Source organism: Mixophyes fleayi, chromosome 4 (genome assembly GCF_038048845.1).
Source record: "Mixophyes fleayi isolate aMixFle1 chromosome 4, aMixFle1.hap1, whole genome shotgun sequence".
In the NCBI taxonomy this organism is placed as follows: Eukaryota; Metazoa; Chordata; class Amphibia; order Anura; family Limnodynastidae; genus Mixophyes; species Mixophyes fleayi.
Window position 1 is genome coordinate 294,524,197 of NC_134405.1, and position 288,358 is coordinate 294,812,554.

A 288,358-nucleotide genomic window follows, 5' to 3' on the forward strand; every position below is an offset into this window, starting at 1 on the left:
CCCACAATTAATAAATAGCTCCCAAACCACCCCAGCATTAAATTAAAGGCCTAATTACCCCATTATAAATTCATAGGCCCTGCTATTAAATGAAATTTCCCCACCATCACCCCACAAATAAAATAGCACCCAATAATAAGCCCCCACCTGCACTCCACAATTAAATTAATAGCCTACCTCTCACATTATATTAAAACCCCCCCTCCCTTCCACACGACATTAATTTACTGCCCCCCCACACACAGCATTCAATTATCAGCCCCCACACACTTTACATTCATTTACTGCCCCTTCCCCCCCCCCAGGGCCGTCTCTTCCAATGGGCACAATGGGCAAGATGCTGCTGACACTGACATACATACATACATACATACATACATACAAGATGCTGCTGACACTGACAGACATACATACTGTGAAGATACCGGGTTTATCTGGCCCAGTGCTACCCAGTACCTTCTAGGATTCGTATGGTCACTCAGGCAAAATGCAGTTATAAAAATACAACAGTATATTTATTGTCATACAAACAACACTAGAATATTATGTACACACAGTAAATAAATGTCAGGCAGATTTACCACATCATCTGTCCCTTACCCCAATAACTTCAGGAATTATAGTCACCTGCTGTCCAGATTTCATGACCCATGGACCCCTTTCAGCTGCATATATAGACTTGAGTTAGAAAACGACAATTCAAAACTCCATCTTGCACCTTCCTGAATGAAATCCAAGCATGAACACCCTTCCCCCCCTGGAGTTGTTCCTTATATATCACAGGTCTAATTTCCACAGTCTTTCCCCTCCCTGGGCAAACCCCTGCATCTATTCTACTTAACGATTGGTCAGTGCTGGACTGGGGGTGGTGGGGGGGGGGTGGGGTTGGACAGGGGAGTGAAGATGAGCTGTCCTTTCAGAGAACCTCCCCTGTTAGATGGCCTGTCTGGACTAGCCTGGTGAGAACAATGGACACTAATTAGTTTTCCTACTCAGGCACATGGCAACCTGATCCCTACCCATAATCCCCCTGGCTTCACTTTAAAGACAATGAATAGCAACCTTACTTCAAGTTATCAATATACAATAAACAATATACATATGTACACTGAACTACAATGTCCCCTTAGCCACACGTTATTGGACAATGCAGTTATAGTCTGGTGAGCTGGGGAAACAAAAGAAGGCTATAAAAAGTATTTGCTATAATTCACATATCACACTCGTTTTGTCACATTCCTACCCTACTTTTTTTAGCCCTTGTTTCCCAGTGGCTCCCTAGCCCCAAGTAATCATTTCTTACAAGTCCAAAGTTTCTGGCCTGCTGTGGTTTCTCCTGGGTCTGATGGTAAGGTAGACAGCAGTACACAGTTCCTCTTTCTCCCACCAGGGTCCCATGGCTGCAGGCATATCTTCCCACCCAGCTGGAGTGGGGGTTTATGCTGCCCTGTGTCATAAGATGAGTCAACAATAAAACTGGGCCACTCCGGTGCACACATCCATGGTAGGAGAGTTGTAGTCCAACATCCCTTGGGTGCCTTGTCCACCCTTAATTGCCCAACTGCAAATAGTCCCTTGGCCTGTCCTTTGTTTCTGGAGGCCATGCTCCCCTCCCCCACATATCAGAGGGAAAACTGCCAAGTGGCAGGAAAACTTTCTGGCACCTTGTCTGTTTCTGGCAAAGATCCAATCCCCCCTCCCCCAAACACTCAAGGGACAACTGCCCAGTGGCAGGCAAGCATGGGGGCTCCATTAATTCTTTGCTTATGGGGAATCCTCTGTCCCCCTCCCAAACCACATGTGGGTGCCCCTGTAAGTATGTTGGTGTGCATCTCCCCTCCCCTGCTACCACATCCAACTGTTGCACTACTTCCCTCGCCTCTGGCGCATCGGGGTAGTGTGAATCCTCATTGGACACAGACTTGTCCTCCTGGCAGCAAAACAAAGTGGATGGTCCAGTGCAGGCCTCTGGTATTGGGTCCTGGATTCCCAGATTTGGAGCTGGAGTGCGATGCATCAAAGCTGGTGGGGCTGGTGAATCTTGCTGTACTGGTGCCCTCTCAGACACCCACTCAGTCAACATCTCCTCATCTGCCAATTCTGCATAGGGGAAGGCATAAATGTAATTTTTCCAGGGCCCCATGGTAGTGGCCTCTGACATGACAATTCCTTTATCCTCTCCCATTAATTCTGTCCTACAGTCTGTAAACATGATTTCTGCTGAGATCATATGTTGCGCAAGTTTATGATTCTCTTCTGTCACAATTGGGTACAGATGTACATCACTTGCCCCGGAGAGCACACATGCGGTATCCTGCGTTACTTCATTAAACAAATTATTTTCCGGCACAACAGGGATGGATAACTGGTCTTTTCTGTAATTCTGTTCTAACTCAGACACAGTCTCAGGTTCCAATAACACTGGCAAATTATCAGAAGATGCTACTACATGGTACTTACTTGGTAGCTCTTTTCTATCCAAGTCACCAAATGGGAGAATTTCTCCCAATCCTTTCTGAGTAGTCAGAGGTACAACATCCTCATCAAGCAGTTCTTCTCCAGTCTCCCCCAAGATAGTAGCTTGGGCAACTGTATTTAATCCACTGGGATGGACCTCCCCCTGATTAACAGACTGAGCAGCCATCTTTTTAGAGTGTGGCAAAAGATATTCCAATTGGCATTTTTCAGTATTCACTCGATAACACTGATCCTGCCACATTTTAGTGTCCGTAAATCCTTGCCGCCATACCTCATCCTCTGCTTCTTCAAAACTCTGTTGCAGACATTGCATTTGTTCCCAGAGAGGTATGTGGGGACCTAAAGTGAGCATCCATTTTCTATAAACACTAAAGGCATTGATAGGATTCTCCTGATCTTTTAACAAACGTTTCAGGATATCCATGTGTGTGCAGTACAGGTAAGGTACACCCCGGATCTGGCATTCCAGTATCAGCTCCTCCATACTCATTGTCTCTAGTGGATCTGTAGAATCTGCTAATGGGACAGATTCTATTAATACATTTGCAGGGGATTCATCAGGCATGTCCCTGTGCTGTAATAGTCCATTTACGTCTTGTTTGTACTGCTGATTATTGTTGTATCTGGATTCTCCCTTGACCAGATTCTGCATAGTACAAATAACTTCATGTGTAAAATCATCCCATGCTGGTTCATCCTGAAAATTAAAGGCACTTGCCTCCTCTTTCAACATTAGGAACACATCCAACAGGTTCTCCAATTTCTCCTGTAGACTGGCTCCTTCCCACATAATAATCTTTGGGCACTCCTCATCCCAATAATCCAAAATGTGCTGCATTGTGGTGGGGTAGTGCAACACATCCATATCCCCATCCTGCAGACACTCCCACAGTCCTTCATCCCAGTACGCCTTTCTCCTGGGTGTACTGGACTGCTTCATCCCTTCCTTTGGGAACTTTTGCAACACTGGGCTGTGATCTGCTCTCTTGTTCCTAGAGCTCACAGCCATTTTACTTCCAGGGATCACCTCACTGTGATTTCCCCTCTTTGAGACACGGTTCCATCTTCCGCTCTCCTCTGGCGGGGTGCGCTTCCCCTTATCAAATCGGCACTTAGGCGGCATCTTCCCTCGCCTAAAGCCCACAACGCTTTTCGTGACACTTTCTACCTTAAAGTCTTTAGGAGTAAGTTCAGAATAATGTGGTAACTGGTTTCTAGTGCTAACTGCTTTGCAGAGCCCTGGAATGTATCACGATACAGTTCCCCTACAGCTCTACCCAGAGAGAACCTGGGACTGAGTGACCCCACTGCTTGCCACCATAAATGTGAAGATACCGGGTTTATCTGGCCCAGTGCTACCCAGTACCTTCTAGGATTCGTATGGTCACTCAGGCAAAATGCAGTTATAAAAATACAACAGTATATTTATTGTCATACAAACAACACTAGAATATTATGTACACACAGTAAATAAATGTCAGGCAGATTTACCACATCATCTGTCCCTTACCCCAATAACTTCAGGAATTATAGTCACCTGCTGTCCAGACTTCATGACCCATGGACCCCTTTCAGCTGCATATATAGACTCGAGTTAGAAAACGACAATTCAAAACTCCATCTTGCACCTTCCTGAATGATATCCAAGCATGAACACCCTTCCCCCCCTGGAGTTGTTCCTTATATATCACAGGTCTAATTTCCACAGTCTTTCCCCTCCCTGGGCAAACCCCTGCATCTATTCTACTTAACGATTGGTCAGTGCTGGACTGGGGGGGGGGGGGGGGGGGGGGGTTGGACAGGGGAGTGAAGATGAGCTGTCCTTTCAGAGAACCTCCCCTGTTAGATGGCCTGTCTGGACTAGCCTGGTGAGAACAATGGACACTAATTAGTTTTCCTACTCAAGCACATGGCAACCTGATCCCTACCCATAATCCCCCTGGCTTCACTTTAAAGACAATGAACAGCAACCTTACTTCAAGTTATCAATATACAATAAACAATATACATATGTACACTGAACTACAATGTCCCCTTAGCCACACATTATTGGACAATGCAGTTATAGTCTGGTGAGCTGGGGAAACAAAAGAAGGCTATAAAAAGTATTTGCTATAATTCACATATCACACTCGTTTTGTCACACATACATACATACATACATACATACATACATACATACATACAAGATGCTGCTGACACTGACACACATACATACATACATACATACATACATGATGCTGCTAACATTGACACATACATATATACATACATACATACAAGATGCTACTGACACTGACACAAACACACACACAACCCCGCACTTACCTTGTTCTATCCACGCCGCACGTTCTGCTCTGCAGTCTACTGACATGGGAAGGCACCTATCACGTGGTGTGCGTCCCATGTCACAACAGAAGCCGGCCTATTGGGAGGGAGGCTGGTCTTTCGGCAGCAGGCCAATGAGAATGTGGTTGGTCCCGGAGAAGGGGCCAGCCGCTGAGTAAGTGAAGTTAGGGCCGGCCCAAAATAGTGTTTTTGGGTCCGGCCCAGGGGACATCTGCCCCTAGCCCACCCCTGACAAAGACCTTCTAGTGACCCCTGCGCAATACAGAGAGCCTTCTAGTGACCCATGCACAATACAGAAAGTCTTCTTGTGACCCCTGCACAATACAGAGACCTTCTAGTGACCCCTGCATAATTCAGAGATTCTTCAATGGACCCCGACAGAATACAGAGCCCTCTAGTGACCCCTGCACAATGCTGTGGAATAGGACTTTATTCTGATGTTAGTTGATTGTTTAATTCACTCAGGTGTGCATGAAAGGCATGCAATAAACATGTAAGTTACATGTGCATGTTAGTGGTGCCAGAGCAGTCCTTTCAGGATAAGAAATACAGGATTCGCATAGTACATAGGATTAAGACTAATAATGGTTCTCTCTCACACTATTGATATTTCACTTTCTTCCTCAAAGAAACAATAACACCAATGTGCGCACACAAAAATAATAGCAAGTTTTCACCTTTTAGTATTGGTATTTAAATATCAAATAAATAATATAATGAAAAGAAATGAAGGAAAACATGCTTTTTGTGTGATCTGGATAATTAGATTGTTTTGGACAGTTTCAAGATGTTTCTGAGATCGTACAGAAACACATGGCGAGCAGACCTAATCTAAGAAGGGGTCTAAGCTACACTGCAATGAGACTAATACAATCCATCTTTTATTGCCAACATATGTTTAATTTCCCTTATGAGGAAACAGATATTAAAATACATGTTAAAGTCATAAGAAGACGGATTATTTATATTTCTGTAATGTTCTTCTATTGATAAACTAATGTTGCAATACTTAGTAAGCCACTGTGCAGTAATACGGACCTGGACTGAGGATAATTATACTGTACATTTGGTAAATGCCAGAAACAATTCAATAAAAAAAATGTTAAAATAGCTTTAATATACATACAAATGCCCAGGGATGAATTAGGAATTTAAAGTGACCCTAGAAAATATTCTGAAAGTGACCTCATGTTGTCAAAATGTATGCACAGCCACTCATAGACAGTATGGAGTGTGAGTGGCCCTCATACAAGGGGCATGGATATCACATTAGACAGTGCTAGTTCGCGCTCCAATCCCTTCCCCTTCAAATACAATGTAAATGCTGTCTGCTCCCTGTTAGGTGCATGCAACACTGCCTTGAAAGGTAGAGCAGTGTGAAGGTGGACATAAAGAGCTTACTGTGTATGTCCCTCTTCCCCGTCACAAAACCTTTACTTAACTTATCTAAAAATAAAGGAACAGAGAAATGGAGGTCACAGTTTTATTAACTTAAACTACCATTTGGTGGCGGAGAAAGAGCACTGCGGGACAGCTACCAAGTTGATGACAACAAGCAAACATGGAAAAATGGCGAAATCGCCGTGCATCCACTTAAAAGGGGGTCTCAGCCCTAAATATCTGGCATGCGCTAACATGGCGTCAGAGTGACTGTACCCCCTCTAAACTCACACTTGCCGAGCCGGAGAAGGGACCCTCCTCACCGAAGGACCAAAGAGTTACTGCTGCCTCAAAGGGGACAGTGACCTGCGGCCAAACAACACTAGCGCCTTAATTATCACCTGCTGACCTCTGGGTGATCTATCACGAAAGCCCCTAATGACCTGATAATCTTCCTAATGGTGCTACTAAGCTTCCTCGCAATTGTAGCCAATGTCTCCATACTAAGCGGGGAATTAAAGCAGACCAGAGGGTCAATGTTTGACCATCTGGAATGAATCTGACGTAAATTCCCCCTGATCTAAATTATGAGGTTGAGGGATTTTTCTTTCCCTAAATCGTTACCCCCCGCGTGAATTATAAGGATGTTGGGAGCGCCATGCCACTCAATTAGGTGCGACATCCAAGGTAGGAGGTCAGGCCAGCACGGGCCCCGTCTAACAAGTCATAGCATATCTACACCAAAGGGGAATTACAAGGCTGCTTTGGCCCTGGTGTGACCGGCTGCCCAAAACATGTAGGAATGCCCCAATATCCAAACACGTTTAGGCGTCGTACAATCACCTGCAGATAAAAATACAATGTTAGAGGAGCAGGAAACCGAACACCGAAACAGGCAGAGCAGAGGGACTTCTGTAAGATGCGTCACAAAGGATAGTAAGGAAAAGGAGTGGAAGAAAAAACAAGGGGGGGAGGGTGAATTGAGGGGGCAGACCACCCAGGTGAATGTAAAAACCTGAGGAAATCTCTGGAAGCTCACCACAAATCAGGACTTACACCAGGGTAGCCTGGACGGAGAGGAAACAAAAGGGATGGGGTCGGGAGAGGGGGGTTAGGAGGCGACAAGAAAACTGAAAACAAGGAGAAAAACATGTCTGAGAAAACAACATCATTAAATCAACAATAGCAATTATCATAAAGGACAATTAGGCCAAATGTATGACTTGTAGGCATCGGAATTCCAGCGGCCCAATGTCTTGATGGAATCAATGGATGCTCCAGCCAAGGCTGCGGACATAGCCACCCCAATCCTAAATGAATGGGTGCTGTAAAGTGAGCTGTCTAGACAGAAGCTATGTAAAGATTTAATATGGCCGCAAACTGGTACCTCCTCAGTGGTAGACTATTCTGGTGAATTAAAAAGTGAGGGATGTCTGGTCTTATTAAGCTAAATTGGGCAGTCAGTGTCACCGGGCAAATCCCCTTGTTGTGATGTGGAGGTATGTGAGCCCAGGAACCCTTACCCTACTGGTCTGTTTTGGATCTATTGAGTCTACAAGATAGGATGCCGTCCTGAGAGATAATATCTCGTGCCCGTAAATCTGAATCAGTATGCGCCCTGGACTTGGTTACTAACTAAGTAACTAACGATACGCGAAAAGCGCCAAAAAAAAATGTCAGAGCATAGGATGTGCTTAACAATAACATCTCATATGCATCGGAAGTGACTTGACCAAGCATCTGAGGTTAGTGAGTATTGGTACCGTGATTGGTAGACGGGAGTCTGCTGGCGTGGGTCGCACTTTGGCCCATCCTTTGAGGGCCATTCGAAATCATAAAGCCTTTTGTGACATCGAGTGAACAATGCAGGTGGGACATGAATGAAATATCAGTCAGCGTGGAGGCCATACTGGTATTGGAAGCCCCTCTGGAGTATTTATCACACATAAATGCCATGATAGCCTCTCTCTGACCTAACTCCGACTGGTTCCTGTGGCTGAGGAAGTGGGACCACTGGCTCCAAGCTGTTCGATAGGCCTGCAGGACTTGAGGGCGCTAAAGCACGTTCAACAAGTCCCTTTATGCTGGCTTGATGATCTGTCATCAAGCTGACATAAAGGTGATCTCTGTCAAACACAAGAGGGACATGGAATGCCAAAGCTATCGGCCTGAGGAGTCAACTCACAGAACCTACGCCATTGGAAGCAGGATAGGGTGTCAGCTGTTCTGTACCCCAGGGATGTGTCGTGCATTAAACGAGATGTCATGTTGAAGGCAGTGTAAAATGAGGTGTCGCAATAGGACTATGGCATGGTATGTGGAAGCACTCTGTTTATTTATGGATTGAACTGCTCCCAAATTGTCGCACCAAAAAACTATGTGCTTGCCCTGTAATAAAGGCGCCCACAGCTCCATCACAGCGACAATAGGGAATAGCTCAAGCACTAGGAGATTTTTTGTTATTCCAGCCTGATGCCAGCTATCCGGCCAACGTTCGGCGCACCAGTGGCTGTTAAGTTACGCCCCAAAACCATGTGCGCCGGAAGCATCGGTGAACAAGTTAATCTTGAAATTCTCTATGAGCAGGGTGGGCCAAATTCTCCTGCTGTTAAAGTCCTGTAGGAAGACGAGCCACACCTGTAAATCCTCCCTGATCTCTCGGGAGAGGTGAATTGCTGAATGTGGTCTATTTTTTCCTGCTGTGGCTTGCTACAAAAAACTATCCCCACAGGAATAACCCGGCAGGCGAAGTTGAACAAACCCAATGAAGATGCAGTGCTCAGGAAATAGTCCCTAACACAACTGCTATGGGGAGTCTGCAATAGCTGGCCGTGGATCTATTTCTATGCCCAAGAATGATAACCGTACCATAGGACCATCCATTTTATCCGCAGATATGGGCACTCCTAACATGGTAAACAAAGCTTGGACAGAGTATAAAGTATTCTGGCATATGGGTGAGTTGAGCGGGCCGATGACGAGGAAGTCGTTGAGATAGTGAGCAATTCCCCATGCAGCTTGTTCCAGCCTGAACACTCCAGTGTAAGAGCAGTTAAACTTCTCGAAGAGGATTCAAGATATTTAGCAGCCCATGGGTAAGCAGTGGTCTATGTAGTAACCGCCACGGTGTCTAGACCCCATATATTGGTATGAATCAGGTTGAAGAGGTAACAGGCGGAAAGCTGACTCTATATCGATTTTGGCCAGCAGGGCCCCTTTTTCACATTCTTGTATGAGGGCGAGGGCGGACTCAAAAGGCTGGTAGGTGACCGTTCTAAGGGAGGTGTCGATGGCGTCATTAACCGATTGACCGGCGGGTAAGACAGGTGCTGAATCAACCTAAACTTACCCCCCCTTTTCTTGGGAACTATCCCTACCGGGGACAGAACAAGTTTGGGAATGGGAGGCTATTCAAAAGGCCCTATCATGCGTCCTAAACAAATTTCTTTACCTATCTTTTTGTCTAGAATTTCGGGAAAAGCAAAAGTCGACTTGAGATTAATGAGGGTTAATGTTGGTAAGGGGCCCTGTATCGGTAATTTGAAACTAAAGTTGAAGCCGTCATGTAGTAGGATGCTGTTTTCCTGTTATAATAAAGTTTCAGCCATTTGTCAAGTTCTACTAAATTAATTGGCGATGGGGCCTTGACAAGGAGCTGCTGCTGTCGCACCCTGTCCCCTACACGCATTTCTCCGGGATCTGCTGCAATTTGAAGCAGGGTGTTGGCCGCCGCAAAACGCGCAGATGTGTTTGTACCTACACGCTGTCCTTCCTTGGCAGAAACCGTAATTAAAATAGTAACATTTTCCTTTGGTGGGGAGGGTTGCTTGTGCCCTCCCCAGCCCGGGAAACCTCTTACCTGGACCCGACTCTGAAACATGGCAACTAGGCCTCATCAACTCCGACCAGGTGTCCTTTGACTCTAAAGGAAGGTTTACCCGACCGCTCATGCATTTCCTAAAGAGCTCGTCGCACGCCCGGCAAATCGAGGGCCCTTCCTTAACGTACATGTTGCTTATCAAGTACATATACCTCCATGCCTCAGTGTGTTCACTAGGCTGAAATTCAATATAAATGCAAAATCCGTTAACCCATCTGGAAAAAAAAACAATATTTTTCTTCGGCCATGCCGGTTCTCTCACAAGCCGCTGCTAGAGTCCTTCTGTCATTTTCAGTAAGTGTGAACATATCCACGTGCATACCTCTCTTAATCTTGTCACCCGCGCTTGGTCTAATACCGTATGTCAAAGCTATGTTCTCAACCTGATCCATATCCCCTAGTCTCACATTCAGTTTGGGGCCTAGTGTCTGTGAAGGTTTTTTTGCGTGCTTAGTAAGCAACTCTGTCTCTAGAATTTTGATCAGTTTACGTGGCCTATTTCCAGAGTCAGATGACTCCTCACTCGTGGTTGACACAGGTGGACTAGAATGTTGTGATTTGTGTATAATAACCTCAGTGCACTCACCACAAGCCGCAGGATTCACCAACTCGCAAACTGTGCCCTCGGCTGCATCAGTAATCGGTGTTGTAACATCCGTTACTGAGGCAGCTGCGTCCCAGGAGTTGCTTGTACATGTTCCCCGGATACTTGTGCTGTGGTCAGCTCGTCCGAGCGTGACCCTGTGCGATGCTCCCCTTCCGCAGCTGCTTCTGGAATTCCGGATGACAAGTAAGGGTCAGTAAGTTGTGTACCTGGATGGTAGCTGGGCCTTCGTGTGTACTCGGGCTGAGGATGTTGTGCGTGGATATGGCTATGAACTTGGGGATAAGGTTCATACCGACGCAGTGGGGGAGAGTGGCGCACAGGGTTCGGGAATGGGCCACATTATGTCCAAATCGGGAATGGGCCACATTATGTCCAGATGGGGAATCGAAGTCTAAAAGCAGGAAGGGCCATTGCGTCGGGTTGTCAACGCTAGAGTGGTGGTATGTGGACTGAGAAAATTGTGACCTGTGTGCAGACGAAAAGAACCTCCCGTTGCACCTATCGCGTTGGGTGATGTTAACAGGGGACAGCTGCGTGCGCTGGAATCACTCTGGCCAAGGGCCATTCTGCCAGAGGGTGATGAAGATAAACTTTGGCGGTTGTGGGAAAGCCTCACAGACATTTCTCCAAGTGCCAAGTGTCTATAGAGAATGGAAGTGTCCACGGCCGCCCTGCTAAGTGACCGTCAATCGTAATCTATCCTGGGGCTCTGAGAAATGGTGTCAGGAGCTGAACTGAAAGTGGGCTGGTAAAGTGATCTCCTAGCCAGCGGGGCATCCCTATAAAATTGTGCGCTCTAAGAAGAACCCCATGTGTTCTGCGCCAGGAAGGGGCTGGGGGGGAAGAATTGTTGATGAGGGGTTGGAGGGTTGGAAACGTGGCTGACTAGGTTATGGGTTGGCAAAGGAGGGGTTAATGGCCAATACAGACCAGCACTGAGGTCACTGTTGCTGGGGGCATCCCCTGGTAGCCGATTATATGTGTGGCTGCTGTTGGTAATGTAACTGACAGGAGGGGTACTGACTGGTGAGTAGAAAGGAGGATGCGGAGGGGAGAGGCAGTTCCCTCCCTCCCTGCCCGCCCAGCACCACCAGAGCCTGCATGCACACTGGAGCTGGGGAGATATGCTCCCCTCACCTGTGCGTGTGATCTGCTCATGCGCGCGGTTACAAGCAATTCAGACTGAATTGCCTGGCTACCCAAGGAGGCTACCGAGCGCCTGCTGCACTCTGAAGGTGCCATGCAGGGAGGGAGAGGGGAGGTAGAGGCTGGTAGGATTAGAGGTGAAAGCGGTGGAGGATACCTAGAGAGGGAACGAGGCAAGCGACCAGGGGACGAGCGGGAACCAATATGGCCGCCAGGACTGGAAGAAGTTGAGACTGAGGCGGGCCGCATGAACGGATACTCTTTTAGGTCTGGGCATGGCTGAATGAAGGAGGATTGACTCAGGGGAGAGGAGGGGGACAGAACTGAAAATAGGGATAGGAGGTTGGAGAGGCAGAGGCATTCCGCAGAGAGAAAGGGGGGAGGCTGAAGATGGTGGTGGAGAAGAGGAGGGGCAGGGGGGTTGTGGAAGAAAGGGGTGATGTGGAAAGGAGGATAAAATTTACAGGGAAAAGTAAAAAAATTGCCAAAACTGCAAAAGGGGGATAGGTACAGTACAGGTAACAGTACAGGTGACTAATGAAGTATTAGCAGGGTGAAAAAAGACAGAAGAGAAGGAGTTTGATACAAATCTTTCTCTGCTGCAGGCTCTCCCACTGAATCTTGTGAAGAAGAGTGAGGCAACCAGGAAGTGCTACCTCCTATATGGAAAACCATGAGCCTCCCACTCTACAACCATTGGTTGGGCTGGAACTACAGTTAACCCCTTAAAGGTAAGTGTAAGCTCAGATGCAAACAATGTCACTTTTTAAGTGCATTCGACTTATGGCCTCACTTGTCATATCTCCAGATAGTGTGGGCTATGGAAAACAAATTAAATAACTGCTACTTTATTCTGGTGTAAAACCTTGATACAGTCAGTGAGCCTTCTATTTATCCTTGCATAATACAGAGAGCCTTCTAGTGACCCCTGCACAATACAGAAAGCCTTCTAGTGACCCTTGCACTATACAGAGACCTTCTAGTGACCCCTGCACAATACAGAGATCCTTCTAGTGACCCCTGCACAATACAGAGCCCCCTAGTGACCCCTGCACAATGCTGAGGGATAGGACTTTATTCTGATGTAAAATACTAACACATTTGACACATTCTGAGTTACTGTGTCTTAAGTGTCAAAGTCGAATAATTAGATAAAAGAAAGTATATTGATTAATATTGTCTTACCATGCGATTGTGATCAGTGCACCATTCGTCATGGTACAATCGCATAGTAAATAACGCACGCATACACATACACTTACACTTACACATTCACTTGTATATAGTTCATTTTTATAATAGTTTCAATCCACAGTCGTTTATGAACAGATGTTGTTGAGTTTATAGTTATAAGGTTATATGTACACATTATAAGGTTATATGTACACATTAGTGAGATCTAAGGTTCAGGTCATAGGAGACATATCATTTCTGGTACCATTCTAATCCCCTATTTATCCGCAGACGTCAGGTTCAATCGCCGAAAGGATCGCACCTTGCGTATGCTAGATATGGATTATTGGGAATAAATGATCATGAATGGTATTGTGTATGTAAGGTAAATAGACCAGTTTGAACTAGTTGTTGTCGAGAAGATTAGTGTGACTGGATCACTATTAAATAACTTTTGGTAAAAATTTGTTTAAAGCGAATAGCGCAGAGCACTTATTTATGTAATTGCATTTGCACTTATTTTTTGATGTTGGTTATAATGTGAGATAGTAGCAAAAGACCACTGCGATAAAACCAGGCCTAAAACAGCATTACCATAGCAGCAAATGGAACTAAGGTATCCCTCCTTGACACACTAAACAACAAACAAAGAAAATGTCCCAATTGCGCTCACAGTAATGTGAAAATCAATGAAAGTAAAGCCAAGAGATTACCACTACATATATATGCTATATGAAAACTAATAAATGGCAATGATGCATATAAATACTGTTTCTAGGGACAATGTACCAATAGATTGATTCAACAAGTGTTCAGCATAAACTGAAGATGCTGAGGCTTATGCAACAATTGGCAATGATGCGTGCTGAATAATATTATTGTATAATATATATGAAAATTACATAATAAAGTTATGACATCATCTAAAAGACATCACTTATCAGGTCAAATAAAGTAGAATGCTTTAAAAAAAGTCCAAAAATAATAATAATAGAGATCTATAATAATGAAAAAAAAGGTCCAAAATATAGTGGAGTCCCAGAGATGTATAGTCCAGAATAATTAAAAAGGTCCAATTGTAAATGCTGATGGTTTCAAAGTGCAAAAATCCCATTGTATCTTGAGAATGATGATACCTCAAAAGAAACGTGCCAAAAAGAAAAAAATGAGTCAGATACAAGTTTCAATGGAAAAACTAAATGAGGAGAAGGCTAGAATGTGTAATTAGGCTAAAAAGATATTTATTACAAAAAGCAATAGCATAAATAACAAATTGTAACCAATAACATATATCTACATAAGGATAAGTTACAATCACTCTGATGGCCCACGGCCGAGCTAGCACGGATCACGGGAATGGTTAACGTGGATTGTAAATTGCCTAAATGCAAAAAAACTCAAAACCAAAAACCAAAAAACTCAAAACACAAAACACAAGTGGGCTAATCTGCCAAAAGCAGGTCCGGATAGCTCGTCTGCAAGAACGGCTCACCGTGATGAAGTGTAGCGGAGGTCTCGGAGCCCGTGCAGTTCACCCCATGCTGATCGCGTGCGTTTCAAGCTGGAGCGCAAGAATGTCACTTCCTTGGGGGTCCAATATGGAATCGTGCTTCATCTCTTGAGAGACTTTTTCATGGTGGTGAAAAAGTCTCTAAGGAGATGAAACGCGTTGGTGATTCACATGATGCTATACGATTCCATATCGGACCCTCCCACACAAGGAAGTGACGTTCTTGCGCTCCAGCTTTCCACATTCTATCCCTGTCTCTTGATGCTTTATACTTCTCTCTGCCAATTTCCACAATATTTCATTGTCTGCCAATATGCTCCTCATATCTAAGTATAACTTCATTGTCCCCACTTTTTTCTGCTGCTTCAAATGGGTCTTTGCAATCAGTTGTCTTCTAAGAACATCAGTGGATATGGACTCTACTGTAACATTAGCTGTGTGCCTTGCCTAGTTTGGAGTGCATATGTTTCCTTAAGAAAAGGGCACACATTGCTCATTTCAGATAATGGTCCCATACTTGTACATACATATTGTATACATTGCATGTATTTACACACATAGCTTTTCTAAAAAACAAATGAATAACCCTGGAATAAAAGAAAAAATGAATTTGGACCTTCCTTCTTTGGTTTTTCTCAGGTATTAGGCCTGGTAGACAAGGTAACATTGGGCACCACATGCACATTTATTGCCCTTTCCCAACAAACAGCTGTTCTCAGCATACATAGGTTTTTAAAACATCTGTTAGAGCTTGAGATATCCTGAATGAAAACAGGGGTGCACTACAGGCTCAAATCATGTTCTCAAAACTACTTATACCAGAAGAGGCCATAAATTGCATTGTTTTTCTTTAAAAAAATGTATGTTTCCTCTGAGAACAAATATTTGTGTAGAACACAAAGTACATTGGCGTAATGTTCTTAGAATAGCAGAGCCAATGGATTTGAGAAAACAGCTGCAAATGATTACATCACACCATAAAACTAACATTACCAAAAACACCAAAAGTAAAACAAAAAACCTTAGGGATTTTTTGCATTTTAGAAAATACATTTTTGACTATTACAGTAAAAAGTGGAAATTGAAAGAGATATATTGAAAGAGGTTCCAGCACATCAATTTAATGTTTTAGGGTAAGTGATGATATGTGCTGCCACAGCTAGTACCACTAAATTAAAAATGTTTTTGCAACGTATCTGATGGTGTACTGTAAAAGTGAAATCCAAGAAACACATAGGGCCTGATGTTAAAAGTTTATGGAAAATCCATGTTGCATTTTTGTGTTTATTCTGAGTTCTCAAGATATGTGCATCTCAATATAGTGTTATAGGATCCTGTGTTCTGCCATAATAATGATAGAATGCCTTTGATTTTATTAATAACTAATCACATTAATTTTTGGGATATAACGCAATTTACGTCTTTTTCGCTATTTTTGTCACGTCGAATAATAAGCACCCGTGACATTTCAGATGTACTTTAGAGGCATTATTTTACACAACCTTTTCAGCTTTCGCCTTGTACCATGCCAACCATAGACAATTTATCCTAGTTGTGATGCTCACGCATCCCAACTAGAGATCCGTAAGAGTGACTTAAGCGATCTCTGTAATTGACAAGGCTATATATATACCGCCTAAGTATTACACATCTATTGATCACCACGTTAAATATCCCACCAGTATGTGTTAATTGCTAAATAAATACAAATCAATAATTTACCTCACTATACTGCATTATCTATATTAACATCCATTCATCCTATTCATTCCAGTTATCTAAACATACAAAACATGCAGAGAGGTACAAGTCTTTTACTTTACAAAGATAATCAAACATACAATACATAAATGCATACATACAATACAGATATTACATTCAACAGTCATGATGTTATTTCAGAAGTGGGTATATAATATCCTGACCCGTTGTTGTTGTTGTTATTATTATTAACCAATACTTTAGCAATCCTCATTTGAATATTTAAGTTCAGGGTTCCCTTTGTGTGTATTTATGTGTATATATATATATATATATATATATATATATATATATATATATGTAACGCCCCCCTAGTGGCGTTTTAGTAAACCCTGCACCTCAGTGAATACAGGAGGGGTCACCTAGAGGGCAAGCTAGATGTTTAAGAAAAGTTAAATAAACAGGTTACCATGGTGATAACCCAGCCCAGTCTGTGAGAGGAAGGAGGGGCTCTCAGAAAGGGGGGAGGGGGAAGAGATAGAGAGAGAGAGGAGACAGGAGAGGAGAGATGTAGCTGGGGACCTGGGAGAGTGAGGTGGAAGCTCCAGGATCCCCCAGCATTGCCTGGAAGTCTGAGCAATGTGACTGCACCAGGGCAAGGATCGAGTGCCCTGGATGAGGGGGAGAACTCCATGTCACTATAGAGAACCCAACAGAGAGGGGTACATTTGCATGGAAGAGACCCTGGAGTGAGGGTTGCTACAAGAGGCATGGTAGCTGTATTGTCAGAGCCTGAGGCTGGGAGTACACAGAGTGAGGTGTCAGAGCCCACAGGAGACATCATCCCCGCAGAGGAGGGGTGAGCTGCAGGTGAGAGTTACACAGAGTGTGTCAAAGCTGCATTGAGAAGAAGCTGCCTGCCTGTTAGCATCCATGTGAGTGCCCCTGCAGAAAGGTTGATCTGCAAGACATGTGATTTATGTTATATAACATCTGGATAACAATAAGAACTGTCCAGGAGGAGTAATGAGATATATTTGCAACCATATTTGTATTGCTCATTAAGAACTGTGCTGGAGAGAGTAAAGAGCTGTAAATATATTTCTTTATTGCTGCCACCATTATGATTATCGTGCTGGAGGAAGAGGAGTGTAAATAAAGAGTTGAGTTTGTTATAGAGATGGTATGTCGCCCAAATTATTGTGACTTTTATTACACTGCATCACAAAGTGACATCACCTGTGTCCCACTAACTACAAAGAAACACCCCCTGATCATTTACACCCATGCCCATCAGCTAGCCAGGGCTGGAGAAGGAAGTGCACTGTGTACCCTTTACACCCCACACTACACACAGTGACAGGGGGTTACATAATGGCGCCCAACGTGGGGCTCGAGCACAACAGATGGAGAAAGTGCTTGCAGGACACAGGGACTGAGTGCAGTGTGCCCAGCCGGAGTAACACCCCTGGGGCACCATGTCTGACTGTCTCTAGGTGCCCAACAGAGACCAAGGGTAATAAGGAGGAGGTAAAGCAAGTTGTTTGCTGAGTAATTCTGTCCAGGACAGTATATGGAGAAGCAGTGTGATTGTTGCTGAGACTTGTAGTGCCACTTAACTCAGCTGAGTGAGAAGCAAAAAAAGAAAAGGTTCAACGTGTGAGGTGTAATTACAATGCAGTCTGTAAATTGCAAAGAGAGAGATACTGTGCAATGTGACGTCTGTATGTTGCCTTTCCGGAGGATTAGGGGGAGCAAAGAGAGGCAGATCGTCCACGTTGGGGAGAAAGGGGGGAAGGCAACCCTGCTGGTCAAATGCCACTCCTGCATATATTGCTGAGATGTGAGTTGGGGGAGATGTATTTGTTGGGAGGGGCCCACAAAAGCCACCTGTCTCTTTTTGACCCAGTAGGGGGGAGACATGGGCAGGCATGAGCAGGTGCTACATTGCTTTGGCATAAAGCCACATTTGAATGTACATTGAGAGAAAACAGGACCCCTGTGACTCACATGTTTACATACATTGGGAGTGTTGTGGGGTATGCAATGTGAAATGTGTTTTATATTCATACTGCTATTGTATTGCTATGCTGTATTCACTTTACACTGTGATTTTTCATGCAATAGTGATGTAGAAAAGTTTACATGTGTGTGTGCATATGTGAGTTAGGTGTGCGTGAGATTAGCTAGGCAGCCCCACTAGGTGTAGTTTAGGGTGCCCAGCTAATCGGGGGAGAATGTAACGCCCCCCTAGTGTCGTTTTAGTAAACCCTGCACCTCAGTGAATACAGGAGGGGTCACTTAGAGGGCAAGCTAGATGTTTAAAAAAAGGTAAATAAACAGGTTACCATGGTGATAACCCAGCCCAGCCTGTGAGAGGAAGGAGGGGCTCTCAGAAAGGGGGGAAAAGAGAGGAGACAGGAGAGGAGGGATGTAGCTGGGGACCTGGGAGAGTGGGGTGGAAGCTCCAGGATCCCCCAGCATTGCTTGGAAGTCTGAGTGCGGTGACTGCGCCAGGGCAAGGAATGTGTGCCCTGGATTTGGGGGAGAACTCCATGTCACTATAGAGAACCCAAGAGAGAGGGGGACATTTGCATGGAAGAGACCCTGGAGTGAGGGTTGCTACAAGAGGCATGGTAGCTGTATTGTCAGAGCCTGAGGCTGGGATTACACAGAGTGAAATGTCAAAGCCCACAGGAGAGGAGGGGTGAGCTGCAGGTGAGAGTTACACAGAGTGTGTCAGAGCTGCATTGAGAAGAAGCTGCCTGCCTGTTAGCATCCATGTGAGTGCCCCTGCAGAGGAGGGTGATCTGCAAGATATGTGATTTATGTTATATAAACTACACACACACTAGTGTATATGCTGTAAGACAGAAAGTGCATATGGGTCTATGCTGAGTATTGTTCTTTTGTGTAGTGTGTGTTTAGATTTAACAAGAGAACGAGAAAGAATGTGTTTTAAGCAAGCTCATGTTTGTGTGTGTTTAAATAGGAAGAGTTTGTGTTTTAAATGAGAAAGGGACAGAAAGAAAGATTGCAAGCAAATGCTTGTGTGTGTTTAAATGTGTAAAGAGAAATGTGATTAAGCTAACACATGCTTATGTGTGTTTAAAAAGGATTTGTGCAAAGAGGATGTGTTTAAGTGGGAATAAAGATAAATTTCTGTTTGCAAGTGCGTGTAAGAAAGAAAGATGTAGAGAGAGATGGGGGAAGGAAGCTAGAGTTCATTGTAGTGTAGATAGTAAGCATTCTTGAGATGGGGAAGTTTAATAGAAATACATGCAAATATTAGGAAAGTTAACAGAAATAGATGGGCAGAGTATATACAGACAGATAAGATAAAAGAAAGGTAATACAGAGACGTTATTGCAGGATAGACTTACAGTGGAATGTTGCAGGGATGTCCAATGCTTCCAGATGTGTGTAAAGCTGGGTCCACACTACAGGGTTTTTGTCCAATAATCGGCTCAATCAGCTGACATACGAAAGCTCGCTCGAAAGTCAGGTCAGTGCGTGTAGTGACACGATGGTCGAAAGTCTGCCCAAATGGACGATAGTCGCCTCATTTTGTTGGTTGTACCGTTCAATATTTTCATTCCAATCTCCTTTCCGTTGTGTAGCGTATATAAATTTGTGACCGATCCACAATAATCCTCCGATACTTCCTTGACCTGGGGGGTGTGTGTATATACATTTGTGATGTCTGTACCAGTTCCATGTGGTGTGCTATCCGCACATCATGGACTTGTGTTTTGTATACATGTGTATTGCACCTGTCTGGTTGCAGACCATTACACTTGTGTAAGGCACGTGTGTTATTACTAGAGATGGTCACTGACCCCCGTGTTTTGGTTTTGGATTCGGTTTTGGATCTGGATTACCGTCGTGTTTTGGTTTTGGTTTTGGTTTTGCAAAACCGCCATTGCGTGTTTTGGTTTTGGTTTTGGTTTTGTTTGGTTTTGTTTTGCTATTTTTTGGGAAAATCCATGTTTTTGGGCCTAAATTAACCCAATTTAGTGCTCCAACTGTTTTAGAGACAAGTAATCTAATTGTTGAGGTAATAAATCATCCAAAAAAACAGTTTAATTCTTCGTTGGTAGGCCTATTCTACACACAAAACAGATTGTCTTCCTCTCCATCTATGCATATTGGCAATGCAGCCATCGTCTTTGAATGTATATTACACCCTACACTTATAGTTAAATATGTAAAGAAATGGAAAAAGCCAGTTTGGTTTCTGTCTCTCAAGGCCCCCCTCCACTTGTATAAAATACCAAAATATTCAGCCATTATAGACTGTACAATATTAATTGACATGGAGAAAGCCAGTTTGGTTTCTGTCTCTCTAGGCCCCCCTCCACTTGTATAAAATACTAAAAAATTCAGCCATTATAGACTGTACAATATTAATTGACATGGAGAAAGACAGTTTGGGGTCACTCTGTCTCTCTAGGCCCCCCTCCACTTGTATAAAATACCAAAAAATTCAGCCATTATAGACTGTACAATATTAATTGACATGGAGAAAGCCAGTTTGGTTTCTGTCTCTCTAGGCCCCCCTCCACTTGTATAAAATACTAAAAAATTCAGCCATTATAGACTGTACAATATTAATTGACATGGAGAAAGACAGTTTGGGGTCACTCTGTCTCTCTAGGCCCCCCTCCACTTGTATAAAATACCAAAAAATTCAGCCATTATAGACTGTACAATATTAATTGACATGGAGAAAGCCAGTTTGGTTTCTGTCTCTCTAGGCCCCCCTCCACTTGTATAAAATACTAAAAAATTCAGCCATTATAGACTGTACAATATTATGAAAAATGGACAAAGCCAGTTTAGGGTCACTCTGTCTATGACACCCTACCCTTAAGGATAAATTGCCCTAACAGCAGCCTTTCAAGATGGTATGTGATATGGAAATGCCACAAGTCCCTTTCCTCTTTGGGGGTAGATTGCACCCTACACTTACATAGAAAGTTTTAAAAAGATGTTATCGGCATCATCTTCAGCTTCATCCTCACCCTCATCAGTGTGTACGTCATCATCACAGACTATCAATTCATCGCCGCTTGAATCCGCCATTAGAGAACAGTCAGTGCTTGGATGTCTTGGATGGTGAAGGCCTTCCTCGTGGAAGATGTAGTTCATTTTTATAAACATCATTTTCTCCACATTTTTGGGAAGTAACCTTCTACGGCGATCACTGACTAAGTTCCCTGCTGTGCTGAACACTCGTTCAGAGTACACACTGGAGGGTGGGCAGCTTAGGTATTGCAAAGCAAGTTTGTACATGGGTTTCCAAATGGCCTGCTTTTCTTCCCAGTAAGGAAAGGGACTGTCTGACATTTCCATATCAACTACCTCTTGAAAGTAATCCTCCACCATCCTTTGCATGTTTATACTCATATTGGATGGAGTTATGGGCAAAGTGACACATTTTTTTGAAAAATCCTTCAAACCAGCCCAGATGTTAAATTGTTCTCGTCTGCCCCCTGTGTCTTCCCTGCTTCTTTTTTGGAAATTTAATTTTTTACGAGCAACAGCTTGAGAAAGTGAAGGAGGACACGTCGTCAAGCCGAGGCCCAGTTCAGCGGCCAACTTGCTGAGCAATAGCTCCTTGCAAAAGTTCACATCTCGCTCATTTACAAGTAAAGACTCAATGTAGGTTTTAAACCTTGGATCAAGCACAGTGGCCAAAACGTACTGATCCGAGTTCAAGATCTTAATAACTCGAGGATCATTGTGAAGCGAATTAAGTACTTGATCGACAAGGCCAACATACTTTGCTGAATTGCTTGCTTTCAGCTCCTCCTTCATTTTCTCAAGCTGCTTTTCCAATAGTCTAATTAAAGGAATGACTTGGCTCAAACTAGCAGAGTCTGCACTGACCTCACATGTCACAACTTCAAATGGTTTCAGCACCTTGCACAGCACTGAAAGGATTCCCCACTGTGCAAGAGTGAAATACATCCCCCCTCCTTTCCCAATGTCATGACTTGTGCAATATGCTTGGATGGCTTTGCGCTGTTCCTCCATCCTCTGAAGCATGTACAGGGTGGAATTCCACCGAGTTACCACCTCTTGCTTAAGTTGGTGGCAGGGCAAGTTAAACTGCTCTTGGAGCTGCTGTAATCTCCTACATGCTGTGGCTGAATGCCTGAAATGGCCTGAAATTTTACGGGCCACCGAAAGCATCTCCTGCACCTCACGGTTATTTCGTAGGAAGCTCTGCACCACCAAGTTGATGGTGTGAGCAAAACAGGGAATATGTTGGAAATCACCCAGCTGTAATGCTCGCACTATATTGTTGGCGTTATCTGAAATGACATACCCTGGGGAGAGTCCGAGTGGTATAAGCCATGCATCAATCACATCTCTCAGTTTGCGTAACAAATTGTCAGCCGTATGCCTGTTAGTGAAGCCGGTGATACAAAGAGTGGCCTGCCTGTGACAAATGTTACGTAGTGGTGTACATGCTGCTGCTGTTCCTGCTGGTGAAGGTGAATGACCAACCCAGTGGGCTGTCACAGTCATATAGTCTTTGGTTTGGCCACTTCCACTTGTCCACATATCTGTGGTTAAGTGAACAGTGGGCAGAATGGCATTTTTCAGCGCAATCTCTACATTTTTACACACTTTTTGGTATAGTTGTGGAATAGCTTTACGGGAGAAATGGTGTCGCGATGGAATTCTGTAACGCGGACACAAAACCTCAATTAACTGTGAAAAACCAGCTGCGTTTATTGTGGAGATTGGACGCAGATCTAACACTAACATTGCAGCCATGGCGTCTGTGATTCGCTTGGCGACTGGGTGACTGCTGTCATATTTGCTTCCCCTCGCAAATGATTGTTTCACAGTTAATTGCTGAAATGTAGGACTGCTCATTTTATTCACCTGCCTCTGGGATGACGATTCACCCCCAGCAGCAGCAACAGCAGCAGCAGGACTAACGCTTTCTTCAGAGGAATCAATAATAGTGCCGGAGTCATCCAGCCTTAAGTGGGATGCCGGGCTAACTCCGAGCGCTACTGAGGATATTGATGAGGATGGTGTGGTGGGTGTATTTTGTAGCCGTCGGTATGTCGGTGAGCGGAGGGTCTTAGCTGATGAGGGAGTGCTTGTATTCTTTTGGGAAGAACTTTCAGCTTTTCCCAACACTTTGCCATGAACTCTCGTTAAATGGCGTAACATAGACGAGGTTCCAAGATGGTTAAGGTCGCTCCCTCGACTGACTGTGGCTTCACATACACTACAAATGGCTATACAATTGTTGTCTGGATTTGGGTAGAAATAATTCCACACATAAGAAGTGGATTTTTTTGTTTTATGCCCAGGCATGACAATGGCCTTTTTCTTGTCACGTGCCAGAACTGCTGCCACTGGTGCAGGACTTACACAAACAACCTCATCCTCATCAACATCCTCATTAGCGCCCTCGTCGCCTACACAAATCTCCCCCTCATCCTCTTCTAATTCCAAAGTGGCATCCTCAATTTGGGTATCACCGGCTACACTCGGGCTATTAAGGCACACATCAGCAGAATGCTCACGATTAGACATCCCACTGTTGGATGGACTCTCCACAGGGATTGTTGTCATTTGTGAATCAGAGCAAATATTCTCCTGTAATGCCTCACTGGTATCTTGCAGCTCAGCTTTGACGCGTAACAGTAGTTGTGCACCAATTGTAGCCTGGGTAACTTTTTGGGATCTGCCACTAATAGCCAAAGGTGAAGGCCTCATTCTCTCTTTGCCACTGCGTGTGTAGAATGGCATGCTTGCAATTTTTTTTTTATCGTCACTTAACTTTTGCTCAGTTACACTTCTTTTTCGCTTCAATACAGTAAATTTTTTTTTGGTTTTTGTTTTTTGCACTAATTTGAAAACACTCTGTTGTTTGACATCGCCTTGGCCAGATGACGTACTGGGAACACTAACATCAGGACTGGTGACAGAACCTGGTTGCTCATTTAGATCATATGTGGACTGCTTTGAATCCATTCTGAGCGCAAACCACTGGGGAGTGCTAAAAATTATTGAGTAGATACTGCTGACAGATATGACTTTTGACAGCCAGAAATATTAATGCACAATTAGGGAGGACACCCCAAAAACACTGAGGAGTGCTAAAAATTATTGAGTAGATACTGCTGACAGATATGACTTTTGACAGCCAGAAATATTAATGCACAATTAGGGAGGACACCCCAAAAACACTGAGGAGTGCTAAAAATTATTGAGTAGATACTGCTGACAGATATGACTTTTGACAGCCAGAAATATTAATGCACAATTAGGGAGGACACCCCAAAAACACTGAGTGCTAAAAATTATTGAGTAGATACTGCTGACAGATATGACTTTTGACAGCCAGAAATATTAATGCACAATTAGGGAGGACACCCCAAAAACACTGAGGAGTGCTAAAAATTATTGAGTAGATACTGCTGACAGATATGACTTTTGACAGCCAGAAATATTAATGCACAATTAGGGAGGACACCCCAAAAACACTGAGGAGTGCTAAAAATTATTGAGTAGATACTGCTGACAGATATGACTTTTGACAGCCAGAAATATTAATGCACAATTAGGGAGGACACCCCAAAAACACTGAGGAGTGCTAAAAATTATTGAGTAGATACTGCTGACAGATATGACTTTTGACAGCCAGAAATATTAATGCACAATTAGGGAGGACACCCCAAAAACACTGAGGAGTGCTAAAAATTATTGAGTAGATACTGCTGACAGATATGACTTTTGACAGCCAGAAATATTAATGCACAATTAGGGAGGACACCCCAAAAACACTGAGGAGTGCTAAAAATTATTGAGTAGATACTGCTGACAGATATGACTTTTGACAGCCAGAAATATTAATGCACAATTAGGGAGGACACCCCAAAAACACTGAGGAGTGCTAAAAATTATTGAGTAGATACTGCTGACAGATATGACTTTTGACAGCCAGAAATATTAATGCACAATTAGGGAGGACACCCCAAAAACACTGAGGAGTGCTAAAAATTATTGAGTAGATACTGCTGACAGATATGACTTTTGACAGCCAGAAATATTAATGCACAATTAGGGAGGACACCCCAAAAACACTGAGGAGTGCTAAAAATTATTGAGTAGATACTGCTGACAGATATGACTTTTGACAGCCAGAAATATTAATGCACAATTAGGGAGGACACCCCAAAAACACTGAGGAGTGCTAAAAATTATTGAGTAGATACTGCTGACAGATATGACTTTTGACAGCCAGAAATATTAATGCACAATTAGGGAGGACACCCCAAAAACACTGAGGAGTGCTAAAAATTATTGAGTAGATACTGCTGACAGATATGACTTTTGACAGCCAGAAATATTAATGCACAATTAGGGAGGACACCCCAAAAACACTGAGGAGTGCTAAAAATTATTGAGTAGATACTGCTGACAGATATGACTTTTGACAGCCAGAAATATTAATGCACAATTAGGGAGGACACCCCAAAAACACTGAGGAGTGCTAAAAATTATTGAGTAGATACTGCTGACAGATATGACTTTTGACAGCCAGAAATATTAATGCACAATTAGGGAGGACACCCCAAAAACACTGAGGTGTGCTACAAATTATTTAGTAGATACTGCTGACAGATATGACTTTTGACAGCCAGAAATATTAATGCACAATTATGGGGGACACCCCAAAAGCGCTGGGGAGTGCCAAATATGAAGAAAAAATAATAAACCTCTATCCTCCTCTCTGCACTAGCGATTTTGGTTAGAGCAATTGCAAGAACAATATGGTATTCTCTGTCCCTGCTCTAATTAGCCTATGACTACACCCTGCTCTCTCCCTCTGTCAAATGGCGATGGATTGCTGTGGAGGCGTGTATTTATAAAGTTGAAGTATCGCGAGAACCGAGTCCCGAGATCCGACGACGTCACAATGACGTTCGGCCTCGATTTGGATTCGGAATGGGCGGGAGAGTACCGAGCTGCTCAGCTCGGTACTCGGATACCCAAAGTTCGGGTGGGTTCGGTTCTCGGAGAACCGGACCCGCCCATCTCTAGTTATTACCCTTTGCGTCTATATTGGGAACCTGTTCATATTTGCCCTTTATAAACTTATACCTTTATAAACTATTAAACTTATAAAGTCATATTAACCTTTATTAGCTAATATTTATAAAATGGGCAGAATAAACCACACAGTGTTAATGCAACAGCCTTATTGCAGGAAAAAGTACAAAATGTTATTGCAGAATATGACAAGTGAAAAAAATAGTATTACACTTTAAAGGTGCTAGTGGTTTGTGGCAGAACAGTTCCAAACAGCATACACATTTCAACAAAATTTTTCTCAAGGTTTTTAAATTTTTTCTTGATGTCGCTTGGGTTTATATTCCTTTTGATTTCTTTACCTACCAAACAAGGAAATAAAAAATGTTTAGCATTAAACTTCTATATCTGTAATCTATATTCAATACCAGAAATAAGCTCATTTGCTCACCTTGCACACTGCTCGAGATCAGTTTATGTTGTGGTCCCTCTGGCACAATGGCAATAATAGTGGGCTTAACCTCCATATATTCTGGAAAACACTCTCCATTTTGCTTATTATAACAGTACAGGTATGTGCCCAAAGCATTTAGTTGTCTACACATGTTCACTGAAATACCTTTGTGTATAACTTCTTTCATATCTTGGTATTCAACATCAATTTGTTCTTGTTTGATAACAGGTGTTACATTAGTGGTATCAGTGGTATCTAAACAGACCTTCTCACCGTTAATTATTTGTTCTGACAAAAAAAAAAATCTAAGTTACAAATCAGGCGTTTGCACTGCTACATGTGAAATTAGAATGAAATACATAAAGTCCTTCAAACAGGTACACTACATGTGCTACTCACTTTTTTTTTATGTCATAGTTGTACTCGTCCAGTACTTTTACCATCATCTCCACCTCTCTTTGGCTCATTGACTTTGCTTTTTGCTCTTCTTGAGCATCTCCATCCCCCACCTTAATTTTTTCAACATTTTTTGGCCCTTCCAGCACAATCTCTGTCTCCGTCTCCATAGCTGCAACCCCCACTGACACCTTCTCCTCACCTGCCATCTTCTCATGTTCCTCAGTGCCAGACAGACTCCTCTGCAATTTTATACACTCAGACAAGGGCGTTCGTTTCTGCTGTGGACCAATCAGCGATGATGCCCGCAGAAAATGGAGCATTGTGGGCGATGCCTATTCGTGTATAATAACCTCGTGCATGGAGATTTTGGGCTATAATTTTAACCCGTATAGGACATTACATAAAAGGGATTTTATTATTACGGAATAATTATTGCATTGCATTTTACAAGTTAAATGTTTTCTCTAAATTTTATGTATGGTAATAAACTTTTTAATAGGAATGAATGAAGAAACAGTGTAGTCTTCTCTTTTTATGCGGTTTTGAGTGTTAACTACAGTTAAAGCTCTGCCCCTTTATGCTAATGTCTTTGGTATATATCGTTACATGCCCCACAAATGTTGCTTCAGTGTGTACAAAATTAAAATCATTGCTCTCGACAACATGGCTATAAAAAGTCGCTAACGGGATGGCCACCCTTCCCTTTACCGTCTAAAACAGGGCTAGTGTGTATGCAGTCCATGGAGCGATTGAACCTCTGATCAGATGTAAAATTGATCGGCATAAAAAGTTGGTGAAAAATTCTGTAGTGTGTACCCAGCTTAAGATGTGTGTGTGGTATATAAGATGCAGGCAGATACATCTAAGGTAAATAAGTTCAACAGATAAAGTAAGTAGAGTTTCAGAGAAAAGGTATTAGAAATACATGCAAATATTAGTAAAGTTAATAGAAGTAGATAGGCAGAGTATATACAGACAGACATACTTGCCAACTCTCCCGGAATGTCCGAGAGTTCCCGCATTTTGCAAGAGTCTCACGGACTCCCGGGAGAGTGTGGCAATCTCCTGGATTTGCCCACTTCACTAGGAAGTGCCCCACTTCCTAGTGAAGTGGGCAGAAGTAGGTCCCAAATGCCGCGATTCCCGGTGAATTGCGGTGTTTGGCTCCGCCCTCAGCTGTCAAATGACGCGTTTGCGTCATTACGTCACGGGGCGGGTCCAAAATTACGCACATTTTAAAGCCCCGCTCCCGGAGACCAACTTTCTAAAGTTGGTAAGTATGGACAGATAAGATAAAAGTTAGGTAATATAGAGAAGTTATTACAGGATAAACTTACAGTGGAATGTTGCAGGGATATCCAATGTTTTCAGGTGTGTGTGTTCAAAAGAGAGTGTATTGACTGCTTCAATGGTTTATAAACATTTACCCAGAATGCATTGCTCCAGGTGGAGGTTGTTAGCTTTACTACACCTGAACACTGCCTGCAATGATGACTCACTGCTCTGTGTTTCTTAGCTGTGACTTCCTATCCTGTTAGCACGTTTTCTTTTGTATGCAATGCTCTCTGCCAAATGCCACATGTGAGAGACAATTTCTTGTTTCTTTGTTTGAAATGCTCTGACTTTGAGCCAGTTCATATCCTAATTTATAGAAGTTCGGCGCATGTAAACAGCAGTGGAATGCTAGTGGCCATTATGCGTGGCTCAAGCTCCGCCCACCACGGCTGCGCCATCAGTGGCGATATAGGAGCTCCTTCACACATAGTATGTTACATGTGCCTGCTGCTGGAAGATACATTTAAACCCTATGATACGCTTTATACGTGCTATGCCATTCATCATTAGCAGCTTGATGGTGAAAGGTGTTTTAAAGGAAATAAATACATTTTAAAAATATTGTGCCCCACTTAAATCCTCAGTTCTTTAAATCTTTGGGTTCCTTTGTTATAATGGATCACAGCCCCAGCTTGTTCAGCACGTGGCTGAAAGCCCCAGGGGATTTGGGCCCTCAAAAAAAAATTGCTGCAAGCACTTGAGCTCCTCCCAATACCCATGGATGGTTGGTGTTGGGGTAATAAAGTGTTAAAGTAAAAAAAAGCCCCTGCAGCCACAAGTGCTAGTATACCCAATGCTGCTAGGGTATGCTGGTGATTGAAGAACTACAAAACTACAAGAGCAAGGATGCCGAGGCATTTAGAGCCTGCTGGAATCTGTAGTGCCACATTAAAAAAATACTGTAAAAAAACAGATACCAAATAAAAACTCCCCCAATTGTTCATTCACCAATTTATTAATTACCTAAATTCACCTAATTCAGGCTGATAAAGTGCAAATGTGTTGTTCTAACCATTCTACAGTTTCCTGCTCAGCTTAAATTACTCTCTGTTGTTTTTTTTTTGGACAAATTCTTCTTAGGTTTTAGACTCATCAATCATATCAGGATGAAAAAAGGTTCATTTGTATGAAATATGTACTTCCTTACATACGTGATGCCAGATTAATAGGTTTCAGACCCATTTAACAATGTGGTGTTTCTCCATTTTGGAGATGGCATCAAAGACCAGCTGTTACTTGTCTTCATCATACCAAAAATATGGCCAGGGGGGGCTTTCAACACCAAAGGTAGTGCAGACACTGTGGAGTCATTGTATTTAAAAATATGTATTTATGATGTATGAAGTAAAAAGGAATGAACTGGCCTCATAAGCACATTAAGGCGCATTTACTAACCACAGAATAGTCAGATATGCCATACATTTAATTATGCACAAATATGCATATTTGTCTGCTTAGTGTATACACAGGTGCACACTTAGTCCCTGGTTAAAGAAGTGCTTTTGTTAAAATGTGGTGTGTGACCATTTGTGTGATTACAGCACCAGATTAGAGATGCTCAAAATGTTTTAACTAAAATACAATCAAATATCACAGGTTTGATGGCCACAAACATGTTCATGGTACAAATCAATATATGAGACCTGATTCACGTTTGGACCTACGTATGTTTAGGTAGCGTATCTTGTGTGGAATAGCCCTGCACATGGCCAGAATTAGATTACATTACAATAATGAACACATTTGCATTAGAGATGGTCACTGACCCCCATGTTATGGTTTTGGTTTTGGATCTGGATTAACTTTGTGTTTTGATTTTGGTTTTGGCAAAACAGCCCTTGCGTGTTTTTGTTTTGGATCCTGATTTTTTTCTAAAATCCCTATTTTTTTTTGCTAAAATCACAGATTATTGCTCTTTTTATCCCCAAAATTATTATTAATAATAACACTAATTTCGAGTCCTTTGCAGTCAATTTTGACCATCTCACAGGTCACAATAATTTTTTCATACACTTTCGGACAAAGACTGCAGCAACCTGGCTGGATGGTAAGCGACAGAGCAATGGCACAAACACACGGCAGTTCATAGCACATTTAGGAAACAGTACCACACAGCAGTGGCAGAAAAGAAAAGTGGTGCAAGATGGAATTGTCCTTCGGCCCTCCCAAACAACCTTATGTAAAATATTGAAAAGGACATGTACAGTTTAACAAATCAAGCACTCAAAAAGTAGTGCCACTTTTGTGGGTAAAGTGCTTGGTTTGTTTGGGCCCCCACAAAACAAGCTAATAATAGCTTAGCTGCCTTAAGCCTAACAGTGCTGTCAATGAACTCTACATTATTAAACCATGTCTGATCGTGCTGCATCTTTAATCTCATTCTCCTCTGTGGATACCTCCCTGTCATCCCCGAAGAATTGCCAAACTTATGTAGACACAGGAATGTATATTACAACTGGAGTGGCAATAGATATGTTTCAGACAGACTGTGACACAGAACATGTGGGCAGCATGGAATCTGTCATGTTGGAATACACTGCATTGATCAGAGATTTAAACCAATATATAGACGCAGTTGAGGAGGCTGTCCTTAAGTTAAAACGTGACCTACCGGACAAAATCCTGGATTTAAGAGAGCTTGTACACGAGAGATACACTGCGCATCAGAAGAATAATAATACAGAGGAGACCCTGAGGCAGGACGATACATTTTAAAATTTAAAGAACAGCTAAGACACCTGAGAAAACAAAAAGGTGTGTCACTGGCCCCTGCTGACTAAGCTTTGGAAGGTGATGACGAGGAGATCGCCGTCACCCTGACCACATGGCCTGTACAGTGGAACTGAAAATGAATCATGAAATCAATTATGATTCATTTGATCGCTCCACCCGTTCCTTGGATAATTGTGGTAATTCTACAGCTAATACATGGACAGAGTGAAGCGGGCGGTCATGTACAAGGAGCCCCTCAAAGGTGAGAATGGGTTCTCGGATATTACCCCCATGCTGCGCGCCTTCTTTGTCTGCAAATGCATCCACAGAACTCTTATTGAAAAGAACATTTACTCTGCTGGGAAGTCCATGTCTAGCTTTTTCCTCCTGCCTCTTTGGAGGACCCTTGGTTGGGACAAGTGGGACAGCTCCTTCCCTTACAACTGGACTACACCTTGGTTTTACCTGGATGTTTGACAATTTGTGGGGGAGCACCATCTGGAGGGACTTAAACCAGACTTGTGGAAGCCATTAACTGTCCACAAGCTCATCAGGTCTAAAGACATTATGGAGTCTGTTCCAGGGTTCCCTGCTGCAACAGCAAAACACATGTGGAAGAATGTGGCCTCTAAGAGGCTGACTAATAGACACAAATGTATCGATGGCTATCCAGGGGGCTCTGCCTCTCAGAACATTCATGTACTCCCAGAACCTCTGCAGATATGTCCACTGCCCCTTCTGCATCACCAGAAGGGAAACAGCATAGCGTATATTTTGGGACTGCCCCACTGCACAGGCACTGTTGGATGCCTTGGAATGTGCCCAGAACTTGCCTTTCATACCATTCGGTATTTTATGGATTATTTCCTGACCATCCAGGACTGTTGCAGGCTGATCCACAGCCTGCTAAAAGACTATAACACCATTGACAGTCCAGAGGAAGAGGAAGATTATTAATTTTCTGTCTCGCTCTTCTTCTTCTCCCACTATGTGTCTGTTTATTCAATAAAACCTTGGGATTGTGTCTCCCCCTCCTTTATCCCCTCCAACCCTTTTCCCCATCACTGTTTGAAGTTTTGTTCAATGTCTTGCTTTAATTAATGCACCGTTCCCTATATTTGTGTCTGTCTCAATAAAGCTTTAATCTTCTGTGTACTGCTGTGAATCCATTTTGATCACACAGTACAATGTGACTGCAGATTTAGACCAAGACTGCCAGGCCTATTATTTTTGTTTCAGCAAAGACAATTAGCAATGGAGCAATGCACCTATCCTCGTTGTGTGTTACCTATATAATACAGTACAATGTGACTGCAGATTTAGACCAAGACTGCCAGGCCTATTATTTGTGTTTCAGCAATGACAATAAGTAATGGAGCAATGCACCTCTCCTCTTTGTGTGTTACCTATATAACACAGTACAATGTGATTGCAGATTTAGAAGACCAAGCCTTCTAGCCCTATTATTTCTATTTCAGCAATGACAATTAGCAATGGAGCTCTCTTCTTTGTGTGTTACCTATATAACACTGTACAATTTGACTGCAGATTTAGAAGACCAAGGAGAGCTATTTCCGTTTCAGCAATGACAATTAGCAATGGAGCTCTCTTGAATGTCTCTGGAGACTTTGAAGAACACTGCTACCCCTCCTCTTTATTTTCTACCTATGACGCTGCCCAACTGCACTAGAGACTAGCAAGAACTGTGCTACCCTTTCTGTGACCCTCTGTGAAATGGCGCTGGATCGCTGTGGAGGGCGGTACTTATAGGATCCAAAACACGCAAGATCCGACGACGTAGCAATGACATTTTGCCTCGTTTTCAATTCTGAGGGCTTGCAAAAGTACCGAGCCGGCTCGGATCTGCTACGTTCGGATGTGTTCGGTTCTCGGGTAACCGAGCCTGAGCATCTCATATATATATATATATATATATATATATATATATATATATATATATGATGGACATAGATGAGGGCAATCCTGCTACTCTATATACATATATATATATAGAGTAGCAGGATTGCCCTCCTTGTGACACTGGCATCCTGTAGACATCAGTCACACAGACAACTTCAAATTAAATGCCCAGTTCTGACATTTATAGTTGAGACTCCTCCCACAGCTTTGGCTTCACAGATGGGTGACTCCCCCTCTTTGCTTTAAAAGAAAATCCCCTAAGGTGCTCTTGACTTGAACCACTCTTGATTGCAGACAAACCTTGTCAGTGCTGCTGTTAGTTGTGAAAGAGACAGTGTGAAAGCAGCAGATGCACATAACATTAAAGAGGTGTTTTTATTAAAGGGGAATGGTGCCTGTAGTGGCCTAGCACTAAAGAAGTGGGAGGGAGGTGGTACACCCACGACCTGGTAATGCTCATCTTCACAGTGGCGCGTGCAGGGTGCCGGATTCCTAAAATAAAAAAAAGAGAGGTATGCATCTAATAATTGGAAATAGTCTCTAAAAGGCTGCATCTGAAAGAATAACTGTCTCAATGGCAGACAAGCAAGGCAATAGACCAACAACACAGACTGAAGGCTTGAAGAATTGAAGGCCCTGACAGGTTGCGTTTCTGATACCTTGGCTGCTGCAGAAATGTATTAGAAATAGGTACTTCAATTTAATTAACATTTTAAGCACAAAATAAAGTGGCCGATGTTCCCTGTTCCTTGCAGCAGTTGAGATTTCCCAAGTTGCTTCTGTCCTGTGAGCATACCTCCCAACTGTGCTGTTTATTCAGGACTGTCTCGATTTGAGGGCTTTGTCCCGCCATCCCACATCTTTGACCCGCAGGCTGGAAAGTTGGGAGGTATAGTTCCAAGGGAGGGGAGGGAGCTAAGAGCTAAGCATGCCCCTGGGGATGTGACATGGCCATACCCCCTGTCCTGATCCTAGAAGCTGCAACATTGGGAAGGTATATGTTATGTGTTAGACTAGAGAGGCCTTCCATACAGTCCGGTAAGATGTAAATGGAAAAATATCTACCAGTCAGCCCGTGCAAATTGTCTATCAACCAGCAACTTCGTATACACTGTGTGTAACTGCTGCTATAAAACAACTTTATTTTTACACTTGAGTCTTGGCTCCAGAATGGTGTGAAGCGTGATGTCATGCTTAACACGGATGTATAGTGGGAGAGTGATGTATAGCACTGAGCATGAATTATGACTTTACATGGCTTTATTCCCTTACAGCTTCATTGCTTAGCTTGCTGGAGGTTGACATGATTTCAGTGTTAGCACAGCTGTGTGTTTTTTAGTATCGTCCAATGCAACATGCTGGGAAACTACAGACAGCAATGAGACTACGAGATGTCACGCCTGTAAAATGTCAGTGGAATTGGTAATAAGCTTGTGCGATATAAAGGAAAGTTACAGTGTCAGATGTTATATTATTTCACGTATTTCATTAATGACCTAATAATTCCTACATTAAAGCATACAATTATTTTTTAGAAAATACAAGTGAATTTTCAGCTAATTTTCTTTCTAGGTGAAAGTTTTGGTAGCCTTTTGGAATAAATATGCTTCATTTTTTTAGCCACAAACATAAAATCTACTAGTTCAAGATTTTGACTATGATTATAATCACACAGCGTAATCTCAGAAATGGTTCCTAATGCATTTTCAGCTATTTTCAACAATTTTTTTAAAACCAAGGTGTACTTTAATGAAGTTTATGGGAAGTTTGTTAGATGTTATGGTTATATTTAAATAGCTTTTTGTTATAAATATTTTTAACCTCTTAGTGTTTATTTGTATATTATTTCTTTTCATTTTCAGTGTAGCCAACATGATTTATATTCAATTTATATTCAATATTGGTTGAATACTGTATAGATTTTGCTCATTTAATAGTATTTTTTACAATTATAGAAGAGCGCGATATTTCCAAAATATTTGGCTTTCTCTAAATTTGACTGCAAAATTTTGCTTGCGAAATGTGATTTTACTATTCTTATTCCTACTACAATCATACCACAGAGCAGAATGAATTGACCAATGGCGTTCCACCTCTACTCATAGACTAGAATTCTGTTAAAAGCAAAAGCGGAACATGAAGATTGTATTGCCGCAACTTTGCAACTCTGCGAAGTGCCACAAAATTTAGTCGCTAAGGGCCTGAGTCATTAAGGAGAGCAAAGCAAAAAAAGGAGTAAATTTGATCCTGGACAAATCATGTTACAATGCAAGGGGAGCAAATTAGGTTATTATTTTGCACACAAGTTAAATACTGGATGTTTTTTCATGTAGCACACAAATACTTGATAAGTTTATGTTTACACTAAAATTTAAATTTGATCAAGGATATGCCCTATTCCAAATATAAATCTGTCCCTACATTTTAAATTTATCTCCCCCTCCAATGCAACATGGTTTTGCCCAGGTGCAAAGTTACTCCTTTCTTATGCTTTACTCTTCTTAATGACTCAGGCCCTATATATCTACTTGTACTCTATGTACATGTCCTATGGACTAAAGCTAGTTATTCATCTTACAGAAATGTACAATGACAGTTGTGAGAGTGTTATGAATATATACATGTAAATATTTGGTATATCACTACTAGGTACATGTAATGTAATAGAGTACATTTCATACTTGAAACTGCAATTTCCGTCGCGGGGGCGGGGCCAAAATGCAGCGATTGGCCTCGCCCCACCCCGTCCCGCCCTCCAAAATGGCGTGATTCACTGATTCTCTGTGAAATCCGGGATGCGGGAGAAATGCCAGCTCACCCGGGAGACTGACCCAAATTTCGTGAGTCTCCCGGACTTTCCGGGAGAGTTGGCAAGTATGGTACATTTACTCAAGTATATTCAGCAAAGCAAGAAAATCAAGTACCCATAATATGTCAGATGCCTACTGTGAACACATAAGTCAGAGTCATCTGGATGTGATCTAATACTTGTGGGAGATACTGAGGCCTGCCTTACACTTTATCATGTCAGTTTTTATTCTAACCATACAAAGCAGTGAAAAATAGAAATATATTCAATTCAAAAGGTTTGTCCCTTAGAAAAACAGCCAACTTGTGTTCATTATATTACTGTAATGCATGACAAAAATGTGTTTTTATTACATAAGGACAAAACACACTCTGCTGTGTACCAAGAATTTTGTTCAACCCAATATTGCAAAATCCCACCCAAATCCCAGATAGGTATATACACAATTTATATCCCACACTTTTTCTACAAGTAAGTGTATCTAACTTCAGGTTAAATCCCACAAATACAGTGTGAAAGCTTGTATGTCCATCTGCATCTCTCATTATAATTGGTATTTCTTTTTGATTGTAAGTTCCTAGGAGCAGGTTTACCCTTGTATCAGTCTGTAAACATTTACAAACAGACTCCTTTATTTAGCTTGTAAACTCTTATGAACAGAATTTTCACTATTTAAGTCTGTAAACCCCAGTAAGCATGAATCATTTAATAAGATTGTAAACCAGATGGCCTGTTTTAGACACAATGGCTCCTTGGGTAGAACCCATAGTGAGGACCCCTTCTGGAATAGTGGCCCAGTTGTTAGCCACTTTGCACATGTCACATTGCCAGCTACATTATACCCCATTCCACCTGCCACAGATTTTTAACCTATGCAATAATTAAGTTAGCGAGAAATTGTGTTTCTGCAATAAAAAGACAAGTCATATCTGGTGCCAAGTCTAATACGCAGAACTATATCTGGTGCCCAGTCTAATATGCAGAACTATATCTGGTGCCAAATCTAATACGCAGAACTATATCTAGTGCCAAGTCTAATACGCAGAACTATATCTAGTGCCAAGTCTAATACGCAGAACTATATCTGGTGCCAAGTCTAATACGCAGAACTATATCTAGTGCCAAGTCTAATACGCAGAACTATGTCTAGTGCTAAGTCTAATACGCAGAACTATATCTGGTGCCAAGTCTAATACGTAGAACTATATCTGGTGCCAAGTCTAATACGCAGAACTATATCTAGTGCCAAGTCTAATACGCAGAACTATATCTAGTGCTAAGTCTAATATGCAGAACTATATCTGGTGCCAAGTCTAATACGCAGAACTATATCTAGTGCCAGGTCTAATGCGCACAACTATATCTAGTGCCAGGTCTAATGCGCAGAACAATATCTAGTGCCAAGTCTAATACGCAGAACTATATCTAGTGCCAGGTCTAATACGTAGAACTATATCTGGTACCAAGTCTAATATGCAGAACTATATCTGGTGCCAAACCTAATACGCAGAACTATATCTAGTGCCAAATCTAATACGCAGAACTATATCTAGTGCCAGGTCTAATGCGCAGACTCGTCGAGTAGGGCGGAACTTGGGGTGTTTCAGCCTCCTCCTTTCTAGAGCTCTCTCTCTGAACTGAAAATCGACCCGATTGCAGATGGTAATCAATTGGTCTAGCGTTGTAGGTAAGTCCCGAGTCGCTAATACATCCTTAATGTGGTCAGACAGGCCCTGCCAGAAAACCGCAACAAGAGCATCATTATTCTAAGACAGCTCAGAGGAAAGTGTTTGAAATTGAACGGCATATTGGCCCACGGACTGCTGAGCTTGCTGAAACCACAGAATATATAAAGCGGCTGACGTTGCTCTTCCAGGCCCCTCAAATATTCTGCGAAAGGTAGACAGGAAGCTATCACTATCAGATAAAATTGGGTCAGATTTTTCCCAGAGCGGTGATGCCCACTTATGAGCTTGCCCTGATAGTAGCGAAATAATATAAGCAGTTTTGGTATATGCAGTAGGGAAATTCCCGGGTTGCAATTCAAAGTGTATACTACACTGGTTGAGAAACCCGCGGCATTTCTTCAGATCGCCATCGAATTTAGCTGGCGTAGGAAGATGGAGTCCGGATGGAGTAGGTATTGCTGATCAGCTGGCTTTTGGGAAAGAACTGCTCCTACTCCGACAGATGAGGCATCAACTTCCAAGTAGAATGGACAGGTTAAATCTGGTTGCCTGAGTATGGGAGCAGAAATAAATGCTTGTTTCAGAAGCTGAAAAGCAGTTTGGGCTTCTTCAGACCACTTGGCAGGATTAGCTCCTTTCCTGGTGAGGGCAGTGAGTGGTGCTACGAATAAATTTTTGATAATAGTTAGCGAATCCCAGAAATCACTGTACTGCCTTTAGTGTAGATGGTTGAGGCCAGTTAAGAATAGCTTGCACCTTCTCTGGGTCCATACGGAGACCAGTCCCCAAGATGATATACCCCAAGAATGGGATGGATCCAAGCCAAAAAATACATAACAATAACTGGTGCCAAGACTACTATTCACAGCCACATATAGGGCCTGAATTAAAACACGGAACTTGAGCGCAGTTCTGACTGTATGCAAATCCAAGCGTGTCTCAAGATGCTTTTTCAAATTTAATCTGGGTGCAAGTTATCTTTGCCTAAACGGTACTTGCCTTATGAATAGAGTGCAGCATACTCACAAGCGTATGTGCAATATAAGGTCATATCAGAATGCATACCAAAAAAAGTTATATTATAAAATAAATGAACAACTCTAAACAATATAATCAATAATAAAAATGTGGTTGGTTTAAAAAAATATTTTTTATATTTTGTTATATTAAATACAGAAATCAAGATGTTCCTAATGCGTACTGTACATACAGGGCCTGATTAATCTTTAGACGTAAGTCCATTTGTCTGGTGTATATTGCATGAAACAGCTCTGCGAATGCACCAGAACAAGACTTATGACAGTGAACGTAATTGCATGCAATTTATGTCCAAGTGACACTTCCAACTGCGTATGATTTGAAGGGGCGGATGTGCCTATGATATACAGCAAGGGCATGCCAATGCAGATGCGGAAAATTCAAGTTCTGGCTTTCTCTTAAGTACGTGTTTTTAGCCGTATCATTTGCACCAGGGCAGCTGTAAGTGCCAACTGATAGTGATGACAAAATGTATGTGTGCTACTATATAGCACAGAACATGTACAAGAGCAAGTATAAAATTGCATTTTATGTACAGTATGCATTAAGAACATCCTGATTTATGTATTCCTGTGAATTTTTTTTTAAAACACATTTTATTATGATTATAATACTAGGAGTTGTTAATATAGTTTATCAAATATTTTTTGGGGGATGCGTTCTGATGGGATGTTATATTGCAAATATGCACGTGTGTGTCTTGCCATCTATTCTGTCCGTCTAAATACTGCGGCTAAAGTTTAGTCAGAGTGTACCCAGATTCAAATGTAGACGCATCTATAGATCCACATGCACAGTCATGGCGAAACGTTTTGAGAATGACACAAATATTATTTTTCACAAAGTCTGCTGCCTCAGTTTTTGATGGCAATTTCCAGAATGTCCCTCTTTGCCATGACAATGAACTTTATCCCAAAAACATTTTCACTGCATTTCAGCCCTGCCACAAAAGGACTAGGTGACATCAGGTCAGCGATTCTCTCGTTAACACAGGTGAGTGTTGACGAGGACCAGGCTGGAGATCCCTCTGTTTTACTGATTGAGTTAGAATAACAGACGGGAAGCTTTAAAAGGAAGGTGGTACTTGAAATCATTGTTCTTCCTCTGTTAATCATGGTTACCTGAAAGGAAACACCTGCAGTCATCATTGCTTTGCACAAAAAGTGCTTCACAGGCAAGGATATTGCTGTTAGTAAGATTGCACCTAAATCAACCATTTATCGGATCATCAAGAACTTCAAGGAGAGAGGTTCAATAACTCTGAAGAAGGCTTCAGAGCGCCCAAGAACATCCAGCAAGCTGATTCAGCTGTGGGATCTGGGCACCACCAGTGCAGAGCTTCATCAGGAATGGCAACAGGCAGGTGTGAGTGCATCTGCACACACAGTGAGGCGAAGACTTTTGGAGAATGGCCTGGAGTCAAGAAGGCCAGCAAAGAAGCCACTTTTCTCCAGGAAAAACATGAGGGACAGACTGATATTCTTCAAAAGGTACAGGGATTGGACTGCTGAGGACTGGGGTAAAGTCATTTTCTCAGATCACTCCCCTTTCTGATTGTTTGGGCCATCTGGAAAAACACTTTGTCCAGAGAAGGAAAGGTGAGCGCTACCATCAGTCCTGTGTCATGCCAACAGTAAAGCATCCTGACACCATTCATGTGTGGGGTTGCTTCTCAGCCAAGGGAGTAGGCTCACTCATAATTTTGCCTAAGAACACAGCCATGAATAAAGAATGGTACCAAAACATCCTCCAAAAGCAAATTCTCTCAACTGTCCAAGAACAGTTTGGTGACTAACAATGCCTTTTTCAGCATGATGGAGCACCTTGTTATAAGGCAAAAATCTAAAATGATGATGATGATATATAGTGGCAAACATAATATGTAGAGTCATATCTGGTACCAAGAATAATATGGAGAACAATAACTGGAGTATAATCTGTATTGCCTTACTTGGTTCCAATATTCAGCTGATAGGTGTTAGGGACCTTTTTGAAGAAAAATTTGATAGTATAGTGAGGAACAGTGGTGGCTAATCACCGAAAATAGCTGCAGTATCTCTTTTTTTATTTAGGACACGCTATAAAAGCATGGAGCCTCTCTGCAGCATATGGCTCCAGACAATTTCCTTATTTCTCCCCACTAGTGCCAGGCCCGATAAACTCTCCCATTGTTGTATTGCATATGTATATCTCACTTCAGCAGATTATAAGATCTAATTAGATTGTAAACTCATGTGTACATGGTCCCTCTTTTCATTATAATTATATATGCAGCTGAATAGATGGAGTCTAGGACGTAAACCAATAGCCACACAGTTAGACACACATATTTTCCCATGAGACATAATTGGCCAAAATGTCTCCAGGGTTTTTCTTTGCCTTTCTCATGATCTATAGATTAGTGGTTATTAAATCTGACCCTAGGGTCACCTAACATGACAGTAATTGCAGGAGTCACAGCATTAAAGTTATCCCAGTTTATTCATCCATGGTTTAGCCAGAGTATTGTGTGGTACTGTTTTGTTTGTAGGTCTCCAGGGAATAAAAAATTACATGATTTTATAATTAATAAACAGCATTTGAGCAATGTTTAAATTTCATTTTTACTTATTTCTTATTGCTGGTCAAATGATTCAAATCAAATTTTTGTCTGGTAAAAACTACACAGACAACACTTACATATATCCAGCATCACTGCATAACTACGGGTACTTACTAATTGCAGTGTCATAAGGTTCTTCCAACGAATTAAACTGGTCACTTCACTTATCATTAGAGATGTTCACTGACCCCGTGTTCTGGTTTTGGTTTTGGCTTTGGATCTGGATTAACTTCGTGTTTTGGTTTTGGCAAAACCGCCCTTGCGTGTTTTAGTTTTGGTTTTGGATCCCGATTTTTTCCTAAAACCCTTTTTTGTTTTTTTTTGCTAAAATCACATATTTTTTTTTTTTCCCCCCCTACATTATTATTAAACTCAATAACACTAATTTCAAGCCATTTGCAGTCAGTTTTGACCACCTCACAGGTCACAATATTATTTTCAAACACTTTCAAACAAAGACTGCAGCGACCTGGCTGGATGCTAAGCGACTCAAACACACGGCAGTTCCTAGCACATCTAGGAAACATTGCCACACAGCAGTGTCAGTAAAGAAAAGTGGTGCAATTAGCAATGGAGCAATGTGTTTTACCTATATAACACAGTACAATGTGACTGCAGATTTAGAAGACCAAGCCTGCCAGCCCTATTATTTAAATTTCAGCAATGACAATTAGCAATGGAGCAATAGAGCTCTTCTATTTGTGTTTTACCTATATAACACAGTACAATGTGACTGCAGATTTAGAAGCCCAAGCCTGTCAGACCTATTATTTAAATTTCAGCAATGACAATTAGCAATGGAGTTCTCCTGAATGTCACTGGAGACTTTGAAGAAACTGCTACCCCTCCTCTTTCTTTTCTACCTATGACGCTGCCCAACTGCACTAGAGACTGCCAAGAACTGTGCTACCTCTTCTGTGTCCCTCTGTGAAATGGCGCTGGATCGCAACTGGAATGTGCTAAATATGTTAAATTCTAAGTATAAAGACAAGTCATAATTTCCAGGAGTTCATTGGTGAAGGAGACTATACATTCACTTGTGTGGAGAAACCACACAAAGCAGATAATGCCCCTGTTAAAGTAACCTCTCCACCCCTATATCGTTAATCTTCAAGTTCGAAATTAGCGCCCTAGATCCACCCAAACCCTCCCATCAGCCACTGCAATCTTTTGCTGTCAAACTCTAACTCTGCCACCTTGACTCTCAAATCTACATCCTTTGCTGTAAAACTAGTTGTACATGGGAATGGGATGCACCTGGGAAAAGTAGGCATGTGACAGCACAAAAGAGCATTTGTGCTACAATTACACAATTTTGAACTTCATGTGTGATTAGTTTGTGACTCACAATGGAATAATTGTATACTATATTTCTACAGAATGCTAATAATGTCAAATGTAAAGCAAAATATTGATGAAATCAAATAGAACTGGGAAAGAACAAGATAGTACAATAAGTTTACCTCTAAAGCCATCCTAATAATATGAATTGTAATCTGACATACACTTAATGGTATTTTCCATTTCATGCTGCTAATGAACATTTACAAACCGCAAGAAACGCAGACCCAGAGTGTGCGCATTTCTAAGTATGTGTCCATTTCACACTTTTTGGATCTGTCTCCAGGAAATAAATCTGCGTCTAACTTTGCAGATTGTCGTATACACTTAAAAATTACCTGGTGCAAAGTGTGAAACAGTTCAAAGTCAAGCCTACTAACACTTTAGAACCACATCCTATATTCATTTAAACTTTTTAATTTATCTCCTAAAATACAGATTTTTTTTTTGTTTTCAATTAATCATAAAAGTGAAGGGACATAGTGTCTGTCTTTATTGCACATGTCACTTTTGTGCTTGAAGGTTATGGTTGAAGGGTACAAAACAAAAAGACAATTGATGTCAGCATTTATCCTTAACTCTGCATATCTGTGTGTACCTAGCAATATGAAAACATGAGGTATTAGTTCATATTTTGATCAAAACATTTAAGCCCGCATCCCAATGTCAAGGACACCTCATTATATTCAGGTCCTACACTGGCATATATGCTTTTAAACACAATTAAAATGTAGTTAAAATCAGTTGCCCTCCCATGTTTAGGGACTTACATCTAACAAGGGCTGGCATGTGAGCCACACCCAAATGTGCCTTAAATAGGCTTGATGGACAGCTGCTATGACAACATAGGGCAATATGGTTGAAGGGTGTCTAGAAAAGTACTTTCTCTTACCATTGCAAGTGGATGGTGCAAAATGTGTCATATTAAGAGTACAGTATGAGGTTCCACATACAGCACCAAATCATGTCCCTTTGCAGAAAGAAAAAGGGTGTGCATCCTCCCACAAAGCAGAAAACTACCCTGTAAATTCACTCTCTCAAATACTTTATCTTACTTAAATATTTTCCGTCTCCAAAATTACATCTTATTTTTGCATGTTGGTGTAACAGTAGGTGTACCCATGGAACTGCTCCAATTGGACATATCAAGCTTTTGTACACCCTGCAGACACCATGACTTTGGCTTACAAATCCATGCTCCCCCTTAAAGAAAATGGTGCATGTGATCAAAAGTAGGTGTGTTACAAACAGTAGGCACGCAACATCACAAAAAAAGCCTTTGTATTCCGGTATTCGAAACCAGTTTCCTATTAATAAGAATAATTATTTATGTCACTCATATTATTTTAACAGTAATCCACTAGAAATAAATATATATATATATATATATATATATATATATGTATTTATATATTGGTCACATGCAAATGCTCAATAATAATATTATATAATCAGTATACAATATGCTATACATATATATTAACTCCTGGTTGTGTAATATGTCTTACAAAAATAAATATTAGATTAAGTCTGATTGCTATTTTTGTATCTGCATTATTCAAATATACAGGTCCATAAACGCCACAGTCAGTAGGGTCCATGCCAGATTTCGAAATCAAAATCATTAAGGCCTCTCTCATTGAGATTGGCAGCTCTCCCTATCTGAATGCTTCCTTAAATAATTTTAGTTCCAGTATCTCCATCTGCCAAGATGAGACCACGCAATGCGGGGGTTTTACCATTTGGACAATTGGCAATAAAACGTCTTCAAGTGTAACATCTTTCTCCAAAAGAAAAGCATCAGCAGGTTTAATTGTAATCATGGTGATATCCTGTAAATAGACATCAATATCTGTTGTATTACAGACAAGGTAGTACAATATCATTCTGTTTAACACAATCATTAATTAATGTAGGTTTTCTCAACAGGGAACCATTACTATTCATCAATCCAGTAAACTCTATTTCAATGTGGTCCCTTAGTGAGGAGTGGCAGTGGCCTATCAGCTGTACAGTGCACACATCCCTATGAGTCATCACCAGCCTCTTGACTTATGGCCCCTGGCCCACCCAGAACCTGGAGTTGTACTGACACAATTTTAAATGGTGCTGCTTCCAACCCTGGTATAAGCAGGGGCTCCATGCAATTGTTGACCCTGGCCTGCACCTGATTTGTTCAGTATTCACAGTAAGCAATGCTGGTGCATCTTCAACTAGACCCATCCCCTCTTGGCTCCCTGGCCAGACTTGATATGTCACCTGACACATCACAGGTCACTACATCCATCCTCCGGCAGCTCTCTTTGTCAATGCAGGAGCCAGGAGGATAGGAACAGTGTTTGGATCTTGTGACTTGCAGAACAGTTTTTTATGGGTCTTCAAGATCTTTCCTTGACTTCAACCATCGCCTTTAACTTCCATTTCTTAATGATGATTCTGACAGTGCAAATTCCAAGATGAAAACGTGTAGATATATTTTTACAGTCTTCCCCTGATTTGTAACAGTCAAATATCATTAAATTTAAGTCCTCAGTCGGCTATTTAGAGGAGCCGTTGAGAGTAGACACTATATCCTGAGCAGTGGTCGAAGTGGATATTTAGAAGTGGGGGTATGAAAAATGTAATGGGAATGTAAACAAGTGAAATTAATTTAATAGCAGTATAAAAAGTAGCAGTATGGCATACTACCGTATACACCCCAACTTCCAACACTGCTTACCTTTCAACTTACACAGGTACATGAAATTTAGAATACTCCAACTAGCCCTGGTGTTAAATCAATATAGCTCCCACGTTTTAGAATTAGGCCTCCAACCAACCTGTCGTCTCTAGCCGAGACCCGGCTCACTTACCCCTCCGGCGTTCCGTCTGATCCCCGCTGGCGGCCGCCATCTTGGGATTTCTGTATTGAGCCTTCCCCAGCCTCCTATTGGATGAGGGATTTTCCCTCCACTATTTAAACCAGCCTCTTCCTCTCCTCTGAGCCTGTTCTAAGGTTCAGTTTGGATTTTCCTAGTGGATGTCTCCTTCTTTCTGAGCTCCCTGCAATCCGCAGACCATTCCAGGCTTCATGCTGCTCTCCGCTATCCCAGCGGTCATCCCTGCTATCCGCAGACCATCACAAGTTTCACGCTGCTCTCCGCTATCCCAGCGGTCATCCCTGCTATCCGCAGACCATCACAAGTTTCACGCTGCTCTCCGCTATCCCAGCGGTCATCCCTGCTATCCGCAGACCATCACAAGTTTCACGCTGCTCTCCGCTATCCCAGCGGTCATCCCTGCTATCTGCAGACCATCATAAGTTTCACGTTGCTCTCCGCTATCCCAGCGGTCATCCCTGCAAATCCGCAGACCATCACAGCTCCACGCTGCTCCCCGCTATTCCTGCGGTCATTCCTGGAGTCCACAGATATCTAAATCACTGAACTCCGTGAATCCTGCCCCACTCCCAGAGGGCCGCGTTAGACTCTGCGCCTCCGGTGAGTGTTAGTATTGGCAGGTCAGGGGTCTATATCCCAGCTTACCGTGACACAACCCCAATATTAAACTAATAGTGTTCCCATTTAAAATATAAACCTATTTCCCTCCCTCCAAACAGCCTCAGCAATAAATTAAATATCATTTACGTTTAATAAATATAACCATTTCCCACAACCGTCCCAGGCATTAAATCATTCCTAATCATATTTAATGAATAGACCTCATTTTATCCAAACAGCCCCACATTCAATTAATAGCTCCAAAACCACCCCAGCATTAAATTAAAGGTCCAATCACCCCATCTTAACTTCATAGGCCCCACTATTAAATTAAATTGCCCCACCATCACCCCACAAATTAAATAGCACCCAATAATTAGCCCCCACCTGTATTCCACCATTAAATTAATAGCCTACCTCCCACATTATATTAAGACCCCCCCCCCTTCCCTCACATATAATATAAATACACTGACCCCCACACACACACACACACACACACACACACACACACACACACACACACACACACACACACACACACACATAGTATAAATACACTGGCTCCTTACATACACACACATAATATGAATACACTGGCCCCTCACACACACACCTAATATAAATACACTGGCCCCTCACACACACACACACATAATATAAATACACTGGCTCCTCACACACACACACCTAATATAGATACACCATACTTGCCAACTTTTGTTCTTGTGCTTTCGGGAGATGCCGGCTGGGACGTGGCCGTGACGTAGTTACGCAAATCGCATCATTTTTCAGCGGGGGGCAAGGTCAAATGCCGCGATTCCGGGTGAATCGCGGCATTTAAACCAAATTCTGCCCACTTCACTAGGAAGTTCAGGGAGATTGCCACACTCTCCTGGGAGTCCGGGAGACTCTTGCAAAATGCAAGAGTCTCCCGGACATTACGGGAGAGTTGGCAAGTATGAGATACACTGGCCCCTCACACTCACATACTATATTAATATACCCTCCTCCAACTTACCTTGTTCCATCCGTGCGCTGTGCAGTCTTCTTTCTCTTCACACACGGGACGGCACCTGTCACATGTAACTCGCGGCAACCCCCCCTCCTTGCGGCTCACGGCAGCCTCCACCCCTATGACCCCTCCACCTAAAAGCAAAAAAAACAAACAAACAATTATCAGAGCCCTGGAACTGGAAACTGTCTGCAAGCAACATACTTGTTTGCTTGCAGACTGTTGAGGACAGTGACAGTTTAGAAGTGCCGGTAGGCAGGGCCGTAACTAGGGCTGTGCCACAGGGGGCGATCGCCCAGGGCGCAACGCTGAAGGGGGGCGCAATTTAGGAATATTTTAGGTTAATTTGCTTAAAATTGAGGGCTAGGGGGGCGGCATTTCTCTTTCTCGCCCCGGGCACTATAATTCTAAGTTACGGCTCTGCCGGTATGACATACCGTCTCATACCAGCACACTTCAAGCACTGATCCTGAGAAGTTACAAGGATCAGAGTATTGTCTTCATTGGCTTAATTTAAGGCCTAATAAGTCAATCAAGTTTTGAGTCCTTAAAAAAGTATTAATCATTCATTTGGAGTAGTGTCTGACCTTTTGCAAATACTACATTCATTGCTTTATTTTTTTTCAATCTGCTAAATTCAGCAAATGACAAAGTATGCCTTAAAATGTGCAGAAATATACGATGTTTTATTCGGTCATGTTTAAGTTTGTACCGTACAGATACATTTAGGCCTAAACAGCTATTATGTTGGTGCATCCAAGAACTGACTGGAAGAAAAATTGAAGTTCCCCTTTAAATAGAATCAAGAGTCTTGTGCAATCCACTATAAATCCTGCTCTCCTGCACATGGTACAAGAAAGTAATATGGAAGCACATATTTCATTGATTAATTAATGTACAGCTTGTTATACAAACAGCACTATTATAGAAAATGAGATTACCACCGTCTGTTTACTAACTGTGGTATGTCACACTTGCCTACTTTTAGGCACTGAAGTTCAGGAGATCCCGGACAGGGGGCGTGACTATAGGGCAGGAGGGGGCGAGGCGCTGTCAATCGCGTCATTTTGGGCCCGCCCCCCCACGGCGGAAATTATGTTTTGATGCAGGGGGTGGGGCCAAAATGACACTATTCACCGCAAATCACATTATTTTGGCCAGGTATTTGCCAGATGCGGGAGACTTGCCTGTTCTCCCGGGAGTCCAGGAGACCGACCCGGATTTCGGGAGTCTCCCTGACATTCCGGGAGAGTTAGCAAGTATGTGGTATGTTTTGTTCTTACCCAGCGTAATGACTTCCACATGTAAATCACAATGACGGTCCATTATTTTATAGTATTATTTTATTCTAAAAATCAAACAATTTCTCAATAATAAATGTGGTGATAAGAATAAGCTAATTTTTTTATCCAAATAATTTCTTTTTTACCTTTTCTACATGTTCCAGTTCCCATCGTTTATAGAGACAAAGCTAATATACTGTGCGCAGGAAACACACCCACACAAACATATATAATTTGTGAGAAAACAGAGAAATAATTTTGAATTACTTTTAAGTAATAATCTGAAATTCTACAAACAATATATTTTTTATTAAAGCAGAAGTGGAATATTATTCAGTATTTACAGATTTCCGTTGGTGCCAAAAGAGAACATAAGAGAATGAATGAAGATTGCACACATGTAAACTGCAGTATTAACCACAACAGCAATGCAAAACATATGGATAGTTAATGCAAAAGTGTTAGAAACCATTCCAAAATGGCTTCCCTACAGATACTTAGTTCAAAATAACTCATTTAGGTAGTAAAATGCATATTCTGAAGCGTTTTTTGACTGTACTACTGCATTGTTTTCTTGAATACAATGTTAGGAATGTAGATGCTTTGTCTTGGGAATGTGAAACCATTATAAGCTGTTTGTTGCAGGAGGGGTTCTTGTATTATTGCTGCTTAAGACCTTATAGAATTCTCCAGCAACAAGATCTCTCTTGATTGTTTACACAAGTTCAACTTTGGCATTAGGATATACGGCCACTACATCATATCCCTCAGGAGGCTTGACTCTCTCCTTGGCGTGAGTTTCGCAGTATAAGTGCTCTTCAATAAAGAAATAGCCTCTCTGTTTCAGGTTCAGCCCACAGTCATCACACATGAAACATTCTGGATGATAGAGTTTGTCTCGAGCCTTGACTATTGTCCCACTGTATAATAAAGAGGAGAAATAATTACTTTGACATCCATACAAACCATTTATAACCCAATAATCTGTAATGGTAATATACACTGTACAGTATGTGAGCCAAATAAAACTGCATTACTGTTAAAAAAGTACTGAATAAGAATTTTTTTTTTACCAGATCACTGTTCTTATTTTAGTCACTTTCCCATTCATCTCCCCAAGCTATAATAGCAGGGACCAAATTTCTACTTTAAAGTACTAGACTGCCTACTTAATAATCTGCTTTACATATAATATCACTGGTATAACAGTGGCAAATTTGAGTACTTATAAAATTAGATAATTCTTTTACGCAATATCATATGGGCTAAATAGAAGTGACATTGCATATGTACAATTCTTAATAGTGATATTATACAGATGGATTTATAATGTAATCATGTTTATTATCTAACTCTTGTCTCAATCTCTTTGCCGCTGAGCCTGTTTTGCCACTTTTTTGGTTGATCACATTCTAACAGTAATATCAGTAATTTGTTTCTCCGGTACCCACGCAAGTTATACATTTTATATTTCAAAAGACTTTGAATTTTCAGAAAATACCATTAATTTACAAAAGAATCTACCTGAAATGGGCAAAAAATGTTGTTGTTTTTTTAATTGAAATAGCAAGAAAGTTGACTAAAAGCAAATGTGTATATTTTATTTTCTAAACACCACCAACAAATATTTTGTGGTTCTTGATTTGACATCAATCCACCTTTCCAAAACAGCAAAAGGCAGAATTCTACACATAGATTTTTTCTATAATAAAAATCTGCACTTGAGTATCATAGAGTATTTTTTGTTTGTTTGCTAGTTTGCACCATCTTGAATAAAATGCATAAAATGTGTAGGGACAACAAGGCATACCATTTTGAAAACTAAACAACCTACTTCATCAAATGAGGGTACCCCTGATGCCAGGATGGGGGAGATGTCGGTATTATAATCAATCATCTCTGGACTTCTTAACGCTTTCTGTAGTGTAGAGTATTATTGTGTGGTGATTAACAGTAAATAACTACTGGGGTGCATCTTGTTTGAAAGGGGGGATAATACTCTTACAAATTAGGATGATGCTCAGTCCCTATATGCCAGGGTGGGAGAGATCTGAACATTACACCCCCCCTGTTTTTTTGTAGAGTGGGGTGTTATTGTCTGGTGAACAATGACTACTGAGGGAACTCCTCTCTTTGAAATACAGGTGCCTTGATTTTTTTGAAGCCAGGATGAGGGAGACCTGTGCCCTTCTTCTTCATCACTGGCCTTCTAATTATTTATGTAATGTAGGGTATTATCTGGTAATCACCAGATAATAACTATTAAGTGGGCACCTCATTTAAGGAGGGATCATCCCGCTTTCAAAAGAGGGCACCTCTGAGCTTCTAGGTGCCAGGATGAAGAAGATAGAGCACCTTTAGTGCTCTCACCCCATTCCTTGGCTCTTCATTATTTTTCTGTAGGCATTGGGTAAGGAGGTGGGGCTTAATGACATCATTGCAGTGATGGATGTCATTAAGGCACCTCCCTCCCCCATTGACCACCAACTGGAAATAGCTGTGGAAGACAGGTACGTATAATTTTAACTTCTTTGAATCCCCATGTGCCAAGGGGTTACCACAATCACCATTACACAGTTTTCTAGTCACTATTGGGCGACCCTACATATATTGAAATATTGAAATTATAAGTAAAAAACAAGGTAAGAAAGTGCAAAAGTTTATCCAACAGCAAACAATTATCTTCAATTTATCTATTGCAATCGTCTTATTGATTATTATAAACTATTGCACATTTCCTCTTTGCTAATAAATTACTCTTATTGTTTGCTAAAGTAATCAAGTAGAAGAAAACATCACCCTAATTTACATGCTCTAGTTTTAGGTTTCTTGATGAGTAATAGCAATTCCTGTTGGATTTTTCTTTTCAGTAAACTATAGTAACCAGGCGCGGGCTGGGATATATCAGCCCGGCGGCCGCATCGCGCGTCATGTGATGTGGCCGCCTGTGCGCTGACGCGCCCGCATCCCGTGTCATGGGATGCGGCTGCCAATCTAAATCATTAGATTTTGCAATCGAGTAGCGGCCCTAACAGTGCCAAAGATGAGCGGCCCGGGGGACCGATGCCCCCCTGCCACCCGGGCCAGCCCGCCCCTGATAGCAACATACTATATAATTAGAGAAAAAAGATCTTTATACAGCATAACATGATAGAATCTGATGTATGGTAAGGCTAAATATGTAATTACTCTAGTGGCATACACTATAAGTTATGACAGAAAACACCCTGCTTCATTACAGACTGAAATTTGAATGGGCGGTTGGCCAAGCCACCAAGCACAGATTGTCTATAATATCATTCTGCCCCATGTAATAACCAAATACTGGATTAAATAAGATTGTCCTCTCTGTGTTTAATCATCTCTAACATAGATATATTGCATAATACCAAATATGTTGGTTCCTTTATTAATAAACCAAATAAAATGGCTTCTGAACATTGGTTCTTAGCACTGGTAAGATTCTCCAGGTTTTGCCAGGTAGACTATTTAAGAAGGATCGCAGAGGTACGAGTATATACCATTTCAAGTCAAATTCAATGTTCTTTTCATCAGGAGTTAGCATTAATCCTTTTATCATCATTCAATAAAGGAATATTAGTACAAATATTGCAAAACAGTCTGCACCTTATGAACATATTTAATAAACAGTGCAAAGTGCACATTTCTTCAGACAGATTTGCACATTGCACCCATTATGCCATGTATTTGGCAACTTATCTGTGGTGTGAGGTTTCAAAAGTGAGAAATTCTGGTCACAACACTGACTGTATGTATATTGGTACCAACTTATAGTAAATTTCACTTCTCCCAATTGCTACAGAGTGTTGCTAGTTTCACACTCATTCCCTCATGAAATTAAAGAGACCCCTTAATTCAAGTTTCATCAATTTGCATTTTGTTACATTAGTGCATTGGTATATGTGCATCTTTCAGTGGAAAGCATGTGCATTTAGATTTATCACACAGCATTCAACTGAAAGTAGATGAAAATGAAAATAAACTCACCGACTAATAATCTAAAATAACACAACAAAGAAGAAAATAAAAAAATGAAATAACTGCATATGTAAGCGAAAATTCTGTATTGTGTGGTTATTTGAATTGAACATAAGACATTCTGTTACTTACACAATGCCATTTCCACATCTGGTACACTCAGGGAGCAGCTGTAAACCAGTAAGGGGGCTGCTGAGTTTAGACACTGGTGATTTGACATTTCTGGTGCTGGTTGGTCTTTCTGACTTCTCGCCTGACAAAACATAAATAGTGTATGAGGTTTACGTAGTGAATGCTGCCACAAACACCTACAAGCTGACTGACACTGTAACACGGCTGGTCCCCAACATATCTCACAGATCTGAAACAACTGGATGTAAGGGTTACTGAGTTTCTGACAGGAATCAAAAATCTGGATGGGGCAACACAGTGGCCTAGTGGTTAGCACTTCTGCCTCACAGCACTGGGGTCATGAGTTCGATTCCTGACCATGGCCTTATCTGTGTGGAGTTTGTATGTTCTCCCCGTGTTTGTGTGGGTTTCCTCCGGGTGCTCCGGTTTCCTCCCACACTCCAAAAACATACTGGTAGGTTAATTGTCTGCTATCAAAATTGACCCTAGTCTTTCCCTCTCTGTCTGCCTGTGAGTGTGTGTCTATATTAGGTAATTTAGACTGTAAGCTCCAATGGGGCAGGGACTGATGTGAATGAGTTCTCTGTACAGAGCTGCGAAATTAATGGCGCTATATAAATAAATGATGATGATGATGATGTCTTGCATGATAATTTTACCTTATAACCAGGGCCTGATTATCCAATAGGCTGACTAGTCTGCAGCTTAGGGCGCTAGGCTTTAGGGGGAAGGGGGTGCGCAAACATTATGTAGTGAACATTTTTGACACTGCAATTCATCTTAAACTATAATAGAATAGTTGTTCTGCAAAGTAAAGAGAAAAGATGAAATAAAAATGTATTCCTTGGATGTGCATTTAAGAATAAGCCAGTAGGAGAGACAAGGATAGCGACAGTCACAGACGTGACAGCCCCATCTCCCTTCATTTCTGCACCCTCAATAGCACTTGTTAATGCCTTTATTCTGCTATACAGTTCTGATGTTAATGAAAACGAAATAAGTGATGATTGCCGTGACCCTTTAAAAAAGTCAAGAGGTCCTCAGTTTTGAAAAACACGATTACCATACAAAAACACGATTGTGGGGGGGTGAAGGAGGCTGGATTTTAAATTAAGAACGGGTTTGTTTTTACCTACCACGTATTAGCCTGGCGTGGAAGGCGAGGGGACACTACGAGCATAATAGCCTAGGTCGGCCTGAACCCTTAATCAGGTCCTGTCTATAACATTAAGAAAGAGGTATAAAGGCTGCACTATGATAAATATTAACAGGACAAACTTAAGCGGAGAACCTTAATATAAAAAACAACAATAAATAACAGACAGACAAACAGCAAATCGCGTCATTTTTGACCTACCCACCACGACTAAAGTGTCATTTTGTCATAGGGGTGGGGCCAAAATGACGTGATTCACCACAAATTGTGTCATTGAGATTTCCATCATGCCCACTTCACTATGAAGTAGACAGGATGCGGGAGAACTGCCTGCACTCCTGGGAGTCTTGGAGACCTACCCGGAATTCGGGACTCTCCCGGACATTCCTGGAGAGTGCGCAAGTATGCACTACACACAAACAATATATGTTTTGAGAAACATAACAAGCTTCAGAAAAAATTGGTCAACGCTGCATATGTCTAAAAGAGGACTACAAATGCCAGGACAAATGAACAAGAGTCATGTTGGCTGAACAGAGTTGCTAGCTGTGTTCCTGGAAGACAAAAGCACAATTTTAGCAGAGAAAACAGAAATAATGATAGAAAGGCAGAAACACCAAGGTGATGATGGAGAAAAGAGGGTACTGAATGTCCCAACAGAACTTAATTTATGGATTGTCTTTACTGATCCATTATGGGATAGTTAGTGAATTAATAAATTGGAATTGGGCAATGGCCTAGAAAAACTGGAAAGAAAGATATTAACTTGAAAAGTTTTTATTTTTTTACTAAAGCAGCCACCAATGTTTAAACCAGCAAAATGCAAACGGATAAGACCATTTACAGTTTAATGACACTACACAGAAGCAATAAATATTTTAAAAATAAGAAAATGGTTTGTTTTATACATATAGGGCCTAATTCATTCAGAAAAGTAAAGCCAAAAAATAAGTAACGCTGTAACTTGACAAAACCATATTGCAATGCAAGGGGTGCAAATGAGATTATTATTTTGCAGATAAGGAAAATACTGGCTGTTTTTTTACGTAGCACACAAATACTTGCTTTATTTTTACACTGACATTAAAAGTTGATCTAGGACATGCTCTACCCCAATTATAAATCTGTCCCTATATTTAAAATGTACCTCCCCCTTCAATGCAACATGGTTTTGCCAAGGTGCAAAGTTACTCCATTTTTTTGCTTTCCTTTCCTTAATAAATCAGGTCCATATTGTTCTTAGAGCAGTCTCTTGGGTAGGGATTTTGTATTTTTAAATACATATATACCAATTAGGTAAAAATGTGTGTGGCAAATGGTTTATCTTGTCAATAATAAATGAAGTTTAATTCACAGTACTATCCTACAATTATTGACTCTGACATTTGGAAAGCGGTTGGAATCTGGGATAACCAGGAAAAATGTGAAACGCTCAAAGAAGTAAATTGTTGGAAATCTTGAGATGGATGATATCTCTGATCTTTGTCTCCAAGAACACAATGTGAGCTAAAGGTCTTATGAGTGTTTGATGAGATAATTACTGGAAATGGACCAGCTACTCGATCTGTTACTGTGCTGTGCATACACAGTGCATGCACTTGGGCACAATGACATGCCAGGAGGAAGCCACAGAAACATCCCACGCATTCTTGTCTATTGTTTTAAGAGAACTTGGACTGTGTGTTGCATTGCTCACCCTATGATAACACAAAGCCTTTTCTTCATACCGCTCTTGTTAGACCAACAGTAGAGTTTCTTACTGGATATTGGCAGATACTGTAGTTGGAGGAACTGTTGTTGTTGGCTGTGATGTTATTATTATTATTATACATAATAGTAACAAACTATGCAGCCCTTCCTGAGTTATTAAATCTGTGCCGAAATGTGTGGAGTTCGCCAAAGATCTGCAATGAATTATCTAAAAACGAAAGTCCACTATGAAATGGTTAAAAATTTGAACATGCTTATCGTGGACATTTGCTGAGACAAAGATTATATATCTTTTTGGATTTCCAAATGTTATAAATAAAACCATGCAAAGTTTTGGAAACGGCAAATCATCTGTACTTGTGATGGATAACTACTTGTGAAATTGTATTTATATAACCCTCACTCAACCCTTACCCTTCATCACATATCGAGTCCACACAGTTCCATGCCTAGGCTACATTGCTATTGTTTGAATTATTTTATCTCCTTGGTTTGTTCCCTAATTTGGTTCATATATATATATATATATATATATATATATATATATTTATTTATTTATTTTTTATTTATTTTTTACTATTTTTCACAGTGAGAACAAAACACATCTTTATTTGCACTGATTTATATAGACTCTTCTCCTACACAGCTAGTTCTAGGTAGCAGCTCAGTTAGAAACCATAGTAAATGTATAATTCCCAGCATCACGGTGGCTAACTGGTTAGCACTTCTGCCTCACAGCACTGGGGTCATGAGTTCAATTCTTGACCATGGCCTTATCTGTGTGGAGTTTGTATGTTCTCCCTGTGTTTGCGTGGGTTTCCTCCAGGTGCTCTGGTTTCCTCCCACACTCCAAAAACATACTAGTAGGTTAATTGGTTGCTAATAAATTGACCATAGTCTGTCTGTGTGTGTGTTAGGGAATATAGATTGTAAGCCCCAATGGGGCAGGGACTGATGTGAGTGAGTTCTCTGTACAGCGCTGCGGAATTAGTGGCGCTATATAAATAAATGGTGATGATGATGATGATCACTGTGGATGTCTCACACTCATTAAGCAGTGTCTTGTCATCAACCATCATTTACTCATTTTGAGATGGACAAATTTATGCTGTGCCTATCATAACCATTCCCATAAAACAGATACAACAGTGACATCCCGATGGTAATAGCAGAGCCTTGAACTTAGTAAGGGTCATTTACAAGAGTGCAAAAATTGAGGTCCCGTGGGCGCAATTTGCAATGTTATGCAACTGTTTCTACGCATCTGTTTTATGGGAGGATGTGTGAGCCATGATTAAGCATCATCTGAGAGAAGTTGGGCAGATCAAGGCATTCCTTGCACCTAAAACAAGATTTGTCACATATGTAAATTCAGCTAATGTAGCGATGCATATTTGAAGAACCTCCGCACGTGTAAAATTGCAGATGAATAATCATTTATTTTTCAAAGCAAAACAGACAGGAACATGGGACTGAGGCGAATGCACCCCCTTCAAAGGCTAACTATGCAGTCTACATTTATTTAATTTGTTCTACTTTGTGTGCCAAGAAAGAAATCCTTCTATTGTTATTAAACCTGAGAAAAGAAGCATTCCATAAATACTGAAACCAGATAGTGATTAAAGTATTACTTACATCTTATTCAACACAAAGGGAACCAGAACAACAAACAATAGCGACTGAACATACACCAATAATTAACATAAGATTAGACCTCAAATTATGTGGATAATAGGGATTGGCAGCATTTAACAGAATGTGTAAAACTTGAGTACAGTACTATGCAGTTATAATTTATTTCCATACACATAAACAGCAACAGCACCACCTTCGTGCTGAGGATAAAAAATACTAATATTTCCAGTGTTTGTTTGAATAGGAGTTATCTCTACTGAATAATAGTTTTGTGGGATACTCTCCCAGTTTCTTGTTGGATATATGAAATAATATTACTTTTCATCTTGCAAACTATAGGTATCTTCTTCCACAGTAAAAATTTCACTAAACATAAGATCCAAGTTGCCATACACAAACAAGCTAGGTCTGGGCAAAAGGCATGACTAACCTCCTCCTGAGCTGCATACTAACCTAGCCCATTACATAGAAGCATTATTGAAGTGCGGCACAGTTAGGATTGAACTTCTCACACTGGACACGTGGGATGGGCACACAATCGTTCTGTTTGTCCTGAAGAACATGCACCTTCTGAGTATACCATTGTTTCAGAACCTTATCAGTATGATATGTCAGATAAGGTTATGATCTCAATGGAAACATGTTTTTCTCTACCTAAGAGACTTGTGTCTCTGCCATAGGTGTCACAAGGAAGTAGAAGCAGAGTTCCTCCTAAGACTTGTAGGTAATGAGTTCTCTTAAGGAAGCAAGAAACGTAAAATGCTCATAAGTTTATATATAATAATTATGTTTTTGTTAATCTGACTTAATTATTGTGTACTGGCCTGGCTTGTTTTAACCACATCTGTTTGTTTGTTATCTTTGTTTATTTGTATTGTTGCCTTCCGGTCTACATCAGTGCTCTGATTATATTAGTTGCACCCACCCTGCTGGGCACAGGTTCAGCCGGCTTTAGTTCACGCTCAAACCTCTCCTCCTTCCCTTTCCTAGTTTCTCAGTGTTCTGGAATTCACTTATATATCTTTGCCCTACACAGCTGTTCTGTTTTAGCCCATGCTCTATGTACGGCGCAGCGGACCATTTGTGGTGCCATATAAATAAAAGATAGTGATAATAATAATAATAATAATAATAATAATAATACTATCCTAATTTAGACTTACCTTTTCATAAATATGTGCTGCCTGCCCCTTATCAGTTTTCTGACATTGACCCTAAACTGACAGCCCTTATATGAGCTTGTATCTGACTATTGTCCTATCTGTTAAGACTAGTGAGTCTAGCCTGGGAGCCAAAACCTTTTGGATCCCTGCAGCAAAATCCATCACTCACTTGAAAACCACGGTTCCTATTAGTTCACAGTTGTCAATATTTATATGTATGAATGTCACAGCGTTAAGGGGGGAGGGGTGCTTGAGTCAACTGTAGTACAATATTTTCTTTTTCTATATATAAAAGAAGATTGTTTCTTTGTTTGTTGGAAAATATCTTCCACAGCTCTCAAGGTAAGGCTGGCAAATCTTACATAGTTATTTAGTATCGAAACAGTAAGGTATTAGAACACATAGCGACTAAGCAATAAATATTGAACTATGACCCGGCAGTCTGTTCTGAGTCTGCATTCAAGCACCCCTGCAGTGATTGGGATGAACCAAATGAAAGGTGGTTCAGCTGGATTGGGGCAGGATTAAAGGGTGGTTAGGGTCATGGTCAGACATCTCATTGGTGTACGTTAGGCAAAACTTTGACCCAGGGAGCCTGTTCTGAACCTGCATTCGGACACCCCCGCATTGGGATGAAACCAACACAAGGTGGTCCAGTTGAATCCTGGCCAGGTCTCAGGGGGTTAGGGTCCCGGTCGGACCTCCCATTGGTGTATGCTGGGTAGAACTTTGACCTGGGGAGATGTTCTGAGCCTTCCACTGGATGGATTTGGACAAAAACTTCACAGACTGGTAACATTGAATCCCAGAAGACATACTGGGGTTAAGTCCCGGTCGGACCTCCCGTTAGTGTACTCTGGGCACAACTTTGACCCGGAGAGCCTGCTTTGGCCCTTCCATTGGATGGATTTAGATGGCATTTATTATAAAAAAAAACGACACTGGGCAGTTACCTCATGGGTGTGTTGGAAGAGTTGCTAATTGCTAATTATTTTTAAGAGGTTCACAGTTACATCCAACTCATTGATAACTTAATAACTTGACGATTTAAACCCGGGCAAAGCCAGGTACTTCAGCTAGTTGGATAAAAATGCATCTACTTATTTGATGAAAAATTAAAAGCATAATGCCAATAACATATAAAATGCTATACATACCATTCTCCCCAGCTTCTAACATGCCTTGCAAGTATTTGAATGATCCAGACTGCTTAGGCTGTGATATAGGTTCTTCATAATCTTGGAGCATTTTGTACACATCTGACTCAACATCGATTCCATTCCGGCTCCTTGGAACAGTTCTCTGTGGGTCAGCGCTGTTGAGGACAAAGCAAAATGAATAGTGAAACAGTGATAAAATAATATATAAAAAAAAGTGAGGTCCCTTGCTACATCGAAAATTGTGTTACTATTTTACTGTCTAGAAGGCAATTGGTTAAAAGACATGGCCACCTTTCTTAATTTCCCTCCAAATCACTTGAAAGCCATATTCTTAATACAATGTACACTGTACCAGCTATCTTTCAGAAGATTAGAGTGGGGCCCTCAAGTGCCGATGGACTGGCATCGTTGGGCCCCTCTAACCTCTGGGACCCATAGCTGTACCTTCTGCAATGTTTTTAGTTCTATTCCTACAGGTAGCTTTGCATAAGAGACTTAATCCAGCATCATGCCATCTAACAAACATCGCACAATTCAAGCTATTTGTCATGGAACTTTGAATTTTGCTGAGTCAGGCAAATAACACTGTGAGGAGGGCGAGATCCAATATGCATAGGCGAAAAGAATTCTGGGGGGAAAATTAGGAAAGGTAGACGTATATCTTAAAGATGGGAATTACATATGATGCTGTAATGCCAAAACAGAATTAAATTGCTGTTTTAAAGATATAAAATAAGTATTTGTATAATTAATGTATAACAAGAAAGATTTACTTTTTTAATCAACAGTTTATTGCTTACAAAGCTCATTTTTCAAATGTATTCTATTAGAATGCTTGTGAAGTTATTCCCTCTATATTACTTGCATGAAGTGCAATGGCACTAGAGGTGAACAGATGGCAGCGGATGGGGAAGAGACAGATAAGAAAACAGTACATAACAAAAATAATATTCAGTAACATATGAATTCCATAATTACATATGTATATGTAATAAAACAATTTGGGGCTCATTTAGAATTGGACACACATAATTGGTGTAGGGTACATATTTTCATACTGCGCATATGCATATATCCATATATAGTTTTTTTGCTTATCTTTGACCTTTAAAGGCAGAACTAAGGAAGGGAAAGGGCAGATAAGTAGTTCTACATGCACCAGTATGCTCTGGCAGGCATTGAAATGTTGCCATAGCCTGGTGCTGGTGACTACGTGTGTGGAGGGATCTCACTCTGTTTGTCCCCCTGAAGGAGAGGTAATTAGCTCAGGCTATGAGTGCTGGCGCTTGGTTCCCTTTTCTGGGGAGGGGGGGATATACACTATATGGACAAAAGTATCTGGCCACACCTGTCATTTATTGAATTGAGGTGTTTCAATCAGACCCATTGCCAGAGGTATATATAGTCAAGCACCTAGCCATGCAGTCTCCATTTGCAAACATTTTTTATTCAAAATGGGTTGTTCTGAAGAGCTCAGTGACTTCAAGCGTGGTACTGTGATAGGATACCACCTTTGCAATAACACATTTTGTGAAATTTCATCCCTGCTGGATATTCCACGGTCTACTGTGAGTGATATTATTAGAAAGTGGAAGCGCTTAGTATACAACAGCAACTCAGCCACAAAGCGGAAGACCACGTAGAATTACAGAGCAGGGTCAACGACTGCTAAGGTGCATGTTGCGTAAAAGTCGTCCATGCTCTGCTGATTCCATTGCTGATGGGTCCAGAACTTCCACTGACATAAATGTAAACACAAAAACTGTGCGGCGGGAGCTAATGGAATGGGTTTCCATGGCCGAGCAGCTGCATGCAAGCCTCACATCACCAAGACCAATGCCAAGCGTCAGATGGATTGGTGTAAAGCACACCGACACTGGACTGTGGAGCAGTGGAAACTTATTCTGTGGAGTGTTTGGCAATCAGGTGGGCGAGTCTGGGATTGGCGGATGCCGGGAGAACGTTACCTGCCTGACTGCATTATGCCAACTGTGAAGTTTGGAGGAGGGATAATGGTATGGGGCTGTTTTTAGAGTTTGGGCTAAGTCCCTTATCTTCAGTGAAGGGCAATCTTAATGCTTCAGCATACCAAGTCATTTTGGACAATGCTATGCTTCCAACTTTGTGGCAACAGTTTGGGGAAGGCCCTTTTCTAATGCAACATGACTGTGCCCCAGTGCACAAAGCAAGAACTACAAAGACATGGTGTGATGAGTTCAGTGTGGAAGAACTTGACTGGCTCACACAGAGCCCTGACCTCAACTCCATGAAACACCCTAGGTATGAACTGGAAGGAAGATTGTAAACCAGGCCTTCTTGTCCAACATCAGTGTCTGGCCTCATACATGCTCTACAGAATGAATGTGCAAAAATTTCTACAGAAATACTCCAACATCTTGTGTAAAGCATCCAAGAAGAGTGTAAGCTGTTATAGCTGCAAAAAGGGGACCAACTGCCTATTAAAGTATATGTATTTGAATACAATGTCATTACAGTCCCTGTTGGTGTAATGGTCAAGCGTCCGAATACTTTTGTCCATATAGTGTACAGGCAACTATTATGAGGATCTTAAAATACATGCACATAAATAGTGATAAAAAAAATCCACTTTCATCACAATAACCATTATGGGGATAGAATAAGCTTAAAATCTATTATGTGTTCAGTTAAGTAGTTGTTATACTAATCCCCACAATACTGTAAATTAGTAAATAGTTACAGACAGGTAATTAATTCTCCGTGCAAACATGATTCTTATATTAAATAGAAAAGCTGTATATAGCTATTAAAGACATGAGGAGTGGTATACATAGGAAACAAAAATCACAAAACACCAGTATTACACAAGGTACAGTCTTAGAGTTCCTAGCTGTCTGCATGTCATACCACAAGTTGAGGATGCAGAGCCCTCTAATCCAAACTATGAGCCTGATTCATCAAGGAACACAAAGTGAATGCAATTTGCATTTTGTTTTACATTGGACAGACGATACGCATGAAGATACGCCCGTATTCCGGTTCAAGTACTGTTTCTAGCTGAATATGGGTGTAAGTGCGCTCTGCCTATATGGCACTTGCTGTATACAGACAGACACAACACACTGCAGGATACACACAATGCATAAGTATTTATAAAGTTCCATCAGAACGCACAGATAAAAAAATATTTTTTAAATATATTACCACTGGTTTATACTATAATCATTACTAAAAATACATTTAAACTTTTTTTACATTAAATACATAAATCAGGATGTTATTAATGCTGTACATAAATGCAGTTTTACAGTTGCACTTAATTGCAAGCACACGTTCTGGCATGCACATGTGTCAGTCATCGCTATCAAAGCGCACTTACACCTGCCCTGTTGCTGGTGCAAGTGATGCAGCTAAAAATACCTGAGAGATGCCCAGGGCTTGAATCAGATGGATGTGCATGCGCTCTCCCTTGGCACGCCCTCACTGTACATTGCTACGTGCATATGTCCCTTCCCTCCCCCATTCCGCCCTAGAACTTGTAGGAAGTGTCAATTGTGTTCAGAGATGAATCGCATGCAATTGCGTTTACTGGCGTATAGTCTGTATCTGAGCATTCACAGAGCAATTTCCGCAAAATACAGCACATATAGGCATTTCCATTCCATAATGATTCAGGCCCCATGTGTTTATATTACAGAATAATTTATGGGCTACACTTAGACACGGATCATATATGTGAGTATTGTGTGTATATCTATATATTGTGGCAAGAGCCCGCTACTGCTGAAGCACACGCGAACAACTTCTTCCTTTTTTATGTAGTTTTATTGTCAGGATGGTAAATGTTTTGACACCGTACAGATTTCACAGCAATTCTTGGAGACCCTAAACGCTAGCTAGACATAGACCAGCTCTCTCAAGACCAGCCAGCTTCCCCAGCGTTGGTCTCAGTGAACAAATGACACAAACAAGCTTTTATACATGATACTCCTCCCCCAGCCTTAGCTTGATGGGCAGGTGACACACCCACCTTCCCTTTAAGAGGAAACGCCCATCACTGGCGCTGTTTGCACTAACAGACACACCCTGTCTGTTTGCTGAGAGGAAGGAGCTTTCAAATCATGTAAGTTAACCAAACTTTAAACTATACATAAGTCTTTACCTGGTTTAACCTCAATCTAGGTGCATAACTGCGCCAATGTCTTACTCTGCTTGTATGCTTTCTCTGCATCTTGTCAGATAAATGCCTCCCTTTGTTACAATATATATATATATATATATATATATATATATATATATATATATATATATATATATATATATATATATCATGCATCTATCCAAAATGTGATGTAGGATTTGACTAAATGTAGGGGTGGAATGGCACCCATATGAAAATCATGGGTTTGCCCCTGTCATAATCTGCATTCTGCCATACATTTTGTATTTCAATTATGCCCTTCACATCCTTAAAATCTGTAACTCTTCAGTTTTATATTAGTTTGCATTCCCCAACCTCAGTGAAAGTTACTTTATTACATTTATGAAAAATGTAAGTTTGACAGTTGTCAAGACATTAGCTACCAAAAATACATTTGCTAAGACATTGTTGAAATCTCCTGCCTGCACTTATGTATATTTTCTGCAATAAGTCTCTCACTATTTAGAAAACAGATCAAATTGATACTGATATATATATACTGGATACATGTATAAATTAAATTTAGTAAACCATATATGGAAGTATTATTGCATAAACAAAGTTGTCCCTTCATTTTAGATGTATACATTCATATGATCCAGAGCAGCTGTGCAGGAGAATGGATTTCCGTTTAATACAAACAATCTGTCCATGTTCACTTACTTTTTGTGAAATGTTCTTTCTTTTTATGCTTTAACACACTTCATTTTTTATTTCAATGTATTGCACTTACTAAGCCATTGTATTGTGTATGGTATATTACTTAAGGTGAACCTGTTATTCTACTTTAAATCTACACAGGTTGTAATATCTCAAATAAGTGCAATTACCTTTTCACTTCTCTTTCAAAGCTTATATGACAAGTGGTAAGAGGAGTCTCACCGCTTCGCCAGCCAGTCTTCAGTGCATGTGCGCATGTGTGACCCGGCTTTGCCGCTTCACACATGTGCAGTGGAAGTGGAAGCCGGAACTTGAGCATCCAATTCAACTTTCAATAAAAATGTAAAAAAATAAGTAAAAAATATAATTTTAATATAATAAAAATAGGAAAAAATGAATATTTGAATAATAAAGAATTTCTTCCTGTACTGGGCTACTGCCATTGCCACCCTCAGATGCATAAGGAAGCCTTTACCAGAGAGCACCGGTTAAAACTATCGCAGGTGATACCCACCACTAGCTAACCCATAGTTGCCTACTCTCCCGGAATGTCCGGGAGACTCACGAATTTTGGGGAAAGCAGAGAGCATTGTGCCCTCTTCGCTGATAAAGTGGGTAGAGGCGGGAATAAACACATCATCCTGGTCCCGTCCCCTGGTTGTGATAAGCCAGTATTGTTAAACTTTGACAGGGGTGGGGCCTAACGACGAGACCCGTGTGGCCACACCCCTATGACAGATCCCCTCGCGAAGATTATACTGCCATAGCTGGCAAATGTGAGCTAACCCGGCCAAAGGGTTTTGATAGATAGGAAGTACTATCTCTGGCAAAAACTTATAAATAAGGGTCTTAGAGTAGGGGCCTTAGAGTACTGAAATATCTGTAAATCCTTGCATCACCTTTAATAATATAATTGGGAAAGGATGGCAGGATTATACTTTTTGACTGACGATGGACATCATTTCACAAGATATAAGTTTTTTGGTGGAATATGCCGTTTCACAGTAGTGGAAAGTTCTGGTGATACAATCTTTGAGTTCCTCTTTTGCTTTACAATTGTGTAGGACTCATAGGGGTATTCAATTGTTAGCGAGATCCCCGGAAAAACGAGCGCTCAAAATATATTAGCGTTAATACGGTAATATGCGCGTAAATTTCAGATGAAATTCAGCGAGTAATTACCGTATTAACGCTAATATTTTTAGAGCGCTCGTTTTCCGGGGATCTACGGGGATCTCGCTAACAATTAAATACCCCAGATATAGTCTATAAATAGCATGGAATTGGTGATGGCCAATTTAGTCTGCTGTGCGATGTGGTTGCACAATTCTGCTGGTGAAGCATGCCACATTTTGAGGCTAAATACTGATCAAGATTAATTTTTTGCAGAACAGTTTAGAAAATGTTGTTTGTCTCTACTTCTGACAGCACGCGGTCTATGTGACCATTGTGTGGGTGGAAACACACAAGGATGTATCCTTTCAATTTACTAGCAGATAGTGACATCACTGAGCCAGTTTATGACTTATTGCTACGCTATTTACCCAATTATTTCAAACTCAGCCAGTCTCATTTGATTAATTAGCTCCTCTGAATATTACAGTCACCTATCCTAAATAGTGAGAACCTCTTACCCCTTTATTTCTTCTTATACTTCTCAGCTCATTTATTCTGGTGGCAGCTTTCTTTCAAATTTTCACTATTTTTCTCTGTTCTTTCTCTCTCTCTCCTTTATTCACTGTCTCCTTCTCGCTATCTCTAGGGGGTCTATTTATCAAAAGGAGAAAAGCCCCAGATCCACAGGATTTAGGACTTCTCCCTATGTAACAAATCTGACTGGCCGCAGACGTCTATTGCCGGGTACCGTATGCAGGGCCGGATTAACCATAGGACTAACTGGGCTACAGCCCAGGGGCCTATGGCATCCAGGGGGCCCTTGAAAGTGCTCAGCAGCAGTATTGATCGGCCGGGGGCAGGGGCGGGGCGCCCCCGGCGCGATCAGTAATCTTTCACTGCGGTCCTTTCCCGGCGAGCTGTAGTCTCCTTACTGAGATCTTGTGAGTCTCACTCTCACGAGATCTCCTCAGTAAAGAGCGTACAGCGCGCTGGAGAAGGAGGTGAGTGCCGGGGGGGGGGGGGGGGGCGGGCAGCTCGGATCACGGGGGGGGGTTGCGGGTAGCTCGGATCACAGGGGGGGCCCTCACGGGGGAATGGAGGTCCCCTTAGCCCAGGGGCCTCCATTCCCTTAATCCGGCCCTGATCGTATGGGGGAATCGATTTAACAAGCGTCGTCCTATGGCTATCACCATCTCTCCATCCTGAGATAGGACTCTTCCAGCATGAAAAAAATGCTTTTTTATTGAAATAAAGCATCTTTTCTTTATTATTATTTGTTTTCCTATTTTTGACTTCCGTTTTTCTAATTGAAACTTTATTATTTAGATTTTGATGAACTTTGAACTGGAACCTCAGGCTTCCACTTCCAGTGCTGAATGTACAGGCTGACGAGCGCCAAGAGTCCTCTGACTACTACCAGCTTTGGCCAGGGAGCTGAGCATCGCTCTTTTTATTGTTAAACTGAGCAATAGATTGCAATAAGCTTTGATGGCAAATCTTCGATATTGACAAATAGACCCCTAAATCCCCTACCTTACCGTAGCAGCAGTTAATTTAACCTGGGTCTTTTACAGTGTGTTCCATATAGTACATCATGAAGCAGAACCAATAAGCAAGCAGATCAGGCGAAACAAAAATTATAGAGGAATGTTGCATGGAACATTTAAGGCCAAATTTTCCAGAATAACATGTGAGATTCTATGCCCAAATGAGGTTTGAGGAGAATATTCACTGGAACAGTTATAAAAATGTCACTCATCTATATCTGCAACTAATCTTCACTACACCGGGGATAACATGTCCATTATACGCACAGTACAGCAGTACTATGGTGTCACATTCTTGGCTGTACAGCATTTAAACATAGTGCTGGTAAACAACCCCCACCAATATTCTGTATTACATGTACCTTGGGGAAGAAGAGATATTGATTCTGCCCATATGTGAAGATAGCTGAGATTCTATTGCATTGTTGTTGTTATTTGTGTACAGTCTGGTGGGATTATTGTACGGTGTGTTCAGCATTGGCCGGGCATCACTGGGGCTGCCTCGTGGAGAAACTGGTGCGGATCGTCTGCTGTAAGCAATTTCAGATGGAAAAATGTCCTAAAAGAAAACACACAACAGAAAAAAATGAAAATCTATTACTGTAGAGACAGCAGTAAAAAGTTATACAGAACATGATAGTATTTGTTATAAACATGGCTATAGTTCAGTTCATTGTTCAGCCATTGAAAGACTAAACTAAAACAGAAAACTGCAGCCAATATTTATGAATACAAGATGAATAAGCATAATTATTTTAAAATTAAACAAATAGCAAAAAAATGCTACAACTACATCAGACAAATTACGCTGTCACATAATTTTGCTACAAAATCCATTTTAGTTGTGGTTATTTAAACAACAGACTAATTAACGTTTTACTAAAAGGCATTTTTACTTTATACAGTTTTTTGCATTAAGTTCCTCTATAAGCCATAGAATACATTGAGCTATTTACATAGGTGTAAACAGACATATTTTCTAACAGTTACTGAAAAACCGTAACATTTACATTTGCTACATCACAGATATATGCCACACCCACTCCAATAGGAGGCGTGGTTTTGTCATGTTAGGGGCGTGGTCACATAACTATGAATGGTGGCCATATCACCAGGGGGCATGTCTAGACTGCTCCAAACACCCCTTCCCTCCCCTGGAGACACCACTCCATTACAGCCATATCATCAGTGCTGTGTGTGTACATGCTGTACCTCCAAACATTCCCAGCAGTCAGAACAAGTGACCTTTCTGCTGGGACGGTGGAACAGTCCTGCCTAATTCGGAACACTTAGAAGGAATTCTCAAGACAGCATATTGCATATTGCTTGACATAGTTATGATAATGGGGCAAAATCGGAGCAGTTAAAGTTATCTGCACAACAAATAAAATTGAACTTACAGCTAATCTACACAGTTCTAAATCTGAAGTAAATAATATGATATATTTTTACAACAACTACCAATCCCAAGACATGCCTTGATCCACACAGACAAGAACATAGTTTGGTAATCCACTCCCCTTAATAGGCGCTGGGTAGCAAATTTTAGCCCGGGGGACAAGACGCGGCACAGCAGCCTACTAGGAACATTTGAAAGGAAAAAATTCAGGTAGCCCAGTGACCCAGCCCAAGGTAGCCCATTAAGGGACCAGCCCAGGGGGCAGATTTCCACCAGCCCCTGCACCGAAATGCCAAGGTGATGCCGCTTTCTGGCATGTGAATACGGACATTGATACACAGATAATAATTGGGACCTATGCCTGTTAGACACAATTGCACATTAAGGAGCTCATTTAGAATTGGCTACATATGCGCACAATACATACGCAGGGAAAAGACAACACATGAAGAGAATTTATGTTCAGATGTTCAGATTAACATATCTCACGATGCATCCAACACAAAAACAGCAGCATTTGTGCCAAGTGCCCATCATTCATAGCAAGTATGCACACTTACCCCACACACCAGTAAAGGATAGAGATAGCATAGAGATGTAGCTATACAATGTTATACCCCATTCATACTGCACCAAAATTGCGGGTTTTTCCTGGGGCGAGCTCAAACGACCCGGGTCTTTGTTGCAGTATGAATGGTACAAGTGAAAAATCCCGGGTCTAAAAACCCGGGTCTTCAACTCGGGATTTATCGAGGGGTAATTCCCGGGTCGGACCCGTGTTGCCTGCACTATGAATGGTGCAACCCGGGGAGAGAGAGAGAGAGAGAGAGAGAAATTTTTTCATATTCCAGCTTTCAGCCAATGAAAAGTGCTCTGGTGATGACTCCCCCAAATTGCCAGGGCACAGACTTGTGCAGTATGAATGGGGTCAACCCGGGAAATTCCCAGGTCCAAGGTGCAGTATGAATGGTGTTTCTGAGCTGGGACGCTTCGAGCCCCTGCAAAAACCTGGCTTCAAAAACCCGGGATATTGCAGGGGCGGCAGTATGAAAGTGGTATTAGCAGTAAATTCTGGAGTCGCATTACCCTACTTGTACACAATATACAAATATAATGAAGTGTCATGTACACAGAAGAGAAAACTTTCTTGACGGTGTTAATAAATAAAAAAGTTGCATTTTCCATATACAATGTAATAAAATACAAACACTAATTAAATGAAAAACAAACACCTGTTATGTACCCTTTAAAAAATACTATTACAAATTATTTTCTGTACTGGACCAAATGGAGAGGACAAATAAGTTGTATTGATAGAGTTGCAACTTCATATAATATTACCTATAAGCTAATAAATATCAGCTGAAGGGGTTCGAGCACAATCAGCCAAGCACAAGCAGATGGATAGTGCTGCTGATCATCATCATTATTTTGTAACGTTGCTCGTGCCCTAAATTTTCACAATAGCTAATGTTACAAGAACTTCTGCCCACTTCTGCCTAAAGCACTTATGACATAGAGAGATAGGGGTGCAGTCTTACAGCTGACTTTTCTCAAGAATGATGCTTGTTACTAGCTGTACATTGCAATTAGGATTTTGCTCAGGCTGCAGTATTAATGCATACTGAGTGCACAAAATAGATTTAGAGTTTAACTTCTACAGACAGCTTTATTTCTCTGCTTATATGCTAATATTATAAGGAGTTGCCATATTGATTCTATGCAGAGGAATAGTAATGTATCATCCCCAGTAGGACAGCGCCACTCAGTGACCAAATTGTCACTGCTTGAGGGTTAATAATTTGGCTAAGGGAATGCGCCCACCTGAGTCATTGGAGGAGGCATCGTTGGAAGTGATATATGAAATGGGCGAAGGAGAAGCAGTCTGTAGTGCAGCTGGACATTACCCACCCATCCTCCCTGTTGTTTGTTGTTCATTCGATTAATAACGAGGAAATATTTGTTTTCCTTTGTACTCCGGTTGTTGAAATAGTAATAGTTAAAACAGGTGTTATGCTACAATTTGTATATATGTGATCATAGAGTAGCAGGGCCGGTAATCGCAGTGCAGCCGACGGCCAGTTGTAAGGGCACATTACGGTAATGGGCACACTTAACCTACCTTTTTTCTATGGAATTGGCTATAGTCTTGGTGCAAGTACAGTCCATGCGGGTTGGCTTGTGGTTGCTTCCGTTAGTCTAGAAAGGGGGCGGGTTTTGTAGAGCCCGGGGCCCCATTTAAGGTAGATATGTGCGCCTGGGGTGTGTTGGTTTTCCCCCGTTTGCGGGTGTCCCATGGTAAATGCTGGGGCATCCTGATTTGCCTGGCGGATATTGAACTGACTGCTCTCTTTCCCCACCACCATACCTTTACAAAATAAATTTCTTTGCTTTCGCCACATCTAAGTTGTTGTGTCATTTATTTTATGTTTTAGTTAAATGGTGTAAGAGTTTGAGATAAGGAATTGATATTAGCTTCTCCGCTGTAACTTTCCAGTACTAAATCACATGACTTAAATAATAGGCAGACAATGGCAGGGCTCTCGATGGAGGTGGGAAGGGTTATTCAGCAGTGCCAGCTCCCAACTATTCACACTCAAAAATCCCTTGAATTAAAAGTAGCCCGAGTCCATGTTTCAAGTGGGGCCCAGATAATTAACAAGTACCCATTGCTTTTCATGAACATGGGATAACCTTTGTTTTACACCGCAAAATATATTTAAATGTATAAATACTTAAAAGCAAGTGGAGCTATTTATCAGAAAACTAACATGAGCATTAGGACAAAAAGTCAGTTAAATAATATATGGATGAAGTTGAGAGGCTGACATAACAGGAAATAGCCTTAAATAAGAATGATCTAATTTAAGTACTGGAGTACTTCAATATTCTATTCATATCCTGAAAATGTATCCAGACTTACTTCATTCTGTTTTCATCACTTATGAAATGTGCACTTTATCCAAATATCACAGCTTCAAAATGTTCTCTTTATTAACTTTTCACAATCTCAGTTTACTATTGGCTATGTACACAAAGCCACTTTAATTCATATTCTAATCTTCTGGAACAAAATATATCAGAGCTCATCATAAGGGTCACTGTCCATATGCTAGTGTAGCAGAGTAATATCGCAGTCTGAGCCTGTAAATGAAGTTATGAGAAACATGACTCTGGCTCCGTCACATGCATAGCTGATCTTTCTCTTTGTGATGAGAAATAGATTAGAAAAACTCATTCATGAAAGCGCTCTTCATTCCCAACAAAGGAAGAACTCGAGGTGACATTCATTCCAGATGCCTCTTATTACTTGTTCATGTGTGGAACAGAACAAATGTCATGTGTCAAAAGGAAAAGACATACATCACTTGTCCACAAAGAATGAAACATTGTGGAAGTAGAAAACTTTCAAAAAGACAAAAATGATGAAAGACGTGAATCACCAGTGGTGGAAGTGGGGGTGTATCCGGTGGTATGCCCTACCGGCACTCCGCTTACTGCCTTAAATGTAAAAATATAAGATTCTATTAACTTACATTCCCATTACATTTTGATACCTCCACTTCTAAATTTCCACTTCAACCACTTGTGATCACTGTATATATTTGCTACAAATATTTGTTTGACTGTGAACTCCAGTCAGCAGGCCACATGGCAAGTAAAAAAGGTGCCCTGGTGATCTTCAAAAACCCACTTCTACTGCAAGCTCCTCCTGTGTTCTCCTGCACAGAGATAGGCTCTGGATTGCAATGGATATACAATTCACCTGCTGGAAGATGTTTGAATTGGTAGCAGGTTATCAGCTTTTTCACACACAGGGGCTCATTTAGAATTGGATATTTGTCTGGTTTTTTTTTTTGCAAGTTACATATTTCCATAAAAGTGCATATACATATGTCATACTTGCCAACTTTATGTAGCTGGCAACCGGGAGATCCTGGGGAAGGGGTTGGGTGGGGCGGGGCAATTTGCATCATTTTGGCCCCGAAAGGACGAATTCGTCACGGGGGTAGGGCCAAAATGACTCAATTTCCCACGTATCGCGTCATAGTGGCAGCCGATGAGCAGGATGCGGTTCTCTCGGGAGTCCGGGAGACCTACTCGGAATTCGAGAGTCTCCAGGACATTCCATGAGAGTGAGCAAGTATGACATATGTTTGAATGTAGATTTTTGCGGATGATAGACTTGTGTCTCCTTATGGCTGGGGCGGGCAAGTGTAGGCTGAGTACAATAAATGGGAGCAACAAAATTAGACTTTGGCACATCTGCAGATATGCCTTTTAGGAGGCATATCTCTTGCGGGTGCTGGAGGACTGGTGCAACAATATACAATGATGATGATCATTGCACATTGTTGCACCAGTTTCTAATTGACTGATTGCATATTGACCTCTCTAGCTGATAGTACTTACATTAACATCTCTATTATATGAAGTAGTGCCTGTCTATTTGCATTGTGTAATTGACATTTTCATTTGAACTACTGCAAGAATGAAGCCACTGGATTTTTTAAAGGGAAAAAACAGATGATTTTATTTCATTTCATTTGTATTTATATTTTTTATTTGTATTTAATTACATTTTATGTTCTATGTTGAAAATGTGACTTTCACATTTATTAATAATTGTCAATGCAATTATGTACAAGTAAGGTAATGCAGTGTTAGCATTTACTGCTACCACTTTCAAGCCACATCTCTACGCTCTAAGGGCTAGATTTACTAAGCTACGGGTTTGAAAAAGTGGGGATGTTGCCTATAGCAACCAATCAGATTCCAGCTTTCATTTATTTAGTGCTTTCTACAAAATGACAGCTAGAATCTGATTGGTTGCTATAGGCAACATCCCCACTTTTTCAAACCCGCAGCTTAGTAAATCTAGCCCTAAGTGGTGTGCACCCATACACACTTGTGTTACCACTGGCACAAATTCTATTGGTTTTGAGCTGGACACATTTGGAGATATGTACAACTCAACCTATGCACCTAAATAAGCTTTGTTTACATGGGTATTTTCCCTACCCAAGTTCCAAGTGCATGTGCATCCACTTTTAAATGAGTCCTCGCATGAGATAGTGGCTCCCAGTTGGCCAGTCCTGCACATACCTAGCATACAAGTCAGTAGCAATTTTACACTCTGGGCCTCATTTACTGGCCTATTTTTCAAAAGGAGAAAAGCCCTATCTCTAGTAAAAACTAGGGCTAGATTTAACAAATGGCGGTTTTGATTTACTAAAGGCCGAACCACCTGTAAATCGTCTGAAAACCACAGTTTTACAAACCACCACTTTACACATCACCATCCCGATTTTTTAACATAAACAAAATACAAACAACCAGATTGTTACGAATCGCTCTTAGCCACCACGGCTCACTGATTACAGACCCCTGACCTCGGCCTGCTTTCACCACGTGTTCCATGTTTGCTACCGCCTCCTACTTTCCAGCTGCGGTATTGCACATAAGCTTACACTACAGATGAGTTAAGTTCTGGGGGCATCCAAGTACCTGTGAGCACAGCAAGCTCTGCGGGAAAGGCAGCTGCTATTGGTGAGGACCTCTGTTATCTATTCTGCAAGTTCATGTTAATAACTGCTAGCCGCAACACTGATTTACTAAGCTGCTGTCTGACAACCTGCCAGGAAAACAGTAAAAAAAAAGAGACGAAATTGCATAAACTGTATGCTGTTTGAGCTATCTTACCATTCACAAAATAAGGAGGCACCATTGACATAACAATTATGGTGGCAATCATTATTTATTGATTAAGGGGCAATATTAATTTACAATTAACTTATGGGGAAAATTTTATTTTTCATTATATTAAGGGGACATTATTATTGTATTATATTATGTGGGAAATATGAATATATAATTATATTACCTGGGCAATACTCTTTGATTGCTAATGAGGGATATCATTATTTATAATGCACAAATGTGTTACTACATAGTAACAAATAATAGAATAATATTGCTTACTTAATATAATAAAAAATAAAATTAGTTGCCATAAGTTAAATTAATTTTGCCCCTTAAGCAATAAATAATGATTGCTACCATAATATAAGTCAATGATATCTTCTCTTATGTTCTAAATGGCAATATGGCTCAAAAAGCATGTTTGAGCTATCAAGCCAATCAGAAGCTGGTATAAAAGAAAAAAAAACTGTCTTTTTATTGGAGGTTGTGAAGGTGGCTGTTTTAATCCGACACACATCCAAAAGATATTTTACACTGCTGCCTTTAACACCGGCACCAAACACTATCTTTAGTATATACCACCAGGGTGTTTTTGTCACTGAAGATAGGGCTTCTTCCAATATATCAAAGGGTGACTGCTAACAATAGCAAGCTTGGATAAAGACTACAGCAGTTGAAATGCGCCACAAGAATCCAGAGGTATAGTGTGAGCCACTTGGAGAGTACCAGCAGACGGAAAATTACAGGAGCCATAATGCCACCAAGTTATTTTTAAGCTGTACAACCTGTAAAATCTGGTAGAAGAAATTGTCTAACCCTGGGAGGAAACAAACTATATACATGTATTTATGTGATGCATTTTTAATATTTTATAGGGGTATTTTTTTAAACCAAGCAGTTTTAAGGACACTGCACCAGGTGCTTGTACTCTTTTTCCCCATGATGATGGGATTACATCATTGGTTTTACCTGTGAGTGTTGTATACAGCAACTGAGAAGAACAGAAAGGAGTGGAAATTCAAAGGTTATTTTAAGAATATTGGAAAATATAGATATTTAAAGAGTGCGAACACAAAAGGGTGTTGGTGACTAAAGCCCACTTTTCTTGAGATTGATAACAGTTAAGAGCTGAAATACAATTACAAACTGGAAGAAGTCATTATAAAACCACATGGGAGTGGGTGAAACAAAAATACAAATTGGACATACTACACATTTTGTTTTGTGTTATGTGTTTATGAATGAGGAATTGAGGTGAATTTAAGTTAGTTATTCAGGGAAATTAATGAAGAATAGTCTTCAGACATGGAACAGTGAACTTTGATGTATGTGATTTTGTGTGCAATTCAGTTTTCTAATGGAGTAATGCAGAGCGATGACACATATACGTATGTTATGGTTTTGCAAGTTACAGTCATGAATAGAAGGCTACAGAATGGCTAAAATTGGTCAGCTGATACATGTATGGGGATACATGCGATATACTATGTCAGCGGATCTTGGAGCATTACAATCCCCATCATCTCATGTGTTTCGAGTGTCATCATAGTGTGTAGTTTTGCATTTTAAATTCTCCTTTACATTTACTTATAAAGCATACTTACCAACATTGTCAAGTTGGTCTGCGGAAGATCCGAGTGGGAGATGGGAGTGAGGGGGCGGAGCTAAATTAATTGACCCATTTTGACCACACCCCCTGTGACGCAATGACGCAAACACGTCATTTTACCATTGGGGGGCTGGCCAAAATGATGCGATTCCAGGCAATCACATAATGAAGGCTTTAAATCTGACTACTTCACAAGGAAGTGGACAGATGCGGAAGAATGCCCTGCTCTCCCAGGAGTCCAGGAGACCTAACCGGATTTCAGGAGTTTCCCGGACATTCTGGGTGAGTAGACAAGAATGTTATAAAGCCCAGAGAATAAGAATGAATGGTAAGAATTGCACCGAACATGAAGAAAGATCTGAATTGTATTGTGTAGGTTGGTTAATACTGAAAAATAGGGACATTTCCAGGGATCCAAATTTCTGGGAACAAATCTTTGAAACCTGGGAGTGTCCCCAGGGATTAGAGATCACTGACAACTGTTATTATCAAAAATAATTATTCCCTGTAAATATCCTGTCCAGGATAGGATATGAGTGTGGTGTTTTTCCTGTTTAGTTATTAGCAATCACTAGACAGATCTGCTGGCTTCCTTTGTGTTACAAATAGGAAAGAAGTATATGTTTTTCTGTCTGTATGAAGTGACAGAAACTTCTGCCTATTTTATTTATTTCTGTTTTTTCCTCTCAGAATTTCAAATAAAAGAGGAAAGCACCTGAATGCACTCAGAAAGAGACATTTACTAATTGAGCATTTAAATTCCAAATGTTCACTCAACCCATAGAAACCAATCAGATACTTGCTTTCATTGTCTAAGTTCCACTATACAGATTAAATCTAATTGCTGATAGGTTGCTATGGTTCACTGCAAATGTTGTACCTAGTGCAGTGTAAATAAATGAGTATTCGAAAATTTAATTCATTTAAATGACATAAGGTCACTGGATAATATTGAATGTATGCATACCTGCAACAAATACAGAGAAAACATCCCCCAGCACACTGTTATAACTAGCAAAAGAGTTGCTATTTCTATTTGAACATAAAAATGTAGAAATCTCAGTTGCACACATTTGCAAATATATGGTAAGCCTCCCACCTCTTCATGGTGCTTCTACTAATAGGGTGGTCCTAACTCTAAACAATGAGAGTCTAGAGTTTAGAGTTAGGACCACCCTATTAGCAGACGCGCCGTGAAGTGGTGGGTGGCTTTCCATACATTTTCAAATGCGTGCAACTGAGATTTCTTAAATTTATGTCATAGTTGCCTCCTTTCCCGAAATGTCCGTGAGACGCCTGAATTTCTGGGAGTCCTCCCGCACTCCCAGGATAGCAGGGCAACCTCCTGGTTTTTAAATACCGCTATATTAAAGTGGTGGTGGTGGTGGTAGGGGCTTATGACGCAAATCCTGCATCATTGTGGCCCTGCCCCTGCTGTGATTGGATAGAAACTGTGATGTCCATTTTGGGGGGCAGGGCCAAATGACAACCCGCCGCACCCCACCCCTACATGTCCACCTCCCCCCGATCTCCCGGAGAACCTCTTGCCAAAGTTGCCAAGTATGATTTATGTACAAGTAGAAATAGCAGCTCCTTTGCTGGCTATAGCAGTGTGCTGGGGGATTTTTCTCTGTATTTGTTCCTTGCTGGATAACCCTACCCTTTGAAGCACCTGCTATGAACCTATAAATTGATTGAGCAACTTCCACTTCTGTATTATATGTATGCATACCTCCCAACATGCAATTCTCCAGCAACGGAGCAGAGGGTGTGGCCACATCTCGATGGTGAGCATGGTCACGTCACGATGGGGTAAAGTGCTAGGCTGTCCATTAGCTATCTCCCTTCTCCCAATATCCTCCGGTGGGAGAGAGCTTCAAATTTGGGTTGGGAGGTATGTGTATGCATACATTATCATTATTCACGGCATATATCATAATGTACATATTTTTTTACAATATGTTTAATTGAATACTGTTTGTACAGTTTTGATGTACTCACCAGATAACACATGTGTGTATTTACATCATTAAAAGTACATACCATCAAAATAAATATATATATTATATAATTATATTACCATCTAAATACTATGCTAGCAATCTAAGTCTAATTTACAACCCATCATATTTTCGCTAGCTAGTAATCAGGGTGTGTAAGATATGAACTTTTACCCTGTCTATTTTAAACACTGCTCTTAAACAAGCGCCATCCGTGAATAGGGAAATCATTATTAGTCATTTCCTACTGGGTTCTATTTGGACAATATTGCTGTTTGCATGTTTAAAGTGGTGCAGGAACTATATTTTACATGCTGTGTCTGCTGAACATTAACCCGTGTTTTAGCGGAGTAACATGCCAGAAGCCTGATTGGCAAACCTTTCTGACAGAATAACATTAAACAAATTAACAGGAAAGATTATACAATAAGTATGCAGAATCAGTAGGTATATTTAACCAAAATGATGATAAATTAGTAAAAAATTTGTCAATTAACCCCCAACAACACAAATTATTACTATATAACACAACCGGTACTTGTAGAAATTAAATTAATTATATCCTAATTGCTCAGCATACATAGAACCCAAATTCCATTTAGATTATGCATTGAACCATACATTTTGCCAAACAAATCATATCTCAAACAGAACATAAAGTAGTTTGTAATGTTTACTGAGAAAAGTATGATCCGTACAACATTTTTCTAGCAGAATATGTAAAACATCATCATATTTTGGGTGTACATGATTTCAACCAGTCGTTTTAGGTGTGATTTACTAGTGGCTATAACAGGCTTGGACAACCTGCGGCTCTCCAGGTGTTCTGAAACTACAAGTCCCAGCCAGCTGTCAGCTGGCTATAGGCTGGCAAAGCATGCTGGGGCTTGTAGTTTTACACCACCTGAATAAAGAGCCACAGGTTGTCCAGGCCTGAGCTAGAAGTATGTATTGCGCTCAACTTATTCAGCCAAATGGCATTTAAGAAACTGGTACTGCCAGCTTTTCTAACTTGATTAATTTTAAAAGTGTTAAAAAGACCAACACAAAAAAATTTCGTTTTCTACTTTTAGTTGCTAAGGATTTGAACGAATGTAGGGTATTACTACAACTTGATATGAGAAGTACCTGCTAACGTTGGTACAGCTCAAGTAGAAGGTGCGGAGTCTAACGCGCCCACGGTCTACTCCAGGAACCCCCGCAAGGAAGTATGGGTTTTGCCGCTGGAGACGCGCAGTTCATGGTCCTTTACTGAGCCATATAGCGAGGTACGAGAGAGAGTAGTCAGGTAAGCTGGGTCTGTAACATGCTGGCAGGGGAGGTTCACAGGGAGAATCCAATGGAATTATCAAACAAGCTGGGTCGGTAACTTCCAATGGAGAAAACAGTATACAAGAAGAATCTAATAGGATGGTCAGACAAGCCTGGTCAGAAGGAAACACTGGAGAGCAGAAGGAATAGTCAGGAAAGTCAAATGGTACACAGGAACGCTGGAGCAAGATGACCCAATACTCTGGCACCAGAATGGTGTCAGAATCAGCTTTAAATACTGATAGCAGCCTATGAGATGCCGACGGCGTGATGTCATCGGGCGCCCTCGGGGAACCGGATAGCTTCCTGATGCTAGGCATGAGCAGAGGAGCCGGCGGTGCTGCCGGAAGTATCACGTCTGTTTGCCAAACAACCAGAGACGGCGGGGGAAGTGACAGGCGACCGTCCCGAATGAGTCGCACCTGACAGGTATTTTGTGGTTTCTGAATTCTAAAATGTGTTTTTTTATAATTGGCTCTAGTTCTTGAGATAATGGATACCCTAAATTAATAGGAAACTTAGCCATAAGGCGTGCATATGGGAATCTTTCAGAACATTCTAGAAGGTGAGACACATGAATATTCTAGGTGTTCACTCCGCAATCATTCTAGAATATTCCCCCTGCGTATATAAGTGATCGTTCACCCAACCAGCAGTTAGTTGGCAGTTGAGAGGTTTGCATTGTCTATTGTGTTTTTTACTTACTTCTTGTCCGTGTAATACATTTGTGTACATGTACTTAATGTAAATAAGTCAAGCTGTACGAAGTAGTTGTAGTGACAATTTGTATATACAGAGTGTTTCAAGTAAGAATAAAGTCAAGTAGCGATTAAATCATTCTCCCACCCGGTGGTAATCTTTTTTCCGATGACATTTTCGACAAGCTTCAGGCCTACAAAAAATCTGGAGCTTCGGTTTTCAGGTAAGTCTGTTTTTATTGTATTTCTGATTTTATGCAATTGGATTTTATTTGTAGGTCTGAAGCTTGTCGGAATTGTCGCCATCGTTAAACCGTACCTAACCCCTCCCACATCTTCTTATCAAGCTGGGATTAATGAAACAATTTGTCAACGCTTTGGACAAAGATGGCGATTTATTCAAATACATTTGTAGATCGTTTCCTGGACTAAGTATGGAAAAAGTAAAAGCTGGAATCTTTGATGGTCCTCAAATTCATAAACTTATCAAATGGTGTTGAAGCTTCTGCCTGATGCAGTTATGTCTTAGTTGTCAAGAACTTCTTGGGTAACCACAAAGCAGACAATTATGAAGAACTGGTTCAAAACATGCTCACAAACTATAAATTTGTGTACTAAGATGAGCATAAAGGTACACTTTCTGCATAGCCACTTACACAGATTTCCAGATAATCTTGGTGATTTTAGTGAGGAACAATGAGGTTTCATCAAGATATAATGGAGTAAAGATATCAAAGCAGATGGGACAAATACATGATGGCAGACTATTGCTGGAGCGACGAAATTGTCCTGATAACCCACATAAAATAAAATCATACAAACAGCATTTTATTAGGCATTAATTGTGATTATCAGAATCAGCTTACTATGTTTATCTGTTATTATACAGAATGAAATGCCATTATGTATTTCATGTGTTTACCTTTGTATGATTTGAGACAATTTCAATGCAATCTGAAGTAGACTCTGCCTGACTATTACATTTTTTGCATCTTTTATGTTTTTCAATGCAGTATCAATTATCCCAAAAATTAGAGCCAATCTAGCCAAACCATTGTCATATTCAGAATCAGCACCACAAAGTTACCCCCAAATCACTCTATTATGATTGGCAATTAAATGAGTGTTGACCAGTATAATGACAGCAAACAGACCAAGATATCACCTCATACAAGAGATGTGTCTTAAAGTGGACCTTTCACCTACACACAATGGAGACATCTATTTTGGTGGCTTAACTATTATCCATGACCCTATCAATTCACTAGATACTAGTACCTCATGAATAAATATATATACTATATATATTATATATATATTATAATAAATATAAATCAGAGTTATCTATTTTAGTCTGGCAGTGCTCCAGTGATGCTACTGGTTCCTAGAAAATTGATAGGCTACATACTGGTTCTGCTTACTGTGCGTAGCTGACAAGTCCACTCTGATGTTAATGTTAAACAGATGTTTAACTCCATCTCGGACCTATCTTTTGTCAACATGCATATTATGTGTCTTCCAATTAAGCAATAATCACTTATAAAACTTATTTGTTATCTAGTCAGTTCTTAAGTCATTTAAGTCATTTCCTCTTTTGTTCCATCTGGAATACAAGGGGACTTCCCAACATAAAACTGTATTATCTAGCTTCGCACTTCTCTCAAGTGGCTGCATCATATGCCCCTGCCCACCCCTTCTAGAAAGGGCGGGCTGCCTGCCGCTGCACACGATGTACATGTCAGGCAGATAATCCTGTCCACCTGCTCTAATTGTGTTTTAAACAGAAATCAGAGCAGTCGGGCAGCTTCCTCTGTCTTCCTGTCTCTGCGACAGGCACATGTATATAGTCCATTACAGTTGGAAGTGTAAACGGAGGCGAGGACTAAATCAAGCCAACCCACCGCCGCCCAAAAAAAAGGTCTGCCCCTAGGTACATTCTCCTGACTAGACATGGAGTCTAGTTACCTAAATTGGCCTCATCTATCACCCTTATGGAGCATGAATAGTGAGCACCATTGACTTTAAATCTTTCCCAAAAGTCAAAATGTTCAACCAAACTCTGAGTCTCATAAGCGTTGAAGCTTAACATCATCTCCACCATCTCTCCCATGACTCCTACCTGGGGTTACCCAGCATTCCGACCCGGAACATCTATGGCTAGATTTATCAACTTGCTCCAAACTGATCTTAAATTTCCACACTGATTTCAACAGACAGGGCCAATGGTTTCCCTTGCCGACATCCAACAATGTTCACCTTCTCACACGCTAAACCGATTTGCATATCTGCATATGTGACACTTCTTGCACTCCCTACCGTCAGCTCATACTCTTAGAGATCTCACCCCTTTTGAACTCACATGCAGACACCAACCTAAATGCGAAGGAATGATATCACAAATTTATAGCATTTTGTTTGATGCTGCCCTACCTATGCAAAACTATCATGAGAGACAATGGGAAATAGACTTTAGCCCCCCGCATGATACGGAACCTTGAGAGGACATGAAACTGGGATTTGCTAAAAATTCAATCTCTACTAATATCAAGGACACCTCCAACAAAGTATAATATACATGGATTACACCACAGTAATGCTGGGTAGAGTGTTTTCTTCTGATTCAATCAAATGTTGGAGGAACTGCGGCCACAGGGACACCCTTGTCCACATCTGGTGGTCATGTCCTATTATCATTCTCTACTGGGACAAAATCCACACACTCTTAAACAGTCTATTTAAAAGGACCTATGGGTGTTTCTCCTATCTTACCCTCCCCAGGACATAGATAAATTCTGAAAATAACTGTAAGACTCCCCTTTCCCATTCTTCACAGCACTTAAAAAGCATATCTTTCACATAGCAGCAATGAGGGAACTTATTATCCCCATGATAAAGGCCATGTATTAACTCAGTTATGTAGAGAGCAGATCCAGTCCTTTCTCTGCACCTCCATGAGTTTTACTTACTGACCCATGTGCGGTGTGATGACCCCTTGCACGCAAACCCTCCCCCTTGGCACCAAGACACATTGTCCCTAAGAAACTAAGGCATTTCCCCAATACCTTTAATGTGGCATGGTTAGGATTAGCATCCTCCCAACTAGTCCTGTACCCCCCTTCCAACCTCCCATTTCCCACTTTCCTTTCCCACCTTTTCTTAAAACTGGACATATTCACTCTCTGTTGTATTCTTATTGCCCCAGTTATTTTATACTGTTTGTTTTTGCTATATATTTGTTTGCATTCTCACATTTTATTATATTGTTCTGTTATATTAAAGTATATATTTTTATGTTTTACCATTCAAAATAACAAAAAAATAAATTCTATTACAAAAATCACTTAAATCATCTCTCAAACATGTTTACTACATGTACATAGCAGGTGCAACTTTAATATTGTATAATATACCTTTATGTACCAAATTAACCACAGATCATATAACAACACTGGTATTAGACATGCTTTTTGATCATGTCCAGTAAAATATATAAGGCACATGCTTTTAATACTGAGAAATGAAATACCGTTCATCGGACATAAATTATTCAGTGTTTGATTTGACATTTAAACTACAAATTATACCTGGGGATATTGTTTTTACTAAATCCTTTTTTAATACTTCTTTGCCTGGCATGTGTATATGGGTCGGACTGTTTCTTATTAATGGCGATTGTTCTTTTAATAGCACACCTTGTTGTAAATCCCAGCTATGCTAGTTGTGTGTAACGTTCAACAGGTGCTTGCGGAAAGCAAGTGGGCTATAGACCATATGTGATATATGATATATATGATATATGTGATATATACCTTCCAGAGCACAGCCTAGTCAAGCAAAAGCGGACAAGGGGGCTGTATATGAGGAAAAAAAATGCAAATATTAATAGGTTAAATGATTAACATCACTATTGTGTGCCAGTCACTAACATAAACTAGATGCACAATGAATAGATTGCTTGAAAAAAAAACAACCTAATTTATACACAAAACAAAAACAACCTAATTTATACACACACAAAAAAACATACACTGTGCATTTAGAGGCTTAGTAGTCTGCTGCTCTATAAGAGATGTCATTGACCGGCAAGAGAACCTCACCAATGACTAGGACCTGGAAAGAGAGAGAAACACATTTCCATTTATGAACAATCCTAACATTGACTAAAGCCTGGGAATGGGGAGACATTTGTTCAGTCAGTAGATTCAGACCAACTGAGAAATTAAATTCAGATGCAATATTATTTTGATCATCAGTCGGACGCAAATCTTTTAGTTTGCTTCAGGGAATTTAGTTTTGTGAAGAACAAAGATGAATGAGTAGTTTCACAAGTAGCTGGTGGAGTAATACAGCTATTCATATTCTGTTCGAAGAAACAGGCCTTGTGTGTTCACTAGGTGTAGTGTAAAAAATCATGAGATATTCATGTGCACTTAATAACATGATTCATGACACTAGAGACCCAAATTACAATGGAAAAAACTAATGGTCTATTTGTTTACACCAGGGTTGGGAGAAGCTTTCTTTTCTTCTTGCTACTCCAATGTATTAGCTTTTATCATTCTGAACCTCACATTCACATCAATATTTATTATTGCTTGTGTACTAACATTTTTATTGACTTATCTAGTGGTCTGCGGAACACTTTAATACATATTCTGTAACAGGTTAATATGCAATATATTAGACTTAATATATTTATTATTTTCACACATACATTTTAATATTACATTCAGAAGTCCTCATGTTTAAAAACACACTAGCAAGTTAATAGGTTTCCAACAAAAATGGACCAAAGTGTGTGATTGTATAATAGGGAATGTAGACTGTAAGCTCCATAGGGGCAGGGAGTGATGTGAATAACTACATAGAACAGCAGCTGAGCCCGCCCAATATGGGTGTCTCAACCTCAGCAGCAATATAAAGTTTGTGTGTCCTAAAGGCACTAAAAAGTTTTTATTAATTATTATTATTATTATTATTATTATTATCAGTATTATTATTATTATTATTATTATTATTACTATTATTATTATTAAAAATGCAGTGAAGCAAGAAAAACTTTTGGGAAACTAAGCGATTGCCTACACCGGCAATTTATAGTCTCAATCTCAAGGGTAATCTCATAACACAGGCTGATCTGCTATACGCAAGCGATTTTTGATTCCTTTAAAGTGTGACATTCTCCTTTAACTATGTAATGCCACCAATTAGTCACCTTGCATGAACTTCAGGTGATAAATCTTCCCTATATAGTTTAGTGGAATGAGTGATCGATTGCTAATTTAGGAGAACTTTGGCAATTCTGGGCAGAAAATGCTCAATGAAATAGAGAGCACAGGAAGGTTTTTATTTCTATGGGCAATTAATCACATAAAAGTGTGCAAAGTCACCTTTATTTTCTTTGGTGATTAATGTTGTGAGGTTTTATTGCAGAGAAAGAAAATAGGCCATGCAGTGCTAGCCTAACTTCTTGAACACAGGTTATGGTACAGAAGAGCTCCATTCCTACAAATAAGTTCTGTACAGGAATTACATTACAGTTTACAGTAACTTGTAATACTGGTTCAAATAATTGTTCACTTTACATGGTAAACAAACAATTACAAAGCCTGAGATCTTGAAATGGTTTGATTACGTAGAATGAACGCAAACCATACACTTTAAATTTCAAATTAAGATTTTTACTAATTAATGTTGTTTCCTCAATAAATATATAGAGTGCTTCCTTTGCTATGAAAAATATAACTTTTCAGCATAACCACAGGTGAGGCTAATGTTTATCTGTGATACCAGGAACCTGTTTGCTCCACCTGATGACCATCGATAATCTTAGTACTGTATATTAGCACTAGCCAGTTGACCAAGCAGATCAAGTGATTGAGATAACTTACATATATATTACATACAAGAGTAATGAGACACAGGGGTATATTTACTAAACTGCGGGTTTGAAAAAGTAGGGATGTTGGCTATAGCAACCAATCGGATTCTAGCTTTCATTTATTTAGTACTTTCTACAAAATGACAGCTAGAATCTGATTGGTTGCTATAGGCAAAATCTCCACTTTTTCAAACACGCAGCTTAGTAAATCTAGCCCTCAGTCTTTTACAACTTATCAAGACCATCAGCCTTTTTTCTGATGTTAAGGTTTTAGATGATAAACAGCAATGTATTGCATTTTTGTGCTGTTGCAGAGCTAACCATACTGGCTAAACAATAATATTTAAATTCAGTTACGCCATGAAACATTGCAATGTTCCACTGCTCCTCTATTTACTGGATGCATTAGATATGGCTGACATCCTGAAGGCGATCCTCAGCTAGGTGGAAACTGAATGTGTGGGCAGACACTGCATCTCTTTGTAAGTTCCCCAGCTGCTCTCATACAAACTCCAGATTCCAACACTAGAGCAGGAAACATGGAACATCAAGTGCACATCTTATGTTTTTTAATATAACATATATAAATAAGGTAATATGCAGAAGTAAGGTATCATTGTGTGACAAGCTTTATTAATAACCTCAATAATGGCCATTTATAGAATGTGGAAAAGTGCATTTCTGGAGATATTTACTAAAATCTTCTGTTGCTTCAGCTGTGCCCTCTACCAGTTACAATGTAAGCTCTCTAATGTGTAGGATCCATAACCTTTGCTTTCATGTCTGAATTTATTTTGTCTGCCTTGTATGTCCTTGTTTTATGTATGTCCTGTTTTCCCTACTGTACAGCGCCTTACAAATCTACAATAATAATAATAATAATAATAATAATAATAATAATAATAAAATCTGTGCACAACTGTAGCCATTTATATGGTAAAGCTCATGGAGGGGGCATTTCATGGTTAACGGGCATCCCAGAACATTTTTCTTCCATCCAGAGTCTATTTCACACATCCTTAAAAGTGGTAGAAACCAGAATTCAGCCAATACTTTCAATGGTACACCTTTTGCACTTTCCAGGCATCTTTCTTAAAGATACATTTATTTATAGGCACATTTCAACTAATGTAATAAATAAAACTGAATTGAGTCCTGATGTCCCCTCACTTATGTGATTTATGTAAGACACCGATCAGTATTTTAGGAGGAAATGGAAAAGGTGAATTTAATGAAATAAATGTTTCTAAAGTTGTAGCAGGCGAACTGTTAAGTAACTTTTTTACTGTTTCCACAATTGTGCATTTCCAGCCAGACCAGCAAAAATGGCAAATTATAGCACAGTGCTTTTTCCAGGGGCAGATTCCAAAGATTGGAATGAGTACTCATTGTTATATGTGAGGAGGACAATTGGGGAATTTACCCCTTCAGCCTGTTATTATGGACCAATAGAGCTTTGTTCCGGCCCTGTTGTCATCTATGGCTCGCATATACGAGTTATGACTACTAAGCTGAACAGCAATTTCAAAGCTATTCTACTACAGATGTTCACTGATCCACGTGTTTTGGTTTTGGATCTGGATTAACTTTGAGTTTTGGTTTTGGTTTTGGCAAAACAGCCCTCGCGTGTTTTGGTTTTGGATCCATATTTTTTTTCTAAAATCACATAATTTGGCTCTTTTTTGTTCTTACATTATTATTAACATCAAGAACATTCATTTCCAGTCAATTTTTGTCAAGTGACAAAACAACTACTATCCCTCCTGTTTCTGTGTGAGCAATGACACTGAGCTATGGCACTGGAGACTGGAGAGTGACAAGAACACTGCTACCCCTGTTTCTGTGTGAACAATGGCTTTGGATCTCCTGGGGAGGAAGCTACTTATGGAATCCAAAACCCGCGAGATCCGACAATGCAACAATGACGTTTTGCCACGATTGAGATCCAAGGACGCGCAAAAGTACCGAGCCGGCTCGCAAGCCTACTCGGATCCCCTAAATTTGGGTGGGTTTGGTTTTCAGAAAACCAAACCCGAGAATCTCTATATTCTACTAAATATTTACCTCATTATGTATTTGGCTGCAAAATTTTACACATTTCACCAGCAGAATTTAACCTTAACTGCTCCCAGTCCTACCCCAACCACACCACATAGTAGAATGATTTGACCGTCATTGCCCCAGCTCTATTGCAGACTATTAATTCTGTGAAACATGTATTGATAACTACAGTAAAGAGTGGAATTTCACGGAATGGCAGAAAGTCATCTTTAACATACTTGTGAACTCTCTCTGGAAGATCCAGGAGAAGAGGTGAAGTTCCAAGGTCAGGGGGAGGAGTGGCTCCATGAGCGGCATTGAGACTGCAGTTTCATAGTCCAGGAGAACTACGTGAAACTCCAGGTGAGTAAGCAAGTATGATGGCTAATCACTATACATTCATATCCTTTCATACACACCTGTTTTTTATACCTTAATCTTTTCCATTTGTATAACTTACCTGTCCATTAGCTTGCTGTCACTTCCCATGTGTCCCTTGATTCACATGATACAGATGTTTGAAATCAACACGCACAACACCATGAATAGGAACATGACTTTGTTGCCCAAAGAATTTCCCTAATCCCCTTGGGTCTAGTTCAGACTAAACAGTGAGTGGGCAGCATGAAAACAGATTTTGTATTCAAAGGCCTTGAAGCAGTCTTTCCATTTACTCCCAGGCAGAAATGCTTCCATTCAGTAACTGCACAATATTTTCCAGTAGCTGACATCTCCCTTCTTGTCTGTCCTGAATAACGTCTCTCTTTATTCCTCCTCGCTAAACTGCCCAGAAATTCACCTTGTCTGACACTGGTGCCCAGCCAAGCATATGTCAGTAATCAAATTCGCCCTGACCAACGCTCACTACATGACATGTATAATGTGGTTGTCTTGAAAGGTGTGAATGAGACATTACACCCTGTTGCTCATAGCAACCACTATCATTCTCTACAACATACTAAATAAATGATAGCTAAAATCTGATTGGCTTCTATGAGCAACACTTCTACTTTTCCTTTATAGATGGTTAGACACATTTTTTGCGTGAGCCACTTGCATAGGAGTACTGTTTAAAGTATACTAACAATCAAACTTCTAAGAATTAGTGACATCACTACGTCAGTCGTGTATTAATCTACAATCAATATATGTAATATAAATCAGGGTTCTAAAAACACTGTAAAAATAACTTGTACTTCCCATGTAATGCATAAAACATACAAACACAAATAACGAATCAAAGCATAAAGTGTCATGATTTGTTTTCGATTGTATTATTTTCACACAAGCATCACACAAATCTGTTACACTCCTCAGCATTATATTGTCATTTTAAGGATTATAGAGATATGTCAACACATGGTTGCCTTTTTTAGTGAAATATATGACAGTTTTAATGAGAATGTTTTTGTGTGAGCCAAAGATTATATCATCTTACTTGTTGCAGACCTCTCATCTTGGAAAAATAAATTTTCACGTTGTGACTCACTGATGAATCTTAACAAGGAATGAAGTGTGGCAAGTTTAAAATGAATTCATTTATTGTACTATACATAGCGCAATACCATGCAGGGTTAAAACGCAAAAACACTGTAATGAGATGTCTTACCCACTTCTCCATCATTTTGTATAGCCCATAGAGCATCGTGACTCAGTGATAACATTAAATCCCAGTGAATTTAAAGGCTGGATCCTAGGAAAGCCCACAAAATAGTTCAGTTCAAAATGTGGAGGTGGCGGTACGTTTTCAGACACATGACATATAGGCTACTTCTTTATATTGATAAAGTGAAATAAACAAGTAAGAACTATCCTGTTCCTAAAAAGGACAGGGCACTCACTGTTCTGCAGAATTTTAGAGATGCTTATGAAATACTGATATGCAAATTGTAAGTACAACAAGTGTAGGTGATGCACAATATGGGAAAAGTTATATGGACAAGTCAGGTTCAAGATAGTACTTGTCAACAATTTAAGAATCTGTAAGGTCAAAGATAACCTCGTACTCCTGTATTTTTAGATTTTATTTACAGAAAACAAATTTACCAATGCATTTGAAAATAACATTCATAACCAATTTGCAACTTTTAATTCAATGGGGGATATAAACCAGACAGTCCGCAAAGCCGTCAAACATCAATGCCATCCTCGCTGGCTGCTCCAGATCTTATTCTCTACCTAATAAGCAGAGAATGAGGCAGAACAGGGGGAGCCGACTTGAGCATCATGTGACCTTTTCTCCACAGTGCAGGGAGGTCATGCGGCATACCCAGCATACCAATTCTCCTTGCAGTCAAATAATTATAATTCAGCTATACATTACTATTTGTCAATCTCACATTTTTAAACCAATCAAATCCACAGGCTACATTCTAAACAGGTTGCCAACAGCGTGGTCAAAAACAACATTATTTGGTAATGTAGATTTTCAATTATTATAGACAAGCCTTTAATACTTCTTCTATTCCTGTCACATTGTCAGCTGAATAAAAATCAGTGTGGCTTGTGTATATGGAGCCAGTCGCTTGCTCAGCCATTCCTCCTCAGATTTACCATTACAAACGAACCACTACAGTCATGGCCAAAAGTTTTGAGAATGACACAAGTATTGAGTTTCACAAAGTTTGCTGCTTTAGTGTTTTTAGACCTTTTTGTAAGATATTGCTATGGTATACTGAAATAAAATTACAAACATTTCATAAGTGTCAAAGTCTTTTATTGACAATTACATTAAGTTTATGCAAAGAGTCAATATTTGCAGTGTTGACTATTCTTTTTGAAGACCTCTGCAATGCGCCCTGGCATGGTGTCAATCAACTTCTGGGCCACATACTGACTGATGGCCGCCCATTCTTGCCTAATCAATGCTTGGAGTTTGTCAGAATTTGTGGGTTTTTGTTTGTCCACCTGCCTCTTGAGGACTGACCACAAGTTCTCAATGGGATTAAGGTCTGGGGAGTTTCCTGGCCATGGACCCAAAATTTCGACATTTTGATCCCTGAGCCACTTAGTTATTACTTTTGCCTTATGGCAAAGTGCTCCATCATGCTGGAAACGGCATTGTTTGTCACCAAAATGTTCTTAGATGGTTGGGAGAAGTTGCTCTGAGAGGATGTTTTGGTACCATTCTTTATTCATGGCTGTGTTCTTAGGCAAAATTGTGAGGGAGCCCTCTCCCTTGACTGAGATGCAACCCCACACATGAATGGTCTCAGGATGCTTTACTGTACAGCATTTTTCCAGATGCCCCAAACAATCTGAAAGAGGATTCATCAGAGAAAATGACTTTACCCCAGTCCTCAGCAGTCCAATCTATGTACCTTTTGCAGAATATGAGTCTGTCCCTGATTTTTTTCCTGTAGAGAAGTGGCTTCTTTGCTGGCCTTCTTGACACCAGGCCATCCGCCAAAAGTTTTCGCCTCACTGTGTGTGCAAATGCACTCACACCTGCCTTCTGCCATTCCAGAGCAAGCTCTGCACTGGTGGTGCCCCAACCCCCAGCTGAATCACCTTTAGGAGACGGTCCTGGCGCTTGCTGGACATTCTTGAGTGCCCTGAAGCCTTCTTCATAACTATTGAACCTCACTCCTTGATGTTCTTGATGACCCAATAAATGGTTGATTTAGGTGCAATCTTACTAGCAGTAATATCCTTGTCTGTGAAGCCCTTTTTGTGCAAAGCAATGATGACTACAAGTGTTTCCTTGCAGGTAAACATGGTTAATAGAGGAAGAACAATGATTTCAAGTACCACCCTCCATTTAAAGCTTCCCAACTGTTATTCTAACTCAATCAGCATAACAGAGTGATCTCCAGCCTTGTCCTCGTCAACACTCTCACCTGTGTTAACGAAAGAATCACTGAACTGATGCAGTGGAAATGTTGTTTTTGGGGATAAAGCTCATTTTCATGGCAAAGAGGGACTTTTAAATTAATTGCAATTCATCTGATCACTCTTCATGACATTCTGGAGTATATGCAAATTGCCATCATAAAAACTGAGGCAGCAGACTTTGTGAAAAATAATATTTGTGTCATTCTTAAACCTTTCGGTCAGGACTGAACCTGAAGACCCACCTAATGTATAAGTATCCTCTTTTTTGCTTAAGGTTTCTATGTATTCCATGAAACATACAGAGAAAAATAACAGGAGCCAAAACATCAAGTAACATTGTTTGTTTTCAGTTGTCACTTATAGCAAAAATATTAGTTCTCCATAACCATAAATCTGTCAGCCGCAGTGCACAACCCGCTGTATTAGTCTGTCATTTTCAAGCAGTATTATTAGGAAATGTGTTAACACATGATCGTCTCTTTAACTAAATACCTAACAGTTTTAACAAAAATGTACTTGTGTTATTTAAAAAGTATATTGCATTTTTGCAGCTGCACACCTGCCCTCTAGGAAATGTTTTCCCAGTGCGACCCTTTGAAGAACCTAAGCAAACAGTGCAATGTTCCAAGCCAAAAAATGAACTTTGTGCACCATCCAGGCATGCATGATGTACACAGCATACCCACTTTTCAATAGCCCATAATATTACGTATCTCATACTTGCCAACTCTCCCGGAAAGTCCGGGAGACTCCCGAAATTAAAGTCAATCTCACAGGCTCCCGAGCGAGCTGGCATTTCTCCCGGATCCTGGATATTACTGAGAATTGCGTCATTTGACGCGATTTCCGTTGAATCACGCCATTTTGGAGGGCGGGAGGGGGCGGGGCGAGGCCAACCGCGTCATTTTGGCCCCGCCCTACGCGATGCAAATTACGTTTTCGTGGGGGGCGAGGCCAAAATGACGCGATTGGCCTCGCCATTATGGTACTAAAACATTGTGGATTTCTATGCGTACCATAGGGGTCCACACAGAAATCTACGATGTTGCGGTACGGGACCCATGCGGCCGAGCGTAATCACGTCCACGAATCCTACTTGAATATGCCCCTCTATGTCCACCATGTAAAGATCCATGTCTAGCACAATAGCCTCATACCCACCACTATCTCATAACAGTTTCAAATGGCAAGCATAGCTGGTCCATGCCCAAGATGTACAGATCCATGTTTCCAGCATATACAGCACCATGCACAAGGTTGTTTCTTAGGTATAGTGATCAAAACCATTAATATGAGATTTATTTTGTGTAGCAGGTATTTAAATGAGCTTCAAATAGTAGGGATAGGTCCCTTTTCAAGGCATTCTCAATTAAGTTAATTTAAAACCTGCATTATCAACTTCTTTTAGCCTTTACCTTAGTCTCGGGGTATATTTACTAAACTGCAGTTTTGAAAATGTGGAGATGTTACCTATAGCAACCAATCAGATTCTAGCTGTCATTTTGTAGAATGCACTAAATAAATGAAAGCTAGAATCTGTTATAGACAACATCTCCACTTCTTCAAACCTGCAGTTTAGTAAATATACCCCTAGTTGTAAAATAAATAAACTTCATACCACAGATTCCTTCTTCCACGCACAACCTCTCCTCAGGTATAACCATATCTCTTACCAACTAATAAATAAAGACACTGACAACTTCAGCTTTGGCTTTAAAAGGTCACAGTTTATTAAAATGTATAAACCTGGTGGCGGCGAGAGCACTTGCCTTTAGCTAACTAATAAAAGCTAAACCAAACAGTGTACGTACGGCCATCTGGCCTACCACTGATACCGGGACCTAGTCCCTTACGATTGGCCGGTGCTAAATCTGGCGTAATAGTGACCACATCACTTCAGGGCTCACGAATGAATTGCCGTACAATGCAGAACACAGGGTCCCTGTACCGGTTAACCACGAACCAAGATGCTTTGAAGTATGTGGTGGCATTAGCCAATCAGCGATAGCACCGTACGCCCTAGTTGCCAACTGCAAGGGCTCTACTGCTTAACTTTACTTACTCTGTGACTACCAAACCTTATAACATATAAACACAGGGTGGGTGGGTGGGGATTTCTGCGATGTAAGAGACCCAGCATCCTTTGCGTGAGAATATATGGGCACACAAACCTAAACACTCCCACAGGATACTATTGGCTGGAGATAATCAACAACTTAACCCTCAATGGGTAAGTGCTATGCTTCTGAACATGTGGATAAGTTTAAGGACATTTGGCTTTATGTGCCTCACTTCACAAAGTAATGTATAGCATAGGTTGGCACATGTGAACTACTATGTTTAAAATCTGAAAATTAGTGACAATAATAAATAATTTAAGGCAGTCATGATGTATTCTTACTCCCTTGGGTTAACATCAGCAATATATTAGGCTGGGGGGGGAAAGAAGTTCAAATGAAACTGGTAGGAGATCCAAATGTGACTTGAGGCTGATATATTTTTAATTTTCTATACATGACTGCATCACAGCAAAAAAATGTGCAATGATTGTGAAAAGCATCTGAGTGCAACCTAATATACAGTATGCGCTGTGCATGAAAACAAGGTCTACTGCAGATAAAATTATGCTGGGGTGTCCTATATTTTTTGCATTGTAAATTACCTCCCTTGTTATCCTTCCATGTCTAAACATTTGCTGTAGACCTATAAACACTGCAGGGAATGATTATAAACATTTCTTTCTGATTAAAGTTTGAAACATTTTCCTTAGTTGTTGTGTGAACATTTACCAAGAAGAATAAGTTAAATTGTATTCCTCACACGCACGCTATGGGATATCGGCTCACAGCCATGTATAACACATTTTCTGGAACCAATCATGCCTCATATAGTTTCATGGTTAATAAATTACATGATATGGAGAACTGGCATTTCAGAAAGCGATACAAAGTCTTGATTTACAAAACTAAAATGTAAATATGTATATCATTTCTGTGGGATAATATTATAAGCCCTGTTCCATAGGTGGCACGGTAATGGCAAACAATGAACTTAAAGGTTCACCACAATTGTTTTGTAAATTTATTAATCACAAGGGATAATGGGATGACTTGCTAATCATTGTGATTTATTCTGCCACTTTCTAATTTAATAACAGTATTTAATGGACCAAAAGTTTATCATTTCAAATATGAACACTGAGGGTAAGATACATTGATTAGCATTAAGCTGGGTACACACTACAGGTTTTTCATTTAATTATCCTGCAGATCACACGATATATGACCGTTTGGACAGATATCGCATTAGTGTGTACGCTCCCATGATCATGTTTTATCATACCAAAGCTCATAGTATTGTTTGATTTGGTTTTATAAACTTCCTAAAAATCACAATCAACGATGGAATGATGTTGGACAAATGTGGAAGTGTGTATACACTCACAACCAGCAGTATAGGCAGATCTCTATAGTGTGCAGTCATAATCTTTTCAGCAGATGGTTATGAGACAGGTAGAGCACAGATCTGAAGGTAAGTTGTGTAGGTGTGTATACATGAATCAGCATGCTCATCAGGAATTTCATTCGTTGGTAAAAACCGTTACAGAATTCGCATCTGCAGTATTTTTCTGTAGTGTGTACCCAATTTTAACCTGACATAATACTGCAGCTCTTTGAAAAAGTAAAGGGATAACTCAATACACCGTTACAGGCAGCTGAAGCTCATCCTGATCTTTAGGGCAGTGTCCTTACTGGAACTGATGTAGGTCAAAACAAAACGCTGAGATCTTTACAAAGCACCTCCCTCCTAACATGGCAACTTGCTGCAGGGGAGTGAATGGGAGTGTGGACACATATTTACCCCTCTCCTTCTCCATAGCAAATAGAGGGATGTTCATTTTTAGGGAAAATGCATACTGCCAACTTTGTATAGATCTACAGGAGATCCAGAGGAGGGGTGTGGTGTGAGGCTGGGAGGGGTCAAGGAGCCGTGAATTGCAGCATTTTAGACCTGTCCCGCGTTGAAAACGTCATTTCGTTGCAGGGGGGCAGGTCAAAATGACGCAATTTACCGCAAATCACGTCACTGAGGCTCTTATCGGGCAGGATGCGGGAGAATTGCCTGCTCTCCTGGGAAACCAGGAGACCTACCTGGAATTTGAGTAGGCAAGTATAGCAAAACGGGAGTACTACAATCTTCCCATAGCACTTGAATAAAGCTATGGAGATTTATGTTCTGGAAGGTGGCATGTTTTATTGAGCAGTGGCTGTCCAAACTGGGACAGAAGAATGCACTTTGGTTATTCTTCTATGTTATTCAGCTCAGTAATGCACAGTATTTGATATATACTAATGTAAAATAGAGCACTAAAGGTAATTAGTCAGACATAAGGAAGCAAATGGGAAAGGCCAAAATCAAAGTTAAACATCCACTCAGGAATATTTTCCAGTGTGGCACTGAGTAATGTCACTGGAGACTGGAGAGTGACAAGAACACTGCTACCCCTGTTTCTGTGTGAGCAATGGCACTGAGCAATGTCACTGGAGAATGGAGAGTGACAAGAACACTGCTACCCCTGTTTCTGTGTGAGCAATGGCGCTGGATCTCCTGGGGAGGGAGGTACTTATGGAATCCAAAACCCGAAAGATCCAACAATGCAACAATGACATTTGGCCTTGATTCATATCCGAGGACGCGCAAAAGTAACGAGCCGGCTTGCAAGCCTACTCATACCCCCTAAGTTCGAATGGCCTCAGTTTTCTGAAATATATATATATATATATATATATATATATATATATATATATATATAATTATATATATAATTATTTTATTATATTATTTTTACGTTGATAACACCCATCTCCAACAAACAAAGCACTTGACATTAGGATTTATGTGGATTTTTCAGGTGATGGCAGAACAGTATTTAGGGTTTAGAAACCAATTACACCAGCAAAGAAAACAAGTATCACTGTTTGGCTTAAGATGACACTTATGTCATATTACTACATGTGGAGCGCTTCCAATTGCTGACCTCACATTTTTGGTTTCTACTTGTTGGCCAGTATTATGCATCACATACTTCAATACATAAATGGTACATTAATAAAAATGACTTTTGTATATTAATGTCTACTTCAAATAGGCAGCTGATGTAAACAAATATGCTTACTAATGTATATGTGCCTTATTTAATGCACACAATAAGCCAGGGGCAAGTGCATGATTTTATAATGGGAAATTACAACTTTGCCTTCCATCAGAACATATCAACAAATATATTTACACTCACTCTAAAAAGTATTCACACCTTTGTGGCATTTTCATTTTCATTTTTACATCATAGAAACAACAGATTTATTTGGAAAATGTGACCACTGATCAATACAAAATACAGTACATGTTAATCATACATGGGCTCTCACAAACTTGTAATTATGGTTATCAAATATGGAAACCTCTCCACAACAGCTGGGAAGGTTAGATCATGTTGCCTATGAAACATTCTGCAAAGGTACTGTCCCCGGACTAAACCATCTGGTTACAGGGGCGGAGGGGGTGGGTCGTGACCTGATCATTAAAGGAGGTCCTCCTATGTACAGTCTGCAACTCTGCCCTACTGTTATTTTGGTTATTTTGAACTCCCCTCTTGTACTCTGGAGAACCACTGTGAATGACAAAGTCATAGTCCCCATATAATTGATAATTATCCAAAACACTCTCAAAGGTCAGATACAACAGTTTTAAAACTTTTTCTTAGTTACAAATAAAAATAGTCAGTAATTCATTTTATGCACTCTTTTGCTAAAATACACCCGAATAAACCCTGGTGCGATCACATAATTAATCGATTAGAATCCACTATACCTAAAGTGTTTGAGTTTATCCAAAAAGTTATTTTCATGAAAATCAAAATTCATTCAAAGCAACTGTGAGAAAAGATTATATAATCAGGGGATGGATACAAAGAAATAAAATAAAATTCAAGGACGTTTAATATCCTACAGAGCACTGTCTTTCAAGTCCATCACAAAGAAATGGAGAGAATATGTCACAACGGTGAACTTAGAACAGACTATTCTCTGTACATGGACGACACTCTTTTATGTAAGAAAATAAACACTTTTTATAGCCACTGTGCATTCTGTACAGCTCCAACATATAGTACACAACATTAAGTATATGTTCAGCAAAACTTTACAAATCACACTCACCTATGAAAGGAGCCAATGCATGCTCTTGAGCAGTGTTAGAAATGAAAGTGCAACAGTGGTTTTGTATATTTTTTAATATACTTTCTGGTGCCCACAATCTCCCCCTATGATAAAGTGTCATAATCCACTTTTAATGGGCTCTCCTTTACTCTTTTCATAACATACTTTAATGGATACCATACTATCAATACTTTTTGAGCCATTTCTTACATGTTGAACTTCACAAATTCCTTTTTAGATTTATGTGAAGAAGACAAAAGTATAGTAAAAATGTAGACATTTGAGTAAACTGACTCCAAAAAGCTATAGAAAATCACACATGTCAACATAATCACATCTTTAAATCTCGGTGAAAGCATTCTGATCTTTGCAATAGCTTTTGGACAGCAAAATTGATATGTTTCATATAGCATGTAATTAAAAAGATGCTTTCAATCCTTAACATTCCATGAACACCATTAATTGAGGTAGAACATCATTGTGCATTTAAATATACTTGTTCAATGATATATATGGGACCATCGCAAATACACAGCAGAATGACTTGGGGGTATATTTACTAAACTGTGTGTTTGAAAAAGTTAATATGTTGCCTATAGCAACCAATCAGATTCCAGCTAGCATTTATTTAGTACATTCTACAAAATGACAGCTAGAATCTGAATTGTTGCTATAGGCAACATCTCCACTTTTTCAAACCGGCAGTTTAATAAATATACCCCTTGGCCTTGCTAAATTCCATGATGTGCCGACATATTAAAGGCAAAATACTGTATATCACTTTTAACTTGTTTTTGTAAAATTTGTTTTGAACATAGTGTATAACTGAATTAAGATTTTAAAGAGTAAGCGTAAGTAAAGCCACTATTTGACATTAATATATTTCAAAGACGGTATACTACTGAGCGGAATAATATACATGAAATAACCGGAGCTTTCTGAACAAATCTTCAGGATTGTATCTGTTCTAATATGGAGTTATTGATTTTCACTAAAAAGTCCTGTTAAGGAACAATGATGTCCTCTCTCGAAATTGTGATACATGGGAAATCACAGGACTCCCTTAACCCCATTTATCTCTCATACTAGCAGTGGGTTAATGTTATGGATCAGTTGTTTTTTGTTATGAAACACTTTATTGGCAAAAGCGTTTAAATGCATTTTTATACATATTTGGCTGCCTCTAGTACATAAGAACTGTCCATGTTTCATCACTTGAACATTATAACCGGTTTCCAATTAATTTTAGTAAACTGCCTCTTTGTTCAAGTGAGATTAATTATCTGACCGCATGCCATAAATCTTTGCTATAAAATAATACTGTACCTGCCAGCGCATAGTTCAACAATTCAGCCTTTGATGACAGGAGGAAAAAGACAAACAGGTCCAGCTACTAAAAAATGACATATAAAGCCCAGGGCACTAAGCAAAATGACATGTTAAAAAAAGTGGTATAAAATTAAACATCTTATATGGAGTGGCATATGCTTACATGTTCATGCACTATAATGAATACACACAACCATGTATGTATCTAATCAGTATCTAACCAAGGAGCGAGTGACCTTGTACAAGGAGTATGAGTGGTTTCTGACGTAAAATAAGATGTTGTCTTCGGCAATAAAATGATAACCTAATCCCCATGTCTTTCTATGCAAGCTGTACAAGACAAGAGACTATATTATATATATTATATATATATATATATTATATATATTGTGAGAAAGTACACCATTCACAGGAATCGGACACAGGTGTGCTGAACCATTTAGCTGTTTATTAACAGATGTCAGGATGGTAAAACAGCTCCAATGCTGGTACATCATATCCAGTAACAGTACACGAAAATCCCCACCACCTACATCTGGCTAGACATTACTTCCCTGTCTGCTCGCCGGCCACTTACTGGCATTGGTGGTCCCACCCACACATACAGACAGTGGACCTCATTAAGAGTTGGACGCAAAGTCAGTTTTAGGCGCATCCAACAAAAAACCACTATCATGCATGTGTAGAAAGCACCAAATCCGCCTGCATCTTGGACACTTGCGCCTAAAACAGACCTTGCGTCCGACTCTAAATGAGGTCCAGTGTCTTGCGAACCTTGTTATTTTTAAAAAAAAGCGGTCTACACAATATTAAAAATTATTTGTTGTCACCGTTATGTTTAAGTGCATAATAGGAAATATCCACTAAAATCCCTCTGTTGCTCAATAATGGACAAAAAGAAATTAAGTGCCTGGGTAAATCCTGAAAACATGCACTTTAAACACGTTTTCATGGTGCATTCCTAATGCATTTTCCATATACTTTACTTGTAACGCTCTTTTACAATTAATTTTACTGGTAGCACATGTTGATGCTTGAGAAATAGACCCAGGGGTAAATGTATTAATGTCCGGATTCTTCAACTCCGGCGTGTTCAGCGTTATCGGCGATTAAATTTAAAGCGGCGCTTCATTGTAAAGGGAAGTTTCCCTTTACAATGCTGTAAAGGGAAGTTTCCCTTTACAATGCAGTGCCGCTTTAAATTTAATCGCCGAAGACACTAAACACGTCGGAGTTGAAGAATCCGGACGTTAATACATTTACCCCCCAGTGTTCGCCCCAGCACCTATTTCCCGGGTGCTGCACCCAGCTGTTTACTTGCCTCCCAGCTGAATTTACCTGCCACCCGGCTCTTGGAGCCCAACAGAGTCCTATTATAATATAATAAACCATTGTTTCTTCTGTTTTAACATGCACTATGGGGAGAACACTGAGATAAGGCAACATTTTCTGGGGAGAACACTGAGATAGCGCATTCTAAAGTCTAAATTGTGTCTATTTGACCTATTTGTAAAGCACTTTGACGCGTTCATTTTCAATGTGTGAAAAGTGCAAAAAAAGCTGACTGTGGACCTCATTTAGAGGCACGGACGCAAAGTCCTTTTAAGAAGTGTAGGAATGGGAGTGTGCCGCAGCTTGTTAGGGTATTATGAGTGGCAAGCAACCCCAGTTGCGTCCCACTCTTAGTACCCTATCGAGCTGCGAGCAGTTCCTGCAGCTAGCTAACGCTTGCTCCACCTAATTCCTGCCGCACAGCTTTAGCCCTGTTTTGACGTGTGTTGCGTCTGCGCCTCACTGCGACTAGGATGTATTTACATGGTCACGCCTTCACAAATCCGTGTTCCTCCCATTCTCTCATAGTGAGTCGCAAGCTGTCGCAGGTATTAATTGCGTCCAATATGCAGGCGGATTAAGTGCTTACTGCACATGCGTGGTAGTGTTTTTTTGTTGGATTCGCCTAAAACGGACTTTGCGTCCGACTCTAAATGAGGTCCTGTGTGAGCGAGCCCTGTATGTTGTGGACTTTTAGTATCTCAAACAGCTTCTGTTTGGGCTATTGGTTAATTTTTGTAGATGGAAACAAGTGTGAAGAAAGGAGTGATACAGAAATCCATTATCCAGATAGTTACGAGAACCATAGAGAAATTTATTTTGTTTATAAGCTGTTAATATTACTATTGTGGTTTTAAATTTAAAAATATGTTTTCAGTAGAACTTTAAATAATCTTATATGGTAAATTGATGTTTAGCTCATAGATTTTTTTTATGTTCTTAACTTTAATTTATAAATAAAAATGTGTCATAATAAAAACCAATGTCTGTTTTTATTTAAATGGAATATATAAAGATAGCTAATTATATAATTATATTAGCTTTAGTCTTCACTAAAGGGAATACTAATAAACAGTTTTTTTTAATGTGTGTAGTATGTAGATTTTGATATGTACTCTGTTCATATGTTAAAATTGACAGAATTTCATTGCACAGATAATGCGGGGCAACGATTATGGGGCATTCAATGTATAGACACTGATACACGTCTATGTATTGCAGATAGTTTTAAACTGCAGATGAATTATTTGACGTTAATATATGTCAAAGTCTGTGTATTATTGTATTACTATATTACTTAGTTGTTAGTGTCTTGTGAATTTTTTTTAAGTGTGTGCTGATATAGAACGATCTGGGAAGCTTTATTTTTCTTACATTTCAATTTATGCTTTTGCAATTGCATCTGCAAACATTTTGGGGTATATTTACTAAACTACTGGTTTGAAAAAGTGGAGATGTTGCCTAAAGCAACCAATCAGAGTTTAGCTGTCATTTTGTAGAATGTACTAAATAAATGATAACTAGAATCTGGTTGTTATAGGCAACATCTCCACTTTTTCAAACCTGCAGTTTAGTAAATTATCCGCTTTGTGTTTCATTCTTTGGTAATAACAAAACCATCTCAGACAGAGGATCATTTTTGTGAGGTGGGCATGCAGCTACCATTTTCTCAGCCACTTTATTAATGTGGATCAGCCCCTACAGCTGTTTCTTGGATTGGTTTGTGCAGGAGTAAAGTCACTTGTTGATCAGTACAAAGAAAATATCAGTCAATGCATCTATACAGAACAGCACAATTTAAGCACTATAATGCCAGATAGATTTCAGTGCAACCTTGCTTGGCAACATATACAATACTTTTTCAAAAAAACATCAATACAACAGTATGTAACACACAATCACTATAAATGAACAGTTTGCCTAACCTATTGGCACTTAATGATAAAACCTGTTTGACTTTTTATTGAGTGTTGCAAATTGCTAGTTTTTATTTGTGACATTTTAAAGTGAACTGAAAATGCCTCATAAAAGACATATATTCAGACACGATAAAATGAAAAATGGATCTTTTATATCGACATATATCTTTTTTGATCTTGGTTAAACAGAGCCAAACTGTTTTATGTTCTGATGGCAAAGACAATTCTATAACTGATGATAATGGCTTTGATTATCTATTGTAACAGGTAAAAGAGGTTAAGAAACACATAGTTGTCTCTAGAATTCACTATTGCAATAATAAATGTTTACTTAATGATCCAATGCAGTACTTTAGGATGTAGCATATACTTTCACAGTTCTATGGTAATGTGCTGTGAGCAACATCTGAATCATAGTTTGCATTCTAAAATTCAAGGAAAAGCAGAATCCTTTGCAAGTAGAGATGACAAAACATGTCGAAACTGTTTACAAAAATATTTTCCTTTACTAAACAGCGGCTTTGAAAAAGTGGAGATGCTGCCTATAGCAACCAATCAGATTCTAGCTGTCATTTGTAGAATGTACTAAATAAATGATAGCTAGAATCTGATTGGTTGCTATAGGCAACATCTCCACTTTTTCAAACCCGCAGTTTAGTAAATATACTTTTAGGTATGCAATGCTTATCTTGCCTTGCTAGTAGTAATAGGACCCAGAGACTTCAATGACCAGCCCAGAACTAGTAACGAAGCACTCTTAATAAAATGGTTGTATGTTATTGCTCTATGTACTTACAAAATATAGACGCTCAATGAGAAAAGAAATCAGGTCAGAAAGAGATTTAAACGTCACTAGTAATCTCTGAATATAAGTATATGGTGGCTCTCCATTATTCACTTTTAGCAAAGTAATTGTATCCTGTCAACTTATTTAGTTATTACTATAAGTGTCTTACTATTATTATTTTGCACAAGTCCCAAATTCCTTAATAATTACAGTGGCTATGAAATAGTGTGCCCCCTTTGGCATTTTTAATATTCTCTTACATCATGGAATAAAAGTAGATTTATTTGGGAATCCTTACCATTAATCAACACAAAATACTCTGCAATGTCAAATATTTATTCTACAAAATTAAAGCTAGAATCTGATTGGTTGCTATAGGCAACATCTCCTCTTTTTCAAACCCACAGTTTAGTAAATATACCCCCTAAGGATAATGTGGAAAATGAGATTTATTGTTTCTAAAACCAATCCCAAAATATTGTACTATTACTACAAAAATATTTATCTCATTTTAAAAAAAAAGTTAAAAATACAAAGTGATATAAAATATTTCCAAATCTATCAATCTTAAATATTTACTATGACCTTTATATTTAGATTTCCTACATTTTAGTTGGGAAAATATACATTACCGCAGAACTGAACCCTATCATCTATTAAGAATTACAACTGAGGTCATTTATATTCACTGTTTATGGCTCCCTTATGTTTGTGTTTCACAAACTATAACATTTTGTAATACAGCAAAAGAAACAAAGCTATTCATTAAAAAGCCTCTTAGACCGTCAGAGATTTCTGTATATGCCCATTCATCACGGATGGTAATTTCATTAGATGGTTCCCAAGAGGATATTGTAATTATTTTTGCTGCATATACAAAAGCCAAGTGACCTGGGGACTTTCTACTTATCCTGAACTCAGTTCCAGTAGACAAAGTACAGATTTATTTTTTTTAGCCGTCTGCTTTTGACAATAAATATGGGTTATTAACAGAAACAATGACTGTTTACTATGCTTGGAGAGCTGTTTCCCTGACAAGGCCTGCGTGGTATATTTATATCATCCACACCATTTCATGCCAGATTCATTTCTATGTTACTCCCACTGTCTGAAATAGTATCGGCAAAGTAGTAGCCAGCAGTCTGGAAGCAGTTTATTAAAAAGCTAAACCTTATTGTTTGGTGAAATGAAAGGGAAATACTTAACATTATCTACTTGGAAATGTTAACCATTAGCTTGCACTTGTCAGATGTCCAAACCTGAGATTGACATCCTAATAAACAGTTCTGAAATTGGTCTGTGTGAAAGGTACTTAACCTTGAATTCTCTCCTGCTAGTCATTACATATATGCATTACACCAATAAATACACCTATAGAGAACTCAAACATATGCACCTCTCTAGCTTAACTTCATTTCAAATTGCTTGGTATGAGCTTTTTTACTACAACATCTTTAAAGTAAAATACTGCCTATTCTTCAAGGAAAAACAAAGATTAGGGGCTAGATTTACTAAGCTGCGGGTTTGAAAAAGTGGGGATGTTGCCTATGGCAACCAATCAGATTCTAGCTGTCATTTTGTAGAAGGTACTAAATAAATGAAAGCTAGAATCTGATTGGTTGCTATAGGCAACATCCCCACTTTTTCAAACCCGCAGCTTAGTAAATCTAGCCCTAGGAGTTTGTGTGTGTTTTGGAGCCCCCTGGACACTCTCCCCTGCTCTCTTTACTAAAGATACTTGAACTGGCTGCATATGATTATTGTACTGGTGTTAAAATTCATAAGTGTGCCGAAATTGTTCGCTCATTTTAGTTTGGGTTAAAAAATTGAGCTAAATTTCAAAAAGTGAAACAGGCTTGAGTGTGTTAAACCATGTTAGAGTTGGTTCAACCTAGAGATGTTCACTGACCCCCGTGTTCTGGTTTTGGATCTGGATTAACTTCGTGATTTAGTTTTTGTTTTGGCAAAACCGGTCTTGCATGTTTTGGTTTTGGATCCCGATTTTTTTCTAAAATCTCTATTTATTTTTGCTAAAATCACATATTTTAGCTTTTTGCCCCCCTTAACATTAGTATTAACCTCAATAACACTAATTTCAAGTAATTTTCAGTTAATTTTGACCACCTTACAGGTAACAATATTATTTTCATGCACTTTCAAACAAAGACTGCAGTGACCTGGCTGGATGCTAAGCGACAGAGCAATGACACAAATACACAGCAGTTCCTAGCACATCTAGGACACATTGGCACACAGAAGTGGCAGTAAAGAAAAGTGGTGCAAGATGGAATTGTCCTTGGATCATGAAATCAGTTATGGTTCATTTGATCGCTCCACCCGTTCCTTGGATAACTGTGGAAATTCTACAGCTAATACATGGCTACGAGCAATGCCCCCACCCCCCCGGATGCATGCTTTTATCAGACCCAGACCCATCCAGGGTGCCAGACAATGCACTAAAAAGAGCCATTGTAATTCACAGCAAAAAACCAGTTCATCAATCAGCCCCAATTCACAAAAAATTATAATATAGTTAGGTACCTTTGACGTAACGTGCAGATTACAAACAGTTTGTGCAATACTGATGAAACAGCAGCAAGGTGGAAGGTGATACATATACACGTCTATTTAGACATCCATGCTTACATTACTTCTGCAAGCAATGTTGTTCTTTGTTAATAAAACTGTTGTCTTTATATCGTTCAAATTTTTTTTAAACAATCCTCCACCATTCTTTGGATGTTGATAGTTGATAGTAGGATCAGGGGAGTTACAGCAGAGGTGTCACTAATTTTGATCAATTCTTTTACAGTAGACAAGACCAGGGGGTAAATGTATGAACGTGTGAGTTAAATTTCAAGCGGCGCTGCATTGTAAAGGGAAGTTTCCCTTTACAATGCAGCGCTGCTTGAAATTTAATCGCCGAACACGCTGAACACGCGGGTGTTGAAGAACCCGCACGATCATACATTTACCCCCAAATGACAAAATGTTGTGCTGAGTCATCTGCATCATTAATGGGTGTCTAAGTATCTTGTAAAGCACACAACAGTATATAGCACATGTAGGTAACATTGGCATACAGTAGTAGCTGAAAGGAAAAGTAGTGCATGATGGAATTGTCCTTGGGCCATCCCACCCACCTTAAAAAGGACATGCACACTTTAACAAACCAAGCACTTCAGCGACAAGGAGTGCCACTTTTGAGGCTGATGTGCTTGGTTTGTTTGGGCCCCAACAAAACAAGCTAACAATGTCCTTAAGGCACCTAAGGTAACAGTCCTGTTAATGAACTCTACTGTGGCAAGATGTTGTTGTCATCAGCCTCAGCCTCATTCTCACCCTCATCAGTTTGTACATCATCCTCACACATTATTAATTCATCACCGCTGGAATCCACCATTACAGAAGTCTCAGTATTTTGATGTAATTGGCGGGAAAGGCCTCCCTCATGGAAATTGAAGTTCATTTCTATGACCATAATCTTTTCCACATTTTGAGGAAGTAGCCTCCTACGGCGATCGCTGACAAGGTTCCCGGCTGTGCTGAAAACTCTTTCCAAGTATAGACTGGAGGGTGGGCAGCTTAGGCACTGCAAAGCGAGATGGTACATGGGTCTCCAAATTTCCTTTTTTTCCTTTCAGTATGTAAAGGGACTGTCTGATGTGTCTATTTCTATGCTGTCGTGAAAATAATCCTCCACCATCCTTTGGATGTTGAAAGTAGGATCAGGTGGAGTTATGGCAGAGGTGTCATGTATTTTGGTCAAATCTTTTAGACCAGACCAAATGTCAAAATGCTGTGCTGAGTCATCTGCATCATCCCTGGGTCTCTTGGGAAAGCTACGTTTTTTCCTAGCAGCAACTGAGTAAGAAACTGAAGGAGGAGACGCCATCCTGTCACATAAAACTTGAGCTGTCATCTAACTCACCAGAAGCTCCTTGCATCTCTTCAGATCTGGGTCAGTTGGAAACAAAGAGTCAAGATATAGCTCTTAAACTGAGGATCAAGCACAGTCGCCAAAATGTAGTGATACAATTTCAAGATTTTGATAACTCTTGGATCCTGGCGAAGCGAATAAAGTACTTTATCTACAAGTCCGACATACTTAGCTTAATTGCTTTGTTTAATCTCCTCCTTCAGTTTCTCAAGCTGCTTTTCCAAAAGTCTAATTAAGGGAATCACTTGACTCAAGCTAGCAGTGTCTGAACTCACTTCAGAGAGGACTACTTCGAATGGTTTCAGCACCTCGCACAACACGGAAAGTATTCTCCACTGCGCTTGAGAAAAATACATCGCCCCCCCCCCTTTCCCAATGTCATGGTTTGTGGAGTAAGCATGGATGGCTTTTCGCTTTTCCTCCATCCGCAGAAGCATATACAGGGTGGAATTCTACCTTGTCACCACCTCTTGTTTCAGTTGGTAACAGGGCAAATTAAATTGCTCTTGTTGCTGTTGCAATCTTCTACATGCTGTTGCCAAATGCCGGAAATGTCCAGATATCTTACTGGCCACAGACAGCATCTCCTGCACGTCCCTGTCATTTTTAAAAAAAGCTCTGCACTCCCAAGTTTATTGTGTGAGCAAAACAGGGAATGTGATGGAATTCATCCAGCTGTAATGCTCTCACAATATTGGTGGCATTATCAGAAATGACATATCCTGAGGAGAGTCCAAGCAGGATTAGCCATGTTGCAATGACATCCCTTAGTTTTTGTAACAGATTGTCAGCTGTATGCCTCTTAGTGAAGCCAGTGATACACAGAGTAGCCTGACTCTGAAAAATGTAACGTACTTGGGTACATGCTGCTGCTGTTCCTGCTGGTGCAGGCGAATCATCAACCCAGTGGGCTGTCAGAGTCATATAATATTTAGTTTGCCCAGTTCCGCTTGTCCACATATCTGTGGTTAAGTGTACAGTGGGTAGAATGGCATTTTGTAGCCCAATAATTACATTTTTACGAACCTTCTGGAAGAGGTGAGGAATAGCTTTTCTAATAAAATGGTGTAGTGATGGAATTTGGTAATGGTGACACAAGACCTCAAGTAACTGTCTAAAACCAGCTGCATTAATAGTGGATATTGGATGCAGATCTAATACTAGCATAATCACTATGGCGTCTGTGATCCACTTTGTGACAAGGTGACAGCTTTCATACTTGCTTCCTCTTGCAAAGAATTGTTTAACAGTCAATTGTTGTAAACTACTAGTAGTCTTCTTCTTTGTCTGCTTCCGGGATGAAGATTCACCCCCAGCAGCAGCAGCAGTGGGACTAACGCTTAAGAATTCTTCTGAGTAATCGAGGATAGTGGAGGATTCATCTAGCTTTAGCAACTTGGATGCAGCACTAAGGATACTAGTCCTGTCGCTACTGAGGATATTGATGAGGACGGTGTTGTGGGTGTAGAATGCAGGTGTCGGGATGTAGCTGAGAGAAGTGACCTAGCTGATGATGGACTGCTTGTTGTTTTTTATTTAGCATAAGTTTCTGATTTTCCCAACAGCTTGCCATGAACTCGTTTCAAATAGCGCAACATGGATGAGGTTCCTAGATGGTTAAGGTCCCTACCTCTACTTACTGTGACTTTACAAATGCTACAAATAGCTAGACAACTGTTGTCAGGATTTGGGTAAAAATAATTCCACACATAAGAGGTAGATTTTTTGGTCTTTTGCCCAGGAATGACAATGGCCTTCTTCTTATGACATGCACAAACTACTTCCACTGGACTTCCACCAACAACATCATCCTCATCAACATCCTCAATAGCATCCTCGTCAGCTACACAAATATCCCCCTCATCCTGTTGCAATTCCAAAGTGGCATCCTCAATTTGTGCATCACCGGCTACACTTGGGCTGTTCATGCACAAATCTGCAGAAATGCTGAAATGGGCCTTATTTATGGGTACACTATCAGACAGGTCAGTATTACACATAGTACTCATGGGTAGACTCTCCTCAGGGATTTGTGTCGTCTCTGAATTTGAACATACATTTTCCTCTAATGCCTTACTGTTTTCTTCCAGCTCGGCTTTTACACCTGTAAAATAAGTAGTTGGACACCACTTTTGGAGTCTGAATGACAGGGTCTTGCTTGGTCATGACTGACCTTACAAAAAGATGCCTCAGTGACAGTTGCAGAACAAGAACTCATAGAGAAAGGCGAAGGCCTTATTCTTTCCTTGCCACTGCATGTGTAGAATGGCATGTTGGCAATTTTTTTCTGCAGATAACTTTGTCTGGATTACAGGTGTTTTTATCTTGACCAAGGTAAAATTTGTTTTTTTACATTTTTGTTTCCCTGACTTAAAAACATAATGCACTTTTACATAGGCTTTAGCAGATGACGTAGAGGGATTACTATCATCATGACTGGTACCAGAAGTTGCTTGGTGCTTCTGATATTCTGTGTACTGCTGTGAATCCATTTTGATAACACAGTACAATGTCACTGCAGATTAAGAATAACACTGCAGTCCTATTATTTATATTTCAACAATGACAATTAGCAATGGAGCTCTCCTCTTTGTGTTTTACCTATATAACACAGTAGAATGTGACTGCAGATCTAGAAGATCAAGCCTGCCAGACCTATTATTTCTATTTCAGCAATGACAATTAGCAATGGACCAATGGAACTCTGCTCTTTGTATGTTACATATATAACACAGTACAATGTGCCTGCAGATTTAGAAGACCAAGCCTGCCAGACCAATTATTTCTATTTCAGCAATGACAATTATCAATAGAGCAATACATCTCTCCTCTTTGTGTTTTACCTATATAACACAGTACAATGTGCCTGCAGATTTAGAAGACCAAGCCTGCCAGACCTATTATTTGTATTTCAGCAATGTCAATTAGCAATGGAGCTCTCCTGAATGTCACTGGAGACTTTGAAGAAGACTGCTACCCCTCCTCTTTCTATTGTACCGATGACGCTACTCAACTGCACTAGAGATTGCCAAGAAGTGTGCTACCCCTTCTGTGTCCCTCTGTGAAATGGCGCTGGATCGCCACGGTGGGTGGTACTTAGAATCCAAAACTCGCAAGGTCCGAAATCCAACGACCTAACAATGACGTTTTGGCTCGTTTTCAATTCCAAGAATGCGCAAGAGTACCGGACCAGCTTGGCTCAGTACTCGGACCTGCTAAGTTCGGGTGTGTTCGGTTCTCAGGAAGCCTGAGCATCTCTAGTTCAACCATGTTTGATACTGTTCATGAGCTAATTCGCACATGGTCGAGCCAGTTTAAATAAAAACCTTTTTTTATGCTGTTAAAAAATATTTAAACAATATTAAGAAAACTAAAAATGAAAAAATAAAGTTTAGTGGAAACTTAGAATATGGACAGTGAACCTTAAATGCGATCTGTAAATGGAGACATAAATTTCAAATAATACCGATTGTGCCACGAACATCTTAAATGGGTGGGGCTAGAGCTGTGGGGTGTCACATGATCCACATTCCTTATAGTCTACCACCAGTAGGACTCCAAGACAAACATGAGCATCTGCCCCTTTGTAGTTTAAAATGTAACTATTAGACTATCTACAGGTGGTCACCTAGTGCGCCAAAAACACTGAATGTCACTCTTTGTTTTTGTTTTCCCCACAGCCCACCCATACTATGTGCCGACTGTTGTATGGAGGAGCAGCACCCGGCAGCACTAGATCTGCTCATATAATCTCTCTTATGGTAAGCACATTTTAGTCTCTACGTGATGAGCTGTATTTATCCAGTGACACCTCCCACCTATATTATTTATTATCAGAGATTTGTAAGGCGCCACAGTGCTCCGCAGCACCGTACAGTAGGGAAAACAGCACATACATAAAACAATGACATACATAAAACAAGGACATAACAGGCAGCAAAAAAAATGCAGACATGAAACCAAAGGGCATGAAGGACCCTGCTCATTAGAGAGCTTACCTTCTAAGTGAAAGATGGCACAACTGAAACAAGAGGAGTGAGTGTGGTTTAGAGTGGAGATTGGGACAGCTGTGAGGATGTATTAGTAAATAGCATCATCAGGTATAAGATAAGCTTTAAATAAGAGATGGGTTTTTTAGAGAACATCTAAAGATTTGAAGGGATTATGTATGGTAGTGCTCCTTATTGGACTAGAGCAGAGCTGCACAAAAGGTGGGCAGGGGCCACAAGTGGGTCCCAGAATTTATTGTTGGAATACCCTGACTGTCAGGTATGAATATATGTGAATCATTCTGAGTAGAGTATATTTCTCTCTAGTGCATAGTTGTCATTTGCTGTTTACCCATCTAAAACACTGGGATTACATTTATGCAGGAAGGGTGGCGGTGCTGAAGAGAACGAGCTTGTTCTGCAATTCACGTATGGGACCCTCTCATCCGAAACGTTCTCTGATGGGGGAAGGGGGATTTTTTAAAATTGTAGTACTAACTTAAAATACTACATTATTCTGTAGCAGGCCCTCTTTACATTGTGTCACCTCAAAAAAATAAATATATTTAAGACTCCCTCAATACAATCAAGATTTGGGGATGGAAAAATAGAATGTGACTCCTATATAAGCTAACAAGATTTATAAATGTCATCAAACATTAATGTAAGTAAGGATCTTTATTAGTAGATTAATAAATAATTAGATTAATGATATAAGAAAGTTGGGATGTTTTCATCATAGTGGGGTTCCAGAGTCCTATGTTTTGTTTGGAAGAGAAAACATGAGAAATATGCAAATTCTCTGCAGATAAAGGCTGCTAACAGAAACCTCCAGTAGCCATGTTCTTACTTTCCATTATTCATGCTGGTTTTTGGATTTTTTGTCACTAGGGGTAGAACCCATATTGCGGTCATTTTTCAAACTGGGGACACACGGATGAGCAGGTGATAACGTGTGGGGCGTTAAAACAAACTGTAGCCAGTTAAAGCATAAGAATGTTGCATAGTATTTCAGCTCAACAGTATGTCGGTCGACAGCTAGACATTTATTTGGTCGACATTCAGATAGTCGACAACATTAGGTCGACAATTGCAATGTATTATTAGGTATTATTATGTCTACAAGTCAAATGTCGACAGTATTAGGTCGGCAATTCGAATGTCCACAATATTATTAGGTTGATAAATCAAGTGTTGACAGTATTATTAGGTCATCAATTTGAATGTCAACTGTATTATTAAGTCAACAATTAAATGTAGACAGTATTATTAGGTGGACAGTTCCAATGTAGACAGTATTATATGGTAAGGGATAGAGATAAGGTTAGGGTAAGTGTTAGGATTAGGGATAGCGTTAGAGTTTGGGGATATTATTGCTAACCTATTGTTATATAGTCTACATTTGAATTGTCAACCTAATTGTACTGTATAAATTTGTATTGTCGAACTAATAATACTGTCTACATTTAAATTTTCGGCCTAATAATACTGTCGATGTTATTACTGTCGACTTTCCAACCCTGTCTATATTATGGTGTTGATTGCATAAATGTGGATCATGTAACATGTGTACATATGTATTACACCCAGCTCAACCAACTTCTGCATGTCCTTGTTCAGGCAAGTCTAATATGGGAGGAGTTGTCACATTGTGCCCAGTACAAATGTCTTAATGTTCCCAACAGCACAGAGTAATGATGAGTACACTTCTATAGAGAACAAAGTTTATACATCCAGCATGTTCTTATTATTGCTCTTGATGTAGGGCTGCTAGTTTGTAATAAGCATCATATGGATTGCCTCACATTGCATCTGATAATAGGATTTCACAGGTGTGAGGTGTGTTCTACTGGTTACAATGCAAATATCAGTCATGTCTCTTACTTATGAGTTATTAGCTGTTTAGGTCATGTACAATACTAAAGAAAGCTTTATATAATTTATTCAGCCAGTGTGTTCTGGCTTGTGCATAAGGAGCATGAGAAGTAAACTGACCTCAGCATGCACGAAAAAAAGCCCAGACTAGTGATATGTAGCCTGAAAATGCTGAATAAATGTCTCATAACTTTGTGGTTGGCTTAAATTACTGTACCAGTAGCTTCAAGTCAGCTCTCCAACAAAGACTGTGTAGATCTCAAAACGCTTGTAATCACATCTGATGCCAATTCATGAGGTCATCTGTTGTGAGTGTAGCTTTCCAATGCATGTAACACATTTCCCCTTATTGATAGAATGCTTTACTAATTGTAATGCCAAAATGGAAAGCCACAGCTGTATATTATGGTCAGATGTCCCCCCAACATCCTACTTCTAATGAACTTGAAATGCAATATTTTTGCAGGGATGACAAAAACCAACTATTAAACAGTCTGTTCGTGGTCTGGCAATTATCCTGAAATTCATATTGAGGAGTTATAAATAAATAACCACAGCAAAGATAGATGGAAAAAGTGACAACATGTATGTACGAAAACTTTTTTTTAAATTGACTATGGTTTAACTGGACAACATGACTAAGGCTGGGTACACACTACAGCTTTTCACCCAATTATCGGGCCAATCACACAATAAATGACTGTTAGGTCCGATATTGCATTAGTGTGTACGCAGTAATGATCCTGTTTTATCTTCCAAAGCACATCGTATCGTTTGATTTTAGTTTATAGGCAGACTAAAAATCTCTATAAATAATGGATGTCGGGCAAATTCTGCAGTGTGCACGCACTCATGACCAGCAGTGTAGGCAGATCTATATAGCGTTTACAGAGTCATGATCTTTTCAGCCGATGGTTATGACAAATGAAGAGCACCGATCTGAATGTAAATCTTGTAAAATGTGTATAGTGTGTACACATGAATCGGCATGCTGATCAGGACTTACAGTCATTGGTAAAATCGTTAACAATATCGCATTGGAAGAAATTTTCTGTAGTGTGTATCCATGCTTAGACATGTACAGTCATAGCCAAAAGTTTTGAGAATGACACAAGTATTGGTTTTCACAAAATTCACAAAACCTTTTTGGCAGATGTTGCTGTGGTATACTGAAGTATAATTACAAGTATTTCATAAGTGTGAAAGGCTTTTATTGACTTTAATTGCAGACAAGACCTCTGCAATTCGCCCTGGCATGCTGTCAATCAACTTCTGGGTAACATACTAACTGATGACCGGCCATTCTTGCCTAAACAATGCCTAGAGTTTATTAACAATGCCTAGAGTTTATCAACAATGCCTAGAGTTTGGAAGTATAGAACAAAGAAAAAAAGTGTATAAAGGGGCACTCCGGGGTATGGAATGTTACAATTACATATGTGCCCCTTTATACACTTTTTTTCTTTGTTCTATACTTCCAAACTACCAGTGTAAGGGTGCACCCTCTATCCATAATAGATTAACTTAGGAACTTATCAATGTTCAGTTATACAGGGGTTATTGATTGGAGATATTATTGACAAACTTAGTGCGGTGATCTCTGTTACATAATGCCTAGAGTTTATCAGAATTTTGTTTGTCCACTCGCCTCTTGTGGACTGACCACAAGTTCTCAATGGAATTAAGATCTGGGGAGTTTCCTTGCCATGAACCCAAAATGTTGATGTTTTGATCCCCGAGCCATTTAGTTATCACTTTTGCCTTATGGCAAGGTGCTTCATGATGCTGAAAAAGGCATTGTTCACCACCAAACTGTTCTTGGATGGTTGGGAGAAGTTGCTCTTTGAGGATGTCTTAGTACCATTCTCACCAAACTGTTCTTGGATGGTTGGGCGATGTTGCTCTTGGAGGATGTTTTGGTACCATTCTTTATTCATGGCTGTGTTCTATAGAGGCAAAATTGTGAGTGATTCCTTGGCTGAGAAGCAACCCTACAAATGAATGGTCTCAGAAAGCTTTACTGTTGGCATGACACAGGACTGATAGTAGCGCTCACCTTTCCATCATTTTTCAAGACACCCCAATCTGAAAGGGGATTCATCAGAAAAAATGACTTTATACCAGTCCTCAGCAGTCCAATCCCTGTACCTTTTGCAGAATATCAGTCTGTCTCTGATGGTTTTTCCTGGAGAAAAGTGGCTTTTTTGCTGGCCTTCTTGACACCAGGCCATCCTCCAAAAGTCATTGCCTCACTGTGTGCAGATGCACTCACACCTGCCTGCTATTAATCCTGAGCAAGCTCTGCACTGGTGCTGCCCCAATCCCGCAGCTGAATCAACTTTAGGAGACAGTCCTAGGGCTTGCTGGACGATCTTGGGTGCCCTGAAGCCTTCTTTACAACTATTGCACCTCTGTCCTTGAAGTTCTTGATGATCCGATAAATGGTTGATTTAGGTGCAATCTTACTAGCAGCAATATCCTTGCCTTTGAAGCCCTTTTTGTGCAAAGCAATGATGACTGCACGTTTCCTTGCAGGTAACCATGGTTAACAGAGGAAGAACAATGATTTCTAGTTCAACACTTAAGTTTGTCACATACATTCATATTTTCACATTCAATCCAACTGTTTTTGGTTGGTTTGAACTATTATTTCTTTGTGTGCATGAAAAAAACAATCAGATGCAATGCCAGTTGGCTGGATTGGAAATGTTTAGCTCAATAAGATTGAAGCCATTGCTTTGTAAGTGTTCGATTTTGTAAAAACATTTAGAACTGTACATGTTCCCATACTGAAATCATTGTGTGAGACAGCTTTTGTATCGGTATGAAAGATCTAGAGATGAGCGCACTCGGATTTCTGAAATCCCAGCCCACCCGAACGTTGCGGATCCGAGCCGGATCCGAGACAGATCCGGGTATTCCCGCCAATTGCAAAACTGAAAGCAAGGCTCTGAGTCATAATCCCGCTGTCGGATCTCGCGATACTCGGATCCTATAAATTCCCCGCTAGTCGCCGCCATCTTCACTCGGGCATTGATCAGGGTAGAGGGAGGGTGTGTTAGGTGGTCCTCTGTCCTGCTATATCTCGTGCTGTTCAGTTCTGTTCTGTGCTGTGCTGTGCTGTGCTCTGTGTCCTGTTCAGTCCAGTGGTGCTGTGTCCTGTGCTCTGTCCTTCTGAGTTCAGTGGTGCTGCTGGGACCTGTGTTGTGTCCTGTTCAGTCCAGTGGTGCTGTGTCCTGTGCTCTGTCCTTCTGAGTTCAGTGGTGCTGCTGGGTCCTGTGCTGTGTCCTGTTCAGTCCAGTGGTGCTGTGTCCTGTGCTCTGTCCTTCTGAGTTCAGTGGTGCTGCTGGGTCCTGTGCTGTGTCCTGTTCAGTCCAGTGGTGCTGTGTCCTGTGCTCTGTCCTTCTAAGGGCATTGTTATTTCCCCATTATTCCCAAATTATAAAAAATTTCAAAAATAGTTAGAAAAAAAATTACAAAAAAAGTAATTATAAAAAATAAATAAAAAAAAATCCCAAAACAATCCTGCAGTATAAGTCCATTGGTACTGCTATATTACAAAGTTCACTTATTCAGCAGTATGAGTCTAGTGGTACTGCTATATTACAAAGTTCACTGATTTTGCAGTATAAGTCCATTGGTACTGCAATATTACAAAGTTCCCTCATTCTGCAGTATAAGTCCAGTGGTACTGCAATATTACAAAGTTCACACAATCTGCAGTATAAGTCCATTGGTACTGCAATATTACAAAGTTCACTGATTTTGAAGTATAAGTCCATTGTTACTGCCATATTACAAATTTCACTGATTCTGCAGTATAAGTCCAGTGGTACTGCAATATTACAAAGTTCACTGATTCAGCAGTATAAGTCCATTGTTGTTACTGCCATATTACAAATTTCACTGATTCTGCAGTATAAGTCCAGTGGTACTGCTGTATAACTCCAGTCCAGTGGTAATCTCCTGTGCCGCATATAAATTTTAAAGGCTTTGCTGAGTGTGTGTGGCTTAGGGGTACACTCTCTTGTGCTACATATAATGCAGAACAAAAATTTGGAGGATAAAGTAGAGAAAGATCAAGACCCACTTCCTCCTAATGCTGAAGCTGCTGCCACTAGTCATGACATAGACAATGAAATGCCATCAACGTCGTCTGGCAAGCCCGATGCCCAATCTCCTAGTACAGGGCATGTAAAATCCAAAAAGCCCAAGTTCAGTAAAAGTAGCAAAAAGAGAAACTTAAAATCATCTGAGGAAAAACGTAAAGTTGGCAATATGCCATTTACGACACGGAGTGGCAAGGAACGGCTTAGGCCCTGGCCCGTGTTCATGACTAGTTGTTCAGCTTCACCCACGGATCTTAGCCCTCCTCCTCCTCCCCCCCCATCAAAAAATTGAAGAGAGTTATGCTGTCAGCAACAAAACAGCAAACAACTCTGCCTTCTAAAGAGAAATTATCACAAATCCCCAAGGCGAGTCCAAGGGTGTTGGTGGTTGTCAAGCCTGACCTTCCCATCACTGTACGGGAAGAGGTGGCTCGGGAGGAGGCTATTGATGTAGCTGGTGATGTGGAGGAACTTGATGATGAGGATGCTGATGTGGTTATTGTAAATGAGGCACCAGGGGGGGAAACAGCTGATGTCCATGGGATTAAAAAGCCCATTGTCATGCCTGGTCAGAAGACCAAAAAATGCACCTCTTCGGTCTGGAGTTATTTTTATCCAAATCCGGCCAACCAATGTATGGCCATATGTAGCTTATGTAAAGCTCAAATAAGCAGGGATAAGGATCTTGCCCACCTAGGGACATCCTCCCTTATACGTCACCTGAATAACCTTCATAGTTCAGTGGTTAGTTCAGGAACTGGGGCTAGGACCGTCATCAGTACAGGGACACCTTAATCCCTTGGTCCTGTTGGATACACACCAGCAACACCCTCCTCGTCAACTTCCTCCACGATCTCCATCAGATTCAGTCCTGCAGCCAAAGTCACCAGCCAGACTGAGTCCTCTTCAATAAGGGATTCATCCGAGGAATCCTGCAGCGGTACGCCTACTACTGCCACTGCTGCTGTTGCTGCTGTTAGTCGGTCATCTTCCAAGAGGGGAAGTCGTAAGTCCGCTACGTCTTTCACAAAACAATTGACCGTCCAACAGTCGTTTGCCATGAGCACAAAGTAAAACAAAATTAAAACCAATTAAACAAATTAAACCAAAAGTTAAATGCCCAGTCATAATTAAAAAAAAGAGGTATTGACGTCCTCGAACTACTGTACTGTTTATAACTTAGAAACACTACACTGGAAAGCTTGAGCCTTTAAATGAAAAAGTCACTCTTCATTGCACGAATATTTGCAACAGGGACAGTTTTTTGTTTAACAAAGTCAACAAATAACACTTCGACCCTGTCTGTCTTTCACATACTTGATGGGATCTCAATGATGAATGCTCAGTACCATGGTCGTCTAAAACAAGAGGTATTGACGTGCTCGAACTACTGTAGGGTTTATAACTTAGAAACACTACACTTGAAAGTCGGAGGAGGTATTGTGGCCCCGGTACCAAATTGGGTACCGGGACCACTCCACTATGCAGTCCAGAAAGCTACCTTGGTGAAACGTTTTGGACTAAAAACAATATTGTGAGGTGTTCAGAATAGACTGGCAATTAGTGGAAATGATTGTTATTGAATGTTATTGAGGTTAATAATAGCGTAGGAGTAAAAATAAACCAGAAAAACTTGATTTTAACACTTTTTATGTTTTTTCAAAATAAATCCGAATCCAAAACCTTAAATCCGAACCAAAACCTTTCGTCAGGTGTTTTGTGAAACAAATCCGAACCCAAAACCTCAAGCAAATCCGAACCCAAAACACAAAACACGAGACACCAAAAGTGGCCGGTGCACATCCCTAGAAAGATCTGATCAAAAATTTAGTTTTTTTTGTGTATAGTGGAACTGGTAAAAGATCTGAATGATTTACATTCAAAACAGACAAAATCTGTGTTCAGAACATACACAATCTGTATGCTGTGTCCAGCTTTTGACACCCCAACACAACTTAATTAGATATTTTTCTACATACACCAGGCACAATAATACCCTCAACAAAATGACAATATTTCTTCCTAGATTATATTACATGGGCATTTATCACTTAAGGGTTGATGGCTTATATATAAGTACACAGAGGTCAAAATGAAAAATTAGACGGGACAGTATGGAAATGTAGAAGTAGCGGTACGGATAATGCAAGTGAATGGAACTTGATAGGTTTACAGTGGAGGCAGTAGGATAGATATATATATATATATAGATGGAGAGATATATATAGATATATTAATTTATAAATTCTATTTCTAAGAGATCTTATTTATCTCTCACTCTCTGTTCTGTCTCTCCTGTCAACTTTCACCTCACTTTGTGTCACATTTATGTTACTTCGCTTTCCAATCTGTCCCCTGTTAATACTATAAAGCTATCTTTTATATGACTCTTACCCATACTGCTGCCATCTCTGACAACCGTTTCCTTACACTCTGTCACATCTGTGATATTTTGCCTTTAAGTCTGCTCTGTCTTATTCTACTCTGTCTCTTTCTCCCCTGTTATCCATTTCTCACTTCCTATTATTCATTGTAAGTTCACTACTAGGTTTCTTCTTCATAATCTTTCACCCATATCTTCTCTGTCTTTCCCTCAAATCTATCTAGATCTTCTGTGTTTCTTTCCCTCGGTGCGAACTTCTCCACTCTTACTTTCACTGTCAGCTCTTTTATGGGAGACAGATAATCGCCACGTGAGCCCTGCTCTCCCATTGGCTGCTTTCAAATATGGGAGGTGGGTGATGAAGGGGTGAATCACTTGGAGGCACAAACACCGGACCGGAACATTAACCCTTCCCATGCCCCCATCATTCATTTCCTCTTCAGGTACTAATAATTACAAGGATGGATCAGTTCGTAACAATTGCACCATTTGAACACTACAAATATTTGATATTACTACATTAAATGTCATAACAATAAAAACTATATATTTCACCATCATTCTCTATTCTCTGATTCTCTCACACTGTGGGGTCCAGACTTTGTACAACTTAAATGAACCTTAAAAATGTCCTTTAAAAGATGAATTCTCACATATACTGGAATTTGATTTGTTATTAACATAGCCACGCCCACTTGTTAAAAAAAAAGCTGCATTCAACCTAAATACAAAACAAAGAAACAAAAACATAACTGTGAATTCAGACGATAGCCTGCAGTGGGATGACAGGCTATCCTGGAAAAAAACTAGGTTATAGATCTAGATTACAAATGATATCAGACTGACTGATAGTAATAAGCTGATGCACTTATGGCAGAAATGCCCTGATTGCACTACTTTAACTCCTTAGTATGTTGCATAACAGAGACTGAGACAAAGACTTAAACTATTATAGCAAGAAAAAAAAACTTGCCAGTTGGAATGTATTTATCAAAAGTTGATACCCATATACTAAACCTAAGTGGACCATTTCTTGTTTCATAGCTGTTCTTTAAATGTTGAAAGTACTTTTGTTTTCTATCCCCCTATATATATATATATATATATATATATATATATATATATATATATATATATATATATATGTATATATAGGTAGATAGATATTATACTATTAAAATCTCACAGCAGCTAAGATAAAGGTGCTGCATACATACAAATTAAATGACCAAATGTTGTATTTCACATGATCTCTAATTCTTAATCCTGCCTCACATATTAAGCATGACTATTATGTGATAAACATGCCTTTGTGTATCTTACTACATCAATTATTTGGATTAATTGGCTTGTGATTTGAAAGTTTAACACAGTACCCTGAAGGGCTATGCTTGAGCTTCATTAAAGAAGATTAAAATATTTTTAAAACAAGATTTAAACTGTCCATAATATAATAAACAGAACTTTGAGTACAAGAAGATTAATGCTGAAATAAAACAACCTGAAATATTATCTCATGTACCTTCCCAACATTTTCCTTAATGGCAGTCCTTGTAATGATGCATAAAATGACTATGAGAGGTAATCAATGTGGTCAAGTACACAATCAGACTGCTATAAACAGGATCAGCACCCTTTGGCAGGGTAACGTAAGATGGAGTACAAAGATACAGTGCTATGACCTCAATGCATGGGAGCAGTCAAAGGTCACATGTGTTTCATCTGACCTTTGGAGATACACAACAGTTGTTATTAATTACAACTTCTTGAGTTCTACCACACAGAAAGTAGAGAGCGCTTATTCTGCCATTTTTCTTAAAGTGGAGCAGAAAAATTATATTTTTATTAATGACAGAAAAAGTCTGTCTAAATAGACCACACTCTAATAAATTTACGTACAAATAACAGACTGTTCACTTTCATTTTTACTTGTTTAATTATTTAAATATTTTGCCTTCCATTTTTTACCTTACTTGCTAACTTTTATAACCTTACAACCTGGAGGGAAGGTCATGTGATGCCCTAAATCGCGGCATTTCATGGCGGGGGCATGGCTCCACCTCCACCGTAGTCCAGAAGAATGCCTACTCTTCCGGGGGTCCGGGAGGACTCCCCGAAATTCGGGAGCCTCCTGGAAAGTCTGGAGTCAGAATTTTGTCATTTGTTTATTCTTTCAAAAATGGCTGCTTCCTCAGCTCATCAGTAATCAATACTATTCTGTACATTATTACAGATGGACTAACAGCTATAAATACTTACTAATATCGTACTGAAACAATTTGTTCTTCTGTATAACATGTATCTATGCAGAATTAAATTATTAATTCAACCAGGCAGATAGTAATACCATACTTGTAGCTTTGCTAGAAGTTTCAATCACACTCATATACTAATACTTCTGCTTATTGTCAGAGAGCATGCCCCCGCGTTTTGAACGCGAGCTCTACCATATCCATCAATCACACATGAGCAGCCTATAATTTCCTCTGTCGAGGGAAAGCTTGTATACAATATATTTCCACTCTCATTATGGTGTTCTGAGAACAGCAGATGGAGAAGGATGTTATAATAAAGGTTCTCTTCAGATGTCAGCCAAAAGCCAGACAAAACCTTAACTGGGTCTCAGATTCTTGTTGCTACTTGACCCTTAGTGAATGACTGGGAACAATTTGTTGTACCAACCATCTGATTCATCACCTTTTCAAGTAAGTTACTGAAATTTACTCTAAAAGTGTAAATTCACCTTCCTCAAGGGAGTGGTTTATATCTGTTTCTTTTTGGCAAGAGTCAGAGACCTATTGTACTCATATTTTAAAACTGGTTATACACAGATATGCCAAAAATAAAGTAGGAAGGGCTAGAGCTCCCTGTAGCCAATAGGCCCATTATAAAGTTCACAGAAGCTGGGCAGCACGGTGGCTTAGTGGTCAGCACTTCTACCTCACAGAAGGGCTCATAAGTTTGATTCCTGACCGTGGCCTTATCTGTGTGGAGATTGTATGTTTTTCCCATGTTTTTTTCCGGGTTTCCTCCTGGTGCTCTGGTTTCCTCCCACACTCCAAAAACATACTAGTAGATTAATTGGCTGCTATCAAATTAACCTTAGTCTTTCTCTCTCTGCCTGTGTGTGTATGTTATGGAATTTAGACTGTAAGCTCCAATGGGGCAGGGACTGATGTGAGTGAGTTCTCTGTACAGCGCTACAGAATTAGTGGCGCTATGTAAATAGCTGCTTCTGATGATGATGATAACCATCAGTTTAAATTGCTTGTCAGAGCAAAGTGTCAGAGGGGTTTCAGCTTACCTACTGGTTGCTACTACTGCTTGTGTGGACAGGAGAGCCAAGAAGACACTAAGATCACTGATCCCGATGCCTGCACCTCGCTCACAATCCATTTGGAACGTGGCATGAGCAAATTGTGACAAAATATTTGTCAGAACAAGCCCTAAAATGTAAGTACAGCACAGCCCTCTATATGTAGAAAATCTCAGAAAAAACATACATACAACTAGTTTCCAATTTTAGCACATTATTATCATGGCTGTAAAATATTTCAATCATCTGACACTGAAATGATGTGTAGCTGTCAATAACAATTTATATATATCATTAGAGAAACACCAGAGCACAATTAACAGTTGCAGCATACCAGAATGGTCCCACTGTTGTCCAACAACAGGCAGACCATTGCTTCCTCATTAGCATACGGAACATCTACATCCGAGCTAATGGCATTAATAGACATTTCAAAGATGCACAAGCCTGTCATTTAAGGAAACAGTGATATCTCCATTTCAGGAACCCCCACTAGACTTTTAAATGGCGGGTGCTACCAGTTGTGTGGTAACTGTCCTGAAGGCACCTAAGACCTTTAAATATGTAAAATTCCACAAAACTGACTTAAACAGGTATGTTTGGCTAATAAGTAGGAAAACAACCAATATCAGGTTTTTGGTGGTTGCCAGTAACTGTAGAGTAGAATAAGTGTCACAAACTGCAAAACGCCAATTAAGTAATTCATAGCATAAGTCTCTGTACTGGATTGATCCTAAGACTCAGAGCTTTAGCAGAAGTACCAGACGGTTCCCATCTATGAGTATTTCTTATACTTGTTATGCTTAAAAGGTACCCATCATTTTTAAATCATAACACCCATATGTCTTGCAGTTTGCAAAGTCATGAAACTAACCCTATCTTTCATATGGGTGCAAAATAAATTCCACCTGTTATAGGAACTATTACTACTTTATCTTAACCTGTCCATTCAGGAAAATCAGTAGTCTGAACTTAGGTCTTTTTACAGTGGTAAAAAGACCCCAACCAAGCATTACATCACTGGGGGTGGGGCCAAAATGACGCGATTCACGAAGCAGCGCCCCCTCCACCCGTACATGCCGGCTCTAATTTAGTAAAGTGGGCATATGCGGGAGAGTATTCAGCTCTTCCGGGATTCTGGGGGACCTACCTGGAATTCGGGAGTCTCCCGGACATTCCGGGAGAGTTGGCATGTATGCTTTATATATGCAAAGCTTTCCAGCTCCCAGCTCGATCTAACATATCACTGGGAGAAATGATAAAAGATAGCTGTGGGGAAATAGTACATGACTTAAGGGCGGGAAGAATTAGGTTAATTTTCCTATAACTCACTACTGATGTAAAATGTACACCATTAACAATATAGGTGGTTACCCTCAATATCTATGCTGGTCACCAAGAAAGACAAGTACTGAGATGAACAGAGAGAAAGAGTTGGAAGGGTCACAGATATCCTGAATTATTATTAACATTTATTTGTACGGCACCAAAAAATTGTAGAGTGGTAGTACAAAGAGAGTAAGTTCACATAGTGCAAGTGCCAGAGGAGAAACAAATGTGATGTAAAACATGAAGTCAAAGACGAGTGAAAAAAATGCGAGTAGTATAACAAAAGGGGGAATAAAGGATGCCATAGGCATCCAAACGTAGGGCGCAAAGCCATGTAAAGATATAGCGAAGGGTGTAAGAGAAGTAAAAAATAGCAAAGGCAGGTTACAGGAGGAGGATAAAGCCGGGACAAGAAGCAGGGTAAGAAACAAGGACGGGGGTGTAGAGGAAACAAGAGGAAGGTGGTTGAGATAGATTACAGTCTACAGGGGATTATCAGTATTTTTCAATAGCTATGTTTTTTTGCCAATTAAGGTAGATCTCTATTTAATTACGTTAAATAACACCTGTTGGACTGCAAAGCAAATCTGCAGGGTACTCAAACATATATATTTTACCCTTGCAGCTGCAGCAGTGTGATTAATGTTTTGTACCATGTATACTAAATCCGACTTCTCATGTTTTAGAATTGGCTGGGGGATAATCTTCTCTCTACCACGCTGCTCTGGGATCTTTTGTGTCTTAGCGATTGTAGATTTAGTGGTCTATTTACATTGTTTCAATGTGTAATGGTTGTCACAATACCGTAGTACCATAGTTTTTAATCAATTCTCACTATGTCTCTTACCTGTAACTCTGATTCCAGACTATATTTGCGCGGCTGTTGTCTGATTTCTTCTGTGGGCGACCATGACCTCCCCTCACACCTGCAAACAAAGGTTAGACTAAAGTCACTTATCACAGTCAATGACAGCTGAAGAATAGACTGATACAAATTACAAGACCATGCCTGGCAAACAATGCAGTGAATAAGTAATAGTAGCCCAAGTCATACTTAACTTATTACGCAGTACATCAATATTGTTGTCTGTAGATGAAATGCAACATTTCTGTTGTACTGTACTGCTCAGCATCAGTGTGCTCTCATTCATAGCAATAAAGTTACATAAATACAAATAAACTAAACAAAGTGCTGATTTATTAAACATTAATTACTGCTGTATCTGGTAAAAGTTGCAGAATGACATGTACTAACAATGGGCCTGATTCATTAAGGCGCGCAAAACAAACGCTTTGTGTGTTATTTTTAAAAACTCTCATAAACTGGGAATACACACGTCAGTATTCGAATAAGAGAAAATGTAAAGATACATCTGTTGATGAATACAGGTTTAGGTCCAGTCTGCTTTAACAGACAATCCACTGCAGGATACATCCAATACATGTCCAAAACAGGTGGCATAAAACGTCTCAAAGGAACGCAAAGAAAAAAAGATTCAATTAATGTCACTTGTTAATATTATAGTCATTAATGACAAAACATTAAAAAATAAAAAAATAAACCTTTTTTTAATTTTTTAGTGTTTTCCACTTTGACGTCTTTACTTGTACATGATCTCCAAAACAAAATACATCGTTTCTGTTATTTGTAGCTTCATTCTGTGATTTTTAGCCATGTACTTGCCCTTTTGAATTGCCCTGAGCTGCTGTTTAGAATTAATTAATTCTAATGCAGAGCTGTTTAAATCAATGGACACAAATTTTCACAATGATACATATGTTGGGAAAAAAAAGTATTAGTTTGAATTTTTTGTTTTTAATATTTTTACCAGAGAACATGTAACAGCCTAATATTCACATTTCATTATTTTATAATGCTTCCTTAAAGTGTATCCATCACCTACACAGTGTAGCAGCCATTTTGTTGGCTATCCCAACGTTTAGCCTCACAAATACGAAAACTGGGACTGGAGGCACAAAGTGATTCAATTTTATGGCTATTGGTACAGCTGACAAAATGGCTCAACTGTGTAGAACAAAACTCAAAAGAAACACATATTGCGAACTCCAGGCATAGGTCATCTATTCATTTCTATCTAAATTGCAAAAGTATTTTTTGTATTGATTTTTATCAACAATCTGTGGTTTGCTGTGAGCTATGATGATCTCTCTTAAAGTGGGAAATGCAGTCAAATAAAATCCTATAATAAAAATATTTGCATACTTGGATATTTGATTTGATGTTTCTTAAGACACACTGGGAATGATCTATCTTCGAACTCAATCTGAACGCAACTTTAGTTTAAAAAAAATTGCATTTATCACTGTTTACTGTAACACATTGTTTGTTGAAACTCTGTGGTTATCACTGTAATGCTTTGTACATTTGCCTTTTTGTTTATGTTTGAAGTAAACTCTTCAATAAACTCTTTTAAAAGAAAAAAAAAATTGCATGTAACTTGCATGCATGTCCGCCCATATTCAAGTACAAGACGGTCTCAAGAAATGCCTCTGTGGCTATACGTTTCTTGCCATATGTACATAAACACAACAGACTGCAGGATACGCACATACATATATGTGCAATACAAAGGCCCACCAGAACGCATGAAAACAAAAGATTCTATTAAATAGACTCTTTTTTATATGAAATATATAAATCAGGATGTTCTTAATGCGTACTGTACATAAAATGCATTGTTTTAGCTTCTCCTACCTACACACACATGTTCTGGCATGCATACTTGTCAGTAGAGATGCTCACTGACCCCTGTGAAGTGGATTTGGTTTTGATTTTAGATCTGGATTAGCGTCGTGTTTTGGTTTTAGCAAAACCGTCCTCGCGTGTTTTGGTTTTTTATTTTTTAGAAAAAATCCTAAAATATGCTAAAATCACTTAATTTTGCTCTTTTTTGGTTCCAACATTATTATTAACCTCAATAACATTAATTTCAAGTCATTTGCAGTCAATTTAGACCACCTCACAGGTCACAATATTATTTTCATACACTTTCGGACAAATACTGCAGCGACCTGGCTGGATGGTAAGCGAAAGAGCAATGACACAAACACACGGCAGTTACATAGTAACATAGTAACATAGTTGATGAGGTTGAAAAAAGACACCAGTCCATCAAGTTCAACCTATTTTGGATCTCCTGCGATCTTGCACTTATATTTGAAATTGATCCAGAGTAAGCAACCGCCAATCTGTTTCAATTGTGAAAATCCCCCCAGACTCAATATTGCAGTCCTATTTTTACCCTATTTCCACTACTATCCTACATTTTAATTAACCCTGGATACACCTTTCCGCTAAAAATTTGTCTAACCCTTTCTTAAACATATCTATTAAATCTGCCATCACAACCTTCCCTGGCAATGAATTCCATATCTTGACTGCCCTTACTGTAAAGAACCCCTGGTTATGAAATTTCCTCTCCTCTAACCTTAGAGGGTGACCACGTGTCCTTTGTATAGTCCTTGGGGTAAAAAGTTCCCATGAAAGTTCTCTGCATTGGCCCCTAATGTATTTGTACATAGTAATCATATCTCCCCTTAGACGCCTCTTTTCTAAAGTAAACATGCCTAAACTGGCTAACCTTTCCTCATAACTTAATGACTCCATACCCTTTATCAATTTTGTCGCCCTTCTCTGAACCCTTTCTAGGTCCAAATTATCTTTTTTATAGAGTGGTGCCCAGAACTGTACTGCATATTCAAGATGAGGTCTTACCAACGATTTATACAGTGGCAAAATTACACTGTCTTCCCTTGCATCTATGCCCCTTTTTATGCATGCCAATACTTTATTTGCCCTTGCAGCTGCTGCTTGACATTGAACACTATTGCTAAGTCTACTGTCTACGAGCACTCTCAAATCCTTTTCCATTATAGATTCTCCTAAATTAATTCCATTTAATTTATAGATTGCGTTCTTGTTTTTGATCCCTGAATGCATAACCTTACATTTATCTGTGTTGAACCTCATATTCCATTTGGCCACCCAATCCTCCAGTTTATTTAAGTCCCTCTGTAGAGAAGCTACATCTTGCTCTAATTTTATTGCCTTACAGAGTTTAGTGTCATCTGCAAAAATAGAAACTTTACTCTCTAAACCATCACCAAGGTCATTAATGAATATATTAAAAAGGAGTGGCCCCAGCACGGAACCTTGAGGTACTCCACTTAAGACTTTTGACCAATTAGAAAATGTTCCATTTATCACAACTCTCTGTTCCCTATTCTCCAACCAGTTTTCGATCCAAGTACAAATGTTGATTCCTAGACCCAGTTCTCTAATTTTGTAAACCAACCTCTTGTGTGGCACTGTATCAAAGGCCTTTGCAAAATCTAAGTAGACCACATCTACTGTGCTACCCTGGTCTAAGTTTCCACTAACTTCCTCGTAGAAACTAATTAGATTAGTTTGACATGACCTATCCCTCACAAATCCATGTTGATTCCCACTAATAATTTTATGGCGTACCAAGTAATCCTGAATACTATCCCTTAAAATACCTTCCAGTAGTTCCTAGCACATCTAGGACACATTGGCACACAGCAGTGGCAGAAAAGAAAAATTGGGGTCACTATGTTGGATCTTAAAAAGGAATTCAAAACTCGCCAGATCTGAGATCCGATGACGTCACAATGATGTTTTGCCTCATTTTCAATTCTGAGGACGCACGCCAGTACCGAGCCAGCTTGGCTCGGTACTCGGATCCCCTAAGTTCGGGTGTGTTCAGTTTTCGAGGAACCGAGCCTGAGCATCTCTACTTGTCAGTCATCACTATCCTGCCCTGTAATTGGTGCAAGTGATACGGCTAAAAATTCTGTACCTCATTGATGCCCAGAGCTTGAATCGGACAAAGGTATGAGCGCTCAACCTCAACCTGCCCCTAGAGCCGCATCCCGCCCCTGTTCCGCCCTTCAAGTCGTAGGCAGTCGTGTCATTTGCGTTTGGACGTGAATTAGATACAATTGCATTCATTGGCGTAATGTCCCTTTCTGCGCATGCACAGAAACATTTAACGTAAGACCTACGTGTGAAGAGGAATCAGGACCTTTATTTGTAAACAGATGAAACAAATCTGCTGTACAAAGTCATTGTTTCAAAACAGCCAAGTTTATTTACTGACCAGAATCAGTGACTTTGGAAAGTGCAGTGATCTCTCACACCAATATGGCAGTTTGCACTGAATAGCTTAGTAATGAGTTTCTGAGTATACAGAATTGTTCCAATGAAATGTATGATACTGTCTGCTTCTACAACATGTAAAAATTATGCAGGAAACATGGTAAGACTTATAAAGTTCTCCAATGTATGTGTAATAAGTGAAAATAAATTTATAATTCCATCATGCCCAATAAAATATTTAAATGAGTGTTATCAAAGATTACTCATCACATTGTTTGTAGAGTGCTTAAGAAATATAATGCTCTGAGGTTCCCACGTTGTGCTTTAATCTAGCACTAATGCATTCCAGAGTATTTAAGTCATTATAACTGTGGTTAGTTGCTGCCTATTTCTGCAATTTGCCAGGCATTCAGCATGTACTTGCATTTCAGTATATAGAACTTGCTACTTCTAGCACCAATTCTTGAAGCTCTGAGCAATGTGTAAATGTCAAAAATTTGACGGGGTGGAGAACTCTGTTCAAGCAATAAACATCAGTGGTTCATTTTCTCTGAGTTAAAGTAACTTGAAAGAGATTAAACCTCTGCTGTGTGACTAGAAATACCTAGGGAGACCCTTAGACTCACAAAGCTTTATTATTCATTAGGGCATTGCCTGTCATGAAATGATATTATCAGCTCCTCCTTTTAAAACCTGTATTAGCAGTGCATAATGCATAGCTACCAGAGAAAAGGCATTGCACAGCAAGAAAGAAACATTTTGTGGTTATTTGGTTTATTTTTTTTGTCTCAGATCTGTTTTTGCAGCCATCTATTTATCCAGACAAATTCAGGAATGGACCATGAGGAAGTTGGTCATGCCATGATTTTCGAATATTTGAAGGTAGACTAAAGAAGCCCCAAATAGCCACATGTGCAAGCCCAAGACATCTGTCAATACCAATTAACATCTAATAATAAACAAACAGATGTTAATCAGGCCTGCCTAAAAAAATCCAGTTCACTTTGATCTGCTAGAATGTAATCATCTCACATATGAACCAGCCAATAGGCCTGAGACCCAAATAAACAGATTCGTCATGGATCTGGCCAGTTTAGCAGCTCACTTTGGAGTGAAATCTGATTGCTTACCATTAATTCTGAGTTAAATGGGGTTCTTGTGTATAATTCAGTGGCCCTCTCTAGCTCAGTTCCCCCTCCCATGTGTCAACCCCCCCTTTAGATTGTAAGCTCTCATGACTTGAGTTATGTCAGCTGTGTTATTTATGTAATTTGTGTTGTGTTATGTTATGTATCTCCTGTTATACTCCCTGTCTTACCTCATCATTGTACAATGCTGTGGAGTTTTGTGGTGCCTTATAAATGAATAAATAATAATAATAGCATTGTGGTACTATGGCTCTGAAACTGATATAAGAATAGTAATAATAACCCTCCAGAACACATATGCACAGATCAAAACTTGTTATAACTACAGCACCTCTCTTTACTGTTGATTATAGCTAAGTGAAAGTAGTGAGGGACAGGTTGAATGTATAGATAGTAAGAATGGAGAACAGAGATGGTGGCTGCTAGGAAGGGAACACTGGGCCTGATTCATTCAGGAAAGTTAAGCAAAAAAATCAGTAAGTTTTCTTGCTCATGTTTTCTGGACAAAACTATGTTGCAATGCAAGGGGTGAAAATGAGTTTATTATTTTGCACGTAAGAAAAATACTGGCTATTTTTTCATGTAGCACACAAATATTTGATAGCTTATTTGTAGACTGAGATTTAAAGTTGATGTACGACATGCCCTACCCATACTTGCAAACTCTCCCGGAATGTCCAGGAGACTCCCGAAATTCGGGTAGGTATATCCCGCATATGGCATCTGCTCCTCAAAATGACGTGATTCGCGGTGAATCGCGTCATTTTGGCCGCACGCCCACGGCAAAAACGACATTTTGTTGCAGGGCGGAGCAAAAATGATGAGAATTACCACGCCCCGCCGATCCTGCCCACCAACCACGCCTCCCCCCCCTACCTGGGATCTCCCGGAAGGAACTTACCAAAGGTTGGTAAGTATGGCCCTACCCCAAATATAAATCTGCCATCACATTTTAAACTTACCTCCCCCTCCAAAGTAACATGGTTTTGCCTTACTTGCTTGCTTTTGCTTAACTTTCCTTAATGAATCAGGTCCACTGTGTGGGAGTTATACAAACTACCTAAGAGAGCAAGCACTTATAAGATACTGAGCAGCTAGATATTTCACAGTGCATTCGAATGGAGATAGCGGTAGCCAAGATGAACGTGTTGTATAGTAAGAACAAAAAGATAGTAAGAAATCAGCGGACAGATTATGAAACTGGAGATTATGTTAGCTACGAAAGTTTCTATACAAATTGTTTATTTTAAACTCTATTTTAAATATTTTGTTAACTTTTAACTAATAAACAAATGAACTACCACAATGATTAATAATTAATAAAGGTCAGGGGAGGGCTGGCAGACTTTAGCCCGGGGGCAAGCACACAGCACTGGTCCATAAGTAGCGGCCCATCCTTAAAGGGTGTTTTTTAGTACAATATATATTTATCTATATAAAAACAGGCTATTTTAGCGTTGCTTAATCCATATATATATATATATATATATATATATATATATATATATATATATGTATGCCCAGGCCCAGAGCTGGATTAAGGCTCTGGGGGGCCTGGGCACTTTAGACAGGGTATCCCCCTATGATGTGGTTATCATTTTAGACAAATACACAGGCAATACTGTGTGCACTATTGTTAGGTGCACACAGTTCTGCCTTCACGAGCAGTACACGGTGAAGCGGGACATACCTCCCAACTGTCCTAAGCGAGACAGTCACCCAAATTGAGGACTGTCCCACCAGATTCAGTTGGTAACCTGTCCTGCTCTCTCCTACCTGTTCTTGTCACTGTCACCACTTGTGGCTGCTGGTTTCTTTAGCTTATTTGCTGCTTGTCTGGATCCTGGAATATTGGAGGCCCTATTTGGAGAAAAAAATGGGTACATGAAATTCAGAAAACTCCAACCAATAATAGTATTCACATTTGATAAATAGACCTATTTCCCTCCAACTAACCCTGTCATTAAATTTAATAGCATTCCCATTTAATAAATAAACCTATTTCCCTCCCTCCAAACAGCCCAGCAATAAATTAAATAGCATTTACATTTAATAAATATAACCATTTCCCACAACCATCCCAGGCATTAAATAATTCATAATCACTTTTAATAAATAGACCTCATTTTCCCCAAATAGCGCTACATTCAATTAATAGATCCCAAACCACCCCAGCATTAAATTAAAGGTCTAATCAACCCATCTTACTTTCATAGGCCCCACTATTAAATTAAATTGCCCCATCATCACAACACAAATAAAATAGCAATACAAACACAATACAATTTCCCCTCATTCATACAGTATACTGGCTCCTCATTCACACACACAGTATACTGCCCCTTCACTCATACAAAATACACTGGACCCACACTCTGTAGTGCCCCTTCGCACCCACACACACACACACACACACACACACACACACACACACACACACAGTATAGTGCCCCAACACACACAGTATAGTGCCCCAACACACACACAGTATAGTGTCCAAACACACACACACACACACACAGTATAATGCCCCAACACACACACAGTATAGTGCCCCAACATATACACAGTATAGTGCCCCAACACACACACACAGTATAGTGCCCCAACACACACACAGTATAGTGCCCCAACACACACACAGTATAGTGCCCCAACACACAGTATAGTGCCCCAACACACACAGTATAGTGCCTCAACACACAAACACACACAGTATAGTGCCCCAACACACACAGTATAGTGCCCCAACACACACACACAGTAAAGTGCCCCAAAACACACACAGTATAGCGCACTAACACACACACATACACATACACACACACACACACACACACTAACACAGTATAGTGCCCCAACACACACAGTATAGTGCCCCAACACACACACACACACAGTATAGTGCCCCAACACACACAGTATAGTGCCCCAACAACACACACACACACGGTACAGTGCCCCAACACACACACAGAGTATAGCGTGCACACCCCCCCCCCCCCCCCCGCACTTACCTTTCTCCATCCGCGCAGTGCTCTGCAGTCTTCAGACATGGGACGGCACCTATCACGTGGTGCGGGTCCCATGTCACACAAGAGGGCTCAGTGATAGGCCGAATGTTTGGCCTATCACTGAGCGGGAGGTGGGCCGGTCTCTCCTGCTCGATGGCTGATCTCTCCCCGGGACCAGCCACCGAGCAGGAGAGACTGGCCCAAAACACACTGTTTCTGACCGGCCCCGGGGATGCGTGGCCCCCCTGCCCCCCGGGCCAACCTGCCCTTGATAAAGGTTAAGAAGTGAAGTACATCAATTATTTTTAACAATTTAACTATCATCATATGGCACAATGTATGTATGTATGTATGTATGTATGCATAGCAGGAAAGCATGTTTAATGTGATTTATGTGTGGGTAGAGGGCCATTTATAATGTTTGCACTGGGTTTTTCACGGTCTTAGGGGTATATTTACTAAACTGCGGGTTTGAAAAAATGGAGATGTTGCCTATAGCAACCAATCAGATTCTAGCTGTCATTTTGAAGACTGTACTATATAAATGATAACTAGGGGCCAGATTCATTAAGGATCTAACTGAAGAAACTTCTTATTTCAGTCTCCTGGAAAAAACCATGTTACAATGCAAGGGGTGCAAATTAGCATTCTGTTTTGTACATAAGTTAAATACTGCCTGTTTTTTCATGTAGCACACAAATACTTGATAGCTTATTTGTACACTGAAATTTAAAGTTGATATTTGTGTGCTACATGAAGAAACAGGCAGTATTTAACTTATGTGCAAAACAGAATGCTAATTTGCACCCCTTGCATTGTAACATGGTTTTGTCCAGGAGACTGAAATAAGAAGTTTCTTCAGTAAAGATCCTTAATGAATCAGGTCCTAGAATCTGTTTGGTTGCTATAAGCAACATCTCCACTTTTTCAAACCCACAGTTTAGTAAATATATCCCCTAGTCTGCCTTTGTTTTGCTATTTTCTATTGCCACATAAAACTACTACATAATAATAAATTATTACAGTCAGTGTTACCTGGCATAAAAATAACAGGACACGGTGAAATATAATCAACAATGGCTTAATTACCCAGGTACCCAGGCACCTTGACAAAGATTTCCCTGTGGAATCGAAACGCGTTGTACGGCTAAAGCGATAGTTCCTGCCACCATATGGGACCCTATCACATCTACTACTGGGAGGAATTTGGACCCGGGTAATCCATCCTTTACTATGTGCTTATGACCCATTTATTTATGGTACGCAGATAGCAGGACACTAGTTTCTGCCTCATTGTTTTATATATTTATCATGTTAAATTAATAAATGGAATTATGCTATGCATGTTTTGTTTCTTTATCATGTGATGGTCGCTGGAGTGTTCTGTATGACAGAGATTTTTACTTATGGGCAGATGTGATTTGATGCGCTGTATCCACGAGGAATCTTGTAAGCAGATCCCCTGAGGGGGCCCCTTCACGTGGTTTATATTCTAATTTTGCCATATGGACTAGATGCACTTGGAGGAGGGAATAACTCCCATGGGACACTACATAGATTATCTTTCACATCACTATCTTTGTTGCAGTACTGCTCTATGTATATTCATTGTTATGTTATAGTACTTCCATGGGATGACTGTTTCCAAATGAAGGACCCTGTCTATGCTTGATCCACTTAGCACTGTGAGGTATACTATTTTTATTGTATTAATTACCCAGGTGTAAGCTCTTGCTGCAAATACGCATTTATTATACAGACATACTACTAAATATACTATATTACTCAGCCAAATAATATTAATAAAATGCTATACTTACTATTGTAGTTACCAGCTACTCAATATCCATTTTTCTAGCACATAAATATAGAAACTCTATTTTCCATGAAAAACTGGCAATGAAATAGTCTAAGTATAAAATGCCTTTTTGGACATATACCTTTGAAAGTAAAGTCTTCCAATGCAGAGTAGGGAAATAAGAACTCGCTGACGTTTGAAAGTAAACGTCCATGACACTATCCAAGCCCTAATTAAAAGATCTTCAGTCTTAGAGAATGTATGACGAGGGTAATCCTGGAATGTGGGCAAGATGTTCCTCTTTCCATTAAACTAATCCTCACTAGAGGCTGCTCTAATATATTGCTCTGTCCAGTGTTTTAAAGTAGCAAATTTACATTTGTCACATTCAGCTGATGAAGGGATAAATATTGCTAAAATGAATTAATATACATTATATGAAGTACGTGGGTTGTAACTACGGTAACTTGTAGCATGTTGTACTAAATCAGGAATTCCTGTGTACTGCATGTGCATGTTATGTAAATATGTGCTTATGGGCCAAATTCTATTACAAATGATGTAATATAGATAAACCTATGGAAGTTGTCAGGAATGTTAAGGACAGCATAAAAAGCCATATAGCTACCACAATCCACGTATCGCTGCCAGTTCAGGCAGGCTTGGGATAAATGTTTACTATGATGGTGGTTTCCTGAAGCAGTATCAAGCTTCCCATCCGTACTTACTCTGAAGAGACAGTTCTATTTAGGTTCCAAATACCCAGTCTGATTTCATTCCCAATGACCATTTTAGGTCAGCTGTAGAGTACGCCTTTTTTATAAACTCCTTCACTCACTTCCAAAAATGTCTGCCTGGCTTCTCAATTCAAAATAATGATATTCATCTGGTGTTCCTTTAAAGTTTTAATATTTTGTGATATTTATAGCAGTGTACTATATGGTTGCGTTTTATCATCATCATCATCATCATCATTTATTTACATAGCACCAGCAAATTCCGTAGTGCTTTACAATTGGGAACAAACATTAATAAGACAATACTGGGTAATACATACAGGCAGAGAGGTAAGAGAATCCTGCTTGCAAGCTTACAATCTATAGGACAATGGGAGTTTGAAACACAAGGACATGTGCTACATCATATTGCACAAGGGACCAGTTAGAATGCAAAGCTAAAAGTATTGAGTGGGCTGTGTGTGTGGCAATGTTGGTCAGCGGGTTGTTGTCTTGCGTTAGCTGTGTAGAGGATGGTAATAGGGTAATCTAGGGAAATTAAGATGGTGGTTGAGGAATATCATAACCTTGTCTGAAGAGGTGGGTTTTCAGTGAACGCTTGAAAGTTTGAAGACCAGAGGAAAGTCTTACTGTGCGTGGGAGGGAATTCCACAAAATGGGTGCAGCCTGGTTTTATGCGTTTTTTTTATCCTAGCGAGACTTCATGGACTAAGTATCTCCATTTATTGTCTCCTGGCTGTATTTTATATCATTTTATGTTTAATCCTAATCTGATAAATTGTATTATGTGCAAATACAGTGGGCTATCAAGACCTCCACCATGTGACCAACTGGTAGTATATCGGTAAGCTCTTTCTGGGATCAGTATTGTGGGGGTACAGTCATTTTAAATACAGAGTTGGCCAACAAATGAACAGTGTGTACTATAAAACGGACTTCTGGCACTCCTTCTGGTAGCAGACAAACTATAGTTTCAACAAACATCACAACATGTTGAAACTAACTTTTTACAATCATCATGGGCTAGTGATTTGTACCTATGGTATCCCTAGATATTATACATATCCCTTCCTCTTTATACCCACTGTGAAAAGCACGCCAAACAAACTGCTCCTCAGATAGGTTTTGCTGAACCACTTTGCTGTTTATTTTCTTGTCAGGATGGATAATAAAGCCTCTGCAGTGTCTTCAGCAATCACACCAAACATATTCAAATATTTACAAAGTCCCATAGTCCGCAACTGGTCACTGGTCACATGTTGGCACCAGTCTTACCACCCACAGCTCAAACCCAGCTATTTAATCTTCCTGTCAAAGCATTGCACTAGCTGATTCCTTAATTGATTAGGCCCAGGTGCTCCACCTGTATTCCTGTGCTGTGCGTGTGTGAAGGGGTACAAAGTTAACCCTGTATGCATCCTTAGCCAGCAGATTCCCAGGGAAACCACCAGTCCTTTATCTATTAGTATGTGGCAAACTGTCCCCATTGCCACACCACATACAAGAATTATTTCTTAAAATCTTCTTTCATCTTCATAAACTGATGTTTTCTGGTAGTAACTCAATCTGACACTGTTTGCTTAACATTCACAAATTTCAATTGCATACAGTGTTCTCCCCAGCACCTATGTCACGGGTGACCCACCTTGCTGTTTATACTTGCCACCCGGCTCTTGGAGCCCAACAGAACCCTACTATAATAGAATAAACCATTGTTACACCACAGACCATCAGTCTAACCAGTCCTGGCAGGTGTGGACAATAACCTCCAACATTTTTAAATATTATTGCAAAGTATTCCAACTGTCCTCACCTGGCTACTTCTTAATGCCACCCGGCTGGCAAAATTTTCTAGGGGAGAACAGTGGCATAGTTTTTACGTTAATTTAAGTGCAAATGTAATCGTAACACTTCAGAGAAGTCCTGCATTATAATGACTGCACTCCACTCAACCCCCTTCTAGCTTAAAAATCAGAAGAGAGGCAGCTATGTTAAAATGATGTGGTTATATGGTTGGCTTCCCTAGTGAAGATGCGCTACCTCTTTCTGTTGGGTAACAAAATTAAGCATAAGTAACTTATGACATATCGTACAATTAATAAAAAAATATTTTTAGTTTACTGATCCTTTAAAGATCCTTTTGCAGTGCTGAAAGCTGCCAATGTCTTCTCCGAACTATATATCAGGCTAGTAATCAGTACCAAGCGTATTTTCAGTGAGCCACTTAATGTACTACACATTTTACACTGATTTTTCCCTTTGTTTTGTAATTGAATACATTATTGAGTTATTATGGATGACTTCCCTCCAATTTCCACGTGAAATGGAACTTTCCACTTAGGCAGTGCTGGCTTGTACGGCAGCATTTTTTGGAAAATATATTTTATTAACAAGCCTGTCTGCTGCCTGCAAGCACTTCCTCCTTTTGATGGTTCCCTTGATTGCCAAATCTAGGGGTCTAAAGTCTGTTAAATGAACAATTGTGTTTTTAAGCAGTAGTCTGTGATTCAATGCCTTTAACCCTTTGCATACTTCCGAACATTTTGGGAACAATGGTGCAAATTTGCTTGTATCACAACAATATGTGCACACACTTTGGCAAACTTCTGGATGCACCTTAGCACACTACAGGGACATACACTGAAGAACAGTAAATGTTCACATTAATATACAACACTGGTGACTTTGAATGATTTTAGGGAACCTGCAGTCTTTCCACAAAGGTCTATACAGTAGACACCAAGCGGAAGTACTAATGGAGGAAATGGACAAAGTGCTTTGGACCTTCCAGAGGTTCAGTTAGGAAGAATGCTTTTTATAAATATATGATAATGTTTACCCTATAGCCACAATGGTTAAGCAAAAGTGGAACTTAATGGCTGTATAGCCAGAACCTCACAACTATGCAAAACAACCTATTTCACTGTGAAATTCAATTTGGGTAAAAATTTGCTCATCTTTAATTGTTATATATAATTTCATGACACACTGCCCAGTGAATAAATAGTCATGCAATCAGTAAGAACGCTCTGGCCTCCCACACAGTTCAAGACTACCGCAATGGTGGAACTACTGCAGTGCTGGTCCACCCGATAGAAGTCTACTACAATGCCGATCCACTCTTACGGTGCCCTGTTGTGCTCTCAGAAGAGCAGAGAAGGGGCCTATTCTGAGTAAATGCAAGTCCAGCAAATGCGTATGAAACCCTGTTTGACCTGTACATGTGCAGAATAACAGAGTGGTGGCTTCTTCTGAGAGGAGAGTGGGGGCCCCCAGAAGGGTGGACCGGCATCTCCGGGCTCACTCCCAAATTTTGCTGTTGGGCCTGGTGATTCCATGTTCCACCTCTGTTCCCACAGGATTTCCAATTTTCTCGAGACCAAACTCCCATTTTCTCTGGCTATTCCCTAATTCATAAATAAACTTCTTAAGATATTCAAGAGCAGAAAGTGCTATAAACTAGCACATAAACAAGAATGGCATGGATTACTACTGTCAAAATATATGACCAACCCCCTACGTAATGTCAAAATGATGCCTAGTGTTATGTGCGTATTGTCGCTAACCAATAACGATTGTCGAACCTCGATTTGTGTTTCCAAAGCACAAAGATTTATTCGCAAATAGTAGAATAAATATGCTCAAGCGAAGTAATAGTAAATACAGCCGTTACTTATCGCAGGCGCTCTGGATCCAGTGCAGTCATTCAATCCTGAAGTCTGGGGACAAGGTGTCTGCACTCTGGATCACAAGCTGCTGCTTATATACACAATCACATACAGTAATACAATGAAGATGGAATAGCTTGCATCTATTGGTCCAGGTCTCAGGAAGGTCCAAGGGGTCGTCATCATTGGCCAGTTCTTACAAAGGAATCCAAAGGAGGGAGTCATCTCAGCAGGGGGTATGCTCTGCTCTTCCCGCCAAGATTCCTTAGTCTTAAGTAGTTCATAATTCCCTATCATTCATAACTTGCGTATGCACTCTGCGATTCCCTCGCAGAGTGAACCAAACAGTAGGATATGTGACAAGGTTCATTATGATACCACTCATGATGTTATTCCTTCAACCCATTCCGTGTATTTCACTAATATGCACGTAACTCTGATATAACATATAAATACTACTTTATTTCGACATAACTGACTATGTGTTGCAACTACCATTAATGTGTACTATTTTATAAGTATGCGTGTTTGTGCGAATGTATGGTAAAAGACCGATTACTGTTGCTGCCACGTGTAGTGGATGCGCACGCCCTTTCACGCCGTAGCGTGCCCTTGTATGCCGTAGCGTACGGTACGCATCTTTTCAGACAAAGACAACCAAGTTTGCTAGACTTTAATTGAAATGACTTTATCCAATTTGCTGACTTCGACACTAGGATGTTCAACCTATAGTATTTGTGCAATATTTGTCTCTTCTTTATATGTTCGTACAAAATCGAATCTCTGTGTTTATGTTCTAACTTTGAGTAAAAACATTTCTGTGGGATACAGTGAGTACACTTAGCAGGAAGCCATGAGTGATCCTTAGTGGTCCCTTGAGCTCCTCCCCTTCTCTAATCTTTCAACCCTCATCCCACCTAAACAAATGTCTGAATTGAAAGTAAACTTCTTCTATGAAAGATGAGTAGTGCAGATGGAGGAAAGGATGATAGTTTAAGGAACATACATATAGGACAGTGATGGACAACAGGTGGTCGTAGGGTCGCATGCGGCCCCTCTGAGCTTTCACCTGTGGCCCCCAGGTCCTTCCTGCTTTATTGAAAAAACTAAAGACAATAATTGTCTTTATATACATAGAGGACATTTATATTGCTGTGCAGCTTGTACCATGTATAATATGGGATTACCCAAGTGCTGGCTTATTACTTTTCTTGAATTGTCATTGTAGCTGTCTTTCAGGCCTATATAGGGCCTCTTGGGTGTGGCCCACAAGCCAGCCCTTGCTAGATTTAAGCCCCTGTACTTGGGAGATAAGTTCATCTGATTTTAATTGCATATTATGCATACAACCTCCCCCCCCCTTTTTTTGCCTATATTACTCATATTTGCCTACTTTTTAAATCTGTACTCTGGGAGATCGGAGTACAGATCATGTGACAGAGGGTAGGAGGGGGTGTGATGACATCATTTACGTCACAATAGCCCTAAAATACAGAAATTCAAGGTATTGAATAATGGGGGCGGGGCTTAATGATGTGATTAATCCCCGCCCATGTTATTCAATGACGTGAATTTCGGTATTTTACAGGGTTCGGGAGGTTTGCCAACTCTTCTTGGAGTCCAGGAGGACTCCCCAAATATTGGGAGACTCCCGAAAATTTGGGAAGAGTAGACAAGTATGATTTTACTGGTGTTTGAAGCATATAGGTCAATGTAGAACCTGCATACAATAACCTATGCTTGTAACTGGGATGTTGGTTTAAATGTTTTGAACAAATATGAACTAATACCTCATGTTTTCATTTTGCTAGATACACATATGTATGTCGTGTGGCTGGCTTATTTCTTCTCTGTTATTGCCAGATCTGTTTATTACGGCTTGTAACATTTGTTATGTTATCACTGATAGTGACTCTTTCTTTGATTAAATGTATTGCTTGAAGTTATGACTTAGATTATGTTACCCTTTTGAAGGTTAAAGAGCCGTCCATGTGGACCCGGAAGAGTATCAGGTTGCCTATCACTGATATAGGGGAAATACAAATAGAACATATGTTTATAAATGTATTACGTTTTCTATTTATTTTCTTTTTAGCATAACTATATACATCATATGAAAATGCTTTAAAAATGGAGATCATATGTCTTTAAGACAACCCTGATTTATCTCTCATCGTTAATCCTTGAGATTATAATACAATATAAAACTTTTTATTGCCTTAGAGATGCTTTAAGGCTTGGCACATTTCTTTATACAAGCCCTAGGTGTTTTCTGGTAGATAAAAAGATCAATGTTCTCACTTGCCTAGGTTTTAATAGGAAACATACACAATGGGGCATTTTATGTGTTCTCATACAGCAAATGGTCAGACATGCAGGTGGAAGATATCTCGTAAATAGAGTTCAAGCAAGGTAAAAACCCAACTAATCAAATCATCGAAGATTGTTTCTATACAATATAATTAGGGAGTTCATTCAGAGTTAAGAGCAAGTCCAGCTACTGGGTGCAAATTTTGTTCTGTAGTAGTGGAAATGTAAAATGTACTACCTGTGTGAGGGGGGACAGTGGCCTGTGTCAACTATAAAACATACTTGTCTACCAACCCAAAACATCTGGAAGACTGCTGAATTTCAGCCAGGTCCCCTCCGGGAAGAGCAGAGAACACTTCCGGATCCCACCCATTCCTTTGTGAAGTGGCCGGATGCAGGGCTTGATGACTAAATTCACTGCAAACCGCATCATTGTGGCTCCACCCCATTGAATGATGATGATACATGGTGCAGCAGTAGGTGGAGCCCCGATGACACAATTTGTGCTTCCATAACCTACCTGCTATTCAGGCGTCTCCCAGACATTCCGGGAGAATAGGCAAGTATGAAGTATTTCTGTATTTGGTGGAGGTGAGTGAATTGTTCAAAACTGTTCATCGCAATATTTGCCTCATTTCATCTATGGCTGCAAAATTTTGCTTGTTTTACTGGCAGTACTTACAAATAAAGTAGGGACTAGCGAACTCTAAGATTGCATCACCTGAACAAATGGCCTGCTCTTTGTGCAACCTGATTTGTACATAATGTGCCTATATTTTCGCTCATTACTAGTATTTAGGCAGGTCTGTATGCATGTTCCTGTTTTGAAGGTCCTATATATGTCTGCATAGCTATAACTATAGTGCCCTCAAAGAAAGGTAACCCTAGTAATTGTTTGCATGGTATTCATATATACATTTAAAGAAAGGCTATATAAATTGGCATTCTGTAGCCTAGATATGAAGGTACCTAAGGGTTCATTTACATATATGCGGCATTCATACATTTTTGATACAAACTACATGAATAATTTACATTTATTTCTTTGGCACTACTTACATCTTCCTATTGTTAGCACAGTGGCTAAGTGGTTAGAACTTCTGCCTCACAGCGCGGTGGTCATGAGTTCAATTCCCGACCATGGCCTTATCTGTGTGGAGTTTGTATGTTCTTCCACGTGTTTGCGTGGGTAATAAATAAATGGTGATGATGATGATGATGATGATAGCACGGTGTTAATTTTAGTGTGCTGTATTGGTCTTTTTTTTCACAGCAGGCTACATTTCTCATATATTAACCCAATTTAAAGGAGTTCTGCTGAAACCAAAAAGTATGTCTGCTTTTTTTCACCCGGAAACACTGTACACATACATATAACAATCCAATCAATGGAATCTATCTGTACCAATAATATAATAATCACCAACATAGAAAGAATTACTCACTATTAAACTTCTATATACTCACAGACCTGGCTGGTCTGAGCCAAATTCAGCCACACTTGTGAAAAACATATTTCAAGGATCCATTTGATTGGCAGTCGGCCCAATCATATCACATGAGGCTTGGTTTAAGCAATTTCAATCAAAATCTATTTGATTTAGATCACATGTTATACAGCTTTTATGACAATTTGGACTTACACATGCATAAATTTGGACCAATCTGTTCTAAATGTGTGGTCCCCCTCAAGGCAATCAGGGTCTGAAATTCCATGCTAAGGGAGGTCAGAAATTTAAACTCACTAATTGAGCTGGATGTATATTTTAATTGAAAAATGAAATCTGTAACTACAATGGGAAAATAATACTGTATTAGCAAGATGATTTATCCAGCGACTTAATATGATGGTATGAATCACCAGCTCAACGGGGGAGGGGCATCACCCACGTCACTGACAGCAGCTCTGCCCACACAACAGCGACTGACAGTTGTAGTCAGTCAAGTAATGGAGTGACCTGACATCACACTCATCTTCCTGCTGCCGCTGCACACAGAAAAGACAAGGAGCGATGTGACTGCCTGCATTGCTGCAATCAATCACAGTCTCATTTGCAGGGTGTGCATCTTAAAGTGGTCAGTGGTGACTATTTAAATAAAGACAAAAGTGTCCATGGACAAAACAAGGGGATGGTTTGGGGGAGGGGGGGGGGCTGCCTGTTTCATTTGTACTGGGCCCCACAATTTCTGATGGCAGACCTGAACACACGTGATAGAATTTGAGGCAGGGGGTTGCCAGTATCTAGAAATTAGGAGCTGCTCCCCTCGTAAGACTATGCTTTATTGTTTTTTTATTTTTAATTGAAGGTGAAGGGATGAACTTGATGGACATATGTTTTTTCAAACTAAAAGCTATCATCTATGTAAGTGATGTACTTGTGTCTTTTTTCAACCTCAGTTACAGTTATATTGTGTGAAACTATGTTATTCTGCCCACATAGCATTTCACAGCTAAAGAAACGTTATACCCCTCGACCGAGTCTGTTCTATAAACACGAACTTCAGAGTTACCCCTTTAACAATACGTGACAGCTCAGCCTGGCCAGTGTGCTGTTTTTAGCATAACAGAGAGACAAGAAAATTGATTTCAGATGTGCTGTGTATTTTCTTACTAAGAATGCACTTCATCTGTCGGTCTTATTGTCTGCTTCTTTTTTAACGAACTAATGTAGAGACGGCCAACATTAAGCCCCTTTCTGCCTAAAGCACTTAAAATAGCATTTAGCCCAGATAGAAAACTGATACAATACTAGTAAATTTATAGCTGTTGTTACAGGTGTGAGAGCTATTGTGGAAATACAATTATAATAAGCTGTCATATGATAAGTTAAAAGGCTTTTATTTTCCCTGTCACTGAATTTATTTTATACCTCAAACTCCTTCCATAATAAACGCTAAAGTATATTCAAAAATAACCATATGAAAATTATTTAACATTTAAACATTCAGATATGTGTGTGACTTAATCCAGTAATGTGTAACCTGGTGGGCCAAAGCCATTGTGTCATTGTTCTGGAAGTCGAAATGATATAGTTCCCAATAGAATGAATTACATGATTTGACAATCAGAAGACCCTAAACACTGATTAACCCACCTGTTGTGTAACTCTGCTATAAGCTATAATTATTCTTGCATAAGAGTTGCCATTTTGTTTAAGTTATGAGTTGTTTGAAATGCAAAAGATAGTTATTGTGCTCCTACGACCCCAGACATCTGTGCAGACTTTCATGGACCAAGTGAGGAGATCCGCCTCCCGGGCCGGTCCCATAGTGGGTGGCCTTGGGCTGGGTCATTGGGCCACCTATAATTTTTCCTTTATAACAGGCTGCTGAGTCCAGTCTTGCCCCCCTGGGCTTAAATTTGCCATTCCTTTCCTGGTGTCACGTCACTTAAAAATAGAGATGGTCACTGACCCCTGTGTTTTGGTTTTGGATTCGGTTTTGGATCTGGATTACCGTAGTGTTTTGGTTTTGCAAAACCGCCATTGCGTGTTTTGGTTTTGGTTTTGGTTTTGTTTGGTTTTGTTTTGCTATTTTTTTGGAAAATCCATGTTTTTGGGCCTAAATTAACCCAATTTAGTGCTCCAACTGTTTTAGAGACAAGTAATCTAATTGTTGAGGTAATAAATCATCCAAAAAAACAGTTTAATTCTTCGTTGGTAGGCCTATTCTACACACAAAACAGATTGTCTTCCTCTCCATCTATGCATATTGGCAATGCAGCCATCGTCTTTGAATGTATATTACACCCTACACTTATAGTTAAATATGTAAAGAAATGGAAAAAGCCAGTTTGGTTTCTGTCTCTCAAGGCCCCCCTCCACTTGTATAAAATACCAAAAAATTCAGCCATTATAGACTGTACAATATTAATTGACATGGAGAAAGCCAGTTTGGTTTCTGTCTCTCTAGGCCCCCCTCCACTTGTATAAAATACTAAAAAATTCAGCCATTATAGACTGTACAATATTAATTGACATGGAGAAAGACAGTTTGGGGTCACTCTGTCTCTCTAGGCCCCCCTCCACTTGTATAAAATACCAAAAAATTCAGCCATTATAGACTGTACAATATTAATTGACATGGAAAAAGCCAGTTTGGTTTCTGTCTCTCTAGGCCCCCCTCCACTTGTATAAAATACCCAAAAATTCAGCCATTATAGACTGTACAATATTATGAAAAATGGACAAAGCCAGTTTAGGGTCACTCTGTCTATGACACCCTACCCTTAAGGATAAATTGCCCTAACAGCAGCCTTTCAAGATGGTATGTGATATGGAAATGCCACAAGTCCCTTTCCTCTTTGGGGGTAGATTGCACCCTACACTTACATAGAAAGTTTTAAAAAGATGTTATCGGCATCATCTTCAGCTTAATCCTCACCCTCATCAGTGTGTACGTCATCATCACAGACTATCAATTCATCGCCGCTTGAATCCGCCATTAGAGAACAGTCAGTGCTTGGATGTCTTGGATGGTGAAGGCCTTTCTCGTGGAAGATGTAGTTCATTTTTATAAACATCATTTTCTCCACATTTTTGGGAAGTAACCTTCTACGGCGATCACTGACTAAGTTCCCTGCTGTGCTGAACACTCGTTCAGAGTACACACTGGAGGGTGGGCAGCTTAGGTATTGCAAAGCAAGTTTGTACATGGGTTTCCAAATGGCCTGCTTTTCTTCCCAGTAAGGAAAGGGACTGTCTGACATTTCCATATCAACTACCTCTTGAAAGTAATCCTCCACCATCCTTTGCATGTTTATACTCATATTGGATGGAGTTATGGGCAAAGTGACACATTTTTTTGAAAAATCCTTCAAACCAGCCCAGATGTTAAATTGTTCTGGTCTGCCCCCTGTGTCTTCCCTGCATCTTTTTTGGAAATTTAATTTTTTACGAGCAACAGCTTGAGAAAGTGAAGGAGGACACGTCGTCAAGCCGAGGCCCAGTTCAGCGGCCAACTTGCTGAGCAATAGCTCCTTGCAAAAGTTCACATCTCGCTCATTTACAAGTAAAGACTCAATGTAGGTTTTAAACCTTAGATCAAGCACAGTGGCCAAAACGTACTGATCCGAGTTCAAGATCTTAATAACTCGAGGATCATTGTGAAGCGAATTAAGTACTTGATCGACAAGGCCAACATACTTTGCTGAATTGCTTGCTTTCAGCTCCTCCTTCATTTTCTCAAGCTGCTTTTCCAATAGTCTAATTAAAGGAATGACTTGGCTCAAACTAGCAGAGTCTGCACTGACCTCACATGTCACAACTTCAAATGGTTTCAGCACCTTGCACAGCACTGAAAGGATTCCCCACTGTGCAAGAGTGAAATACATCCCCCCTCCTTTCCCAATGTCATGACTTGTGCAATATGCTTGGATGGCTTTGCGCTGTTCCTCCATCCTCTGAAGCATGTACAGGGTGGAATTCCACCGAGTTACAACCTCTTGCTTAAGTTGGTGGCAGGGCAAGTTAAACTGCTCTTGGAGCTGCTGTAATCTCCTACATGCTGTGGCTGAATGCCTGAAATGGCCTGAAATTTTACGGGCCACCGAAAGCATCTCCTGCACCTCACGGTTATTTCGTAGGAAGCTCTGCACCACCAAGTTGATGGTGTGAGCAAAACAGGGAATATGTTGGAAATCACCCAGCTGTAATGCTCGCACTATATTGTTGGCGTTATCTGAAATGACATACCCTGGGGAGAGTCCGAGTGGTATAAGCCATGCATCAATCACATCTCTCAGTTTGCGTAACAAATTGTCAGCCGTATGCCTGTTAGTGAAGCCGGTGATACAAAGAGTGGCCTGCCTGTGACAAATGTTACGTAGTGGTGTACATGCTGCTGCTGTTCCTGCTGGTGAAGGTGAATGACCAACCCAGTGGGCTGTCACAGTCATATAGTCTTTGGTTTGGCCACTTCCACTTGTCCACATATCTGTGGTTAAGTGAACAGTGGGCAGAATGGCATTTTTCAGCGCAATCTCTACATTTTTACACACTTTTTGGTATAGTTGTGGAATAGCTTTACGGGAGAAATGGTGTCGCGATGGAATTCTGTAACGCGGACACAAAACCTCAATTAACTGTGAAAAACCAGCTGCGTTTATTGTGGAGATTGGACGCAGATCTAACACTAACATTGCAGCCATGGCGTCTGTGATTCGCTTGGCGACTGGGTGACTGCTGTCATATTTGCTTCCCCTCACAAATGATTGTTTCACAGTTAATTGCTGAAATGTAGGACTGCTCATTTTATTAACCTGCCTCTGGGATGACGATTCACCCCCAGCAGCAGCAACAGCAGCAGCAGGACTAACGCTTTCTTCAGAGGAATCAATAATAGTGCCGGAGTCATCCAGCCTTAAGTGGGATGCCGGGCTAACTCCGAGCGCTACTGAGGATATTGATGAGGATGGTGTGGTGGGTGTATTTTGTAGCCGTCGGTATGTCGGTGAGCGGAGGGTCTTAGCTGATGAGGGAGTGCTTGTATTCTTTTGGGAAGAACTTTCAGCTTTTCCCAACACTTTGCCATGAACTCTCGTTAAATGGCGTAACATAGACGAGGTTCCAAGATGGTTAAGGTCCCTCCCTCGACTGACTGTGGCTTCACATACACTACAAATGGCTATACAATTGTTGTCTGGATTTGGGTAGAAATAATTCCACACATAAGAAGTGGATTTTTTTGTTTTATGCCCAGGCATGACAATGGCCTTTTTCTTGTCACGTGCCAGAACTGCTGCCACTGGTGCAGGACTTACACAAACAACCTCATCCTCATCAACATCCTCATTAGCGCCCTCGTCGCCTACACAAATCTCCCCCTCATCCTCTTCTAATTCCAAAGTGGCATCCTCAATTTGGGTATCACCGGCTACACTCGGGCTATTAAGGCACACATCAGCAGAATGCTCACGATTAGACATCCCACTGTTGGATGGACTCTCCACAGGGATTGTTGTCATTTGTGAATCAGAGCAAATATTCTCCTGTAATGCCTCACTGTTATCTTGCAGCTCGGCTTTGACGCGTAACAGTAGTTGTGCACCAATTGTAGGCTGGGTAACTTTTTGGGATCTGCCACTAATAGCCAAAGGTGAAGGCCTCATTCTCTCTTTGCCACTGCGTGTGTAGAATGACATGCTTGCAATTTTTTTTTTATCGTCACTTAACTTTTGCTCAGTTACACTTCTTTTTCGCTTCAATACAGTAAAAAAAATTTTGGTTTTTGTTTTTTGCACTAATTTGAAAACACTCTGTTGTTTGACATCGCCTTGGCCAGATGACGTACTGGGAACACTAACATCAGGACTGGTGACAGAACCTGGTTGCTCATTCAGATCATATGTGGACTGCTTTGAATCCATTCTGAGCGCAAACCACTGGGGAGTGCTAAAAATTATTTGGTAGATACTGCTGACAGATATGACTTTTGACAGCCAGAAATATTAATGCACAATTAGGGAGGACACCCCAAAAGCACTGAGGAGTGCTAAAAATTATTTGGTAGATACTGCTGACAGATATGACTTTTGACAGCCAGAAATATTAATGCACAATTAGGGAGGACACCCCAAAAGCACTGAGGAGTGCTAAAAATTATTTAGTAGATACTGCTGACAGATATGACTTTTGACAGCCAGAAATATTAATGCACAATTAGGGAGGACACCCCAAAAGCACTGAGGAGTGCTAAAAATTATTTAGTAGATACTGCTGACAGATATGACTTTTGACAGCCAGAAATATTAATGCACAATTAGGGAGGACACCCCAAAAGCACTGAGGAGTGCTAAAAATTATTTAGTAGATACTGCTGACAGATATGACTTTTGACAGCCAGAAATATTAATGCACAATTAGGGAGGACACCCCAAAAGCACTGAGGAGTGCTAAAAATTATTTAGTAGATACTGCTGACAGATATGACTTTTGACAGCCAGAAATATTAATGCACAATTAGGGAGGACACCCCAAAAGCACTGAGGAGTGCTAAAAATTATTTAGTAGATACTGCTGACAGATATGACTTTTGACAGCCAGAAATATTTATGCACAATTATGGGGGACACCCCAAAAGCGCTGGGGAGTGCCAAATATGAAGAAAAAATAATAAACCTCTATCCTCCTCTCTGCACTAGCGATTTTGGTTAGAGCAATTGCAAGAACAATATTGTATTCTCTGTCCCTGCTCTAATTAGCCTATGACTACACCCTGCTCTCTCCCTCTGTGAAATGGCGATGGATTGCTGTGGAGGCGTGTATTTATAAAGTTGAAGTATCGCGAGAACCGAGCCCCGAGATCCGACGACGTCACAATGACGTTCGGCCTCGATTTGGATTCGGAATGGGCGGGAGAGTACCGAGCTGCTCAGCTCGGTACTCGGATACCCAAAGTTCGGGTGGGTTCGGTTCTCGGAGAACCGGACCCGCCCATCTCTACTTAAAAATCAATAAAGTCTGGCAATTTTGGGGAATTTTTAAGTTTTGTTTCCAATTAGATAATTTAAAGTCCCAAAACTGAGAAGAGACTAGCTTAAGTTGCAAGAAAGTAGAATCTTGTAGTGAGAACTCATCAGGGCCTGATTATCCAATAGGATGACTAGGCTGCAGTCTATGGCGCAAGTCTTTTGAAGAGGGGGAGGGGGAGTAGCAACATTATTGGGGGTGCCAAATTATGACAGGGAGTGGTATAAACTGACATTCATTTTGAAATTTAAGAGAATAGTTTTCCAAAGTAAAAAGAAAACATGAAAGAAAAATATAGTAAGGTTTTAATCTTGAGATATTTCCATGGTCATCCTTGTGCGGGCGCTTGAGGTTAAGCAAGTACCAACTGTCCCAACAGTCACAATTTTAGGGCTCCATTCCTCTGTCCCATCCGGGTACATGTTCGTCCAGAGGGTGGGAACATTGAGGGGGAGGGAGATATCTAATGGACAGCCTAGTGTGTTACATTGCAATGTGGCCACGCCCCCTGTCCCGCTGACAGGCATTAACATGTTGGGAGTTATGAAGTAGGAGAGAGTATGTGATAAGCGCAGGGGTGGAATTGGTCAGGAAATGGTAAAATAGTATTGAGCACTGCAAGATCTGACCAGGTAATTGGGTAGCTAAAAAAAAATTCTCATCGCAATGTATACAATGTTCTCCCATTAGGAGGTAAAACTCCAGTTTTCTTAGTGCCAAAAACAAAATCGTAAAGGAAACCCCCTTGAATCCAGTATGATTTCATAGTGCAGCACACTGTGGTGCAGCATCTTACACTGAACAGTATGATGTCACTGCAGAGCATATAGTGCAGCAATGTGTAAACGAGCAATACAGCTTACCAGCTAACTGCTATTGCAAGACAGCACCATCAGAACAATTTAGAAAAACCTTTACCCATACTGGTTAAGTCTGTGCTTTAGCTGTCTGGCAATGGTCTCTTTTTTGTGCATTATATTTATTCTAAATATACAGAAATCATTAAAATTGGAAACATAATTATGTTCAGTTAAATGGATTAAAATCAAGTTGTCTATTTTGTAAAGCTTTTCCAAATGTATTAAATACTGAACTTCAAATCCTTTGAGTAGAAAGTAAATGTTATGATCCTGCCTAAATGTGTATGCATGGTTTCACATCAATGGTAATGAGTTTGGCAAGTAAAGTCAGAATTTCAGAATGTCAGATTCTGCAAGGTAATAAATATCACTAACTAAATTCATAGGTTGGAACAAGATGCAGTTTGGTTGAAGTTTCCACTTAGTTTAGCACATGGAGAACAAATATGTATTGTTTATTTTACATAAATATATAGGATACACATACTGTATCTTGATTACAGGACAGTGCACTTGCACATAAAAGAAATAACTCCAACGCAAACGGGTAAATTTATACCTCAAACTCTTTCGATAATAAATGCTAAAGTATATTCAAAAATAACCATATGAAAAGGAAAGTTGATGTGTTGCACATTGCAACCAATTAAATTCAAGCTATCATTTATCTAATACATTCTAGAAAATGATAGCTAGAGTCTGATTGGTTGAGATGGGTAACGGTCTTTTCTTTTTAGAAGGTTTGATATATCTACCCAAAGGTTTTCTATAGATATTTGTTGGGGTCAAAAAATATATAGGGGTGGAGCATACAAACATACAACAGATGAGAGCATTGAAAATAAACTGACCTTTAGATGCTAAAATGCCATAGCATAAAATTTTCAACACCAATATAATATATTTCAAAGAAAAACATTAATATTTCTTTAAGCCTGTAGGCAAAAATATATTACATGCTTGAGCTAAATATAACAAATACTTTTTCTTATAAGTACTTTACCCTTTTTAAAGTATGTACAAAAAATATTTTCTGCATTACCATAATTGTTGATATCAGGCCATTCCGATGCCCTAAACAGCTCACCCACAACCTAACAGGGTATAAACAAAAGCATACTGCACAAATACAATCAAAAAGAGCAAATGGTAAGGAAGTGGATCTGAAAGTCGTCCTCAAGACACACCAAAAACAAACGTTGTGGCTCTCCTCCCAAAAGAACAGATGACTATATCCTATTGCTTAAAGTATTAAGGGGAGCAAATTAAACATTTTGTCAATAGTCCATTGGTGGGAAGAAGCCCAGGCCTTCTGCTATGCGGAAAATTCTCACTATTCCTGGTGCCTGTGGCTTCTTCAAGCACAAAACCCTAGAGGAATGTGAAAGTAGTAACTGCACTGAATGGTGGTTGGTGGCTGACAAATCACAGTGAAACAAAGCAACAGGCCACTGTGGTTCTACTAGCCTGGAGCGAGAAAGAGATTGGGTCATTTATAGTGGAGCCTGATGCAGAATGTGAATGTGAATGTGATCTTCGTCTAAAAAAACCACTGTCATATGTGGTCACACAAAAACACGTGATTTTGTGTATATACTGAGCCACATGGAACTTAATAATAAAAAAATCTGCATCAGCCCTTCAGCAGTCATAATAGATAAAGCCCTTGATAGGTGTATGTGCGTTGTGTCCCGGGTCTTATTTTCATGAACACACCTTTACTGTACACTGCTTATGCTTACCCGCCTCTTCCATCCCCTGTTCTGCCTCTTCCATCCCCTGTCCTGCCTCTTCCCTCTCCTGTCCTGCCTCTTCCATCCCCTGTCCCGCCTCTTCCATCCCCTGTTCTGCCTCTTCCATCCCCTGTCCTGCCTCTTCCCTCTCCTGTCCTGCCTTTTCCATCCCCTGTCCCGCCTCTTCCATCCCCTGTTCTGCCTCTTTCATCCACTGTCCCGCCTCTTCCATCCCCTGTCCTGCCTCTTCCCTCCCCTCTCCTGTCTCTTCTATCCCCTGTCCCGCCTCTTCCATCCCCTGTCCCGCCTCTTCCATCCCCTGTCCCGCCTCTTTCATCCCCTGTCCCGCCTCTACCCTCTCCTGTCCTGTCTCTTCCATCCCCTGTCCCGCCTCTTTCATCCCCTGTCCCGCCTCTTCCATCCCCTGTCCCGCCTCTTCCCTCCCCTCTCCTGTCTCTTCCATCCCCTGTCCCGCCTCTTCCATCCCCTGTCCCGCCTCTTCCATCCCCAGTCCTGCCTCTTCCATCCCCTGTCCCGCCTCTTCCCTCCCATGTCTTGCCTCTTCCATCACCTGTCCTGCCTCTTCCCTCCCCTGTCCTGCCTCTCTAAATGAAAGAGTTGCAAATTTAAGATGCAATCAAATATGTATATGGACGTAGGCTTACACATTATTTTGTATTGATGAGCAGAATACCTTTGTGTATTTTACGCAAAACAAACGTCTGTACACCCAGCACGGCATTGGCCACAGAATATTTAATTTTTTGGAATTCTTTAATTCACCTATGCTGCTGAGAAGAAATTCCCAGATTATACACTGTTGGTGTGCTTTGACGACACAGTTGAGAATCACTGAAGTACTGATAGTGGGTGTAAACTAACGGTTCAAAACCATCAGGTGTATATATGTATATCTTTCTACTTGCTCTTACTTGTCCTCAAAAGTCTGTAATATATGATACAGTTTTCAAGTACCAACAGTGCAGATGACTGTCATACAGCATGGGAGAGATGAGATGATAAGAATATTCTCTTTTCAAAGTTTAAGACTATTAAAATTTATGAGGCTACAATAACGAAATGTCTTAATGTTTTTTCTTTCAGACACCGAGGCTGCAATACGGTTACAAATGTATGTTTTAGGTTTTGTAATGAAATATATATAAATGACAGCCAAGCTTTTAAAAGTAAAGCCTGTTTTTTTTATAATGGTCAAGTAAAGTGGAAGAATGTGTTAGACTTTTTGTGCTATTTCACTTGTTGCATACTATGTCGTCCGTCTTGTAGTTGCTCCCCATCTGCAATGTCAGTTATTGTCAAATCTTTAGGCCACCTCGGATTTTTGGTAAAAATTCAAAAATCTACATTTAACCCAATTTGATTACTTATTTGACACTGGATATTGCTTTGTTGTATACCAACATAACAATGACAAAGCTCTAGAGGTTGCATACTTTATCTCACGTTACAATACAAATCAATATCTAGGATATTTTTACAACATTATTTTTCAAAGCCCTTAAATTAAACTATATTCAATACCCAGACTAGAGGTTTTGCCATGGGTAATTCAGTTGTGCCAATTTGTTAATTGGTTAATTAAAAATGTCACAAGTTGGTGGGAATTTACCAATGATGTCTTTGTAATATGGAACAGATCAGAAAGATCTCTGATATATTTTGTCATAAGTCATAAACAATTTTGTTAAAATAATTATTTTCAATTTTAATTGGTACACTATTAAGTTTAATATTTGGATAAACCTTTTGAGAACTGATAGTAATATACAGACTACAATTTATTGTAAGTGTGCAGTCAGAAACCTTCTCCTTAAACACGACAGCTATCATCAATAACATCTGTTAAGGAGACTACCAATTAGTCAACACTATTGTATTTTTAGCATTGGAAATGAACTGGAAGAATGCTTATATAAAGTATAATTATTCACTAACAGATTTGAGAAGCATGGATATCCCCCTTGGGTCTTGTATGATGCCTAATTGAATCCCAAAAACCTAAAAAGTACATACTGGTTCAAAATTTGTCTCTGATTTCAATGTGTTCCTCCTCTTCATTAAACCGGACGTTTATAAGTTTTAGTCTGTTATTAAATAAAATAAATCATCATAGAAAACTAGATGTGCATTTAGAAAGTTAATGCATTTATGTTCAAGATCAATTTTTGATCAAATTGATCATGTTGCTAAATATCAAACTCAATTTATGTATCATTCAAGGATAATATCATCCATATTCAGGCATTTATCATTAAACAATAATTGACATATATCCTGTCCATACATTTTACACTGGAGATATGGGAAAGACTTAATAAACATTTAGAGTTAGCACCATGTCCATCTCCACTGACACCACTTTGGAAACATCCTCTCTTTCCCTTAAGTAGTATGACAGCCTTTGCATAACCTTGGACATGTGTGGGTTTGGATAGATTTCTCCATATTATGGGAGAATATGCCAGACACACCATTTCGGACATGAGGGAAAAATATCACCTCCCTCACACTCTTCTTTTATTACATTCAACTGAAAAGTTTCATACAGGCTCAAATACAATCTTCTAAACTCAGGCCCCCTACACAGTTTAAGCCAAGAAAATTGGGAACTATCTTATTAATGTACAGCACTACAGTTACGAACCCTACAATCAGCAACTGATAACCTCTATACAGAACCTATGGTGGGGGATGTTTTTCACCATTTGCAGCTGCCTTTCCCAGAACCACACTGTTCACTGGTACTCAGATGCCCCTTGGACTTGATCCTAGTAGTGTATAGTTGTTAACAGTTGTGAATGAGGTAGAGTCAGGGAGACTCACAGCTATGGAGCAACTCCCAGACAAAACATGACAAACAGGGCACAAAAAAAAATGGTCAATTGGCAATTTGATCCGGAAAGGTACACTAAGTCAGTAAACAGGCCAGGAGATCAAGGGCAGGTAGAGATCCAACAGCAAGGTCCAGTAAACAAAGTCAAGGTCAAACACAGAAATCCAGCAGCAGCAGATATACCAATCTATAAAGGATAAAGATACATGAACTAGCCTATGTAAACCACCAGCAAGGCAATAATGACAAGTTATGTAGGTCTTGGCCAAAGAAGCAGCTAGGAACAAATCATGTGAACAGAGAATGTTGACTGCTCAGCTGCTAGGTAATGAGCAGTGAAGAGTCTAGCAAGAGCTGGTAATCAGCTGCAATGTGGAATCCTTGTTAGCAGCTCAGGAAGCAGGGCGAGTAAGATTGCTCAACAACAGACACACAACTCTGATATTCAGAAGAATCAGAAAAGGATTTATGAGACAACAGAGCAGGAAAACAAAACGCAAAGCAGCAAAAAAATAACAACTACACTATTACACTTTCCTCGCACCCTTTAATCAGTGGAATCATTTGAGCAAGCATGGGAACAGGAACTAGGGATCTCTTTGGATGAGGAGGAGTGGTATATCGTACATCATTGCTTAGCAAAATCTACAATCAACACAGTTGTACATGAAAACACTTACAAAATTTATAATAGATGGTACATGGTGCCCAATATACTACAAGCAATGTATCCCCACTCGCAGACACAGTGGTACCTTTTTACACATTTGGTGGGAGTACTTAATAATATCTACATTCTGGGATAACATATTCAACCTGGTTTTACAAATTATTAGTATTCAATTGCCCAAGGACCCTATGATCACTTTACTATGCCAACCAATTAGAACAGTAAACAAAGCTTCTATTAAACTGATCAGACACATCTTCAATGCAGTCAAACTTTAAATAGCTAATGACTGGAAAAAAGCATTACAACCATTCCATTCTGGTGTTGTCAATAGACTATGACATGCAGCCTCTATGAAGTACATAACAAATTCCCTTCATGGTATAGTCGAAAAAATTTCACAAAGTCGATGGTGACAGTAACCTCCCAGAAATATCATAATCTCCACTGTGTTTTCAGATCCATAAATCCCCACTTTGCCTCCTTTAACTATTTAACCCTTTAATTCCTGAGACCCACTTTTTATCACTAGTTGCAGAGATAAGAGCACAACTGATTCAACCCCTTACCCTTTCCTCACATGAGTGCTCTCCCACCGAGTTGTCTTTACCCTAGGTTGGTAGAGCACTAAACCCCTACTCTTCTTTTCACCTAACTCACACAACATAAAAACTAAAAAACCTAGCAATTTTTCATCACATACACTATATGGACAAAAGTATTTGGCTACACCTGTTAATTATTGAATTGAGGTGTTTCAATCAGACCCGTTACCAGAGGTGTATAAAATCAAGCACTTAGCCATGCAGTCTCCATTTGCAAACATTTGTAATACAAAATGGGTCATTCTGAAAAGTACAGTAACTTCAAGCATGGTACTGTGATAGGATGCCACCTTTGTAATAAGACGGTTTGTGAAATTTCATCCCTGCTATATATACCACGGTCAACTGTAAGTGATGGTATTAGAAAGTGTAAGCGTTTAGGAACAACAGCAACTCAGCCGTGGAAGACGAAGTAAAATAATAGAGCAGGGTCAATGACAGCTAAAGCGTATGGTGCGTAAAAGTCGGTAGTGCTCTACGCATTCCATAGCTGAAGGGTTTCAAACTTCCACTGGCATTGATGTAAACACAAAAACTGTGCAATTGGAGCTTACTGGAAGCTGCATGCAAGCCTCACATCACCAAGACCAATGCCAAGCGGCGGATGGAGTGGTGTAAAAAACATTGACACTGGACTGTGGAGCAGAGGAAACAATTCTCTGTTTGGCAATCAGATGTGCGAGTTTGGGTTTGGCGGATGCCGGGAGAACGTTACCTGCCTGACTGCATTACACCAATTGTGAAATTTGGTGGAGGAGGGATAATGGTATGGGGCTGTTTTTCAAGGTTTGGGCTAGACCCCTTATCTCCAGTGAAGGGCAATCTTAATGCTTCAGCATACCGAGTCATTTTGGACAATGCTGTGCTTCCAACTCTATGGTAACAGTTTGGGGAAGGCCCTTTTCTGTTCCAATATGACTGTGCCCCAGTGCACAAAGCAACGACTACAAAGACATGGTCTGATGAGTTCAGTGTGGAAGAACTTGAATGGCTCACACAGAGTAGCTCCACCCTGCTGCTCCAGTTATTTCTCACAAGCTCCAGCTATGTGTTCATTTTGATTTCAAGTTTCAGCGAGCAGAAAGAAAAGCAGCAAAATAATCTGATCTCCAGCTCCAAGCTTCTGAGCTCTGCTCAATTCTGATCTCAGCACCCCTCCAGCTTCATTACGCCAGATCCAGCTCTCCATGTTTTAGAGTTACCCACTATCTCGAGAACAGCAGCCACCCCTGGATGGAATAATGTGCCTTTACTTTTGTATTGGCTTTTATATTATCTGTTTATGGAACATGTTCAGGAAAAATGTAACTTGGACAGTTCTCATGTTTGACAAGCAGATAACTTATTATACACATTCACACCTGGAGTGGAAGATTAAATACAGGCTTTATGCCTAACTCCATTTAGGAAAACGCCTACACAGAGCCAATTCCACATTCATTGCATCACTTACCACAAGTGATTCATAGGAAAGCTACAGCATTTTAGGTTTTATTAGATTTTTGCTATTCCTGACCTCTTAGTTAACAAGCTACTATACAGTGTTTCTCAGCCATCATTCTCTATGCTATGTCTAAGCATGAATAGACTTATTCATAAGATGTGTAGACGATTCTTCATAAAGATATTTGATCGAAGGGATTCAGATTTTAGCACATGACAGTTATTAGATCGAATGCTCATCAAAATTACTTTTAATGCAGATTTGTAGGCAAGGTTGTGATGTTTATTCAGCTTTAATAAATCAATCTGGCTTATTTACAGTCATATTAACTAAATATGACCGTACATATTAAATTAATTAGTGCATCTGTCATTGTGAACTAAAAGTAACTCCATTTTAACTATTTGTATAACATATTTGGACCAAAATAGGTCACTTAGCTAATAGAATCTTACCTACGGGTGCATGCAGGGGGGGTTTCTGGGTCTCCAGAAACCCCTCCCCTCCGCTAAAGAAGTGATGCGGTGCTGTATTGTATACAGCACTGCAGAATGTATTGTATACAGCACCGCCGCGGACGCTTCTTTGACAGCGCCGCGGCTGCTGTATAGTATAGTGCTGCCGAAACGGAGCTGCTGCGCATGCGCAGTAGCGCTCTGTTTTTTTGGGGGGGTTGGTTTTGGATGGGGGGAAACACCCCCCCCCCCCTTAAAAATCCCCTTAAAAGTCCTGCTTGCGCCCGTGACCCATGTTTTTAGTTGGTTAGATGCAGTCTATCTACAGGCTGGCAGTGGTGAGAGTAATTTTACTGCTTGCCAGGCCATTGCAGGGAGCCTTCCCTTTGGAGAAAGGGCTTTTCTACACTTAATAAATATACCCCAATGGCTGCTTTCTCCTGCATTGTTTCTTCATGTTCTTAGGTGGCAACAGTTTAAATCTCTGGGAGAACACTGAAGATACTGATTGTTCATAAGCATTTATTTCTCCTAATGTCGCTAAGACTTATTTCTAAAGCAGCAAAAGTGCAAATCTGCAGCTCAACTGCTCTTTTGTGATATAACAGATCTACTTTTGCACACATGGCTCCCTTGTTCGGGTAAGCACATGGATTTGCGGGCGAAGATGGCCACATCCGTAGGGGTGCAAACATTTGTACCATCTGCTTGGAGGAGTAGAGTAGAGATGGAGTATTTCCGAGCAGGTATTATTCGCATGAGAATGCCCTCTATGCACCATCACACAAACAACTATTTTTTTGGAGGTAGCATAGGCTTTTTCTATTCTTAAAAGGACTTGCTTTTTCCACTATCTCAGAGGGGCGGGGGGTCTGGTTCTGTCCAGGGCCGGATTAAGGGAATGGAGGCCCCTGGGCTAAGGGGGCCTCCATTCCCCCGTGAGGCCCCTCCCCCATGATCCAAGCTGCCCGCCCCCTCCCGTGATCCGAGCTCCCCGCCCCCCCCAGCACTTACCTCCTTCTCCGGCACACTGTACGCTCTTTACTGAGGAGATCTCGTGAGAGTGAGACTCACTAGATCTCTTCAGTAAGGAGACTACAGCGCGACAGAGAAAGACCGCAGTGAAAGTGCTCAGCAGCACTGATCGCGCCGGGGGCGCCCCCGACCCCGACCGATCAATACTGCTGCTGAGCACTTTCAAGGGCCCCCTGGATGCCATAGGCCCCTGGGCTGTAGCCCAGTTAGCCCTATGGTTAATCCGGCCCTGGTTCTGTCCTATATTTTTAGTAAGACACATGTTGCAACTTCCAGTCTCACTTATGTAGAAAGGTGAAATTCTAGGCGCACGGAAACCGATGTAATGAACACATTAAACTGTACGATAGTGACATATGTAATACAGACAATCTCGATGTCCTCTCACTCATGACTAATTGAAGATATAAATGAGAAAAACTGAACCGTTACAATAAAATATTTATTTATTTACCTGTGATATATATGTCTCCTAAAATTTCCAGGAAAATGATAAGCACCTCCGACACTTTAGACAATATAGTCTCAATTACAAAATTCCTTTTTTGTGTCACAGTCACTGATCCATATGTATTTGTAATTATAAAGATGGCACCACCACGTTTTTGTGGAAAAGTAAGGATCACCTTAATGCATCATTATTCTTAGCTCAAAGCTTTTAACTACATAAAATCAACACTAACATTTTTATTTTTTTTAGTATTTTACTAAATTTCCTAATCACCAATTGTATTAAAGTCAACTCAACCTAATACCAGTTTTAAAAATCTCTCCCAAAAAATTCTACCAATTTTCATCAATTTAAAAAATGTTTGAAAAGCGCCACTTAGTAGACACACCCACGTGTCAAGCGATGGAGCTTTCTGACAATGTAACATATTTGACTTCTTTTACTAGCTGATTTTTTTCTTGTTTGTTTTTACATCAGTTGATAGATGAGCTCATTAACCATCTAAAGTACCTAACAGATTTTCCTAAAGTGCTCTTGCTTAAATATTTACAAGTCAATCCCAAGCATACAAATGGCCCTGCAAGGTAGTTATTTATTGAGCAAATATTTTTCACTCCAAACCCAAAGTAAAGAGGCCCTAGTCTGGAATTGAATCACTATAAAAGCGTTTTGTATTCAGTGAACACAGAAACTTTCCCTAAAAATGCTTTTCAGAACAAAAGATATTTAATACATATTAGTTGACACCCCCAGTATGTAAGCTTATAATCAAACCAGTTTATGTTCTTAAGTTTGTAATATCTTTATATTGCTTCATATAGCTCATTATGTCATATCACATAAAGCTTGTTTTATTTGCTATATGAAAACAGGAAATACATAGGGTGGAAATAGGTGACGATAGGGATCATGGATGACTAGGTCACATGACATTCATTTATGTATGCTCACCTGGCAATATATGGTGCCTGAACATGTACCAGAAATGCTGCAATTTCAGTGATGACATCCAGACAATCACTGTGTCACAGTGCTCAACAATGAATAAGAAAGACATGTACATTACGTGGGAATCTTGGACACATTTCTTAATCCTCGTATTATTACTACAAATGGCAACTAGTGATTATCCATTAATCTGATATTTTTTCAAACCTACAGTATATATCTATACGCTATTCGATGTTAAAGGAAACTGCACATTGGACTTATTTATTATATAAAATAACCCATAGCTAATCAGAAAGAGTTCTGATACAACCCATGGAATTTACACGAATGAAAGCTAATGTGTTGCTATGGCTTACAACACACGCAAGATACTTACAAGAACAGGCTGTGGGAGGAGAAACTATTTTTTTTCCAGCAGGTAGGTCTGGCGCTATCATTAGGTGAATCACGCCATTACCTTCTAGACAAACTTTTCAAGGGCTCCTTAACACTGAATGAGTGACATCATGTCACTCATTAAGGGCCTGATTCATTAAGGAATGTAATTGATAAGTGCCGCATTTTGCCTAACATCTCTCTGCGCATAACCATACCCAGACTATACAACAGTGAGCGCAGCAACATCCATTTCATCTTTGAGCGCAAAGGACACTTACTACAGCCAACTATTTCATAGTCGGAGTAGTGAGGGGGCTGGGAGTATGTATTTAGTCAATGTACAGTAAGGGTGTGCCAAGCTTGAGCGCACGCAGTAATGTTACGATTCCAGCTTTGAACATTTCAAGGTAAGTGCTTTTCTGTCGTATCACTTGCACCAGTTGCAGGGCAGGTGTAAGTGCAGGTTGCTAGTGATGGCTGCTGTGTATGTACGCTAGAACATGTGTTTGCAATCAGAAGTAACTGTAAAAATTTATTTTATGTACAGTAGACATTAATAACATCCTAATAAATATATTTTATGGGGGAGAAAAATTAAAGAAAAAAACAACACTTTTTTCTCTAATGCTTTATAATTAATGACTACATTATTAACATGTGACATTAATTGAATAGTTTTTATTCTGTGCGTTCTTTTGGGACTTTATATTCCACATATGTACTCAGGGCCGGTGCAAGGTTGCCCGGCACCCTAGGCAAAGCTTAAGCTTGCCGCCCCCCCCCCCCCCACCCCCCAAATAAGAAAAAATTATATTTCCCAGCCACTAACACACTTAAAAATAATAACTCTTACCTCCTCTTGGCTGGCTACAATGCAGTCCAGATGTCTGACGCAGCACTGATGTCTGATACAGAATGCTGTCTAGGCTTCACTGCTGCCCAGGAGCAAACACAGGATATCTAGAGGGAAGGCTCCAAATGCTAGACTTCAGAACAAAACAAATGAAAGAAAAGAAAACATGACATCACTCACCTGTTACACACTGACATGTACCCCGCTGCCCACCAACTTCACTCACACATGCCCATCTGCCCACTAGCTGTTCTCACATATGTCACCCCTTGCCCATCAGCTTGTGTCACATATGCTAGCCACATAACACCAGCTTTACTCACATGCCCCCCTGCCCACTACTTGGCTTTTTTTTTTGGTATTTGGCCACTACTTGGCTCTCCTCTGTTGCTGTCTATTAATGTATTCTGTAGATGATATATTAAATATACTAACACATGCAAATAAATAGAGAAAGGTAATCTAAATGACAGATAATCCAGACCGTTCTATTTTATTTGCATTTGTTAATGTACTCTGCAGATGTAAAATTAATTATACTAATAGAGGGCAACAAAGGAGAGCCAAATAGAGGGCAAATACTAATACACATAAATGGTTCCTTAACTATCCTAGAGTAGCCCCAGCAAGGTGAATTAAAGCTGTGCTTCATTATGCATCGCTGCATTTTGTCACGGCACTATTTTAGTATAAAGACCCCATAGTCTCTAACTCAAGGACATTTCTAAGTGTAATCCCCCGTCTCCCTATTTTCTCCAGCCTCCTCCTCCCCCCCCCCCAATTTTCTGTAGCATCCATTCTCCTCCCTTTCTGTAGCCTCCATTCCCCCCCTTTGTATAGCCTCCATTCTCCCCACTTTGTAAAGCCTCCATTCTCACCCCCTTTGTATAGCCTCCATTCTCCCCCCCTTTGTATAGCCTCCATTCTCCCCCCCTTTGTATAGCCTCCATTAACCCCCTTTGTATAGCCTCCATTCTCCCCCTTTCTATAGCCTCCATTCTCCCCCTTTGTATAGCCTCCATTCTCCCCCCTTTGTATAGCCTCCATCCTCCCCCTTTGTATAGCCTCCATTCTCCCCCTTTCTATAGCCTCCATTCTCCCACCTTTGTATAGCCTCCATTCTCCCCCCTTTGTATATCCTCCATTCTCCCCCTTTGTATAGCCTCCATTCTCCCCCCTTTGTATATCCTCCATTCTCCCCCTTTGTATAGCCTCCATTCTCCCCTCTTTGTATAGCCTCCATTCTCCCCCCTTTGTATAGCCTCCATTCTCCCCCTTTGCATAGCCTACATTCTCCCTCCTTACTGTAGCTTCCATTCCCCTCTTTCTGTAGCTTCCGTTCTCCCCCTATGTATAGCATCCGTCCCCCGTCCCCTCCTGTTTTCTGTAGCCTCCTCTTTCCTGTACTCACCTTAAATTCTTCATTTTCCTTCCTTTCTCTTCTTCCTCGCTTCTGTCTTCTTTCTCTGTCTCCTCTACACTGGCAGCGTCGTGCGTCGTGACGTCACGACGCTGTCAGGCGCCGGGTAAATTTTAAACTGCGGTGCTGCTACAGTGCAGCACCGCATTATAGCGATCGAACGGGCGGGTGAGCGGGCGGGCGAGCGGGCGGGCAAGCGGGCGAGCGGGCGGACGAGCGGGCGGGCGCATTTATTTAATTATCACTGGGTCCCCCACTTCAGTGCCGCCCTCCAGAGCCCGGCGCCCTAGGCAACTGCCTAACGTTGCCTAATGGGAGCGCCGGGCCTGTATGTACTGGACATATTATGCAGTGTATGTAATGTATTGTCTGTTAGACCAGAGCATACCTTAACCCATATTCAACAAAATGGACGTGCGTATGTCACATTTGAGTGCGTTTTTTAAAAAGAAGCAAATTATGTTAGCTTTGCATACCTTTATGAATCATGCCCTTAGTGTTTATATTATAAACAATAATTAAAAGAAAACATGGTTTATTTAAATAATAAAACAGTTTTTCCAGTGGGAAGCCTCTGTTATTGCCATCCTGAGATAGCGATAAAAGGACAGTGGCAATACAGCTGCTGTTACACAGGCTTCCCCATGCTTTGCAATCGCCGGCAATATCCGGCAGCAGTCTTCGAGATCCTGGAGGGAAAGCTAAGTGCAAGTAAGGAGGGGGCGGGGCATCACACATCGCAACATTTTGGCCATGGACCTACAACATGTCATGAGACACCCATCCCTCCCACTTCTCTAGGAAGTAGACAGGATGTGGGAGAATGGCCTGCTCTCCCTGCAGTCCGGAAGACCTACCCGGAAATCGTGAGTGTCCCAGAAATTACAGGAGAGTGGGTAAGTATGATTTCACATAAGGGCATGTTTTAATAATGGAAAATAATCCCTATTTTTACTCAAAATGTATTGTTTCCTTTTACAAGCAATCACCTATAAAAACTGACTTTGAATTATTTTTGTAAAAAGCTGATGACCTGTCAACCTTACATAACCCTATTTTTAACCAGGGAAAAATTAAGGAAAATATATTGTCTAAAGCTCATAGTTGCCTACTCTCCCGGAATGTCTGGGAGACTCCCAAATTTTTGTGAGTTCTCCCGGACTCCCGAGAGAGCAGGCAAAAATCCCGGACCAGGTGTCCTCGCTGTTAAAGATGGTGGGAGCTAAATGCATCATCATGGCCCTGCCCCCTGCTTCGATTGGCTAAAATGGCTAAATTGATTGACAGGGGGTGGAGCCTAACTGCGCCCGCGCGCGTGACCACACCCCTCTAAGGACCCCCTCCCGGACAGATGCCTCTAAAAGTAGGCAAGTATGCTAAAGCTACAACAAAAAAGTTTATCAGTGCAATAAACACACACTTTGAGCAAAGACATATACAATGTGCTGATCGCATCATTATTAGCAGTGCATTCAGTAAAGACTTTCACCACTATAAACACATTGGCTTGGTATATTCAGACAATTATTTCAATCAGTACAACAACATACTGTTCTGTGCACCACTTCCTCTACAGAGAATTTTCTTTTTATTTGTCAACTGGTGTTTTGTTGCTAAGAGATCCAGTGTTCATACAGGAAACTGGGAGTGAGAGCACAGGTTTCAAAATGTTCTCAATATTTGTATACGATAAGGCAGCGCAGTCAGTCTGACCTCTTGAGTGACCTTTGCATATGTGCTTTGCCAATCCTGAGCCTCATTAAGAAAATACACATTTCAAGATTGAAAACACAGCTGGGGAAATGCCGTGTATTCTAAAAATACTCTTTATATATTGTATAGTTTAATCCTATATGCTACTGACTTTTGAAGTTTTGACTTTTTTCTTATTGAAGATAAATAAACTTCTCAGCCAGCTGTTGAGTAAAACACAGAGTTTAATTCTTATTAATTCTGAGGGTTAGTGTCTACAGCAATGATGGGCAACAGGTGACCCAGCTATATTTCAGCTGCGACCCCGAGCTCAAAGCTCCCATTATGATTTATTCTCTGTTTTATGTAATAAAGGCTGAATAGGAGCAGCCGGCTTCCACTTCACGTGACCCTGGCACAACACAGGGAAGTTGCGCAGGAACTGTAACCAGAGGAGGAGCAAGGAGTGCCATGTTCTCCGCACAGCATGGACTCCTTCCTTCCTCTGTTAGTCACAAGGCAAGTCATTTTTAGGCAGACATTAAAACAATTCATTTAAATCAATGATTTAATTAGTGTAATTAGGTTACTAGATTAATTAGTAGAGTCATTGTGGGGAGGGCTGTGTGGCACGTGGAGGTCTGAGCTGTATGGGGGGGGGGCGGTCTGAGTGGCATGTGGGGAAGTCTGAGGGGCATGGCATGGCCTACTTCACGTTGGACATTACCATCAATTTTACTCACTCTCCAGTAAATAACTTGATCTGCATTACAAAGTTATCTGTATGTAGTCTGCTCTTTTTATAATTATGTGTAGTATAATAATGTATTATGGATTTCCGCTGTCTATGTACTAAAGGACATTTAATTTATTGCGCTGCCGACCTTTTTTGGAACCTTATAAATAAAAGATAATAATAATGTGCAGGAGTCTAAACGGCATGTGGGGAGGTGTAAGTGGCATGTGGGAGGTTTCAATGGCATATGAGGGGCATGTTGGGAGGTCTAAGTGGCATATGGGGGGTTTCAGTGGCATGTGGTGAGATCCCAATGTGATGTAGGGAAGTCTGAGTGGCATGTGGGTCGGTCTCACTGGTAAGTGGGATATCTAAATGGCATGTGGGAGGTCTGAATGGCATGTAAGAGGCATATTGGAAGGTCTGAGTGGCATGTGGGGTGTCCTAGTGGCATATGGGGAAGTCTGAGCAGCATGTGCATGGGTCTAACTGGCATGTGGGAGGTCTGAATGACATGTGAAAGGCATGTTGGAAGGTCTGAGTAGTATGTGGGGGGTAAGTGGGGGAGTACATGTGAGATCTGAGGGCATGTGGAGGCGTTTTATTGCAAGTGGGACAAGTGAGGGGCATGTGGAGCATCTTGGAATAAGTTATGTGGGTGTACTAAGGTCAATTTGAGGCTGTTTTTTAATTATTGAAGTTAAGCACAGTGCCTTTAATTACCAAGTGCCCATGGCCAGGCTTTATCCATGAACATTTATCTCCACCAATTGCTACAAATGTTATTCCACTACCTTATGTATCAAGATTATATTAACTTTTATTTAGGTAAGTGTATGTACAGTATGTGTATGTCATGTTTATATTATTATTATTATTATTATTATTATCATCATTATTATCATCATTATTAATTATAGATTAATTTATTTTTATTTTTTTGCTATTTGAAAACAATCTTTCAGTTGCAGGCTATTTAGACTCACACATACCTTTGAAATTTAAATCAAACTTATTTAAATCAAGAAAGCTGATCATTCTATTTTGGTACTTTTTAATTACACAGACGTCACTGTAACTCCCAGTGAAGACCCGCAGTTTTCAAATATTTAGCTGCCTGGCACATTGGAGAATTTACATATAAGCTCACACTACATTGGAATCAACCCTAGTGAGCCACCGTAGCCTTGTAGTTCAGTCTTGTTCCATTGAGACTGCCAAACAAAGTTCAGCTTAATAAGGCTCATCCTCTGTAAGGACAAGGACACAAAATGGAACAAATAGTAGGGTGAGAACATGGGGTAAGAACACAGCCGATTTGGTTCTTACATTTATTTGGGCCTAGTTTTCCTTTTAACCATTGTCTCAGTTGGCAGAAGGGCTATAAACACTTACTTCTCTCATTTTTCATAGGTTGTCATTTTGAGCTAATGTTTACATACAGATTGCACCCAAGCTTAATTACACACTGTTTGCTGACATATTGCAACATCATTACATATTTTTATTTTTGCGGCACATTGGCATATAGATTCTACATTTTGCTTTGTTTATAAATGTATATTATTTATTTAAAACTGCATTTTCATCTATAATGGCACCTAGATATGAAGCGCAGATTAATTTCCATCTATATTATTTAGGGGTACATAATTTAATTGACTTCATCTGGAGAGTAGTAAACATTCACTGAAGTATGGCCTCCTCCTTTCTAACTCGTGCCCCACCACAGTTAGATATACATGAGATCTTGTTAATAAGAAAGTAGATATGCAATATTTTAGGTTAGAAAATTATGCACCACAGAGACAAAACAATGGTGAGAAATAACAAATCTAACCAAATATTTGAAATTAAACATTATCCCAAGAGGTCTTAGATTAAAAAATAACCCCTCTTTGATCCCATCAAAAAAGATTTTTTGAAGAAACGGAATTCTATGCTGGTTAATTGTTACTGAAAATTTATAGAATATAATAGATGACAGAAAAGGCTCAAGGGAACAAATAAAAGATTAAAAATAAAACCAAATATTTGTAATAAAACATTTTCCCAAGAGGTCTCAGAGTAGAAAAAAACAACACTTTTGATCCCATCAAATATATTTTTTGAGAAATGGAACTCTGTCTTAGATAATTGTACAGAAAGTTAATAGCCCTTATAATAGACAACAGAAAAGAATTGTGGGACCAAATTAAAGAGTCAACAGAAAATATAGATCCCAAATTTGACTCTACTAAGAAATGGAGGATTACAAGAAATTACAAAACCTCATGAATAACAAAATAGAAAAATTAGAACAAGACTCAAACCTGGAGGACCAAAAATCTGATAGAAGTTCCAGAAAACACAAAACAGAATCAAAAGATTTCAAAAATGGGTGACAAAGAACATTAAAAAAATTAAGCACCATAAAATACCCATGAAAGATAATCTCAAACAAAAACAAAGAATTTGTAAACCTTACAATCAGAGGAATTGCAGCTACTCTCCTAAAACCAATGCAAATATACAACTCACAATGAGGTAATCATTCAAAAAAAGGCGAGTAAAGTATAGGGAAACAATAGGAACAAATTTCAAAACCTCTGATGACAAATTTAAGCATTAGGAAAACAGAGAAAAATGTAAAAATGAACACCAAAAAAAAAGCTGTTTTGCTACCTGAATATTATACACCACAAAACACAAAGACAGAAAAATCAAAAAGGATAAATCAAGGAACTAGGATAGGAAGGAGAAAAAAAGCCAGCACAAATATAAATAAAAATCAAGCTATATTTAATTTCAGTAACACCAGATGAACAAATGAGCACTTAAAATGAAATTCTTACCACATTCAACCCTAAGTAAATACGACACCTACATAGAGCTGCACAAATTTAAAAAAAAATATTTTTAAATAAATACTTCTTAAAGCATCACATTATTGAAAATTTCCAAAACACTCCAAGTTACTTTACTCATGTTAATTTAAAATTGCAAATCCACTTCTATCCAAGTTTTGAAAACTGTAGTCACTGCAGCCGTGTGGTTCAGCTGCGTTCTACTGTGACTTGTACACGAAGTGCAGCTTAATAAACAAGGAAGAACGGTACCTGGCTTCATTATTCATCCTCTGCAAAGACAAGGACACCAAGTGGAACGAATGGTAGGGAAAGAACATAGGGTACGAACAAAGACTGTTACATACTGTTCCTACATTTGCTTGGACCTACTTGTCTTTTTATCCATTGCCTCAAATGGCAAATGGGCTATAACCACTGATGTTTCTCTGTTCTCACATGCTGCCAATTTGACCTAATGATTACTTACAGATTGCACACTAGCTTAATTACACATTGTATGCTGACATATTGAAGCCTGATTACATATTTTCATTGATTTCAATGAAAATCACCTGACCTGAAATCACGGCTCTTGGGGTAAACCTAAAACTTAGTTGACGACTGAGAAACAATATATTATGTGTGCTACTATAGAATATCTATATTTATCTAAATACCAAGTGTAAGTAATGAATTGGTATTTACCATTGTTCTTGGTTTCTTCGGGTTGCCTTTATTGATTTATCATTCTGCAGGGATTGCCCAGTGTCATGTGACTACCACGGAAACCAGTCGCATGACACATGATGTAGTGAGCAGAGAGGCTTTGAAACACCTCTCTGAGCTCTGACTGCTCTGCTCAATCTCCCCCTCTTTCTCCCACCTCTCTGCATTCACAAGGCATGCTGAGAGCTGTGAGCCTGTGTGTGACTGGCAGCCATACTTTCGTCCCTTCAGAGAGATTTTGGAAAGAAGATAATGGACAGCTAAGAGAAATCACATGCACGCTTAAAAGGTACTTACTTTTCCCATTTAAAGAGTGGCTCAGTGATTAAGAGCATCATAACAGATGCCCTTGAACAAGTCAATGTAAGTGTCCTCCTAAACTCCAGGCACACACTGAAATCACTTGAACGGGTAGAATGTACTAAGAAGGTTCTGTACACGTTACATGAGTACAGCTGCAAAAACAAAATGATAGCTATTCCATCAACTAAACAGAAATAAATATTCTCATGTAGAGCAATTGTGGAAGTGTGGAAAGTAATAGGCTTTAGCAGCAAAATAAAAGGCATCATTGTTTCTCAGGGGTAAAACAATAAGAAATGATAGTGTAATTTAATTATCATGACCCACAAACGGAATAAATGACTCAAGTATACCATCACAAAAAACCTTAGCATCCAGTCTCAGTCTGAGACATTCAATGAGAGTATGTCTTAATCCCGTCATTCTGCAGACATAAAGTGCTGTAATTCTTCCCTGATGCTTACATGTAATATATAATGAGTCATTATCCATAGGCCTCCATTAAACCTATTGGCTGCCAGCTCCTGAGTTAATGCTTCATATCCCGGATCACTTTCTACATTGTGCTTAATCACGTTAACAAGGAAATTGCTGGATATTCCGTTGTAGGTAATGTTAATATTTATCTGTGTGTTAGAGATGATTACATGTAACAGAGGTTGAATGGGAATGGACCAATTACTCCCAAATAGAGTCTAGTTACCATTTTACATTCACACTATTGATCACATGAATAAATTGATGGCTGAGTAGACATACAATTTGTGTAAGAAGCCAAAATCTTTTGAATAATTATAAAATGTCACTTGCTACGTCTCTAACAGTTATTTAAATCCAGTTTGTTTTGGTGACACGTCTCTAGTGGTTAGATGATTTCCCTTGTCTTTAATATGTCCCTCTCACTCATATTTTTGGCAAAGATTTTATTATGTATTCAACAGATACATTTTTTGCTCAAGTGCTTTCGTTCCACGTTTAAAGTACAGCATCTAATTGTTCCGAATGAAAATCGTTCATTTCTATCAACAGAACAAAGAGGTTTTTAAAAAGCTAACATCAGCATTTTGGACAAGTGTCCAAAAGGATTAAAAAAAAATGCTCTACAGTTGAAATTCTCTATATTGGAACCTGTAACATGGAGAGTTTTAAGTGCTTATTTTAAACTGTAAGGGCCTGAGTCCTTAAGGAGAGCATAGAAAAAAACAGGAGTAAATTTGATCCTAGACAAACCATGTTACAATGCAAGGGGTGCAAATGACGTTACTGTTTTTCAAGTAAGAAAAATAGCAACTGCTTTTTCATATAGCACACAAATACAAGATACAAGCCAACACTGACATTTCAACTTGATCTAGGACATGCCCTACCCCAACTATAAATCTGTCCCCATAATTTAAATTTATCTCCCTATCCAATGCAACATGGTTTTGCGAGGATGCAAAGTTACTTCTTTTTATGTTTTGCAGTCCTTAATGACTCAGGCCCTAAGATTCAAAAGTGCTGCACTTTTCTAACTGCAATAAAACACCATACAGTGTGGAATGATTGAGAATCCATTTTTTTCTGCTTATTAAATCCAGATGACTTTATCTTTACAGACCCCTAGATACAATTTCACAATTATATTCTGTAAGCATAAGCAATAAAGCATAATTAGTATTCTCAGAATGAGATTGTAGTGCCTGCTAGAAGCAGCTTTAGACCTCATAGCCGCTAGTGCCCATTTTTTGCATTTTTAATGGTAGTAAAATGCATGTAATCTGGTCTGAAAATGAAAACCATAGACACCCACAATGTTACTTGTGTTTGGGAGCATCGCAGCAGTGTTGCGTTTTTTTCTAATGCTGACTGCTCCATTTACTTGTGTTTACTGCAAGTGAACTCACTGGGGAAGACATTAAAGGGCTCATATAGAAGTGGACACATTTGCAAATAGACGGAAGTAAAACAAGTGTACTTACATGCACATGTTGAGTCTCAAGATCCTTCTAGCTCAAAAACAGCAGCATATCCACCAGTAACACATCAAGGATAACAAGTGTGTATACTTATGCCACATGATAGCATGGTATAGATGTGGCGTAATGGTGTAAGTAGTAAATGATAAAGTCGCACTATATTATGCGCAATATAATGATGCACAGAAGAGAGAATATTGTCTTGCTGAAATTACATTTTAAATATAAAATGTTATTAAACACAAATGTAAACTAAATGAAATTAAATACATTTTTTTTTTTTCATTTAAGATTCAAATGGCAATCTTATTCTCTGCAGTAGTCCTAATGGAAATGTTAATTAAGTAATGTGAATATCTGATGCAACATGGTATAGCCACAATGCTAATGATTTAAGTACTATCAACTGGAGGGGTCAATGTACATTCACCCAATCAGAAGTGAATACATAGTACCGCTGACAGCCATCATCTTTGTGTATCATTGTGCCAGCCCTCTAGCACCCGCGTGAGAGCTACACCTCCTAAAAGGCGTATCTGGTGCATCCACGTAAGCATGCCCTGACTATACTCAACCAACGTTTGCCCGCCTCTGCCCGCCCCATTCCACTTTTCCAGGCATATGGAGATGCAAGCCAAAGGTACACAAAAAATAAAATATAAGGAATAATGGACATGTATCTTAGGTGTGCGTGTGCAGTATGGAAATGGGTATCTTACCCAATTCTAAATGTGCCCTTAAGTATATAAGTTTAGACCATAATGCACCACTGATATACAATGTACTTTCCCATAGTAAGTATAATTCCTACCTGTTTGGAGGTAGGAACATGTTTAGGCCTTATACCCACTGGTACCTGTTTTGCAATAAAAGTTCAAATGCCAATGAAACACATGTCAAATGTAAATGCCCAATATGCAGCTGTTTATTTGCTACTTTACTTATGTTCGGAAGGACACTGGAAGTCGCCTAGGCTTCCCCAATGTGTTCATTTACAGTAAAATGCAAGTGAATGGAGCAGCACTCCAGAAATTTAGGTGAAGCAGACACGGTTCTAGGGAACTGTCCTGACGTCCCTACGGTCAGGACTTTCGTGCTGCTCTACTGACCGAACAAGTTGGTATGTCTGGTCAGTAGAGCAGCAGTGAATGGGTGCCGAGCGCACATGACAAATGTACTTGCTGCAATGCAGAGGTGTTTCAGGAGAGGGGTGTTGGAGGTGGCCTGGTGGTTCAGATACGTTATACATGACTCAGAGGTCAAAATTACGCTTCCAACTTAATGTGACCACACCCATGATTCGCAAAGGGGAAATGTTGCGAGTATGGTATGGGGTCATTGTAAAAAAAGCTTCCATTTTTAAACCATGTTACATGTGTTGTACTTACGTTAAAAATGCTAGCACAATGCACAAAACTAAAGCCAATGAGCATGAGGCTTTAGAAAACAATTCCGCTGTATAAAAGTCCATATCCTGTAACTAAATTGTGGGTTCCCTCCCTAGATGAAATCAGATCTTCCTCAAAGTAGAACCTGTTGTTCAGAACTTTTTTCACCTAATTATATATTAGTTCAATAAGGGTCAAATAGTGTTCATTGGGAGAAAACAAGAAAAATAAGATATTTTGGATTTGTTTGGAGACAGCTATGTGTAGTTGAATTGAGAAATACATTACTAATGCCCTACCCATAATCTACTGTGACTGGATTACAGGGGAGTACCAGACGTTCACAGCGATGGTGGAGGGATCAGTTTTCCCTGCTGTATAAGATTGTATAAGACCATGTAAACAGGCATTGAGCAGTAAACAAGACAGGTAATGCTACGTTCCAACAATCATTTTAACACAATTGAGTGAGACCTTTGCTCAGCTTGCATTACACCTTTTAGAAGTGCAGACTGCATTATTTGCTTCATTCACTATTCACTTGATATCTTGGGATTGGTATTTTTTTGTACCTTGAATTGTGAATTAAATGTTAATTAATGTATCAGGCAGTTGTGCACATTATATTATATCTGTGATCAGTGCCGGTGTCTTGGGTAAGCCTGCTTGATTTATAACTTTACGCTCATGTTGTTAGTTATGTTTTACAGATTTTTAAAGCATAAAGGAAACTCGGATTGGTAATATTCGTATGGTAATGATGCTGGGGTTGGATATGTTGTGTGCTTATTTTAAATGGTTTTAAATAAAATGTATCCAACATATCCATATAAGACTTAATCTGTAAAACGATTTCCTCATAGTTGCTTTTGACTTTGTGCCCTGACATCTGGAACAAGTTTAATAGCCTTTGTATGGTATATTATGTGGGTAAGAACAAATTAAATAGCAGAACTACTGCATGCTTCTAGATCTGTGTTAAAACCACCCCAATCAACTGAATGAGTCATTTCATACAAATTAAACACACAAACCATTCATGACAGTTTGGTGTAAATTGAAATTCACTCTTTGGCTTCCCCTTTTAAATGCATTTAATAGCTACTGTACTTGAACACAATTCAGAAGTTCTGTGTTTAATCAGCACAGCCTTACAAATTGTCTTTGGAATACAAACAGGCTAGGTTTTATGTGCATTATCAAGGTAGGCTTACTTACCTACTGCTCATATCTCCCTTCCGGAAAGAGTTATAAAAAGAAAACGTGAGTGTGTTCAATGACACGATTTTTGCGTTATCAAGTGTCAGGAAAAGAAATATGATGCTGTAAATCATGTCATCACACCCCTGCTCGCTTGTTCACTGAGGTGGGTGGGGCTTAATGACTCATTTTGCATCATTTACCTGTTCGACGCTGGCAAAGGAGTGGTGAAAGGGTTCCGATAGCGACTGAGAGGGGACAGATGTTGTGTGTACACAGAAGGCCACACTCACAGACAAGCACTTAACCTGACTTGGCCATGCCCCCTTTTATCGGAGGCATAAGGATAAGGGAGCTTGACCAAGCTGCTTCGGAGGGTGTTGCCATGCCTCCTTGCTCCAATTTTCAGGAGGCCAGTTTTGGGAGGGATATGCTTTTGTCCAGGTGAAATATTTGCACCTTTTAGCTGGATTTGCTCTTAACAGTAGAGTAGGTTCGAAGTCTACAAAACACAATGTAGATATATTAACACTATAACACATATGGCATGCTACATAAGTCTTGTCCTGTTGCAGCCATAATTTTAAGATTGACTTTATAGGTAAGTACATATTATTAGGAACTTCATCTAACACATCTGAAGTTCAAAGAAACTTTTACAGAGACACACCTTTGTATATTAGCCTATAATTTTCATGACTTGTCAACATAAGTGGTTTCCTGGCTGCCCTTTACACTAATACATTTAAATCTGAGCAAAGTGGATGTCGTATTATTCCATCCAGAATCTCAATGTTTCCTGAGAACATTACAGAAGCTAATGTATAAAAAACATAAGCTACAAATATATTCATATTCATAAGTTTGGTATATTGGCAAAGATTACCGCAATGCTGTTATAAGTGAGAAGGACTCTGTTCTGGAACTAGATAAAGAAGATTTTGTAAAAACCTCACTGTGTCTGCTTTTTTAATGTGATTCCGAATTTTAAAGAGTGAAAATAACTCACATATTTCAACAGGAATTTAAAAGATCAAAGATAGAAACAGATTCCAAAAAATAACATTGTATTTGAGCAGGAACTAGAGATACATATGTTACTTGTAAAAAAAATATTTCTGTTCCTAAGCTAATACATGCAAACGAGCAGTGGTTTTTACAGCATATTTGGAGCATTTTGCTGCTCCAAGGTACTCATATAATGCTTCAGTTCACTTAACCTTTTACAAGGTAAAATGAATGTATGGAGCTACATTACTTTTTCTGTCTATTTAAAAATACCACGTTTTTCTTCCTACAACCACAAGTTGGGGTAGTTTAGCCCCTGTCATGTAAACTGGCTAGACATGTCATGCATGTGCATATCTCCTGAGACTGCCCCAGAGAAATGGTAAGTTAACGCTTTCCGCTCTGTTCCAATATCGCTGAGCTAGCTGATTATATTTTATTGATAGATTGTGGCAGGTGATTTTCTATTGCCGAAAATCAGCCATATCTCCGTACAAGGATAAATAGGTCCCTATATGCACTTGTAAAGCTAGGTACACACTACAGAAATTTCCACCAACTTTTTATGCCGAGCGATTTTACATGCGATCGAGGGTCCGATCGCTCGGTCCATGGACTGCATACACACTAACCTTGTTTAGACGATAAAGAAAAGAGCGGACGTCCCTTTAGTGACTTTTTACAGCCATGTTGTCGTGAGCAATGACTCTAATTTCGTACTCGGTGTTGTGGATCGGTCGGAAACTTATACACACTACACAATGGAAACGAGTTTGGAACGAAAATATTAAACGGTACGACCAAACAAATGAGGTGACAATCGTCCATTTGGGCAGACTTTCGACCATCGTGTCACTGCACACACTGACCCGACTTTTGAACGAGCGGTCCTATGTCGGCTGATTGAGCCGATTATTGGACGAAAACCGTGTAGTGTGTACCCAGCTTAACTATTACTGACTAAACAAGGATCATTTTAGCAGGAAATCAGAGGCTAAGGACTGATATCTGCTTTATTTGTGTGCTTTGGTGGGGACTGAGTGTTCTTGGACAAATAGGCTCACAATAGGTAGTGCTTAGTGTGATAGCTGCACTGCAGAATGTGCACTAGAGTTGGATCCATCAGCTGTTGTACAGAAGAATCCTAATTTTCAAGCTTAAACATTACATATTTCACTGTTCATTTATGGTTCTTTTAAGAGCAAATTACAGGACATTTTTATCAAGGTTTTTAAAACATTTTACACATACACTGTATAACCATTTCAGCATATAATGCTTTATTTCCTATAACTTTGCCCTATTACTTCATGGGTTAACATAGTATGGTATTTTAATTTAATTGCATGTTCTCTGTACAGAAAATAGAGCAGCTCTAATGCCAAGAAGTTCTTAGCTAAAACCAACTTATCTATATTAAAAAGAAACTCAAGTTTCTGCATCCGGATGTAATTAAGTTATATGAAAAGTCTCCAGTGATAACATATTTTAATAATTTCATATTTCATAGAGCGGTTTTATTATATAGTTTTTTCTTTTGAGAGCTCAATCCAATTAGTTAATTAACTTTTATCTGTTTAGTGCCTTAGGTCCCTAAATTATAAATGAAATGGAAAAAAAATCACGACAATGATTGCCTGGAAAGAGATGATTTAAAAAATAACTAAAAAAAAATTAATTTGTAAAGCAGTTGGGAAATTCACATTTTTATTTTTGCTTTGATATATTCACTTGTTACTTCAAGAACTTATACTTTGGAACTATGAAGTATATTTAATAACATGATGGAATGTACAAAAATGTGCTATAACCCACAGCGACCAATAAGATCAGGTCATTGGAATGTTCGCAGCAGCAGGGAGAATTTCAGAGATGAAAGTGCTGATCTTGTGGGAGACAGTGACCCGCCCACTCATGTAATTGTGTAAGTGAGGGCAGGGCTGCATGTGACGGATAGTGTCATGATGTATGAATATAAATGGAGGCATGTAGGAAACCAGAAACCAAAGAAATTTATTAGGTGCTAAATTACATAAATCTATATCCCTAAATAATTGAAAAACATTTATATAAAAATATATAAATTAAAAAAGTCAGCTCTCTCTAAAAGGGGGGGGGGGGGGGGGTGCCACCTCACTCAAAACAATATCACACAAAATCAAATAGTAGGTAGTGCCAATCTAAAAAAATAATTGGTATTTATTAACTAAAAACAATATAACTTTCAATGAAGATGGCAGAAATAACATAATAGGCTCCTAGCTTAGATTATAATATAACAATTTATTAACAATACTGTAAGTGAAAAACTTTATAACATATTCGGACAGGTTGTGTGTGCTCCCCCTCCTCCTTTACCATCTCTCTTGTTATCTTATTCACAGCTCCGTTTATTAAAGGTTTCACGGACAAACACCCTTTATATTTGTGTGACATCTCTACTAATGTATGATATATTGCTCTTACAACTCCTTATGATTCAGCATGTCGATTCATGTGCACACACTATTGATGTTTTACACGATTTACCGCCAGATCTGTGCTCTTCATCTGTCATAACCATCGGCTCAAAAGATTGTGACCCTGCACACTCCACAGAGATCTGCCTACACTGCTGGCCATGAGTGCATACACACTGCAGGATTGGAACGACATTGTCCATCATTGAACAAGATTTTTAGTCCGGTTTAAAAATCAATCTGAACAATAAGATGTGCATTGGAACGATACGTTCATCGTTGGCGCGTACACACTAATGCGATATCGGGCCAAAAGGTAGTTTGTCGTGTGATTGGCCCGATAATCAGGTGAAAAACCTGTAGTGTGTACCCAGCCTAACAATCCTATCCCCTAATTTATGCAATTTTGTTCTTAAAATAGATATGTTATAAAGTTTTTCACTTATAGCATTCTTAATACATTTTATATTTTGTTTAAGCTAGTGTTATTTATGTAATATTCATTGTAAGTTATATTGTTTTTAGTTAATAGACAACAATTTTACTTTAGATTGGCGCTCCTTACTGTTTTATTAAGTAGGGAGCCATAGACTGATAGTAGTATAGTAGAAGGTGCAGGGTCCCCCAAGAATTGGGAGCCTCTTGCAAAGTCGTATACAAACATTATAGTGTCAAATGAAGCTCTACATCAGTAATGGCCAACCCGAAACACTTTGGGGGCGCATAGTGCGGCCCTCTAATCTTTAAAATGGCCTCACATTACCCTTACTCTCAGCAATAAGTTAAAATGATACATTTAATGAAAGAAAGAGGCAAGTATCTGTAATAACACATCACCAAGCATTTTAGACAAGTGTTTCAAGCTACAACAAACACATCTAACACTAAAGCAGGAAGGAGCTGAGGGCAGCAGGTGCAGGCTCAGAAAGCCGACTGTTCCCCATCATTGCTCTAGATGAATGAAAGGTCAAACAACTTATTGTTTCAGTTGCCACAAGCTGCACAGCAAACACATGCAACAGATAAAGAATATAAAATAAGGAGAGACAACTTAACTTTTTATCGTAGGTCCTCAGCTGTGTTAATTAAAATACAGTGAACAGGACTAATATTTCCAAGCAGAGTTCATTTTATAAAGTGACATAATAGGAGCCTGACTCTTTAAACATGTTGCATTAACCAATTTCCTTTAATCAAGAAAGAAAGGAAATTTAAGTCACACAAAGTTTGCCAGAGTGTTTGATGTACATCAAGGGACTAAAATGGCACAAATACAGCATTTGCTTTGTCTCATAATTAATGTGTTGGGACACTCCTCAAACTACAAGGGAACAATCACTAGGAAAACTACTGTATAAACTGATCTACTATCTGCTTTCATCATGCAATGATTTCAGCAGGATTGTAAGGATGGCCACACACAAGTAGATCCTGCTGCTTAGCACAAGAGGCAGGCAACAAAATTAATGTCTAGTTTAACCACATGTCCAGTGTCACAGGGGTCTTTTTGTGTGGTCAGAAGATGTCTTTTTTGGGTCACACACGCTGCAATATCAAGAAAGTGGCAAGCATTATAGATTTCATATATGTTACAAGATTTATTAGAGAAGAGCATGCTTGCCCACTTTCCCGGAATATCCGGGAGACTCCTGAATTCCAGGTAGGTGTCCCAAACTCCCGGGAGAGCAGGCAATTCTCCCGCATCCTGCCCACTTCCTAGTGAAGTGGCCAGAATTAGAGCCACAATTACGCAATTCATGGAGAATCGCATCATTTTGTCCCCACAACAAAATTATGTTTTTGTCATGGGGCAGGAACAAAATGACGAAATTGGTCGTACCCTCCCACCAAATCCAGGATCTCTGGGGTCTCCCGGAGCTCAAAAGTTGCAAGTTGGCAAGCAGAGAGAAGAGAGTGAACTGGCAACTATTTATTTTCCATTTGCTATACTCGTATCAAGAACATTGTTTTATTTTTAACTTACATGATACTCCCAATGAATGCTTGGGGATTTCTTTATAGTAATTACCCTAAATAGTATGTTGATATTCTTCTGGATTATGCGCAGGTTTCTGAAAATCCTGAACACTCAGGTCCTGGTACACTATTCATGGAATCTGCTGGTACCAATGACATGATAGAATTATAGCAGGGCAGTGGAGGGCATGGGAGAAGACTTTGTCAAGGCTTAAATTGGACTCTTGCCCACTTGGTAAATTCACGTCTGGGAAAACTACAAGTTTCATGTCACTCAATAATTAGTAACATTCCTATTGAAAACTTAATTTATCACATGTATTCAATAAATGAGTGATGCAACGTGTTGTTTAGCAAATACTTCTATGTAAAAAAATGTCCTTTCCCGTAAGCAGATTTACTACTTAGAGGGAGAAGTGTAATAGTATGTGGGAAGCATTTTTACCCTGAGTTCTCATTTAAGTACATATACTATGTGTTTTATAAGTTACTTGATGGAACATTACATTCCTATATGCCATTCCCATGTGAAAATGTAAATGCATCAAAAGCACACACACATATAAATAAATAAATATATACAGTACACAAATATATATACATTTATATATATAACAGCAGTCTCATTGATGGGAAAATTAAACTGTTTGTGTTCCAATAACAAATGGTTCTATATATTTGTAAAAATATACAATAATGTGCAAAAGTTTTAGGCAGGTGTGGAAAAAATGCTGCAAAGTAAGGATGCTTTCAAAAATAGAAGTGTTAATAGTTTATTTTTATCAATTAACAAAATGCAAAGTGAATGAACAAAAGAGAAATTTAAATCAAATCAATATTTAGTCTTTGACCTTGGGGACATCTAATATTCTTTTGTTATGTGGATTACAATATCAAATATGATACACAGCAAAACAAAAAGTGACAGGTTCATGGGCTCAGCGAGCTGGATCAGGGGTCAGCTTGTAGGTCAGCTTGGACAAATAATAACAAAACTCACATATTTCCAGAAGTCATCTGACAACAGAGCACTTAAGGAGGCTGCTCTGCCCCCCACCAGACAATGGTACCACAATAACAATAAGGTATTATGGTCTCCAGACAGCATTTTAAGAATTATATATCTTGTACTGGCTTTAAGGGAGCACCTCCTTAAAGCCAGTATATCTAATAGTTGAACAGAAATAAGGAGACCTTAGTACCTGATCGATTGGAGCCACTGTCTGGTGTGGGGCAGAGGTGACCCCTTATGTGGTCTATTGTCAGATGACTCTTGGAAATATATTTCTACCTGTGCACAATAAACCTAAGAGCATTTGATCTATTAAAGATTTTTGATTCATCCAGTTCCCTCCATACTATATGTCTGTCATTTCTATACCCTGCGGCCTGTGTTACTGGTGGTGCAATGGGCGTCACACTGCTCCATATTCTAATGGCTACTTCCAGCAGGATAACACTCCATGCCACACAGCACTCATCATCTCAAGCTGGTTTCACAAACATGACAATAAGTTCAGTGTACTCCAATGGCCTCCACGGTCAAGAGGTCCTAATCACCACCTTTGTGATATGGTGGAACAGGAGATTAGCGGCATGAATGTGCAGCCAACAAATCTGCAGCAACTGCATGATGCTATCATGTCACCATGGACCATCTCTAAGGAATGTTCCAGCACCTTATTTAATCCATGATGGTCCTATCCAGTACTAGAAACGTGTACCTAATAAAGTGGCCACTGAATGTGTATGTACACATTATCCTACTATTGGAGTCACAGTGAGTTAAAGTATATTTTTAATAAATATCCACTTTGATGCACCTACAAAAAGTTACGACTGGTGTCAAACATTGGGAAGTCATTTTTATAGATGCCAATAGTAGCACATCTTTGTTGGCTTCCTGAGAGATCCTGCCAGCTACTAGATTTGACTGACTGGATCCTGGCAGCTACATTATGTTGTCTCGTCCACATCTGTTTATAAATGAGTATAACTTATAAAGGTGCTCCATCCAGGGCCGGTGCTAGGGTCCACGGCGCCCTAGGCATTTTTAAAAAAGCGGTGCCCCCCCCACGCAAAAATCGCCGCCCTCCTCCCTCCTCTCCTTACCTTGTCTCACCACCGCCGCCTCTCTGCTCCGTCTCCTCCCCTCCACTCACTGACACTAGTAAGTGGAGGGGAGGACACGGAGCAGAGAGGCGGCGGTGGTGACAAAATAGCCTCTTCCCCCCCCTCCCCCTGCATCTGAATGCTGTGCGGCGCCCGTGACAGGTATGGTCAGCGGTCGCCACACAATTTTAGAGTATTTTAGAATACTGTGGCGCCCTCCAGAGCCCGGCGCCCTAGGCAAGTGCCTAACCTTGCCTAATGGGAGCGCCGGGCCTGGCTCCATCTAAACCTAAACATAGTCAATATCAAGTGAAATGATGTTCGTCACCCATCACTACTCTCCACTTTCACCTGGTCCAGTAAAACGTGTTTTTTTCCCTCTAACTTGCAATGGATATAACAGCTCATGGCTGCAATTGCTAAACTAATTTGTTTGATCTTGGATTTGATAGCTCTCCCTTTCCAAACATAGATTGGACTTTAATATTCAATCAATTTGACAGGGGACAACACCAAAAGGGGCAGCAGAGCTGAGTACAACTAATTACCAGTGTTTTTTTTATTTTCTAATTAAATAAGTAACTGTGAAACAAACAACCACTACTGTAAAATGCTTCCTATGCCACACATATCACTTACAAAATAGAAGAAAATCAACACATCACTTATGACAATTTATTTCTCTTTTAGTGCTGATTGTCACAAAAAATTGCTTTTCTAATGACAATAAACACAAAAAACTAATGTAAGAGAATCAGATAACATGTAAAAATGTAATAATCCAGCATTTAATTTATTAATTCTGTATAATTGTTACCAGTTTGGTGTGATTACATTTTACTCAATGCCCTTTAAATGCCTCCAACACCCATTAGGCGATCTGTTAAAATAATCAGTCCAGTCGCTTATCAGATAAGCTACACGGTACAGTATGTGCTTATTAGGGTCATTATGTCTGCATTCTAAATGAAAAATCTACTCTACTCAAAATAATATAACATCCCACATAACATAGATCCTATACATACTGACAACAGATTTACTAGTATGGATGTGCCTGTATGGCAGCAAGTTTTCAAGGGCAGCAAAATATAAAATACAAATTGTAACTGTAAATGATGGGGTTTTAGCTTGTTTGTGAACCTAAAAATCCAATGTGACAATATTTGTTTTCTCTATATACACTATTTATATACAAATGTTTATGGTAGTTTAAGTAAGAGATGAGGGGATTCCAATTTCAGGTTTTCACTCAGACAAAATAATATTTAGAAATACCCTTGTCAACGATTTGAAATAATAGGAAAATTACTTGTACATGTATATCTCACTGAAGAGCAAATGTCTGCATTATTATTACTAATACCCTTTGTTTATTTAGAGACAACATATTTCACAGTGCTGCACAATCATATTACACACCCTGTACAGAGAATTTGTAATCATTCATAGCAATCCCTGCACCATTGGAGCTTACAGTCTAAATTCCCTAACAGCAAACTGGAGCATCCAGAGGAAACCCATACAAACATAGGAAGAACATACAAACTCCACACAGATAGGGCATAAGTAAAATATGTTGTAAGCAAAGATGGGCAAATATAAAGTTAATTTAAGATGGAGAAGTCCTTTCAACACTTCTATCCATACTGACATCAACGCATCAACGGGTTGTACAATAACTTTCATGAGGTAAGTGACGCTCTATAATACAGCGAGCCGTATGACCAGATGCCTGATTCACACAGCACTACATCTTATGTAAGGGAAACACTGCTGCTGTCACCTCATACATCTGTCAGCTCTCTGGAATGTTCCATTCTGACCACATGTCATGGGGGAGGTCAAGTCACATTTTTCAAACTGTTTATATTTTGTGAAGCAGAATGTGGTCCCAGCCTATTACATATTAATAGTTCATAAGGTCTCTGCGACCTTTCTGCCTAGCACAGCAAGGGCATCTTTTGGAATAATAAAAAAGAAATATCATAGAGTTAACATGACATCTTTCTGTGTATGTGAGAACAAATATTTATACTCAGTAAACCTTTAATAAGTTAATTACTGGATGCTGCCATACAGTATTTCAGTGAAAGATTGTCCAGTATTCCAAGCCATTGGCTTGGATGAGTGAAGAAGTTCTATGAGCTAAAATTTATGCAGCAGATGACATTTTTATAGTATATTTTCCTTTTTATAATACATGTTTAAAAAACAAACACACAATGCTCTAAATATCTTGCTCACACATATAAAGCACAGTAATAACACAGTTTCCTAGACTCCCAGAATTCCCAGAAGGTTATAAGAGTCTGAAAGTGTGAGTGATAGTCATATTATTATAGCAACCACAAGTGAATAACAAAATAACTGCTTATTAGACAAAGCATTAATATATGTTTAATATACGCTTAGTTCCATTTTAGATTGGATCTGTCACCCCAACACCGGTGGCATGAAATAAACTTTTATAACTGTAGGGTTTATTTTACTACTACTTTAACTGAAAACATGTATAGTACGGCAATCCACAGCAACCAATCAGACACTTGATTTCATTAGTTAATTGTTGATTGGGTACATAACTCTGATATATTTATCAATAGATCCCCGTTAACATAGTTGATGAGGTTGAAAAAAGACACCAGTCCACCAAGTTCACCCTATTGTGGATCTCCAGCGATCCTGCACTTATATTTGAAATTGATCCAGAGTAAGCAACCGCCAATCTGTTTCAATTGTGAAAATCCCCCCAGACTCAATATTGCAGTCTTATTTTTACCCTATATCCCCTACTATCCTACATTTTAATTAACGGTCGTGTCCCTGGATACACCTTTTCGCTAAAAATTTGTCTAACCCTTTCTTAAACATATCTATTGAATCTGCCATCACAGCCTTCCCTGGCAATGAATTTCATATCTTGACTGCCCTTACTGTAAAGAACCCCTTCCTTTGCTGGTTGTGAAATTTCCTCTCCTCTAACCTTAGGGGGTGACCACGTGTCCTGTGTATAGTCCTTGGGGTAAAAAGTTCCCATGAAAGTTCTCTGTATTGACCCCTAATGTATTTGTACATAGTAATCATATCTCTCCTTAGACGCCTCTTTTCTAAAGTAAACATGCCTAAACTGGCTAACCTTTCCTCATAACTTAATGACTCCATACCCTTTATCAATTTTGTCGCCTTTGTTAGCTTTTAGCAACAATACTTTATCCTTATCGCCACAATTTATCAACACTGGGGAAGTAGAGCAATAGTCAGTTGCCTTGGCAATACTGACCAGGAGAGTAAAGTTTAAATTACTCTCTATATGTGCATGCGCGACCCAGATTTGGGTTTTCAGTTCCAGTTGTCAAATTTTTTTTTTTTAAAAATAGACAAAAAAAATAAAATAAATACTGAAAAACTTCTCACCTTAAACAATGGTTTATTGAGCTAGTAAAACATGTTTTCAATTATTTGATTTGACAAGTATTGCGGCGAGTGCCTCCATGATATTTGTTAAATAGACTCTTCCATGCAAACACATGGGGATACCACTGAGGGTGAAAGTCAGCAGTGTTATAGCTGGCAGCAACACTTTGTAGCATATGGCGAAACAAGATAAGCCTTTATAAAATCAACCCCTGTGTGCGCTGTACACAGAGTGAGATTTTGGTAATTTCATAATTTATTCTTCTTCAAGAACTCAAATTGCAGGGGCCAGCTCTGGGGTTCATGTAGAGTTGGATGCAAATTTTCTACATATAATATGCTTTTTTACTTCTGTGCATGCCCACCGAGTACTAGTTATGGCCATATGTAGACTGAGCCTCATCTTGTGATTATAGCCGATTGTGACTCTTTATGTCTGAAAAGGTGGAAGGGGGAAGCAGAAAGCATGATGAGTATGTTGGTGTAAATGCATGTTATGTAGACTCAGAAGTATATGTCCATGCCATGAGATAGGAAACTTGCGGGTGCTCAATCACTGGAGTAAGTTACGACTTGTAATAATGCTGATCAGCTTAGATGTGTCTGACTCAAAATATTTTCTGGATGCAATTTCCTTTTTTTTTTAAGCGTAAATTGCACCCAACTCTACATTAGGCCTTTTAAGCTTATACTACCAGTATACTGAAGCCACTGGCATTAAGAAACAACTAGAGAAATAAGAGACAAATTAAGAACAAGATAAAGAACAGAATTAGTAAGTATTTTGTGAACAAAAAGCCAGTGTAGTATAGAAATGTTTTATATACTATTGAATTAGGAAATTTAATTTCATGGTGACAGGTGTGTTTTAAATTCAAGGTCATTTCTGGTTAAAACTGCAGAAAGCACAGTTAACATTAAAAGAGTATAAAAGCAATATATGTACAAACCTGTTCAGGGAAAGTATCAGGTGGCTTGAACAACCCTTAATCTTGTTTTGTGCCTGTAGATGAGTCATGTTCTCTGTGCTCTCCCCATTGATTTCCAGAATGACATCTCCTGGGTATAGGTTAGCCAGAGCTGCCTTGCTTCCGGGATTAATCTGCACAGGAAGAGGAACAATAGGTGTGTGGTGTTAAAGTCCTATATATATATAAATATATAGACAATTTAAAATGTAGCACTGTCCTAGACAAGTAACTGAAGTGCCCGTAAAATGCTATCTGTCTCTGTCCCAAGCATTTGTACACATGGCCTTGATATGCATTTTCCTGGAAAGAACTAATTTAAAATCCAAACAATCTGAATGATTTGTTTACTGCAGAGAATTGTCAGAGTCTCAGATTTGGAAGCATTGAAAGAGAAAATGGAAAGCTCATCTACGATACAGTCAATACTTTTTAGTAACATATCAGATCTCAATTTGAAAAGTTTCATAACACTGACTTAAATCAGAGGTAGAATTTTTTTTATCTTAGATGATTATGTTTGCTGACTTCGAACGAATACAAAGATTGCTGCCAATGGAGGTGTATGATAAGACTTTTTATACTATAAGTGCAAATTCAGGTGCCATTGCAGATATTTCTCCATTGTTATGAGTTACAGTATAATACAATTCAGAGTACATCCCAATTTACATAATAAAAAATGTATTTAACTTCTTAAATAAGCCAAAGAAAGTTAATTACAAAACTGTATTTCGACATCCGCTATGTTATAATATCAATATGCCACGAATCACCCTGTCACATCCACCCCCTGCACTAGCACCATCAACCTCCTCTCTGGGATATCCAGGTAAAAAACTATGCAATGAAGGATGTGTTCTTTGACATTTCCTATGCTAAGTATAAAGGAGGAAGCATTATAATGTATCACATTCCATCATGTTCACTTATAAGATTCTTCCTGAGACCATTTCTCCTGTATAGAAATATGAGGAGTGAAATGACTAGCCTAAGCAAAATATGTTCTGCCCATCAGTTTTTCATTAGAGATGTTATACTGATTACAGAGTTCAGCTGGTTTAATATTACAATATATTATATATAATATTATATTGTAGTTATAATCTCCCTTTTCACGACTCTCATCTTCTGACCAGCAGGACATTATTAGTGGCAAATGATGATGTAAAATGATGATAAAAGGCCTGGCCATAGCTTGGGAAAAATAACATCTGTCTGGGAAAGATGAAACATGTGTGTTCAGAGACAAGGCAACTCTGAACTGAAGCCTTTTAATAGTTTAATTACAAACCATCCTGTTCCACATATATGTATATTAGCCTGCTATGACTTATTGAAAAATGTGTCTATTGTGGTAATAATGTTCTACCCACCAAAAAACAATCTCTACCATGTCAAGGGAAATACATAACATAATGTCAACCTTAAACTAGACTGTTTCATTACAATAACTTTTGTCGGAATTCTTAGTGATGATGAATGGTCTGTTTTTTGGGATCTATTTTAATTATTTGAAACTGGATGTTAGGTTTTGTAGAGTTAATCTGGTGGATTTTAGTAGCAGGAGGAAATGCAAAGTCTTTTAGTGAGCAAGATTCCTTCTCCTTATAGGAGTTTAATCCATAAAAGCGTCTAGAGAATTACTATGCAGTGGCGCACGCAGGGGGGGTTTCTGAGTCTCTAGAAACCCCCCCCCCTGCGCTAACTAAGTGGCCACTGTCCTATACAGCAGCCACGGCGCTGTCAAAGAAGCGTCCGCGGCGGTGCTGTATACAATACAGACGCTTCTTAGACAGCGCCGCGGCTGCTGTATAGGACAGCGCTGGCGAAACGGAGCTGCTGCGCATGCGCAGCAGCTCTCGCTCGTTTTTGTGGGGTTTTTTGGGTCGGCGGGGGGAAACCCCCCCCACCGACAATCCTCCGTGCGCCGCTGCTATGGCAAAAAAATCCAGCACGGTAGTCAGTTAGAGTCAAAAGGGTTAAGAGCCAGGAGGTAGTCATGGGCTCCTAAGTAGTAGAGGAAGGTGATATATTCAGATGAATCATTCTTCATCATGTTCTCAACAAGAACTCTACAGCACTGAATGCTTGTCTCCAACACTCAAAGATCTTGATGGATCTGTAATATTACGGGATGCATTTCCCTGTCATGGTTTTGGTGCAGTCATTACCTTAGAAGGCAAGTCAATACAAAATTCTACTTAATGGTACTGAGTCTTCACTCCATGTTGCACCAATTGTTCCCTGATGGGATGGGTGCCTTCCATGATAACAGTGGCCTCATCCACACAGCATAAGTGGTCACCCAATGGTTCTATGAACATGGCACTGATGTAATTTATATGTCATAGACTTCTGGGTCAACAGACGTAAACTCAATTAAGCATTTATGGGGTATTTTTTTATTTATGCCAGATATACCATTTTCCACCACAAACCAGGCATCGCTTGAGGGACTTCCTTGTGGAAGAATTGTGCTTCACCCCTCCTGCACAGATATAAGTAATCATAATCATAGTAGTCATGTCATCACCAGTATTACCTGTAATTTAGTCAATAAACTTCCGGAAAAATGGTCACTGATCCTTTGTTAAATGGCACAGAAGACATGCTGAGGAATAGCTGGTCTCCTTCTATCCAGGTGTATCCCTTTGTTTGACAAGCACCAAATACTTATTTAGAAAGTGTCAAAAAATCAATAGATATCTGTTGATCTGACCTCTTTCAACTAAATCCTAACTCTGAACTTTAGAATCTTCACAGTGCAGGGTGAGACTACAGAGCTGAAGTAAGATAGGGGCATGAGTCTGAGAAGCCGGCTCCATTCCCCATAACAGTAATCCTAGAACTGTTCCTTTATCCAAACATTTTAAAAGCATCAATTCTTAGCTGTCAGGTTTCAACTGTGTTTCACATTCTTGCCTGCCTAATATATATATGGTGCTACCTTTTATGGTTCTAATATTGTAAACTTTTCAACTGTAATATTTACCTAGATTTATTCATAGAAATCAGCTAATCCTAATACTGAAAGGTTAAACTTTAAACCAATGCTGTACTAATATGGAACACTTATATTTTTAATTTTGTAAGAGCATCTATATAATGAAGGTTAAGGTGCTTAATCTTTGAGTTATAAAACTTATAAAATCGATTCACTAAAGGTTGTTAGGAGCTGACACTTATTTTGATTTGATTTTTTATTCTTCATGAAAATTAATTTGTGACTTAATTTACTAAACTGCAATGCGTGCACTCATGCTAATAGTTGGCTATAACACTTGAAAGATGTGAATAATTATATAAACTAATGTTAAAAATATCCTGCATCTTTGGTGCATAGTGATCTCATCAATTTCTATTTGGCCCTGAATGAAGTTAGAAAAACAATATGTGTTAGCAATATTCAGTCAATAGGAGTAATATATTTGCAGAAATAATTATACATATTGCAAATTTTTTGTAATTTATTAGTTGATTTCCTAAATAGTTAGTCTACTGACTTATATAAAAGCAGTTTAGTAAATGTCCGGAAACTAAAGGCCAGATATTTCACACTCACTGAAACCACTGATTTATCACTGATACGTATAGAAGAGAGGAATATATGAAAGATTGATTTGATAAATATCTCTTGGATATCAACAAAAATAAACCCACTGGTTTCAGACCCTTGAGATTAGTCCAAAACCAGAGGGATGCAAAGGCGAAACAAAATTTATGTGGATGTAGAAACACTGAATTGAGTAAGCCCATTCATTTAAATGTTTTTTCAAATCCTTAGAGTACCCCAGTGGCCTTAATTGTTTTTTTTCTATCCACATCAATAGAGCTTCAGAATCTTTCATTAAGTGGTTAATTCATTTGTTCACGTTGATTATACTCAACATTTAAAGCTTACTACTATTAAAATAATATAATTGTAGTTGAATCTTACAATATTTAGCATAATCACAGTCTTGGCAAGCAAAATTAACCACTACATTAAAGACTCTAAATCTCTACTGATGTTAAAATAAACCAATTGGAACCACAACTGAAATGATTGAGAGAGGCTCAGAGATTTTTAAACAATTTTTACATTTATGGAAATTAATACAAAAAAAAATGCTGCTTCATAGACTAGAGAGTTTGGACAAAGAAGTCCCTCTTTTTCAAATAAAAAAAATTAAATAAATAAAAAATAAATTTGACATTTTGTAGATCTCCACTTTCCCCAGTGGTAAAACAATACCTATGGTTTCTCGTCAGATACCTCACTTCTCTCTACCTCAATAAAGGCAGTCAGAGGTTACAGTACCCACAAAACACCCAGAGGAGAGGACCTTTCACCATCCCTGCACCTAAATCCCTGCACAAGCACCAAGACCAGAGAAACCCAAACCTCTCACAATTCAATATCATTCAACTTTGTGCAGTAAATGGGGACAGGGGGTTTGGCCACACCTTGGGGGCATGTCCAGCACTTCTGAAGCTGTGCCCTAAACCTCCTCCCCTTCCCTCCTACAAGCATTTCATTGCCATAAGAACAAGTGGCAGATGGGCATGACACCTGTTCACCGCTGCTCTGCTATGCAATGTCCTGACATGTGTGACACAGCTGTCCCAGTCAGGATTGTCCCTCCTAAATTGGGACAGTTGGACGTATGCAAAAATATACATTTATTTAGATGCACAAAATGATAACACTTTTTTTTCTTTTTATCGACACAAAAAAGAGAACTATGTTGAAATAATTTCTATGCATTGCTAATGTGTATTAGCTTTTTTACTATTGATGTCTTTGAAACAAATATTTTTACAGAAAGTAATAGTACCTTCAAATAAGTAGTATCTATTATGTAAATATAATAAACTGTATTTTTGTTTCGCTACTAAAAATCATTTATGATTTCAAAATAGCCATGTAAAAACATATCTTTGTTATAGTCCTTAATGTGCTGAATGTGGGATCTAATAATGCATGCAGAAAAATATTTTGTCATATAGGCAGCATATTAAATGGTATACAGCAGTGATGGGCAAACCAGTCCTCAAGGGCCATAACCAGTTCATGTTTTTAGGATTTCTTTAATCATGCACAGCTGAGTTAATCTATTTGGCTGGGTCAGTAATTATCCCACCTGTTTCTACAGACAGAAATCCTAGGATTTCTCAGCTGTGCATGATTAAAGAAATCCTAAAAACATGAACTGGTGATGGCCCTTGAGGACTGGTTTGCCCATCACTGGTATACAGTGTTGGAAAGCTTCCCTTTAATTACCAGATATTCAGTTTTCAGTTTATGCACCATTACGGAAAAGAAAAAGAATACAAAAAGTATTGTCCTGTATTATTTACTTTATTTGTTCATGAAATAAATAACAAATACTCAATCAAAGCGAGATCAAAAGGAGAGAAACAACATGCAAGAGTATCATCATTAAACAAAGAAGAAAACATCATTGTGAGTCAGCTAAACATTCTTAATTGGGCTGTTAAGCTAAATGCATAAATTGGTCAGAGTCCATGAACATAATACAATCAGTCCATGTGACAATGGAAATTATGGTCTGAAAATACAATCTCCTCTATCCACTGGGTTAGGAAGGAGATAGAACTGATAGTACTAGTACCACAATCAGGGGCGCACGCAGGATTTTTAAGGAGGGGTTAGTCCCCCACAAAAAAAAACATATAGAGAACTTCCGCGCATGCGCAGCAGCTCCATTTCAGCGGCACTGCACTGAACAGCAGCCGCAACGCTGTCAAAGAAACGTCTGCGGCGGTGCTGTATTTTTGCCTCTAAAGTATGTGGAGCTATAGACATGGTTAATTTAGATTTTACTTAGGCATTTTATAATGTACCACACTGAAAGCTTAGAAATAAATTAGGGTACATAATCGTGGGCAGCTATACACCCATTCCTGGTGCAATGCTCTGCACTGGAAAGTGAATACAAGGTAGACAGACCCCTTATTAAAAGATTACAGTGAGGACCACACAGTCAGTAAATGAAGTCCTTACTTAGATCATACATGCCAATTCTCCCGGAATGTCAGGGAGACTCCCGAATTTCGGGTAGGTCTCACGGACTCCCGGGAGAGCTGGTGATTCTCCCGCATCTGGCCCATCTGCCCACTTCAATAAAATTAGAGCCGGAATGTACACTGTAAAAAGACCCAAAACAGCCATTACGTCACCGGGGGCGGGCCAAAGTGATGCGAATCACAAAGCCCCGCCCCCTCCGTCCATACACCCCTCCTGCCCTCCAGGATCTCCCGGACCCGGCCAGCATAAGGTTGGCAAGTATGACTTAGATGCCAGATCGACCAAAAATGCATCAAGTTCTGTCTGAGGTCCATCTGATATTTGATGTCGGAATAATGCATACTGACAGTATAGTACTTATAGTGATCTATTAATCCTAGTCTAAGGTCCGTTCCTACACTATTCACCTACAGGGTACACAACAGCCCATTAGGTTGTACCTTTTATACGTTGACACTTCATTTGTACGGCGTTGCAGATACCTTGTGACACCATATAAATAAAAAATAATAGTAATTTAATGATTTAATAGTGCAGTGTGTATGATGTTGATAGGAGACTGCAGACAATTCTGAGGAGACCAAAAGACTTAGTACTGGATCACATTCTTTTTACTCTATCTGTAAATAACGTACAAATAGGCTTTGAAGAAAAAGTATGCCTTTGTACAGATTACGCAAATATCTGTTAGAGGTCTGAATAATATACAAAAGTTCACTTTTTCAAAATTTTTGAGGAGAAGGCAGGAAACATTATGCTAAATATGTATACATTGTCCATACATATTATACATTATATAACTCTGTAGACACGGATCATCTGCACTCATCAAAAACATTATTATTACTTTTGTAATGCTATATTATATTAACCATGTTAATTCCACATATTGCAGTATATAATAAGATGACAAACTGTGGCCAAGCTAAACATATATTGAACTGTATACTGTTAATATAGGTGCAGTATGCACTAGCTGTTGGTGTTGATCTCCCGATAAAGGTCTAAGGCCCACACAGGCACATACATAATTGCACTCAAAATTTAAATAGTATTTTACATCAACATAAAAGCACTTTTTACACTTAAATGAAAGATAATATATCAGCTTCAAAAATGTAGATATCACATTTGTTCAATAAATGTGGCTAAAGAAAAAGCCAATCAGAAATAAGACAATATCCTGTCACTTTTGCCTGAACGCCAGCAACGGAGAGGAGCAAGTATAACCCTTCAGAACAATGTTCGTCTCCTAGTATTTGCAATGCTAGAATTTTTATGGGTTAATAGGAAGTCCCTAAGCCATTGCAGATCTATAATAATGCATCTTTCCTTTAAGGGAAACTATATGTATTAAATTGCCTGCATATATGTAATATGCCTGAAATTGCATTACCATTGATATATCTCTAGAACTTTGATTGCTTAGGCCAATTCTACATCATTATAGATTTTTCACATGATGATGATACATAGAAAATACACCCATATGGTACTTCCTCCATGAACCAGCTTAAGACTTTCCTTCTGGAGATATTTATAAGGCCTCCTTTGTCACAAGGCAACAGATGTGAATATATTAGAATTTAATTTGCTAGCTCTAGGTAAGTCTGCAATGTCTCAAATAACCAATTCTGACTTTGTATTACAGAAGCCATAAAAACGTCTCATTATGTCACTATTTAATTTACTGTAACTCAAACCCTAGCATAACATGTGGTTAGTACAGTACTTGGTATACATAAGCATAGTTGCCAGCATATTAACATAATTTCCAAGGGCCTAAGCACTTCACAAGCAAAACTGTCTTGGCCAATTTGGGAGTACTAATATTCTCTTTATGTGAAGTTTACTGAATTTATTTAGAACTTACTTTTCCATTATAAATACTCCATTTCCATAAACATTTACTTAAACATTTCTGGGAATAATGATAGATCCTAAAAATTGTATTAAACATGCAGGAACAGTTCTTAGGGGGTTTATTCATCATCAAGCACCAATAGGACTAGAAGAAAACTTCTTATCGCTGCAATTTATAATTACATGGGGACAGCTGAGTGATACTCCGCTCCTGGCGGTACTGACTGGCAGCGGTAAGAGGACTCTTAGAGCTTCACCAAGTGTCTCCATCATACTTGCCAACTCTCCCGGAATGTCCGGGAGACTCACGAAATTCGGGTCAGTCTCACGGACTCCTGGGAGAGCTTGCGATTCTCCCGCATCTGGCCCATCTGCCCACTTCAATAAAATTAGACCTGGAATGTACGGGCGGAGGGGGAGGGGCTTTGTGATTCGCGTCATTTTGGCCCTGCCCCCAGTGATGTAATGCTTGTTTGGGGTCTTTATACACTGTAAAAAGACCCAAAACTGGCATTACGTCACCGTGAAGCCCTGCCCCCTTCATCCATACACACCTCCAGAATCTCCCGGACCCGGCCAACATAAGGTTGGCAAGTATGGTCTCCATGCGAGTCTGCGCACATGCCCTTACTGAACTTAGGCCTTAGGCTGATTGCAAACCCCTTCCCTCCTCCATTTCTTCTCTCCAAGTATAAGAAGGTGTAGGCATAAATATTTTTTTGTGACCATGCATAGTACAAATTTGCATATTTTATGCTAAGCAACAACTGACAGCTAATAACGTTTACTAACCCAGTAAGAGTGGGAACAGCCCCTCATCAACAGGCAGTTACATACAATGCCTTAATAGTACCTATGAAGCACTGACAGATGAATCAGCAAAAGACCAATTGAAACCTTGTTATTTCCTACCTGAAAAGTCTTTTCATATCCTGAGCACTTTATGAGAACTGATTCCTTTAGAGAGTGTTAAAATGTTGAGAAATCTAAGGGAAATTGCACATTCAACTTAAAGATACAGGGCCTGATTCATTAAGGAAAGTAAAGCTAAAAAAAAAAATGAGCATAAGAAAGGAGTAACTTTGCACCTTGGCAAAACCATGTTGCATTGGACGGGGAGCTAAATTTAAAATGTGGGTGCAGATTTCTAGTTGGGGTAGAGCATGTCCTAGATCAACTTTACATTTCAGTGGAAAACTTAAGCTATCATGTATTTGTGTGCTACATGAAAAAACAGCCAGTATTTATCTTTTGTGCAAAATCATAAACTAATATGCACCCCTTGCATTGTAACATGGTTTTATCCAGGAGAAAACTTATTGTAACTTTTCTTCTAATAATGGAAACAATCTATGGTACCTAATTATTTGTATTAAACTTAAACAATATAGTTCCCCTTACAGATCATAAAGGTTTTGCCAGAACCATTAGTGGTACATGTAACTAATAGTAAGACAATACTTTGAAAGCCCATCCTACGCAGGTGATATGAGTCTTATTGTTTATCCACAGATGCTGCAACTCAGGACAATTGTGTTTCTTAGCAGTCAGCAGATAAAATCCAGATGCAATACCGTCTCCTTGTCATACAGGAGTCATAACTCTTCTTTCCAGTTGTAGCTGTTCTACACCTGCTCTGAAATAAGTCTGCATAACACAAAGCAGATTCTCTGATGTCCAACATTATAACATTGTTTTCTGGCATGTGCAAAAAGCCTGGTCCACAGTTCATTTACTGCAGCTCTCAGGATTGGGATGTGTTCCATCCGTTTTACAATGAATATTCTGCAACATATTTTAGCTGACAGATATGACTGTTAGCCAAAGTTGTGTGACAATAACTGTCTCCCTTTCACCATTCAATAAACCTGCGTAATTCGTAATTATACATGATCAGTTAATGTTCTTATTCACACATGTAATAGTATCATTGTAACATGGATAAAGGTCTTTGAAATACAGTTTACTTCACAATTGAAGTGTCTTTCACAGGCTTTATATTTTCTGCTAGGCTGTCTGCATAGTCAACAGTAAAATCCATCTTCAGGCCAGAAGTATGCAGAGATTAGCATTCCCTGTCAATACATACAGCTCCAGGGTCTTTGCCCTGCAATTATTTAATTTCTTGTTTATTTACTTTGACTTTTAATTAATGTAATATTTGCTTAGAATGCATTGGCAGTACTGAGTAAAATATAATGTAGAATCCAGACACCAGACAGTGGAGGATTCAGTGGGATATTTTAAGCATCTAGGGGAAGAGGTACATTGACAAGAATAAGAATGATTCCCAAAAGTTCAGTGTTAACAGCAATATTTTACATTGACAACCTGGCTGCCTGGATTTGTCCAGCCCTGTCTGAGTAATAGTCATATAATGCAGTGCAGCGTGTATTAATATAAATGATTTGTTTAGTCTTTGAGGTTACTTATTTCACAACGTGGTTTTGAGTTGAGTTGGGCGTACGCTTGTTTGCTTAGTGTAAAATTAGCAAATTTGTACTGTTCATGCCTGCAAAACACATATGTCTATAACCCTATACAGATCTGACATCAGCACCTCCTTACACTTAGGGGTATATTTACTAAACTGCGGGTTTGGAAAATTGGAGATGTTGCCTATAGCAACCAATCAGATTCTAGCTGTCATTTTGTAGAATGTACTTAATAAATGATAACTCAAATCTGATTGGCTGCTATAGGCAACATCTTCAATCTTTCAAACCCGCAGTATAGTAAATATATCCCTTTCAGTAACAGAATGGGGGAGGGAGATGGCTTGCAAATGTAGATAGAGCACAGTAGGGCGAGTAATTGCGAAATGAGCCAAACCTGAATGGAGACATCTTTATGCCTGACAGTTGCTTTTATCACTAGAGGGTGCCGGAGGGCTAGTACTATACACACTGATGATAATGATGACGGTCTCCAGCACTATCTATTTACACACACAAACACACACACACTTCTACAGAGCTGGATGTATCTTGATATGACTCCAACTCAACATATGGGTGTGATTACGTTATTTTTAAATGCAATTCATTTGAATGTATTTTTTTTTTAAACGCATAAACATCCAACTCAGCATCAGCCCTGTGTTGTTAGTCTCCAAGGTTTCAAGCAGGTAAGTGTGATTATTAAATCTACTGCTATTAGTACCGAGAGCCATCAGGATCAATGGCTGTTATTTGCCTTTAGGTGCATTAAATAGATGCATCGCCTAGTTCTTCACGTTCACAGTGCTGGATACTGGTTATTACATTACTCAAATGAATATCAATGAATCAAGCTCAGTCTACAGTAGAACTTAAGCTCCTTACCCTATTCACCATTCAGAAGACAGTGGGAAAATCTGTATGTTGGTTTCTTAAGTATAAATTACTCCACTAAATACATGGCGCTGCCTTTGTAACGTGGACAAGACTGCAGCAGTTCTCATTAGGGCCTTTTCGTAATAAAATTTTTGATACGTCTATGCTCACATTTGCATGGGAAATGGAAAAACATAATTCTGCCAAATTAATCTAGATGATGAAGAAATTTACCAGGACAGAAATATGAATTAAATTATATAACCTAAAAAATATTTTGATATTTGTATATGCACCAATAAAGACTGCAAATGGCATCTAGCACAATAACAGAAAAGAATGGTCTCTGAGCAGACAGAACATTGCTGATTGTTACAAGTGTGCTGGATTCCACATTAGCATAAATAAGCCAACTCTGACAGTGGAAGACAAGGTCCAAGTGTTGGCTTTCTTTGTCTTGCCTCATATAACCCTTGTAAACATTATTCTTGAAAGCTTTATGATGTTTCTTTCAGCAGTAACATTTCTCAGATGATCGCTCACTTGAGACTAAACACATGTAATGAATGTATTCCTCTGTTATACCCTTCTGCTTTGTCCATTGCACAGTTATGCAGACTACTGTTTGTAGAGACACTGTTCCTCTTTGAATTTACGATGCAAAAGTAGGGATCCCCCTCAGCTATATATTAACTAATACTGTGGTTCTCGGATTTTTAATACTGATTAGCTGCTGGCTAATTCATGAAGCAGACTGAAGGCTAGATATACAAAACTGCGGGTTTCAAACAGTGGAGATGTTGCCTATAGCAACCAATCAGATTCTAGCTTTCGTTTTGTAGAATGTACTAAATAAATGATAACTAGAATCTGATTGGTTGCTATAGGCAACATCTCCACTTTTTCAAACCCGCAGTTTAGTAAATCTAGCCCAGAGTGTGGTTGCATGAAAAGGAATTAATTAAATGCCTTCTTTGTAGTGTCGACTTGGTGTTTCACTATATTTTCCTCAGTCCAGGTCAGTGATGGACATAAATGTCCCTCCTGGTCATAACAATTACCTTTGTTTTGTCATTTATGTAATTATTCTAAAGCACAGTGTATTTACATGTGTATGCAGCAGGTAGATCTGTGATTGATTGACAATGTTTCCCACCAGTTTCACTAGAAATCCAACCATAGGTAACCTACTATTTTTGTAGCATCAATATTTAATGAAAATGCTCTAGTCCCAAACTGTGAGCTAAAGCTTCTTCATGAGCAACATTGACACCAAGGCCAGTTTTGAAGCCCATGATTCTAGAATTGTTCTGGAGCAGTGTTTCTTAACTGCAGTCCTCACACAGCTCATTCATGTTTTCAGAGTTTCTTTAATCATGTATAGGCGATTAAGTACACTAAACTGGGGAAGTAATTATCCTATTTATTTCCACAGACAGAAATCCTGAAAACATGACCTGTTGCAGGTATGTGAGGACTGGATTAAGAAAAAATGCTCTAGAGTGTCTATGAAACATAAGCATGACTGGTGAGTTCCAACCATCCCAGGACTTGGTAATCCATATGCAGAGGATTAAATAAAGTACTTGTGTGGAAACATGTGAAATATGTACACATGTTCCTACAGCCGTCCCAACAAAAAAACATCACAAATGTCGCCCTACCCAAATTGTCAGTTCAGTGGACACGTATAAAATATACATGAGGCATTCATGCATTTCAGTAAGGCCAGCTGAATTATACATGCATGCTAAGTGGCAATCAGGGTTTTCTACAACTAATCTGACTCAAATGCAACTCAATGTCAATATTTTTAAATGAGTGATTTATCAATCCTATTATTATTAACATTTATCTGTAGGGGCGACACATGATGTCTGCTGCGCAAAACAGAGGGCAAACAACAACACAGTATATGGTATAACAGTACAATGCAGTAAACAAATAACACTACAACGATCAACGCAGCTAATGGGTTGCAAGGGGTATATTCAGTGCAGGCTGAAAACTGAGCCCATTAGCGTGGGCACAACTAACAGGTTTAGAGCCACTGAAAGAGGTGCAAAGGCAATGGAGGAGTGGAGTCAATGGGCAGAGTCCAAAGAGGAGGTGCACAGTGTAGCTGGTGAGCAGAGGTGTCACACGGCGCTTATTCGGCTTCCATAAACAAAGACTAAGACACTCACCTGTGCCTCATTAGCAGCCCTCAAACCCTTAGTCTGATCTGCACATGTGCAGACTGAGCACCTGTCTGTTGCTGGCAAGATTCCTATTGGTCTCAGGTTCTGGCTCTAAACTTGAAAAGGCACCTCCTCCCATTCCTCTGGGCCTGTTCATCAAGTTACCTGGCTGTTTAGGTTCCTACCTATTCTGTGTGCTCTCACCTGGATCGTCAGTGCCTCTGCTGTGTTGCTGTTCAAAGGCTATACTGCTCACCTGGATCGTCAGTACCTCTGCTGTGTTGCTGTTCAAAGGCTATACTGCTCAGACTGCACTTACCTCTGCTGTGTGCTGTTCAAATGCTATACTGCTCAGACTGCACTTACCTCTGCTGTGTGCTGTTCAAAGGCTATACTGCTCAAACTGCACTTACCTCTGCTGTGTGCTGTTCAAAGGCTATACTGCTCAAACTACATCTCCATGGACTGCACCACTCAAGATCATCTACTCCACATTTGTCTCTGTGGCTCAGTGGTTATTACAGGTCGTATCATCTGAGCTGCTTGCTCTTACCCACTCCACCTTGTTGCTGGACTGTTACTTGTACCTCCTGTATCGTGCTGCCTCATTGTGGTCTCATACACCTGCTGCAGTACCATCTCCACTTTGTTGCTGGACTGTCCCTGCTATCGCTATATTTGAATACACTGATTATACTGCTATATTGTATGCACTCATACTGCATTGCTGGTGGTACTGCTCACCCTGTTCCTATGTTCCTTGTGCTTAATTACCAAGACTTTCTGTGATCATTCAAGCATCATTAAATCGCTAATTGTACCTTATCCTGCATCTGTTGCCTATTCGCTGTCTGGGTATAGAACTGAAATTACCAGTGTGCCTACTTCACACCAGTTACTATCACTCCCCCAAGAGTCCAGAATACCAAACTGTGACAAGAGGTTATAGGTAATGAGAACAGGAGGGAAGAGGGCCCTGTTCACTAGAGCTTACAATCTAAAGGGAAAGAGGCAGACAATGGCTAACACATGGGGGTGAGCCAGTGAAAGGGGATCTGATGGCAAAAGGCAAAAGTGGGAGAGAGGGAGGATGAAAGAGGGTGAAGCATACTACATGATGAAATGGTTAAGTGGAGTACTGGTAGGTGAGTTTTAAATAACCACTTGACGCTATACAGGCTAACCCATACTTGCCAACTTTTCCTTGTTGGCTTAAGGGAGATCCCGGGGGAGGTGGGCGTGCGGGGGTGGGGCTTGACGAATTGCATCATTTTGGCACCGCCCCCTAAATGACTGTCACAAATTTGGCCAATCACTGCAGGGGACGGGGCTAAGATGATGTGATATTTGCGTCATTAAGCCCCCCCCCCCTGCCACTTATGTTTTGTGGGGGTGAGAACCGGGAGGTTGCCCTGCTCACCCGGGAGCCCGGGAGGTCTCTCAGAAATGCGGGAGTCTCCCAGACATTCCGGGAGAGTAGGCAACTATGCGTTGAAGAAAATCAGCTAATGAATCTCTAGAGATTGTCTGCATTACTGAAGTCATGTTGTCTTACCTGTCAGTCTTTGATTAAATCTTAGTCTCCATGAAAATGGCCACCTCCATAGGCATCAATACATGGACATAGGACACATTTTCTGAACTGTCATCATGCCACAGATGACGAAGCCAATCACGTCTTGTTCTGGCTCAGCATCAGGGAGAATGCCAGACTCTTCAGGGAGTGAGGGAGATCACCACTATTTCAGGGAGTCTCCCTGACATTCAGGGAGAGTTGACAAGTATGAGCTAACCTAACAACTACATTATGCAACCTCTATTCTCTCGGATGTGTTGTGGTAGTGTGGTCAACCACCCCACTGTAGCTCAGTCTCTCCCATTCCAGGGAAATGCAGGTCGAGGTGGACAAGCAGGAGCCCTGTGTATGCAGCAGTGATATAGATGAGGCAGGTGAATCATACTTGCCTACTCTCCTTTCTACAACAGTGTGCATAATCCTATGACATAACATGACAATTGCCAACATGTTTGCACTTTTATTACAGCTAATTAAACAAATTCACTGCTGCAGTTTCAGATTTATTGTTGTCACTATATTCTATAATAAGAATCAAACACGTACATTTCTGCAACCATATTTCTTCCTCTTGCATGAATACAATTAGTCCAATCCATGACTACTTACCACATAACCAAGCCCAGACAACTGCCACTTTTACAAAGAAACACAGCTCTGGGTATATGCTTTACCATGAAAAAATATTCCAAATCTCAAACACCTTATTAATAAAATTAAATTGATGACTTTATGTAATGCCATGTAGCGATGGCCACAATGTGTAATTAAGGTAAGTTCAAAAGCCACCGACCAGCACACACCTTTGTTTGTATCCCGTCCTGACTTCCATCTAAGAAAGTCAGCAGCGCACCTCCCAGCCACACAAGTTCTGCCTTTGGAGAAGGAGAAGATGTACTCTATGGTGGCCTGTAGGACCAGTCAGGCACTCTCTCCCCTGCTGACATTCCTATAGAAGGAAGTAAGTGCTGGGAGGCTTTTAATGTAATTGGGATGGCAGCTGGGCTATTACACCAGCAGTACTGACTTAAGATATTACATAACAGCCAACAAGCAATTACATGGATTTTTGCAGGTGGTTAGTATTTGCACTTCAGTCTATTGCTGTTCATTACGCATTTATAATGAGTCTAAATTAAATAGTGAATTAATAGGAACAATACAATAAATAGTTTAATCACTGCAGAAGCAACTGGGATGGGCAGCTGGGCTATTAATGTAATGGTGACACTTCACTGCTCCAAACAAAATACAATTACATCATCATCAGTACCATTTATTTATATAGTGCCACTGATTCCGCAGCGCTGTACAGAGAACTCACTCACATCAGTCCCTGCTCAATTGGAGCTTACAGTCTAAATTCCCTAACTTACATACACACACACACACACACACACACACCGAGTCAGACACAGACATACAGAGAGAGAGAGAGAGATTAGGGTCAATTTTGATAGCAGCTAATTAACCTACTAATTACATATTATAAAATAAGTTTTGTAGCGCCTTCATCAGCTTTTGGCCTAGTTTTGCAAGGGGTGAATCATTTAATGGTGGATAGGAACTATAAATTTATTAGTTGGATCTATTTATGTAATGATGGGTACTATTTAATATAATGATGACATCATGGTGGTGCCTATTAATTGAAGGTGGGTGTGATGGGACAATAAATGTATAGTGCTGGGATGTTTTGCGGGTCGATTAATTAAAATGGGTCAACTTATTAAATGTGAGTACTTTATGCTGGCACTTACTGGAGGGAGGGATACATAATTATTAAATGAATGTTGTAATTTTAGCGTTGGGACTGGTTGGGGGGAGGCAGGCCCAGACGGTTCACCCATTACTAAACATTCCATATTTCATGTACCTATACCTTATACCTTTGTAGTGTATACAGCACCGCCGCGGACGCTTCTTAGACAGCGCCGCGGCTGCTGTATAGGACAGTGCTGAAGAAACAGAGCTGCTGCGCATGCGCAGCAGCTCTCGCGGGGGGTGTTTTTTTTTTGGGGTCGGGGGGGGGGGGAACAATCCTCCGTTCGCCCCGGCAAGTGTCCTGGTGGGCAGTCTCAATTTTGGTGACTGTCCCGCTCTGCCAGGACTTTGTCCCTACTGCAATGTCATTTGGGAGGCATAACCTGCTTTACACTGCACTGCTCGTTAAGGGCTATCTGCGTGTACCTACCAGTAGTGCACACAGTATTGCCCGTGTATTTGAAGAGGATAGAAAGGTATTGATTTGAGAGCAGCCTAGCACTGTCTAAAATGACAGCCAATTCCCTTGCATAATGGTCATGTTCACTTTGGCAGTTTGGCATGGAAACCTATCTCTAGAAATCCTTTAATTGTTCCCAAGCTAAGCATCATGCAACAAGCTAAATTGCCAAAGAGTAGTCACCCCTCCCTTTGTCAGACTCTATATAATAAAGTTTATAATGACAGAAACTTGATGTTGCATTTATTAAGAACTTGAACATCAACACAATGAGGCAGAAGTTCTGTCTCCTGACATACAGTACATAAAATATATTGAAATTGTGTTCAAGTTATCTTGCAGATAATTTTTAAGCATCAAATGTAACTGCTAATAGCTATTGATTTTACTATCCGGCTGTCATATTGATGTAGACATAGTTACAGAAAGGACATTATAGCAAGATCTATACTGTAATAAATAGCAGATATCTGGCAGTCAATTGCATTTTCATTGATTATAAATTAGTCATTCAAGTTGTAAACCTAATTTCTTGAGACAATATAAAAGTGAGCAATTGTTAAAATACTTCACTGTTGACAAATCTGATTAGATGTGGATTTTTTTTCCGATTCATCTTGTTATTGGCGCTGTAACTCACATAGTTTTATTTAACTATATATTTAAATATATATTTAAAATACATTGAATTTAAGAGAATTTAATGCTGTTAATTTACCTCACTCCTGTCACCCTCTATCCAGTATATGTCAATGGATCCAGATGGTATATCTCTAAGAGTATTAAAAGAACTAAGAGTAATGCATTAAGTAAATGAATTCAAGAATGCTTGGGACAAACATATTCCTATTGTAAAGACATAGATAGAAAACATTGCTTCTATATGTACAACGCTATTAACCAAACCCTTTATCTAATTGCTGTTGTCAGGTATAATTCCAGTACATTGCAGAATGTAGTTACATAATTAGTGTAGCTACATAATGAGTGTAGTTCTACTACACAAAAAATAGAGACTATTATGATAAATATAAACATGCAAGTCTCACTTCAATAGTCAAACAATGGACAAGATCTAAGGTAATATGGATTTGCTCCTGGGAGATCATGTCAAACAAATCTAGTGAATTGTTTTGACTCAATAAATAAAGGTTAGAGCATGGCAGATTCTAGCAAGACATTTGATATGGTATGCTGCAATAAATTAACTCAGAAAAAGAAAATCCTAGACTATGACTTAAAGATAGCAAAATGGATAAAGACTGAGTAAAGCATGGAAGACAGAGAGTCACGGTCAATTGTGTAAGGTCAGAAGGGCTGGAAATTGGTGGAGTACCCCAGAGTTTAGTTCTGGTTCTCTTTTGTGTATTCATTAGTTATATCCCTTGTATCGTACAAGGGAATGTATGACCTTTTGCAGATGATACAAAGATTTGTAACAGGGTTTATATCCTAAAGGGTAAATTAAATGTGTAGTGAATTTTAGAGAAAATTGAGGAATGGACTAAAATGCGGAACCTTACATTTAATACAACAAAATATGAAATAATATGCATATGCATTGCATATGGGAGAATGGTAATATAATGTCAACAACAAAACATGAGTAAACGAGCAATGTAGTCAAGTAAAACAGCAACTAGAATATCTGGTCTGCATAGGAAGATATAATATTAGCAGGTAAATTAAGGTTACACATATATATATATATATATATATATATATATATTATATATATATATATATATATATATATATATATATATACACATAAACACACACACACACACACACACACACACACACACACCGATCAGCCACAACATGAAAAACGCCTGCCTAATATTATGTAGGTCCTCCTCATGCAGCTGAGTCATCTCTGACCCGTTGAGGCATGGACACCACAAGACCTCTGAAAGTGTTCTATGGTATCTGACACCAAGATGTTAGCATCAGATCCTTTAAGTCCTGTAAGTTGCGAGGTTGAACCTCCATGGCTCTGACTTGGTTTTTTCAGCACATCGCACAGATACTCGATCAGACTGAGACCTGGGAAATTTGGAGGCCAAGCCAACATCTTGAACTTTTTGTCATGTTCCTCAAACCATCCTGAACCATTTTTATAATCCTGTTGAAAGAGGCCACTGCCATCAGGGAGTACCGTTGCCATGAAGGTATGTATTTGGTCTGCAGCACTGTTTTGGTAGGTGGTACGTGTGAAAGTAACATCCACATGAACGCCAGGACCCAACAGAACATTGCCCATTGCCCATCACACTTTCTTCGCCAGCTTGCTTTCTTCCCATAGTGCACCCTGGTGCCATCTCTTCCCCAGGTAAACGACGCACATGCACCCAGCAGTCAAAATGATTTAAAAGAAAATGTTATTCATCAGATTAGGCCACCTTCTTCCATAGCTCCATGGAAGCCAGTTCTGGCGCTCAAGTGCTCATTGTAAGCACTTTTGGTGGTGGACTGTGTCTTCTGACACCTTTCGATCAAAGCCAGTGTTAACTTTTTCAGCAATTTGTGATACAGCAGCTCTTCTGTGGGATTGGACCAGATGGGCTAGCCTTCGCTCCCCACCAGCATCAATCGGCCTTGGGCACTCTTGACCCTGTCGCCGGTTCACTGATTGTCCTTCCTTGGATCACTTTTGGTAGATGCTCACCACTGCATACTGGGAACACCCCACAAGACTCCGGTTCACCGATTGTCCTTCCTTGGATCACTTTTGGTAGATGCTCACCACTGCATACTGGGAACACCCCACAAGACTCCGGTTCACCGATTGTCCTTCCTTAGATCACTTTTGGTAGATACTAACCACTGCATACCTAGAACACCCCACAAGACTTGCCATTTTGGAGATGCTCTGACCCAATCATCTAGCCATCACAATTTGGCCAATGTCAAAGTCGCTCAGATCCTTGTGCTTGCCCATATTTCCTGCTTCCAACACATCAACTTCAAGAACTGTCTGTTCACTTGCTGCCTAATATATCTCACCCCTTGACAAGTGCCATTGTAATGAAATAATCAATTTTATTCACTACACTTGCCAGTGGTTTTAATGTTGTGTCTGATCAGTGTAGGTTACTGATAAGACCTCACATTGAGTGCTGTGTACAGTTATGGAGGCCATATCTCCAAAAATACATTTATAAAAAGATAAAGAGATGGATCCCAATAGAATGTATTGTCTTACTATCAAGGGATCCCAAAAGGCCAAACTGTGCACCACTGCTCTATAGGCTCAATTGATATTGCTGTGTCCAGTCCACATCGTATTCCTTTTGTAAAAGCAGTTTTTTAATTGGCAACTGTTCTTCAGATGAAGTCCTGTTGGCTTAATCTAGGCCAGTATCTGTCCAAGTGGGGCGTTTAAATGCTGTCTAACTAACAAAGGAAGTGCATTATGTCATACAATGGAAGATTGAGGGTCTAGTGGCAAAAGGCAGTCCCTAAGAAAAAACTGTAAACACATTATGTAAATGACACAGAATAATTTATTTTATTACCACATTCTTACCATAGCCGTATACCTCACTTTCTACTGTAATTATGTATGTGGAGATTAACCAACAAGCCTCTAGATCACTTTTACTCCTTAAAGTGTATCCCTTAACTTTCATGAGAATCTTTACAGACTATGCTCTGTAATATCACCATTATAAATATGATCTAGACATTAAGGGGCATATTCAATTAGGTGCGGGCATCTCTGCTACATGCCGGAACAGTCCGCGAATGTAATCCACGGCACGGCAATAAGGCTGATGTTTGTTCGCAAAGGAAAATCTGCTTATTGATGTACCGCATTACCCTCAGTAACGTGCCTTCTCGCGTTACCGCAATGCCCGCACCTAACTGAATATGCCCCTAAAAGCCATTGTCAAATGTTGCCCTTTATTGTGCATGTAGGGGGGGGGGCATTAAGAGACCAGGCCTCCGCAGAGTATGACCTAATGTGCAAATCTGACTGTATTGGAGTGGTGAATATGCTTTTCTATGTGCAATGCCTCCCAGGACTGGTGCTACCGTTAGGCGAAACTTTGGGTCCCCTAAGCATAGAAGAAATGGGTCTCATGTGGAGGGACCCCCAGTGGACAGGTACAGGGAATATATATTTTTAAAGTAAATTAGACTTGGAAATGTCTTCTAGGAAGGTATTTTTAATCCACGTGCAACCCTCCCCTATTTAAAAAAAAACAAAAAACTGTTCCAGGTTAGTACATATGTAATGAATTGCACAGAACCCTCTACGCAATGCCTGATTAGCTTATTTCCTATGTGAGTCTGTTGGACGGCGGTTTCTGGATGCCTGCACACTGCTGTGTACGGTAGCAGTTTTATAATGACAGCATGGTATCTTACTGAAAACTTGCAGATTTCTGCTATTTTACTTGAGCCGCAATAGCACGAATTATGTTGTTACTGTAATAGAGAAACTTAAAATTGATTGATGTTTTCTAAACTGTGCCAGAAGCCTCCAACAACCATCACAGCCAATGACATCAATGGAAAAAGAGTGTGTGTGTGATAAATTCAACTCTGTCACAGACCCAAGCTTCCTGGTTCAAGTGACTTAACAGCTTTCCAGGACAGAGTGTGAGAGTATGATGTATGAATACAAAAATAGAACACTTTCTTTCTGGTGACCAAAATGAATGGAATCATTTAAACTTGCACAATATGGAAAAAAATAGTAATTTTAAAGTGGAAATATAACTACTAAACCATGTACTAAATATATGTTCAAGTATACCTCCCAAAATTTCAACATTTGAAATTTGCAAATTGGGACACAACCACATATCATGGGAAAGAGGGGAAAAAGTTAGGGGCTGCTTCTGATTCATGCAGCATCCTCTCACCATGGTGAGTAGGGACATACTTTCAAACTTCCCAAAATTCAGGACAAACGTGCCAAATGCAGGACAACAGGAGGGACACTGAGCTGTCAGTTGGGACATATGGTTTAAGTCATGTATAAAGTGCAGGTACACACACACTATACACACGCACAGATTACGACACATTTTGCACACTGTATAAATGCCATACACACAGGCTTTACACATGCAACATAGTTACCAAAGTTCCCTAATTTCTATGGACAACCCCAAGTATTCCCTATTAGTTTGAAAGTCGAGATAAATATATGGGAAACCTGCAATAGTTGCCACCTGTGCCATTTTACCCCGGATAATCAGGTTTTAGTATATCCTACCCAATTCTCAAAATTCACTTAAATTGTAAGTGATCTTGAAAACTGGAGACACTTTAAAGTGATGCAGACTTGATTTGCCTTTAAGTGCATTAATCTGGAGCAAGTCAGGAAATAAAATTTATTAGTATAGGTTATCAAATTATAACCAGCAAATAGTAGTCACCATATATACAAGGAAAAATAAGTAGTTTTAGCAGTAACAGTATATTGGAGTTGCACATGCACATAGTTGCCTATTCTCCTAGAATGTCTGGGAGACTCCCAAATTTCTTGAAGTCCTCCTGTGAGAGCAGAACAACCTCCCGGATCCTGCCCACTTCGCTAGTGAAGTGGGTGGTGGTAGGTCTTAGTGATGCGATTCACTCATCATCATGGCCCCTGCCCCCTGTTGTAATATACAAAAATGTTGATGTCCATTTAGGGACTGGGCCAAAATGATGTGATTCACAGAGCCGAGCCCCCACACGCTCCCCTCCCCCCCCCCACCCCAGACTAAGGTGCCCTTTCCCCTTGCTGAAGCCCCAGGGTTCAAGTGTTCCTCTTCCATACCCAGCCAAAAACCAGGGTGGGGGTGAAGGGGAAGACCAATTCCATTACCGTTACAGCACTACTACCCTTCTTAGGCGTCCTATATTTATCAGAAAATCTGCATTATATTCTGCACAATTTGGGCTTTACTATTTTATTATACAACTATCATTATTTTACCTCTGACGCTGGTATGGAAGAACATAGACACAGTACTGTTTGCTCCTCTTGCACCTGACTTATCAGCAGTAGAGAGGATAGTTGTGAAAGTATTTTACTGCAGATACTGCATGCAAGGACTTATAGATTGAGCACAGTTGTTGTCACATGAATGTCCTGGTTTTATGTTTCAATATTTCGGACCCCAAAGGTTCCTCAATCATGCCATGTACTTGCCAACTTCATGCAGCAGTATTCTCACTGGTATATTTATGAAAAGGAAAAAAGAGGGCTCATTTATATCTACCATAGCCCCTGGATTGATGAAGACTATCACCGGGTATTGCTTGAACCGGCGTGATGTGTTTCATATCACCACGCTCCCCCCCCCCCCCCCCAACCAATTGGACTTTCCCCCCCAGATCTCTTAGAGGGAGGTATACAAAATTGGCAAGTAAATTCCTGTTTCTTGAATGCCTTCTTGGCTTATGTGATGTTTTTATGATACATTAGTTAATAGAAATAGTCTATGTAAACTCTACCTATATTCACTATTTCTATTCTTTAGATATTGGGGTAATGATTCATATTTTGCAAAATGAAGGAAGTTAGTTTGTGAATGGGGGAAATAGGATGAACTTTGGTACAGGGTAGCAAAAGTGTAGAACTGGACTATAGCTTATTACCTATACTACATAGCTTGGAGCTTTTGCATTGTTCATCTGTGTGACCTCCATGTAACACACATACAATCTCAAATTTGCTTTTTTTTTATTCCCACACAGCGAGCAGAAAACCTGTAGCATTATCCAAATCCCCGGAATGCATTCCCAAGTGGAAAAATAAAAAAACGCCAGGATCTAGTTTACTAAAAAGCGATTCCGTAGTCGCAGCTGCCTGTGAGTTTTATTACACTGCTGGCTCATTCCATTGGTCACAGTCAGGGGAAAGTTCTTGAAAAATAACATACACCTCTCCACCATTGTTCTCTTTCAAAGTGTGTCTGACATGGAGGCTTGAATGCAGCTGATCCATTTAACAATTTGTATATTTTCATCATTTAAAAAAAAGTATAAACTAAGGTGGGTAAAACAGACAAAGAGGTGAGAAGGCCCTGCAATTGCCCACAAAGGTGCTTGCATATCTGCAAGGAGGGCAGTGATTATGCATATCACATAATTAAGCCATGCCCACCTACCTGAAAATATTATGGACTCATCTATTGATGAGGCAAATTGCATCATAATATCCAACGCATTTCCCAGGGAACAGGTATGAAAGTAAGCAAGCATGAATAAGTACCAGTGTGCAAATCACAATAAAATGACATACCATGCAGGTAATTGAAAGGACTGAGATTTTAGTTCACTGTCTTCAATTTTTGGAAATGATTAACGAAAGGTGTAAGTTTTTTAGATCTGTATTTACTGCCAACACACACTCAGGAGGAGATTCAACTCCCAGCGTTAGCCGTGCACAATTACCGTTACTACGGTAATTTCAAAGTTGATTTTTGCTCTCAGCTCCCTGTGCTGCAAGCAAAACTCTGTAGTAACAGTAATTGTGCACTGCCCACGTTATTCTAAAGAACGGGGGGAACTGAATCTCCCCTTTAGGCTGTTTAAAAAAAACATATATTTCTTCCTAAGCTGTTTAGCTGTTGGAAATAAACATAGATCTGCCAAGTTACAGCAAAATGTACTTTAAAAAAATCACCCCCATCATGTTTGTAAAACTACATATAGCTTGTAGTGTCCTTTCCTCTTATGCCAGCTGCACACACTGATATCTATCATTTTTGGAAACTCTACATTTATCTACAGTGCTGTTCGATTGTATTTGCACGTAGGATAATACCTAGGGTATGTCTACCTTTATGCTTTTCTCATATATCGTTGTCCTCTTTTGATGTACTCATAATGACATGGTCATGTTCCCATGCCACCTACCCATGTTGGAAGGTATGTATTCACCTCCATTACATTTTTCAATATTCAAAAAATCAAGTGTTTATGCATAGTATGAAAGGGCTGCAAACTTTTCTACAAATCGTGGAATGCCAGTAAAAATGCACGTTTTCCCACCATTTTTCATTTAATAATCTTGCAAGAGGAAGTTGTTGTTACATTAAAAATACTGTTAAATAGTAAACTGTTACCTTTGCACTCCATTCGAAAACAGCTGAAGCACCTCCTACATCTTTAGGACAATGTTCTAATGGGATGTCATATAGGCAAAAAAGAATGCAGTCATTTTTCGCTACATGACGTTTTTGGCCCAGCCCTTACTTCTAAATAAACCAATCCACACAGTGCATTCCTATAAAGCAAGTCTGCCCACCCATCTGCCATTCTGTGTAGGCCCTGCTTCCTAATGTGGCAACCTGTCACAGAGGAGTGAAAGAGCATTTTTGGCATATTTAATTCAATATAAACATTGCACTTATTTCATATGCATTATTCAGCTCCATAAAACACACCCTTAGTTATATACTGTACATAGTTGCCTCCTCTCCTGGAATGTCTAGGAGACTCTTGGGGGTAAATTTATGAAGCATCGGTTTCTGCAAGTCACCGGAAATCGGCGACTTTTCAAGAGAAATTTAAAGCTGCAATGGCTTTTAAAGGAAAACTTGTCTTTAAAAGCCATCGCCGCTTTAAGTTGCCCTTGCAAAGTCAACCGATTTCCTTCGATTTGGAGAAACCAATGATGTGACAGATTCCAAATGCAAATGTCACACTTAGAATCAACTCCAGACCTTTTACCTGCTTAATTGATGATGAAATAATAAGGGAATAGCTCACACATGTCCATGAAATAGATTTTCTGTGGATTGTCCCATTACTTTTGGTCCCTTAAAAAGTGTGAGGCACATATACAAACCATTGTAATTCCTACACTGTTCACCTGATTTGGATGTAAATTCCCTCAAATTAAAGCTGAAAGTCTGCAGTTAAAGCACATCTTGTTTGTTTCATTTCAAATCCATTGTGGTGGTGTATAAAGCCCAAAATATGAGAATTGTGTCGATGTCCCAATATTTATGGACTTGACGGTAGGTATTGACCGTATCCTGCAGTGTCCTATGCAGTAGATCAGAGCAGACCTACACCCGTATTCTTCAGCTTACATTTCTTTAGATCCACTCCATGTTGAATTCAGATGAGCGCAGACCCGAATTACGTGCGTTTGTAAAAAAAACACACATTGTGGTCAGTATGCGTCCCTCGATGAATCAGGCCCATTGTGGCAGGAGCATATTGATGCGAATTGTGTCATCACACCCCAGCTGTTTACCAAGATGGGTGGAGCTTTATGATGTGAGCGCCCTATCTACTTGACGATGCGAGTCGCCTCATCAAGCCCTTTTAACCTCTTCTTATCCTGAAAAAGTACTCAAGTATAGATATATATTATTGTCAAATAGGTGTTTTACTTGCTTTACTGTATGTGTCTGATTCCTTTATTTTGATAATAACCTGTAGCCCACATTATATGCTGCATGACTACAAAGTAGCAGCTGCAAGCATGTTTCCTATACAGCAATGCCTCATGTCTATGTGTGCGGTTTAAGATGCCAAAACGGGTAAATCCAGGCGCAGACAGCCCTGAAGTTATTTGTCCTGAACTGTGAGGAAACCATCCAGCTTTTCTTCATTTCTGACAATCGCTTCATTTGGTAAGTGAAAGTTTCTGAAGCCTTACAAGGAGGGGAAAATGCGATTAACATTCCAGTCTCATTGTTATGTAAATCCTGTGTGTTCTCCTTGATTGACTTGTTTTGGCCATAATCTTCTGTCACTGGGGAACAGTGGTAAGATTATGGTTCTATCTGGCCATCTGGAATGAGGAAATCCCCTTCACTTGGGTAAACAACATAACTAGCATGGATCTGTCTGATTGATATTTGGCTTGTGTCTGCCTTTCCTCTGTTCATGTAGCATACAGTTAATACTTGACATTCTACTACTACTACTATAAGCTATGAAGAATTCAGGTAGGACAATGTGCAGTTTAGTTAGAGAAAACTTTTATAGAGTTATAATTAAGAAATAATAATAAGGTGGTCCCAAAATTGCCATTATGGGCTCTGTTTATGAAAGGGCAAAAGTATTACTGCCAAAGAACATCTATTGATAAAATATGCCTTTGAATATTAAAAAAATAAACCACTCATAAACAGCATAATATATAATATAAAGTTAACATTATATATAATGTTTATTTTGCTTCATTCTAAACAGTATTTAATTTATTTTAATAAGTAATGTTATTTAAACATTACTGCATAAAAAATGCTATATTCTAAGAATAAAGCATTTTCTTAACTGGTTTTCTGTTAAGGCCATTGTGAGAGAATCCTGTGTTTAACAGACTTTTCTCTACATTTATTCACTTTGTAAATTGTTTTTCAATCCCTTTAAGAATGCATATACAGAAGTTGAACTGGGGATTTATACCGAGGAATGCCATACCGCCACTTCTCCTACTGCGTCCATTGTAACACTATCAAATTCCATTCACTTACATTCCCCATAATAGCAGGGGGCAGGGCCAGGATGACACGTGAATTGCGCCCTAAGCCCCGCCTCTGCCAATTAACTAATGAAGTATCCAGGAACCGGGAGGTAGCCCTGCTCTCCCGGGAGGCCGGGAGGACACACAGAAATCCAGGAGTCTCCAGAACATTCCATGAGAGTAGGCAACTATGCATATACATTACATATATATAGATATTTTCATAAATGATGGAATTGGGATATAGCTGTGTCCCCTCTGAATACAGTGCATGACTGCATCATGTTTGGGGTGCGGTGGCATAATGTTGTGAGTGTGTCACATTCCCCAAGAGGGGTGAACTGCTCCTCATATATTAAGCTGCCCCCAACCACACTCCCCTCAATATTTTATAAGTACTGCCCTCCACGGTGATCCAGTGCCATTTCACAGAGGGACACAGAAGGGGTAGCACAGTTCTTGGTAGTCTGTAGAGCAGTTGGGCAGCGTCTTAGGTAGAATAGAAAGAGGAGGGGGTAGCAGTGTTCTTCAAAGTCTCCACTGATATTCAGGAGAGCGCCATTGCTCCATTGCTAATTGTCATTACTGAAATAGAAAGAATTGATAGGTCTGGCAGGCTTGGTCTTCTAAATCTGCAGTCCCATAATGTACAGTGTTATATAGGTAACACACAAAGAGGAGAGCTCCATTGCTAATTGTCATTGCTGAAATACAAATACTAGGTCTGGCAGGCTTGGTGTAAATCTGCAGTAACATTGTACTGTGTTATGTAGTTAACACACAAAGAGGAGACCTCCATTGCTCCATTGCTAATTGGTATTGCTGAAATACAAATACTAGGGCTGGCAGGCTTGGTCTTCTGAATTTGCAGTCAAATTGTACGGTGTTATATAGGTAACATTCAAAGAGGAGTGCCCCATTGTTATTTGTCATTGAAATACAAATAATAGGTCTGACAGGCTTCTAAAAGGTTTTCTAAATCTGCAGTCTGTGTATGAAAATAATATTGTGACCTGTAAGGTGGTCAACATTGAGTGCAAATGACTTGAAATTAGTGTTATTGTGGCTAATAATAATGTAGGGGGGAGAAAAAAGCAAAAATATGTGATTTTAGCAAAAAAAAATAGGTATTTTAGAAAAAAGTCAGGATCCAAAACCAAAACACGCATGGGCGGTTTTGCCAAATCCAAAACCAAAACACAGAGTTAATCCATTTCCAAAACCAAAACCAGAACACAGGGGTTAGTGAACATCTCTAATATATATATGTATATATAGATTTATATATATATTTATTTTATAAAGCACCAATTTATAAATCACCAAGAACTGATTACAGGATTGAAACCATGGTCTACAGCACTACTAGTAATGTTAGTCGCATTACTATCTGCAATATATAATATATATTTGCAATATATTAGTGGCTTTTGTACAAGTTTTTGCAAAAATACTAATCAGTATACTCATAAAGTCTTTTTTTAGCATTTTAGCGCTGTTCTCAAATTATCAACACAGAAAATGGACAGATTACACGTGGGTTGCTCTTTACACAGCTTTTTTTTAAACAATCCCTGAGTCATTAGTATACAACTAACACCATCTTAAAGAAAAGAAAAAGCAATGCACTTAGCCAAAGTTACAGGATGGGATGCAGACAGTGAACCAAGCACTTTTATACACAAGGACTCTTTTGTCATTGATCACACTTATATATTGTTCAAAAACTAAATAATTATTCAGTACAAATTTACTTAAGCTCAAACACCTTCTTTCTTATGTATGTCTAAGTCTGTGTTGGAGTTTAGTACAAATACTCTGATTTATTTGACTTTTCAAACTTCTACAAGGATACTGTTCCATCAATCCTTTGTTCTCTGTGTAAAGTATTGCTATTAACCCTAAAACTGCTAACCTATGTCCCATGCGCTTGACCTCTTGTTCTAGAATTTCTGTTATAACACAGCAAGTGTACTTTGTGGAGGGGACCATTTTAGAACGCCAGTTAAGTCTGGAAGTGCAGTAATTGGTTGCAGATGTAAGCAGTGAGCAGTCTGCTTTCTGTACTTTAAATAATTCAATGTCTTGCCTAATTAAACTACTTTCATCTAGTGCATTACATTTTTTACACCACAAATGTTTATATTTTTACATTGTAACAATAAAAAGGATTACAGGCACAATGGGGCTCATGCTGAGGTGCACGCAAATGTGTACAAAACAAAAAATCTCTAAAAAGCTGCTTAAATATAAATAGAAAATAATAAATATAGCGTATATGTGGCCTTATGCCAAGTCAAATACATCTCAAGATGCATCCATTTCTGCCCCAGTAGCATATGTGCCGGGTTAACGTCAGGTGTACTTACACCCAGATACACTTACACCCAACCATGGAAAAGGGACAAGTTGTCCTATTTGGGGATTTGGTTGTCGCAACCTTATAATTGGAATTTCTGTAAAAGCAAAAATTCTATATGCAGATTGAGTTGGTACCTCTGCTATCATTGTTCCAATTTTCCAAGTATCACGGATTCACCAATCGGTTAGCGGTGCAGTTAAATTTCCAGCGCTGTCATTGGTTTTTATTGTTTTGTACTGGTTGAGTACCCACAGGTTCTCCACAGCTGCAGACATTGAATCACCAGCCTTCAGATTATTTGGGATCATAGTATCTCTGTGCCAGGTATATTTTCTCAGGTATTTTCTGGTTTAAGGACCACTTCTTGTGGATTGGTAGGGTGGTTGCAGTGAACATGACTATCCCAAAAACATTATTATATTTATTTATAGCCCTCATGTTTCTGGGAAAAAAAAATCACTGGATGACTTTCAAAAATGTCTAGATAGCTTTATATTGAACAAAAAAAGGCTAAGATCCAGAGGAGCAGCATATGTTCCCAAATGTGTAGGTGAATTAGGTATGCCGATCTTTGGGGCTATCACCTTTGCTCAGATATTAAGTCAATCCAATTGTGGTTCAGTGGAGGCGGTGATAAACTAAAATATATGCATGAGCTCTTGTTGTGATGTGAATTTTCTTTGATTATGATCGATACCGACTTTATTTTTGTTTATCGGTGTCTTGTATTTTAAATATTCCTTGATCATTTATGATTAATCTCCTTCATCTCTCCCTTTGTTTTTTTTTTGTTCACGTACTCCCTTCCGTTAGTCCCTCCCCCCTCATACTGCCTCCCATACATTTGGGGCTAGATTTACTAAGCTGCGGGTTTGAAAAAGTGGGGATGTTGCCTATAGCAACCAATCAGATTCTAGCTGTCATTTTGTAGAAGGTACTAAATAAATGAAAGCTAGAATCTGATTGGTTGCTGTAGGCAACATTCCCACTTTTTCAAACCCGCAGCTTAGTAAATCTAGCCCTTGATCTGCTGTTCGTATTACTCTTCCCTCCACCTTCATCCTACCTTTACTTGTTTCCTGCTACTTATTATTTAAATGTGTAAAAGTGAAATAAAGAGTTTTTATACAAGTCAGTCATTACACAGCTGAAGCTAAACTGAAACTGTTCTGGTTTGCTGTAATTGACTTGCACCTGTGACCAAACAGATTACTTAAGTCAACAAAGACATAATGTAGCTTTTGTTATGTTCCATCTTTGTGAAACACTCTTATAACTGACACTCCTTTTTTGGGTGGGATCTAGAAAAATGTGCAGCATAACATATAACTATGGAGTCTCTCCATGTTAATGTGACAGCAGTCACGGTCATGACAAGCTAATGGTTTATAAAGAAAAGCAGCTGTCAGAATTAGTATTTACAACATAATCTTTAAGTTTTTAGGTAAGCAAAGAAAAGGCTTGTACCCCTACTGCTGTTATGGAACAATAAGTTATTGGCTGGCATATATTAAGAATATGTTTTAAGATTAAGTTAAAAGCAACAAAAAGCATGTAAAATCATTGTGATCATCATCACCATTTATTTATATAGCGCCACTAATTCCGCAGCGCTGTACAGAGAACTCACTGACATCAGTCCCTGCCCCATTGGAGCTTACAGTCTACATTCTCTAACACACACACACACACACACACATACAGAGAGACACACAGGGTCAGTTATAGCAGCCAATTAACCTACCAGTATGTTTTTGGAGTGTGGGAGGAAACCGGAGCACCCGGAGGAAACCCACGCAAACACGGTACAGTGTTTATACATTAAAGCATATTTTAGTGTTATATAATAACAATTTCTAAAATTGCCCATTAAAAAGGTGATTTCAAGGGAATCTTAGGTTGGCAGTGGTGGTGCTAGTACATATAAATCTTCTCAAGCAAGTGGAAAACAATGCATGTGGGTGGAAATTGAACATGCAGTAATTTCCATGCCTAAAGAAACTGCTTGTAGATCTCTCACATATTGCAATGTTAACACATGCTTGTGGTGGTGCGTTCAGTGATCACAGTTCTTAAAGAGTGCACGGACCAGGCCACAATAGCCAAACTAGAAGCCTGCTGGTGATGGTGCCCCAAAAGGCTCTTTGCCCCCATAGACAAGTATGACATTCATTTTTTTACAGTATACGGACCACAAGCAAGTATTTACGTATGAAAACATTTGGTGGTATATTTACTAAACTGCGGGTTTGAAAAAAGTATAGATGTTGTCTATAGCAACCTATCAGATTGTAGTTATCATTTATTAAGTACATTCTACAAAATGACAGCTAGAATCTGATTGGTTGCTATAGGCAACATCTCCACTTTTTCAAACCCGCAGTTTAGTAAATGTACCCCTTGGACTCCATTTAAATATTTAGACAGCACTGTGTTAGGCCTCTCTGCACTGGTAGTGCTGAGTTATTTAATTATAACAGGTTAGGAAAATAGTAAGATTCATCTGCATCGTGGAAAAGCCCCAAAATTTCAAAACAGGGAAAGTTAAAAATATATAGCTTCATACATTATTCTATTTTTTATGGAATCATGCTCATTGACAAGTACACTTTAATGTTTAACAATACTACCCCTTTAATCAAACACAAGCATTTTGCTTTTACAGGCTATTTTGAAAATATGCACAGCTGAGAGTTGCAAACCATTCCTTATTTTGACTGAGTATTGTCCCCAGCTATCATGAGTAATGTTTGCAATTGTAGCACACCCTCTGACCAGAAATCCCCAAATAATTGTGTAATCCTGTTCAGTAATTGGAAATCCATTCATACCCAATTTTGTCTGAAATTTTCAGACTCACCAGATACCAGGAAGCTATACAATCTAGCTGCATCCCCTGTGATACATTCTCCTTAATCAATAGCCATGCATAGACAGATGTTTGTATTCTAATGATCTTGTCTTTCATATATGTCCATGTTTCCGGTGCTGAAGACCCTGACGACACGTGAACACTTGTGTGTACTATTAAAGAATATTTATCCTTAGTTATTAAGTAAAGCAGTTACCTACTACAATAAATCATGAAATAAGTAGAACAGTAAAATATACAACAAAAGTGACTTGTTTGTGTACATATTGCAGAAATCCCAAGAAAGTAGCGTTCCATGACTATATTACAACATGGGACAGCCTCAGAGATTAGGAACATTTGATTGACAACTGAGGACCAGTTCTAAATGTCATACTACACTAGTAAGTGACTTGGTGCTGAGGATAATTCAAATGGGCCAACATTAATTAATGCAGGAAAACTTGTAAACAAGAAACAATATATAAACTGTATAATAGCAATATTAGCTAGATGTAAACATTATTAATATACCCTGGCATACTGAATAAACATCCAGAGGGTGTCTTAGATAGAAACAGCATAAGTAAAAGTATTAGGACTGAGAGCAGTTGGGCTTGAAGCGAAGAGTCAAGTGGATCTGTTCAATATACTGTAAACCTAGTGAATGGTTAGAAGTAATTCACCTATTCTAATGATATATAATCATATAATAATTGACATGATCTGATATTGCTTATAAAATCTAAGAAAGTCCATGAAATATTAACATAATTGACATTAATGATGATAGTAACTGTTTGTTCATAGTTAACTGATTGATTTATAGATAAGTGATTTATAGAGAATATTTCACACTAGGCAGAAAAACTGTAAGGTATGCTGTGATAGACAGTTTCTGAGATTCATTGAGGGATGTGTAACAATTTTGTGACATAAGTGGCTCTCCCAAATGAAACAGAAATAAACGGTTACAAAAGAACATAAATATAATTGTCCCAATGGGCAAAAATAATCTGGTAATGGGTTATATATTTATTCTCCTTTCTTTTATATGTATTATAAATTTCACTGCAATGCTCATTGACTTGACTGCTATTTGTGTCCTCAATGCTAGCAGCAAATCAGTCCTGCCAAGATAATTCAATATTTACTCTCTGCATTTATATTGTTACACTTGGTCACAATCTTTCATAAATGAAAAAAAAACCTTCAACGGATCCTGTATTTCAATGGAAACTAGAGACCTGTAATAGAAACTAATCACGATAAAGCAGCTCAAATGATCAAACGGGGAGTGAATAGGTCAGTCATTAAGTGATTGATGTAAAGACATCATAAGGAACGCTTTGTCCCCGCCTGGAAAGCTTCATTGGAACTAATGCTGCTTAGTAAGCAGTCCCTGTAACTCACGAATGCTACTTTACAAAGTTGTAAGTAAGTGTCAGCCAGCAATTTAACTACACTACTGTGCTGTCAGTACGTGTCACTTTGCAGAACAACAAAGTATATTAACTCTATAGGACATAGAATAACCTATTGCGACAAGTGACACCCACGATCTGTAGAAAAGAAGGGCTCCTTTATTTAACAAGAAAATCAATGACTACTGCATTGCCCCACCACCAACATAAATGCAATTATTAAAGATGTGCACAGCAAGATGTAATGTCACTTACCCTAGAGATGGTAAGAGGAGTGCTGAAGTCCTTGCCCCCTACCAGCCTAAATCCCCAGGGTGAGGGGCCATTGAGAGTTACTGTCTGTGCCATAGTATAATAGCAGTATCCCAGCAGTAGTGGAGCTCTGCACTGTGCTTACTCCCGGGCACTTCTCAGGCACCGGACTGATCTGCACAGACTCCTGCCGAGCCAGGGTCCTGCTGATCCCATCTGACGTCACACGGGCGGGGCTAGCTCCCGTTGCTAGGTAACGTCTGTACCGGGTTCTGTGCTGAGTTACCTCTGGTTCAGCTCCAGGGTCACTGCGCTCGGTCATGATGTGATCTCTACAGCAAGTAACTGAGCTGAATTTATAGATGACCGTATACTGGATTCTTGCTGTAGGAAACAATAATGTTTTGTAGAGTAAAACTTCATAGAGTAAATTATTTCACTAGTAACGTTTTTCTCAAAGACTACTTTATATCAAAAGTGAAAAGTCAGTTATCACAGAATACTACTTACCTGGGGTGTAGCGTACCACCTTATAGGTAGGATGCCCCATGTGTACTACATACTGGCATTGCTCTCCTCGCTTGTGGTCCACTGGGGAAAGAAGAGCATCGCTGTGACACATCCACCTAAATACATTAAGGGAACTATTTATTAATATTCATCATCAGCTATTTATATAGCGCCACTAATTCCACAGCGCTGTACAGAGAACTCACTCACATCTGTCCCTGCCTCATTGGAGCTTACAATCTAAATTTCCTAACACACACACCGACTAAGTTCAATTTAATAGCAGCCAATTAACCTACTGGTATATATTTTGGAGTGTGGGAGGAAACCAGAGCACCTGGAGGAAACCCATACAAACACGGGGAGAACATGCAAACAACACAGATAGGTCCATGGTCGGGAATCAAACTCATAACCCCATTGCTGTAAGGCAGAAGTGCTAACCACTAAACTACTGTGCTGATATTGAATAAATTCAATACAATTTATAAAATCTTCATTATCAGCACAGTGGTTTAGTGGTTAGCACTTATAATTGTTTTACTAATAATTCCGGCAATAAACCCCAGTTATCACCATACTGAAATGACAGTAGCAATAGATGAATTGCTTTGTATGGGTAAGGCGCGCGGGAATCCTCTGGATTCCCGATGGGAACAGCCGGCGATAGTCCTTACCAGCCTGGGGAACTTTGATAAATAAGGAGAGCCCTTAAATTTAGTGCTTTTCTATATTTTATAAATAGACCCATAACTCTTAAAAATATATATAAAACCAGTACCATTTCCAGTGAAAAAAATGTCCAGGAACAAATCTTTAAAACATGAAACTGTCCCTGGAACTTAGGGATAGTTGGTAATTAAGAGCCTTTAAAATATTGATGCAACTATTGCAGGGTTACAGATCTTCAAATAACAAATAACCTATGTTAAGGATGTATGTACAAGGACTCTGGAGTTTCCAGTTCTGATTCAGTGACCCTCATTATTTGTCTTCCTTCATACAGCTCAGTCCTGTTTTCAGCACACATTTCCTCTACTGATATCTTGGTGTGCTGTAACTGTCCTGCTGTTTTTCTCCAAATGGTTTTAATTCATATGTTGATCATGAGAAGAGGTTACTGAACAAAGACCTAATGTCAGCCCTGGCACATATCACACAATTAGTGAGGTAATCACATTTTTCACTGTGAGAGCAGGGTCTAATGCTAAAAAGTTTGAAAGTCACACTAATTGCACTTACTTTAAAAAATGCCACTTTGACATCACCAATGACAAACATCCACCCATCATGCTCTTATCCCCACATTGAGTGATAATGACAGATTTTTTTTTTTTTTCTTCTATGCTAGGTAAGATAGGGTGCATGATATGTCTTTAATATTAGGACAAAACATGTTATATAAGATATTGACATGATTTTTTATCCAAATATGTGCATTTTAACATGATGTAGTTTACTGTAATCATTATTATGTAAGTAAAATGTCATAATAATGTTATTGTATGCTGGTCCACAGGGCATCCAATAGAGCCTTGCTCAAATGGTGATATTTTTTTGCCCCATTTACGGTACTCCATTACAAGTGCATATTAATTATAAAGTGATCTATCTATCTATCTATCTATCTATCTATCTATCTATCTATCTATCTATCTATATTACACATTTCAGGCATAGGATGGTAAAGTGTAAGTCAGAAAAATGAGGTAGTAAAGTACTTTTGTAGTGAGCTTAAGAAAAAGTTATGTAGAGGAGATCTCATGATCATCTAATTATATTGGAAATTATTGCAAAGTATCAAGATTCTAAGGCAAGTGTACAAAGCAGACCCCAAACTAGTGGCTACCACCTAAAGCTATGCCAATCATGTGGGTAGTGTACAATATGTTATGCACGTTTCATCGCTATCCAATAACGATTGTTGAATCTCGATTTGTGTTTCCGACGCACAAATATTTATTCTCAAAAAGTAGCAGAATAATTCAAGCGAAATAATAATAAGTACAGCCGTTACTTATCGCAGGGGCTCTGGATCCAGTGAACAGTCATTCAGGTCTGAAGTCTGTGTCCACTAGATGAAGAGCTCCTGCTTATATGCAGTTAGAAATACAGTGAAACAATGCAGATGACGTGGCTTGCTTCTATTGGTTCAGGTTTCAGGAAGGTCCAGGATGTTACAGATCATAGGCCAGTTCAAACCAAAATATCCTAAGGTGGAGGTCATCCCTCCAGGGGATGTGTTCCGACTTTCCCGCCAAGAATCCAGTCTCAACTAGTCTATTAGCATTTTATAGTCAGTATTACCTTAAGCATTTATTCCCTAACATCGCTAACTAGAGTATGCAATGTGCGATCTCTTTGGTGAAGGAACCGGACAACTGCTGATGAATAGGGAATTAAAATGATACCAGACATGACACATTTCCTTTAACCTGAACCATATGTTTTACTAGCATGCATATAACTTATAATATTAAAGATGAATACTACTATATTTCAACATAAATAACTATGTGTTGCAACTACAATTAATGTGTACTATTTACAAATGTGCGCATTTGTGCGAATGTGTAAAAACTGTTCTTGCCACGTGTTTCGGCTGCGTACGCCCTTCCACGCCACAGCGTGCTCTACGCATCTTTTCAGGCAAAGACAACCAAGTTTTCTCAATATTAATTGAAATGACTTTATCCAATTTGCTGATTTCGACAAATACTTACCCCAATCTTGTGGCTAGTGTACACAGCAGTCAATAATCTGGTAGCAATTAAAGAGCGCTTACTCCATTCTAGACCCCATTGCATACACCTACCGCCACTGTTATTCATCTGGCTTGCTACAGCCAGGAGCTCTAAAAACCTGCTGTATCAATTATCAGTTATCTGCTTGTGTTATCAATATCACCAACAGCAAAGCAGGTTCCAAGAGGTCCTACATCCAGCAACAAGCCAGCCTCCACTTAAAAGATAAGACCACCTCAGTGGCCGTTTTGTCTTAGAAATGTGTCCAATAGACAAATATATGTAAATAAATTGTCTACCTTAAGTTTCATAGTTATTTTTATACTGTACACACTCCCAAGCAGTGTGCATCTACCTGTACTGTACATCTTTAGGGCTTGATAAGTAAATGTCTCCACCACCACATCATCTGCCTAATGCCAATGGATTTGAATTCAGTAGCGAGAAGAGTTAGAAGAAGATGCAGTGCTAATAGCTGGGCCTCTATTAGAATTTAACACATTTGCAGGAGGAGTAAGAGGGAAGTGAATTTATGTCTGAGAAAATAGGTGGGGAAATGAATTACTCAGCCAAATAGATTTACTCACCTATGTATAAGTAAAGAAATCTTCACAGTATGACCTGTTGGAGGTACTTTGGGAAACATTGCTTTAATAGAAAAGTAGCTCTCTGTTGTCTGATATAGGGATGCATTCTTGCACATTTCTAAGCCAGGGACAGCTGTGTGAAAGGGTTACTCTCCCTGGAATCGAGAACATCTGTGACCCTATGGTTTGATGTAGCTGATCATGCTAATGAAATGTCTCTATACGCTATAGCTGTTGTGCTTTTCTTAACGTATGTTTCGCTCAGAAATGTTAATCAAGAATGAAAATCCTTCTTTAGAAGGGTTTTAATGTCTATGGGTTATTATGTGATTTAAGACACAGTAGAATCCTGCATTTATTTGCATTTAAGAAAGGTTGCCAGGAGAGCTTCCTAAACATGCTTTTATCATCAATCTTTTCAGGCTAAGAAGGCATTTTATTGCCTCTTCACCTAAGAAACATGATCCTTCTTAACACAAAAATTTACTTAGAACAGGACCCGCTTATCCTGATTAAAATAGACCAAAAAACACCATCTTCTTCATGGTTGGTTTTCATTTTACAGATTTCATCGCTACACATGTTTAATCAGCTCAGTTACATTTCCGCTTCATTGTGAAGACAATATAGATAAGCTATATGGAAACTTGTTCACATTGGCAAACTGTCCTGTTTGTTCATGGTGTACCATGTGCTTAACTTAGGCTCCCTTACTTTAGCCTATTACATTGTGAATGAGAAGAGATTATCTTAGTGGATAATCATCCCACAGTGGCTGCTCTATCTGCCTCTGGTTTTAAGTGTGGATTATTCTAGATTGGTGTACCGTGGTCAACCACACTGCTAGTACTTACATATGAATGAAGCAAAAATAAAAATCATATTCACCAGTAAAAACATTACACAGCAATGCTGTTTTGGTACATAAAGCAAAAATTGGCAAACTTTAAACAATTTATAGCAAATCACTTCTTTGTTAATGTACTATATAGAGCCCGGTTTTTGCTGACCAAGTGGACAATATAGAGACCATTATAGCAAAAACAGTCCCAATCAGTAGCATTTTGATGGGAGAGGCTGTTGTTACAATGCAAAAACAGCTGACAGTATAACAAATGAATGGAGGTCTCTGCTAGTGACCCTGATCTTACGCCTGTCCCTGGATCCTGAACCTGTGCCTGTGAACTCTGACCTTGGTTTGTTCTCGGGATACGTTGTCTACTGCCTGCCCGAGTCTGGCTTGGACCCCACGCTGCTGTCTGCCGGAACACTCTATTCCTGGGTTCTCCTTAGCCGGTACACATCTCTCGACCCTCTATTGTCTGCAGCCAAGTCTGTCATCACCACTAGGGGCAACAGTGAACACCAGACTTCAGAGCAGACTCCGGGTTTTCCTGTACCGGCTGGAGGGGTTCCTAACACTAGTCTCTCTGACTTTTTCCCTAGGCCTCTTCCAGTAGGTTGAATCCTCTACTTATAGGGATGGCCACTGCCTTGATCTTATTTTTTCTAGACTATGCTCAGTTTCTGATTTAGCATTCCTTTTCCCCTCTCAGATCATCACCTTATCAGCTACATGCTCAGCCCCAGTACTTTAACCTCTCTTCTGTTAAACTCTACCAAACCCCCTCATACTCACAAAAATTCTATTAATTTTCAACAGTTTTCCACTTCTCTGCAACACCTTCTCTCTACAATTTCTATATTCTCCTCCAATGATATGGCAGTACCTCATTTTCACCAAACCCTAGCAACAGCCCTTCATCAAGTGGCTCCAGCACATCTTCAGTTCACACAAGACAACAAAGCCCCAACACACTGCTGTGTGACTGGATGATATAGCCCACTAAGCACAAATTCCTGGTAATAAAATCCACAGCTGACAACAGGGCCGGACTGGCCATCTGGCACTTCTGGCAAATGCGAGAAGGGCCGATGGCTAGTTGGGTCTATCCAGAAACCGGCAGCATGCCCGCCCCGTCCGCCGAGCATCTTACTGTGCGCTGCTCGGCGGACGGAGTTTCAGTGATGTGCGGCCATGTGATTTTAATCACATGGGACTGCACCTGTTGCGTGGTGCGTGTCCCATGTGATTACTTGCATCGGCCGCACATCACTGAAACTCTGCAGAGCAGCGCGCAGGCAGATAATAAGGTAAGTTTTTGGCTGGAAATGTTGTGAGTGTGTCAGTACAGAGTGTGTGTTTTCATACAGAGTGTGTGTTTTTATACAGTGTGTGTGTGGGGGCCATGCAGGGGCGGATCTAGACTTTATGTTTAGGGGGGGCGATTTTGCATAATCACGCCCCTCCTTTGCTCTGATTGGCTGCCCCGCGTTAAACCCCGCCTTCCGCCTGCGATTGGCCCCGCCCCTCCCGTTGTGATCACCGGCTGGGACCACTCTGATTGGCTGGCCCACATTTAGCCCCGCCCCCGCTCGCACGTAGCCCCGCCCCTCCCGTTTTGATCGGCGGTTGGGACCTAGCTTTTTGCTGCTAGGGGGGGCGAATGCCCCGATCGCCCCCCCCTGGATCCGCCACTGGGGCCATGTTCATACAGTGTGCGTGTGGGCGCAGTATTCTCATACAGTGTGTGTGTGGGCGCAGCATTTTAATATAATATCTGAGGGAAGGGAGGATCTCAATATAGTGTGGGAGGAATGCTATTTAATTGTGGAGTGTAGGTGGGGGCTAAATATTTAAGGTGAGGTGAAGGAACCTTTAATTTAATGCTGGGGTGGTTTAGGGCTATCAATTGAATATGGGGCTGATTTTGGTGAGGACGGTTATTTATTAAATGTGAATATGAATTATTTATTGCCAAGGATGGTTGTGGAAAATGGCTATATTTATTAAACTTTAATGCTATTTAATTTATTGTTGGGACTGTTTGGAGGGAGAGAAATATGTTTTGAGTAAATGGGTATATTGTTAATTTAATGTTGGGGCTGGTTGGAGGGAAATAGGTCTAATTATTAAATGTGAATATTATTATTGTGGGGACTGAAGGGAGGCCTAATTATAAAATGTGAGTGCTATTGTTTTAACACAGGGTCTGGTTGGAGTCTTCTAAATCTCACTTACCCATTTTTTTTCCAAAATAGGGCATCCAATATTACAGGATCAAGAAAAGAATGAACTGAGCTAAAGAAACCAGTTGCTATAAGTGGTGAAAGTGACCAAGACAGGTAGGAGAGAGCAGGACAGTCTGCCAGTTGTCCTGAATCTGGTGGGGCAGTCCTGAATTTAGGTGACTGTCTCACTTAGTCAGGATTTGGTCTGACTGCAAGGACAGTTGGGAGGTATGTCCAGCTTCACAATGTATTGCTTGTGAAGGCAGAGCTGTGTGCTTCTAACAGTAGTGCACACAGTATTGCCTGTGTATTTGTCTAAAATGATAACCGTGTTACATAATAGGGGCCCTGCTGTCTTAAATACCCTGGGACCTCTGATCCTTAATCCACCTCTGGTTAGGGGAAGGGAACTGATAGCTGCTCCAAGTTCACGGACAGGACACAGAGCAAGTCGAGGAGCTCTAAGTATCACAAGATTTGGTAATCTCATGAGACAATATGCTTCCCTGCTCACTCTACAGGAAATTCCCACTCTTATGAATGTCAGCAGCACCAGAAGAATAGATAAGTACAGTGAGCTGGGGGTGTCATAATGTGCCTGGGGGGGTGGCGTGATGTGGCTGGGAGGGCGTGATAAATGTAATGTTTTATTATAATGTATGTATCAATGCCCCTTGTTGGTCACACCCACAACACAATGTGGTCACGCCCTTTTCAGCGCCGCCGCTGCATATTTCCTGCTGAAACTGAAGTGGGCCTGTGTACTTTAAATGCCAGGGCTGATTTTTAGTTCCAGTCCAGCCCTGGCTGACAATCCAAGTGGGCCAGGGTTTCTGATCCGTAAGGTGGGTCGGTGTATTTTGCTGATCTCAACAGCTCGGCCGACTTTCCACCAGCTTGGTGGGACGCTGGGTATTAGTCTCCCTATCGATGTAGGCTCACCAATTCCCCAGAATCTGCGAGTGTCTCCCGCTGGAGTGGTAACAGATCAGTCCTAGAGGTACACTGTCCGATCTGTCTCAAGAAGCTCCTGCTTCAAGCATTCCTTTCTGGCCCTGAGAGAATACGATTACTCTCAATCAGTCCAAGTCCTTGCTCTCTCAAGATTCTCCAACAACAACCCCCGTCCCCCAGACAGCTCCTTTTTGTCCCTTCTCACAAGACACCTGATCCTGGCCACCTCCCTGGGTCAACCCCTCGCTCATTGTACTCTTGTGATTGGTGGTGTGAAGAGTTTGGGTGGTAACATGGGTGGAAGTAGAGCATGACATTAGTGGTCTCCCAGCTGCGGTGATGGTGCCATTCAGACTGTGTTGAAGAGTTGCTAACAGGGAGAGACCCTCTCCTTATTTTAGATCCTGACCCTTCTCTTTTTTACCCCGTCCACACTTTTTTGGTGTCACAGGGTCACAGCAGTTTCACACTTCCTGTGAGCTGCCTCCCCCTTCCTCCCTGGACACCACAGCAATAACAGATCTGGCCACTGGGCAGCATTTAATAACAGAGTGGGCAATGGTTGTTCAATTGGCCCACTGAGGAAAGACCAGGTTGGCACGATATTCCCAATATAAGGACCGGATCTGTCACACCACCTCTTGCTCCCTACAGTGCGCACAGCAAGTGTACGGCATACAGCCTGAAGCAAGAAAAAGGATGCAGCCGACTAGCTTAGCTGAGCGTGCTGCAAAGTGAAAACTGTCACTGAAAGTATACAGAAATTGGGACCATACTATGTAAATTCTTTGAATTCCTATTCTCAGACTACATTATAATATATGTAATACCTTACATGGTTAAGGGTTTTTAGAAAAAATGCTTAACATTTTACACAATAAAATCATCTAAATGTTTGTTATGGCAACAAAACATTAACAAATTCTGATAAGCAAGGCATATTGAGCATAATCTGAGCTGGTGCACTATTGTGTTGTGTAGTATGAATTAGGGGTACTGCTGTGTGACATAATATGAACTGGCGGCACTATTGTGTTGTATAATATAAATTAGGGGTACTACCGTTTGGCATAATATGAATTGGGGGCACTGATGTGTTGTATAATATGGATTAGGGGCACTATTGTGCAGCATAATTTGAATCGGGGCACAGTGTGATGATGGAGAGACAAAAGTGTGATTATGAAGCAAACAGATACTATACGTTTTTAGTTTTTGTGTATGCGCATGTGTGCGTATGTGTGCCTATGTGTGTGCCTATGTATGATTAGTATGAACAACAAGTAGTAGAAAGGAGGAAAAGCATGTTTGATCGGGGCACTAAGTGATTATTATTGGTTAAATTATGTTAAAACTAGAGATGCTCACAGACTCCCGTGTTTTGGTTTTGGTTTTGGATCTGGATTACCGTCGTGTTTTGGTTTTGGTTTTGCCAAACCGCCCTTGCGTGTTTTGGTTTTGGTTTTGTTTGGTTTTGTTTTGCTATTTTGTTTAAAAATCAATGTTTTTGGGCATAAAATAACTGAATTTAGTGCTCCACCTGTTTCTTAGATAAGTAAGGTAATTCTAAAACTAATAAATTAGGAAGAAAACAGTTTAATCCCTAGTGGGCCGTCCTTAATTCTGCACACAAACCTGATTGTCTTCCTCTTCATCTTAGCCTATTGGCAATGCAGTCATCGTCTTTGGGTATATATTACACCCTACACTTATAGTTAAATATATAAAGAAATGGACAAAGGCAGTTTGGTTTCTGTCTCTCTGGCCCCCCTCCACTTGTAGAAAATGCTAAAAAATTCAGCCGTTATAGACTGTACAATATAAATTGAAATGGACAAAGGCAGTTTGGTTTCAGTCTCTATAGACCCCCTGCCCCTCCACTTGTAGTTAAATAGAAAAAAGCAGCCTGCATAGACTGAACAATATAAAAAATAAATGGACCAAGGTAGTTTGGTGGCTGTCTATGACCCCCCCCCCCCCTCCACTTGTAGTTGAATATAAAAAAAAAGCAGCCTGCATAGACTGTAGAATTAGAATATAAAAATAAATGGACCAAGGTAGTTTGGTGGCTTTCTATGACCCCCCCCCCCGCCCTCCACTTGTAGTTGAATAGAAAAAAAGCAGCCTGCATAGACTCGAGAATTAGAATATAAAAATAAATGGACAAATGCAGTTTGGTATCTGTCTGCATCAGACCCCCTCTATTCAGCCGTTATAGAGTCTACAATATAAATAGAAATTGAAAAAGGCAATTTGGTATCTGTCTGCATCATAATCATCAACATCATCATCTCCCCCTCATCCTCTTCTAATTCCAAAGTGGCATCCTCAATTGGTGTATCACCGACTACACTTGGGCTGTTAAGGCACACATCAGCAGAACTGCTGAAAGGACCCTTCACTATGGGTACATTGTCACTAACAGAATGCTCACGATTAGACATACCACTGGTGGATGGACTCTCCACAGGGATTGGTGTCATTTCTGATTCAGAGCATACATTATCCTCTAATGCCTTACTGTTTTCTTGCAGCTCAGCTTTCACGCGTAACAGTAGTTGTGCACCACTTTTAGACTCCAAATTACTTGGTCTTGCTTGGTCATGAGTGACCATACAAGAAGAAGGCTCAGTAACATTTTTTGATCTGCCACTAACAGAGAAAGGCGAAGGCCTAATTCTTTCTTTGCCACTGCGTGTGTAGAATGGCATGTTGGCAATTTTTTATTTATCGGCAGTTAACTTTTCCTCAGTTACACTTCTTTTTCGCTTCAACACTGTAAAATTTTTTTGGGTGTGTGTTTTTTTCCCTGATTTAAAAAGACAATGTACTTTTACATCGCCTTTCCCAGATGACGTACTGGGAACACTACCATCAGGACTGGTGACAGAACCTGGTTGCTGATTCTGCTCATATGTGGACTGCTTTGAATCCATTTTAATGAGCCCAAAGCACTTGTAGTGCCAAAAATTGTATTAGATAGATACTGCTGACAAATATCACTTTTGACAGACAGAAAAATGAATGTTTCAGACTGGGGAATATGGGACACCCCAAAAGCACTTGTAGTGCAAAATATTGTTTTAGATACTGCTTACAAATATGACTTTTGACAGCCAGAAAAATGACTGTAAAACACTGGGGAATATGGGACACCCCAAAAGCACTTGGAGTGCCAAAAATTAAAAAAAAAAGCCTCCTCTATCCTCCTCTCTTATTGCTCTAACAATTGCTAATACAATTGGTATTAATATTAGAATTGTATAGAATAGAATAGAAACAATAATGTGTCCAATTATTGTTCTGTCCCTGCGCTAATATAGCCTGTGACCGAACCCTGCTCTCTCCCTCTGTCAAATAGCGATGGATTGCTGTGGAGGCGGGTATTTATGCTTTTCAAATCTCGCGAGAATCGAGCTCAGAAATACGAATACGTCACGATGACATTTTGCCTCGATTTCGATTCCAAATGGGCGGGAGAGTACCGAGCCTGCTCAGCTCGGTACTCGGATAGGCGAAGTTCGGATGGATTCGGATCTCGGGGAACCGAGCCCGCCCATCTCTAGTTAAAACATAAACTTTATTAAATCAATTCAAATGATTATAAACAAAGTGTTCTCAAGATGACCAGAGTATTACTTGTAGCGAAATATTAAAAAATGTGTTGAAAAAAGAAAGACTGATAAAAAATATAATAAAATGACAGCTATGCCGCCAAGCCTCGTTGTGTAGTTAATAATTCAATATAATGTTTTATATAGACATCATTATGTAATTTCTTAGTATCTGTCTATTGGAATCCTTAGACTGTTACCAACATCTCACAAATAAAGATGATTAAACCACCCATTTAGTCTGATGTTGTTATTTGGTTCAAAAACATTGATTATATTGGGAGAATATTAACAAAATATATTAGCTCAAAAAATATACTCCTAGAGAAATATAGTTATATGGAGTCTGACTAATACCTTAATAGCAATGTTGCCAATACACAGGGTATTGAGTGAAATTCACTTGGGAGGATATAAGAGCCAAAAATATATTGCTATTGCTCATAGGTATGTGAGATCGCTGGCATACAATAATTGCAAGCTCTCTATCAAACTAAGCTGTCTAGCAACAAAGCAAAGTAAAGTTTGCATTACAGGACATCGAATCCTAAATGAGGCTTCTATCTCCCTTAGTATATTAGTGTTCAGTCCCCCATCTAATAATCAATTGGTATTTATGGTAACAGCTAAAGCTATCTATTTACAACACAGCAAGGCAAACCCCGACACGCGTTTCTCATACTCTATTTATCCTGGCAAACCGAGAAGATGAACTGACGTTTCTTGTATAGAGTGAAAACGCCCCTAAACAGAGATGTCACAGATGATTGTCCAAAAAAATTCCAGCAATTGCGGAGGCGTCACCAGAGATTGATGCAACAATTGACCAATCAGTAGCCGGGAAGAATTACTCCCACACAATGTTGTCTGCTGATTGGATAGGACTGAGCCCCTTAGATAAAAAAAACAATAGCCCCTAATAAAAGGCTTTCAAGGTCCAGAGATCTATTATTGGTATGCAATAAACAGGTAAGTTTCACAGGAAAAGTATTTCAATATTAACAAACTACTGGTTTCAGACATGAAGTATATGTCACTACACGATTAAACCTAATCGTGTATAGACATTGCCAAACACAGTGACTTAAGAGCTGATCATGATCGCAGATGTATTTATTATGACAAGAGTGATTTCAACATATTTTGATCCCGCTAGGCCTGGACAGTTTTCATGTCGGCACCCATTCCTTCCGAATTGGGGATGTCACATCTGCAGCGGTTGCTCGTGGGTCTAGGCTTGGAGCTTGGAGTTAGAAATCTTCTCTTCTTCATTGACTTTTCTCCAGGTTTACTCTCTCTGCTGCGGTGTCACAGGGTTTCGGCTGCTTGTGCCCTTTGGAGGCAGGGCACAAAGGGATTTCTCCATTTTTTTCTCTAAAAAGTGGGCCTGTTGGCACTTGGCACCATGAGGTTTTATGGTTTTACCTTTGCTTGTGTTTCTGCTCTCCTCTTTGTTTTCTTATTTAGCTTTTGTGAGCATGTGCAACTCTGGTATGACGTGCTCTGGTTGATCCATTTCCTAGGAAAGTTGATTGCCATTGCTTACGTATGCTAATGTTTTGTGGTGCTATCCTGCCATTACAGATCACTGGACCCTGTGGCATATTTGGGTGCTAGGACACTCATATGTTCATTGGGCTATGTTGCATACGGCAGCAAGGGTTAGTGTTAGGGGGTCGGTAGTGGTTAATTGGATAGGTCAAAGGCAGGAAGAAAGGTAATGCTGTGGTAGACCGGTTCACTCGCTCTTTAAGTGGCTTGCAGATTGAGCACCCGCTCATTAGATTTCAGAACGCCCTCTAGAGGCGGGATCAGGCCCGGCGCTCCCATTAGGCAAGGTTAGGCAGTTGCCTAGGGCGCCGGGCTCTGGAGGGCGCCACAGAATGAAAATTACTTTAAAACTGTGCGGCGACCGGTGACCTTTCACGGCCGCCCCACAGCATTCAGATACATCCAAGGGGAGGGGGGGGAGAGGCCAATTTTTGTGGGGGAAGGGGGGCGGGGCGCCGATTTTGACAAAGTGCCTAGGGCGCCATGGACCCTAGCACCGGCCCTGGGCAGGATGGTGTTCATATGAGCGATGAGGGCATGGTTTTGTTTATAGGGGATGCTTACAGGAGTTTAGCATCGATAGGGTAGGTTGGTGGTGGGTCTCGGGTCCTAGGGATCCAGGCGTGGCCGTAAAATGCAGTGCAGTCGACGGCCAGGGGTTAGGGCACACATTACGGTAGCAGGCACCCTTAACCTGCCTCTCTTCGATGGAGTTTTGGTCCAAGTACCGGCCAGGCGGAATGGTTTGTGGTTGCATTCCGTTAGCTCAGAAGGGTTGCGGGTTCTCTAGTGCCCGGGGCAAATGCCCCATATAAGGTTGATTTGTGCGCCCAGGGTGTGTTTGGTTGTCTCTCCATCTGCGGGTGTCCCATGGTTAATGCTGGGGCATCCTGGTTTGCCTGGCGGATGTTGAACTGACTGCTCTTTTTCTTCACCACCATACCTTCAAAATAAACTCTGTTAATTTTGCCACACTAAGGTGTTGTGTCATTTATTCAAGGATGGTTAAAATAAGCCTAAGAGGTTTAAGGAAGTAAAGGTATTAGTCGTTAAGCATTTTACTGTTATTGTGCTAGTTTCTGTTATGTGTAAGTTAGTTGTTTCCTACGTGCCATGAGTCTTTAGGTAGCTTAGGGCCAGTGTAGAGAGGCTTGTGTCCAGAGAGATCTGTCTGTATTCAAGCAGAATCCTCCAGGGTCACCAAGGGTGAACAGAAATCTCTTCTCGATTGAATATCTTTGCTTTGAGTATCACTTTGTATGTCAGAGCGACTCTCGAGAGATCATACTTGCCTACTCTCCCAGAATTTCAGGGAGGCTCCCAAATTTCGGGGAGTCCTCCTGGACTCCTGGAAGAGTAGGCATCCTCTCAGGTAGTTATGAGGATGGAGCTTAATGACACAATCATACTGTTAATCCCTGCCCCTGCTATTTTATGCTGTTAATTTTGGCATTTCATAGCTGGGGCGGAGCCATACAGGCACAATCCGTTGAGCTCAATCCCCACATGCTAACCTCTTCCCCCGGAGCTCTCAGAGGCCAACTTGAAAAAGTTGGCAAGTATGCAAAAGATTCCCGTAAAGTTATGCAAGAGATTCCCGTAAAGTTATGCAGAGTGCCAAACCCTAGCTGAGTCCATTCCATGATGGCTCCATTTTTCCTCACTCTGGTCAGATATCTTGGACACTCCCCTTCCTGAGCCTTGATTGGATATTACTCTTGTTTATTTTGTTGGTACAAGTTCAGGCACATGTGGTTGCAGAGGAGCATCTTTCCAGCCTGCACAACATTGGGGACGTCGGTTACCAGGGTGCATTTGTTGTACCCTTGATGCCGTTACAGCAAAGCAAATACTTGTCATAAAGTGTATGCACAGGTCAATTTGCTTACATTATTTTTTTGAATAGCAGTGTCAGAGCATGTAAATGCTTTAAAATAACGCTTATGTACAGAAGGCGTAAATGTACTATGCAACCTGTGCTAGAAACCATTTTGCATGGTTGTACTATACACTCTTATACTCTTTTCTTTCATATAACTTTTAAGAAGCTCTTGTGCCCCCTTGTGGGAAAGAGTTAAGCATTTTAGTCGGCACTAGGCGATGAATTACCTATCTCATAGTTACTTGGCACTGCTGTTCTCTGGGTTGTGTTAATTTCCAAATGTCAACATTTTTGCAGTGCTGGTATTATCCAAATCTGAATTTATAAAGATGCACCCAGCTGTTCTTTACTATGTGTGAAAAAATGAGTTGCTACTTTTTTACATTATTTAAAACCGACTGGGCTGGATTTCAGCTGTTATTGTCACCATAAACAGCAGCACAGACATAAATCAGTTACCAACAATAAATGTTTGTGTATGGACTGAAGACCACAGACTGCACACAACTGGTGATGATTAAGCTCTGCATTCCTAATTTCTGCAGGTCAGGGAAAGTTTGGCTTTTATCACACACAACAGAAAAACAGCCACTGAGTATGCTTTAAAGCACTCTGAATGTCAACCACGATAACTTCTATTTTGACATTTCAGTGCTTTTCATGCAGCAAAAATTTGAATAAATGGTTTCAGATGGGATACACTAAGAGCAGACAGAATATATTTCCTTATTATATTTTTATAACACACTAATCTGCTATAAAACAATAATATAACAATAGCAACATTGTATAATCTATGATACTTTCTACAATGTCTCACAATTAACGATGACATCTACAGTCATGGCCAAAAGGTTTGAGAATGAACGTTTGAGAATGACACAAATATTATTATTCACAAAGTCTGCTGCCTCAGTAAATATGATGGTGATTTACATATACTCCAGAATGTCATGAAGAGTGATCAGATGAATTGCAATTAATTTTAAAGTCCCTGTTTGCCATGACAATGAACTTTATCCCAAAAACACCAACATTTCCACTGCATTTCAGCAATGCCACAAAAGGACCAGCTGACATCAGGTCAGTGATTCTCTCATTAACACAGTTGAGAGTGTTGACGAGGACAAGGCTGGGGGTCACTCTGTCATGCTGATTGAGTTAGAATAACAGATTGGAAGCTTTAAAAGTAATGTGGTGCTTGAAATCATTGTTCTCCCTTTGTTAACCATAGTTATCTGCAAGGAAACACGTGCGGTCATCATTGCTTTGCACAAAAAGGGCTTCACAGGCAAGGATATTGCTGCTAATAAGATTATACCTAAATCAACCATTTCAATAGTTGTGATTAAGACTTCAGGGTGCCCAAGAACGTCCAGCAAGCGCCAGGACAGTCTCCTGAAATTGATTTAGCTGCAGCATCGGGGCACCACAAGTGCAAAGCTTGCTCAGGATTGGCAGCAGGCGCATCTGCACGCACAGTGAGGCAAAGACTTTTGGTGGATTGCCTGGTGTTAAGAAGGCCAGCAAAGAAGCCACTTCTCTCCAGAAATAATATCAGTGACAGACTGATATACTGCAAAAGGTACAGGGATTGGACTGCTGAGGACTGGGATAAAGTCATTTTCTCTGATGAATTCTCTTTCAGATTGTTTGGGGCATCTGGAAAAACGCTTGTTCGGAGAAGGAAAGGTGCACGCTATCATTAGTCCTGTGTCATGCCAACAGTAAAGACCATTCAATTGTAGGGTTGCTTCTCAGCCAAGGGATTTGGCTCACTCACAATTTTGAAGAACACAGCCATGAATAAACAATGGTACCAAAAGATCCTCCAAGAGCAACTTCTCCCAACCATCCAAGAACAGTTTGGTGACAAACAATGATGTGTCCAGCATGATGAAGCACCTTGCCATAAGGCAAAAGTGATAACAAAGTGGCTCGTAGATCAAAACATTGAAATTTTGGGTCAATGGCCAGGAAACTCCCCAGACCTTAATCCCATTGAGAACTTGTGGTCAATCCTCAAGAGGCTGGTGGGAAAACAAAAACTTACAAATTCTGACAAACTTTGAGTATTGATTAGGCAAGAATAGGCGGCCACCAGTCAGTATATGGGCCATTGACAGTATGCCAGGGCCAAATTGCAGAGGTCTTCAAAAAGAACTTGACTCTTTGCATAAATTGTCAATAAAGTCACTGGACACTTATGAAATCCTTGTAATTTTACCTCAGTATACCATAGCAACATCTGACAGAAAAGTTTTAAAAACACTGAAGTAGCATACTTTGTGAAAACCAATACTTGTGTCATTCCCAAAACTTGATCACTTTCGACCATACTTGTCTACTGTTAAAACTTCCCCTCTTGGAGGCCATGTGGCAAGTCTGGAAGCCGCGTGGTGACATCATCGCTTAACTCTGCTATGAAATGCCCAAAATTCATGTTCATGATCCAAATCACGTTATTAAGCCCAGCCTGCACCAGGACTGGGGAGGATGCCTACCTTTCTGAGAGACCTGGAGGACATGCCAAAGTTAGGGAACTGCCTGGAAATTACAGGGGTAGTAGTAATACCACTTTCATACTGCCGCCCCGGCAATATCCCGGGTTGTTAACCCGGGATATTGCCGGGGCACAGGGCAGTATAGATAAGAAGATTCCCGAGTCGGGCGGGTTCATACTGCACCTGCCCGACCCGGGTTTTAGAAAAAAAAAAGTGTAAAAAAATGTTTTAATTAAAAAAAAATACATAACAAATGTTTACTTAACTTATTTTCAGCCAGTGGTGTCTCCGGTGCGTTGCCGGCTGTCAGGGGGACCTCTGGGTACTAAATTTCTAGTCCATTAGAAATGACGTCATTTTAGTACCCAGAGGTCCCCCTGACAGCCGGCAACGCACCGGAGACACCACTGGCTGAAAATAAGTTAAGTAAACATTTGTTATGTATTTTTTATTAATTAAAATAATTTTTTTTTACTTTGCCATTTTTTTTTTTTACAGTATGAATGGTGAGACCCGGGAATTACACGGGTTGCACCATTCATACTGCAGGCGAGCGGGGTCCAACCCGGGAATTACCCCTCGCAAAATCCCGGGTCTAAGTCCCAGGATTTTAGACCCGGGATTTTGTGGTTGGACTATTCATACTGCACCAAGACCCGGGTTTTTCAGCGTGCCCCTGCAAAAACCCGGGTTTTTGGTGCAGTATGAATGGGGTATAAGTATGCGTTTGACAAAGAATAAAATTGTTCTTCAATTAAATTTAAAGCTCAATCAGACACGCGGACTTTAAAAATATTAATATGCCTCCAGGCCATTTTTAAAGATCAAGGTCAAGTGGCAGTGGTGTATGTGATGCTGCATTTTGGACCGCCCCCACAGCAGAAGGTCTCCTACCCAAAATTCTAGATTCTCCCATACATTCCGGGAGAGTAGCTAAGTATGTTCCAGGAATATATTCTGGAGGTATATATAAGACAATTTGAGGCAAAATCCAGCTATTACAGCAGTCTATCTATGGTTTATGCAGGGGGAACCTGGGCTGGGAGGTAGGGGGGCATTTGCTACCCAGGCCGGTCAGCTAGTGGGCTACCTTGGGCTGAGTCACTGGGCCACCTGCAGTTTTTTTTTCCTTTAAAATGTTTCTAACAGGCTTGCCCCCCAGTTTAAACTTTGCCAGCCCTCCTCTGGGTGTATGTCCCCAGCACTTATATGAACTCTATTGCAAATATTAAAACATGTCCCCACATAAACTTCAGTTTCTAGAGTCTAATGTGATACTGGCATCTTTTCATTTTTATGAGGAACATTACAAACCCAACAATCTCATGAGATATATAGGGCCTCATTTAGAGTCAGGAGCAAAGCAAATAAAGGAGCACCTTGGCAAAACCACATTGCTTTTCAGGGCACGCAACTTTAAAATGTGCGGACAGATTTAGAGAATTGAGCTGGATGGGGGTGTTTCCTAGCTCACCTCTAAGGGGCTTATGCAAGTAGCCACAAGGTTCCGTAGTAACCTTGTGGCTACATTTTCATACAATGTTATAGGTAATAATCTTTTCTAATTTTTGCTCACACTTCATGGGGATGAGCAATGTTTTTGTTACTGTAATTGCGCTGTTTGCACACAGAAATATAGCCAGTTGAATAGGCCTTTAATTTGCAGTGCAAAAATAAAGCTGCCCAGTATTCATGTGCTACGTGCAAAAGCTGCCAATATATTCCCTGTATGCAAATAAAAATAAATACAATTGCACCCCTTGCATTGCAGAATGGTTTGTCCAGGAGCAAATGTGCTCCTATTTGTGCTTTGCTAGCTGAGTACTTATGTCTAAAGAACTAAAGAGTGTCAGCACTGTTCTCTCTCCCACGTTGATCTAAATGAACAGAAAAGTCAGGGCTATATGTCATTTCATTTTCTACTTTTCAAGTAACAGTTTTGCTCAATCCGCACCAGTCAAACAAATAAGTTAATCTGTGAAATTCTCTGAATAGGTTTAACATGGTTAGTCATGGCATTATGTAGGGTGAGATTCTCTTTAGACAAAAAGTCTTGTTTCAATGGACCTAGAAAGCTCCATTTTATTAACATTTCAGCATTAAGTATGACAGTATTGACTCAAGTTACAAAGACGTCTTCAAGTACGTCAGTCAAGTTTAGAAACGTTAACTGACTGTAACAAAATTCTCTAGCAAATATGAACCACTATTCATATATTTGTGTTGAAATAGAAATGTACTGTGGAAAATTGTACAGATAAAACACATTTTTTTTTACAAGAATTGAGTTTTCCAGCGACACCTGAAGCACTATGAATCGGGCAGCCATATATCCACCCTTCCTTTCTATTTTGGTGTTAGCAGAGCAGGCTTAAGTGTGTTTAATATAAATAAATGTACCCCATTTGTACATGTTGCAATATTCCTATTTACCCTCTCACAAAGCTTGACAAAATAACGCGGAAATACATATGTGTATCTTTCTACTACAGGGGAATTGCTGGCTTCTGTAACCAGGGGCTCAGATTCTTATGGGCATATAGACCGACCAGCCACAACATCAAAGCCACTGACAAGTGAAGTGAATAACATTAATTATCTTGTTACAATGGCACCTGTCAAGGGGTGGGATATACTAGACAACAAGTAAACAGTCAGTTCTTTAAGTTGATATTTTGGAAGCAGGAAAAAAGGATCTGTGCGACTTTGGGCCAAATTGTGATGGCTAGAAGACTGGGTCAGAGCAGTTCCAAAATGACAGGTTTTGTGCGGAGTTCCGTATTCAGTGGTTATTACCTACCAGAAGTGGTCCAAGGAAGGACAAACAGTGACCTCACAACAGGATCATGGGCGTCCAAGGGTCATTGATACGTGGGGATTGAAGGCTAGCCCGTCTGGTCCAATCCTACAGAAGAGCTACTGTAACACAAATTGCTAAAAAAGTTAATGCTGGCTATGATATAAACAAAAAGTGCATTGCAGCTTGCTGCTTATGGGGCTGTATAGCCGCCAACCGGTCAGTACCCATCCTGACCCCTGTTCTTCATCATTTACCTGGGAAGAGATGGCTCTGGGATGCACTGTGGGAAGAAGGCGGAGGCGTGTGATGTTCTGGACAATATTCTGCTGGAAAACCTTGGGTCCTGGCATTCATACTTTGACATGTACCACCTACCTAAACATTATTGCAGGCCAAATACACCCATTCATGGCAATGGTATTAACTGATCGTAGTGGATACTTTCAGCAGGATAATGCACCCTGCTACACTGCAAAAATTGTTCAGGAGTGGTTTAAGGAACATGACAAATAGTTCATGGTGTTGATTTGGCCTTTAAATTCCTCAGATCTCAATACGATAGAGCATCTGTGGGATGTGCTGGAAAAAAAGTCAGGCCCCACCTCGCAACTTAATGAATCTGCTGCTAACGTCTTGGTGCCAGATACCACAGGAAACCTTCAGAGATCCATGCCTAGACGGGTCAGTTCTGATTTGGTGGCACACAGGGGACCTACTGAATACTTGGCAGGTGATTTTAATGTTGTGACTTATCAGCGTATATTAAAATAGTAATTATCACAGAGATAACTGTAACTTTTGACACATTTAACATAAGAATGTCATCAAGGCAGCTGAGTGTTAGCTGCCATGAAGCTGTAATAGTAACTTGCCAGTTTGCTGGGCCAGTCTCCGATGTTGTGTACATGGGCTTTCAGTTCCATTAGTAAAACAAAACAAAATAAAATAAACTTTACAAAATTCACCTTCACATAAATATCACTGCACTCCAGTCAAATCCACGTCTCTGTGAGGTAAGGTGAGTACTGTTGTTTTCAGAGCATGGTAGTGTTAAAACAAGCTGTCAGTGGCAATACCAGCAGCCAAAGACTTTGCCTGGTAAGTTACCAGGCTATACAGTTTACAGGAATGATTTTGTCTGTGTTCTCGTCGTCGGTGGCATCAGTGTCATTCTAATGACTACCACCGTTTTCTCTTACACTGGCTTTACTGTAAAGGGGTGGGCAATAGCCTGTTAGTCACCAATCTATGAACCCAGATGAACGCAGTAAAAATCCCAGAGATGTTTAATCTAATTAGTCTCATAAAAGCAAAAAAGTTTTCCTGACTCTAAGAACCATTTGCCACCAGGCATCACCACGATGTCTGGCTGCACACATTACTGTAAGGAATCTGCCTTCCTTTGTATGAACACCTTGGAGTGTCTCTGTGGACTGTTCCGGAGGCACATTGGTTTGAATTGAATCTCCTTCTAAATCTAGCAATTGGTGTTCATATGTATTTATTGCATACTGCTGTACTATGAATGCACAATTTATTATGTTTCCTGCTGGTTACTGCTCAATCAGTAAAGCCGTGCAGACAATACTATTTAAGGTAGTTTGATAGCCAGAGGTGCTTGGACAATGAATCACCACTTAAATAACATTCAAGTAACAGGGGTTAGTCGATTTTACCAATATAGACCAGTGAATAAAAGGGCCAATGGAGGTTTACTGGATTTGTGGAAAGTAACAGATGAGCTATAGTTAGTCAACTTACAGCTGTCAACAACAATGGTACCTTAAAGAGTCATGTCAAGTGCACAGCTTCTCATAAAATGTTGAACACATTGTATGACAGAAGATGACCTAACCAAGTACAGCTACTTTAAAAACAAACTGTATATAAGGGTGTGTAGTCAAAGTGTATAATAGACCCAATGGTTCTACTTTGTACCTAGAATGCCTAGTCTATGTTTAATTGGTAGTTACACTCTGTAGCACAGTGTATCTAACTAGTATCTTTTACTACAAGCCATTAATCTTCAGGACTGTAGAGAGTCTTCTGCATACACCTAGACACCATCACAACATCATATGCCTTATTCCAGCAGGTTTGAACTCATATAACGTGCACATGATATTGGATTTATGAATATAGTGAAGTCTACAGACTATGCTGTACATTTTTGTTTCAAAATTATTTTTTATTTAAATTTGAGATGCTATTCAGTCAAATCCCTTTGGCTTTGGCAGAACATGCTGGGAGTTGTACTTCCATCCTGTGCAGAGATCTAACATAACATAAATGTATATATTTTCTGTCATGGGCTGGAGAGTGAATCTATTGTAGATGTACAGTGTAGGTGCAGAAAGAGCCGTGTGGAAACCATCTATAATGAACCACTCTTAAAATAAATAGATGATAATTCTGTTAAGATGTGAATAAGATTAGAAGTGAACCTTGTTTAACATATCCAATTTCTGTATATAAGATATACATACATAATGATTGTTTATTTCCTTTACTTTTTTCTTATTTCTAATTGAGCTAATAAACAGAACTTAAATTACAATAAATTGCTACTATAGTGTTTTTACTGCAATGACTATAAAATAGCATCCATATACCACAATGGAATAATGAAATACCTCTGTATATAGCACCTCTGCCTATTGCAAAGAGTTTTCATCACATTCTGAAACAGTTCTACATTTAGCATCATTCTCAAGTTGCAATCTCATAGCAATTGTTGTGTAGACACAAGTTGTGCCCTAATCTCAGATTGCATACAGTTGGCAGGACAAAAGATGTGAAGATGAGCAGAAATTTTCAAATTTGCCTGCAAAATTAACAATTTTTCATTGGCAGAATTTGGCCATTCGTGTTCACAGACAATTTGGAGTGAAGTACTGCCGGAGTCTCACAAGATGAGGCAATGTTTTGGGTGGAATCTCTGCTCATTTTTCCTCTAGCCTCAAAGAGGTGCAAGCAACAATGATTAGAGATTCCTCTACTGCAATAACCAGAAGTGCGTATAGGAGCGCATCATGCTCTGGCAGCACTTTACGGTTAATTATATTCAGGGGCGGATTAGGAAAATAAAGTGGCCCTGGAAAAAATTATTTAAGTGGCCTCATATGGGAGGGACTAAATCAACTGTAGGTGGGGCCACCACAAAGTGGGCGGTATTCGGAAGTACTGGAATTTGGTTGTAGTAACATTTAGGAAAACCTAGATGTGATTACTTAAAACACAGTGGGTCATTTCTAAAGCAATGTAGGGAATAAGTAGCCAGTACTGTGTTATAAAATGACATTAATTCTTTTGCATTATTTGCGATTGGTTTATGCTTCTGTTTTCCAACTTGTTTAGTTCCCTACTAACACATCCTTCCAAAATTCCCTTCATAGAAATATATCTGACTTTGTTCAATAAGTTTAACTATTATGAAACATGTCGGCACAATTGTATTTGATCAATCTGCTGGAGCAGCATATGAGCACCTCATGCACTGTTGCATCTTTCCCTGACGTCATGAAATAACAATCAAATCTCTCTCCATATAATATATATATATATATATATATATATATATATATATATATATATATATGTGTGCACTGTGTGTTTCAAAAAATACATTCAAAGTAATTCTTATAATAAATGTTTTTCCAGGTGTGATCAAGGGGAAATGCTTTAAGCATCTGCAACAAAACACTTATTTTGTAACAATTGTGTATGAGCTATAAATGTGGCCTGTGATTGGGGGTTGGTTTGAATTAATAACAGTGCAGGGAGCATTGACAATGAGATCAGTACAGTGGTTGCTGACAATGGCATAAGTGGAGGGGAGAGCTATTCAAAGGGTTTGCTGGTAAAATAGTGCAAAGGAGGAAGGAATAATGATAGTGTTAGTGCTATGCGGAATGGGTACATATTCAACAAAGTGATCTGAGAATGGGACTGGTGCAAGGTAGAAGGCAGGCAATGGAATCAATGCAAGAACCACAAAAGTATCACCAGAGCTGAAATAAGGCTCAGGGGGGCCTGAGACACTTAAGACATGGGGTCAAGGGGGGTTATAATTTTAGACAAATACACAGGCAATACAGTGTGCACTACTGTAAAGTACATGCGGCCAGGGCCATCTTAACAACATTATGGGCCCCCGGGCAAAGCAGTGCACCGGGGCCCCTATATATATATATATATATATATATATATATATCTATAGATATATATATATATATATATATATATATATATATATATATATCTATATATATATATATATAGATATAGATATAGATGTATAGAGATACAGATATAAATATAGATATATAGAGATAGAGATAGATAGATGTACTTGTTCAGTGACCCTTGAAGGTTTTTTGTGCAGATTTTTTTTTTTTGCAGGATTATTTATTCTAATTAAGAGCCCTGCCTATGGGGCACCTGACCATCGTGCCCAATGGAAAAGATGGCCCTGCATGCAGCTCTGTCTTCACGAGCAGTACAGTGTGAAGCAGGACATAATTCCCAACTGTGCTTGCAGTTGGACCAAATCCTGACTGTCCCTGGCTTAGTCACCCAAACCTACCTTCCTGTTCTTGTCACTTTCACCACCTATGGCTGCTGGTTCCTTTAGATCAGTTGCTGCTTGTCTGGATTCTGGAATGTTGGAGGCCCTATTTGGAAAAAAAATGGGTAAATGAAATTTAGAAAACTCCAACCAGACCCGGCATTAAATCAATAACACCCACATTCATTAATTAGGCCTCCTTCTAGCCCAAACATTAAAATAATAGTGCTCACATTTAATAAATAGATCCATTTCCCTCCAACCATACCTGACATTAAATTTATAGTATACACATTTAATAACTAGTCCTATCTCCCTCCCTCCAAACAGCCTCAGCAATAAATTAATAGCATTTACGTTTAAAAAAATATAACCATTTTCCACAACCATCCTCAGAATTAAATAATTCATATTCACATTTAATAAACAGCCTTCCTACCCAACCTCAGCCCCATACTCATTTAATAACACTAAACCATCCCAGCATTAAATTAAAAGTCCCGTCTCTTTGCCTTAAATTACACACGCTATTTAAATAAATATTAATGTTGATGATTCTGGCATTTGGAAGTGCCCCAAGAAAAACAATCTGCACCTACTTTTGTGGGATTGCTGATCTAGTTGGAGATGCACGTAGTGGAAAGAGTAAAACATCACTTCAAAGTTCTACCTTATACCCCTTCAGGTCCACTCCCTTCATTAATGTAAATTTACATTTTTCTTCTAAAATACAGCGCATGTCGGCCTCATTTATGTCTTAAGCGCATCATGAGGGCAAGTAACACTGAGACTGCCTTTATTACGTGTCTCTATCATTCATGTTGTCAGGGCCTGATTAGCCGCCCTAGGCTAATACGCCCATAGTGCACTCTCGCCTTCCGCGCCAGGTTACTACGCAATAGGCATAAACAAGCTTATCATTTTTGAATGTGAGCATAATATTTGACACAAAAGTAAACTTTATTTCTGAGAAGATAAGACATTAACTTGTGAAAAATAACTATATGTGTAGACATCTCCTTTTTCAAGTCAGGAAAATGTTCCAGCACTGGAGCATTGGCCTTACCAATGAAATACAGGCTAGCCCTTCGGTTTTTGACACTAGGTTTGATCTATCTGGCTGAAAAAAACCTTAAATAAACATAATTGGCCTTGTCATCTAATTAAGTGTCCCTTTAAGTACCTACCTGAACTTCCTATAAGAATGAGAATTGGACCACATTACCAATAGTCCGGTAATTTAGACAGCCAATGAAGAGGAAGTTTGGTGTGTTAGAACATCTAAAGACATCATCAAACCAAGCATAACTACTTCTTACACCATTAATAACAAATCAACAATAATAACACTGTTGTGCCCTCAGGATCTCCGTATAAATACAGCTCTTCTGTGGGAATTGCTGGTGTTTGTTTTGGAAATGAGATAAAGTAGTGTTTTACTGTACATATATATTACAGGTTGGATTTGCTGGCTAATTGCTATGTGCCTGAAGGTAAATTTGCATTATGTGCATATGATTTATTAGTCTTATAGTTTTGCTTGGAGATGCAGATGCTGACCTGTTTTATATCTGTCTGGAAGCTGGTGAAGATTAAGTGTTCACTTCACTAAGCATTCCCATGACCTGTATTTAATCCATCAATCCCCTTGTGTTGCTTCATTTATAAAGAGTTATATCTAAGTGTTTTCTTAGTGTGAAGATAACTTTATGCATTCTTGGTTAGTTATACCTAATTAAAAGAAGTGGCATCCTCACCTACTGTCTGTAAGGTAATTTAATAAGCTTAATAATGGGACACCTCCTTTGATAATTGACTTAGTGAAACTCAAAAGTATTTTCTAGTTCGCTTTGCCTACTAATCATGAAATTGTATTGCTTTAAATTTAGCTTTACCTGTAATTTTACAAAAGCCCACTCTTGATTGGTTGCTAAGGGTAACAGCATGTTTGTACACAGTGCTATTTATTATTATGTAATGATAAGAAGGGGCATGCCCCCTGGTGATGGGAGGAAAAGATGAAGCTGAGGCGGTGGGTCTCATGGGATGGGCATAATTTAAAAGAGGAAATTGGAGCCATTGGTGAGTCCTGCTGTGTGGGGACGGGGCATAAAGTTAAGCTATGGGTCATTACAGAGAGGAATAGATAAAGGGGCAGCCTGGCAGATCAGAGAAGGCAAATTGAGTCTAACATTGGAAGCAGTGAACCTAAATTTATATCATTAGGCACCCGATATATAGAGACCATGACAAGGTAACTGATTCCCTTTTCACACTGCCGACTCGGCAATATCCTGGGTTCCTATACCCGGGATATTGCCGAGTGACAGACCATCCCACACCGGCAAACTCCCGGGTTTACACTGAATCCGGGACTGCAAAAAAATGAATAAAAAAAAAATGTCCACTTACTATTTAATAGATAGTATTTCCTCACGCATGTCCGGCAGCTACAGGAACAAATTATGTCACTGCTTTTGGCCAGGGTGAAAATTATTCTTTTAAAGCAGCAATAGGTGGACCCGCTGCGTGGATTATATTTTACAGTCGTAGGGTCCCCCTATTGCCGCTTTAAAGCATAATTTACAACTAAGGGAGAACATGCAAATACCTCTGTACTACCATCACTGCCAATCTATCATCACTAATTGAGTAAAGTAGACAAAGGGTTACCTGAACACAAGATTTTTATTCAAAGTGTAAAATACTTTTTTAAAGGGTACGTTATGTCATATGTACCAATATAAATTCAATATAAATCAAAAAGTGTGTGTTTTTTTCAAAAGGTCAGAATATCATAAAAGTAAAAAAACATACAAATATATAGTTTAGACACACATGTGCCAATACAGTAGTGCAAAATAAAACTTTTCAAGTGCTTACATTATAAACATTGAAAAACCCGAGTCGAACCGTTCACCCTACAGGTGACCCGGGACTGGCACGGGAATAATTCTCCACAAGTCCAGGGTCTAATTTCCCGGGATTTTGCACTGACCCCCTTTCACACTGAGCCTTGACCCGGGTCGTTGGAGCTCGCTCCGGAAAAAAACTGGGTTTTTTAGGCAGTCTGAATGGGACTTCAGTGCACAAAGTGGGCAGGTATGTGCCAGTATAACATACCAGCAATTCCTGCACTTCATTCCTACATGCTCAGTCAATAGCACCGCTAGAAATCACCATCCCCTACATCAGAATTGCGGCGGCTGTAGTGTACAATGCAGCAAATAGAACGTCAGTTATTTTTCTCTCCATTTTGCATGTGAGCGGCTGTCAGCAGGTAGTACCATGGATTTCAGCTGCTTGTGAGTAGATTATGGAAGTTTTTTTAAAATGTTTTTATTTAAACATGATGGGGAGGAGACTGTGGAATTAATATAGTGCAGTGATTTTAGAGAATTTGAGTGATTTTGGTGAACTTATATTCCTCTAGCTGTTGTAGAATTACAATACTCACCATGCCTTGCATGGCATGATGACACTTATACTTCCACAACGTAGAACACAGGAGATGAGCTTGCAAACCTTTGGTCTGCTCTGTGAGTACAGAAAAAATAGGACAGACTTGTCAACCATTGATTTGTTTTGCATTTAACATAAAATACAGTTTTATTGATTTGTTTATATTTATTTTTAAAAGGCTACCATTTTCCATGAATATGTTTAATGGAAACAATACGCTACAGAAAAGCCAAAGCATACCATTTGATCCCTAAAAAACACCTTGGGGTATATTTACTAAACTGCAGGTTTGAAAAAGTGGAGATGTTGCCTATAGCAACCAATCAGATTCTAGTTATCATTTATTTAGTACATTCTACAAAATAAAAGCTAGAAGCTGATTGGTTTGCTATAGGCAACATATCCACTTTTTCAAACCCATAGTTTAGGAAATCTAGCCCCTTATGTACATCAAAGTAACCCAGGAGGAGAACCCCTTTTTACTAAGGTTCTGCCCAAATTATAGACTGCTGTATATTCACTGATCAGACACATTCATCATTTAAACATTTTCTTTTCTTTTACTTTTTATTTGTAACAGCAGATAATAACAATACAGGCCATTGCTTACATTTAAATATAAATAACAGAAGCTAAAAAACAATAAATGCCTCCATCACAATTTAGTATAATCCAATTAATAGCTAGGAGCTAAAGGCCTAGCGAACGTAAATAGCATTGAAGATCACACAGAGAGACCATGTAAGGTTAGGGGTATATGAAGATTGGAAAAGACTGCTGGATTTTTTTGTTTTTTGATAGGGGGAATAAAGGGATTGGGAAGGGGGGGTCGAGTTTTCAATGTGAATGTGCGTCCCTGCACAGAGATCCTAAGTATCTAAATACAATGAGTAAGAGATAAGTAGGCAAGAGTGGGGAGAAGGGAGGCTCGAAAAATAAGAGGCAAAATATACAGATAGAAAGGGATAGAACATAGAGGGCTTAGAGAAGACCAGGCATGTTGCTATTATTATAGGAGTACCAAGAGCCCCACACATTATGAAAAGTGGGGACTGTATCGTGGAGATGACTTGTCACATTTTCCATGGAGGCAGTGTGCCAGGTTCTATTTATAACAGCCTCTCTAGAGGATTGCAAAGCGTTTTACCAATTACTAGCTATCTGAAGTTTAGCTGCGTTATGTATGTGACGAATCAGTTTATCCAATGATTTAGAGATCCCTTTGATACGCTGACACAGGAGCACAGATAGTGGGTCCTTAGATACATAAATTGAAGTAACCTGCTTAATCAGGAGCAAGACTTCATCCCAAAATTTAGATACTAGAGGGCATTCCCACCAAATGTGGAAGAAAGTTCCCACTGAACCATGGTTACGCCAACAAAGATCAGAGGTGTGGGGGTAAATAGAGTGCAAGCTCGCTGGAACCATGTACCATCTAGTATAAATTTTGTAGGTATTTGTCACACGCCGGACTCCCGCTGTCTCCGCGGGAGCCGGCGCCTGTCCCCGCTGACTCTGGAGGTCTCCTCCACCAGGATTCCCCCCCTGTTTAACAAAACTCACTTACCTGGTTCCACGCCGCTGCCACCGTCCAGCACTGTCTGTTCCCCTCTTCCGTTCAGCGCTCAGTGTTCTGCGCATGCGCAGAACTGTCTAGTCCTTTTCTGTGCTCTCACTGCCCTCTATTGGCTGCCTAATAGGAACTGCACTATATCTAAACCCTATGACCAGAACTCAATGCTGGTTCTTTCAGTCAGTCCCTGACTCTAGTATTGGATACAGCTCCTGTGTTTTGCTCCTCTCCGAGGTTCCAAGCCGCTATTCCTCCGGGAACACCACCTCTGGTGGCTTCGCTACCGAAGCTCCGGTCAGCACCCCCCAAGTGGCAACTATATTCTACGTCTGCAAGCCAACTTCCGAGTATCTACGTTGCAGTATCTCCCTGCTATTTCCACTCCCAAGTGGCAACGTCGCTAAAACATTACCGGCATCATCTCGATCAAGTGGCAAGTTTATCCCTAATTGATTCTACGCTCTCTCTATTGTGGTTCACTGGGAACTTCCTTAGGGGACCGCGACCTGCAAGTGGAAGCCGCAAAAGCCCATATTCCCTTGCGGGAATCACTGGTGAACACCTTTCACTTGTTAGACTCCACGCCCCTAGCGAGAGTAACGCCAATCCCGGCTGAACTACTAGGATCCGGTTTTAACCCTACTGGTACGTGACACTAAGAACCAGCCATGTCAGATCCTGATAGAGAACCTTCCGCCAAGGATATGCTTCAACACTTGGTTGGAAGAGTGGAGCGCCAAGATGCGGTTCAGATGCAACTTTTACAATGTCTGCAAACTCTGGCTACCCGTTTAGACGCACTACAGGTGGCTCCGCCTCAGCCGGCTATTCAACCACAACCACAAGTCGCTGAGGGTCCTCCTGCAGCTGCTTCCTCTCTGCGTTTGCCAACTCCCTCCAAATTTGATGGTGACCCTAACTCCTGCCGTGGTTTTTTAAATCAATGCTCCATCCAGTTTGAGTTATTACCTCAGAATTTTCCTACCTCCAGGTCTAAAGTGGCTTATATGGTCTCACTCCTATCCGGCCAAGCCCTAGCATGGGCCTCTCCTCTATGGGAGCGTAATGACGAACTCCTCAACGATGTTACAGCCTTCACCTCAGCATTCCGGAGGATTTTTGACGAACCAGGACGAGTAACATCTGCTGCTACAAGCATCCTAAGACTCCGTCAGAACTCACGGTCTGTGGCTCAATACGTTATTGAGTTTCAGACTCTATCCTCCGAACTCCAGTGGAATGATGAGGCGCTTGTCGCTGCCTTTTGGCAAGGGCTGTCAGAGAAAATCAAGGATGCCCTTTCGACTCAAGAATTACCTCCCACCTTAGACGCATTAATTTCTCTCTGCAACCGGGTAGATCTCCGGCTTCGGGAAAGATCGTCCGAGAAAGACTTTCCTAGACGTACTACCCTCCGGCTAGCTCCTCGCTTTCAGCCACCCACGTCTACGGATGAGCCTATGCAACTGGGGCGCTCCCGTTTAACTCCGGATGAAAGGGAGAGAAGGATGAAAAACAAATTATGTCTATATTGTGGAGATTCTGGTCACCTCCTGGTTTCTTGCACCCGGCGTTCGGGAAACGACAAACCCTAGCCTGCACTGGAGAGGTCAGTCTGGGGACTTTTACTTCCTCTCCAACTTATTTTCCAGATCTAACCTGTTCTTTTCCTGTCACCTTGCATCTTCTTTCAGGGCCCAGGTCGTCCAAAGCCTTGTTGGATTCAGGAGCAGCTGAGAACTTTATATCACAATCGTTAGTAACACAACTTGCGCTACCCACTGTTGCGCTGAGGAGGCCCATGGCCACTACTGGCATCGATGGCTCCCGTCTCCCTCACGGCAGTATTCTTAGACGTACCAGACCTATCTCCATGCAAGTGGGGGCCCTCCACTGGGAAAAAATTTCCTTTCTCGTCCTGCCATTGACCATCAGCCCAATCATCCTTGGATTACCATGGCTCCATCTTCATTCACCCCATCTGGATTGGCCCTCATCACAAATCATCGCATGGGGCCCAGCATGCTCTCACCACTGCCTGACACCAGTCAAGCCTCTCGGCTTCACGCAAATTCCAGAACCCACTACGGTTATCCTACCGCACCAGTATTCTTCGTTTGTGGATGTCTTCTCCAAAGTCTCTTCCGAGCGTCTACCACCCCACCGACCTTGGGACTGTCCCATCGATCTCCTTCCGGGGAAAACCCCTCCTCGAGGCCGAGTCTATCCGCTCTCACTACCCGAGACAGAGGCTACTACACGTTACATCAAGGAAAATCTGCAACGCGGCTTCATTAGACCTTCCTCATCACCTGCCGGAGCGGGGTTTTTCTTTGTGAAGAAGAAAGATGGAGCACTCCGTCCTTGCATCGACTACAGAGGCTTGAACACCATCACTATTAAAAACCGCTACCCTATTCCTTTGATCACCGAGCTATTCGATCGCATCAAGGGTGCGAGGATCTTCACTAAACTCGACCTCCGCGGTGCATACAACCTGATTCGGATACGCTCTGGGGATGAGTTGAAGACGGCTTTTAATACACGGGACGGGCATTACGAATACCTGGTAATGCCGTTCGGCCTATGCAACGCTCCTGCTGTTTTTCAAAGCTTTATTAACGAAATCTTCCGTGATTTACTATATTCCTACGTAGTGGTATATCTAGACGATATCCTAATATTCTCCAGAGACCTTTCCTCTCACCGCCTACATGTGGCTGAAGTTCTTTCCAGATTATGCATCAACCATTTATTCTGCAAGTTGGAAAAGTGCATTTTCGAGGCCTCTAAATTGCCTTTCCTGGGCTATTTAGTGTCTGGATCAGGCCTACAAATGGATCCCGGGAAAGTTCGTGCTATAATCGACTGGCCCCAACCAACCACACTCAAAGCCATTCAACGTTTCCTGGGTTTCTCCAATTATTATAGACGGTTTATTGCTAGTTATTCCTCTATTGTGGCACCTCTGATAGCTCTTACCCGTAAAGGAGCAACACCACAGGTTTGGTCCCCAGAAGCATTGGAAGCGTTCCATTCTCTCAAAAGAGCCTTTTCCTCTGCACCTATCCTCCAGCAACCCGATATTTCTCTTCCTTTCTTTCTAGAAGTGGATGCATCCTCCGCCGGTGTGGGGGCAGTCCTTTCTCAAAAAAACTCCCAAGGCAGGTTCCATCCATGTGCATTCTTCTCCCGCAAATTTCTGCCAGCAGAGAGTAATTATGCCATCGGGGACAAAGAACTTCTGGCCATGAAATTGGCCCTAAACGAGTGGCGCTATCTTTTGGAGGGGGCTCGTCATCCAGTTACGATCTTCACGGATCATAAAAACTTACTCTATCTCCAGACAGCCCAATGCCTGAATCCACGTCAAGCCCGCTGGTCGCTTTTCTTTACCCGATTTGATCTGCGGGTCACTTTCAAACCCGGAATAAAAAATAAGAAGGCGGATGCATTATCTCGGGCTTTTCCAGGTAATCTGGGAACAGACACTTTGCCGGAACGTCCTATCTTGGACTCTAAATGTCTAAAATTATTTTCAACAACTCCAGCTCCTATTCCCCCTCAGGGGAAAACTTTTATTCCTCCTCATTTACGGAAGAGTCTCCTACGCTGGTCCCATGCTTCACGATTCGCAGGCCATCTTGGCTCCCGTAAAACATCAGAATTACTCTCTCGACAGTACTGGTGGCCCAATTTCCACTCTGAAGTTAAAGATTTCGTGGCTGCCTGTCCTACCTGTGCTCAAAACAAAACCCCCCGCCAAGTCCCACAGGGGCTACTCCACCCTCTTCCACTACCTACCAAACCGTGGACTCATATCAGCATGGATTTTATCACTGACTTACCCCCAGCTAATAAATTCAATACCATCTGGGTCATTGTGGACCGCTTCTCTAAAATGGCACACTTCGTTCCACTCATCGGTCTTCCGTCCTCAGTATGTCTGGCTCAACACTTTGTAAAGGAGATTTTCCGACTGCATGGCTGTCCCGCGGAGATTGTCTCGGATCGTGGGGTGCAGTTTGTCTCAAAGTTCTGGAGGTCCCTTTGTCATCTTCTGGGCATCCGTCTGAAATTCTCCTCCGCGTATCATCCCCAGACCAACGGCCAGACGGAAAGAGTAAACCAAGATCTTGAAACGTTTCTTAGGATATTTTCCTCAGCCAATCAGAGGAATTGGATGGATTTATTGCCCTGGGCAGAATTTGTTCACAATAATTCCTTTCATGAATCCACATCATCCACTCCCTTCTCCGTGGTATTTGGGCACCATCCTCGCATGCCAGAATTTTCAGCCCTCCCTCCCACCCAAGTACCAGCAGTTAACACTCTTCGGCAGGACTTTCTATCCATCTGGTCTCGAGTTCGGAAGGCGCTTAAAAAATCCTCCACTCGCTACAAGTTAGCGGCAGATAAGAAACGCAGAGCTGTTCCTCTGTTGAAGATTGGCGACAAGGTATGGTTATCTACAAAGAATATTCGTCTTAAAGTACCCTGTATGAAACTGGCTCCTCGCTACATTGGTCCTTATAGGATCATTCAAGTAATCAGTCCGGTTTGTTTTAAGCTACGACTACCATCCACTCTGCGTATTGCTAATGCCTTTCATATTTCCCTATTGAGACCGCTCATCATTAATCGATTCACTGTGCCCGTTACATCTACTACTCCTCTTTCCCTCCAACAAACTGATGAATTCGAGATCAGCCATATTCTGGATTCCAAGAGTTCTAGGGGAACAATCAAGTATCTAGTTGACTGGAAAGGGTACGGCCCCGAAGAGCGCTCCTGGGTACGGGCTGCAGACATCTGTGCTCCTCTTCTGCTGAAAAAATTTCATTCCAGTTTTCCGAAAAAACCAGGTCCTAGGTGTTCAGTGCCCACCTTTAAAGGGGGAGGTACTGTCACACGCCGGACTCCCGCTGTCTCCGCGGGAGCCGGCGCCTGTCCCCGCTGACTCTGGAGGTCTCCTCCACCAGGATTCCCCCCCTGTTTAACAAAACTCACTTACCTGGTTCCACGCCGCTGCCACCGTCCAGCGCTGTCTGTTCCCCTCTTCCGTTCAGCGCTCAGTGTTCTGCGCATGCGCAGAACTGTCTAGTCCTTTTCTGTGCTCTCACTGCCCTCTATTGGCTGCCTAATAGGAACTGCACTATATCTAAACCCTATGACCAGAACTCAATGCTGGTTCTTTCAGTCAGTCCCTGACTCTAGTATTGGATACAGCTCCTGTGTTTTGCTCCTCTCCGAGGTTCCAAGCCGCTATTCCTCCGGGAACACCACCTCTGGTGGCTTCGCTACCGAAGCTCCGGTCAGCACCCCCCAAGTGGCAACTATATTCTACGTCTGCAAGCCAACTTCCGAGTATCTACGTTGCAGTATCTCCCTGCTATTTCCACTCCCAAGTGGCAACGTCGCTAAAACATTACCGGCATCATCTCGATCAAGTGGCAAGTTTATCCCTAATTGATTCTACGCTCTCTCTATTGTGGTTCACTGGGAACTTCCTTAGGGGACCGCGACCTGCAAGTGGAAGCCGCAAAAGCCCATATTCCCTTGCGGGAATCACTGGTGAACACCTTTCACTTGTTAGACTCCGCGCCTTTAGCGAGAGTAACGCCAATCCCGGCTGAACTACTAGGATCCGGTTTTAACCCTACTGGTACGTGACAGTATTTTCACGAATGGCTGTACTAATGGAAGACTTTGATATCCTTTGTTGGATGAGCGATCACTCCTCCTAGTCCATAGCTACTCCAAGATCCTGCTCCCAAGCCTGCTCAAACGGTTCCGTGGGAGGGGATGAGGAGGACATGAGAGAACTGAACAGGATTGATATATAACCAGGCTATAGATGCAGTGACGTTCAAAGGGCATTGGGGGGCGAAGCTTAGACGATTGAGTCTGGGCTTGTATAAAACTTTTTGCTTGCATATAGTGGAAGTGTCACTCACCGTACCGTGAGTGCCTCTTCCCGGACATTTAGGAACCGTGGCCGTCCTCCATCCTGAGGGTCTGCGCATGCGCAGCCCTTTCCTATACTTCTGTGTATGTCCCTTTAACTCAATTGGCAGATCAGGCAACACTCCCTATATTAAGCACCTGTGGTCAACACCACGTTGCCTGATCTTGGAGTCTCATTCCCTATGAGTCTCTGAAGGTGTTCCTGTATTCCTCGTGTTTTCAGCGCTGCTGATTCCTGTGGTTTCCAAACCACTTCTACCTCTGTGGTTTCCAAACCACTTCTACTACTGTGGCCCCCATACCACTTCTACCATCAACTATATCATCGTGACTGTTAGCTGATTCCTATCCGCTGCCTCCGTGCACTACAGTCTTCCAAACCACTTCAACGCTACTACTTATTGTTGTGACTGTTTGCTGATTCCTATCCGCTGCCTCCGTGCACTTCAGTCCTCTCATCCACTTCATCGCTATTATATTTCACTGTGACTGTTTGCTGGTTCCTACCCGCTGCCTCTGTGCACTCCAACCGTTACTTTACTTCCACTCACCTGTTCCTCATCAAGTCAGTGAGCTGATTCCTATTCGCTGCCTCCGTGCACTACAAGCCTTCAGCCTGCAACTCGCCTGTGTTCATTATCGTGACTGTTAGCTGTTGTCTATCCGCTGCTTCCGTGCACTACAGCCTCCAGCCTACAACTCGCCTGTGTTCATCATCGGGATTGTTAGCTGATGTCTACCCGCTGCTTCCGTGCACTACAGCCTCCAGCCTACAACTCGCCTGTGTTCATCATCGTGACAAGTTAGCTGATTCCTATCCGCTGCTCCTGTGCACTGCAGTCTCTTCTCAGCTCTTCTGTGTTTCCTCGAGACTGCTGCTCTCATTGCCATTTGCTACTCTCCGTGATCAACAGCTCCTGGTCTGCTCTGCTATCCCGTGTGCCATCGCTATTGACAACTATTGGTTGCTACTGGTTACCTCCGTGTACCGCAGAGTACTGATGCTGCTGACCGCGCTATCATCCATCTACTGCTGATCCGCTCTCCACGCCTTCACGTGTCCCGCAGGTCTACCCTCCTGTCTGCATTGGATTTATATTTCATCTACTACTCCTCTGCTGGATCATCTCCACTCTCCTGGGTTCTGCGTGAGTCCAGTTCCACGTGTTATTGATTCCTGTGGATTCGTGTCCCTGTTGGTCTACTTATCTGTGCGCTGCACCTACTGACCGCTGCCTCAGGTATCCTGGGACTTCTCATCCAGCCGGCCTCCTGCCGCTCAGGTATCCCTGCACTCCTATTTGACTACCTGCTTCTGAACCACGGTATGCATACTTCTCATTGACTGTGCTGGTGTATTGCATATCTTGCTGGACTGTGTTGGTTCTCCTCTGGAGTCTGCTATCCGCTGAGTCTATTGCCATCATTGACTGTGTTAACTTGTGCTGGACTGTTTCAAGAGACTTCCTATATTTGCAGACCTGTTCAGTCATTTATATATATATTGTGCATGTTACTGTGGATCGTATATAAGGTGCCTGTGTATATCCTGTGTTGCAGTCTCTCCCCGTGCACCTCCTCACATATATATTCAGTGGTACAACTTGCTAGTAGCAGACCACTGATCCCTGTTTCCGGTATCACCTGTTCCAGTATCCTCTCACATAGCAGTGGTACAACTTGCTATCGCAGACCACTGACTCCCCGGATACCTCCACTTGGATTCCATTCCTTCACTCAGACAGCGGTACAACTTGCTATCCGCAGACCGCTGACTCTCATCACCTCCTCGTTTCTGTTGGACATTCCTCCTCACTATAGCAGTGGTACAACTTGCTATCGCAGACCACTGACTACCTACACGTGTCCTTGTCCTACAGTTCCTCGTGTACTATCACCTCCATATTACCAGTGCTGCTAGTCATAGACTTTCCTGAGCATCTCATCATCTGCTGTTTCCTGTTCCGTGATCACCCCGCTACCAGAGTACCCTGTTACCATCTACATTGCTCTGGTAAGTCTACCACCTGGTGATCCCTGGGTAAAGACTCCTAGTGCCCGTGACAGTAAGATCAGGCCATGACAGACCCAGATACGGAACCTACAGCCAAAGAGATGCTGCAGCATCTGGTCAGCCGTGTAGAGCAACAGGATGCCCGCCAACAGCTGTTACTTCAGTGTTATCAATCCTTAACCTGCCAAGGAACATCTGGACAGACAGTGACAGCTACTACTGAGGCTCCTGTGCTTTCCTCCGTTTCCCCAGTGCCATCCCAGGTGTCTACAGCTTCTACGCTTCACCTGCCTACTCCGTCAAAGTACGATGGGGACCCCAAAACTTGTAGGGGTTTCCTTAACCAATGTTCAGTCCATTTTGAGCTCCAACCTCAAAATTTTTCTACCCATCGTTCCAGAGTGGCCTATCTTATCTCTTTGTTTTCTGGACAAGCCCTGGCTTGGGCCTCCCCTCTGTGGGAAAGAAACGACCCAATATTGCAAGATAGTGCCAAATTCATTGCTACATTTCGAAGTGTGTTCGATGAACCAGGTCGTGTGACCTCCGCTGCTTCCAGCATCCTCCGTCTGCGACAAGGATCTCATACAGTAGGACAGTACGTCATTCAATTTAGGATCTTAGCCTCTGAACTTCAGTGGAACACTGAAGCTCTAGTTGCCGCCTTCTGGCAGGGGCTCTCCGATAAAATTAAAGATGCACTGACTACCCAGGAGCTTCCTTCGTCACTTGAAGATCTGATCTCTCTTTGCCATCGTGTTGATATGAGATTTCGTGAAAGAGAGGCTGAGAAAACAACTTCGGCTAAAACACCTCTTCGTTCTAACCCTCAATTTCGTCCAGTTTCACCCTCTGTGATTCCCATGGAGATAGAACGTTCCAAATTATCTTCAGAGGAGAGGAAACGAAGAGTAAAGAATAGACTCTGTATCTATTGTGCCGATTCCACTCATATGCTCAGCTCTTGCCCTAAGAGATCGGGAAATGCCAGGCCCTAACTAGTTCTGGAGAGGTGAAGTTAGGGTCCCTGGAGTCCTCTCCATCTTCCATGAAATCTAAAGTCTGTGCCTTTGACGTTACGATTTCCTGTGCTACCAAAACCTTTGAGTCACAGGCATTGATTGATTCCGGAGCAGCAGGAAATTTTATTTCCAAATCATTAGTAAATCAATGGTCTCTACCTGTGATTACCTTAAAAACACCCATTACTGTGACGGCTATAGATGGATCACGTCTCATCAACGGTCTCATCACTCAGAGTACGTCTCCAGTAACCCTTCAGATTGGTGCCCTGCATCATGAAGAAATATCGTTTTTAATCCTTCCTGTTACGACAAGTCCAATTGTCTTAGGCCTTCCATGGCTTCAGTGTCACTCTCCCCAGATTGACTGGCGCACCCCTCAAGTCACGTCTTGGGGGTCTGAATGTCACCATCGTTGCCTTTCCCAAGTCATTCCTCTCAAAGTACAGCAATCTTCCATCTCATCTACCTCACCGGGACTCCCTCCTCAATATGCTTCATTTACCGATGTTTTTGATAAAGCTCAGTCTGAACGTCTTCCTCCTCATCGTTCTTGGGATTGTCCGATCGATCTTCTACCTGGCAAGACTCCACCCAGGGGCCGGGTCTATCCACTCTCGTTACCTGAAACTCAAGCTACATCTGAGTATATACAGGAGAACCTCCAGCGTGGGTTTATTCGACCTTCCACCTCTCCCGCTGGAGCTGGGTTCTTCTTCGTTAAAAAGAAGGATGGATCTTTACGCCCTTGCATAGATTTTCGTGGACTCAATGCCATTACTATCAAGAATCGGTACCCCATTCCGCTGATCACTGAGCTATTCGATCGCATCAAGGGAGCCCGTATCTTTACTAAGTTGGATCTTCGTGGTGCCTACAATTTAATCAGAATTCGTTCCGGTGACGAATGGAAGACAGCGTTTAACACCAGAGACGGGCATTACGAATATTTGGTAATGCCTTTCGGGCTGTGTAATGCCCCCGCTGTTTTTCAAGGGTTCATTAATGAGATCTTCCGGGACTTATTATATGTATGTGTCGTCGTCTACCTGGACGACATATTGATCTTTTCACAGGACCTGCCTTCTCACCACCAACATGTGGCAGAAGTCCTTTCCAGGCTACGGAAAAATTCATTGTTCTGTAAATTAGAAAAATGTTCATTCGAATTACCCCAGATTCCATTCTTGGGGTATATAGTTTCCGGAGTTGGCCTGAAAATGGATCCCGACAAGGTGAATGCTGTACTACATTGGCCCCAGCCAACTACTCTTCGTGCCATCCAGCGTTTTTTAGGTTTTGCCAATTACTATAGACGCTTCATTCAAGACTTTTCTTCCATTGCATCTCCTATTGTGGCCTTGACTAGGAAGGGGGCTAATCCTAAGCAATGGTCACCTGAGGCTCTTCAAGCCTTCCAAATACTAAAAGAGTCCTTCTCTTCGGCTCCAATCCTTCGACAGCCTGATGTGACACTCCCCTTCTTCCTGGAAGTAGATGCCTCTAATGTGGGCTTAGGAGCTATTCTCTCCCAACGCTCGGAACAGCAAAAATTTCATCCTTGTGCCTTTTATTCTCGGGGTCTCCTGCCCGCAGAGAAGAATTATACTATCGGAGACAAGGAGTTACTGGCTATCAAAGCTGCATTAGAGGAATGGAGATACTTACTGGAAGGAGCTCGCCATCCGGTGACGATCTTCACAGATCATAAGAACTTGTCATATCTCCAGTCTGCCCAGTGCTTGAACCCTCGTCAAGCAAGATGGTCTCTTTTCTTTTCCCGTTTTGAATTAATAATAACCTTCAAACCAGCTGCCAAGAACAAAAAAGCTGACGCTTTATCTAGAGCTTTTATGACGTCCTCTGATATAGAAGAGGTTTCCAACCATACCATTCTAGACCCCAAATGTATCTCACTGGCTGCTTCATCCACCAAAACGCTACCATTTGGGAAGACCCTCGTGCCTCCTACTCTAAGGAGGAAAATCCTTTTGTGGTTCCATGCCTCTCGTTTTTCTGGGCACGCCGGTGAACACAAGACCTTTGAGATTCTCTCTCGAAGTTACTGGTGGCCTTCAATGAGGAGAGACGTCAAAGAGTTCATTGCTTCCTGTGAGCTATGTTCCCAGTTTAAATCCTCCCGCAGAACTCCAACAGGGTTGCTGCGACCACTACCCATTCCGTCCAAACCGTGGACCCATATTAGTATGGATTTCGTTACTGACTTACCACCTAGTAAGAATCATAACACTATTTGGGTGGTGGTGGACAGATTTTCGAAGATGGCTCATTTCATTCCTCTGGCTGGTTTGCCTTCCTCATCCATTCTGGCTGAACATTTCATTAAAGAGATCTTCCGTATTCATGGATGTCCGTCTGAGATTGTGTCGGATAGAGGAGTACAATTCGTTTCCAGATTCTGGCGAGCCCTTTGTAAAACCTTGGGCATACGATTAGCACTCTCATCTTCTTACCATCCGCAATCTAACGGACAAACTGAACGTGTCAATCAAGATCTTGAGACTTTTATAAGGATGTTCTCATCAGCCAATCAAGACAACTGGGTAGAGTTGCTCCCTTGGGCTGAATTCGCCCATAACAACATGTATCATGAGTCATCATCCAAAACTCCATTTTTTGTGGTCTACGGTCACCATCCGTCTTTTCCGGAATTTCCTGCCCTCCCGCCCACCCAAGTTCCTGCGGTGGAGATTGCTTGTCAGACCTTTAAAAATATCTGGTCTCAGGTCAAAACCTGTTTAAAGAAGACATCTATCAAATATAAATCTTTCGCAGATAAGAAGAGGCGGGCTATTCCACCACTAAAAATTGGAGATCGTGTCTGGTTATCTACTAAAAACATTCGTTTGAAGGTTCCATCTATGAAATTCGCCCCTCGTTTTATTGGTCCATATAGGATCATTCAAGTAATCAATCCAGTATGTGTGAAACTTCTTCTTCCTAAGAATCTTCGGATTTCCAATGCCTTCCATGTGTCTTTACTCAAACCTCTTATCATCAACCGTTTCTCAACTCCTCCCTCAGCTCCGCAGCCAGTTCAAGTTCATCAGGAGGAGGATTTCGAGATTACTGAGGTATTGGATGCAAAAATTGCGCGAGGAGTCCTCCGTTTCCTCGTTCATTGGAAGGGCTTTGGTCCTGAGGAGCGCTCTTGGATCAAAGCTGAAGATCTTAATGCTCCTGCCCTTTTGAAGAAGTTCTACTCCAAAAATCCGGACAAGCCCGGTTCCAGGCGTTCTGTGCCCACCTTTAAAAGGGGGGGTACTGTCACTCACCGTACCGTGAGTGCCTCTTCCCGGACATTTAGGAACCGTGGCCGTCCTCCATCCTGAGGGTCTGCGCATGCGCAGCCCTTTCCTATACTTCTGTGTATGTCCCTTTAACTCAATTGGCAGATCAGGCAACACTCCCTATATTAAGCACCTGTGGTCAACACCACGTTGCCTGATCTTGGAGTCTCATTCCCTATGAGTCTCTGAAGGTGTTCCTGTATTCCTCGTGTTTTCAGCGCTGCTGATTCCTGTGGTTTCAAAACCACTTCTACCTCTGTGGTTTCCAAACCACTTCTACTACTGTGGCCCCCATACCACTTCTACCATCAACTATATCATCGTGACTGTTAGCTGATTCCTATCCGCTGCCTCCGTGCACTACAGTCTTCCAAACCACTTCAACGCTACTACTTATTGTTGTGACTGTTTGCTGATTCCTATCCGCTGCCTCCGTGCACTTCAGTCCTCTCATCCACTTCATCGCTATTATATTTCACTGTGACTGTTTGCTGGTTCCTACCCGCTGCCTCTGTGCACTCCAACCGTTACTTTACTTCCACTCACCTGTTCCTCATCAAGTCAGTGAGCTGATTCCTATCCGCTGCCTCCGTGCACTACAAGCCTTCAGCCTGCAACTCGCCTGTGTTCATTATCGTGACTGTTAGCTGTTGTCTATCCGCTGCTTCCGTGCACTACAGCCTCCAGCCTACAACTCGCCTGTGTTCATCATCGGGATTGTTAGCTGATGTCTACCCGCTGCTTACGTGCACTACAGCCTCCAGCCTACAACTCGCCTGTGTTCATCATCGTGACAAGTTAGCTGATTCCTATCCGCTGCTCCTGTGCACTGCAGTCTCTTCTCAGCTCTTCTGTGTTTCCTCGAGACTGCTGCTCTCATTGCCATTTGCTACTCTCCGTGATCAACAGCTCCTGGTCTGCTCTGCTATCCCGTGTGCCATCGCTATTGACAACTATTGGTTGCTACTGGTTACCTCCGTGTACCGCAGAGTACTGATGCTGCTGACCGCGCTATCATCCATCTACTGCTGATCCGCTCTCCACGCCTTCACGTGTCCCGCAGGTCTACCCTCCTGTCTGCATTGGATTTATATTTCATCTACTACTCCTCTGCTGGATCATCTCCACTCTCCTGGGTTCTGCGTGAGTCCAGTTCCACGTGTTATTGATTCCTGTGGATTCGTGTCCCTGTTGGTCTACTTATCTGTGCGCTGCACCTACTGACCGCTGCCTCAGGTATCCTGGGACTTTTCATCCAGCCGGCCTCCTGCCGCTCAGGTATCCCTGCACTCCTATTTGACTACCTGCTTCTGAACCACGGTATGCATACTTCTCATTGACTGTGCTGGTGTATTGCATATCTTGCTGGACTGTGTTGGTTCTCCTCTGGAGTCTGCTATACGCTGAGTCTATTGCCATCATTGACTGTGTTAACTTGTGCTGGACTGTTTCAAGAGACTTCCTATATTTGCAGACCTGTTCAGTCATTTATATATATATTGTGCATGTTACTGTGGATCGTATATAAGGTGCCTGTGTATATCCTGTGTTGCAGTCTCTCCCCGTGCACCTCCTCACATATATATTCAGTGGTACAACTTGCTAGTAGCAGACCACTGATCCCTGTTTCCGGTATCACCTGTTCCAGTATCCTCTCACATAGCAGTGGTACAACTTGCTATCGCAGACCACTGACTCCCCGGATACCTCCACTTGGATTCCATTCCTTCACTCAGACAGCGGTACAACTTGCTATCCGCAGACCGCTGACTCTCATCACCTCCTCGTTTCTGTTGGACATTCCTCCTCACTATAGCAGTGGTACAACTTGCTATCGCAGACCACTGACTACCTACACGTGTCCTTGTCCTACAGTTCCTCGTGTACTATCACCTCCATATTACCAGTGCTGCTAGTCATAGACTTTCCTGAGCATCTCATCATCTGCTGTTTCCTGTTCCGTGATCACCCCGCTACCAGAGTACCCTGTTACCATCTACATTGCTCTGGTAAGCCTACCACCTGGTGATCCCTGGGTAAAGACTCCTAGTGCCCATGACAGGAAGTATAGGTAACTTGAAAGATCATTTTTCTCACTTAAGTCTGTAAAAGAACGTGGTGCATGCTTACCCATCAGGTGAAAGAAACAATCTAGACCCACCTTCCTCCAGGGTTAATGCAGCCCAATGGGAATCCAGGGTGTCTTTACAGCGGAGTAAGTGGTGAGGGATAGGGGGCCAGTACGTATTGCTTGTTCAGTTTGTCCCATATCTCTAACGTAAAAGGAATGGAGGGAATGCCATAGGCTGAGGCTGGTCTGATACTTCTAGGGATCCAGGGCAAGAAACTTAGTCCCCAGTCTGGGGACAACATTTCCTCGATGTCCACCCCCTTTTTGAGTCCTACAGGCGAGAGCCAAGAGAGGAAATGAGTCAATTGTGTGGCGTGGTAATATTTATGAAATAAAGAAATTCCCAAGCTCCCGTTATGTTTAGATTTGGCGAAACAGATTAGCCCTGATGCCCTGAGAGACATTTGATCAGCTAAGTATCATTTGTACACTGCATTTCCATTATTAGAACACAGAGACAGAGATTTACCTTTATATTGTCTACAAGGAGAACTTTTATTTAACTACTCATCTCTGAATAAAGATTAGAGATGTTACTAGTTATTTCCTGCTTATTACTCAGCTGGCACTGACATTTTACCTCAGCTTGCAAAAGATTCCTGCATTGATACCCTGATACTCATAGACAGGGGAAGATTGCTAACAGGAGCAGTGTGGAACACCAGTACCTGTGGGGGAGAGTCACCAGTAAAGTAGGGGGAAGAACCCCAAATCAAAAAGCCCATATAAAAGACAGAGAAACCCTATGGAGAGGGGAGTGCAGCTGGGAGCTGAGAGGCAGCATTGTGTGTATTGAAAGTGCTGAGAGCTACACTGGAGGAAGTGTCACAGCCCAGTGGCTGAGAGTGCACAAAGGGCCAGAGACAAGTGAGTGATAATACCTCCCACAGAGGAGGGGTGAGTTGCGGTTGAGATTTGTGCCGGAGTAGAAAGGATGCTGTACTGTATATATTTGATTTATTATTACAACCATAGTTTATTTTGTGATAAATAGATGGTCTTGTTCCCAACTTTGTGAGTGCTGTTACACTGCACCACCCCCTTACTACTTCTGTGTCCACCATCAAGATACATTGTCCTAACATCTGCATGTGCTGGGGATCCTTCTGATCACTTTTGCTCACACCCAGAAGCTAGCTAGGGCAGAGAAGAGCGCAGGAGATGTAGTGCATTACCACCCTCATGCATGCCGCATACCACACACAGTTACAGGGGGTTACAGCGAAATACTCATTGGATTACACAGACTGTTTTGGGACAAATAAAATAGTTTATCCATATATATGAGGCACAAAAATGGAACAGTTTGCAATGCAAGACCCAAAAGAGAAGGTGCTTATATAAAAGAGGTTAATTTGGCATATATGAGGCTGTAGTTATTTGAAAGGATTTTTATTTTTCCTATGCTATTAAGGCTACATGAGTTGATGTTCTGATGAACATGTGGCTGCTATGTAAAACTATAGTTGTATGAAGAAAGATGGTTGTCAGACACACTTGCAGACAATAATTTCAAGGGAAATTTGTTTAGTTTTTCAGCAAATAGTAACATTTTCCCTGCTGTCTACTTGGAAGAACAGATAGGCAGTTTTTATCTTTTAATCATTTGGGAGATGCAGGTTGTGCAAGAACAGACAATCTATCAGGAATTATGGTATTTGTATAGCGCATACTTATTGGTGGATTCCAATGGCAGAAACAGTCTTAATGAGAAAATGGTGTACTGTACCTTTAATTACAGAGTGTATGTCTGGGGACTCAGGTAATTGTATTCAAGAGAATAGCCAGGGGTGTAGAGCCAGAGATGTGGTCATCCGATAGTTAGTGGTAAAGAGCCAGAGAAGGTATTCACCCGAATGTCAAGTGTCAGGAGCCAGACACATAGACATCAGAAACCCAGGGGTCAAACACAGGAAAGTAGGCAGGAATGAGCATGATACAAAATGCTGGTTCATAGAGACAATCTGTCACAGAGTCTGAGTTTTAAATACACCTCGATGCATGCTCAGGATATGCTTACCTCCAGAGAGGTGCGGACTCTAACGGTAGAGAGGTATTCACCAGGGATCAACCTCAAGGGAATATGGGCTTAGCTGCTCTCTATTTGCAGGTCACGGTCCTCTAAGAGGGGTTAAAAAGGTTGAAGAGGAACCATGGAGAAATGAAGGTAAGTGCAGAGGTTTGAGTGAGTGGCAGATAAGTCTGGAGAATCCAAGAGGACAGAATACTAGACGAGAATAGGTTTACGACAGTGAATTGAAGCACTGAGGTCCTTACTAGCCTGAGTACCCAGAAACTGGATCAGTGATGATGCATAGGCCCTGTAGAGGACCATCAGTCCTGGATTGTAGAAACAGAGACACAGGAGAGACTATGAGGAAGTACTACTGCGGTTTGGAGTACTGGGATCACAGTGAGTGACTTAGGCTAGATGCAGGATCGATGATGAAGCACGAGGTACTGCAGAGTAACACAGGAATAGAACGAGGATCCGGTAACACAGGATACCAACAGAGAGGTGATGAGCTGCAGAGGACTGATGCGCTGAGATCCCTGAACAGCGAGTAGCTTGGAAACGGAACCAGTGATAAGGTGCAAGGCTCTACAATATATCACAAATCTTGATCGAGGAACAGGTAACACAGAATACCAACAGAGAGTTGATGAGCTGCAGAGGATTGATGTGCTGAGATCCCTGAACAGCGAGTAGCTTGGAAAGGGGACCGGTGATGAGGTACGAGGTTCTGCAATATACCACAGATCTTGATTGTAGAACAGGTAACAGAATACCAGCACAGAGTGGATGAGCTCCATAGGATTGATGGGCTGAGATCCCTGAACAGCGAGGAGCTTGGAAAGGGGACCGGCGATGAAGTGCAAGGTTCTGCAATACCACAGATCTTAATCGTGGAACAGGTAACACAGAAGTAAGCATGCAATCAGGATTCAGAGAGGACAGCGTCCTCACAGGTAAGGAGACCTGAAGAACTGACAATGGGATGTAGAAGGAAGTTGCTAAAATAGTGCATTGACCTGCCAATGTGAGGCCAGAGGAAGTTTGAAAGTGCTGGGGTTGCACATGCGCTGTAGGACTGGCACCATGATGACAGAAAGTAAAGGAAGGGCATGCAGAGCGCAGAATAGGTGAAACGTGTGATAGTACCCCCCCTCTTAATGGTGACACTGTACACCAAACGCCTGGCTGTGTTGGGGTACTTGGCATGAAATTTTTTGACCAAAAATAGAGCTTGAACATCGGAAGCATCCACCTAGGACCGCTCTTCAGGGTCATATGCCTTCCAATCCACTAAATACTTAGTCTTGCCCCGAAAGGTTTTGTAATCCAAGATCTGAGAAATTTCGAATTCTCCAGATTGCTGAACAGCCAGAAGAGGAGACGTACTCTTATAGATAGAAAACCGATTAATGGTTAGAGGTTTGAGGAGCGATACATGAAAGAAATTCGAGATACGTTGTGAGCTAGAAAGCTTGAGCTTAACAGATACCGGATTGATGAACTAAAGAATCCTGAAGGGTCCAATGAGTCAGGAAGAAAACTTCATGGAAGGGCTCAAAGACAAATTTTTTTGTGGTCAGCCACACCTTGTCCCCAACCTTGAGAGGAGGTACCGCCCAATGTTTTCTATCGGCAAACTGTTTATAATGTGAAGAAGTCTTCTTAAGGCATTCAATCATCTGACTCCAGATAGAAAGAAAATTGCGATGGAGGTCATTAGCAGCTGGAACCTGGGTGCAAGGAGTGCTGAGAACTTGGGAAGGTTAGGATGAAGGCCATAAACAATAAATAATGGAGTAGAAGACGTGGATTCATGATAGAGGTTGTTATGGTCAAATTCTGTCCAAGGCAAAAGGTCCACTCAATTATCCTGGGAAGCCGAGGACTATAAATGATTAAAAGTCTCCAAATCTTGGTTCACTCTTTTGGTTTGCCCGTTGGATTGTGGGTGGTAGGATGACGAGAAGTTCAGCTGAACATCCAGTTTACAGAGGGCTCTCCAAAATTTGGATGTAAATGGAACTAACTGGTCGGGGAGACAATTTCAAAAGGACATCCGTTAAGGTGGAATATTTCCTTAAAAATATTTGCTAAACAGGATGCGGATGGAAGGCCAATGAGGGGAATAAAGTGTGTCATCTTCGAGAATCTGGGTTGAAGAATAGAATGGCTAACAGCATCCGGAGGTTCAGGTTCACAGAGGAATGCCCTAGATAGGGCATCAGCTTTTCTATTTCTTGACTCCGGCCGAAATGTAACATGTAAATTAAAATGAGAAAAGAAGAGGGTCCACCAGGCCTGGCGGGGGTTGAGACATTGTGCCAACTGGAGATACATCAGGTTTTTGTTTTCAGTAAAAAGGGTTACTGGAAAATGTGCCCCTTCCAAGAGATATCTCCATTCTGATAGTGCCAATTTCATGACTAGGAGTTCTCTGTCACCGATGGTATATTTGTTTCCAGCAGGCAGGAATTTATGTGAAAAGAATGCGCAAGGATGAAGCTGTCTTTTGGTAGAGGAGTTCTGGGAAAGAGCTGCACCTACTCCCACTGACAAGGCGTCTACTTCAATGAAGAATGGTTGAGAGGGATCAGGTTGCCTGAGGACCAAAGCTGTAGAGAATGTCTTCTTGTGGGTGCTAAAGGCAGAGAGTGCTGCCTGGGGCCAATTCTTGGTGTCAGCTCCTTTCTTGGTCAGAGTGACAATGGGAGCCACAATAGAGGAATAGTTTCGGATAAACTGCCTATAATAGTTAGCGAAACCTAAGAAATGTTGAATGGCCTTCAGACTCAAAGGAATAGGCCACTCAATGATAGCTTGGACCTTCTCAGGGTGCATTCGCAAGTTGTTACCGGAAACAATGTATCCTAAGAAAGAAGTCTCCGTGACTTCGAAGACACATTTCTTGAGATTGCAAATAAGGTGATTAGCCCTGAGTCTCGAGGGAACCTCAGCAACATGTCTTCTGTCGGAAGGCAGATCCTGGGAGAAAATTTAAATATTGTCCAGATAGACTACTACTGAAGAGTGGAGAAGGTCTCTGAAGATCTCGTTCACGAAACTTTGAAATACTGCGGGAGCGTTACTAAGCCTGAAGGGCATAACCAAATATTAGTAGTGACCATCTCTGTTGTTAAAGGCGGTCTTTCACTCATCTCCTTTTCTAATTCTCATTAAGTTGTATGCTCCCCTCAGGTCTAGCTTAGTAAAAATTCGGGCCCCTTTTATATGGTCAAACAGTTCGGTTATCAGATGAATTAGATGACATTTTTTCTGAGTCATGATATTAAGATCCCTATAATCGATGCAAGGACGTAGTGTGCTATCCTTCTTTTTTACAAATAAGAAACCGACACCAGCCGTGAGGAGGGAAGACGAATAAACCCTTGTTGGAGATTTTCTTTGATTTAATCTGCCATGGTCTGTGTCTCGTGAACCAACAGGGGATAAACGTGGCCCCTGGGTGACATCTTGCCAGGAATGAGATCAATAGGGTAGTCCCAAATATGATGTGGTGGTAAAACCTCAGACTTCCTTTTACATCGGCAAACTATGAGTATTGGGGATGAAGAACCGTTTTTCAAAGGCATAATCTGAACATACGGGCTTGACTTGTACCAGACACTTGGAAAAGCAGGACTTGGGATGTCGACCAATCAATATGAGGAGAATGCATACGGAGCCAAGGTAAACCAAGGATAACTGGACTGGAGGTGTGTGACAACACGTAGAAAGATATTTCATCAATATGCAGGACCCCGGTTTGAAAAGACAAAGGTTCTATTTGTTTCAAAATTCCCCCGTTAGCAGTCTGACTCCCATCTGTGGCTGTGAGTACCAGTGGGGTAGATAACAACGTGGTAGGTAGTAATAAGGATTCCACTAAGGTGGAAGAAATACAATTTTCGGCTGCCCCAGAATCCAGGAGAGCAGAGAGTAGTTTAGATCCCCCGGGACCATGAAGGGTAACGGGAATAATACAAGCAGATCAATTGTTAATTTTTGGAGAGGACTTAAATCTCCCTAACCTGACCTCTCGTTCACAGATTAGGGTTTGGCATTTCCCTTTGGGTTTATAGTATAAGGCCAAGCGATGCCCAGGTTCAGCACAATAGAGACAATGTCCGATAGAAATTCTTCTCCGTCTCTCCTCAGGGGAGAGCCTAGAGCACCCTAGCTGCATGGGCTCCTCTGTGGCACTAGAGGGTAGGCTCTGGGTAATCGTTCTCACAACATTATGCCAAGATGTTTTTTTCTCAGTAGCCCTCTGTCAACACGGTGGCACAAGGAGATCAGGGCATCTAGGGTAGTTGGCAGTTTCTGAGAAGCTAAAATATCTTTAATTTGGTCAGTGAGCCCTTGCCAAAATGTAGCCATAAGGGCTTCGTTATTCCATTGCAGTTCGGAAGAAAGAGCACGAAACTGGATAACACATTGAGTAAGGGTATGGGAACCCTGTCGAAGTCTGAGTAAACTTGAAACGGCCTAGGAAACACACCCAGGTTCGTCAAATTTTTTTCGGAATGTTGCGGTGAATGTGGCACAGTCTTGTAGTAAAGAATCGTTCCTCTCCCACGGAGGGAAAGCCAGAGAGAAGTGATATGATATAAGCCACTTTAGTGTGATCAGTAGGAACATTTTGTGGTAGTAGCTTCAACTGAACATTGATTCAAAAATCCTCTACAATATTTAGGGTCACCATCAAACTTTTGAGGAGTAGGTAAACGTAGAGATGTGGAGGATTCAGTCTGGGTAGAGTGACTGGGCTTTGTAAATGGTGGAGCCTGGGTGACAGGCAAGGCCATTTGCAGAGAGTCCAAATGTGAGGCTCGGGCCTGTTGGCACTGAAGGAGCTGTAATTCTTACGTTCACTGTGGCCAACCAGACGTTGCAGTATGTCTTAAGCAGAAGGTTCCAGATCGCGGTCCATTCCTGGACAAGGAAATATGGGCTTAGCTGCTCTCTAGTCGCAGGTCATAATCCTCTAAAAGGGGTTGAGCAGGCAAAAGAAGAAACATGGAGAATTGAAGGTCTAACGGAAGAGGAGGACAGAATACTAGAGGAGAATAGGTTTACGGCAGTGAACTGAAGCACTGAGGTCCTTACTAGCCTGAGTACTCAGAAGCTGGATCAGTAATGATGCATACACCCTGTAGAGGACCCTCTGTCCTGGACTGTGGAAACAGAGACACAGAAGAGACTATGAGGAAGTTCTACTGAGGGCTGGAGTACTGAGATCCAATAGGTGGCTGAGGCTAGATGCCGGATCTATGATGAAGCGCGAGATACTGCAGAGTAACACAAGACTAGATTGAGAAACAGGTAATACAGGATACCAACGTAGAGGTGATGAAATGCAGAGGGTTGATGTGCTGAGCTCCCTTAACAGCGAGATGCTTGGAAACGGGATGAAGCGCAAGGTTCTGCAAAATACCACAGGTCTTGATCGTGGAACAGGTAACACAGAAGTAAGTGAGCGAATGGGAGTCAGAAAGGACAGCGTCCTTAGATGTAAGGAAACTTAATGAACTGACAAAGAGAGATAGAAGGAAGTGCCTAAAATAGTGCACTGACTGGCGAACAGCCAATGTGAGGCCAGAATAAGTTTGAAAGTGCCAGGGTTGCACATGCGCTCTAGGACCGGCACTATAATGACAGAAAGTGAAGGAACACCATGCACAGAGCGGAATAGGTGAGAAGTGTGATACAAACTCAATAAACTGACAAAGTGCTGTTCACAGGAAGCTGCCTATATAGGCCTGAACCTGTGGTAATAAGCCTCAGCTGCTGGCAACTCATTACTAGCATGAGGTCATTAGGCTATTCCCTGATGCAGATCTGCACAAATGAGTTGATAACGGAAATTATACAGTATGCTATTAATTGAGTCTGTGGCAGAGGTTGCACTGCTGCAACCCAGAATTTACAGTCAAGCAGCACCAGATTCCTCCTGGGCATTGGTGGTGTCAGGCAGCACAAAAAGTCTGTGTCTGAGGAAGTTTGGTTTTAAACAGTGACCCTGCCTACCAACAGTAGGGCTTTCAGGACATATGAGACTTGCACATCGTTATCATCATTATTTATTTATATAGCGCCAACATATTCCGTAGCGCCTTACAATTGGGAGACTTGCACAGCAGTGAAGGTCAGGAACTGATACAATTTCTCTTACTAGTTGGTGATGATTATTGGCAGGAAGAGGATGGTGGCAGTAGTGTAAGATAGGTACAATTATTAAAGGAGGGTGGAATGCAGTAGCCAAAGAGGCAGCTTGAACCAGCCATGTATTGTTGCCATATCTATCGGCTAAGTTCAGCTCTTTTCAGGACTGATGAACACTTTGTTTAACTATACCAACAAGGAAGCACAATCACTAGCTTTTCTATTTAACATACTGTGCACAAGATGGAGTCATATATGAACGTGTCCATTGTGCTTGCTGCCAAAACATAAACAGAGAATATGCTCTATGTTATCATGGATCTCTGTTGAACCCCTGCTGATGCCCTGTCTCAAAGAGTTTAATGCACTAACAACTGATCACCAACAAGACAAAATTCCTTTCTTGGTTTTAAAAAGTCCAGGCATTGGGCCCATCAAATTTGCATGCCCTCACATGGCGATGAAGATAATGTGCAGTCAAAATTTCAACGCTACTTAGGTTACATTTACTTAAGAAAATATACAGCGTATTACATTTTGGAAGAAGAAAAGTGTCTCTATAAATTGTATTAAAAAGTTAGGCAAGTTTAGTATAGTTAGTGATCAGCACAATTTAATCGTCCCACAAATTATTGCACATTGCGTTTTTGTTTGCTCTTGTTTGTGATTTACAAGCAAAGGAACTACATTGCCTTATATATTACCTTATTACTCCTGATTGACAGAGTAACGCACAGACGAGCAATTCCTTCATCTTCGTCATTCACCTTATTATTCCTCAACTCTCACATTTCATGACAATTACTGCATATTAACCCTTTATATGCATTACCACATCAACCTACATATTTCAATGATATCAACAAACCCTTTACTAAGTGATACTGCTTTGAATGGGCATTACTACTATTGTCATCTTCATTGATGTTTTTGATATTGCTGAGCATTAATGAGCATAAACTGCAGACTGCAGAGGTCTTACTGCTGTTACTTTCACCCCTTCTAAAACTTTAACCACTAAACTAAACACTAAAATCAATGACACCAGACAACTGTTAAATTTGACAAATTATAGGTCACAATTTATTAAAATTTAAATTTGAATTTAGTAGGTGGTGGAGAAGACAAAATCGTGAGGCGGCCCAACCGACGTCAAAATACCAAACAGTGTATGGCCATCCGGCATTAACCACTGGTCCCAGGACAAATCCTTTACAATTGGCTGGTTCTAAATCTGGCATCAACGTGACTGACCCCCTCTGGACACACAATGCCCCGACCGTACAAGGCAGGCCAAAGTGTCCTGTTTAAAAGAACAAGAGCCAAGGTGCTTCAAAGAGGTTAGTGCCCTTTGGCCAATCAGCGATAGCCCCGTGTGACTGGTTGACGACTCACAAAATGCCTTTCTGCCAAATGCCTGTTCCGCAAAGCAAAAGGTTAATATCAAATTAACAACATATTACGGGAGGGTGCGGTGGAATTTCCAGCAGGGAAAGGAGGATCCAGCATGCCTTGCTTAGGCATATATATTCTCCAGGAAGTAACCTCCCAGCAAATCCCATTGGCAGGCCATTGGATAGGAGTTAACCCAGAAAGGGTAAGTACCATTCATTATCCCTATCCTTGGCTTTTAGGGATGTTTAACTTATGGCTGCACTTGTCATTATCGTGGACACTATCACTGCCATATTTACCCTTTATGGGCATTATCACTTTAATATTTTATTTTAGAGCATTGTCACTGGCCTGGTAGATCTTTCTGTTGGAGTATACTTTGCATTCTAGATCTTACTGAGCATTAACAATTGCATTAGGTCTTACAGGGCGTTGTCACTGGCATATTAGAGCTTGCTGGCTGATCATTTTCAATGACACATCACATTGCTGGGTATAATATCATGGCAGATTAGACCTTACCAAGCATTATATGTTGCATTTTATATATTATTATTACTATTATTATTATCATTTATTTATAAGGCGCCACAAGGTTTCTGCAGCGCCGTACACAATACAAACAATGGACAGTACAGGGAATAATAGTACAATACAATAAACGAGTAGTACCAAGACTTCAGAGGCTCTAGGCAAGTGTGTGGATGTTGGAGCAGAAGAGAAGGTAGCGAGACAGGAGGGAGGAGGTCCCTGCTCATACGAGCTTACATCCTATAGGGAGGGTAGACAGATGACAGGCACAGAGGATGTCGGAGGAGGGGAGCAAGTGCTCCCCTCTACTGAGGAGTGGAGTGAGGAGAGTGAGCATGGAGAGAGGGTTAGGTGGAAGGCTGGTAGGCAATGCGGAAGAGATGAGTTTTGAGTGCCCGTTTGAAGGAGCACAGGTTAGGGGACAAACGGATGGACCGTGGGAGGTCATTCCAGTGCAGGGGGGCAGCTCGGGAGAAGTCTTGAATTCTGGAGTGGGATGAGGTGATCAGAGTGGAGGAGAGGCGACGGTGATTGGCTGAACGCAGGGGCCGGGCGGGAGTGTGGATGGAGAGGAGATTGGAGATGTAAGGGGCAGTGGAGTGGGAGAGAGCCTTGTATGTGAGGGTAAGAAGTTTAAAAAGGATTCTGAAAGGGAAGGGGAGCCAGTGTAGGGCAAGGCAGAGAGGGGAGGCAGAAGAGGAGCGGCGAGAAAGGAAGATAAGCCTCGCAGCTGCATTGAGTATAGAACGAAGGGGGGCGAGGCGAGAGCGGGGGAGCCCGGTGAGGAGAAGGTTACAGTAGTCCAGCCGGGAAATGATAAGCGCGTGGATAATAGTTTTGGATGCTTCATGAGATAGGAAGGGCCGGATGCGGGCAATGTTGCGAAGTTGGAAGTGACAGGATTGGGCAAGGGATTGAATGTGGGGGGCAAAAAAGAGAGAGGAGTCGAGGGTGACTCCCAGGCAGCGGAGTTGGGGGACAGATGAGATAGTGGAGTTGTTGACAGTGATGGAGAGATCCATGTGGGATGGGGACTGAGACGGAGGGAAAACAATGAGTTCGGTTTATTAGATATATTAGATCTTTAGATTACAACTAGCATAACAAATATTGTTGGACACTACGCCTGGTATTCTAGATGTTCCTGGGTATTATTATTTATTACTGGAATATTTCCTCCTGTGGGAAATTATCACTGTTATATTATAGGTTGTTTACTGGCAGATTACAAGTTAATGTAAATAATAACTAGCATAATAATGTTACTGGCCATTACCACTGACACATTATATTTTACTTATGGCATGTAAAACTGACAATGTTATTGATCTTCATTACATAGTCTTAATGGCATAACTAGGTATTGCTATGAGACTGGAAGATAGTTGTCTCTTATGCTCGGTAGTCCAGTTGAAAATAGTAAAAACCCATTTACAATTTAAACTTAATCAAAGTAAGACACATTTGCTTTGAAAAATAAAAACACACACACCCACAATTTTTTTTGAAATAGCAAGCTTTATTTTAAGAAAATGAATACAACTTTAGAAATTATAATATTTTTTATCATCTCTGTACATTTTGTTGTATGTTTGCTGTTTGTTTGTTTGATGATAGCATACAGGAAGAGTATTTCTTCTGCGCCTGGGAAAAAAATAAAAAACTATATTTTGACAACATTATTATATATTATAAACATATTTTTGGTGTACAGGTGTAATTTTTTATCACATTTTTCTGGCTCTACAGAGTTCAGAGGTGCTACATTAAGAGGAATTTTCTGAAACATTCATCTTAGTGTGAACACAGTACTAGCTAGAGGACTGCATTTTGGAGGCACATGTAGATATATTGGGGCGGATTTCTTTTCAACATACACTTATTAGGCCCATGAAGTCAGATACCAGTAGAACAGTAATCTTTACAGAGGCAAAGGCACATTTAGTAAAGAAAGACTTTATGAGGTCTACACTTTTGCTCCAGATGACCCTGCTAGGTCATCTGGAGCTCCTCTGTGGGGTCCTCCATTATTATTAGTGGTGCCTCCCAGGACTGGGTTAAAGGTTAAGGAATGGGGATAAGGCGTCCCTCCAGAGGTGGAGAAAGGGCCTCCTCCGGAGGTAGCGGAAGGGCCTTCTTCTGTGGTGAGGAAAGGGCCTCCTCCTGTGCCTTCTCCTGGTCCTGCCCGATGGTGACAACGCTCTGTTTGAATAAATATGACATATTAGTATTTTAGAAAATGTTATCTCTCTCTTCTACATACATAGATATACTGTTAGGTTTCAATGTTAATTATTAAACACCACACATGTACCATTACTCCACCATTAGCCAAATAAAAACACCTTTACATCACTTGCATATGGACTTGACCTTGGAGGTTTAGGAAAACTTCAGTATCCTAAAGTGAATGTAATCTCATACTGATCCTGAAGTCTCACTATTAAACAGCAGGTCTTGTACTTTGTCCAATGAAAGTTATTATAAATTCTACACTGGGATAAATCAAACTGTAATCAATTTCTTTATTTGTTTTTTAATTGAGAACTTATGTTTTGCAATTTCACTCCTGAAATGTGCATGCAGCTCAGGTTGCCTTTTCCATATCCACTGTAATTACACAATTGTGTGCCTGCTGCCAATCCTCCACCTCAAGTACATCTTTGCAGCCCTGTACAAAGCATTCTTCTGCTCATTACTTATGTAATGAGCAGCAGGACCTATTGAATGGTCCATTGTGAGAGTAAGTACCCGCAGCTCTGTGTTTCTGAAGCTTTCTGTCCTCATGTTCGCAAATAAATGAAATTTTTCAACATTTTCCTCACTGATTGGCTCCCAGGCCATGTATGGGTGTAGCCACATAAGATACAAATCCCTTGTATACTATTTATAAAAGGGATGATAATCTCTCACCTGTCCTTAATGGAGCACCTGTCATTCAATCCCAATAGTGGGCCGTACTAAGGCAATTATGTTCGTGGAGGGTGAATACGCCTATGCGCACAATATATAATGCTGGAGAGGCCGCCATAGGCCCATATACTGTATAAATCTATATCTATAGATATAGATATATATCCTATCTATCTGTCTAGCTATCTATCTATCTATCTCTCTCTCTCTCTCTCTATATATATATATATATATATATATATATATACATTTAGGAGCAACAGCAACCCAGACACGAAGACTATGTACAATGACAGAGAGGGGTCAACAACTGCTAAGGCGCATAGTGCGTTAAAGTTGTCAGCGCTCTGCTGATTCCATAACTGAAGAGTTCTGAACTTCCACTGAAATTAATTTAAGCACAAAAACTGTGTGGAGGGAGCTTAAGGTAATGGGTTTCCATGGCCCAGCAGCTGCATGCATACCTCACATCACCAAGATTAATGGCAAGCGTCAGATGGAGTGGTATAAAGCACACCGACACTGGACTGTGGAGCAGTGGAAACGTTTTCTGTGGAGTGACGAATCACGCTTCTCTGTTTGGCAGTCAGTTGGGCAAGTCTGAGTTTGGTGAATGCCGGGAGATCGTTACCTGCCTGACTGCATTATGCCAACTGGGAAGCTGGGTGGAGGAGGCATAATGGTATGGATCTGTTTTTCAGGGTTTCGGCTAGGCTACTTATCACCAGTGAATGACAATCTTAATGTTTCAGCATACCAAATCATTTTGGACAATACTATGGTTCTAACTTTGGGGCAACAGTTTGGGGAAGGCAATTTTCTTTTCCAACATGACTGTGCCCAGTGCACAAAGGAAGGTCTACAAAGATATGGTTTGATGAGTTTGGTGTGGAAGAACTTAACTGCCCCGCACAGAGCCCTGACCTCAACCCCATCGAACTTTGGGATGAACCGGAACAGAGATTGCGAGCCGGGCTTTGACATCCAATATCAGTGCCTGACCTCATAAATGCTCTACAGAATGAATGGGCAAAAATTTCCACAGAAACTTTGCAAATGTTGTGGAAAGTCTTCCAAGAAGAGTGGAAGCAGTTATCGCTGCAAAAGGGGATCAACTCCATTTTAAAGTATATGTATTTAAATACAATGGCATCACAGTCCCTGTTAGTGTAATGGTCAAGCGTCCGAATACTTTTGTATACATATAGTGTATGTATGTATGTATATATATATATATATATATATATATATATTTATACACACAGTATACTTAGAGACTCATCTGATTTGGCAAGAATCTCCTGATGAAGAGATGGCTGGGCAAAGCTGATTTTCCTCCACTAAGCATCGGCAGACAAATTTTTCCCAATGCTAAGTGTAAACCCTTCTGCAGCTGGTGGTGGAGAGGCTGCACCATACCAGCAGGCAGCTAGCCACCCCAGCAAAGCACCGTATTTGGGAGGACATCACAGAGCATATCAATGCCCTGGCTCCTGTGATTGAGGTCAAGAAATGGTAAGTGAGAGCACATTTTATCATTTAAATATTTGCAACTTGTTTTGAGTGTAAAACAAGAACTGTGGCTGTGTAGCAGTCTGTGATTATTGCGTGATCTTTAGGCCTATTAAAATATTATATTAAAATATTACATTTATAGCTAAATGTATGTCTGAAACAGCATTTTTAACTTGTTTTTGCCAGTATACATTGCAAATTCCTTTATCTTGAACATTTCACATAGCTTGAAAGACTTTAACTGTCACCTTAAGGACAACTAAGAGACCACTGCAGACACGCCAGGGGGACAGACGATGGTTCCATGGTGTTCTTAGTCCTCAGTCCTCTGTCGTGCAAGGAATTGGTCTGTATTCACGACCAACTGGTGCAGGGCATGAGGTGCATTGATACTGGAGAGGCCACTTCCCCAGCTGCACAACAATATCCATCAGGTAATTTTCATTGTATTAACATGTATTAACAATTCAAATGACTGTAATGCTGTAACTAAAAAAATCTGAACACCTCCACCAACAATGTAAATATGCCTGTGTTTTATAAATTAATGACGTTTTTCAAATGAAATTGGCACCTTAAAAAAAAAATAATAAAAAAAATTAAGGGTTACCACACTAGATTGCAGCCTACTGAATAATCTGGCCATGTATTGAAGATTACGATGTAGTTTATGTGATGATCCCTTGGAGAATAACAAAGTTATACATGGATGCATAGGTAAAATTACCATCAAGTCCAAGATATGAAGTTTTCACTTTATGCATATTGTCAAATCATTTGCTGTAATACTTTCTCTACATGAACCCACATATACACACGAGAAAAAAAGCACATTTTATATGTGAACAAACTAATGTATGCTATGAAATCTAATGATATGATGCAAAAATATACATGGTAATTATGTTATTTTTTTCTTCCATTATGTTAGCTGTAGATGCAGACTAGCCTATTAAGGTGAAACCGGAGCCCACAGGTGACGATACCCACCACAGGGTGGAGGAACAGCAGCCGCAGGAAGACAAAAAAATTCTAAAAAATTTGTTTGGAAAACAAAATAGACCACACATAGTATGATGCATTCAACCTGAGAGAGATTGACCGAAACAATTGTTTCTTATATTCAGAATCCATCAATTTAACTTCCTGCCCTTTTGCCACATTTTGCCCCTCCTTTTCATCTTCCATATTTTTCCTCTCCTTTCCATCTGTCACATGTTGTCCCTCCTGCCTCTGTGCCACCTGTTCACTCTTCTTTCCATATGCCACTTGCTGCCCCTCCATCCCATCTACCACATTTTTGCTCTCTTTCGCATATGCCACATGCTGCCCTTTCTTCCTACATGCCACATGCTGCCCTTCCTTCCTACATGCACCTCCTTCGAATCTGCTACCTGTTTACGTTGTTTCGTATCTGCCACCTAGCCCATTTAACCTTCTTACTATCTGTCACGTTTACCCTCCTACCCCTGTGACATTTGCTACTCCTCCTGCCCCAGTGATAACTGCTGCCTCTCCTGCCCCAGTGACATCTGCTAATCCTCCTGCCCCTGTGGCACCTTCTGCTCAGGTGACTTAGAGACAGCTAAGATCCAACAGCTCATGGAATGTAGGGCTAGGGGGCAAGAGAGGACGCAAGTCCAAATGATTATGTTTCCTTTCACATATGCCTTTGTGCGTGTAACAATTTTTGCTTTTTGTTGCACTCCATACACAATTTTCTTAAAAATGGTTTCCTTGGTTTTTTTGTCCATTAATTGTAAGAGTTACATTTTCAGCAAACCCAAAATGTAAAGTCACATATGCTTTGAAGGCTGAATAATCATTTCATTTATAGTTTTAAGCATATTGGGAGCTAGAAGATCATTCAGACTTTTTGGTTTCTTATATATTATAACGGGTTTTCTAGGTAGCGGCTGGCCCAAGATGGGTCTCTAAGAAGGATTTTCCAATGGTTTGTCAAATAATGTTTAATTTTTCTTTCATTTTCATTATATACGGCAATAAAGGGTATTATGCTATTATCCTTATTTTTATCTTTATATATTAAGAGAACCTTCCTTTCAATTTTTCTAGTTTTATATATGGCCTCCAAAATTAACACTTCTAGGTTGCCGTTCTCACGGAATCTCCCAGCATAAGTATTTATTTGAGTTTCACAGGTATTACTCTACTAAATTGTGAAAATGGAATATTCTTTTTTCATCTCTGCAGCTGGCTACTATTATAGTGTAGATAGCAATTTGTGTCAACCTCCTTAATGAAGGTATTTTAAACAATCTCCATATTATCTGTCTCCAGAATAAGGTCCAAAAATTATATTTTGTACTCATCAATTTTACAGGTGAAATCTAGATTATAGCCTCTCTTGGTTATCTCATTCAATCATTTGGCCACCAATACCACCTCTGTGCTAATGACACACAAATCTATCATTACTCCCCTGATGTCTCTTCCACCTTCCTAAAATAGGTATCTAGCTGCCTCTCTGCTGTCACTACCTGGATGTCACAGCACTTTCTGAAACTCAACATCTCCAAATCCGAGATCATCATCTTTCCTCCTGTCAATGTTACTAACCCTCCCAATATCCCCCTCTCGGTTTACAACATCACTCTTTCTCCTGTCACCCAAGCCCGCTGCCTTGGAGTCACCCTTGACACAGCTTCCAGCTTTACCCCTCATATCCAGTAGCTCACTATATCCTGCCACTTTTTTCTCCGTAACATCACAAAAATCTGTCCCTTCCTCTCTCAGGAAGCAACCAAAATCCTGGTCCATTCACACATCATTTCTGGTCTCAACTATTGCACCTCCTTCTCACTGGCCTTCCTGACTCTCACATTTCTGACCTTCAAACCATACAGAATGTTGTTATTTGGCTCATCTTCCTCTCCCACCTCACCTCTTCCGCTTCTCCTTTGTGTAAATCCCTTCATTAACTTCCTATCCGTTTCACAGTTCAGATCAAACTCCATACCCTCACTTACAAAGCCCTTGCCAATGCTTCTCCCCCTTACATCTCTGACCTTGTCTGGAGATACTTTTCTACCCAGCCACTCCGCTCTGCCTCTGACCTCTGTCTCAATTCACCTCTCATTACCTCTTCCCATGCTCACCTCCAAGACTTCTGCCATTCTGCCCCTAATCTTTGGAACTTCCTACCCCTTCTCACTCGACTCTCCTCCAAACTTCAATCATTCAAACGCTCACTCAAAACTCACTTTTTCAAGCTCGCCTATTCTATCACCTCCAAACCATTCTATCCATCACCTGCCTCTTCCTCACCTCCCATCTCCATCTTCTGTCACTGAGTTAGGGTCAGAGGACTGCCCGTACAAGCGTCTCACGTGATATTACCTCCCGAGAGGCACGGAGTCTAACAGTGAGGGAGGTGTTCGCCAGGGACTCCCGCAAGGGAGAGTAGACCTGAAGATCTGCAACTTGGTAGAGAAACAGATGCTTTAAATAGACAGAGCAGATAGACAATTAGCCAATCTAAAGGATGCAGGAAGTATTGAGCAAACCAGGTTAGTGTATGCTCAGTTCAGACCAGCAAGTGAATTCAGGAAGAGGGAAACAGGTGAGAACAGTGACCATAATGCAGGTTTAGGTGGTGCAATGTGTGACAGTACTCCTTCCCTTTCAAATGTGGACACTGGACAACTAAGCGTTGGTTTCTTAGGATTTGCAGAATGAAACTTCTTCACCAAGACAGGAGCATGGGCGTTGGAAGAATCAATCCACGTGCATTCTTCAGGACCATAACCTTTCCAATCTACGAGATATTTAAGCTTGCCCCGAGAAATCTTACTCTCCAAAATCTGATTTATTTCAAATTCCTCATCATGTGTAGCAGGGAGAGGTGCAAGAGGTACCCTGATAGATGAGGGGTTTAAGTAAGGACACATGAAAGGTGTTGGAGATCCGGAGAGAAGCAGGTAATTTCAACTTTACTGAAGCAGGATTGATGACCTGGAGTATTTTAAATGGACTGATGAATCAGGGAGCTAATTTCATGCATGGTACTCTGAGTTGGATATTCTTTGTGGCCAGCCATACTTTATCGCCAACTTTCATTGGAGGAATTACCCAACGGTTTTTGTTGGCAAAATGTTTGTAACGAGAGGAGGATCTCTTGAGACTTTTGAGGGTTTGAGCCCAGATGGAGACAAAGTTCTGCTAAGTGTTATCAACAGCGGGCATCTGGATGGGTGGGAGGGATGCAAACCTATCAGGTTTGGGTGTTGGCCATAAGTAATAAAAAATGGTGTGGATGAGGTAGATTCAGGGTACAGGTTATTGTGTGCAAATTCCACCCAGTGCAGGAGATAAGACCAGTTGTTTTGAGAGGCAGAAGAATAAATTCGAATAAATGTCCCCAGTTCTTGGTTTACCCTCTCTGTTTGCCCATTAGATTGTGGGTAATAGGCCGATGAGAAGTTGAATTGTACATTGAGAAGTTTGCACAGGGATCTCCAGAATCTGGACGCGAATTGAACCCCTTGGTCTCAAACAATATAGAAGGTAAACCCGTGTAGCCGAAAAATTTCCTTCACGAACAATTTGGCCAGCTGAGCGGCCGAGGGTAGGCCCCATAGGGGTGCAAAGAGAGCCATTTTTGAAAAACAGTTAAAGACCATCCAAACAGTGTTAAAACCTTTACTTTAAGGGAGATCCGTGATAAAATCCATGGAGATGAATAACCATGGTTTGGTTGGAAGAGTCAGTGGAACTAGTGGATCAGCTGACTTGACTCAAAGATTTTTTTTTTTATATATATATGAGTTTATATTCAATCTGATGGAATATGATTGATGGAAATGTGAAGAAGAAACAACAAAGAGGATTTCATGTATCATGTTATATATTTTTATTTGTTAACCAGAACCATCAAATTCCTTTTTTTAAAAGCAAAGGGTTGTTATAGCCTTAATTAATTTTTATCCCTTTACGGTGAATCCCATATGGTGAAAGAGATATATTGTATTGACATAGATGTCCGCATCCTATTTTCTTTGCGTATGCGCTAATCTTGTAGTGAGGCTTGGCTGTACGATCTCGCTTATGGAACGCAAATTTAGTTATTATGTTTTTTGGCTCTGGTTTATATCGGATATAAATATAACGATGTGTGTATGTAATGAATTATGCTCTTGGATTGATTTAAATATGTATATTGCTTGTACATTTTATTTATTTTTTTATTTTTTTTAAACTTTCTTTTTATAACAGCAGATATATACAAAGCACAACAGTACATGTCATACAAATTATCCAAGTACCAGGATTACAAAATGTAAAAGCTCAGATAAAAAAAAACAAAAAAACGCAGAAGAACAACAGAAAACATATAAATATATTTTTCACAACCAAGTACATTCCAGGAGGGAGTTAAAGATCTACAAGGTGAATATTGAAGTAGAAAGTTTTTCCAATTCCAAAGGTGCTTCTTGTACTATTGTACGTGATCAGCGGATATAACGAACTGCCAGAATTTTTTTTATTTTTATTGGGGGAACAGGGGAAAGGAGGGAAGGGAAAGGGACAGTTGGGTATGAATCCTCGTCTGAGAACTCGACACATCTGTATGATAATAAAAAAGAGGGGGAAAGATGAAAAGAAGAGGAGGGGAGAGCATCTAAGGCTTATGAGAGGCCTGGCATAGAACTGTTGTTAAAGCTATACCAAGGATCCCACACTTTGTGGAACATGGGAACTGTGTCATGGAGGAGACTAGTCACATATTCCATGGATGCCGTGTGCATGATCACATTTTTTAAGTGAGTCACATGTGCATCTGCCAGAGGTATATATAGGACCTCAGTTTGTATGTATCCATTACCTTGAAAAAGACTCTTTGAAGTCGAAATGCGTCAGTGTTTTGGAGGACAAGAGTATCGACAGCCCAGTTCCGCAATCTAAAATCTCTGTGGGGGTTTCCTTTGGGTTTCATTCCGGGACGATTTCAATCTATCCAATGTACCTGTTATCTGGTATGGGCAAACGCATTCCCTGTCTCGTGTGATTTTTATATATGTGTATTTCATATTAAATTTGATTGTTTTTACATACCACACTAGATTTTTTTAAAATTATTTTTCATAACATGCACACGATTTATGGCTGCAAGGAGAAGTAAGGTTGCATCCCTTCAATAAACTGCCCGTTACGTGAATACTGATTGACAACTATGTACATATGCACTTGACCCACACGTGAATTGAAGAGTGATTTCGTTTGAGCTTTCCACACAAGTACCTGCTACGAGAACGCTGAAAGATTTACAATTGTAAGTTTATTGTCATAATTAAGAACTGGATGTCTGGCAACTCTTATCGTGTCCCTTCATTCATGTGAAAGTGGAATATAGAGACCAGCGTGGGAATCTGCATACATGAACTTTTGCTGCAAGTGTTTTTAATTATCAACAATTGAGTTATGTAGGGTATCCAACTATGGATTTATATGTTATTTCTTGGTTAATGAGAATCCAGTAGCGCTGAAGGATCCCTATCACTTTTGTTATTTACTCAAAGTGTCTTGTGTTGAGCTCAGAGATTACATGCTGACACAAACTGTTTGGTATTGGTGTGAAGAGGGGGCCACCAATAACTTCTGGAGATGAGCTCAGTGGTTCTCCGGATTCCAGCATGAACAGAAAAACGTGAGGCGTGGTACCATTGCAGTAACTATCTCCGGAGAGCTTGAGGCACAAAAGTTTTTCCAGGTGGTGGCATGGGAGAGGAGAATACAGATGTGGCCATCAGACAGTTGGCATCTAAAATAGTATAAGACATGGGCTCAGCTGGTTCTAGTTCATGAGGGAAAGCCCGAGAGAGGGCGTCAGCCTTCTTATTTTGAGAGCCTGGCTTGAAAGTGATGTGCAGGTTGAAGCAGGAGAAAAAGAGAGACCAGTGTGCCTGGTGATGATTTAAGCACTTGGCTGTTAGGAGGTAAAGCAGATTCTTGTGATTGGTTTTTAATGTTAACAGGAAACTGTGATCCTTCCAGAAGGTACCTCCATTCTGACAGAGCTAATTTCATGGCCAAGAGCTTCTTATCTCCTATAGTACAATTTTTCTCCACTGGTAGAAAATTTTCGTGTAAAGAAGGCACAGACATCTTCTCCGGTGAGAAACACTGTGAGAGTACCGCTCCTACACCCATGGTAGAGGCATCAACTTCTACAAGAAAAGGTAGAGAGAGATTAGACTGTCTGAGGATAGGGGCTGAAGAGAAAGATTCTTTAAGAATATTAAAGGCTTCAAAAGCTTTGGAAGGCCAAGTTTTTGTCTCTGCTCCCTCCCGAGTAAGTGTCACGATAGGGACCACCAGGGTAGAATATCCTCATATAAGTTGACAGTAATAGTTGGCGAATCCCAGAAACTGCTGAATTGCTTTGAGGCCCTTTAGAAGAGGCCACTCCAGAATGGCACGAACCTTATCTGGATCCATTTGTAAGCCAGAGCCTGACACGATGTGTCCCAAGAAGATCGTTTGAGCCGTCTCAAATGAACATTTTTCGAATTTGCAAAACAGTTGGTTTCTTCGCAAACGGATATGTACCTCAGCAACTTGGTGACGATGAGTAGTTAGATCTCGGGAAAAAATAAGAATATCGTCTAGGTATACTTCGACACAAAAATAAATCTTATCTCTTAAGATCTCGTTGACGAAGCTTTAAAATACTGCTGGGGCATTACACAGCCTGAAAGTCATCACCAGTTTTTCATAGTGGCCATCTCGGGTGTTGAAAGCGGTCTTCCATTCGTCCCCTTCACGAATGCAGATAAATTTGTAGGCCCCTTGGAGATCTAACTTGGTAAAAATCTGCACACAGTCACAAGGGGAATGGGATACCGATTCTTGAATGTGATGGAATTAAAGCCTCTATAATCAATACACGTACGTAGAGACCCGTCCTTCTTTTTTACGAAGAAAAAACAGTTGGTTTCTTCGCAAACAGGTATGTACCTCAGCCTGCTGGTGAAGTAGGGTCGAATAAAACCGCACTGGAGATTGTCCATGATGTATTCAGCAATTGCTCAGGTCTCTGGTATAGCTAGTGGGTACACCCAACCTCTGGGAGGTGTTTTACCTGGTTGGAGATTGATAGGGCAATCCCAGACATGTTGAGGAGGCAAAGTCTCAGAGCGGGTTTATCAAAGACATTGGAAAAAGGTGCGAGATGAGAAGGCAGGAAGGAGTGTCCCAGAATCAGCAGGATTGGTTGATGTGCCTTGTAAGGGTTTGACGTGGATAAGACACTGGGAATGGCAGGAGGAGCCCCAAGCCAACATTTGAGAGGAAGTCGAATCGATAAGAGGAGAGTGCAGTTGGAGCCAGGGAAGGCCCAGAATAATTGGACTAGTAACCTGGGAGAGAATAAGGAAAGAGATTGTCTCAAAATGCAGAGCACCTACTTGGAGAGTAATAGGTTTGGTCT

The 288,358-nt window shown here is 40.5% G+C and overlaps 1 protein-coding gene across 1 annotated transcript; it reads right to left on the bottom strand.

The window, feature by feature from the left end:
- Nucleotides 1-48,649: 48,649 nt before the first annotated feature.
- Nucleotides 48,650-221,303, bottom strand: PDLIM4 (PDZ and LIM domain 4). Its single transcript, XM_075209847.1, has 7 exons — nt 221,112-221,303; nt 186,573-186,724; nt 124,674-124,752; nt 67,188-67,384; nt 59,320-59,477; nt 52,499-52,619; nt 48,650-49,287 (listed from the first exon to the last, which is right to left on the bottom strand). The coding sequence occupies exons 1-7, from the start codon at nt 221,202-221,204 to the stop codon at nt 49,083-49,085; spliced, it is 1,005 nt and encodes a 334-aa protein (XP_075065948.1). The 5' UTR covers nt 221,205-221,303; the 3' UTR covers nt 48,650-49,082.
- Between the last annotated feature and the right edge of the window lie 67,055 nt (nt 221,304-288,358).

Bases quoted from the DNA above. Each gene is read 5' to 3' on its own strand.
- PDLIM4 (XM_075209847.1), bottom strand. From the start codon at position 221,204: ATGGCACAGACAGTAACTCTCAATGGCCCCTCACCCTGGGGATTTAGG. The intron at 124,753-186,572 runs GTTTGTACATAT...CTTTGTTTGCAG, and splicing joins CTGATACTTTCCCTGAACAG to GTGTGAGGGGAGGTCATGGT. The intron at 67,385-124,673 runs GTAAGAGACATA...GTTTTCTTTTAG, and splicing joins GTCTGGAATCAGAGTTACAG to GACATTTTTCCATCTGAAAT.